This window comes from Gallinula chloropus (genome assembly GCF_964237585.1).
Source record: "Gallinula chloropus genome assembly, chromosome: 13".
Lineage (NCBI taxonomy): Eukaryota > Metazoa > Chordata > Aves > Gruiformes > Rallidae > Gallinula > Gallinula chloropus.
Genome location: NC_140098.1, coordinates 13,627,924 through 13,841,131, shown reverse-complemented (window position 1 = coordinate 13,841,131; position 213,208 = coordinate 13,627,924). Strand labels below are relative to the sequence as shown.

Genomic DNA, 213,208 nt, shown 5'->3' with positions numbered 1-213,208 from the left:
GGGGTGGGGGAGAAGGGGTGCTGCTGAGTCCTCCCTGGCAGGGGGGGCTGGCTGAGCCCCTTGTCACCTCGTGCTGAGCTTCTCACCCACCCTCCCTCACCCCAGCACCCCCAAGCCCATCTCAGGGCTGCTCTTCATCCATTCCTCCCCAGCCTGGCTGATGCTCTTATACCCATGGCAGAGACCCTCAAGCTGAGCCTCACCTCCCCTCTAACCACAGACCAATGTAGCACCCATCCTGCCCTAACCCTGCCTGGGGCAAAGCCACCATCCAATGTCCAGATCCTGAGCAGTGCAGAAGGCCACAGGGGATGGCAGCCATGGTCCTGCTGTAAGCCCACAGCATGTCACCCCCCAGCCCCCCCAGATGTGGGGTCTCCCCGGGCTGTAAGGATCTCCCCACGCCTTCCTGCTGAGCATCTGTCCTTTCTCCCACAGCTTTGCAGGTGCTCCCTTCCTTTCCCTTCTCAGCCACCTGCCCTGCCCCAGGCTCCCATCTTGCACTCTCGTGCCCCTGGGAGTGTCCCCCCAAAGATGGGCCACGGCTGCTGGGGCCAGAACAACCTCCCACCCCATGGAGATGGTCCCAGCAGAAGCCTTTTTGGGACCACCACACTCTGCTGGCTGCAGCCAAGCTGGCAACGCCAAACCCAGGACATGGGCCAGTGCTGCTCTCAGTGTGGTTTTGTCTTGCACAGGAGCAGGACCCCCAAGTGCAGATGGCATGGTCACAGACTGGTTTGGGTGGGCAGGACCCTCAGAGCCCCCACTGCCCCCTGCCATGGGCAGTGACACCTCCCCCAGCCCAGGGTCCCCCAAGCCCCATCCAACCCGGTCTTGAACCCTGACAGGGATCCAGGGGCAGCCCCAGCTTCTCTGGGCACCCTGTGCCAGAGCCTCCCCAGGAAGGATTTCTACCTCCCAGCCCCTCTCCAGCTGCCCTCCTGCAGCTGAAGGCTGTTCCCCTGGGCCTGGGCCTCCCTGCCCTCAGCACCAGCCCCTCTCCAGCTCTCCTGGAGCCCCTCAAGGGACGGGAAGGGACTCAGAGCTCTCCCCAGAAGCAGCCTTCTCTTCTCTGGGCTGAGCCAGCCCAGCTCTCCCAGCCTGGCTCCAGAGCAGAGGGGCTCCAGCCCTCCCATCATCTCTGTGGCTCCTTGGGACTCGCTCCCACAGCTCCATGTCCCCCTTGCCATGGGGACCCCCGAGCTGGAGGCAGCGCTGCAGGGGGGTCTGTGTCCCAGAGCGGAGCAGAGGGGCAGAATCCCCCTTTCCCAGCCCTGCTGGTCCCACTGCTGGGGGTTCAGCCCAGGACAAGGGGGGTTTCTGGGCTGCCAGCGCACGGTGCCGGGTCGTGCTGAGCCTCTCACCCCCCAGCACCCCCAAGCCCATCTCCTCAGGGCTGCTCCCCAGCCAGCCAGCCATCCCCAGCCTGGCTGATGCTCTCACACCCGTGGCAGACACCCTCCAGCTCACCTGCCCTGTAACCACAGACTGAGGTAGCACCCATCCTGCCCTAACCCTGCCTTGGGCAAAGCCACCAGCCAGTGCCTGGGCCCTGAGCAATGCAGAAGCCTTTTGGGGATGGTCCTGCTGCAAAGTCCACCACATGTCTCCCCACAGCCCAGGGCATCCCCCAGCCCCTCCTCGGCTCTGTGGGATGCTTGGGGGCAGGGGAAGCTCACATAGTGCCAGTGGCTGAAGAAGCATGGGGACACCCAGGGGCAGGACTGCTCTGCACAGAGGTGACTTGGCTGGGATGCTTCACTTCCCCTTTCACAGGTTTCTCAGACACCACTATCGCAGCCAGACACGACCCACGACTCCCTGGAGACCCTTTGGCATTTCATCTTCTATTTTTTGGGAAGGGAAAGGCTGATGTGGAGGCGTTAAGTGAAGGGCTCTGGAAAGCCCCACTGCTGGCACGAGTTCCCTTTTCATCTGAATGGGCTCCAGAGAATTCACTTGTTTACACAAAAATAAACAGCATCTTCTTGAGTCTCTGAGAGGAGGAGGAGGAGGAGGAGGAGGAGGAGGAGGAGGAAGGGAGCCTTGCAGGACTCATGCCTTGCAGGAGACATCATGGATTGAAGCTGGCCTTCAGCATGACCTCCTCAGGTGTCGTATTGCCCAGAAAAGATGCCAGTGTGGGGAGGAAGGAGCTGGGCAGAGCAAGCCCTGTGCTTGGACACAGGGTCTGAGTGAATAACTGAGCCCCCCCAGCCTGGCTGGGAAGCACAACCGCTGTGGTGCTGCTCAGGGTGGGGCACAGGCTCCCCCTGCAAAAGCAGCTGAGGCAGGAGAGGTGGCTGGGCACCACTGAGGGCCTGAAACGTGTCCCTGAGGAGGCAGTGGGAGGGGTAGGGAAAAGCTTTTCCCTGTTATCTGCCATTCTCCCTGCTCCCTGCCAGTCTTCCCCACTTCCAACACAAAGTATTCCAGTTTTGCTTCTGCTGAAGCCTCAGCTTTCCCAGGGTAAAGCCCCTCCCCAGGGCTCCCCGGGTCCAACTGGAAGCTCTGGTTGACTCAGGATACAGTGTGAGCCAAAGGTGATGCTCTCACTCCTTCCCGGACTCAGAGCTCCCCATGTCCCACCACACCATGTCCTACAGTCCGGGAAGACACTTCAAAAGAGGAATAGATGTGTCTCTTCCAAAGCCTGCCTCCTACAGCTGGACACTGAGGACCACCATGTCCTAGAAGCTGGTGACCTGAGCCAAATCCTGTGCATAACTCCTGCTCAGCATCACAAGACACGGGGGCTGGAGGAAGGATGTATCCAGGAGCCCTTCCCCAGGGGATGATCTGCACTGAGTCACTGGGAAAGTTTGGCTGTTAGTGTAGGGATGGAGCCAAACTCACTGCAGCCCCGCTGGGAGGGTTGTTTCTCAACTGCCCCAAAGCTGGATCTGGCCTGTCAGGAGATGATGCTGCTGCTCCCAGGGGACACTGTGATGGGGAGGGTCCAGTGTCAGGTGCGGTCAAGGGAAGTGATGCTTGGGGACATCTTTGGCTTCCTTTTTCATTCCAGCCCTGAGAGCTGCTTCAGCCCAGCTTTTAAAGCAAAGCTGGGAAGCCCAGCCAGAGATGGGGGGGATTTCAGTCTAATTTCTAGTGGTTTAAGTCTGAGTGGAATTGGTCCTTTCAGCTCTCAGGAGGCATTAGAACAAGCCCTGGGTTTACTTGTTGGTTAATTTTGGTCAGGAAAGCAATCAGAAAAATAAAGCCAGACAGAAGGATGTGATGAGAAAAACACACAAAGGTCCTTAGATATTCTAATTAAAAAGTATTTGTGCCAACTATGGTCTGAGCTGGGACACTGATGTCACATCCCTTCTTGGAGGGCTCCTCTCACTTCTTGCTGTTGCTATTTCTGTAAGGCTTTGTGGCCTGGGAGCTCACCTCACAGACCCCAAGGGTGACAAAGCCTCCTCCATCACCTGAGATGGCCACTGATGAGATACCACCCTGGAGAGTCCTGAGCACCCCTGTGTTTACCCAAGGGGGACTTCAGCTGCAAGAGCAGCCCTTGCAGCAGCGTGAATGGGGACAATTTCCTCCTGAGGGTGGAGATGATGGAAACACAAAGTGTGGAAGAACCAGGGGCACAAAGCAGAACCACAGCTATACAGCTGAAATGGTCAAGGGGACATCCTCCATTCTGCTCAGTTAACACTGTGGAAGTTGTGGCATGTCAGGCTGACCATTGGCTGCCCCTGGCATGACCATGCTTACACAGCACTTCACAGAAAAACCACCATGCTGAGCTGGGAAGGACATTTCATGGGTCACAACCCAAGTCTCCAGCCAGAGAGGATGGAGACTACAGGGTCTCTGCTCCACAGGAACAGCTGTGCCCCTCACACATCACCCTGGAGAGGAGCCAGGGCTTGGAGAGGCAGTGGCAGAGGTGTCTGGGCCTCTCTGCAGGGAGATGGGACAAACCAGGACCTGAGGGTGCCCCCAGCACAGGCAGTGTCCTCACCAGTGGGGGGAGGTCCCACAGGGTCCATCAGCAGTCCCAGACACACCAAAGTGAGGAACCAGCCCCAAGATCCACTTGGGAGGGTTAGGGGGGGTCCAGTCAGCAGGAGATGGGGATGGGCTACAACACCTAACGGTCCTCAGCTCCTCACCTCGGCCCCCCAGCCCCAGGCTGGATCCCCCAGGACAGGAGTTCTTAAACATAAGGACTTTATTGCTTTTGCTCCTACAAGGAAAAGGTTACAGAACATACATACTCCTTGCTCACACAGTCGCTACCCGAAGGGACCGGCGCTTGTAACCGGCCGCTGCGCTCTGGCAGCACGTGGCACCTTCAGCCCTGGTGACACCCACGGGGCTTCTTCATCAGCCACGTTCCCCTCCTGCCCTCCCACACTGCCCATCACACAGCCTAACGCAAGGAGGAAGAGCACACACCCCTCCCTGGCCCTGGGTTGGAGTTGCCCCCCATGAGGGGTGCCAGCGGCCCGCCTGCCAGCAGCCCTGGGAGCAGGAGAGGGGAACGAGCTGAGCACAGGGATGGCCCTGGGATGGAGGAGCAGCTCCTCCTGCCAGTGTGCCCACAGCAGCTGGAGGGTGGTGGGAGCTGGTTGCTGAAACTGGTGTCCTTACAAATGCCACGCTGGGACTGGGAGTGATGGGCTCTGCCTGGTGTGTGCTCAGCTCCCCAGCATCACTCCCAGCCCAGGGCCAGGCGGGTGTCTGCTCTGCTTGCTGCAGTGCCTGGGGAGCAACACAGCTCCCATGGACACACACAGCCCACCTGAGACCAACAGGAAGACAGCCAAGCCACAGTGTTCTCCAGTGTTCCCAGCAAGGTGCCAACTCCCTGGCACTGCACAGCAAGGACAGGCTATGGCATGTGTTCAGGTGGCTCCATAACTTTGCTACAAAAATAACATTTCCATATAAAATATAGACACAGTATATAAAATAATGCCATGGGGCATTGCCATGGGGTGTTGCCATGGGGCATTGCCAAGGGGCATTGCCAAGGGCTATTGCCATGGGCTATTGCCATGGGCTGTTGCCATGGGGCATTGCCATGGGGTATTTATTGCCCTGTGAGTTGTGGGCAGGACCCCAGTCATGCACGAGCGGGATGGGTGGGGTAAACCCCAGACTGGTGTGGGTGGGCAGGGTCCTCAGAGCCCCCACTGCCCCCTGCCATGGGCAGGGACACCACCACCCCCCCCAGCCCAGGTGCCCCAAGCCCCATCCAGCCTGGCCTTGAACCCTGCCAGGGATCCAGGGGCAGCCCCAGCTTCCCTGGGCATCCTGTGCCAGGGCCTCCCCCTCCCCAGGAAGGATTTCTGCCTCCCAGCCCCTCTCCATCACCCTCCTTGCAGCTTAAATCGACCCCAGCTGGCATTACACAGCTGAGCTGCACGGGAGTGCTGCTGCACCAGGAAGGGCTTCACTCCTAATTACAATGAACTCGACTGCATTCCTTACTTGCAAAGCCCGAAACGGACCCCTGGCTCCTCTCTCTCACGTCAACAGCACCCAGAAATAAGGGACTGAAGGGGCAGAAACCAAGTGCTGCTGCAGTCCCTCCTCTCCACACCCTGGCTGGCTGGCTGAATGCTGAGGGTGAAAAATCAGAGTGCTGCCTCCCTCCAGCTCTGCTCTACAGCTGCCCCGGCACTTTTACTTTGATTCCTTTGCTTATCATGTGGTTTTGGTTTCCTTTTTCTACATACATATCTACACCTGTGGATCTGATCCACTGAAGTTGCTCAGAGGAGGATCTAACCCTCAGCACATATCTCTATCTCCACGGCATGGCAGGGTGCCGACCTTTGCGTGCTCCAGCACAAGTCACGCTGGAGTCAATGTTTAACCAGGGCTCCCAGGAGCTGACCACAGGTAGAAGGTAAGGCTTACATACAGCAGTGTCTGGACCTGTGAAAATCCACAGGGATTGGGACTTAGGGAAAGAGCAAGGCTGTGCTGGGGTGGTGCTGCCCAAAAAAGAAAAGCCAGCGTGGGGCTGGAGTGCAGGAACGTGATGTTTGTGGGCTGCTGGAGAGAGTACAGGACCAGAAGGATGCTGGCAGTGGGGTAGCCCCAGGATGACTAAATTGCATTTATCTCCTCCAGGAGGGTGTTTCCTGGGCTTTGTGCTCACAGGGAACAGCAAAACCTCTCCAAGTTACCACAGGAATAGCAGAACTGTGGGGTGACTTCTTGTTTTCCTCCCATTTGCTCAGGGACATTATCCTGTCCCGGTGCTGGAGGCAGCTGGACATGGAGGCATCAGCTGGCAGAGGGGTTTAGTGCAGTTGCTTTGCCAAGAAGCTGGTCCCAGGTCTCTGCAAGAAGAAATGTCCACAGCTGTTGGAGGGGAAGGAGGAGATGGATCACGGGTTGCTGGCTCTCCTGAACATGGAAGCTGTAGCACGGACCTTCACACCCCTAAATCAGACACATCTTTCAGCATGTCTGGAACAGCAAGACTGCCCCTCCAGCAGGAGGACACGGGCTGTCTGATCAGCCCAAGGACTGCCAGCACCCAGCTGACAGCCAGCATCAGTCTGGGTCTGGCAGAGCAGCGACCTGAAGCACAGAGGAAGCAGCAGCAGAAAGTCTGAGTGCAAAGCCCTGGTGCTGAGATGGCTCAGTCTGAGCTCGAGTCCTGGCGTGTGGCTCCTCAGCTGGGCCACACTGGGATGCAGCAGAACTCCCAGTGTGGCCACCCAGTGCTGCCCAGCAAAGAGCTGCCCGCAGCTCCAGGCCTGTGTCTGCAGCAACACCAGGAGAAGAACCACACATCTCCTTTATCCCAAACCATCACCACTGGTGGATGACATGTTAGATATGGTTTTGAATGTTCAGCTCTGGGGAAAAAAAAACCCCAAAGAACAACTGCCCCCCCACCCCCCACCCCCTACCCTAGTTTCTCTGGTTATTTTTTTCCCCTGCTTTCCTTTCTTCTCATCACCAGTTCAGCACAAATTTAGCTTTCCTGCCACAACACACATATGTTCTAGGCCAAAACCACCCAGGCCATGAAGCAGTCAGACTACTTCCATTGGATAGATGTTGCTGTCGTGGTTCCCCTTCTGGTACAGCAAGCCCTGCACCATTTCTCTTGACATGTCTTCTGCCTTGACTGCAAATTTCAGATATAGCCAGGCAACAGCCACGCTGCAAGCCATCAGACCACCCACCACAGCAACTGGGATGACAAAGGGCATTGGGGGTTGTGACAGGAGGGTGGGAAGAGGCTGGTTGTCTGGTCCTTCTTTAGCCACCTGCGCTCCAGCTTGGCCCAAGAACGTTTGCTCAGTGAAAATGAACCTATCTGAAGGCTCTTGCTTTCCTGCAGGCAATGAATAATCAAATGTTCTAGCACTAAAAGTGTCCTGAAAGGCCCCAAGAGCTTTGTTGGTATGGACAGCAGGACCTTTGTCTACGGTACTGGTGGAGTTTAGGTTAGAAACTGAAGTAGCATCTGGTGGGACTGGTGAGGCTGAGACTGTGGTGATCTCCATGCTGTCCAGGATGGAGGGGAGATCTGAACTAAAACTGCTAGGAGAAGCATTTGGTGCATTGGCTCTTGCACTTGTAGGGTCTGGAGATTCATTTGCTGAAAGCACAGGGTGGTCTGAGCCTTCACTGGTAGCTGTGGGGTCTGAAGTTGAAGCAGGAGGAGTTGTGGCTTGAACATCAGCCAGAGCATGTCTAGTATGTCCTACAGGTTCTTCCATGGGCCCTGTGGTGCTGTCAAGGTCGTGTACAAGAGCTGAGGGATATGGGGTGGGCTGACTGGAGACTCTGCCTGCTCCAGAAGTTGCTGATGATCCCACAGGAAGCTGGGTGCTGACTGGCATGGCTGGTGGGGACTCACTGGACACCTCTGTCCCCGCAGCAGGAACATGCACGCTCTCCAAAACTGTTGTGCTGGTCCCAGGGAAGAAATGAGCTGGAGCAGTGGCTTGTGATGGGGCTGTTACTGCAAGGCCAACCTGTTTCCCAAAAACACCAGACTCTGCTGCCACTGAAGTGGCACCAGATGGAAGTGAGGAGGCAGCAGCCTTTTTCTGGTCCAGTCTCTCTACGATTTTCTTCACCCACTCTGCCTTTGGATCTGCACAAATCTCCTTGGACTTCACAGTAATCAACCTGAAAATGAAAAGGAATCACTTGTTGGATAAAGCAAGGACCAGCATGCTAAGGAAGGTGTGCAGACTCTCTCAAGCCCATAGTAAACACCACTTGGGTTGGATGGGTTATTTATTTCAGCACCTCCTGGGCTGCAAAAACGTGGTCTTTGTGGTCCCCCCATCTTCAAGATAACAATTATCCTGGGTAAAAAGAAAGATGTGTTATCCTGGGCTCCATCAGGAGAGGGGTGGCAGAAGGGACAGGGAGGGGATTGTCCCTCTCTGCTCTGCCCTTGGGAGGCTCCAGCTGGAGTCCTGTGTCCAGAGCTGGGGACCCAGTACAAGGAAGATGTGGGACTGTTGGAGAGGGGGCAGAGGAGCCACAAAGATGATCAGAGGGCTGGAGCAGCTCCCCTACGGAGAGAGGCTGAGGGAGCTGGGCTGGGTCAGCCTGGAGAAGAGAAGAGAAGGCTGTGGGGGGACCTCATTGCAGCCTTCCAGTCCCTGAAGGGAGCAGAGGAACAGGAGGGGAATCAGCTTGTTAAAGGGCAGAGACTGGCAGGACAAGGGGGCTGGAGTGAAGCTGAAGGAGAAGAGGTTTAGATTAGATATTGGGGGGAAGTTCTTTGCAGAGAGAGTGGTGAGGGGCTGGAAGGGGCTGCCCAGAGAGGGGGTGGGTGCCCCATCCCTGGAGGTGTCCAAGGCCAGGTTGGATGGGGCCCTGGGCAGCCTTGTGTAGCTCCAGGCCTGGAGGTTGGTGTCCCTGCCTGTGACAGGGGGTTGGAACTCTGTGATCCTTGGGGTCCCTTCCAACCCAGACCAGGCTGGAATTCTATGATTCTATGTGGCTTTTCTGCTCTCCAGCCAGGCTCACAGGTCTGAATCTGCACCCTGTTTCCACAGGAGCAGGTGAGCTCCCACCCCATGTGCTTCCACTGCCCCGCTCCACCAGCAAGGGTGCCCGGCAGCCCCTTCCCCAGCTCACTCTGTGCCTGTCTCACTCAGAGGCTGCTGGTTTGTAAATGGGGGAGAAAAAAACCCACCCACCCTTCAAATAAATGCCAGTGCTGGGTCTGTTCCCAGGCTGCTCCCTGCTCTGGAGCAAGGGCAGCCCAGTGCTTGGTCAGTGCTGGGGGTGCAGCACTTACATGATGGCCTGTTTGGTGCAGAGAGGCTCAGTCCTGCGGTAGCTCCTTATCCTCTGCGCCGCTATCTCCTGGGATGTAAAGTGGAGACACTTGATGGAACACCTCAGAGGTGCTTTGGGTTGCCCTGAAATTAAAGTTGGGACATATTAAATGCTGTTTCTGTTTGGTCAGGTGCTGTTAAAACTGGCGCTGTTTCCTTGCAGCCCTCCCTGGGCAAAAGGGGCCCAAAGCTTGCTGTGGGAACTGCCAATCCCTGCTACAGTGAGGTGAAGATAAATCCTGTCAGGGCCACAACTCTACCATCTAAACAGGCGACAAGGTACCCAGGAAAGTGCAAAAAACCCCAACCCAGACCCAAAGAAAGCCCCTGTGAGAGTCACAGGGCTGCTGGGACACAGCTGCAGTTGCCTTGCAGGATGTGCAAGCACCAGCTGCAGGGCCTCTGTGTCCCAGGACCTGCAGGTCCTCTCCCCTTCAGGTCACAGGACCACTGCTCTCAGTGCAGTGCCCAGAAGACACGTGTCTCCATCCCCCCAAGCCCTGCTGTGACCTTCCTCAGCGGGCTCTTGGTGTGGGCAGTGCAAATCCGGGGGCGGGATGCTCGCCCTCTCCTCATCCGTTCCCCTTTCTTCCTCCCACGGGCATTCCTCTCCAGGGAGGCCTCTGTTTGCCAAGACGTGGTCTCAGAGCAGCACGTGGACTCAGGGGAAGGGTGCAGAGAGCCAATCTTCTGGTGAATGATACCCTGCTCCTGTAGCTACCTCAGCAGCTCAGCTTCACAGCTCGGCTTCTCACCAAACATCTTTCCCCATCTCCGCCGGAAAGCGCAGTTCTTACTTTGCTAAGAGTAAATACACAACCCCACTTGACCCCTTGGAGGGGGAAGGCTGATCCCAGCACTGGGAGCCCTTCATTCCTGCACCAACCCCTGGCCTCCAACCACAGCCTCCTGCCAAGCAAAGGGGAAAGGTTGCACAATGCAGCCTGACGATTTGTTTCTGACATTCCAGGGCACAAGAGTTAAAAGCCCTGATTTATGGGAAGCCTCTTGTGAAGGAAGGAGCTGGAATCTTGTTTAGATAATGTGGTCTCCACAAATCATCCTCTCAGAGTCCCAGCTAAACCTGATGTGGTTCAGTCAGGGATGATCCGGTGTGAGGATGAGCACGGCACCGGCAGCGCCGTCGGCTCCTTTGATCCATGTGCTGGGGAAACGTGGGACTGAGAGGAAATCCCAAGCAGGGGCCCCTCTCCAGCAGCACATCTCAGTCTCTAGGTCACTGTGACGTTGAACCAAAACTCCTTGTCCACCGGATAACCCTCTTCTGTGGCACTTTTGCGACAGGAATACCCACTCAGGAAGGACTGGGATCATAATTAACAATAATTAGCCACAGGACATACTGCTGGTGTCCTCCACGTTCAGGAGCACCGTTCAGCATGAGAGGCACTGCAGCAAGAGGGGCACATCGGTCCCAGTGGACAGCTGAGGAGGAGGGGGCAGGGACCACTCCCAAAGGCTCTCTGATAGCCCCCAGCCGATTGTCCAGTCACTGGCACCAGGAGGAAACAGTTTGCTATGACCTGAGCTCCTGGTGTGGTTTTTTCCCCAGAGTGGAGGAGCTTGGAAAGCACCTCCCAAGGATGGTCCCAGTGCTCCCCCTCCTCTGGGGCACACGACTCCAGAAGGACCTCAACATCTCTGACACCTTCAGTAAAGGAATTGTTCCTGATATCCAACCTGAACTTTCCCTGACTCAGCTTCAGGCTGTTCCCCTTGTCCTGTCACGAGCTACCAGGGAGAAGAGACCAACCCCACCTCACCACAGCCACCTTTTAGGTAGCTGTAGAGAGGATGAGTCTCCTTTTCTCCAGACTGAACAACCCCAGCTCCCTCAGCTGCTCCTCAGAAGGCTTGTCTTGCAAACCCTTCCCCAGCCCTGCAGCCCTTCCCTGGACATGCTTGAGCATAGAATCATAGAATCATAGAATGGCAGGGGTTGGAAGGGACCCCAAGGATCATAGAGCTCCAAGCCCCCTACCACAGGCAGGTTGGTGGCCTGAAGTTCAGTCAGGGAAAGTTCAGGTTGGATATCAGGAACAATTCCTTTACTGAAAGGTGTCAGAGATGGGAACAGGCTACCCAGGGAGGTGGTTGTGTCACCATCCCTGAAGGGGTTTACAAGAAGAGATGTTGTACTTGGTGACATGGTCTAGTGTTGGACCTTGTAGGGCTGGATAGGTGGTTGGGCTTGATGATCTTGATGGTCCTTTTCAACCAAAACCATTCTGTGATTCTGATTCTGCTTCTCTGAGCTTTGCCAAAGGGACCCCCCTGGGGTTCCAGGAGTTTATCTGCCTGGGACCACCACTCCTCAGCAGCACCATGGTGCTTCCCTTTCTCCTCAAGACCCTGGCTAGGGAGCACCTCCAGCCTTTCCTTCTGCAGAGCCAGCCTGACCTTATCACCAGAGGAGACGAGCAGTGCCAGGGAGCAGCGCCAGGCAGTGCTGAAGCAGGTCACAGGTTCAACGGGCAGGACAGGCATCCCAGCATCCCCGTGTCCCACCTGACTCACACCAGCCCTGGAGAACCTGCCTGGAGCTGGGAGAAGAGGAAGAAACTCCATCCCCAGCTGCCCTTCCCACTGTCCTAATTCAGGCACAAGTGCCAAGGGCTCTTTGCCCTTCTCCCTTCCCACGGTGGGAACAGGACATCCCTTTGCCCCGGGTAAAGTCCAGCTCTGCCTGCCCTGCTGGGGAGCTGGCTGCCAGCTGGGAACCCACCCTGCTTAACTGCTGCCTGGGGAGCAGCCACTGAGCCGTGCCACAGACCTGCCAGAGCAGCTCGCAGCTCCGCACGGTCCCCAGCCCCGCTCAGCACCACCCCAGAGCAGGTAAAGACCCTGGTGCAGTGAGCAGGAGAGCGTTTCCCACCCTGCAGACACACACACACAGAGCTGTGGGTGACAGCACTCTGCTGACACACTCGCAGCAGACTGACATCCCTGACATCCACCCAACCACAGCGGCCTGTGCCCGCAGCATGGCCCTAGGGGACGGGAAACACGGGTCATGGGAGCGTCTCCATCTCTCCAGCGCACTCGCCCCACCTGCCCTCAGGAGTGGGAAAAGCTGTCGTGAGGCTGCCCCGAGTCCCCGCTGCCAGAGGGTCCCCCAGCCACTCCCCAAGCCCAGCCTGAGCCTGTCACACAGCCCACGAAGGTCCCGTGGCCCGACCCAGCGCCGCCTGCCCCCCCCCCCCAACACACTTCCTTAGCCCCTGGCGCCATCCTGGCTGCTCCCTTGGGGACTCCAGGGGTGGGAAGCAGAGCTGTGGCTCACCTCCAGCCCGGGTCACCAGGCTCAGGATCTGCAGCACAAACAGGGCACAAACAGCCTTCATGTTCCCGCGGTCGGCAGTAGGAAGGGTGAGCAGAGAAGGATCAGGGCAGCCTTCCCAGCTCCAGACTGTTTATTGCATCCTCTGGAGCAGCGTGGCTGCCGCAGCTCCTTCCAGGATCACGGAGCCACGAGGTTATTTATCTCCCCCGCACGGATCTCAGGGTGACGACAGGAGGAGGAGGCGGGAAGAGCAGGAGAGGGGAGGGAATGCTGCTTGCTCCCGCGACGGCTCCTGGAAATCCCCAGCTAAGCTGACATCAGGTCTCCTCAGCGCCAGCCTCCTCCACAAGCTTGGCATCCTCCTCTCCCAGGCACCTCCAACCTGCGGCTCCCCTGGCACAGTAACCCCTTTCTTGGCCCCGCATGCACAAGCAGCCTATTCCCTCGCTCTTTTGGCAGCCACCTGATCACAGCAGCAGCCCTCCTTAGGCCAAAAGAGGTGGAATTTGCTAACTGGGGTTACAAATCCATCAGCCAGACAGGTGAGCTCACACCAGGCTGCCTCTCAGGAGCATCACCCAAGCAGGGGGCGAGCAGGGACCCGGTGGTGACCCCAGCAGCTCCCTGTGCCCGAGGCTGCAGCCCTGGCTTGTGATAGATGCTGGGCTCTTGGTTGTTGGGGTCTTGCTGATGCTGAGAGCAGGGGCACAAGCCCCCCCTCCCCAACCTGCAAGTGGCCAACCTGGCTGGGGAGGGGGGGATGGGGGTTTTCCAGCCTGCACATCCTGCATCTTTACTTTCTCTTTCACCTTTGGCACCAGCAAAACACAAAACAACTTTCCACTGCCAACTCCCTCAACTGAAAGATAAAGCTTAGATGATATTAATACCCAGACAGAGTGGCTGCCCTCTAAAGCTTTGTTTCTTTTTCCCCAGAGTCTTTGCAGGGCTGGAGGAAACCTGGCTTCTCTGTGCTGGGAAATCCCAACTGTTCCAGCTAGGATTTTATCCCTAAGGAGTGAAAAACCCCAGATTTCCATATGATGCATTTTAAAGACATTTGGTGAAACTCCCAGCCTTGTACTGTAATAGAAAATAAAACATATTTCAAGGAAGTTCAGTAAACATTAAGTTCTTGAAATCATCCATGTGGTCCATCCAGAACATGCTGCATCTGTTGGGATGTTTCCTGGCCCCTTCCCCAAAGTGCTTCCCCAGGCTGGGCAGAGCCTTACAGGAAACCTTTATTCCAGGAACTGGCATTGCCTGAAGCTGTTGGGCATCTTGGCTGCTGGTAGGGATGGCACAGCCCATGCACGCTCACCTCTCCCCTGAAGAAACAGGTTCTTCTTCTTCTGCACAGGGTTTGCTGGCAGCCATGGATAAGACCCAGAAAAGGCTCCAGCACACAAATAAAGTGGGGGGGAGTGCTTTGTTTGCTCGAGGTGTGACTTGCCACTGGCAGTGGTGTTTTAGGGCACACACAGCTCTTACATGGGGTCATGCAGTCCCTCTTCCTGCACAGACAGGGCTGGCGGGGGTTCTACCTGGTAGGTGACTCCTCCAGAAACTCTGAGAGACCCTCCTTTGCCCCCAGACAGCTCTGCAGCCAGACCTGGAGGTGGCATCTGCAGATGGAAATGCCGTGGTGGGAGAGCAGAGGGCAGCTGGCTCTGCGGGACACCGGCACGGGCTGAGCCACCAGCAAGCCCTGCAGCTCCCACCCAAAGCAGAGTGGCTCTGATGGGAGCAGGCAGCTCCCATTCATAGAATCACAGACTCACAGGATCACAGGGGTTGGAAGGGACCTCCAGAGCTCATGGGGTCCAACCCCCTGCCAAAGCAGCTCCCCAGCTCATATTGCACAGGTTGGCATCCAAGACAGGGCTGGAATCTCTCCAGAGAAGGAGACTCCACACCCCCTGGGCAGCCTGTCCCAGGGCTCCCTCACCCTCACTGGGGAAAAGTTCTTCCACATGTTGGTGGAGAACTTCCTATGCTCCAACTTGCAGCCATTGCCCCTTGTCCTGTCCCCACAGAGCACTGAGAAGGGGCTGGCCATTTCCCCCTGCATCCCATACTTCAGATATTGATAAACATTAATAATGTTCCCCCTTAGTCTTCTTTTCTCCAGGCTGAACAGCCCCAGCTCACCCAGCCCTTCCTCACAGGGGAGATGCTCCAGGCATTGCTAACAGGCCTGGTATGGAGCTGGCAGAAAGCTGGCATCATTGTTCCCAACCCAAATCCTACACCCCACTCCCTGTTCCATGCACACCCACCCCTCCGGGTGACGGCTGCTCGCTGCACGTCCCACAGCACTGAGAACCCGGAGCCAGAGGCCCTGCTGCAGCCCAGGGGGTGCTTCTGCTCTGACCACGGGCACTGTATTGATCTGGCAGGGAAGGGCCTCAGGATAAGAAGTTCAGCCTGGAGAAGGCTGAGAATATCATAATGGGTATCAATATCTGAAGGGTGGGACACAGGGGGACATGGGCAGCCTCTTCTCAGTGTCTGTGGGGACAGGACAAGGGCCTCAAGCTGGAGCATAGGAAGTTCCACACCAACATGGGGAAGAACTTTTCCCCAGTGAGGGTGAGGGAGCCCTGGGACAGGCTGCCCAGGGGGTGTGGAGTCTCCTTCTCTGGAGAGATTCCAGCCCCATCTGGACATCGACCTGTGTGACCTGTCCCAGGGACCCTGCTTTGGCAGGGGGTTGGACCCCATGGGCTCTGGAGGCCCCTTCCAGCCCCTGTGATTCTGTGAGTCTGTGATGCACCTTGGGTTCAACTGATTTTACTACCTTCACAGAATCACAGGGTTGGAAAAGACCTTTAAGATCATCAAGTCCAACCATTCCCATCCTGTGCTGCCCCAGATCCCTGAGCACCTCATCTGCCCTTGTTTTAAACACATCCAGGGAAGGTGCCTCAGCCCCTCCCTGGGCAGCCTGTGCCACAGCCCCACAACTCTGCCAGGGAAGAACTTTCCCCTCCCAGCTGAGCTGACCCTGCCCTGGGGCAGCTTGAGCCCATTGCCCCTTGTCCCATCTCCTGTCCCCTGGCTGAAGAGACCATCGCCCACCTCTCTGCACCCTCCTGGCAGGGCAGGGGAGGTGGGGAGAAGGTCTCCCCTCAGCCTCCTCTTCTCCAGGCTGAACACCCCCAGCTCCCCCAGCTGCTCCTCGGAGGATTTGCCCTCCAGCCCCTTCGGTTACAGTTGAAGCTCTCTAGGCACCTGCTGCTGTCTTCACTTGATTCAGCTTTGCCCTAGTTTCTAGGAGCAGTGAGTAGTTATTCACTGTGGGTCCAGGACTCCAGATTAAATTGTGGGGTGGATTAAGGCAGGTATAGGGTGTCAGCCATCCCAATCCATACACACAAATCACAGCACCCAAGCAACAGAGCCCATGACCCCATGAGTCAGGGAGAACCAGTTTTCAGGTAAACAAAGAGCAGAATGAAGGAGTAACTGGGAACCAGGGGACACAGACTGTGCTAAGGAAACACATGAAAATGAAACCAAGCAGACCAACAGCTTGGAGGAAGGCAGCCCACCATGAACCTTGCATCTTTCCAGAGAAGCCCACAGACTGAGGTGGCTCATCACAGTCCTTCCCCATTCTTCATAGCAGGTCTGGAAGAAGGCTTCTTAAGGCTGCCCTTAGCACCCAAAGGCTCTCTGAAGAAAAACAGAAGATACTTAGGAAGAAGGTTGGGGGTTTCTCCCACCTATAGTATGAATGAGGAAGGTCCTTAGACTAATCTGAATCACAGACAAGGAAAAAAACATGAGCAAGAGTCAGTCTGCAGACCTGCTACCAAGCGTGGGCAGGGGGACCACACACAGGGCGGTCTGCATGGTTGAGTCACCCAACACAGCTCCAGGTCTGCTCCTCAGCACCCATGGAAGGACTCTGGCTCATGCCAGACAGTCTGGTCTGTCTGACTCCAGGTCCTGTTCTGCTGAAAGGGTGTTTTCCCACAAGGATGTTTGTCCTACTTGTTGCTGGTCACGCTTCAGAGAAAAGGAGGGGAGATCAAGGTCTGGTGTGGACTGGACGTGGGTGACAGCACAAGGCATGCCCAGTTGCCTGCTCTGATGCCATACCCCTAAACTCTGGTTGTCCACTTGGCAACCTTTAGCCAGGAGCCTGGCTTATTGCTCCAAACCAGTGGAGAAAGGGCCAGCTCCCATCTCCTGCATGAGAAGGTGAAGGCAGCTCCAGCACTTCCCACCCACTGCAGCTTTGCCAGGGCTGTAAGCAGGTGCTCAAGCTGTCTACAAGTTTATGGGCTGTGTGAGCAGGAGGAATGCGTGACTAATGCTGGGAGAATTGTTCTTAAAGACTAAAAGCAACTTGAGCCCACAAAGGCAGCAGCAAAACAATAAGCAAAGAAAACAAGGGCTGTGTCATAAAAGATAGGAAATGGTCCCAGAACATGGCCAGTCTCCTAGAGGGACTTTCCAGGCTGCAGGTTTATGATCCTGGGCTATTCTTAGTTCCTACTGCAAGAAGGACTATGACCTGGTTGTTATCATAGGTTTGTCTTCCTGGAAATCAGGTGGCAACTGGAGAAAAAGGAAAAATCAGTGAGAGTTGGGAGGCTGATATGAGCTGGAAGGAAGCGATGGTGGAGCTGATCAGATGGGAATGCTGATGACTTCCACTGTGGTCTGCTTGGGAGTCCATGAGAGCTCAGGAGTTGGTTTCAACCCTTGACAACAGGTTGTAACAGAATCTTTTGCTGCCCATGATGTCGCCCATGACCCATGTCCCAAAGGCTTGCTGGAAGGAGGCAGCAGGGACACTTAGCTTTTGGGAAGCCTGACACTGCAGAGGAGACAGACTGTCACAGGACTCCACTCCAGACCCAGGATGAGATTCTCTTTCCCCTGCTAATGCTCCCAGTGCCCAGCCACCTCACAGCATCTCCTCCATCCCCACCTCTCCGCAGCAGGACCAGCAGCTCAGCCACCCTCAGACACAATCCCCCTTGGCTGCAGCCCACGAGCATGAGGCTCAAGGCAGCTCAGGCACCACCACTGCAGCAGAACTGAGCTCCTCCAGCAAGGTCTGCCAGCCAGGACCTGAGAGACATCCTGCAGACAGGGCCAGCACGTGCAGGCTGTGGGACAAGAGACCCAGATTTCAACCTGGAGAAACCCCGATGGCCTTTCCAAGGATGCATCACTGGGTGGTATGGCCCAGAGCAGTCCAGAATCCACCTAACATCCTTCTCCCAGACAAGGCAACCTGTGCCAGAAGGAGGAAATGGCTCCTTAGAGCCAAAAGTCGCCTCTCATTTTGGAGATGCCCTCAGCTTACGCTGACTGTGGGGCTCCCAAGCTGCTGGTGCAATATGGAGAGAATCAAATGAGGGGGATCCAGAAAAAATGATCAGCCCTGTACGCCTTTGGGTGTTCTCACATTGATGGAAGAGGCAGGAAACGAGGAGCAGATGTCTGGGGCTGTCTGCAGCCAGCATCTCTACAGGGGATGGAACAACTCCAATTTAGGAAGTGTGGGCCAGTCGGGGCAGAAACTGCTTTACGTAACAAAAGGCTTTCAAAAATAGCAGAGGACCTCAGAGAGGCTTTCACTTCTCTGAACACAATGGCTTCCTCCTTCCTCGCAAAGGAGAACAGCTCCTGGCACAGCGTGCAAAGTGCTGATGCTCTGTGATGCTCTTTGGTGAGGAAGTCAGTGTGCCAGCCCAGGCTCTTCCCCTGGCAGCGGCACCTCAGGGCTGTGAGCTGGTGGGAGCATCACTGGTGCCTCCCTGCCGCAGCCAGAGGGGCCAGAGCTGAGGACAACTCATTCCCAGGCTGCCCCACGGAGGCTCCCAAGGACTGTGACAGCTGCTGCTATGAATAAGACTTGAGTTGGTTGAAAATATTGCGTGCAATAAAACAAACAGAGAGCTGGTGCCTCTGCAGCACAGCCAGGCCCCTTCCAAACAAAGAGCTGCTTGTGTGTCCCCCCCCCTCCCCTGAGCCATCCTGGCACCGGGTACCAGCCGTGCCCCAGGCCAGGGGCTGGGAAGGCTCCCCTGGGCAGGAGAGCCCGGATGGCGTCAGTGAAATGGGGCAGAGGGGAAAGGGAGGCTGGGATGTCTCCTGAATGGGCTTGTCTGAGCACATTTGGCTGCAGGGTCCTGCCGAGTGCCTATGGAGACATCCCGATGTCGCAATCCCGCTGCAAAACTGCAGGCCCTGGAGGCAACACTTTGATGGAGCTGGCAGTGATGGATGGAGGAGTACCCAGCAATCCCCAAAAGGGCCCTCCCTCCCCGCTGTGCTGTGGGGAAGCGGGGGGAGCAGTGGCTGGTATGGTCAGGGTGGGCACCGCAGGAACCTCTGTGGGCTGCAGCAGACCACAGCTGCTGCAGGAGCTGGCACCAGGCTCTCTGGGTGTGGGAGTGGCTGGGCTGTGCCTCACTCCAGGGTGCTATGGGGGGGGGGAGTCATTCCCCTCCTTTGCATCCTGGCAAAGTGTCCTGCTAGGGCCACTGTAGGGATGGGCAGAAGGTGGGGAGTGGGAAAAGTGCCACAGCTCCACTATTTTACCTCTGCCAGGGCCAGGCTAGTGCCTGCTGCCCTGGCTGAGGAGAGGATGAGGCACGTGCCTCTTCACAGCAGCCCCGGTTACTCCCCCCATCCATCCCCTCTGCAGCAGCAGGAGCAGCAAGCCTGTGCCAGCATCCACCAGTCATGCACAGGCTCCTTCTCCTGGCAGGGATGGCCAGATCCTGTCCTCAGCCCTTCGCTCAGGGACACAGGGACATCTTGCCAGCCACAGACCCTCCAGCACATCCAACTGCACACGCACCCAGCACAATCACCACCTCTCCACATCCCCACTTCTCCACCCAGCATGTTCACACACGAACGCTGCCAGTCTGCCAGGCAGCTTACCAAAGCAGCTCTGTTTATCAGCTTCTGGGAAGGGCTCACCACCCCTTCCCATCTCCTTGGGGCAGGAGAAGGCTGCGTGCTTCCTGACAGTGGCTGTGGGACCCATTTCACAAGAGCTCATCGTTAAGTCGTGATGGTGGGTGAAGGAGAGATGCAGAAAAACCTCCCTCCTGTCCAGCCCACTGCTTGGTGACAGCCGGCAGCACCTTGTGCCAGCCCCCAGGGCAAGAGGAGCTGCCACGTGCAGTACTGTGACCTGTGAGATGTGGCTGCCAGCTCTGTCTGAGCTGAGCCCTCCCACCCCACAGGCTTTCAGACCCCCAGCAGTCTCTTGGAGAAACACCCAGCAGTCTCTTGGAGGGACATCACGGCCTCCCAACCCGGGCTCTCACCCCACTCATTCAGGAGACTCTGCTGAGCCTTGGAAGCAGCCACACACCGAGCTCCCCAGAGCACACGACAGCACACAGCACCCCCCTCCACACCCTCACCCCCAGGAGCCCTCAGGGCTCCCAGCACCCAACAAGCCTTGACAGGAAGGAGCAGGCTAAACACAGAAGCAAACCCAGACCCATTTCCCTCCCAGGCTCTTAACCCCGTCCAAGACTTTGCTGGCTCAGCTGCGAGAGCAGGGAGTCACCAGGCTTGGCACCCCTCATCGGGTGTCTCCTCTGCCCACAGACCCCACGCTCCTGCTGGGTTTTGGTTACAACCCCATTAGAGACCCCATCCCTTATCCAAACCTGCATCCTGGGAGCATCATTCCTGCCCCACCAGCCGATGCAGGAGCTCCATGGGCTCCCAGTCAGGTGTGGTGTCTGGGGGTGTGTTTTTAGGGTCAGTGCAGCTGTCTCACCTCCTAACACAGCAACAGGCTACAGATGCTGTCTGTTAGCACCTTGATGCTGGCTGGGGAGAGTTTAAAAAAGTGGGTGCTGGGAGTAGGGATAAGGGAGATTCCTGTTGTGGGTCATGATTCCTTATACCAACCCGAGGAAGCAGTGGGGGCGAAGTGAACAGGGATGAGGTGTGTCTGGGCTTAAAATGCTTTTTGGAGAGCAAGTCTCCTTCAGACCGGGGCTCGTGACTGACAGTGGTCCCACTTGCACCTGCGTGCCACGACAGCACTGCAAGAGCTGATGCACCCATGTGGATGACTCCCAGAGCTGGACCAGAGATACCACCCCTCCCGAGGCTTTCTCCACATTCAGTCCTGGCCCACACCTCCAGAGCACTGCAGGTCCACCCACCCCAGGCCAGAAGGGAGAAATTTAGGTAGCAAAAACCCCCCAAGGACCCCCAGAGCCGTGACAGAGAGGATGGGGAGCACTGGCAAGTATTAGAGCAAAAGCTCCCTCCGAGGTGGGGGGCAGGCACAGGGCAGTGCTGAGGTCCCTGTGAGCCCCTGGCCACAACCAACACGCATCCGCTGAGAGGAAAGACCCCCAGCAGCACCACTTCCCCCCGGCGCTCACCGGATGGCTGGTAACAAAGGCACCAGAGACCCAAGGTGCCCCCAGCTCCTGCCCGGCAGCCAGGACCCCTCACTGACCCCTCCAGCCCGAAGGGGACAGGGCCATGAGGAGGGGGCACGCATCCCTTCCTGCTCGCTGAAAGGGTCCCGCCAGCCCCAAGAAGCTCACACCCTGCTTGGCCCTGGGGAAGGTTCCTGAGGAGCTTCCTGAGCTGGAAGGGCCTGTGCCTCTTCCTGCAGCACACAATGCCATCCTGCGGCGGCGAGCACTTCCTCGGCTGAAGCAACACTGCTACTTCCACCCCGGAGTTAATTAACAAACTCCCCTGTCCTGCCAAAGTGACTCCCCGTGGAGATCCTCTGGCTGGGTGACAGTAACTCCGAGCTGGTACGGGTGGACTGGGGCTCCAAAGCGCTGACCCCCCCAAAGGGCCCCAGACACCTCCCAGGGTTGGGGATCTCCCACGGGGAAGGAGAGGGACTTGCCAGGCCAGGCCCACAGAGCTCCCAGGATCCCAGGCAGCAGCTGGACCCTCACCTGAGGGGAAGGAGGTGATTTCAGTGCTGCTGTAACACGCAGATGCAGCGTGGGGGTGCAGATAAACACCTCTGCTCAGAGGGACTTTCACTGCAGGACAATGGGATGACTCAAATGTTTAGCCCCAGCTTTCCCTGTTGGTTGGTGATGTCACTCTGTTGTGGCTGGTGATGTCACTCTGGATATGGCTTTTCCAGACCCTCAGTGGCTCCCATTCACCTCTCGGCCTGTCTTGCTTTCACAGCGGCAGCTCACGCAAGGGAGGCCACGAACAACCCCCGTGAGCTGCGCTGCGGGGCAGGCAGGGCGGGAGCTGCAGGGTGGGAGCTGCAGGCAGGCTCAGGACAGAGTCCAGACTGACAGCTCGAGTGTTTCAAGCCAAAGCCGCTTCTGGTAAAGGCTTCCCACCAAACCCTGGGGGATCGTGTGCCTGGCAGCCCGCCCTGAGTCCCCTCCGAAGCCCAGGGGGCTGCGGGTGGGCCCTGCAGCCCTGACTGGGTGCCACCTCCCGCCCCAGACCAGCCTCAGGGCAGCCCCGGGACACCTCACACCGTGTTGTGTGTGAAACCAGCGTTCAGTGCACCCCGGCGCAGCAGGGGCCGGTTCCTGCCCCCTCTGCAGCTCGCTCCCGCCTCAGAGGCCGCCGCCGGCCGCCTCTGCTCCCCGTGTCACGCACACAGAGGCAGGTGCTGCGCGGGGCTTCCCCGCGGCCCCGGGATCCGCTTCCCACCATTGTGCCGTGCGGGGCGCGGCCCGCTCTGGCTGAGCTTCCCTGCGCCCCTGGGCACCCGGCCGCTGCCCGGGGCCGGGCCTGTGTCCAGGGGCTTCCCCGGGTGTTTTCTGGGCGAGGTGGAAGCGGCGGTGGCGGCTGAGCCGGCCCCGGCGGCGGCTGCTCCCCGCCCGTGTTGGGAGGCTCGGCCAGGGCAGCGACCGCAGCTGCGGGAGCCTCTCGGCCGCGGGACCCCCTCCTCCGCGGGACCCCCACCGCCGTGGCCGAGGCGCAGGGAGAGATACAAACGCCCCCGCGGCCCCTCGCCCCGGGCCGGCCACGAGGTTGGGGCAGGCCGCCGGCGGGCACAGAGCCACCGAGGGGCAACTCCGGCGACCCCCCAGCCGGGTGTGTTGGGCACCCGCTGCCCCGACCCGGGGCATCCTCGGGGGCGGGCCCGGCGGCGCAGCGCGGGGCCGGGATCAGGCCCGGCGGAGCGGATGCTGTGGCGCGGGGCGCGCAGCGCCGCACAGCGATGTCAGGATGGCCGAGCGGTCTAAGGCGCTGCGTTCAGGTCGCAGTCTCCCCTGGAGGCGTGGGTTCGAATCCCACTTCTGACAACCCGCAAGTCTTTTGCGGCGGGTCCCGGCTCTCACCTATAATTAAGAGTAGTTAACACGGCGGGGTTCCGGCTTTCACCTTTAATTAAGAGTAATTAGCACGGCGGGGTTCCGCCCCGTGCTGTGTTTTTCAATAGGCTCCCCCTCCTCTCCCCCCAGCCCAGCCAAAAGCGGTCGCCGGGCGGCGCAAAAGAGCAGCTGTCAGAAGTGGGATTCGAACCCACGCCTCCAGGGGAGACTGCGACCTGAACGCAGCGCCTTAGACCGCTCGGCCATCCTGACCCGCCGCCGCAGCCGCCGCCCGCCGCCGCCTTCCCCCGGCCCGGCCGCCGTTCGCCATCATCCCGCGGGGAGCGGGGGCCGGTGTCACCCCCCTGCCCAGGGGCAGCCGGGGAGCTGCGGCTCGGCCGTTCCCGCGCCGCTGGGGAGGTGGGGAGCGCCCGGGACCCTCCCCAGGCGGGTGACGGCCGTGAGGAGCAGCCAGCGGAAGGTCTCCCGGGAAGGAGACCCGCCTCGGCGCTCTGCCAGGATGAAGTTACCGGCTGGCGATGGAGGGAACGTCACCTGCAGCAGCAGATCTTGTCTGCCCGGGCTTCTGCAGGGCTTCCTACACCGTAACATCCTCCTAGACATGCTGCTGGTCTCCAGGCACCGCACCCAGTTGGAGCCCAGGCCTGAGCAGCGCGTCCCAGGGGTCGATACTGGTCCCAGCCCTGCTGCGCATCCTCAGGAGTGATGGGATGCTGGGGCAGGGCACACCCTCAGCAGGGCGGCAGGTGGCAGCGAGGTGGGAGGAGAGGCTGATGCCCCAGAGCCTCCTGCTGCCATCCAGAGGGACCCAGATCCAGCTCTTCCTCGGCCAGGTCATGCTTTGGAGATGTCAGGGCTCCATCTCTCCACAAAAGCTGATCCAAAGCGCAGCAGCTCCAGGGTCCAAGTCTTCTTGCAAGGTTGGGAATGGCCTTGGCGAAGCTGGCGTGGGCTCCTCCTTGAGCCAGCATCATCAGGAGATGTTTCTCCTCCTGCAGCTGGGCTTGAGAACATCATCTGGACATGACTGGAACACTTCTGAGTACTGGGTGGGTTTCTCCCAAGTCCTTTAGCCCTCTAACAGCTAACCAGGGATGGATCAGTCCCAGGTGTAATGTCCTGCTCCAGAGGGGAAGAGGGTGGCTGGAGAGTGCCCATGTGCAGAAGGGCTTGAGGTGGTCAGTGGGTGTCTCTCAGTGGTTGGAAGGGGATCATGGTGCCCCAGTGACCTGTGTGGGACCTGGCGGCTTCACTCATCCGCTGGCAGCCTGGAAACAAAGAGGGAATGGGAAAAGGGAACTGTCAGGGCAGGGGCTGGGCCTGGCTGGCAAGGACCTGCAGAAGGCCTGCTGGTCTGAGCGGTGGGCGAGGAGGAGGGGGCCGAGCACATCAGTGGGGAGAAGGGGAGAAGCCGTCCCCAGATTAACAGTGAGAGATTCAATCCCCCCCATGCAGTGCCTGGCTGCAGGGCTGCCACGGGGGGGAAGGTGTTGGGGGAAGGCCCAAGAGTGGTGACCAGCACCTTCTCCTTCCAGGACATCAGCCTGATTTAATGCTGCCCTGGGGCAGAGGGGCTCAGCCAGCCCCCCCTGCCAGGGAGGGCTCAGCAGCACCCCTTCTCCCCCAGCCCCCCCACGCTGCCCAGCCAGGGACAGGGAGGATTTTGGTGTCAAACTCGTGTTCCTCTCCACAGGATGGGCAGGGAGGCAGTTTGTGGTGGTACCTGACACCTCGCAGCGCCCGAGCTGCAGCGGGCTGGAGGCTGCTGCCTTTTGGCATCGTGCTGCCCAGGGAGGTCAAGAGCCGCCCCAGCATCCCCAGCACGGCCGGGCCGGCTGCGGGGGGCCGGGGCTGTGCCCAAGCGCCGGGCTTTGCCTTGCCTGGGGCTGCAGAGCCGCCCGCCCGGGTTTCACTTCCCCCAGCAGCTTTCCCACAGCCCCGGCCCCGTCGCCGAGCTCTGCTCAGGCTTTCTAGGTATCGCTGGGCCCCGAGCCCGGGGGTCACACGAGCCGTGGAAACCCCCTGGGCTGAGGAACCGCACGAGGCTTTCGCTTGAACTGGGCCGCAGTTCTTTGGAAAGGGCCTGAGGGGAGGGGGGGCAGAGGATAAATGGCGGCAGCGCCGGGCCCGAGCTCGCAGTCGAGCCCCTGCGGAGAGGCAGAGCAGCACCCGCGAGAGGAGCCCCGGCACGGCACCATGCTCAGCCCACGCACGGCCCTGCTGCTCGCCGCCCTGCTCACCCTCTCCCTGCGCTGCAGCACAGGTCAGGCAGCTCGTGGGTCACTGCCATGGGGTGGGGTTTGGGCTCGTCCCCCGCGGGGGTCAGGAGAGGAACCCGGGTGATAATGGGGACGGTCCCGGCGGCGGGAGGGGCAGCCCCCAGTTGGGGCGGCTGCTGGGGATAACCCGGAGCATCCCCTGCCCCGGGGAGCCGGGGGGGGGCGGCTGGGCCGCAGCGTCTGCTGGGCTGGGCCATGCGGTGGGCGCCGGCCGTGTGCTGGGGAAGGGCCCAGAGCCAGGCCCCAGCGTCTCCCGTTGTCTTCTCCAGCCGCTCACACGCCGACCGAGTGCTGCTTCGGTTACGCCAAGTTCCGCCTGCGGCTGGGCAACCTGAAGGGGTTCTACGAGACCCCCAAGGAGTGCTCTTCCCCAGCAGTTGTGTAAGTGCCGCTCACGGCCCCGCGCCCTGCGGGCTCCTGGGCCACTGCCGCGGGTTCGGGCCGTCCCTCCGGCCCGGGGAGAGGCTGGGCCAGCCCTGCATGGCCTCTGTGAGGAGCTGCCTCCAGCACGAGGAGGGGACATGGCTGGCCGTGTCTGCGGGGCAGAGGGAGGGACACGAGCCCGTTGCTGCTCCCAAAGGCTCTGCACAGGCTCTGGGGGCTCCGGGCAGCAGGACGAGCCGCTCGTCAGACCCGAGTGCCCAGGGGGAGCGCGCAGGGCCGAGGGGGAGGAGGGGGGACACGGGGCAGGGAGGGTGGCGTGGGCACGGCAGGGACCCTGGTGCGGGCGCTCACCGGGCTTGGCCTTTGCTCTCGGCAGGTTTGAGACCAGGAACGGGACCAAGGTCTGTGCCAACCCGGAGGGCAGCTGGGTGAAGAAAGCGGTTGTGATGCTGCAGAAAGGGACAAGGCCGAATGCCCCGTGATGCAGTGCGGGTCCCCGGTTCAGGGTGCCAAGCTGCTGGTGGGAAGGAAGGTTCCTCATCATCCTCCTGGCGAGGCTGGCGGAGGTGCCGGTGCGGAGGCTGGCGGCAGCTCCCCGGAGCCCTGCGCCACGTCGGCCGGCCGGGCACCAGCTCCCGGGTGCTGCCGGCCCAGCCAGCGCCCGCCCGGCACAGCCGCCCAATAAACTCTGACTTGCTGTGCCGGGAGAGCCGTGTCCTTCCTTCTCCCGGCCCCGCCGCCGCGCCGGTGCTGCACCTGGCCGGCCCAGGCACAGGGGTGGGTGACAGGACGGGGGGGCCGGGGGCTCTTCCTAATTCTCAAGGGTCTCACTGGGACAGGGTGGGCGGCACAGGGCTCTGGGCGGGTGGGTTGTTGCTTCGAGGGGCCAGAGGAGCCAGAGCCGCTTCCGATGGCTTTTCAGTGCCACCTCAGAGCCTGGGGCGCAGGAGGGGTCTCTGTGCAGAGCTCCCGGGCAGCGGGCACGGGCTGGGGGAGCCGCAGCAGACAAGGCTCTGGGGAGACCAGGCTTTTCGGGCAGGGGGAGCTCCGCTGTGACCCCTGGCAGGGCTCTGGGGTGGGAGGATGATCAGAATGGCCAAAGTGGAGAACACTGGTGGGCAGCAGTGAGGAGAGTTGTGTGGGGAAAGCAAACCCTGCGCAGCAAGCGCAGCGCCCTGAGGGGTTGGGACACAGCGGGTCTGTGCCAGGAGCCAGCGCTGGGGGTGGAGCAGAGGCCCCGCTCAGCCCTGGCTCCTCCAGTGCCGGGATGCTCCTTGCCGGGCAGCTGCATTCAGCCCCTGTGTGGGGCCAGCCGGGCATCCCACCCAGCCCCAGCGCTGGTGGGGCTGCACCCGTGCCTCGGCTGTCAGGAGAGGGCACCAGGACCAAGGGAACGGGGTGTCTCCGTGTCTGGCGCCGCCTCCAGAGCAAAGGCACTGAAAGGCTTCCTGCAAGCTGAAGCATCTCTGGCTGCTCCGCGGAGAGCTCCACCTGGCTCTCGGTGCCCAGGAGACCTCTGGACCGCAGACCAGTTCCAGCCATCCCAGCTCTGACCCCTCCAGGCAGAGTCTGAGGGATGGCAGAATGAATCCCGCAGGACACTAGGGAACCCAGGGCAGCCTTTAGAAGAGCTGGTTTTCTTCTGCTTCCATTTCCCTTCTCACCCCTCACTGGCATTGCCCTCACCTTTATCTCCTGCCCACTGCTTGAACATGCGATCCCAGTGCCACCAGTAACTGGTTTCATGGACACCCTCCTCCTTCTGAGAGCCACCAGATCCCCCCCAAACCTCGTTTGAAGGCCATTTCCAAGCCGTCCCCATCAGCTGGTGCCCAACCCCTCCCATTGAAACGTTGGGGTTTGGGGTATTGTTCATTTTAGGACCCTCCCCTTTTGGTGCCTTTGGGTTCCAGTGCAGCTGCTTCTGGTTCCCCATCTGGGTCCATGCAGACCCAGACACTGGTGTTTAGGGAGCACAAACCCTCCTTCGGCCTCTCACAGCCCGACTGACACTGGCAGGGTCCGTGTGCCCATGTCCACCCCCCTGCCCTTCGCTTTCAGGTCTGTGGCCTGGCAGCTCCCGGGCTGGGTGGTCTGTGCATGGGGAGGGGGCTGGAGCTGCGAGAGGGAAGGTGGCAGAGCCGGGGGCTTTGGGGGGGCTGTGGAAGAGGCTCAGGGGCTGCACACCCAGCGCCAGCTCCCTGCAGAGCCGTTTCCTCGGGGCCACGGCGCTGGGACCCGGCGGTGCCGTGCCCGGCTCTGCGCACGGCCGCCCTGCCAGCCCACCAGGCCTGATGTCCTGCAGCCCGTGTCCCCCCAGCCAGAGCTGTCAGCACGTCTGTTTCCTTCTCCTTTCTCCTCCCAGAGAAGCTGAAGTTGCACAACCATGAGCTCATCTTCAGGGAAGCCTGCTTCCACCTCGCTCCTCCTCTGAGAATCACAGAATCATAGAATTGTAGGGGTTGGAAGGGACCACAAGAGATCATCGGGTCCAACCCCCAAAGAAGAGAAGCCCGGCCCCATCCCCAAGCCCCAGCCAGGTCACCTCTGGCGCTCCCACTCGGTGCCCCCCTCGTGTCTCCCAGCAGGTCCTGCCCACCCCTCACACGCAGCCCCCAGCCGCACCTTCCCAGGAGCGGGTCCCTGCTGCACCTGGGCTGGTGTCCCCGTGGCACCACGGTGCTGCTGTCGGGTGTCACCCACCCCTCCTGCACTCGGGAGCCTCTCCAGGGCCTGGGGCGACTCTCTTGAGGTTCTGGTGGGTTTGGTCCTGTCTCCCTGCAGAAACGAGCTCTCTGTGCACTGGTGGCCCCATGACCACAAGGCCCCAGCCCCGACCTTCTCCTACCAAGCCCATGGCTGGAGCAGGAGGCAGAGGCACCACTTGGCACCAGGCCTGGCTCAGACCCAGACTCCCTCAGACACCCTGCTGTGCTGCTGGTGCCTGTTTCTTGCCCTTCTGTAAAGTCTCCTGAACCCACCAAACTCACCTCTGCTCCTGGGTCCCTCCTGGCTCCATCCAGTGTGTCTTCTACCTCACGGCATGTGTCCCACCCCACATCACCTCATGCCCTGCCATGTTATCCCATCTTATGCCATGTTATCCCATCTCATGCCATGCCATGTTATCCCACCTCATGCCATGTTTTCCCATCTCATGCCATGTTTTCCCATCTCATGCCATGCCATAATATCCCATCTCATCCCATCTCATCCCACCGCATCCCAGGCGCACCAGGAGGTGGTGTGGCCGGGCAAATGGGGGCCCCTCTGGGCATTACTCACTAGTCCCTTGCCTTTGGTGCCTTGGGGAGCCAGGGAAACCCCTCAGTGCCCTGCTCCTGCTCAGGGATGTTTCGTTGCCCCTCCTGTGAAAAACAAGCAGGCCAGTGTCGGGCTCGATGTCTTCACCCACCCGTCCTGCCGTCGGGGTCCCTCCCGGCGCCGCCCCCCGCCCCGGGGCTGGGCAGGGCCCGCGCTCCGCCCGGGGAGGGGCCGGTGCCGGTGCCCACGGCATGGCGGGGCTGCCCGGTGCTGCCCGGAGCCGCGGCGGCTCCCCGGGCTCCTCCGTCGCCCTGGACGGCGCCTTCCTCCTCTCGCCGCTCGGGGTGCTGATGGGGATCCAGGCCGTGAGTACCCGGGGGTCGGGCACCGGGGAAGGGGGGGCTCGGCCGCCCGCGGTCCCCACCGCAATGCCCCGGCTGGGGGGTCCCAGCCTTCAGCGCCCCGGCTGCGCAGCGTGGCTCTGCCTTCGGCTGCCCGTCCCACCCCATCCCCGCTCCCTAAGCCTCCCCCACCTCTACCCGGGGTACCGCAGCCCCTCTCTCTCCTCCATCCCTCTCTAAAGCCGGAGGAACACCTGGCCGTCTGTCCGCACGCCCCTTGCTGTGTGTCCCTGCTCGACACCTGGCAGGACCCAGCGCTGGGCACAGGCTGATCCCCACGGGCATCCATCCATCCCCGTGGGGTGTGAGCCGGCAGGTCCCATCCCGGCACCCCCAGCCCCTGGCAGGGGCTGCGGGGCTGCGTGAAGGTTCGTGGCTGTGACCGAGGTGTGTCGGGGCTGCTCCTGGGGTGTCTGCAGGACCCGCGTTCCCTGGGCGCTTCCTGCCCTCCACGCTGCTCCACCCTCCCGGCAGCCGGGCTCTCAGCCGCTCTCAGAGAAGCCTAAAGGTCTTTGTGCTGCCAGACCCAGCATCACCTCTCCCTTGCTTCAGCATCACGGGCAACCGCGGGATGAACTCCTGCAGCTGCTCTCCCCCGGCACTGGTACCTTGAGTGCCGTGTGGGAGCCCAGCTGAGGATGGGGCCACATCTGCTCTGCCCGGTGTCTGCCCACGGTGTTTCCCCCTGCAGCGGGGAGCCTGGGGCTGGAGCCTTCTCCTCAGGGCAGTGCTGGGGTGGGGGGAGTGGCAGGACGTGCCCTGATGGACCTGGCTGCCGGTGATGGATTCTTCCCTGGTTGTGACATGGGAAGAAATGCCCAGGGAAGGGTAGGGGAGAGATGCTGCTGGGGGGATGCCTTGTCCATCACGGAAGAGAGATGGACCCAAGATGGGCAGAAGGGACCCTTCAACCCTGCATGCAGTTCCACCTCTCCATCCCATTGCTGGGGCTGTCCAATTAAACACCTTCAGCCAGGTCCCATCCACCATCCTGCCCCCCATCCCCTCTCCTCTCCTGCTTTTCTCCTGTCAGCAGGCAGAGCTGGGCAGCTCACACATCCTCCTGCTCCTGGGTTTTTCCTCTCCATGTTTCTACCCAACACATATTTTGCAATCACGAGTGCTAGAAATGGATGTAACAGACAAGGAGACATTGTGAGGCAGCCGAGCACCAGGGCGTTGTACCCGGCTGGGACAAAGGCCTTTGTGTTTCTCCTGCGACAATAAGCGCTGCGGGCTTACGCCAGGGCAGAGCAGCTTTCCCAAGAGCCCTTCCCTCCCAAGAGCCCTTCCCCTCCACAGAGCCCTTCCCTCCCAAGAGCCCTTCCCCTCCCAAGAACCCTTCCCTCCCAAGAGCCCTTCCCCTCTGTGCCCACGGGTGACAACTCCGCAGTGCTGCTGCCAAAGCGGAGGTGAGCACAGGAGATGGACAGTGCTGGCAGCTTCACCTGGCTCTGCCTGGAGGGATCCCAACTCCAGCTGGGAACTGGAGTATGTCATGGCTGCATCTGGGGCATGTCCCCATCCCCACCAGGCAATGAGCATCTCCCTGGGATGGCGGTGGGCACCTCCCTGCCTGGGATGCTTGGTCGTGCTGGGAGATGTGGAGGGGGCAGGGTTGGAGCTGCCTTGCTCCCCAGGATGAGGGTGCAAAGGTTCCTTACACTGCTCTGGTCCAGCTGGGGGTGATGAAGGACGGTGAAGCAGAGCTCACCAGCACCTGCTCCCTGCAGCTGCCTCTGCCCAGTGGGGAAAGCGACCCTGGCTCCTTTCTCCTTGAGCAGACCCAGAGAGGGACTTGGGCAGCTGCTGTCCCCGTGGGTGGCTGCAGGCACAGGATGCTGTGATTGCTGTGCAGCCAGGCCTGCGTGGTGGTGAACAGGGAGCCCGAGCAGCCGTGTGTACACAGACACAGCCCAGCCCAACAGCAGGGAGAAGCTGAGCGGTTCTGTTATTTTGTAATGCTGCTGGACCTGGGGGGATCAAGGCTGAGCTGGTCCCCAGGAACCCCCCAGCCCCAGCTCACATTCAGCCTGTGAGACATCCCTAACACTGGGCTGGCGCTGGGGCTTCTTGGGTGGTGAGGATGCCCAGGTTTCACCTGTCCTGCCTCACAGGACATCCCCTGCAGTGGGGGGAGCAAGCCCATCCCTGAGCAATGAGGGTCCCTTGGAGGGTCCTGGTCCTGAGCTGTCCCCAGGGTCCAGCCTGGCCCTTGCAGGGTGTCCCCACTTTGCTGGAGCCAGTGTGACCTGAGTGCCGAAGGGCTCGTGGGCAATGCTCTGCCTTCCCCAGGCAGGAACCATCGCCTGAAGGTGTTCCCCGTTTCACCCCCAGGTGCTGGGTTTGCTGGTGTGGGCTCTCATCGCCGACACGACATACTACCTCCATGCGGCGTACAGCTGGGTGATGTTTGTGTCCATCTTCCTCTGGATAGTCACACTCCTCTTCTTCGTGACTTACCTCCTGCAGCTTCAGCTGAAGTTCTACATGATCCCCTGGCCACTCGTGGTAGGTAGCTGAGAGGGAGCTGGGGGGGTCTGAAACAAGCAGGAGACATGCTGGGGAGATGCTCTGAGAGGACCAGGGCTTCTGCCTCTTCTGGGCTGGTGTCACAAAGTCCCCTGCACTTTGCACAACGACATTGTTTCGTTCTGCCCCTCAACGGCTTAGAAAATGCTCAGAACAGGGAAACAGTCCAGAGCCACAGCCACCATGTCACTGCAGTGGTGGTGCCAACCAGAAACCAGTCAGCACGACCAGGGGTGCGTTCAGCCACATGTTAACCTGAGCTTGGTTCCCAGCCAGAGCCTCTTCCTCCGCTTCTCTGGGGAGGGGGGAGGACATGAAACAGCCTTTTGCTCACCCCTCATCCCAGAGTGCGCACGTGAGCCTGAGCCCATCACCCCCTCTTTGCCTTCCCCAGCTGATGGTCTTCAACGCTGCGGCGACGGTGCTGTACATCACGGCCTTCGTGACGTGCGCGGCCGCCGTCCGGCCCACGTCGTGGCGGCAGTGGGATTACAACCGCAGAGCCGCCGCGTCCGTAAGTAGCGAACCGTAAGCGCGTCCCCGGCGAGGGCCGCGGGGCCGGGGCGCCCCACGCTCACGCACGGGCTGTGTTCTTCCAGTTCTTCGCCTGCCTCACCATGATCGCCTACGGGCTCAGCACCTTCTTCAGCTTCCGCGCCTGGAAAGGGCTCGGCAGCAACGCGGCCACCAGCCAGGTGAGCGACCACGCCTGAGCCCGGTCACGCCGGGCAGGCTCAGGCCGGGCTCCGAGCCTTGTGTGTGCCGCCGGGTCCCGTTCGTGGCCCAGCCCGTGCTGGTCAGCACCGGGGCGTGTGGACGCTGCTCTGTGGTCTCCCATGATGCTTCCAGCTGATGTAGCCACAGCACAAGCCTGCTGGTGCCGACAGCCTTGCCGGGAGGATGTGGACTCAGCCTTGGGGTTCATGCAGATCCTCACTGGGGCAGCTCCACTGAGGGGGCTCAGCCCATCCATCACGCTCCAGTACTAAAATCCACTAAACCAAGGCCAGGCTCCTGGCCCTGCTCACGTGCAGCTCCAGCCTCAGTAATTGCAATTAACGCGGTAGGTCCCCGGTGGCACAGCTGGAGGGTGTGGGCTGCACAGAGGGAAACACTAAACTGCTCCCTGGTTCCTAAAACCACAAAGCACAAATGTTACGCTTGAAATAAAGCTCTTCCTGAACCCAGCCCCGGGGTCTGTCAGTAAAACCTGCCTTGGGGGGAGCTGTGAGACACAGCACGGAGTGGGGAGCAGAGGTGGCACTGGAGGGGACACCGATCCTTTCCCACAGCCCCAGGGGGTACGTCTGGAGGGGTCACCTCACTTTGCTTCATGCAGTCTTTGCCCCAGGCTGTGAGTGTGCAAAGGAGGTGCCGAGGCTCTGAGGAGCCCCCTCCTCCAGGCTCAGCACCCTGCACCCCCATCAGCAACCAACACCCATCCACTGCCAAGTCCGCGTCACCCCTTTGCACTGGGGGTCTTCAAAAGCTCAAGTGAAGCCTGGAGGGGGTCAGTGCCTCAGGAGAACACAACGCTGCAGGCCAGAAATCCACCTTCTATCGCTCAGGGACCTAAGTTTCTGTCAGACCTAGAAATTCCCCATCAAAGGAAGAACTCAGCCCCAGCCATGGCTCAGGAATGACAGGAGACCTTGCTGAAAACACATCCAGAGCTCCCTTCAGAAGGTAACAGCCCAAAGAACTCATTTACTTTCAGTAATTAAATGAAACAAATGTAATAGGAAGAGAATGAAACCCTTTTTTTCCCCCAGTAAAACAAACAACAGGGGTATTTGCAGTTCTGCACTCTGGTCAAGATGCCAACCAAAATAACCCATGCATGGGCTTCCTATAGTCCTCTTGCTACAGTCCTCTCCATCTGTAGTAGGGCTGGTGTACAAACACTGTATTTCTTAAAAACAATCACTCCAGGGGAGCTGAAACTGTCAATTTCTGTGGTCACTGACCAGCAACAGGACTTCAGGAACAGCTGAGGAGGCCGCTGTGGGTAGAGGCTGGAGGGCGAGTGAGTCTTCGGCTTGTAAAAGCACCTTGATTCTCCAGACCTCTCGTGCTTTAGTGTCCAGATGAAAGCAGCAGCCCTCCTCTGTTCTAGGAGGAGGATACTGATGATTTGTTTAACGAAGTCACCACTAACCCACTGCTTAAATCCAGGCTTCGACCTTCTTTTTCCTAGAAAAAACAGAAGACAGAGAAATCCTTAAACCAGACAACTGACACTCTGTTTGGTACTTCACACTGTTTCACTGTTTGTTACTTCACACTGTTACTTCACTCTGTTTGGTACTTCACATCAGTATAAACTGCCCTACCTGAGCACCGGTGAGCGCACACAGGTTGTTGTGAGCCCTGACAACCCCTAGCAGAACAGGTGTTTTCCTTATTGGTATCTGCAGGCAAACCCACACTTCAAGAGGAGGCTGTGGAGGAGGTCCCAGAGCCAGGTGGCTGTCACTCCGTGGCTGTGTGCCTGGGGACAGCAGAGCCTTGCTCCCAGCTGGCTGGGAAATGCCTCCCGGGCAGCCTCGCCCAGAACTCAAGGATGGAATGAGATCTACCTCCTGTGGCTTGGCTCAGTGACCCCAAAGATGCAAACCCCAACTGAAACTGGTCCTGATGCTGAGATGCAGACTGTCTCTTCCTCCTCAACCTGCCCATTTTCAGAAGGCTTAAAGGGCTGGGGGGAGGCAGCAGAGGATGTAACTCTGATGATAATTTTCACCCTCTTGTCCCTTTCTAAAACATGACCGGACAGATGCTGGAGAGCACTTACATGTGTTCATCCCAAAACCTTAATACTTCTGTCTGTTTGTTTGTTTCTCCAGCCCAGGCAGAGGAGAACCACAACAGGAGTAAGATTAAAACCCTCATTTTAGATTGGCTGGGGGAGAACCCCCCACCCCCTCAAACCAACCCATATCAGAATCACAGAATGCTCAAGGTGGGAAGGTGTCTGTGGCCCAACCCCCCCTCAGGCAGAGCCCATCAGGACCTGCTGAGTGTCTCCAAGGATGGAGACTCCACAACCTCTCTGGACAATCTGTGCCAGGGCTCAATCCCCCCCCCCCCCAAAGCACGTTCCCTTATGTGCAGGTGGAGCTCAACGTTCAGCAGCACAGGGAGCAGGTGTTTCGGCAGAGCCGCTCCCCACACCAGCTTCACTCATGTTCCCAAAGACCATCACATGGGCACTGAGGGTAAATAACCACTGGGTGAAGGTGTTTTCCTCCTGACCCTGTACAGCCTTTGAGGAAGTGCCACTACTTACTGTAGTAACACTGCCTTCAGTACTCACAGGCAGAGCTACACAAAACCAACAGCCCATTACACCAGTGAAAATAAAGAGTGTGACATACTTACAGCTCTGTAATCCAAGAACATTTCTTTGAAAGCCAGAAAGTCAGTAAATGTGAGCAGCATATCGAATATATCCCCTGCCATTTCATCTTTGTGCTGCCTAGAGAGAGAAAAACACAGGGAATTAGGGAACTGTGTGGGGAATAAATTCTTTGCTCTAACATGGTATGAGGTCAAAAAGGATACTGGGCCAAGCAGGACAATGCCAACATCTCAACAAGAATGTCTAACATAAAGCAAAGCTTCAGCCCAACAGCACACTGCAGGATTTCCATCCCAAGCATCACATCAGTCCCTGAAAACCAAAGGAGCTGAGCTGGACATCACAGCAGTAACACACAACCAGCATTTGTCTCTCCGTCTGCCTTGAGTGCTGAAACAACTGGAGAGTCCCTTGGAAGGTGAGAAAGGCTGGGGGAGGCAGGGAACATTCCAGCACATCCCTTAAGAAGGGGGGATTGCACTGGCAATTCTTGGCAGAGGACTTTTGATGAACACATGTGGGAAGAAATGCATATTTCAACAAGACTTTCTTAATACTCAAGGGCTGTGGGGTTGGTGGGGTTTTTTTGGTTTAAAATATTGAATTCTTATCCAAAGGAGCTTCCCCTCAATCAGAGGATCTTCTCAGAGCAGGTGCACATTCATAGTAACTTCCCCATGTCTCCTTTTAAAAACATTTAAAATTGATTCAAAAATGTCAAGATGTTCAGCTCCCAATTGCACTGGATTTCCTTATTCAAGGGGAAAACCAGTGCTCTTTCCCAAGCCAGCTCTTCCTGAAGCTGCTTTAGCTAAAGTGGCCAAATGCAAAACCTTACAGCCAGCCAAACTCTCAAATGCCTGCTACCAGGACTGCAAGGTGGCATTTCACCCCATGCCTCTCAGAAGGCTGACAGCCTGAGTGTCTAACACAGAGTCTGAGAGAGAGCAATGAGAATCAAGCTTTTAAGGGCTGGTTTCAAAGCGTTGTCTGATTTCTCTTCCCATCCCTGAAACCCTGAAGTATTTCAGTGTGACAACTCAGAAACACAGAGTGGCTGAAGGCAAGAAAAGTTGAGTCAGTACCTGCTGCAGGAACACTTGGGTTTTAAAAATAATTAAAGAGGAAGCTCTTTCTAAAGAGAGAGCTGTCAAACCTGAGCTTTGATCGAGATAGAGAGGTCATGGAGAGGCACACCAGCCATCCCCAACCGAGAGCAGAGCAGGGACTTACTGCAGGGACATGGTGAAAGCTGTCATGTTAAACCCCGGGATCCGATCCAGCAGCTTCTCCTCGATGTATTTCTCTACTAAAGCGATCTGAAACAAACCAAACCAACCACCCCTGTAACACCAGGGCACACGTGGGGAGCAGGTGCCAGAGCAGCACATCTTCCTCATGCTGACAGCGTAGTGACACTTTGTGTTACCCCCCAGGCAAACAACTGCAAGCTCCTCAGTTCAGTCGCTCCCGTGGCGCTGAAGGGCTTTGCTGGAAACACTGGTGAGAGCAAACCCTGACTGCTTGTATCTCGTAACTCACTCTTTTAAACTCATCTCAGGGCACTGCCTAGTAGGCTGGGTTAGTTTCAGAGTTATGCTTTGCCTGAAGAATGCAATCAAAGTGTTCAATACACAGCTGGCAAGCACCAAACTCTGTTACACACACCTTAAACATGCTGCTTACTGCGGCAAGAGGTTAAGGTTCTGGTCAAGAGTTACACAACTTCCAAAACAGCTTTATAAATTTTCAGGTGGAAACCAGAAGAAAAGAACCTAGAGCTCCTGAAAACATCTTTCCAGTTCACAGATGAGAACTGTGCTTCAGGAAAAGAGGGCAGGCAGTACAGTGGGCTGTGGGTCAGCAATGCTCCATGTAAAGCCAGTATTTTACAGAGGGGGGATTACAGCACCTGAGCCTGGCTTAATAAACCCAAAAACTTCTATGAAAAGTAGAAGAAACGTGTCTTACATATTCATTAAAAATAGAAGTATAGATGAGCTTGTTTTCTTCTGAGTCATCGAACTCCTGGTAGTGCTTCTCCATGAAAGTCCTCTGTATTAACTGGAAATCATCATCTGGGCCACAACAAAAACCCATCATACAGTTAGGAGTGCAGTCATTCTCCCTGCAGCACAAACCCCCATTCACTCGCCCTCCGCTGCCCGAGGCTGCACACGTGCAGTCACACACACCAGCTGCTGCTGGGTCACCACTCCCAGCCCATCTGCGAGGAGAGGCCGCTTCGGCTAAGGGGGTGGGGTGGGATGGGATGGGATGGGATGGATGGGATGGGGTGGGATGGGGTGGGATGGATGGGATGGGATGGGATGGGATGGATGGGATGGATGGATGGGATGGGATGAATGGGATGCCCGCATCAGCCCGCACTCGGACAGCAGCCCCACATCCAGAACAGGGTGTACACCCACCTAGCCAGGGCTGCAATTACTGACAAGTTTTGATTACACTTTCTAAAAGCACAACACTCCTCTGGCTTTGAGTTGTATTAGTATTTTTTAACAACTTAATTATTAATAAAGGAAGGGCAATGGGATCCTGGGCTCCGTGAGGAGAAGGGTGGCAGCAGGGACAGGGAGGGGATTGTCCCTCTCTGCTCTGCCCTCAGGAGGCCCCAGCTGGAGTCCTGTGTCCAGAGCTGGGGACCCAGTACAAGGAAGATGTGGGACTGTTGGAGAGGGGTCAGGAGCCACGAAGGTCATCAGGGGGCTGAAGCACCTTCCCTAGGAACAGAGGCTGAGGGAGCTGGGCTTGTTCAGCCTCGAGAAGAGAAGGCTGCGGGGGGGACATCATTGCAGCCTTCACATCCCTGAAGGGAGCAGAGGAACAGGAGGGGAATCAACTTTTTAAAAGGGTAGACAATGGCAGGACAAGGGGGAATGGATTAAAACTAAAGCAAGGAAGGTTTAAGTTAGATATTAGAGGGAAGTTCTTTGCAGAGAGAGTGCTGAAGGGCTGGAAGGGGCCGCCCAGAGAGGGGGTGGGTGCCCCATCGCTAGGGGTGTCCAAGGCCAGGCTGGCTGGGGTCCTGGGCAACCTTGTGTAGCTCCAGGCCTGGAGGTTGGTGGCCCTGCCTGTGGCAGCGGGTTGGAGCTCTGTGATCCTTGAGGTCCCTTCCAACCCAGATCAGTCTGGGATTCTATGATTATGAGAATATATTTATAAACATATTTACTCTGAACCCCCTTTTTGTTCAGGGTCTCAAGGCAGCAAACTGCTGTATTAGTTTTATAGAGCGAATTCCTCTTCCTTGCAAAAATTCCATTCCCCCACCTTGTATTAAAAATAGTGAAATTCTCAGATTTCAAGTGCTGAAGAATTTTTTTTCCAGCTGTAGAAGGAGACAAGAATAAAAATGCTCACGGTATCTCACCACTGCATCCAACAGAAATGGCAGAGTTTGCTTATACACAGTGTTTAAACACCCCAGTCTCAGCTTTCCAAGCGCTAACACACTCAAAATGAGTTTTTCTCCAGATTCAGCCACATCTCCAGGCAACTGAGGCTGCAGGAGCTGGGAAGGCTGTAGTCAGAGGGAGTATAAACACTGCTCTTAGGAGGAGCTCACAGCCAGTCAGCACTGGTTCTGGCTGGGCATCTAGTGAACTGCTGCCCTGCACACACTGACTTCTCAGTTAAAATCAGGGTCCTGAGAATTCAGTGCCCTTAATTAATTGCCCCAGCTCACAGGAGGAGATCAGCACCACTCCACACCCCTGCTGCCACCTGACAACTGCACGCACAGAGCTGTTGTGTGGTTGTGTTGCACACCCCAGAATCACTGGGGACGGTCTCAGGAAGGGAAAAGCTGTGAGACAGGCTGACAGCTGGTGCTGCAGGAGCAGGAAACACCCTGTCCTCTGTGCTGAGCAGGGACAGGCCAGGGAGCAAGACGCTTCGCCCGCCGCACGGGCGCTCCGCACTGTGGGGTGCAGGGGGTGCCGCAGTCACCGCTCAGCACTACAGCACACTGCCTGTGCCGAGCACGGCAGCGGCTCAGGGCACCCCGAGGCACGGGCAGGGAGAGGTTGAGGCAGGGCTGTGGGGGAAAGCCACCCTCTCACTGCCTCCTCCAGCCCCTTTACAAAGAGGTATCAAAGTTCCAGACAGCTTTGCTTTCTGAGTGAGAGTCACAAGCACCTTCAGCAGCTGCAGTGGTACAGGGAGTAACTTCTCAGACTCATAAGCACATTGCTCTGCAAGCAGCACACAAGAGACTTTTGTGTGGAGTTTTACTACACTCCAGGGTTCAGGGTTGTAGAGCAAAGGAAGGAAAGCTTCCCCAAAGCAGGCAGGGGCTGTTCTGGCTCTGGATGCTGCTAACAGATGAGCAGTTTGTATGATGTTTAGCACCATCTCATCTCTGCAGAGCTTACCCATTATAATGTCCTCCAGATACCCAACAACAGCATCAAACTCTGCATCAGAAGGGGAGGAGCTGAAAGCAAAGGAAGATGGTGCTGCATAAATACACACTTCAGCCACAGCAGAAATAAAAGTTAAAATTAAGAGGTGTTAACAAAAGCCCAAGCACAAATGAGCCCAGTAATTACAAGGTAAGTGAATAACTTCCTAGTGTCAACCTACAAAATAACCCAGGACACTGCTGGGAAGACAGCTCAGTGGGGATTCACGTGGGGCCTCTGCCACTTTTCCCCTCAGCACGGTGCCCAACTGAGGAAAAATTAAATAAACGTTGTTTTGCTGGCATTACTGTCAAGGTAATTCCAGCCCTGGTGCAGAAGGTGTGAAGGCTGTAATTAGAACAGCAAATTCAGCATTTTCCAACCCACAGATCTCAGCTGCTGCCATGGGGAATCCCTTCCACTCTCTTCCCTGCACAGCTCTACATGCTCAGGCTGGGATCTTGTGGAACACCTGAACTCCATGTACACACAGCATGATGTTGCTGAAGAAGTGTAAGTGTTTTTGTGACACAAGAAACTTCCCCACAGGCTACAAATAAACAGCCCAACCTCCTCTCTCATCTCTATCATACACAAATATCTATCATACACAAATATCACACCCTACTACTGCCCAGGGAAGAAGCTTTTGGTACATCAGGACGCTGGATCCCTCTGCTAAATCTGTCATTGTGCAGCTCATTCAAGCACAATAAATAATCCACAAGATCTCCTTGGCCTTGGCATTCAGAGCTTGTCTTCAGTGGGAGATGAGCTGCTCCTATACTCTCCAGCAGATGGAAGGCAGGCTTTTCTCACACATGAGGGAAACAAGCTCCTCAGGTCATTAGTCTTTAAGTAAACAATCACCTTCAGTCAGCAAAAGCATCATTTAATTAAACATCTATTTCTCTTTCAAATTTCTCTTTACTAAAAGGAGCAGAACACTCTTACAGACTGTTTTAAAAACTCATTAAAGTTACTTTGCTACCAAGTAACAGTCAGTGAAAGTAATCCAGCAACAGTTCAGCTGGCAGTTTAACCATAGTGCTCACTCTGACCAGGAAAAATGAAAAGAAACTTGATGTAAAGAGGCATCTAATCACCAAGTCATGTTCTAGCAACACTTCTGATCTGTTAAGCCTTGGGGGAGTAGGAAAGCCAAGCTGAGGGACTGGAAAAGTGGAGGGTTGAATGCTGCTATGGCATGGCACATGGAAACCCCACAAACCATCCTGCAAGGGCAGGACACTGCCACTCCTTCCCCCGCCCCAAATAAGCACTACTACTAGTTTTATAGCTTATCCTAACAGCAACAGAAAATGTAGATTAATTCACACCCTGGTTGAAGCCTGTATTTACTCCTAAGCAGTGGAATGTGTTCAAAAAAAGGGTTGATGAGGTGCTCAGGGATATGGTTTAGCTTAGGATGGGAATGGTTGGACTTGATGATCTTCAAAAGATCTTTTCCAACCCTGTGATTCTGTGATCTGAACTGTTTCACAGGAGCAGTGATTCCACCTCTGCACGAGCTCACCCATGGGTGGTGTGAGCCTCTGTTGCCTCATCACCCCCAGCCTACCCAGCACAACCTGCAGTGGTGAAGCTGCCTGGGGACCCCACGGGATCACAAACAAACCAGATCCACACGCCAGAGTGACAGAGGCAGCGACACGTTCTGGTAGTGAGGGGCCCAGCCCTGACCCCAGCACTCGCGGGGCGGCCTCACCAGTGCCCAGTACAGGGGACACTCTCTGCCCTGGTCCTGCCACACCACTGCTGACACCGGCCAGGATGCCCTCGGCCTTCTCACCCCCCGGGCACATGTTCAGCTGTCGGCCAACACCCCCAGGCAGCTCTCCAGCCCCTCTGGCTCATGCCTGGGGTGCTGCTGGGGGTTGCTGTCACCCCAGGACAGGACCCAGCACTGAGCTGGGCCTCAGGCTGTGGGCCCAGCCTGTTCAGCCATCCTGCCCTACAGCAGATGGACACTTTGACTCCACCAAAACTCTGAAATGATGTTCTTCCCCCCTGGAGCTTTGTGTTCTGCACCCTTGTTCTCATAAGAAACAGAATCTGCTAATCAGTGCTGTAAATTCGTTCCTGCAACTTTGTTAAGATCTTTTAACTAGGAAATAGCTTATTGAAAGTCAGACTAGCACATAGTGTACTTACACAGCTACACCAAAGTTTTCTTCTTCAGGTATCTCCATCGTTATGGCATCACCAGCCTGGAGGAGAGGCAATCTGCTGCAGCACTGCTGTTAGCAGCTATTCCTGCTAAGGAATAATGTGTGACTTGGCATTAGTACAAATTCAATCCTTAAATTACCACAGGCTTCTCATGTGAAAGGAGAGAACCTTTTAATTTTTAAATGTTTCAAAGTCACGTTCTTCCAAAGGTACTGCAAGTTCTCTTCCATAATACCCCCCACCCCAGGAACTTTCTCTGCGGCCTCACAGAACAGGCTCAGGTGCCTGCAGTGATTTGACAGCACAGGTTGCTGGAGCAAATGCTCACACTGTGACAGACCCTGTTTTAAAAAGAATTGTCTTGATTTGCAGGCTCAGACCCGCAAACACCTGAGAACCTCTGTAAAGGGGCTTCAGGTGACCTTTATGTCTCCTGAAGCACCTGTGAGTATTACAAAGACACATGAAAACAGAGTCAGGTAAGGTGAAGATGCCACCTAGTCTCGGCATCCCAGAGACGTGGCCTTGGAGAGCCAGCCCGGGGCTTTGGGCAGCTGCCGACCGGTCACACGGGACAGGGCAGCGGGTACCCAGCACCCACAGGAGCCGGGCCGATGCCTCTCCTAGGTGCGCGCTGGGGACACCCCGCCCCGGGCCATTCCCAACGCCGGCCGGCCCAGGGTGGCGGCAGCTCTGCGGCCCGGCCCCGCGGCACAGCAGTGGGGATGAGCGCGGCCCTCGCCGCCCCCTCCTCGGTCCTGCTCCCCGCGGAGAGCGAGGGCCCCAGGGCTTGTCCCTCCCCCGGGGGCCCAGGCACCCGGCCCTCCTCACCTCCCCCTCCCCACAGGGACCCAGGCGAACGCGCCGGCAGCTCGCCTCCGCGGAAGGAGCCCGACCCCCACCCATCACCCTGCCCAGGGCCCCGACAGGCCTCACCGCCCCGCACCTACCGGTCCCGGCCTGACAACACCTCCCACGCATTCGCCCCTGCCCGGCCCGGCGGTCTCCTGGGGAACGCTTCCTTCCGCCCCGCCCGTAGCCAATGGGAGAGCGAGGACGGCCGCGGAGGGCCCGCCCACGCCGCGGAAGCCCAATGAGAACGCGCAGGCGGGACGGGGAGGCGGCGCTCGCCACTACGGGGTCCGCTGGCGGCGGGGAGAGCGGGGCGCAGGGCGGTGCGGTACCCGGGCGTCGGGAAGCGGCCCCGGGAGAGAACAGACACACGGGCGATGCTCCTCCTGGGGAGCCTCGCTGCGACCCCCACCGGCATTAGGGCGTTTCCCCCCCGCGGGCCCAGGGCAGCTCAGGTGCCCCCAGCCCAGCGCCTGCCCGCCCGCCCCCGCCTCACGCCCGGGAGCCGGGGCGCGGCCCCTTCTCCCCGCAGAAGCGAAGGAACGCACGGACAGCGAGCAGCCTTCAAGAGATTTTTATTGGTGAACGGACGTCGTGGCTACAGCTGACAGCCCTGGCTGAGGAGCCGCCGCCTCCCCTCCACGGGCACTGCACCGGCCAGGGAGGGTCGAGCTTGGCCCAGCCGCCCCCAGCGCGGGGTGGGGCAGAGAGCCCGTCACATTGCACAGTCTTTCCCCTCGTGAAATGAACAGGACAGTTCTCTGCAGCACAGCTCCCTCCTCCGGCGCCGTCAGCCGCCTCTGCCCAGCACGGAAGACTGTCTGGGGCAAAATTTTCCAAAGCATTCCCATCTTCCCCTCAGAGACCGCAGGCACCTAGTCCCGTGTCCACAAAGGCTCCTGGGTCACCTCCCTTGCACTGGGATACCCGGCCCCTAGAAGCCTTTGCCGACCTGGGCCTGAGGAGCTTAATCTCACACAGCAGTGGGTAGAAATCAGGAGTCCTAGGCACTTCTGAAAATTTTACCTCAGTGAATCCTGGGCCAGGGAAATCAAAGCCCTGAAGGTACTAGAATCTATTAAGGCAGAGTTCAAAATGGTTCTGTCCTACCTCTTCCCTAAAATAGGGTCTGTAGCTTTGCAGCGTTGCATATGGAAGCATTTAAAAGTCCATTTCAAGTGATTCTGAAATTCTGAGATCCTCGTGGCAGTGATGGGGTTCAGGGTTGCTCCTTCAGCACCGAGCAGGGAGGGACTCGGCCCTTACTGGCAACCTGGATCACAGCAAAACAAGGTGGTGGCTGAATCACATCCAGCCAGCGAGGGAAGGAGGTCCTGCTGTGGCACAGATTTGCCACTCTGACCTTAATTAGAACAGGCATCCAAGGTCGAAGACAATTCAAATTTTAGCAGAAAAGACTAACCAGCACTCCAGTTTTGTGTTCAGTCTGTATTTGGAAAGAAGTCTAGAGGAAAATGACAGAACTTTCCTAATTCACACACATGCTACTCCAGAGGTTCACCAGACAGGCTTTTTTTGAATACATTGTTTAATCTCTAGGTGGAATTCAGCACCCTTGAGTTAGCAAAGGCAGAAGGTGAAAGGAGCTTGAGTTTAGAGAGCTTGATGCTGGGACCTGTGTGCAGAGCTCTCGGCTCCCAGTGCGGGCAGCAGGAAGCAAGAGTGCTCAATAGGAAGAAGCAGCCTCAGCTCTGCTGTGTTGAGAGTGCAATAAAGATAACAAACAGTTCTTTAAAATAAGGTACATTGCAGCATGAGAATTCACTACAGCAGCCTCTGCTGCTGAGTCACTGCCAAGAAGTGGGAGAGTTTTGGTGTAACTCGTGTGTGAATTAGTAAAGTTCTGCTATATAGCCAGGTAATTTTTAAAAAAGCAACCTGTAGAAGCCTTGGCAGAGCCCGAGGCCTATGCTCAGTTGGTGCAAAATAAGCATAATCCCACTGCTTTTTGTGCTACCCCCTCGACACCAGCTGTGACCCCTGACTCCTTGCAGAACCCTAGTGAAACAGTCAAGAGCTGCCTGCTGAAATGCATCCTAAAAACACACAAACGTCACAAACGTCTAATTAAACTGGAGCAGAGATTCTCACTGTACGATCCCTACCAGAAGTGTGGAGTGTGGCCCCAAACCTGCTCAGGGCAGGACTGACACGTGGCAAGCAAGGTGCATTGTTTCCAAGAGTTACAGACTAAGACTGAGCTTGCTATCCAGATAACTTTTTAAATAAACTGGCCCCAAATTCTCCTCCAATCTTTTAAGATAGCTCAATATTCCCAAAGTGAACATAACTTTCAAAAAACCAACACATTAAAAAAAGATGCTCGATGAGAATCTTAAAAAATACCCAGAATATCAAATTAATTCCAGTCCAGCGTTATAATTAGTTAAGAATACCTCCTGAAAATTATATCCTCACAAAAAAAGGTGGGTACTGAAGTTAAAAGCATCAGAAACATTATGTACTGGAAAATACCACCCATCTTTTGAACGGTTAAAAACAAAATGAGAACATTCTTTGGAATCACCAAGTTATTAAAACATGGGAGTTTCTCTCCAGTCTCCACACTGTCTTTGCTAATCAGTCTGTGTACGGATTGAAGTCTTTGAGCAGTTCAGTATCCACTGTGGGAAGATACGGAGTCTCTGACCAGCAGGAAGCTACATCAAACAGGGAAACGTGGGCATTCTCCTTCTGTACTGACTCTGCCAACCACTGAGACTCTGGAGCACAAGACAGAGCAGCCCTGCTTTAGGAGATCCTTCTCTGCTTCTCCAGAGCGCATCGGACGCGGGCTTCCAGTGCAAACATCTTCAGCACTTGCGACAGGCGAGAAGGAAAGGGGGAAGGAGAGAGCCACTCTCCTATGCTCTTGCTTGGAGGAACCAATAGCCATAGCACGCTGACCTAGCAGCTCTGCTTTGCTGTGGAAGCCAGTTCCCATGGCTGGCAACTTGAGATAGCTTATTAAAGATTTCATTCTAAAGATGGAACAGATTAGGGTTTCGCATGAAATCTGGCCGTGGCTACGGTTCTGTGTGCGTAAAGATTGGGTAGAGATGCTTTCCCCTTTCAGCATTGGTTGGAGTTCAGTAAAAAACAAGTCTGTGGTATTTCTCCACCTGTGTCATGAAATGTGAGAGATCTGTCTGACTCGGGTTTGGATTTCCTGTCGACACAAAGGGCAGGTCTCCAGTTGCAAGGCACACTCCATGCACAGGTCACTGAAGGAGAGAAGAAATCTGTCACAGCCTGCGTTTACAGCATGAAAAGCTAAACAGGAGGTGGAGGGGATGGAATCCAAGCACTAAGCAGTTTAGTTAGCCTGCTAGAAACACAGCCAAGATAAGTCTTTCAGTGTGGAGATTAGGAATTGCAGGTCAGGTGTTGCAGATCCACAGGCTTTGAGGGGAGCTCAGCATCTTCCAGACCAGTGCAGTTGGTCAGGATTATGCTTCCATGCTTTCCCCAGTCTCAGCACTTCTCTGAGTGGAGAACAGCAGTGCCCACTTCTTAATCGGGGCAGACTGGGCACATCTCTTCCCCTTCTATCTTTGCAGCATCCAGACAGAAGACCCATGGCAAGACTGCCTCTACCAGTGCTCCAATCACTAAGGAATGGGACTCAGCTGGATTCAATTTCTTGTAGGCAGCTTCCATGCAGGAAGTGCTAATAGGTCACTATTCCTACCCCAGTCCCAGTTGGAGCTTTTAGATGAATTGAAACAATCTGTTTGTTGAACATTTAATCAGTGTTTGAGCTGATGATGGATTTCCTGCTTTCCTCACATAATTTGGATTTTGAGGTCCATGGACTCAACAGTAAAACCTTTGAGATCTGAGAATTAAGGTTTCCCTGACCCCAACCACACACTGTTAGGGATTAAATCTGCTCATGTCCAGGGTGAGCAGGACAGCAGGACTACTCTGCTTAACCCCCCTTACAAAGAGGGGTTATTTCCTTCATGCTGAGGGGTCAGTCAAGCTATGCTGGGATTACCTCTGGTCTCACCTAGGCTGTGTCACACACACACACACACACACACACATCTTCCTCTTGCTTTGGGTTTGGGCTGGTTTTGGGTAGTTTAGAAGGTTTTACCTGTGTCCACACGGCCTGAGTTCTGTGTCTGCTACCTCATCACAGCAAAGCGTGCAGCAGTTCTCCCGGATACTCACTTGCTTCAACAGAGCCAGGCGCCTGTGCCTGAAGAGAGACAGACACCCCCATGCATGAGTGTGACTCAGAACGAGCTCTGCAGCTCCTCCCAGAGCAGCATCAAGGCTGACACAGCTCTTGCCTGTGCTGCCCCACTCTACAGATGGAAAACATCAATCCCAACTTTCCACAAGAAAAGGCTTAACACACACCCAGAGATGTTTGGAACAGCCTTCAACTCCCTGTCAGGAGGGACAAAGAGGGTGTTAGATCCCAATTCTTCTAGCACCCACAGCTGAACCCTTCAAAAAGTGTACTTTTGGGGTACTTTTTAAGAGTTTAGGAAAAAACAAAACTAAAAAGAAACAAACCACACAAACCCACCTATCAACAAAATCCAGAAACCCTGTAATGCTGTAACAGAGTGTAAAGGAATAGAAATTGAAAGTAAAAAATCAGCAGTTGGGTATGGCAATTGCCACGAGGGAGAGTAAATGGATAGAAATCCCCCCTTAGATGAAAGGAACCATTTCCAACTGGGAACACCCAACAGCACTGCCCACAGGCAGGCAGGGTGATGTGGCTACGCCCCAGCACCTGACCACAGAATCCCAGACCGGTCTGGGCTGGAACGGACCCCAAGGATCACAGAGCTCCAACCCCCTGCCACAGGCAGGGACACCAACCTCCAGACCTGGAGCTACATGAGGTTGCCCAGGGCTCCATCCCACCTGGCCTTGAACACCCCCAGGGATGGGGCACCCACCCCCGCTCTGGGCAGCCCCTTCCAGCCCCTCACCACTCTCTCTGCAAAGAACTTCCCCCTAATCTCTCCTCTCACCCTTCCCTCCTCCAGCTTCACTCCAGCCCCCTTGTCCTGCCAGTCTCTGCCCTTTAACAAGCTGATTCCCCTCCTGTTCCTCTGCTCCCTTCAGGGACAGGAAGGCTGCAATGAGGTCTCACCACAGCCTTCTCTTCTCCAGGCTGAACAAGCCCAGCTCCCTCAGCCTCTCTTTAGACAGTGGTGCAAATCTGGGGTAGGCTACATCCCCAATGACACCACACACTGTTACTGTTACTGTTCCTGTCCCAGGAAGTTATTTTATTACTAATGACCTAAAGCAGGAGAGCTCTTGGCTTTCCTTCCTGCCAGTTCAGTAAGTTAAGGCAAAATGGCTGTGAACCCGCTTCTATCTGGCTTATTTGTATCCAGGTGGATAATGGAAATGTCCATAAACTTTGGTAGTTCTGTCATTCACAAATGGGGACAATCCTCATCTGGATCAAAACTGAAGGACAACTGCAAGTCTTGCCATCATTCAGTCCCTTCACGCTGCCAGCATCACAAATTAGGTCATCTTTAAGTAAGCCATCATTTTTTAATTAAGACTACACCTCCTCAACCAACCCAGGCATTCTTAAGACAGCAGGAGGCACTTACACTAAAACCAGTTAAATGTGCAGTATTAGTTTTAATTTAGCTTAGTATCACCCCCCAAAATTTAATTTAATGGATTTTGGTCGTACATCTCCTGCCCTACTCGTGGAGCTGCACTGGAGCCTACGGTCTGATCCTCTTCTGAAAGGGACCCCAGAGAAGATACCTTTGCCATCTATAATGTACCACTGTGCAACTCTGAAGGGAAGCATTTTAATTCTCTGTATGTAAACAAACACACCCAAAGGAGACAGGAGGATTACCTGGGCAAAATGATCTTCTCTTCTGCTGTCAGAAAAGCATAGTCGTTAAAGGTACTAAACTTCATCGGTGGGGGGTACTTGAAAGGTTTGGCCCCAAAGTTGAACTCACATTGCTGATAGGACATGAAACTAGCTGCAGCAAAAAAGCCAGATCTGCAACAGGATGAACAACAGACATTTTAGAACAGCTTAAACAACAAATGAGCTTTCCAGACCTGTTCCACTCTTACCAGACAAAAATATACCCTGAAACAAAGAGGCAAGTTCCTGCAATAGAAGTGTTCTACCCCGAATCAGGAGAAACACCTCCAACACTTCCAGCTTCAGCTCTGCGTGGTTTTGTGGTTTAGTTCTCAACTTCTGTGTTCACTGCTGAGTAAAATCTACCACTAAGAGCAGATACGTACATCTGGAGAGCCTACAACCTGATCCTCTTTACTCTGATCAGCTCAGGTACCTCCTTTGGTGCTGGAAAAGGCATTGTTCTTCCAAACAAGCCCTGTTCCATAGTGCTGTGAGGAGCAGTGCTGACAGCAAGGGGCAGCTCTATGTCCATCGCTCCCGCTCGATTAAAGCAACTGATCAGGGTGTGCAGGGACCTCTGAAGATCCCCCAGTTCCATGTTCCCCCCAGAGCAGGGTCCCCTCAAGCAGGCTGCACAGGACAGTGCCCAGGATCATGGGGTTGGAATGTCTCCAGAGATGGAGCCTCCCCAAGCTCTCTGGGCAGCCTGGCCCAGGGCTCTGCCACCCTCCCAGCAAAGAAGTTCCTCCTCAGGGTTAGGGGGAACTTCCTCTGCTCCAGTCTGTGCCCCTGCTCGCTGCGTGGGATGAACCCAGGTCTGAGGTCCTTTAGCATAAGGCCCATCTGTTCCTCCTCCTCGCCCTAGTGGGACTGCCCCTTTGAGGTCCCTTCCAACCCTAACTGCCCTGTGATCCTGTGACAGCTGGCTGGCCTGCACACACACCCCTTGCCACACCACTGCTACCACTGCTGTCACTCTTATTCCACTCTTATTTCCTGGAAGGGCCCAAGTTGAGACTGCCCTGAGTTCTAACCAGCACCAGAATCTCTGGAGTAATCAAACAATGTGCTGTGCACAGAGAACAGTGCCCTGAGCTCAGCACAGACATACCCTGCAGCTCCTTCAACTGAACTACACTTTAACAGCATCTCGAACTTCATTTTGAGGAAAAACACATTAAATTAAATTCTTAGCACAGCAGCATTCATTTACAAAGCACTGTGATGTCTAATTAAGCTGGATGGGAAGATTCTCTCTCAAGTATCACACCAGCGTTACCTTTTCAGAACTACAAGGCTGAGCTTCCCCAAGAAAGTCAGAGCAACTGGAAGCAGAGTGGGCAAAATAAGCCCAAGGCCTTTCTGTACTGCCACCAAGAGATGTCCTCCTGTGAGTATTTCATGTGTCCCTACAGGAGCTGGCCCCAGGGAAGGGCAGAAGTTACTTCACACTCTGCAGCATTTACAGGACAGAGCCTTTATTTTATAAAAGATCAACAGCTCCTCAAGCACCACTAGAGATTTGTTCATCTTTGCTCCAGCCTCCTTCCACTTCAGTGCTGTGCCAGTGTGGCAGCAGCAAACAGCAAGTGGAACCAGAGCATTTATTTTGGACCCTGAAATGCACCTGTAAAATTACATCCTTCTCACTGATTGCAATTGGCAACTTGCAATTGGGAAGCCCACTTAATGATGGTTTCGGGGAAGCAAATATGAATGTGCATCTCAAATGGGAAGCATTTCATGTAATTAAAGCAATTATCTGCAGAGGTCACCCTCGGAATGAGAGCATACTTACACAGCAGAGGAGAATACTTGCTTCTCAGCGGGAAGCTGGTTTCCATTTAAATAGAAGATCATTTGCTTTTCTTGCAAGTCTAGTAGAAATCCTATCGTGTCTCCTTGCAGGCAAAGGAAAGGAAAGGTAAAGATCTCAGTTCTGTTAAATGCCAGCAGCCCAGGAGCCCCTGCTTTATGTATCACATCTTGCTACCAGTTGTCTCACTTAAGAGGAACTGCTTGCAAAAGCATAAAGGAGGAAACATTGATACAGACAGTGACTAAAGGGAAAGAAAATACAGGACAAAATAATAAAAATGAAATAGTTTAGTCTGCCAGAGCATTAACACTACACAGTTGTTCAAGTATTGCAGAGTATTTGCCACAGCCAGAAGAGAGCTGCGTTCTGTCTCTCTGTGGCTATTTTACACCTGATGAAGACACCCTCAGAACACAGATTTGCTACAGCTTAAGATTCTGGTATGCTTCTGCTATTTAGTTTTAAGAGGTGTTTTTAATTTAGCCATCCTTGGGAGGGACTTTTAACAGAAGAGAAGGTGGCACAGTTCACACAAGCATGGCATGCACAGACTCCTACCAAGATTTCAAAGCTGAGATCAAGAACAGAACTTTGCTGTCCAAGCAGTTATCCAAGAATTTAAAGTAAGCAAGACAGTGCAACTCCTCCTTAAAAACAAACAAAAAAAATACAGTCTAATTCAGAGATTGAGGTTTTCCCCCTTCTCTAAAATAGCTCTTTCAACCTCAAAAAGGAAGATTTCAACCCTTTGTTGTAGGACTACAAACACCCAGGAAAAAAAAGCTCTGTGATTAAGTGTCCAGCAGCTGTAGTTGGTGCTCTGATTTGTACATGGCCTGGGAAAAGTAAAAGCATTGAACCAACAAGATGCTTTTGGCACAGATTGTGGACCAAGAGCTCGGTGTCCTGTTTGTACACTTAAACCACTGCAGACACTAGCAGAGGCACAATAGTTACGACACCTTTAGTGTTACTTTAGGGATTAAGCAGCAGCTCCTCTGTTTGCACTGATTAACAAACTGTTTCCTAGACACCTGCAAGAGGGAAAAGCCCTACACAGAAATCCAGCTCGGATAAACAGCAGCAGATGCCCAAATACCTTCTTTCCAGCAGGGGTGGGAATGTGGTTTGCTTCTGGCGTTGTACCAGATGAGCTGCCGGCAGCCATCGTATGCACAGGAGTACTCGTCATCCCCGATGCCATAACCTTCCTTTAGACAGAGAACAGCACTCAGTCTGCAGCCAGTCCCCCCCAGAAGGGCTACACCTCAGTTTTATCCTACTGAACCATCCATCCAGGAGCACAAAGGGTTTCTCCCACCCCCACAAAGGTAGTTTTTTCAAACTAGCCTTAGCTTCATCTTCACATCAAAAGCAATTTGTTGGGGTGAGGAAGGGGAAGAAGGGGATGGTGTTTCCAAAGTGGTTTTCATTCTCTGTGAGCTTGAATCTCTCCTATTGCAATATTTAAAATTCCAAAGGCTATTTTAATAGTACCCAAACAGCTCACTCTTTGCACCTTAAAAAGCCAACACAGAAGTGCAACCTCTCTTTTATCTTGAATTCCCCACACCACTCATAATACCTTCCCTCCCCAGACATCCCAGTGCCACCACATCACACAGTACACAGAGAACAGCCCACGGTCCCTCTACCAAATTTGTCACATCTCTTATCCCTCTGAGTGCCAGCCTCCCTCAGTCTGTGACAGGTTATCAAGTGATAGCTGATGGTGCGTGACAAATGCAAAGCTACAGGTTTCAGGCTGGGAGGAGAACCCAAATGTGAAACCTAAAAGCTTTATGGAAGAGAGCTGTGGCTTCCTGCCAGGGGAGCGAAGGGGCAGTGCCGATCTCTCTCCTCTCTTTGGGGACCAGGGACAGAACCCAAGGGAACAGCATGAAGCTGCACCAGGGGAGGTTTAGGCTGGGTGTCATGAAGAGGTTCTGTGCTGAGAGGGGGGTCGGGCACTGGCACAGGCTCCCCAGGGAAGGGGCCACAGCCCCAAGCTGGGCTGAGGGCAAGAAGCATCTAGACAAAGCCCTCAGTGCTCTGACTGGGCTGGGCCTGTGTGGAGCCAGGAGTGGGACTCGATGGGCCTTGTGGGTCCCTTCCAGCTCAGGAGATGCTGGGATTCTATAAGAGAACCTCATCATGTTCAGCATGGTCTGTCTAGACAGCAAATACTAGACAGCATCTGATTACACCAGCCTCCCACATCCCAAATTAAAGCTAAGCCCAGCTAATGGGTGTTTAATGTCATGTTTAGGACTAGCCCTTTTGTTACACCTGCTGTCACTAAAGAGCATATGGCCGCTCTTTGTGACATGCCCAGAAGATAATATCTTGTATTTCGGGTCATCACCTGATGAACTTATCTAAGAGCAGCACTGAACCTCCAGAAAAACAGCTGGAGTGACTGAAAGTCATTCTGCTCTGAGATTGACATCTCTGACTTCCAGACAGACTAGTCCAGGAAGCACAGACAGAAAAATGCATGCACACCAAGCTCCTTAACAGCAAGTGGGGAAAAGCTTTTAAACCTCTTAACAGTCTGCACTGGATGCAGACACACGGCCTTTTATCTCCAACAGTTCCCATTACACTTGGTGTCCACAGTGCCTGTGCTCAGGACAGGTCTGGAAGGTATTTTTAATCTAAATCACATTTGCATTTTTTAATTCACCCTTGCAATTGCAAGTTAGGAGTGTGGAACTGGAGCCTGGCTGTGAGCAGAGGAACGTGCCTGCTACACACCAGCACACGGCCACGCCACTGGCATAAACAGGTAGAAGATATGGGGCAAGACCACTGTACTCACAGGAAGGCTTAAGTGAAATGGTGAGAACAGCTACTCTCCCAGCCTGGTTGGGCCCTTGCCACTGATACTTGGTTCATCCCCTTGATGTATTTCTCACATACCCCTCCATCAATATTTACTCACATTAATTTAGTGAGGAGCATGGTGGTCTATTCAAGCAAGTAACAAGCAATAGGACAATAAGCCTCAGGATGAGCCAGGGGAGGTTAAATGGGATATACGGAAAAAATTCTTCACCCAAGGGGTTATCAGTCACTGGAACAGGCTGCCCAAGGCAGTGGTGGAGTCACCATCCCTGGGGAATTTAAAAGCCACGTAGATGTGGTGCTTCAGGACACTGATTAGTGGTTGGACTTGGCAGTACCAGCATCACAATTCATGGAATCATCCTAAGGGTCTTTTCCAACCTAAATGATTTTACAATTCTAAAGCTCTACACTTTTGGCCTGTGTTCATAGTGGCTTTGTGTTTGTCTCAAAAATGCAGAGTTTCAACCGCTTATCTCTCCATTAAATACACTCTCCATTTAACTCTCCTAAATTAAATTCTAAGTGGGGACAGCAAGCCATGCAATCCCAGCAATTAACTAGGGCTAAGGGTGTATTTCTTACTCCAGCTCAGCCAGCTGAAGTGTCAGCTCCAAATCCCAGCACTGTACTTGTATCGGGCCACACACGCCTCTTGCAGTAACATTCTAGCTTGCACCTTAATGAGCTTTAACCGGAGTCTGAAGGGCTGGTAACATGGAAAGTCCTCTCCAGGCAAGTTTTCCAGGTAGCAGTCTTTACTCCTGGCTTAGTATTATGGAAATGCTGAAGCAAATATGCCACAGCATGCTGGGTTTACAGCAGCCATACAGGTTTAAGAAGTGCTGGTTACATCTCTACTAACATCTGAGATTATTGTTTGACTACAAGTTTGGACTTCACATGCACATTGCACATTTTGCTTTGGAATGCTAGGAAGTACATAGTTTTCAGAGTAAATTACTAGGAAGAAGAATAATATAGTATGTTATTCTTAATTTTAAGTATCTGGATGAGAGGGAGAACAAAGCAAACCATGAACTAAGCCACTGTACTTATTCTGTACTATTGGAATAAAGGCAAGAAGGTAAAGATGTAATCCTTGTTTTTAATTAAAAGGAAGCTTTCACATAGCCAAACCGTACCATTTCACTGGTACCAGCAGATCTAGTGACACCATACTAACTCAGAGTCAATTTAAATAATGATTTCCCCTTGTGAAAGTTAATTTAACAGGACAGTATGCTAAAGAGGGTAACAAAAAGGCTGTGTGATGATCTGTGTAAAACTGAGTGCATGATAACCTGCTAGATCTCAGCAAGCAATTGTTACTCCACAAAATCAGCAGAGAGTAACTACTGCTGTTACCTAAGGAATAAGGCATTTCCCTGTAGCTTGCAGACAACAGCAAGCAGTTTACAAACTGTAACTGCTGGCTGCTGTGCATGGCTTGTGTGAACAGTGTCAGTCTGCAGCTACAACCACAGCCATGGGTCACCCCACTGACTGAGCACAACCAGCTTCACGAGACGTGCAGAGAAACCGAGGGCAGCAACATGTGAGTGCTCAGTTACTACCACAGAGCAACCACAGCTATTTTCATAGGTGGTGTAAGTAAAACAATGCTGAAGTTACATCATCAGCTCCTACACGTACTCACATGATTGAGAAACTTGCTGTCTTTGGTGGCCCATCCTATCTGCATCACTCCTGAAGTGACGACCGTGACTTCGTAGTACCAGACTCCGGAATCGACACAGAACGTACACCTGACGCTTTCAAAGGAGGAGGCATCACATCGGGCCTGCCAAAACCACACCACACTGAAGTTTCTAACACATGAGCATTCAAACAAGCCCCTTTCTTCCCCAGATCGAGTTTCTTGCACAGAGGAATACAGCAGCCTCATTTGAGAGGCAAATTTGAAAGGCAATTTTAGCCTAAGTGACCTCTCGTTATAGCAACAGTTGTCACGCAAACTAGCAAGTAGGAAGGACTGAGGAGTGTTCAGTGGTAAGACACAGGGGGGAGGGAAGAAAAAAAAGAGAAGTGAAAAAAAACCCCAAAATAGTCAGTTGGCTGAGTCAATGTAAAGATGTAAAGGCTACAGTAACCATGCCAGGCAGGGCTAAGTCCTCGGTCAATAGCTGTCTCCTGGTGTGAAGGCCACAGAGGTAATTCCACATCACGTGAAAACTCATCTCCAAGTAGTCAAAAAGTTTTTAGAAGAAGTAACAGTGGAAACAAAAAACCCAATATATTGCTGAGCCAGAAATCTGCTGCTATGGGTTTTTCCAGACTAGACAAGACAAACAATAGAAATCACGCTTCATGAGCAATTTCAGTCAAAAGGCAGCTGCCTCTTAAGCCTTCTCCTCACTTCTCTGAGTTCTGGGGCACAGACACGGCTGTTACTGCACTGTGAAGATTTCTACAATTGAGATCAGTGTAGCAACATTACAACCCTTTGACAACACACATTTTCCATACAAAACTGGCAGAGAACTTGGATCTATTCTAGGAAATCACAGGAGCAAGTGGCAAACAATGGCTAAAACCTGCCTTTCTCTTCAGGCTCCTTCTTGAGCTGAAACCAGGAAATGGCATCCTACCTCTAATCCATGTGGAGAGATCTTCAGGTATTCGCTGACGTCGTTACTGTTTAGCATGGCCCTGATGTTGGTCAAGTCAACCTTCTCATATGTAAACTGCCTGCCTTCTTTTAAAACTGCAAAAGAAAATTAGTTTTAATGACTGCTGCAGCAAAGTGTTCCTTTAAACCCTTCACACAGTGAGTGACATCACATCTCTCTAGGATCCAGTTAAATCTTAGCATAACTGAATTAAACATTGACATTTCGTCTGCAGGAAAACAGCATCACTCTGACACACTGTGTGTTAAATATCCTTTTATATTTATAAATTCATATATACACAGCCCTGACCTCTGACTACAACTCCTATGGTCTAACTGCTACTTCCAGGAACCCCCAGGTGCTGACACAAGGCATCCCAATTCATATCAAGACACCACTGCTGTCTTTGTATGTTCAGCTGGGTGGGTTTCTGTGGAGAACATGTTGGGGGCGAGGCAGAAAGGGGAAACCAGAGGTTTAAAGTTTTTTTACTGGCTCATTTTCAGGCAGGTGATGAATTTGAACTGAACCAAAGCAGCTCCTTCTCCCCACATCCCCTCTTCACGTGGAAGGATCGGTACCTTTATCTTGCCAGGTGTCAAACTGCTGACACAAGCATGTTACTTTACAGATCAGGGATCTGATCTTGGGGGGCTTCACACATCCTGAACTTGCTGTGACACTTCTACAGTTGTTTATTGGCCCCATGAAGTCCAATGAGACCTTTTACCAGATTAGAAACTACAAGAGTTACTGCACCCCCAGAATCACAACTAAACCATCAAGTTTGGTGACTGTTAGTGATCCAGAAGGACAGATCTAGTCAAGTCCTTTGTCAAACACTTCACGTAGATCCAAGGCCATATCTTTACTTTAAAAGCTCTTGAATGAGACTGTGAAGTGCTGGGGAAGGCTTAGAGTGTCCCCAGGATGGGTCAGTGATCCAGCTGTTCAGAGGCACAGAGCTGCACTGTCTAGCTACTCAGCACATCTGCTGAAGCATGGGTTACAGGAAGAATGGTGCAAAGAACTGTCATTGCAAAGTACAAACCAATTGCTTTCACATTTTCCTTGCCAAAATTTCCTTTCCATACAAGTACACTGAGTTTATTCCCAGCTACCCCCACCCCCTGCCCGTTTTTTTTTGGATGGAGAGTGATTACACATGCAGCCAGGTATATTTACAAGTGCTTATACAAACCAAAACACAATCTAGTCCTCTATCTCTTTGAGGAAGAGATTAATATTAAATGAATCCATCCCTTTGTTATACCTACACAGATTGTCTAAACTCCACTGGGCACAGAACCCAACCTGGCGCTTTAAATAGTCGGGATTATCCGTCCATTTCTCTAGCAGGATCAGCTGGTCGCTGATGCACGACTCAGAAACCGTCAGTTTGTTTTCACCTGCAATTTAAGCACAAAGAAGAATCATTACTATAAGCTAGGGACAGGTTTTGTTAGGAATAGGAACATTCTACAACCTCAGTGCTACAAGTAGCGTGGAATCTTTTCCCTAAGCACATGTGGAATTAATTACTCCAGTACTCAGACAAATCAGCACAGAGCTGCACCAGCAAGAGTGCAGCTTAGCTCATGGTGCTCTCTGTCCATCTCCCTAGTACAGATGTATTTCTTTTCCAGTAACAAAGGTCTTGTGTCACAAGCCAATTTCTAAGCTGAGAAGGATGGAGTTTGAGCAAATCTCTTCAGGGTTTGTGGGTAGGAGTGTCAGTACAGCAATCAGTATTTTCCTAACACCCAACCACAGCGCTGCTCCAGCTCTAATACAGATTTATTTCAGTGACAAAGGTCTCAAGTCATAAATCCTTCTAGAGCAGTTTCTAACTAGGAAGGGCTGCACTGAGTGTCAGCAAATACCTCGAGGGTATTGAGGGGTGTCACCAAAGCAATACATTTCTTCTTGTCTGTAAACAGAGAAGCTTTTCTCTTCTACATGTGTGTTCCCCCCAGTCGGGTCCCTTGTGCTCACGAGGGCTGTCAGAGATACTCACTTGTCTGTGCAAACTTCTCCAGTGCTATTAGTGCAAAGAGCATCACGGTTGGGTGGGACTGGAAGTTCTACAGATGGGCAGGAAAAAAAATGATTTACTAAATACCCAGTGCAGGTGGAGAAGAAAAGCTCTCAGACTGTTAAAGAGTTAGAGGTTGAAAGAGACCACCAGAGGTCATCTGGTCACCCTCCTGCTGAAAGCTGGTTCGAGCACATCAGCTCACTCAAGTGTGCCTTGTCCTACTGACTGCTAATTATCTCCAAGGGCAGAATCAGACAATCTCTAAGGTTGGAAAAGACCTCTGAGATCATCATCTATCCAACACCACCACATCAACTAACCCATGTCCTGAGTGCCATGTCTAAACGTGTTTTGAACCCCTCCAGGATGGTGACTCCACCACGGCTCTGGGCACCCTGCTCCAGTGCCTGACTGCTCTTTCAGGGAAGATTTTTTTCCCAATATCCAATCCAAACCTCCCCTGATGCAACTTGAGACCATTTCCTCTTGTCCTATTGCCAGTTCCTTGGGAGAAGAGACAGACCCCCACCTCACTACACCCTCCTTCCAGGGAGCTGCAGAGAGCGCTCAGGTCTCCCCTCAGCCTCCTCCAGGCTGAACCCCCACAGCTCCCTCAGCCGCTCCCATCAGACTTGTGCTCCAGACCCTTCCCCACCCTGCTGCCCTTCTCTGGACCCACTCCAGCCCCTCAGTGTCATTCTGGTAGTGAGGGGCCCAGCCCTGACCCCAGCACTCACGGGGCGCCCTCACCAGTGCCCAGTACAGGGGACACTCCCTGCCCTGGTCCTGCCACACCACTGCTGACACCGGCCAGGATGCCCTCGGCCTTCTCATCCCCGGGCACATGTTCAGCTGTTGGCCAACACCCCCAGGGCCTTTTCCTCTGGGCAGCTCTCCAGCCCCTCTGCCCCACGCCTGGGGCGCTGCTGGGGGTTGCTGTCACCCCAGGACAGGACCCAGCACTGAGCTGGACCTCACGGAGCTGCCTCTGGCCGTGGGCCCGGCCTGTCCAGGTCCCCCCGCAGAGCCATCCTGCCCTACAGCAGATGGATGCTCCCATCCAGCCTGGTGTCACCTGCAATCTTACCAAGAGTGCACAATCCCCTCCTCTAGATGACTGAGAAATGAGATCCCACAGCCTCTCCTACCCAACACAACTCCAACTTTTCCCAATAATGATTAAAAACTAAATGACTTTACAATTGCTAGGTATGGATCCATACAGAGAGCAAAGACACTTACCAAGCTGTGCAGTAAATACTCCAATATGCCTGGGCTGAGCAAGCCTATGCTCGCAGGACCTGCAAGAACATTAGAAATTGAACTCACCCATGGGAACTACCTCATGCTCTTCATCTCACAGACCTCAAACACAAGGTTAAAGAACATCTAAGAACTTTGCAGCAAAGCAGAACTATAATATGGAACAAGTATCATTGTGCCCAGTCACATCCTGCTACACTTACAGTAATTTCAGTTATTGCCACGGTACAAACACATTCAGTTCACCCCCTGTAAATGGGTCCAGGGTTCTCGCCACACACCTGAGTGTATGAAGAATGACTAAGCCTCTGCTTAGCATTTTCCTGCTTGTTACTTCCAAAGAGGCTGGCTCCCCCTTACTTCCAGAGTCAAAGTACACAGACCAGCTCCAAAATAAGCAAAACTGGGCATTGAATGTACCCTACTTGATCATGACCCACATTGCAGCAGCAGCACCATGGCAAGCAGCCAATTTAATAACAAAAAAAAGAAAAAAAGCCTCTTGAAATACTGTCTGCTGAATGGAGAGATGCAAAGGAACCATCTCCTCACAGCTGCAAACACTAACAAACTGCAACAGGTCCAACACAGCATCAGCTGATTTGCTGCCTGAGCTGATGCTGTGGGAACTGTTCTGTGACACCAGGATGACAGAAGATACTGGGTCTCCTTTGGACCTGATATGGTGTAGGTATAAAAGGGCTTGCTGCCCTTGTTCTTTACTTTAGACAGAAATACTTTAATGATTTTCAACTCATCATCAGGTGACACCAGACAGTCACTTTCCCTTCGTTTTCCTGTCCCCTTGAGGAAAAGCAGCAAAAAACTCGCCACAAAATGACCATCAGGAGGAAGGAAACTGAATCATCAGTTCCCAGCAAGGTACAAGAGGTGACAGGGAGTAAGTTCCACACAAAAAGTCACCTTAAAATAGAATCCCAGCAATTTTCTTTTAAGTAAAACAGAAAAGAGACTCTTCTCAGCTAACTACAACAGAACAATACATGTTTAGCAGGAAGAGCACCTCTTTTGTTTCTATACAGCTCTGAGAGCACAAATTTGATACTCCCACCCTCCAGCTAAAGGACTCCGTGTTGTCAGTAACTCACACACAGCCAGAGTGGGTCTAGAGAGAAGATGTATTACCAGTGCTAAGGCAATACACCATAAACAAACACCAATCCACCACGGCTAACCTTGCATCAGAAGGATCTGATCTTTTTAAGTACCCCAGGACTGGAAAGGGCTCATTCAGCCCCAAGCTAGCGAGCGGGCAACGCTTCAGCCAAGCAGCACATTCTGGCACATATGGTCTTGCTCAATGCAGACCATTACTCTGTCCTAAGAGAACACTTCTGAACTGGCCTGCATCATGGGTGCTAAACTAGAAGGTGCTTTGGTGAGGCAATGCAAGTGCTCTGAAGAATTCCATGGCTTTACCTGCTAATTTCTCTGCTAAGCAGCCCAGCACTGCAGTTGTATTCCGGTGTTTGGCAGGGTGACAGGCATCCTGGCAAGCAGCAGCTCCGCTTAAGTTTAATATTTCAGTTAACTTTTGCAATGCATCCTGAAACAGAAACATCAGAAGGGTCTTCAACAGCACTGACAGATGTAGTTTCTTCCCCCCCTGCCCCCCCAACTCAATATAGGTCAAGAAACTGTTTTTACTCTGTATTGCTGGAGTCAGCAGCGTTTTGCAGACAGCATGGCAATCTTTTAAGATAAGAAAATAAAGAACAGATGGGAGGAGGAGTTCAACTCACCCAAGATTTGTAACTTTAGCATTACTACCAGATCCCTCTGAGCAACAACTTGAACAGTTCTGCACATACACAAGTGAGCTACCTATAGGAATAAGAACCTGAACAGCAGAGAAAGGCAATACCAATCACTGCATTGGCACTGCTGCCATTTAATCTGCTTCCAGAGTCCTAAACTTCACACCCTTTCTGAAAGACTTCTTTAGACTGAAGTTCAGGACTAAACAGACATGTCCCCCCCCAAAAAAAGAGCCTGTGTCCCCATCATAAATTCAGAACGCTTCACAGGATGTCCTAAGGGGTGTTCCTGAGGGCAGCCATGGCTTCTGCAGTCACACTCATTTAGAAACTAACTGGTGAGGGTAATAAATCTGAAAAGCTTTGACTTGCTTCACACAAGCAGTTTGGTATGGATGAAACTCAACCTAGATCTAAGGCATGCCCTCCATTTTCGGTGAGGTTAGGTGTTAATCTAGAGCCAGAAGAAGTTATCCCACAGGGAAAATCCTGCCCTGCAGAATTCCACACATCCCACTCAACTTTCCACACTCTGTGAAAGTTTCAGCCGATTCAGATTGAAACTGCATTGCAGCATCACAGGATGCTCTGGGCTGGAAGGGACCTTAAAGATCACCAAGTCCCAGTCCCTGCCATGGACAGGGACACCTCTCACCAGCCCAGGCTGCTCAAGGCCCCATCCAACCTGGCCCTGAACACCTCCAGGGAAGGGGCAGCCACCACCTCCATGGGCACCCTGTTCCAGGGCCTCACCACCCTAGTAGCAAAGAATTTCTTCCTAATATCCAATCTAAATCTCCCCCTTCCAATTCAAAATCACTCCCCCTCAACCTATCACTCCCAGCCCTTCTACAAAGTCCCTCCCCAGCTTCCTTGCAGGCCCATTCAGGTACTGGAAGGTGCTGTAAGATCTCCCCAGAGCCTTCTCTTCCCCAGTCTGAACAACCCCAACTCTCTCAGCCTGTCTTTGTAGGAGAGGTTTCAGGCTAGATCTAATTAAATAAGGAGACCTCCTCTTATTGAAGTCCTCAGCAGGCTGTTTGGAGCAACAGAAGGTACTGCTCATGGTGAGTATTTCCTGGGTCTGAACTGTGTTCTGAGCCACACTCAGTTTCCTGTGCTGGAGACACCGCTGAAGAGTCACACGTTCCAAAGGGAAAGCCACAGACCCAGCACTGAGTCAGGACTGAGTAGGGACAGAAGCACAGACAACCGAGCCACAGACTGGGGATGGAAAAGTCTCCCTAAAATTAGCCTCTCAGCATACTCTGCTCCTGCTTTTAGCCATTATTAGAACCCTCAGAGATCAACTATTCTGAGTTAAATAAAGACTGTGCAGGACAAACAGTGCACTGCACTACCATGTTTACTTTACAGGCGTCACAGCCTACAGCAGCAGAGACTGAAACACAGCTTGCTGCTGTTCTGCAGCTCTCACAGACACAGGGCACCGACTTAGAACCCTTGAGATCAAACACTTAAACTTACCCTGAACAGAAAGGAAACTAAGAGCAGCAAACATGTTCCAAGGCTGCATGTTAGTAGCAGAACCCACAAACTCACGCATCAAAGACATCACATGGGAACCCCCCCTCTGGGCACTCCAGCAACAGGCATCTTATTCTTTTAGCCTTAAGGTCAATTAATTCGTAGCTAACTCCTTAGAGTACCTAAAGAAAAGTGATGTGGCTTTCTGAAGAACCAGTGTCACCTGATTGCTGAGCACATTATATAGCTGAATAAAGAAATACAGAGCAGCTCTTCCCATGGAGCACTCAGAGTGATCTCTGTTTCCTGAGTTCTTTTTCAAAGCAGGAAAAGTTTCTAGTCATGACTTTGTTTTCAAAATCATTTTGCAGTCTATGTAATATTTAACTTGTTTGGAAGTCTCAGACGACTTTAATCAATAGTCTAGAGGTAGTTTGGGAACTTGATTACCTCTCTAGCCATCCATGCATGTACAGAAGACAAGAAGCTACCAGCTTTCCACGTGCATCCCTAACAATGCAAATTGAAAGTGAGAATTGGCAGCATAAGTAGGTCAATGAAAGCTGATGATGACGTCATCATCAATTTCGGACCAAATGAGATCACGACAAGCGTTGGAAGACAGGCAAGTCCCCTGTACAATCATTACCTTTACAGGGATTCAACAACAGTTAGCATCTGGAGGCTCTCACTGAAACACCTGTACCACCACTGTATGAACACCTCAAGCCAACCTTCCATCCAACAAACAATTAGTGATGAGTAAAGAAGAACAGGTCAGGTTGTAACTGTGAAGTATCTGGGTAGGGTTTGGGCAGAAGTGCTGTGTAACTAACCCACCTGCTCATGCTCCGTTCCTCATGCACAGGGCAGGAACAAACTCAGCAGCAACTCAGAGACATGAGGCTTTCACAACTCCAGAGCTTGCCCCGCTTTTGTAGCACCCCCAGGCCCTCACTGCACAGCCTGCACACACCCCAGGACAGGAAGGGCAGCAAGAAAAGCAAAGGCTTGATCCTCCCCCTGGGCAAGGTTTATCTCCCCCCTCTCTGTGCTTCTGGCATTGAGTAGCAGTGAGATACCAAGCCACCAGAAATTACTCAGAAATACAAGTCACACCCACTGTCCCACAGCTAACAGAGTCTTGCATCAGTGGGGAAACCCACCCAGAGACTCTCTGGGGTGTGGCAGCCACCACCAACTGCCATTCAGCCACAAACACATAACACTTTTTGACTCACTTTCGTTGGCAGTGGGCACTCATCCAGCAGCAGCGTTATAACAGCTGGTCCCAGGGGGTCTTCTAATGGTATAACTCTAATTAACGATTGGACAACCTCCAACCAGCCTTCATCTGCCAAGCATAAAACAGAAGTAACACTGAGAATTAATGCTGCAGTTCTGAGGTGGTCAAAATACATCCATAAAGTGAAAAATCCTCAGTATTACCCAGTGAAGTTACAGACAAAGAAAAAACCCAACAGAAACCCTTGACTTTTTTGGCTGAGTGAGCTGGGGCTGTTCAGCCTGGAGAAAAGACGACTAAGGGGGAACCTTATTAATGTTTATCAATATCTGAAGTATGGGATGCAGGGGGAAATGGCCAGCCCCTTCTCAGTGTCTGTGGAGACAGGACAAGGGGCAATGGCTGCAAGTTGGAGCACAGGAAGTTCCACACCAAAATGTGGAAGAACTTTTAGCCAGTGAGGGTGAGGGAGCCCTGGGACAGGCTGCCCAGGGGGTGTGGAGTCTCCTTCTCTGGAGAGATTCCAGCCCTGTCTGGACACTGACCTGTGCAGTATGAGCTGGGGAGCTGCTTTGGCAGGGGGTTGGACCCCATGAGCTCTGGAGGTCCCTTCCAACCCCTGTGATTCTGTAATCCCAGACTGTGTTAGGTAGGAAGGGACCTTCAAAGGCCATCTAGTCCCACGCCCTGCAATGAGCAGGGACACCCTGAACTAGATCAGGGTGCTCAGAGCTTCATCCACCCTGACCTTGAATGTCTCCAGGGATGGGGCCTCCACCACCTCTCTGGACAACCTGGGCCAGGGTCTCACCACCTCAGAGGGAAGAACTGCTTCCTCAGGTCTCACCTAACCCTGCCCTGCTCTAGTTTAAACCATCACCCCTCGTCCCATCACTCCCTGCCCTACAAACAGCCCTGCGCAGCTCTCCTGTAGGTCCTTCAGGGACTGGAAGGTGCTCAGAGGAGACCTCTGAGCTGTCTTCTCCAGTTTTTTTGCATCAATCTCTTAGCTTGCAGTATTTTAGAAGTTTAAATTCAAGGAGAAAAGTTTCCAGCAGCATGAGGAACAGCAAACACCTCCACTACTTGGAGAAAAGTCTTGCCCAGGCCAGGGCAAGTTTCCAGTAGCATTAGGTAGGGACGCTCATGACCAGTATGGACAAGCACTTTGTTCCAGTGTGATACTCAAGAGGTCAGTGTCCAGTGTCAACTCTTAAGCGTTAAACGCTGCATCCACTATGACACTAAACCAGAATGTCTTTTTGCCAGAATCAGAGGAGTTCCACGGAGCAAAACAGACCTCAGAGGACCTGCATGAGCTTGTCCTTTGATTGGTGGTCTGAAGAACATTCGCTTTCATGAGGAACAGCTCCCACTATTTAATGAGTACACAAGGGCTTCTCCTTGCAAGTAGACAACAATCTACACGAGATGTTAAACTACTACTAAAGCAAACAGGTCTGGATTTACAAGAAACTAATTCCCCTCAAAGTGAAAATGAAGACTGAGCTGGTATCTGCATATGGGTGAGGGAGGCTGCAGACACTTGGCACTTCTACAGTGACAAGCAAATTCAAGCAACACATTGAGGACTAAGCTGTGTTAGCATGTTCCTCCAAAAAGCCCCATTTGACTGAGTTGCTGTAATAGCTAATCATGTTGGTTAATTTATTCTGATTGGAATACATTTCCTGAGACTCTCCCAAGGAGGGACAAAACTTCACCTAAACTAGAAATTTCATGGAGAAATTTCTTCTCCTGTAACAAAGAGAAACCAGCCCTTGCACAAACTCAGCTCATCTTGCAGGAGTACTTGGGGATGAGGCTGAAACAACTACACAACTAAAGCAGAGGGCTAAGGAGACCAAAACCCAAGAGAAAAAGTATATGTGGTTTGCTGACACTGGAGCACATGGGTTTAAGCCACGTCTACACGCACTTCTGGGTAGTTTCTGCCTCTCTGCAGAGGGACATTCTCCATGGTTTACAGTTCAATGCATTACAACATGTTTGTGGACATCCTTTGGCTGCTTCCAGAGTTCACACAGGAAGTTTGAGGGAGTTCAGAAGACTCAGGCAAATGAGCTCAGCGAATCTTCTGAAGGGCTTGGATCCCCCATGCCTAGTGGCACGGCAGGTCACAGTCATACTGCTAACATGTGTTTTTCTTGGCAAAAATAAGAGGTTTTGGGTTTTTTTTTTTCACTTTGGAGTCACAACTGAAACACCCAACACAGTCCCTTGGTACCTGTTTCTGCCATTTCATGCAACGTGATCATTGAATAAGGAGGCTCCTGGTCACTGAAAGAGATATTACACAGGTCAAAACACATGCACAGCCATCAACATCAAACACCAAGTAAAACAGTAATACACTGAAAGCCAATCCCCTAAGGATTTAACAAAGGGAGTTACACAGGCTGCAGAGTGCTAATGCTGTTGTCAGATCTGAGACACAGATGGGATCTGAGCCTTTTGCTGGCTCCAAGTCAACATCTGCACATCTACCATAGCTGATAAGTGAAATGGTGATCCATATCTGCATGCCTACAAGCTGAACATAATGCTTAGGCTTAGGGCTATTCATTAGCAGGGTTCCTCAGAGTGTGTCACAAGGTGCATGTCAGAGGTCAGGATGTGAATCAGGAGCAGCACACAAGGGACAGAGCTTAAACCTTCTGTTTCCCCCAGAAATTCTCTGCTGAGCGTATAAACACATTGAAAAGCCCCAGGAAACCAAAGGCACAAGGCACCTGACACATGGCAGGCTTCACACTCCTCAGTAAGAGCTGTAAGAAATGGTTAAGATAGTTGAACAGAAGATATTTAAACCAATTCCAACAGGAAAACCATTAAAAAGTTTGATTAGATCAATTCCTCAGTCTGGTTTGTTGGAGCCACAGCAAGAACCTATGGCCAGCAACTATCTGTCCATCTGAGCGGGCGCTGCCCTGGAGAGCTCCTAAAATAAGATCTCAAAATCCTCCTCAGTAGCCACCTCCAGGTCCCAAAAAAGCTCATGCAGCAGCATGTCCTGAATGCTTTATTCAGCACTACTGCAGCACTGGGAACTAACCCCAGGCTGAGAGTGATGCGCTCTGCTTCTATCCCACGGCCCTGAAATCAGCCCAGGAATGCTAAATACAGACGAGTTTTTAAAATTTCACCACAGATTAATCATGCAGACAATAAAGCTACCCAATTTGGAGGGATTAATTATAAAAGAAGAGGGAAAAATGCTCCATTTTGACCAAATGTATGATTAAAATACATGCTTTTCTTACCAAACCCCCCCCAAACATCCCAACGCTCTCTTAAGCACTTACACAAGAAAAGGCTGGAGTTTAAACACATTTTTATATTGCTGTAATGCTGGAAACAAAGGTTTCCTCCCCCAGCACTCTGCCTTTCTGGAAACTAATGTCCCCAGCAGCACAAAGCGGGGCGGTGATGCAAGCGATGATGCAAGCAGAGTTACTGCAAGACACGGGGTGTAAAGACTCAAAGGTTCAAGAAGACAACAAAAACACCATGAAATGCAAGTAAGGGGTGAGATAAAACAGGAGGAGGTTTTTTTGCAGGCAGGTTTCTGATTCTGCCTGGCATCAGCAGCACCACACCAAGCAAAGGGCAGTCCTGTCCCACCGATTTCCCATTGCATCGCTTCACTTCCAAGTGCTCTCACCTCCCACATTTGGGAACAAACCAGTCATTTAGCTAATTTCTTAATTCCTAAAGCAGCACCTCATACAAACTCCAAAAATTAATATTTGTTCTTCTGATAGAAAAAGAAACTTAACTTCTGTCCTTCTACAAGGGACTTGTCTCTAGCTCTGGGAGCCAAAAAGCAGTTGTCAGATAGGTTTTAGGTCTGAACTTTAAAATTTGATAAAAGCCAAACAAGCAGAAAACCAGAAGAAAACCCAAACAAGACAGTGATCAGGGAAAGCAACTGTTCATCACAAATCATTGTGTGGCAATTTAATGTCCATTTATTGACTTTTTGTACAGAATTCAGGGGAAAAAGAGGTTGGACATAAGGGTTTAGCTTTCCCTTCTCCAGCCTGGGGGTTCTGCTCTCCCAGGCTGTACTATCACACTAAAGCCTGTATTTCCAACCTCCTTCTTATGGGTTTTCATCTCAGATTGACTCAATTCTTGCACATGGTTTGATGTCATGAGGTTTGTCAGCCTCCTTACCATTTTCTTCAGTTGTGGTGTTTCCAAAACTGAAAAATCAGGCTCTAGGAGGAAGAGGGAATAGTAGAAGCTGCTTATTTCTCCAGCCTCTCCCTTACACTGAAACCTGTGGTTTCCAGATGTGAAGTTCACCCCCGCACACTCGTCTCTCCTCCTTCAAGTGTAGGAGAAGGACTTCTTACTTTTTTTTTCAGGGAAATTTGGATAGTTTTCCTGGTGAACAGACCCCTCCTCTGCTCACAGCCATAGTGCTGTGTCCTACCTGCAACATCCTGTAACACGTGGCTGTGTTATAAAACCAGCTGTGTCTTACCAATTGCCTTGTCTGATAAACAAGGGAAACCAGTATACCAGTACATCCCACTTCTGGTCTCTCCAGGAGCAGAGAGACATTGGTTTATGGGAGTCCATCTAGCAGAGGGCTCCTGAGATGGCCAAGGGCTGGAGAACATGACATACAAAAACAGAAGCAAGAGGAACAAGTTTGTTGCTCCTTAAGCAGAAGGAATCAGATCATAACTCTGTAGTGGTGAGGAGCAGAGAAGACAGAGACAGGCTCTTCTTGGAGGTGCACAGCAGCAGGGATGTGTTGGAACATAGGAAATTCCAACTTTAAAAAACATTTACTTATTTAGACCATAGGGGTGGTCAAACACTGGACTGGAGACCCAAAAAGGTGGAGAACCTCTATATTCTGAAGGTGTTCAGCACTTGACTGGTAAGGCCCTGAGCCACCTGCTCCCACCAGACTTGGGTTTTAAGCAGAAGGTTAGAGTGGATGAACATCAAGAGGTCCTCTTACAATATGAGCTGGGGAGCTGCTTTGGCAGAGGGGTTGGACCTGATGATCTCTCGAGGTCCCTTCCAACCCCTATGATTCTATGACTCCAACCTGTGGGATTATAGGAGTCTATGGAAGCATCTCACCAGAGTCTGTATTAAAAAATACAGCTGCTTTCAGGAGCTTGTCAGAAACAGGAATCTGGGATCAGCAAGGTAACTGCAGTTAGTCCCTCAGCAGCCCCTCAGCAGCATAGGAAAGCACTTACAACATTAAAAAAACTGACTGCAAGAGCCACAGGAACAGGATCAACCATGCACACAAGCATTGTGAAACAGCTCAAGGAGCTGAACTGAGAGGAAGAGGAAGGAAAGTGCAATTAGGGAGAGCCTCTCAAAAAAAGGTTTGCCACTATCTTAATGATTTAGAGACAGAGCACAAAATTAAACCTGTTTATAAAGAACCCAACAAAACCAACAACCAAAAACGACCACAAAAAAATCAAAAGCAAAACCTGAACATTTAAATGTTCCAGAAACTTAAATAGATTTGCTCAGGTATTTCCACTTAAAGCATTTTACAGCAGGGAGGCAGACAACTCCTCTGCAGGCACATTCCAGAGCAGTGATGCAGGTACAGGAATCGAGGCTCACTTATCCTGAGCCTCATCCACCTTAACCTCAAACCCAAGCTCTGATGCTACAACAGTGGTTTTTCCTTCTGGTTTGGCCTTTCCAATTTGTAGATTGCACCTAAGCCAAGAGGGGATGAGCTAACACATCATTCTGAAGGGCTTTTTACAGCTTTGTTGAAAGCAATGTGAAACCAAAAAAAAAAAGGTAATTAAAAAAAGGCTGAATCCATAAATCTCTCCCCTACCCTTGAGGGATGCTTTGAGCACGCAAGGAATGCGATACTGGGATCATGAGCTGAACAGTCACAACATGCAGCCTTTAAAAAGTAGTCAAACTTATAACTGGAAAGAGAAGCTCTGCCTGTTTACACAAGCTAACAAAGGTTTCTATTCTGCTTAACCATTTCCAGTAAACACAGCCTGGAAAGAGCAGCTTACACAACCAGTTTTTAGGATGTATGTTCCCGACCTCTGGAGCATTCATTGCTTCCTAAACTGAGTATCTGTGCCAAACACTGAGCACACTCCTCATCCCACCTGGGTGTAGGCCCATAGAGAGACCATGAGAAAGGTCCTCAGCTCCTGGACGAGGCTGCACCTGGGCAATCAGGAGAGCTACTTCTGTTACCTAGGAAAGGTGCTCCTCTCCTAAGCCTCCAGATGGAAACTCACGGCTCAGGTGCAGGTCGGTGAGAGGATGGAGTCACAGTTTGAGAGAAGACAAGAACATTTTCATTCACGTTGAATTACTCCTTGAGGAGGTACTTACTTATCTACTAACGTCCGAATGACAGCCAGTGTGTCAAGCACCAGCCCATCCACATTCTGCTTTTTCCTCCTTGGCTCGTGAGGCCCCCGACCCCTCCTGGGTGGACGGACAGGGTCCCTTTGGTGGCTTCTGGCTTCAGGTACGTGTGCTCTACTGTTCTCTGTCTGCCGACTCCGAGAGTCCACGTTGTCTTCTGCTCCGCTGTCGTCGCGGCAAACACACGAGTTTCCCATACTGCTGGCCCCCAAAGCGCCCAGTAAGCGGGGAATGTGGTGCTCTAAAGTCAACAGTAAACCTTGGAAAAGGCTTCTGCTGGCATAGAACACCACCAAAGCAACTACAATCATCTAGGAAGTTTTAAGAGTAATGTTTGTGTGATCCTGAATTGGGGTTTTTCTGCATTACAAGCGTCGCTACCAGCTGGAATGAACGGAGATTTAGTTCCTGATACAATGGGGTTTAATTGGTCATCCAGAGGGAGGTCTGAAAAAGCAAACCCAAAACAAGAGTCAGTGTCACCACTTCTAAGGAATAACAGAACCCCTAGTTTACAAAACAGAATCAGTCTTGGTGATAAAGCACCTGGGGAATGTATGGTTTGGACCTGAAGCCTATTGCAGGGTGGGGAAAGGAAGAGGAGGAATTCACTCCACACTGTTCCTTTCTACACTGCTTATTATTTTCCAGCTCTTCCATGGGTTTTGGATGCAGAGGAGCAACATGGTCCTTAGATGCAGCCCACTGCTACCCTTTAAGTGGTAAGCATTAAGAGTTTCCTCTGTCCTTTACCCCTCCTAGAGACATGCTGCTCAAAGCTGCGTGCTTCAGGTTCTCCTTTCACACCCAGACCATTCACCATCATTACCAGTCTCTACGACATGAGATTTAACAGTGACCTGTTTAGTCTGTCTGTGCATCATCATGTCTTTTTGGAACATGCCTTCATCAACTGGATTCTCACCCAAAAAAAGCACCCAATCCCAGAATAAAGAGTAGTTTACAGACACCATTTTAACAGCCACAGACCTAACTGGGCTTTTGAAAGGGGAGGTTTCTGTGCCAGCTGTATGCTTCTTTGGACCTAATGTCAACCTACTCTTCCCTTTTTGAGTACCAAGACTGTGTCATTCTTTTGTTCTTGGTTCAAGTGCTTTGGATCAAATACCAGCCCATTAGTAACTGGGATTGTAGGGCAGAATCACTGAAGTGAGAATGTTAGCAAGGACAAAAGGATCAAAATCCTCCCTGCCAGTTATTTCCCCAGCCACAGGGTGTATTGCCACAGAACATTATATAAAGCCCCAGCTCAAACAAAGCCATACAAAGGGCATCATTTCACTCCTTATGCACTTCGAGCATCCAAGAATAAATAAGTAACTTTTCAGACTAAGCTCACGTTATTCTCTTAAGAATCAAGTTCAGCATTTAAGCAAGAATCATAGAATCACAGAACCCCCCAAGTTGGGAGGGACCATCGTGTCCAATTCCTGGCTCCACACAGGGCCAGCCAATTATGAATTATTAGAAATTACAGTGAATATCTTGTAACAGGTAATTACTATTCTACAACTCTTAAATAATCTATTTAACAGCTGACATGTAGCACCATAAAATTAAAAGAAAGCCAAAGACAGTTACCACCTTTCATGTATGAAAAGCTCTCTACTGTCAAAGCCAAACGGTGGGAACAAGATTGTAACAATATTATTTGGGAAGCCAGACCTGGCCAGAGGAGCAAGTCACTGAAAAAGCACTGCAAACAAGCTCTCACAGGCTCTTCTGCAGTCTGGAGTATGTTACCCTCTCAGCACAGTGAAGAGTTCAGTGTTAACTGACAGCTAACTAGGAAAAAAAAACCCTTCAAGGGATATTAATTTTAAAAAAAATTTAAAATAATACAAGGTCTTGACTTCTTATTCAAGAAACTCTTAAACCACTGATCATTAAAAGGGTTCCAGTGTCACAACATGCTTGCCTTTCTCTAGAAGCAGTTTAGCCAGAACATGAGGTGGGACAGCAGTAGTCCTTCCATCTAAGCCACTGCAGTAGGGAAGAGGTAGATGCCAGTCCAGACTGCAGAGACCTTCAGCAGAATGGGGTAAGATCACAGCTGGTTTGAACAGTGTTAAAAGTTGATGAATGATTTTTTTTTAAAGAGCTAGTTATATTAAATGTAGAACATGTTTTCCTAAGGAAAAAGAGACTCATATGTTTATGAATCTGTATCACAGAAATGCATTCTGTACCGTAATACTCAGTACTAAAACTGTTACAGATTTTGCACCTGAATTAAGCTGTTCTGTAGCTCAGGAAAACATTAACACAGAGAATCTACCACGTCATCACGACAAGGATGGAAAAGCTCTATCTTAGGGATTAGCAATGAGTAAGAACCTACGTAACAAAATGAAAACAGACAGAAGTCAAGATTAAAACTGGTTCTTGAAGCCTAGGTTTTCCTGGTTGACACCTAAAGTATGGTTAAAGCCAAGTGATTATGATTGACTCACCCTTCAGCGTGTTCAGTTCAGAAAGGTTTGGGCTTCTGAAAGCGCTGGGGCAGAAGCAGACCCTGCTTCTTCAGGGCACAGGGCAGAGGTATAGGACTCTATAAGCCTTTATTGTGGGGAGTCATGATGGACAGCTGCCTTCACCCTTGGGAACGGCGCCCAGGAGTCCCTGGAGACAGATGGGAAAGAACAACTCATTGGGAAACGGCCTCCAAGGTACACACGTGCCACCTCCTCCCTACGCCCGCTGTGCCACCAAGCCACTCTTGGTATCTTCAGCCACGTTCAGCCTTTACAGGAGAAGTTCTCTCAAGGCTTCAAAATCATTTTGTCACCAACTAGCTTCAGGACTTGACACAGCTGCAGCAAACCGAATCTGGCTTTATGGCCTTGGTATTCCAGACACCATAGCACCAAGTATGGAGCAGGGACCAGCTCCTCCCCTCAAATTACTGCCTGCAGTAAGGAGGAAGGGAAGCAGTATCAACTGCTCCAGATCACCCTCAAGGAGGGACTGCTGAAAATAAAAGCAAGTACACTATAAAAGTTGATTAGACAAAGGGAAGAGAGAAATGACACGATAAACCCCCCTTCTTCAGTAAAGAGCTGGATTTGACAGCACTCCTTTGGCTGTCGCTTACTGTCGTGTACAAAGAGTTCACTGGCAAGCCTCAAACAGAGCGGCTCCATAATTAGGAACATAAGGTAGAAGAGACTGCTACAGATCTGCCACGCAAGGCAGCTTGCCTGGACAGGGTAGGAATGCATGAACAGAGTCTGGAGTGCAAAGGAAAAGCTTTTTTAAAGGATTTTTCTTAAGCAGCAATGCACAAGACTGCTTTTGAGCTGCTGTATATAAGGTCAGCTCTACAACGTGACTGTGAAGCACGACCTCAAACTGCAGGTCAGGTCAGTCACAGGATGGGGCAGGGAGGGGAGATGCAGCTGATGAGGGACCAATTCTTCTGTCCAAACTCAGAGACACAGCCAACAGGAAACCAACAGCATTTTGCACACCATGAAAGATGACACAGGTTGGTTTTGCAGTAAGAGGTAACAATGTAGAGAGATGGAAACAAACTTCAAAATTTAACTTCAAGCCTCATTTTTGCAAATCCCTGGTCTCAGTGAAACCTGGATGCAAGAACAGGAGGTTTAATCCCCAAAATACTTAATCTACTTGCAAATATTGCAGCAATAAAAGAGAAAGGTTTTGTTGGGGGTTTTAAGGCTTTGTCTACAAGAAAACAATTCAAGGAGCACGAGGGCTGTGTAAGCCAGCCCCAGGGAAGCCTCCCGTCCTACCTGGCAGCAGATGCTCACAGCCAGGCAGCCCAGCAAGCCCACGGCCACGGACAAAGAGGCTCTATCCCAGCGCGCTCCCCTGAGAGCCGGCAGCTCCGTCTCCGAGACAAAGGCCGCACGCTTGTTCTGCTGTTCAAAGGCAGCTAAGGAATAGAACTCATCTTGTGTAATCCCTCTGAATTCTGTGGGGTAGGCACACAGCTCAGGGGCTCTGCAACTGCCTGCACCATTTAGAAGCCTAGGCCATGACTACTTGTTAACTGAAACAAAGTGGTTCTCTTAATCACAAAATCACAGACTGGGCTGGGTTGGAAGGGACCCCAGGGATCACAGAGCTCCAACCCCCTGCCACAGGCAGGGACACCAACCTCCAGGCCTGGAGCTACACAAGGTTGCCCAGGGCACCCACCCCATCTCTGGGCAGCCCATCCCAGCCCCTCACCACTCTCTCTCTCCTCCAGTATCTCATCTAACCCTTTCCTCCTTTAGCTTTAATCCATTCCTCCTTGTCCTGCCATTATCTACCCTTTAACAAGCTGATTCCCCTCCTGTTCCTCTGCTCCCTTCAGGTACTGGAAGGCTGCAGTGAGGTCCCCCCACAGCCTTCTCTTCTCCAGGCTGAACCAGCCCAGCTCCTTCAGCCTCTCTCCGTAGGGGAGCTGCTCCAGCAACGATGTCACTGGAGATTTTAGTGTGGTTGGTGACTTTCACCTTCTGAGTTTTAATACCACAATGTGCTTTAACCCAAATGTGTTATGAGCAACATCAAAGAGTCACCCAAGTACCAGCACAAGCGTAAGGCCAGGTTTCCCAGGAAGGTGAGGGGAACAGGCCCGCGGCCTCCCGGCTGCACTACGACAAGGCCTGTGCAACCTTTTCTTAAATGAGGGCAAGTCAAAGCCAACTGGACATGCTTCAGGTGAAGCATGAACACACCAGCAGAAGCTAAGATACAGGGTGGAAAAAAAGCAGGTTCTCCATGCTACCAGATTTTGTGTCATTCCAATACACTCCAGTGTGTATCGGAGGACCCCATCCCATCAGTTCTGCACTTGCCCCAGCAATATTCTTTGGCAAATTTAGGAAGCAAGAACAAGGCAAGGAAAGCTGCCACCAGACCATCCCTACCACAGCAAGGCAGCTCGCCTGGCTGGCTGGGGCATGCACACAGATACATGGCAGAGTTACACACTGTGCAGAGCGCCAACCTGCCACAGCTGGAAGGCCAAGTGGGAGAGATGAAGTCATCAGCCATGGAAATGAATGCTGTTTGAGTGGATCTGCACCTGCCCAACAGCACAGAGACCCAGCCTACCCAAGAGAGGCCTCCTCTCCATCATCCGACAGAGCATGCCAATGGAGAAGGCAGCTCCAAGTGGCATCAGGCTCATTTTCTCTGCAATACGCAGCCCAAGAGTTGGTGATTCATCCCCTCAAATACTTGGTTGCAGCCAACCATAATACTGTCTCATGATGGAAAATGCCCCTCCTTTCTATGAGATGGGAGCACATTGCCAAGCAAACAAAAAAAACCTCATGCACACAAATGAGTAGAGAGGGTTTCAGCTGCTACAACCACTTTTCCGGCTTCTGCCACTTGTACAAGAGTCAGACAGGCGATTTCTCCTCTCAAGAGCAGAGTAACGTGGGAGCTCAGTCAGCAAACCACATTCTGAAGTTGACAGCTTTTCAAATGCGAAACTCAAGAGAGAGTTTTGGGCAGCAGCTTCCTATTAAGGAGATAAAACAATTACAAATATTTCCTCAGCGCTTCTTTCCCAAAGAAAAGATGCTCCTAAAAAGGAAGGGATGGAAATTCCTGTGATGGCAGTCAGATGAAAAGTTCAAGCTACCACAAGAAAGAAACAGCTATGACTTGCAGCAACATAACTGACTGTGATACAGGAGTAAGAGCCTGTTTGCAGCTACAAGCTTTTACAAGATGGGGAGGCTGTTGGCTCTGAGCTGATCAGGGTAGGTGATGGAAACCAAGAGATTCCAGTATTAAGCACAGTTACAATGTGAAATTGAGACTTTCTCAGAAGATCACATTGAGACCTGAGGTCAACCTCTCAACTCTTGTGCAACTCAAGAGAAAGAGCTGCTTGGCATCCAGCGTGGCCACCACACAGCACACGCAAGACCTGGACCGCAGGCTTCAGAAGGAGCCAGTAAATGCTGTGCTGGTTCTTTTGCATGTGGTAACCAAACATTATATTGTGTCATCTGAAGCAAACCCCTAATTCAGGTTAAGACTAGTGTCAGAACTCCATGGGAAACAGCATTTACTGGCATGCAGCGTGTCACCAATCACGGGACAAAGCCATCGCCACGGCCATCTGTGTTCTCACTGCAGAAGAAGTAGTAGACTGACCTTGGGTGTGCCTGTTCCATGGAAAGGGAAAGAGACTGATCAAATCTCCAAACTTCCCAGCTTCTACCCAAGTGCCTGTCAGCAAAAAAACCCCTGGGTTGTCTCAGGCTTACACAGAAAGTCAGGCTGTAAGCCCATGGTCTTCTCTAGGTGGTTCTAGCTTGGTCAGAAACATGGAGTAGGCAGAGGATCTGATCCCTTCTTCACCTTGATGCAGCAACAGACAAAGGAGAAAGCAGCAGCAGGTACCAACTACTGCCACAGTCGTTTCTCTAGAGGATGGAAATAAAATTTTATGGTCACCTCTGCATTGGACTACTCTGCATTTTTACTTCCCTTAAGTCTGTTTTTAAGCTCTTGGAGGAAGGTTAAAATCACAACCTGGATTTAAAACGTTACTTTCTTTCTCAAACTTGTTTCTCCAGAGTAGGTCTGGTCAAGATATTCCTGCCCTGCCCAGGTTTTCCTTTGCTCAGGACACAGAGACACCAGCGCCCAGGGCTGCTCAAGCACCAGAGGCTGCTCTGCTGCTGCTCTTTCAGAAAGAGAAACGGAAGCATTTACCACCTCCTACCTTCCCCACCTCTGAGATCACCACTTCTCATCCCACAAGCATTTTGGTGGAACTGTCCTTTGTACCCCAGCTTTCAGAAAAGCTCAGCTTTGTTTTAACACTTTGAAGGTCTAAACCACCCGTGTGCTGCTGGTATCAGTCAGCAGACCAGGACTTCCCAGCTCCCTTCTCCCCACACTACAGACAGGTCATTACATCTCTTTGCAGAGGCAAAGCTGTGCTTTCAGACAGATGAATCTGCAGCTGAGATAATGATCTTTTTTTTGTAAAGATAGCGGTATCTGACAGCTCTGGGGAAGCTGAACAAGACTTGCCTCCAGCACGGTGACGTGGCAGAGCTGTACAAGCTCAGCAGTGGCCCAAGGAGCAGTGTCATGCCCTGCTTCAGGAAGATAAGCGTAACCCCCTGCAGATGGCAGGGATGGCTAATCCTACAGACCAGGATACAAGCACACAAATAAAAATTGATTAGCTATAGCATAGTGAGTTTTGGAACATTCATTCAGAGGCTTAGAAATAAATCTGTAAGTTAATTCAAGTTAATCTACACAGAATCACAAGGTTGGAAAAGACCAAGTCCAGCCATTCCCATCCTAAGCTAAACCATATCCCTGAGCACCTCATCTACCCTTTCTTTAAACGCATCCAGAGATGGTGACTTAACCCCCTCCCTGGGCAGCCTGTTCCACAGCCCCACAACTCTTTCAGGGAAGAGCTTTTCCCTCCCATCTGCTCTGACCCTGCCCTGGGGCAGCTTGAGGCCATTTCCCCTTGTCCCATCTCCTGTCCCCTGGCTGAAGAGACCATCGCCCACCTCTCTACAACCTCCCTCCAATCTTCCCTGCTGCCCTGGAAGTTACAGATGTTATCAGCAATAAACTTGCTAAATTTGGACAAAAACATTCAGGATACCAGGATTCAAAATTGGAAAAGAAAACTAAAACAAAAAACCCCCCATGAATTCTAGAGCAGACAGTGCTGGGAGGAAAGTGGGGACTCCAGTCCCCAGCAGAGGTGCTGGGAAATAACACAAACCCCCTTTTTTAAAAGCTTTTCCTAGTAAATGTAATAATAGCCCCTTTCAGAAAGGGTAAGGTTTTACCTGTATTCCTACCCTGAAGCCAGTGAAAGAGTTCAGTTAAATTACAGAGACCAGGTCGTTGTAGTGAACTCTAGTAACACATTCGTAGCTTAAAGCACTTCATCAACAAAAATTAAACTGTGTTTCAAGGGACAATTGAAGAGACTGAGATGCTCAGTCACACAGCGTAGCCCTGCCATGGGAACCAGACCCTGGGCTCACAGAGGCACTCCAGTAACGGTACCAGGGGCTATGGAAAGATGCTACAAACAGGGGCAGATCCCTGTTCAACTCTGTGTAAAGCAGCGAAATCCCAGTTGTGTTGATTCTCACCTGCTGAGGAATCTCAGCCCTTTTGCTTCTCCAGGTTACCAGAGCTGGGCTGGTTTCAAAGGAAGGTCAGGTACAGAACCACTGTGTAGAAGACAGAGCTGTCTCTGGCTGCAGACTGTGGAGAGGAGCCCAAGCTAGCTGGCATGACTAAGCTATTATGAATGCATAAAATACACTGAAAACAGTTTGGGATGTGTGAATGGTTTTGATAACATTGCTGAAAAATGCAGCGATGCCTCAGTTGGAAGCTCGCGCTGTCGGCTGTCTGACAACTGCCTGGGAGAGCAACTCAGGGAGCAGACCATGTCTAGACCCTCCTCTGCTCAGCCTCACCAAACCTGTCATCTCATGACACCGGTTATCACCTCAGAAATGAGAAAGCCAACAGCACGGCAGGAAACAGGCTGAACAAAGCTCCACTAAGAAGTCCATTCAAGCTGTACTGGAGGATGGTGCCTGTAGCCAGAGCCAGTTTCATGACCTTCCTTGCCACCCCTGGAAGGCCAGCAGGTCTTTCTTTGCCAGCCCAAGATCAGGACTGCAGGAGATCTCCTTTCTGACTCCCTTTGGTAAGTGGATACAGTGACAGCTGCTCAAAGACTGCCATCCCAGTCAAACACAGCATGTAGGTCACTGGGTTAGCAAACCTGCCTCAGAGGCACTCACAAGAACTGGGATCCCTGATCTGGAGCTTCCAGAGCTGACGTCTACAGAACCTGATGCACAACACACAAACACCCAGACAAGCACTCAGCTTTGTTTCTTGCCCTCCCTCTCATCTGACTCTGCTTTGAGGACCTTTCCTCCTGTGACAAGTCCCCCAGGAAGCCACGCTGAGGAGAGGAGGTGACCATGTGTAACTCAAGCGCTTCTGTCAGCAGCAGAGCTGGAGACTCCAGGTCTCACACATAGCTCCTACCACTGAGCCACATTGTTTTATATTTTTGTAGTGTTTTATGGCCCTTGCCTGTATGAAGAAACTCAGAAGAAGTTGGTCAGTGGGTTTGGGAGCTCCTGTGGCCAAGGAGAAGGGGACTGAGACACAACTCAGATGAGCACAAGTGGGTAAGGACGTGGGATGAGGAGGAGCATGTCTAAAAATTCTTTAAATGAGAGCACATACCCATTCTAGCTTGTTCTGGCAGCACAGCAAAAGGGGCAGAAAGCTTAAGAACAATTTAAGAAGCTTTCCAGGACCTGTAACGATACCGGGAACACAAAGTCACAGTTGCCTGGGGCTTCTCTGAATAACTTTGTGAGGACCCTCAGGAGAATTAAGACTACAGCCTCTTACATTTAGAGACTGCTTTGATGGCTCTTCTAGAGGGGTGAAAGCTCTGAAGACAGCACTCACCCATGTTCAATCCTTATTTATTTATTTATTTTTAAGTATTTTACCCCAGACTAAAGCACTGACTGGAATCTGAGTGCTGGCACACACATCATGCTTCAGTCACCATTAGGCAAAGGGTTTTAAAAGCAGTAAGGAATTTAAGCTTTCTCCACACCTCAAGACAGCCTGGCTTTTAGGAATTAAAGGAGAACACCCGTGTATCTGTGAGATTTTCTTCTTTTTTTTTGTTTTTAGATCACTTCCTAGCACATCCCACTGCTTCCAGGAAGGCAGTAACAACACAGAGGAGCGGGACAGCCTTGTAGCATGCAGCTCACTGACTGTCATCTGGGCATTGAAGCCATATCCCCATCAGGTGTTGCAGGTGCACGGAAGCAAGCAGTCCCAAAAGCTACACCAACCATCACATCAAGATGTCCTGAACTCTGGTCCTTTTCCTCATGTCCAGCGAAACACTCAGGTATTCAGAAACTTCAAGCAAAAGCGAAGTGCTTCCTATAGCAAAAATTAAAAGGCCTGAAGAAAGGGAGAAAAATAACTAATTGTGGGTGCTCTGCACACTTAGAAACCACTTCTCTGAGGAGAAATGCCTCAGGGCAAGGGTGGGTTTCTTGACCATGACGACTTGCTGAACCCCTGTCACCCCTGTCGATTAGTACACATTCCTACATGAGGGGCAGTACTTCACAGCCAGGCTTTGAGCCAGCACACATCCCTGCTGAAGGGGAAAGGCCTACAAAACACACAACGTTCCCATGCAGAGCTGGGTGAGGTCTGGAGCACAAGCTTGGGCACAGCAGTGATGGATCAGGCTACCCAAGCACCACAAGCAGGGCTGAGGAGAGGCCGTGATGCGCTGGTAAGGCACACGGCCTGATGTGTCACGCATGAGTGTTTGACTTATATCAGACCTCAGAAGTAGAGACAATGCAAGCAAAGGCACTGCCATGCCTCACCAACCTGACAGCCACTGCACACCAAGCAGGAAGAGAAACCAAACATTTCCTGTCAGGACACAAGGAAACACAAAGCACAAGATGACACCGCACAGCCCCGCTGCCCGCTGCAGCCAAGAAAGGAACAGCTTCAAAGTCCACGGAGCATCCGTAAGCTCAGGGGAATTACAAGGAAAAAATCCACCCCAAAACCAAACAAAGGGTTTAAGATGCTGAACATAACGTGTTGACAAGGGAGCAGAATGGGATGAGCCCCATCACGGGAGTGTGACTTCCATTTACAGCAAGGTGAAGGTGTTTTAACTGCCTGGAGGATCCCACCGCCTACCCCAATGACCCAGAGACCAACAGAGGATGTTTCAAAAGACAATAAATGCCTTATCAGCTAGGGGAGATGCTGATGCGAAAGGAAATTTGAACAAAGAAGCCTAGAGAGTTACAGGCCAGTTAGCTTCCCATGACAAATTGCTGCTTTTATCACTAACTTACTGTTTTGGCTACTAAATGACTCCCTTTTATGCCTTGATTTTAACAAACAATCGAAAAGCTTGAGGGGGAACAGCCTGACAGGCAGTATGAGGCTATGAGAGATGTCCTACTTCATAGGAGGGAACCAAAATACTAGAAGTCACCTAGTTCAGCCCATCCAGGAGGCTCACGGCAAATGAAACATGCTGAGAGCGCCAAGAACTCCAAGATGAAAACACACTGAGGAAGAGCGCTGAGAAGCTGTGCAGAAAACCACCACAGCCCTTCCAAGGCAAAAAAGGAGCACCAGGGAAAGCACAGAACAAAGCACCAGTAAGATTAAGGGAGCCACAGAGGGGTCACTGAATTAAGAGGCCAGAGAGTGGGTACCTGAGGGGCTAATGCAAAGCGCTGTGGTCAGATTCCACGTGTACAAGGCGGAAGGTAAATGAAAAGTAAAGACTTCAAGGATACCAATAGCCCCACCTACCTGGGAGCACACACTGATGCCCTGGCTAAGATAAGAGAGGTGTGGGGACTAGCTGAATCAGATGTATCAGCAATCTAAGAGTAGGTAAACAACCGAGAGTAAGCTAACAAACAGCAAGAGCACCGACAAGAGCTGCACACAACGCATAACACAGCGTTACACAGCCTGGAGAAGCTCCCTACACAAGCAGCCAACAGTTAGCAGGTACCTCTGGAGAGCATCTAGATGGAAAGGGGGGAGACAAGAAGAGAACATGTAACTACCCCGTGCCTCACAGACCTGAAGGAGAACACACCAGGAGAAAGGCACAACCTCTTCAAATGGACTTAGATAGATGGGAACAACCAGCAGGGATTGGGCACAAAGCACTCAAGTCCAAAAAGAAGGGACACAGGAAGGGTGCCAGCAGGAGGAAGGACCTCTTTTGCTGAGTGGGCTTCGGCAGAGGAGAACAAAGAGAGATGCAAAAGCACTTGCAGAACAGGACGGATTTAGATCAAAGACCAGATCAATTCTTTGCATCTGGATAAATGCAAAAGGAAATGTATATATATATATATTACAGCATCCTAGAGTCCAGAAATAATCTGACAAGTTTGGAGCACAAATGGGAAATCCAGAGTCAAATCCAAGAGCCCAAGAGGAGACAGGACAAGTGGGAGCTCATCAGATGGCTTGGGGTGATGAGAACGCTCAGAGACTTGTCACGTTGAGCCAGGAAACAGTGAAGGGTTAAAGGCTGAGAAGCAAGCAGGGGAAGAGTCAGACCTGAAATGTGCCCGGGTCTCTAGTGACAGTAACCTCACAGCACTGCTGGATGGACAGAAGATCCTGAGTGAAGCAGAACTAAAGGGAGGACCAGCATGAGGGGAAAAACCCAAGGGGATAAAACTCCAATAGATTCATTGCAAAACAAAGCCCAGAAAAACTGAAAACCTGAGGCAAAACTAGTGCTAAGTGGGGAATAAAAATACCTCTTTCTTAGGCTGAAAAAAACCCAAACACTGACACAGACATGAAAGGGGAAAAAAAACCCAACCCCAAAACACATCAGCATTCAGAAAACAATGCAGCATCTGGAAGGCTGAATACATTTAGCGGGGAAGCAGCAGCTCTGGTGTCCATGGAGCAAAGTTCCACCCCGTGAGAAACGCTGATAAAGGCAGGCTGAGCACTGAGCTGAACCCTGGGCTCGGGGTCGCCACCAAAGAGATTCACAGGAAGGTTTTGCAATAACAAAACAGAAAACGAAAACCAGGACGGCTACAGTCATTCACCGGACACGTCGCTCTGCTCAGAGGGGACGTTCTCCCTGCTGCTGGGCAACAGAAGAGCGGAAAAATAATTCAAAATAAAGAGAAAAACCGGAGATCTAGAGGACGGAGCCCCAGGGCTAAGGGGACAGCCGCCCGCTTGCCGTGGGCGTGAGAGGAGCGGTGAGAAGAGCCGCTGTCGAGGTCCCGAGCTCAGAGCGCCGAGCGGCACCAGCCGCCCGGGAAGGTGCCGCTGCCTCACCTGCCGCCCAGGCTGGCGCAAGAGAAGGGCTGGATGGACACCTGCGTGCGGTCCCCGCCCGCGGGCTCCCTGCGTAAGAGCGAGGGGCCGCGCTCCGCAGGAATCGCTTCACGGACTCTGACACTCGGCGGCACCGCGAACAGGCTCCGGGAGACGGATGCTCTGGGGTCTCCGAGCGCCCGAGCAGCGTGGCCGGGTGCCCCGCACGCAGCCCGCGCCCGCCACCGCGGCAGAGCCCGTGTCATGCCGGTCCCAGAGCAGCGGGGAGCTCTGCCGGCACCGACCCGCCCTGCCAACTTGTCACAGCCCCGACGGCGGCAGACTTGGGGTGCCCGACCCCGCACACTCCCCGGTTCGCTTCGAGTTCTGCCGTCCCCTTTCGCAAGCTGCATCCCCCCGCTAGCGCCGGGGCTTCCTTCCTTCCGTCCGCCCAACCGGCAGCCCGGCCGGGCGCAGGGCAGGCTCGGTCCGCGGGCCCCCGCCCCACTTCGCGGGCTGTCCCCGGCCCGGCCCGGGTGGCCGCGCTCCCCCCGGAGCCAGGGCAGCATCCGCGGGCCGCCGCCTCAGGCCAGCCCGACCCCCGGCCCCGCGCCCGGGCCCTCACCCCGAGCGGGACCCCGCGGCGGTGGCACACGTGGCCGCCGGGGAAGCGGAGGCCGGCACCGCGCCCCCCACCCTTCGCCACCCGAGGCTGGGCCCGCCGCAGCCCTGCCCGCCGCTGCCCCTTCCCCTCAGCCCGGTGCCCGTCCCGCTCCGCCTCAGCCCAGCGGCGCCCGCCCCACCGGGCGGCACCCAGCCCCGCCCACGCCTTACCTCCGGCCCGCCGCCCCGGCCCGCCGCGGGGCCTCGCACGCCCCCCGCCCCGGCGGCACCGCGCCTTTGTGCCGCGGCGGCGCACGGCGGAAAGATGGAGGCCCCGCACCGCCCGGCCGGCCCGCCCCGCCCCGCCCGGCCGCGCCCCCCGCCGTCTCCCGGGCGACCCGCCCCGCCCCCCGGCCTCGGTCCCGGCCCGAGAGTTTCGCCCAATCGCGGCGCGGGCCCGCCCTGACGTTACGCGCCGGCCAACCTTGTCGTGCGCGCTGTCGTTCTGGGGGGCTTCGCCGTCTTCTGTAAGAGTAGCGTGGATTGGCTGTTAGGGGGGAGGAGGGAGTCGCCTAAGGAAGAGTCCGCTCGGTTGGCTCTGGCGAGCGGAAGGGGCGGGGCTGCTGGCGCGCCGGATGGCGCGGGGCGGGCCTGTGAGGGAGGCTCAATGGCGGCGCTCTGAGCCGGGCCGCGCCTCTCGCTGCGACGGGCCGGCGGCCGCGGTACGTGGTGGCGGCGGGCCGCCTGAGCCCCGGGGGGCGGCGGCAGGGCTCGGGAGCTCTGGGAGTGCGGCGCGGGGCCCTTTGAAGGGTGCAGGGCGGGAGGACCGGGCCCTGGGAGCGCAGCGGGCCGCAGGCCGTTCCGCGGGGACAGGCCGTTCCCGGGGTGAGTGCCGGGGGGGAGCCGAGAGGGGAAGGCCGCGGTGAGGGCTCGGCGGGGCGGTCCGGGAGCGGGCCCGGGCTGGTGTCCGAGGAGCTCTCTCTGTCCAGCGCACTCGGGCCCCGTTAGCAGCGGGTCCCGGCTCCCGGCGGCGGATTTCACCTTGGTCGCGCCGTGGTGGGGACCGACTCTTCGCCCTTCGGCGGCGGGGTGGCTCCAGACGGGGTGTGCGGCGCTTGCTTTGCCCTGCCGGAGCCCGCTGTGGTGAGGGGTAGAGGCGCCCGGTGTTTCCAGGAGGCAGCGCACCGGTACCAGAGGCACCGTCGCTGCCCATGACCTGCCCCGGCCTAGGGAAGAGCTGGGAAGTTTGGAGGATGTTTTGATGCTGGGAATCTCACCAGGTGGTGGTATCCAGAGGTGCAGCTTACAGCTGTGGCATAGTGCTGCCACTGCAAGTGTCCCTCACTAGTGTGTAGTCATCAGGCAGAGAAATAGTGAATGGGTGAAGTGCAAATGTACTATAGTGTGATACTGCTTCATTTCTATTCCACCCCCTCTCTCCCCTCTTTCTAGCCCAGTGTGTGGTTGTCAGTGAACTTGTTATTTGCTGAAATAACAAATTAGTGCCTGCGTTTCATCAGACCGTGATTTCTGGGGTTGTAGGGAAGAACTGAGCAACATCTGTATGTAAATTATTAAACCTTAATCAACTTCAGGTATCTTAAAAGCTATTGTCTCAGGGAATGAGGTGAACCAGAAGGCTGGTAGTTTGCTGCTGGAGGCTTTGGTCATCCTGTGCCCTTGCTGAATCCTGTTCAGTTTGCTTTTATGGCTTTTTGTCACTCTTGGAGAGGAAACAAAAAGTTCCACTACAGATGGATGGGTTGAGGTGACACAAGGGGAGTTTTCTTGTTCACATAGCCCTTGGGTAGGAAAGCTGGCCCTGTGATTAGACCTGTGTTCAGGAGGGAGATTGGGTTTTCTTTACCTCTCTATTTCCAGCTTGAACCGCCTTCAGAAGCGGCACTCCGAAGGCCAGGTGTTCTGTGCTTTCTGGAGGGTGGTGGTGCCTTAGGGGTGGGGTTTTGTGAGATAGTGAAAAAGAAACAAACAAAGAAAGAAAAGATAAACCCACCAGCCCTCCCTCTGTCCTTCTCTTCCCCCCTTCTTCAGAGAATCCTGTTGAGAACACCCAGCTTAAGAATGCATCCTGCTCTAACGAATGTGTGCCCAGTGCTCTGACCTGGATTTCTCCTGCCACTTCGATTTGTCACTTGTGTTACAAACAAGCCTTGGTTTTTTTAAGAGTTTTGGGACTTGGCTTCCTGCAGGAGTGGTTCCTGGTGGTGTGAAGGAAGGATGATAAACTGCTTCCTTCTGTTACTTGGGTTACTGCATCCCTCCCTCTCTGCAAGAAGAAAGGCACAGCATTCTTTTCCAGTGCTGAAATGGAAGCAGGGGCCGATCCTAGATGAATACAGCTTGGCAGTGCAGTGGGCAGTTGTCTAGTTATACCCAGGGAATAAGAAGAAACTAGAAAAAAGCATGAGATTAGCAGAGCTTTAAATGGATAGTGGTCAGTGCAGGGGTTTACATTGTACTTGTGAATGGTTGGTATAAGAATAGACTTTGGCAGAACAGACTTTGAAAGGAGCCACTTAGGACTAGCACAAGTGGTTTGTTCCACCCTGGGCTTACAGGTGTTGAGACCGTGAGCTGCTTCTTATGATGACTCCTGGGAGCATCTCCCCCCGCCACCTCCCCCCGACCCTGTGCCTTGTATTGATGTGACAGAGAGCAGCCCTGCAGAAAAGGACTTGGGGGTGCTGGTGGATGAGAAGCTCGACAGGAGCTGACAATGCCACTCAGCCCAGAAGGCCAACCCTGTCCTGGGCTGCATCAGGAGGAGCGGGGCCGGCAGGTCAGGGGAGGTGATTCTGCCCCTCTGCTCCGCTCTCCTGAGACCCCACCTGGAGTCCTGTGCCCAATTCGGGAGTCCCCAACATAAGAAGGACATGGGACTGTTGGAACAGGTCCAGAGGAGGCCATGAAGATGGTGAGGGGGCTGGAGCACCTCTCCTATGAAGACAGGCTGAGAGAGTTGGGGTTGTTCAGCCTGGAGAAGAGAAGGCTCTGGGGAGATTTTACAGCACCTTCCAGTACCTGAAGGGGCCTGCAAGGAAGCTGGGGAGGGACTTTGTAGAAGGGCTGGGAGTGATAGGTCAAGGGGGAGTGATTTTGAATTGGAAGGGGGAGATTTAGATTGGATATTAGGAAGAAACTCTTCACTATGAGGGTGGTGAGGCCCTGGCACAGGGTGCCCATGAAGTGGTGGCCGCCCCCTCCCTGGAGGTGTTCAAGGCCAGGTTGGATGGGCCCTTGAGCAGCCTGGACTAGTGAGAGGTGTCCCTGTCCATGGCAGGGGCTGGGACTTGGTGATCTTTTAGGTCCCTTTGAACTCAAAGCATTCTATGAAATCGATGCGTGGGGAGTACTCGGGTATTCGGGTCCCTTGAAGCAGAGAGTGGGTGTGCTGTCTGAGGAGGGTCTGTGCTGCTGTTTTCTAATCCCAGCTCCAGGTTTAGCCCAAGGGAATTCCCTCTTTCACTGACAGAACTGACAGCCCTCCAGCACAGTATGTCCACAGAGCTTTTGAAGGCTAGAGAGATTTGTTGCTAATTTCTGCAACTCACTGTTGATTTAAGCCAGGTAAATGCAGTGGGGTGGGGAAATGCCATTAAAATATGACTTTTAGAATCACAGAATCACAGGGGTAGGAAGGGACCTCCAGAGCTCATCAGCTCCAACCCCCTGCCCAAGCAGGGTCCCTGGGACAGGTCACACAGGTCGGTGTCCAGACAGGGCTGGAATCTCTCCAGAGAAGGAGACTCCACACCCCCTGGGCAGCCTGTCCCAGGGCTCCCTCACCCTCACTGGGTAAAAGTTCTTCCCCATGTTGGTGGAGAACTTCCTATGCTCCAACTTGCAGCCATTGCCCCTTGTCCTGTCTCCACAGAGCACTGAAAAGGGGCTGGGCGATTCCCCCTGCACCCCATACTTAAGATGTTGATAAACATTAATAAGATTTCCTCCTTAGTCTTCTTTTCTCCAGGCTGAACAGCCCCAGCTCACTCAACCTTTCCTCATAGGGGAGATGCTCCAGGCCCTTCATCATCTTTGTATCCTCCTCTGGACTCTCTCCAGGAGATCCCTGTCTGTTTGATCCCAGGGAGCCCAGAACTGGACACAACACTCCAGGTGGGGCCTGACCAAGGCAGAGCAGAGGGGGAGGATCCCCTCCTGTGACCTGCTGGCCACACTCCTCTTGATGCCCCCCAGGATCCCATTGTCTCTCTCAGCCCCCAGTGCACATTGCTGGCTCATGGCCAACCAAAACATTAGAAAACCATGAGACGAGTAATAAGGAAGACATAATTGTGAAAAAGAGTAACAGAGGAGTAATAGATGCTGCTGTTAGTCTTACCAGATACACAGTGAGTAGGTATCTCAGTACTTACTATGCAGTGGTCTTCAGAGAACCGAAGTTGCTACAAGTTGCAGAGCTGCTTTTTGGGATGTGGAGTAATGTCTCCTTCACCAAGTGAACTCAGGCCCCTCATGTAATTTATGCTGTGTTTTTTAGGACAGGCTGTTCCACGATGGATGGGGGAGATGGTACTGCTGACCTTGTGATTAACAAGAGGTTTGTGTCCGAATCGGAGTTAGAGGAGCGGCGAAAGAGAAGGCAAGAGGAATGGGAAAAGGTCCGGAAACCTGAGGATCCAGAAGGTATGGGGTAGATTTAAATAATTACAGGAAAGAGATCAGAGATTTCTAATTATTAGACAGAGATAGAGATCTGTTGGGGATTTAGTACTTCTAACATATGGTTTCCTTCCCTGATTTGTTCCTGCCTTTCAGAATGCCCGGAGGAGGCGTATGACCCACGTTCGTTGTATGAAAGACTTCAGGAACAGAGAGAAAAGAAGCAGCAGGAGTTTGAGGAGCAATTTAAATTCAGTAAGCACCACGGTTACTATTTTGAACCAAAACCCAGCAAACTCTGTGTATTGTGTGCAACAGCTGTATGCAATATCTGACTGAGGGATGTAGCTGTGTGTCTTGTCTGCCTCTCCAGGAGATAAACAGACTTCAGCAAAGTACTAATTGAAATCTTGTATTTTTTTCAAGGATGGTAGATGTTCCTGCAGATAACATATTGTTGTGGGCACTGAGACAGCACTGTGCACATGAGAAACTCAGCAGTTGCTTGCAGTTATGAAGCTGTGTTCCGGCAGAGTGTGGCAAACTGGGCTTATTTTCCATGTTATATCAGAAAAAACCCCAAACCTCTGATACCAAGCCATGGAAAAGAGGAAACATCACATGATTTTGTGGCCCTTCAACTCATACTTTCACACAGGAACATCCTATTTGATTCAGTGAAAAGAAATCCCCTTCCAGTAGCTGTTGCATTTCAACTAACTTACAATTAATTGATGCAGAAGTGATTTGAGGCTCAAAATTACTCTTTGGGAGAAGTAAACAGGAGTTGGATTCAAAAAGGAGTTGATGCAGGAGTTGATTCAAAAAGTAGATTGAAATGAAAAGGAAACCTAATTTCTACAGGTGTTTGAATTTCTGGTTTTATAGAAAATTCCTTTGCATTGCATCACCTGTATATGTGCTACTGAGTGCAGAGGTGATAACAAGGGCTAGAAAATTAACTAGTCAGCTGTTTGGGGTTAAAAGGGAGCTATGGGCTCTAACTAGAGAAGTGAGGACAATACTGTGGGGCTCTGTTTCCAGGTGGGTTCTGCTCAGTTTTGGGTCCATAGCTGGAAGCCTTACCCCTCCCAACTGTCCCGTTCTTTAAACTCCAGTTCACATATCTCAGTTCTGTCTAGAAAATTTTACCTTTGGCTATGGCACAATCTTTGAGTTCTGTTAGATAACACTTCCTGCCCTGCAGATGCTGCTGCATGCATTGCTCATTGCCTTTCCTGTTCTGTAGTATGTGCTCGTAGAGTCGTTCCTGTAGCCCAGTTTCTTTGGGAGAAGGTAAGTGGGAGGAACTGACTAACTAGAGGTCAGTGTTTTGTGGGCTCTGGACAACTAGTTTGCCTCATTAAGGTTCAGCTAAATTTGGCTGCTTGTGACAAGGTTAGTCCCCTAATGTACTTAAATTTGCCTTAAAACCTTCATAAGGTGGGTTTTTTTATCGTTGGGGATTGTGGAGGAGTAGAAACAAGGTTAATGCACTGTGGTGTCCACCAGTCAGAATTGGTGGTGGGACTTTTTGTTCACATGAAGTGTGCAAACACAACTATGCTGCAGCTTTTGTGTGGATAGAAACCAGTATGCAGACTGGAAGTGCTCTTTCCTGCTGGGTTCTTCAGCATTGCAAGAATGCCTTCCTTTGCAAAGTTAAGTCATTTTAGTAGAATGTTACAGTGTTTTAAACTAGATATAATACTAGTATTCTCTAAAACACAACTTGAAGAGTTTCCTTTTCCAATGGTTATGGTAACAAGCTCAGGATAAGTGGAAGCTGTTTCCTGTCTCTTCTGTTTCGCTTGTATTTTTAGTGGTGAAAAGTGGAAAGTACAGATAGCAACATTAATGCATTGAAGTCTCCATCTGTACCATGGGATTCTTTCCAGCTGGAGAGTTCCCAGTTTACTTCAGTAAACTTTTGATCCAAGTCATCCTTTGGGGTGTGACTGAGGGAATTCTTGTCCGAGCAGCCACCAGACAAGCGACAGGCTGCCAACCTGGATGGGAAAGGCTTCTGCTAACTATCTACTGTAACTGTTTCCCTTCCCAAGTTATATTCAGCCTGCAGTGTCTTCCTTTTGGTTCAGGAAACCAAGTACCGGAGTGAGAAGCATTCCTGAGAGGGAGTAACTGAGAAGTAAACCAAGTCCTGCTTTTGGAACGACCCCTGCGGAATTGGAGACCCACTAACAAACCTACTGCAGATGATTTTGTAGGGAATCTCAGTGGTGTCAGCTGTGAGCATCTATCTCTACAGCTGCTTCTCTTAGTTTGCAGATCAGACAGGCAGAGAGTGAAATCAATTCATGTCATTTGCTTCAGAAAGTGTCCAGAGTTTCACCGCTCTCTGTTTGAAGGGGCCTGTAAAGATGTAGGAATGAGCTCTGCTTTCTTGTGGTTGCAACGAGCAGGGCTCAGCCTTTTAAAAAATCATCTCAAATAATCAATCTCTAGAGCTTTTTCAGGCAAAAACAGAATCTTGCCAATTAGCAGTGTGAATGGATCTCTCAGCTTGCCATTAAAGTGAGTGGGACCTGAGTATGTGGGTGAAGATTTAAAAAACAAATACAGTGATCTCACATAAAAGCCTAAAAATCCTCTTAGGGCATTAAACTCTCATGGCAACTAAAGGTGCTGTTTGGGTTAGAATTTCTGAGGATGACTACAAATGGCAAGACTTATCTTTAAAAAAAAAAAAAAAGCTACCTTTCTAAATAAAGGATTTGATTTAGAATCATTGAACACAGAAAATAAGACATCCCTACTGCACTAGCATGTCCTTTCTGTAAAGTAGGATGGTGTGTTGAGAAATAGTGTCATTCTATTTGGAAGTTAAGGGTTGTCTTGCTTCTGCTGGGGTTTTTTTGTTGGGTTTTGTTTTTTTTTATGTTCCTCTCAGTTAAGTTACTAACTGGCTGTTCCTTTTTTTTGAGGTGAGATTTGTGAGTAGAGGTTATTGTGGTTTTTTTTCTCAGTTTGGTTGGCTGAAGAACAGGTTTTGAAGAGACAGGCTTAAGCTTGGTGCCTGAAACCCAACCAACAAATGCGTTGGGGATACATGTCACAAATACATGTGGCTGTTGTTGTGTGCCTGTCCTGATGGCCTTTCAGAACAGCAGAAATGCCACTTGTCTGAACTGTAATCATACCAGCAAGGTCGTGGCGTTTCAGGGCTTGCCCTGAGCTGTGCCCTGCTCTTCTCTTGTAGAGCTGTGTTCAATCCATGTTAGTTTGTCATGATCTGTGTGTGTGAGAGCTTCCACCTGTTAGCATTCAGTATCATTAACTGTGCAGTGTTTTCACTCCTTAATTAGAGAATCCAGCAGAAGGAATTTGCTTTGTACCCTTCACTTGGCACAGCAGCACGACTGTCAGAGTCGTGACTCGGTGCAAGGTGTGCTACCTGGGCAGTGTTAGAAATGGCACATGAGAGATGTGGGTGTTTGTCAGAAAATCTTCAAAGAGAAGGGCCAAGTGATGAAAAAGAAAAGGCTGCTTCCCCAAGTGGTTCTAGCTTATCAATGTGCATTCTTTTCTCCACTCAGAAAACATGGTAAGAGGCTTAGACGAAGACGAGACGCATTTCCTTGATGAGGTTTCTCGGCAGCAAGAGCTACTAGAGAAGCAACGGAGAGAAGAAGAGCTGAAAGAACTAAATGAATACAGAATATCCTTTGCATTAAAATGGCTGGTGGTTACACAGAGGAGCTGAAGAGACTGGATTGTGTGGCTGTCACTGACAGTCTTTGTGTAAAACTGCTTCACAGAACGCGTGTGGTGATAGCCTTTCATGTTTTTGTTGGGTGGAAGGTCTGATTTCCTCCCCTCACCCCACATGTCTTCAGGGCTTTTCTTTCCTTCTTGCCCTCCCTGTCGTTTGGGTTATTTGGAATTTGTTTAGTTTTTTCCTGTTCTTGAGGGCATGCAATGCCACAACTAAAAAGAGAGCGTAGAAGTTCTCTTCTCCATTGGAAAGTAAATGTTCCTGTTTAGGTTTTTTAGCTGCAGGTTGGTTGGGTTTAATGGAACAGTTTGAAATAACTTTTGAATTGTTCTCTCTGTTGTTTTTGAAGTATCAGCTGCTTTCTTCTGCTGAATAGAACTGTGGGATAAGAATGAAATACCTGTGACCCAGCTGTGCAGGTGTGCAGGCTTTCTCCTGGGAAGGCAGCACCTGTGGGAACTCAGGCTCTCTTTGGGAGCTGCAGACCTTGAGGCAGAACCGAGAGCAGGAGGGTTTGGCTTTGCTGATAAATGCCAACTCTTCATGAAGATGTGCTGGGAAACAATGTAGGATGCTTTTTCTCTCTGATCAGTGGCAAGGCAAGGGAGGCTGGAACGATTCGAGGCTTCTGGCACAAAACATTGGGGATTTCTGAGTTTCACTGAATCTGTGCAAAACATGATGGTGGCTTTGCTTCCTGATGAGAACCCTTGCTATGAACAAAGCACAAGTTCTCAAGGGTGGCTTAGTATAGAGGGAAGAGTTCGTGGGCACAAGGAGGTGACCCAAACTAGGCATCAAGTAAAGCTGAATAATGCCAGTGCCACAGAGATCTGCCTTACCTGGTATTAGTTAATGATCTACAACTCAGAGCATGTCTTCTGTGAAGAGCATCTATGTTACCTCAGTAACACACTTATGGGAAAGCTGTATTTCTGTGTTTATTTTGACTCAGAAACAGGCTGTAGTTGGTTGATGGATTTGGAATATTGTCTTGATTTGTTGGATCTAATATTGGGATGTTGGTGGGATATATTTAGTTCTGGTGATGGTTGCTTGCGGGCCTGGCTGATGCAGGGATCGTGCTGTGGAAGCAGCTGACAGCTCTAGTTAGGTCACAGACGTCAGGGAGGAACCATACCTGCCCAGAGGGAACCTTACGCTGTCTTGAGTTAAGCACACAGCTGAGCAGGGCCTCTCTGGGACACAGGCATGTCTGATCGCCCTCCTTCCAGCCCTAGGAATAGCATCTTGCTCTGGAGCTGAAGTCTTGCAGTAACTTATAGAGCTTATTGCTAATCACAGAATCCCAGCCTGGGCTGGGTTGGAAGGGACCCCAAGTGTCACAGAGCTCCAACCCCCTGCCACAGGCAGGGACACCAACCTCCAGGCCTGGAGCTACACAAGGTTGCCCAGGGCCCCAGCCAACCTGGCCTTGAACACCCCCAGGGATGGGGCACCCACCCCCTCTCTGGGCAGCCCCTTCCAGCCCCTCACCACTCTCTCTGCAAAGAACTTCCCCCTAATATCCAATTTAAACCTTCCCTCCTTTAGTTTTAATCCATCCCCCTTGTCCTGCCATTGGCTACCCTTTTAACAAGCTGATTCCCTCCGGTTCCTCTGCTCCCTTCAGGGACTGGAAGGCTGCAGTGAGGTCCCCCCACAGCCTTCCCTTCCCTTCCCTTCCCTTCCCTTCCCTTCCCTTCCCTTCCCTTCCCTTCCCTTCCCTTCCCTTCCCTTCCCTTCCCTTCCCTTCCCTTCCCTTCCCTTCCCTTCCCTTCCCTTCCCTTCCCTTCCCTTCCCTTCCCTTCCCTTCCCTTCCCTTCCCTTCCCTTCCCTTCCCTTCCCTTCCCTTCCCTTCCCTTCCCTTCCCTTCCCTTCCCTTCCCTTCCCTTCCCTTCCCTTCCCTTCCCTTCCCTTCCCTTCCCTTCCCTTCCCTTCCCTTCCCTTCCCTTCCCTTCCCTTCCCTTCCCTTCCCTTCCCTTCCCTTCCCTTCCCTTCCCTTCCCTTCCCTTCCCTTCCCTTCCCTTCCCTTCCCTTCCCTTCCCTTCCCTTCCCTTCCCTTCCCTTCCCTTCCCTTCCCTTCCCTTCCCTTCCCTTCCCTTCCCTTCCCTTCCCTTCCCTTCCCTTCCCTTCCCTTCCCTTCCCTTCCCTTCCCTTCCCTTCCCTTCCCTTCCCTTCCCTTCCCTTCCCTTCCCTTCCCTTCCCTTCCCTTCCCTTCCCTTCCCTTCCCTTCCCTTCCCTTCCCTTCCCTTCCCTTCCCTTCCCTTCCCTTCCCTTCCCTTCCCTTCCCTTCCCTTCCCTTCCCTTCCCTTCCCTTCCCTTCCCTTCCCTTCCCTTCCCTTCCCTTCCCTTCCCTTCCCTTCCCTTCCCTTCCCTTCCCTTCCCTTCCCTTCCCTTCCCTTCCCTTCCCTTCCCTTCCCTTCCCTTCCCTTCCCTTCCCTTCCCTTCCCTTCCCTTCCCTTCCCTTCCCTTCCCTTCCCTTCCCTTCCCCCCTCAGCCTCTCCCCATAGGGGAGCTGCTCCAGCCCTCTGAGCATCTTCATGGCTCCTCTGATGAGGCAGAGGGAGACTGTTTTGTAGTCACCTCATCTCCTGGGAAGCAGAGAAGTTCTCTGTCCATTTAAATTCCTTTTTTGTTTTTTTTTTTAATTTAATATTTCAAGCAACCTTGGAGCAACATGCAGAACGACTCCTCTGTGTGTGAGGTTTTTGGTGGCATTCTTTTTAAGTTCAAAAGGTGCTTTTCTGCCTGCACGTTGTTACTAGTGGCTTCCTGCTACAGTGACAAAACACAGTGGGTAACCTACTGGATCTACAGGTGCTGTTCAGGTGTTTTTTCAAACTTCTAAGGGGGATGTCAATCCATTAAGATTGATTATGTGATCTTTTTCCTGGTGTCACATCCAATTTAATCTACCCAAAGGTGTTAATTCCATGGTGGAACATGTCAGTGCTCAAGTACCGAGCTTTTTTCTTTCTTTTTAAAAATGTTTTGGGGCTGAACAATCATGCAATCCTATATCTTAAGGATAAACATGCCTTGGAGTATTTTAATATTCTCTCAAGCATAAGAAATTGCTATGAATTTTACTTCCTTGTACATAAACAACTAGTTTCTTTCGCTCCTTACCTCACCCAGGCCCCACTGCTCTGGCAGTGTTTAAAGATTTACAGATACATTTTTAAAGCCAGTTCCAAGGAGAGTTCAAAACCACCTTCTTCTCTTAAATCCTGTGTAGGAAAAGTCCCCCTCCAAGAAGCAGGCTTTGCTGTAGGACAGCTTTTTAATGCTCTTGGTATTTAAGCCTGAGAGGTTTATTTCTAACCCAGCCTTCCCGAGTGGGGGCACTGCTTGGCTAGGTAGAGTGGGTTTTGCTAATGACAGCAGTACCCATAAAATCTCTGTTAAAAATGTGCTGTGTTGCTGGCAGCTGAGTGTTGGGAGGCTGGTGTCCTGGGTGGGAGCAAAAAGCCTGTCATTTGGCTGGGTTTGTTTGGGTTTATTTTAAAGAGAAGTGTTTGTGTTCCTCAGCCAGGCTCTGGTCGTGTGGTGCTGGGGTGTGACCAGGTAACGAACCCCAGTGGGGTGGCATCGTGGGTCAGAGCATGTTCCAGACACGCAGAGCTGTCTGATTGCTTCTGACAGCCACAGGATGGCACTCCTGTGCCATCCCAAAAACCAGACAGACCAACAGCCTGGTTTTGGCTGAGAGGACTCAGAGGTAGGGAGCAGCCTGGGTAACTGCTGTATCCTTTGCAGACTGGTGTAAGGAAACACTCCTAATTGTGGAGTGATGAGAGAGACTTGGAGTGTGTCACAGAATCACAGGGGTTGGAAGGGACCTCCAGAGCTCATGGGGTCCAACCCCCTGCCAGAGCAGCTCCACAGCTCATACTGCACAGGTCGGTGTCCAGATGGGGCTGGAATCTCTCCAGAGAAGGAGACTCCACACCCCCTGGGCAGCCTGTCCCAGGGCTCCCTCACCCTCACTGGGGAAAAGTTCTTCCCCATGTTGGTGCAGAACTTCCTATGCTCCAACTTGCAGCCATTGCCCCTTGTCCTTTGAAGAAAGGTGTGAATGGGTTTCCCTTGGCAGGTTTCATTGGGGAAACCCCCCCTACCACTCCAAGCCCGAAGCACCTGGGTGTGACATTCACTGTTTGCTGGGTACCTGCAAGAACAGGGGCTCCTGTGAGGCTCCAGCTTGTTGTTATATCTCTTGATCAGTGGAATTTAAAGGGAAAAAAATGACCAAAACCTAGATTTAGTGTTATAAACAACCTTTTAAATTGGGTTGATTTGCCTTTGCTATGTGAAGCTTAATGGCTTTGCAGCAACTTCTGTGACTCCACTGGCACCTCATTAATGAACAGGATCTCAGATGGACCTCTCTTCACCAGAGACAGCCAGACACTAACTGTTGCCAGGGACAGATCTAGATCCTGCCTCAGAAGGAGATGCTTAAGTGTGTGAGCAGAGTGAGTGTGTCTTAATAACAGCCCAAGCTCCTTCTTATCCCGTCTGAGAACCTGCTTAAGCTTCTCCATCTCATGACAGGTTTCAGCTGCATCCCACCTTGCTGAGAGTGTTTTAAGCTCCTTAGTTTTCCTTGTGCAGTTGCAGCCTTTTGGGGGGAATGTCTCCTCTTGGGGTTGGTGGTCAAACCAGCAGCAGTGGCCCTGACAGAGAGGTGAGATGAGAAGTTGGAGTGTGAAATACCAAGGAGAAAATGGAACTATTTGGCTCTGGAGTCTGCTGAGCTCAGCAAAAGGAGGGTTTCAGGAGTGGAAGCTGCATGTTTGCTGGAAAGGATTAGGGGTTGAAGCAGTAAATGTGAATTACCAATGTGCTGATCCCCACAGGAGGGGGAAGTGTGGCATTGCCTTTTGTCTGGTTTGTTTGGGTCTCATCTGCCCTTTTTGCTTTTCAAAGACCTTCAGGAAAAGGTGTGACAACAGGGATGTTGATGGATGTTGGATGTGTCCTGTGTTGTGCTTTTCTGACCTCAGAAAAGCAGCTCCTCCTCTGCTGCCTGGACATCTTCTGGGGAGAGTGGTACTGACCCCCCAGAGCTCCAAACCCCAAGGGTGAAGTCTCTTCTGTCTTGGTGGAAGGTGCCAGCTCTGTGTCATTAGAGATAAGCTTATTTTGATAGAATAGGTGAATGAACTTTGGTCGCTGCTGTCAGCAGTGCTGGCTAAATATATCTAGAGGAAGTGTCTGTTCTCTCTATTCCCTCCCAGTCGATCCTTAACCCTTAATTCACAGCACTCTCACCAAAGTGGGAGTCAGTATGGACCCAAAGAAGGAAACTGAGAAGAAATTGCCCATGAAGTCAGTGGAAAACAAGAACAAATTCTCTCAGGCAAAGCTGTTGGCAGGAGCTGTGAAACACAGAAGGTTAGTTTCACACCTCTATAAATTCACAAGGAATGGAACCCGGGTAGCAGTGTGGAGGGAGGCAGGCCAAAACTGCCTCCAGAGAGTGAGGAGTGAACCTTAGCCCTAAAGAAAAAAGGGGGGAGGTATAAGAAAAGACCAGCCTTGTTTCTGTAGGCTCTCACAAACTGTGGGAAAACCATGAAGTGATTCAAATAGAGAAGTGTGTGTAAACCGAGCGGGTAGGCTCTTCACTCTGGGCTGCCAGGCTCGGGCAATCCTGCTCAGGGATCCAGGGGGAATCTATTTCACATCTCTCTTTGTAGACACCAGTGTCACCTCCCTCGTGTGATTTCATTCAGGTTTGTGTCATTGACTGGCTGATGTCTAATAGGAGTTGGTTTAATTGCTACTGGGGGCAGTGTGGGGAAGATGCAGGTTATGAGAGGAGAGCTCAGCCTGCTGATTTAATCCTGAGGGCATTAGGCAACCTTCTCTTGTTCCTTGCTGGTTTGCAGTGATATGTCAGCACTCAGGGTTGTGATCCATTTGCTGGTTTGATCCCAGCCTGAGATGCAGCTGCTGGTGTGCTGCAGGTTGTGGAGACACCAGGCATGTGGCACCAGGCTTATTTCCCACAGCTGAGTCGTCTAATACTTAAGATGATCACTGACATCTAGCAATTCAGTCAGTGGTTCTGAATCTGTCCCAGGGAATGAGAGATTATTTTAGGAGCTTTTCTTGCAGGGTGATGTTTAGCTCCTCATACAGCAGTAATTGTGTGTCTGGAAACTGAAGGAAGCGCTTCCACCACTTCATGTGAGGGGGTTGGGTAGTTGTGTGGCATTTGTAAGGAGAAGAGAAACCCTGAACAAGCCACCAACAATGTGAGGGATTTTTTTCTTGTAACTACTAACACTTAACCCTGTAGTAGGACCCAGAGAAGGAGCTGGCTTTTGCTTAATGGCAAATCTGAAGCCTGCAGATATAATCTGAACTGACATGTCAGTGCCATCACGAACTGGCTTTGTGGTCTTCTACTTTTGCCATCTTTTATTCCAAACTGGCCAGAACCAAGTGTAGTGTGAGTTCAGCATCTGCTCTCAGAGCTTTGCAGTGTCCTGCTAAGGGATGTGTGACTGCTGAAACCTCCCAGCACAGAACAACCTCTCACTGTACCCTGTGTTCTGACAGGGACAGAAAAGAGTTCCTGCATGAAGCACTCCATCCCTTTAGGTCATCACAGCTCAAGTTGGGAGTTGATGTGGATGGTTCAGGAGTGGGAGCACGCAGGAGGGGGACAAAGGAACTGAGCAGAGACCGGGAGGGGCTGTGGAAGCTGTGGGGAGTCACAAGACCCAGCACTGCTCCTTTGACCCTGTGCCACCAAAGAGGACCTCTTTCTTTCTCAGTTCAGACTGAACAGCTGTGAAAGCTGCTGAGCTTCTTGCTGGGTGTGAGATGTTTTAGAACAGGCTCTCCAGTTGTGTGAAGGAGGAGAAGGAAGCCCTGGAAGGGGAAAGACGCCAACGTTGTGCCATCAAGTGTGGTCATTGTCCACACGTGCAAGCCCGGTGTCATGGGCTGGCTGAAGCTCAGGCAGCCACTCCTGGCCCCCTGAGTGGTACTTCCTGCTGAGGAGGTAGTGTCAGAGCTCTGAGGGGTAGTCCCAGAGACACGTTTCTGTTTCCCAGGTTAGCAGGAAAGGTGTAGGTCTTGACTCTTTGTAGGATCCTGTGTGTTTCCCCAACTCCCCCCAGGTAACAGCAGTTGGTCAGTGCTGGGGACCATCAGGGGACCCTGCTGGCATTCACCTCAGCGTTTGTAACTTCATGGTAATTAAGCAGTTGCTCCTGAGCATCAAGACACTTCCTTATGTTTCCCACAGTTCAGATGGCAGTAACAGCGTGAAGAGGTTGAAACTAGACACTGATCATGAAGAGAAGAACCAAGGTACGTCCTGATTTCTGCGTGTGGGAAGCGAGCTGTCTCTCACCTGAACAGCAACTGACTTGGTGTTAAATCTGATAGAGGGTTTCCTTTTCTGCTCCTTCATTATGCCAGACAGCTCAGAGTGCAGTCAGCGTGCTCTCCCTTAGAGCAGCAGAAACGCTGACTATAGGCGCTGACAGCCGCCCCGGAAAGCAGGGCTGGAGGGAACCTCTGCAGGTCATCAGTGTGTCCCCTGCCTAAACTACTCCTGACAGATGTTTGTCTAAGCTGCACTTAAATCTCCACTGCACCCTCCTTAGGCCATTATTGTAATGCTTAATTGACTTTACCCCTAAAGAGTTCTATCTGAGGACTAATAGGAGTCTCCATAGCTGCGTTCCGTGCTTGTCCTGTCAAGAGGAGACATGGAGAACAGGTCATCCCTTTCCTCTCCGCAGCAGCACATGATATATTTGTCTAGCTCCACTCCTAGCTTTTCATGCTATGAAGTGATCTTGTCCATCCTGAAACCAATTTGTTTCAGAAAATCACGGTGAGGGGGAAGAAAAATGAAGTTGCATTTCAGTCTCAGCTGTCAGGGCTGCAACTGACTTGCTGTCAAGATCCTCTGACACAAACAGGGTGAGCTGCAATTGTGTAATGACAACCCAAGGCGCTTCCTGAAGCTCCTTCTGTTCAGTTAACTTTCAGAACACTGGAATTAATTAATTAGCAGTGGAAGATGGGAGATGTTGACTAGCAGAGCGATTGGAATAAAACTTTTCCCCAACTACCCTGTTGTATCACAAAAAACAAATTCAATTCTACGAAGCAGAGCTATTTATTCCTATTTAGTGGGTTTGGTATTTGACAAGCATCAAACTGACAACTTCAGAATGAAAACTCTGTAATGCCAGCGCAGAGCTGGGCTTAAACGAGCGCTGAGGGGGGGGAAGAAGGAAAAATCCCCTGAGGTAGCAAGTCCTTCCTGTCAGAAGAGCTTTATTGCAGCATAAAGCTGCCTTATGCTTTAATTAAATCCTGCAATCAGCCGCCGGTGACGTGGCAATCGCAGGCAAAGGGTGTGCAGCAGCTCCTGGGCTGATGAGAAGCCCTTTGTGACGCTCTCACTTCTGACCCAGGTGTCCCCCCTCTTTCAGAAAAGCCATCCTGTGTTCCCCTGGGGAGCAGCTCGGTGGGAGGCTCCGCAGTGCACTGTCCCTCCGCAGCCGTGTGCATCGGGATCCTGCCTGGCCTGGGCGCCTACTCGGGGAGCAGCGACTCAGAGTCCAGCTCGGACAGCGAAGGCACCATCAACTCCACTGGGAAGATCGTCTCTTCTGTCTTTCGTAGCAACAGTTTCTTTGATGGTCCATAACAACATCCCTCCGTGTGTAACGTAGTGCAGAGCATCTCCCAAAGCCCCCACGGGTGCTTGATGCATCCTTCTGCCCCAAATATAATCTTTCTAGCTAACCTTTCAACTTTAATATGCTCAGATACTCCTAAAATAACTCATTTCACCCTCACCATGACCACCTTGCCATTTCTGGGGTGCTTACTGACCCTGGAAGAAAGGCTGCCGTCCTAAGCCAGAAGGCACACCTCATAATGTGATGAAGGTCTGAGGGTAGGAAGGAGAGCACTTTTATCTTGCAAAATTCCTACAGAAAGAAAGAATTCTGATGATTTAAGAAGTTTATACAAGACTAACAGGCAAAAAATACTCCCTTGAAGCAGTGAAGTCTTGTAGAACAGCCATGTGTTCTGTTTTAAAATGTCATTTTTTTGCTGTATTTGAGAAATGAGGGCAGAACGAGAATCAAGCAGATGGTGAAGTGTAGATTGCCATGACACTGTAAAGAAGTTTTAGTGTTACATGATTAAAGACATTCTGAATGCATTTTTTTTCACCTCAGCTTGTGCCATTCATAATTGTTCCTGTTCCATTAAGCAATTCCCTGCTCTACCCAGCCAGCCCCTTTCTCAGATCGCCGCACAAGTACCAGCCAGCCTCCCACAGATGCAGAGGTGCTGATGGAAGGCTCTGGCTCCGAGTGAGCTCTGAGGAGCTGCTGCTGCTCTAAGGCCCCTCTGCTCCTGCCCCATCGCTTGGCAGCTCGTTTGGCTCGATGCTCCAGCATCCTGAAGAGCGTGAACCCGTGTGGGGGCGGGTGGGTTACCCTGGGTCAGCCAAACCTCTTTGTGTGGAAGCTGGAGGACCCCACCATCCTTTGGAGTGGTTTCTGAAGTTGCTTTGGATTTAAGAAGCCTTACGTGGGCGTGTGGAGGGGTGGCGTGGAGCCAGGCACGAGCCAGAAGTAGGCTGGGAAAGCTGGGGCCTGTTCTCTTCCTCTGCGTGTGCACAGCACGGGGGTTGGAGCAGCTCAGGCCCTGGGCAGCGGAAGGGCTGTAGCTGAGTATGAGGCCAGGCTGACTGGTAAGAGAGAAAAGCAGTGAAGCCTGTGGGCTTCCACAGGATCCTGGACTGGTGGGGTTGGCAGGGACCTCTTGAGATCAGCCAGTCCCACCTGACAGAGCAGGGTCCTTTCAAGCAGGCTGCACAGCACAGTGTCTCCAGAGAAGGAGACTCCCCAGCCTCTCTGGGCAGCCTGGCCCAGGGCTCCAGCACCCTCACAGGGAAACAGTTTTCCCTTATGTTCCCATGGAACCCCCTGTGCTCCAGCTGCACCCACTGCCCCTTGTCCTGTCGCTGCCATCACTGAGAAGAGCCTGGCTCTGTCCTCCTGACCCTCAGCCTTTACATATTTACAGATATTGATGGGGTCACCCCTCAGTCTCCTCCAGGCTAAAGAGGCCCAGCTTCCTCAGCCTCTCCTCATAAGGAAGGGGTTCCACTCCCTTCATTGTCCTAGTGGCCCTGCGCTGGGCTCTTCCAAGTAGTTCTTGTCCCCCTTGAAGTAGGTGGAACTTTGGGTTGGGTCCCTGCCTGAGCTGGAGCATGGAGCTGTCCCAGAGGAAGCAGGAGAGGTATGGTGGTGCTGGCGCTGAAGCTGCCCGTGGCCAATGCCCTTTGCACGGCCCTGTGGCGCAGCTGGGTCCCTGCAGCTGCACTGTGGTTCCTCCCCTGCCTGGGGCTGCCTGACACCTCCCAGCTGCTCCTGCCTCTTCTCTAGTTACTGCAACTACAGCGCTTTCAGGTGGAAAATGGTGTGATCTCTGCCTCCCTCCTGCTCCCCTTGTGATGCCTTACGCAGCATGCTGAGCCATGGAGTGAGCTGGAAGCAGGGCACTTGCTTGTAAGCACCTTGAGGAGCTGGAGGGAGAGATGCAGGTGTCCTTCCCTGGCATCACCCCACGTCACCAGCCCGTGGTGTTGCAGCAGCCTGGCCTGGCTGTGCCACGCTGGGGCTGGGGTCCTGACCGATGCCCCTGCCCAGCTGCCTGGGACAGGGAGTCACAGTGGGGTTTGGCAGCCGGTTGGGAGCAGCTGTGGCTGTGGCCACACTGCCCCTCGCTCCCTTCTTGCAGGCTGACGATGCCACCAAGCTGAGTGGTGTGGGTGACACAAGAGAAGGAAAGGAAGCCATCCAGAGGGATCCTGACAGGCCCCAGGTGAACCTAATGAGCTTCAACACTGCGAAGGGTCAGGTACTTGGGCCGGAAGAAGCCCAGTCACAGATACAGACTGGGAGAGGAGCTCCTGGGGACCAGCCCTGCTGAGAAGGACCTGGGGGTTCTGGTGGATGAGAAACTCAACATGAGCAGCAGTGGCTCTTGCAGCTTGCAAGGCCAACGGTATCCTGGGCTCCATTAGCAGAGGGGTGGCAGCAGGGACAGGGAGGGGATTGTCCCTCTCTGCTCTGCCCTCATCAGGCCCCAGCTGGAGTCCTGTGTCCAGAGCTGGGGACCCAGTACAAGGAAGATGTGGGACTGTTGGAGAGGGGTCAGAGAAGCCATGAAGATGATCAGAGGGCTGGAGCAGCTCCCCTACAGAGAGAGGCTGAGGGAGCTGGGCTGGGTCAGCCTGGAGAAGAGAAGAGAAGGCTGCAGGGGGACCTCATTGCAGCCTTCCAGTCCCTGAAGGGAGCAGAGAAACAGGAGGGGAATCAGCTGTTCCAAAGGGCAGCCACTGGCAGGACAAGGGGACTGGAGTGAAGCTGGAGGAAGGAAGGGTGAGATGAGATATTGGGGGAAGTTCTTTCCAGAGAGAGTGGTGAGGGGCTGGAAGAGGCTGCCCAGAGAGGATGAGGTGGATGCCCCATCCCTGGGGGTGTTCAAGGCCAGGTTGGCTGGGGCCCTGGGCAACCTTGTGTAGCTCCAGGCCTGGAGGTTGGTGTCCCTGCCTGTGGCAGGGGGCTGGAGCTCTGTGACCCTTGGGGTCCCTTCCAACCCAGACCAGTCTGTGGTTCAGTGATGTTAAAACACTGCAGTGCACTGGGAGACGTGCTGGGACTGAAGGGACACGGGACAGAGGACAAACCGGACCTGGAGACAGCAGCGGTGGCTGTCACCTCACCTGGGGCCACCAAGGGACGGCTGGCTGTGGCACTTCAGTGGTGGGCTTAGATTTTTGTTTGGGTTTTGGGGGTTTTTTGAAGACTGTTCTCTCTTTGCCGTGCCTGTGTAGCATATGCTTCATCCCCTCCCCAGAGACAGCTTCAGAAACTGCTTGTTGTCTGTACTGGTTGTTAAAGCTTCAGCGAGGTGCTAAAAAAACCCGACAAGCCCCCACAAACACTCTACTAGCAGGAGAGCTTACTAGTGAGTGCAGCTGCATGTGAGCTTCTCTGGTGGAAAGAAAAAGCCCTGGGGTTTGTTTTCCCAGAGCCACGGGCTGTGAGCTGGAAGCTGGGCTCCATGCAGCATTACTCTGAAATGAGCCACCCACCACAAGCAGCTCCTGCCTGTGAAGAAGGGGGCTGGTGGCTGAGTCTGGGGTTGGGTTTTTCCCTTTCCAGGGGGCTTGGAAAGGTGCATGTTTCCTGGAGCTGTCCCACCTCTCCCAGGGGCTGGGGACTCACCCATCGCCATGCTCAGAGCTGCCCCTGGGCCTCTCCATCTGCGTAGGCTCCGTGCTTTGGCCCCACCATGGCAGCCCCTGTGCTGGTGAGTCGGTGGCGGCAGGACATAGAATCATCAAATCCCAGGCTGCTCTGGGTTGGCAGGGCCCTTCAGAGGCCATATAGTCCCACCTCCTGCAGTGAGCAGGGACACTGTCAACTAGATCACACTGCTCAGAGCTTCATCCACCCTGACCTTGAAGGTCTCCAGGGATGGGGCCTCCACCACCTCTCTGGACAACCTGGGCCAGGGTCTCACCACCTCAGAGGGAAGAACTGCTTCCTCAGGTCTCACCTAACCCTGCCCTGCTCTAGTTTAAACCATCACCCCTCATCCCATCACTCCCTGCCCTACAAACAGCCCTGCCCAGCTCTCCTGTAGGTCCTTCACGGATGGGAAGGGGCTTGGAGCTCTCCCCAGAAGCAGCCTTCTCTTCTCCAGGCTGAACCAGCCCAACTCTCCCAGCCTGTCTCACAGCAGAGCTGCTCCAGCCCTCGGATCATCCTCGTGGTCTCCTCTTGCCCCACAACAAGAGGTCCATGTCCTCCTTGTGCCAAGGGCTCCAGAGCTGGACACAGCACTGCTGGGGGTCTCCCCAGAGCAGAGCAGAGGGGCAGAAACCCCTCTCTGGTCTGCTGGCCACACTTCTGGTGATGCAGCCCAGGTGCTGTCGGCATTCTGGGCTGTGAGTGCACATTGTTGGCTCATGTCCAGCTCTGTGTCCATCAGGACCCCAAATCCTTTCCTGGAGGGCTGCTCTCCATCCCATCATCCCCAGCCTGTGCTGGTAGCAAGGATTGTCCTGACCTGGGTGCAGGACCCAGCCCTTGGCCTTGTTCAACTCCATGCAGTTGGCATAGTCCCACCTCTCCAGCTGGTTCAGGTCCTTCTGGATGCCATCCTGTCCCTCTGGTGTGTCAACCACCACAACCATGCATTCTCTAGGAGTGTCCAGAGGCAACCAGCAGAGCTGACAGCGTGTGTGTGAACCAGCTGCAGGCTCTGGAGCCCCCAGCCTCCCAACACAAGCACTTGTGCTGGCAGGGGGGGACGGGAGGTCGGGGTTGCCCACGTTTGGAGTGAGGCTGGTGCTCCCTGCAGTACATTCAACCCTCCTGGGCCTTCAGCTAGCCAACAGCCAGCTGAAGTTGGCCAGTTGGTGATGAGCAGCTGAGAGGAGCTGCTGGAGAGCCAGATTCTGGTACCCAGCCCCTCTCCTTCCAGCTGCCGGGAGCTTTTCATACCCAGAGCTGGAAAAATGAGGGTGAGTGGCCAGGGGACTGGGCCAGCTGGTGTTGGGGTGACTCACACTCACCATGCTCCCTGACCTTCCCAGCTAGGAGAGCCTTGCTTTAAATGTCCAAGTTTCTTTATTAACCTGAGTATAACAAATATAACATGTACACAGTATAAAAATGAACGTCGAGCGCGACAGAGGCACGGGTACAACACAGGTACAGGGACTATACAGTGACCACTCATCGGATGGTCATCATATAATAATATATTCAGCTTTTCATTGCTTGGAAAAAGCAAACTGGGGGGGTTGTAAAAACTGTCCCCATCCCACTGCCCTGCCCCAGAGTACATTCATACTGCCAGGCGACGCGAGGCGCAGGGCCTGGCTGCGTAGTGTCACCTCGGGCCGGGACTGGGCAGAACGGAGCCAGAAGCTTCTCTGGGATGAGTTTTCTGAATTTAGCAATTAAATTAAGTAACAAAGTGTTTCAGGGAGGGTATTCTTCTCTTAAAAGCATGTGGAACATGCACGTTCAGGAGGGCCGGCGGGCTTCGGCGACATGCAGAGGGAGCAGGCCGGGCGCAGCCCTACGCCGGCTCCGAGTTGATGGGCGGCAGGTTTTGGTGCTTGAAGTACTGCACGACTTGCTGGGGCAGCTCTGCCAGCACGGCCTTGGCCAGCGTCTCCTTGGGGGCCTGCAGGCAGGAAGGAACCAAGCCCAGTGTGAGAGCGGCTGCAGCGAGGGATGGGGCAGCCCCGGCTGGGCTCTCCCCGACTCCTGACCACAGCGTTCTGGTTAACGCTCCCAGACTCTGCTGGCAGCAGGTACATCCCACACCTGGCTCACAGGCTGTACGACACCTGCCCCCCCCCCCCCCCCCCCGCCCCCCCAGGAGATGTTCAAACCTCCTTGGAAGGGCAGGGAAAACACGTATTGGGTCACAGCGGTGAGATGGGACCACGCTGAGGGTGGCAGGGAGGGAAAATCAGCACGGGCTGATGTTCAGCATCCTTGGGCAATCCTGGGCCAGCCACAGCACCCTCCTGCCCGAGCGAGGTGGGGGCAGAACTGCACCTCATTTTATTTCATTCCCTTCATCAAGTCCCCCTGCAGCAGGCAGTGGGAAGCCATCCCACAGAGGGGATGCGGGCAGGGCAGGCACCAGCACTGCCCCTTTCCATAGGCACCCTGAGGGGACTGGGGTTGTTCGGGGCTTCCCCCAGAGCTGGGGCAATTCAGCAGTAACCCCTCAGCCCACAGCATAGGTGATGGATGATACGAGCCCAGTATCACCCCAGCTCGCTGACAGGACCGTGCTATAATAACTGGCTTGTTGACTAGGGGTGATGCAGCCAGGGGGATGCTCAGATGGAGCCTGTGCCCAACCCTGCCATCCCTGCCTGCCCCTGCCCCCCCATCTGCCCCTGCCCTCCCCTGCCCTGCTGATTTTACACAGTCCCAGGGATGTAGCTTTTGGGGTCAGGGTAAGGCAGGAGGGTACCAGCCCTCCACCTTCCACCTCTGGCTGGGCTGCTCCACATCTGAGGTCATTCCCAGGCTTGGCACCCCATTCCTGCCTGGGATCCCTGCTCCCTGCCCACACTCACGTTGCGGAAGTCCCGGAAGGGCACGAACTGGACGATGTCCCTCACGGCCTCCTCGCCGGTGTAGGAGCGCAGCACCCGGCTGTCCCCATCCAGGAACTCCATGGCGGCGAAGTCGGCGTTGCCCACCCCCACGATGATGATGGACATGGGCAGCTTGGAGGCCTGCACCACGGCGTGTCTCGTCTCGTCCATGTCGCTGATCACCCCATCCGTGATGATGAGGAGGATGAAGTATTGCTGCGGAGGGGAGGGCGGAGGCTCAGCCCCAGTGTGGTGCTGGGGCACCCTCACCCCGTGGGCACAGCCTGTGGGGTGAGAGTGGCCAGGAGGCTCCACACGTCAGGGGGAGGGCAGCTCCCCTGGGATTAGGGAGTAGAACGTTCATTGCAGCATCACCCCCTCCCCCCCCCGTTAGCAGCACCCAGAAATCTCAGTGCTCCTTGTCCTCACCCTGTTTTTTGGAGGACAATAACCAAGCAACAAACCAACTCCCACCCCAGAGTATTTTGCCCTGAGGGGGGGGAATGCAGAGGGTACCACCAAGCTGGGGGGATGCAGGAGCGGTGGCATTGGGACCCCTGCTCCCCTTCCTGTGGGGGAAGGAGGGCAACAGGGCTGGCCCTGTGGAGCTGGGGGAGGACAGATGGACAGACAGATAGACAGATGGCTGGTCCTGCTGGACTCAGCAAATCTGGGGCATGTGGACCCCCCAAAAAGCCCATCTCCTCCGCCTCCAGGGAAAGCAGTGGCTCGGTTTTGGCACATCCCACAGGCTGCGTGTGCTGGGGCGATGACGAAAACAAGCACTTAAGCACATTAAAGCCCTTTGTTCCTCTCCTCATTCTTTCCATTTCCTCTGGAAACCGCTAGCGCAGCCGTCCTGGAAAAGCCAGGGAGGGAACGCAGCCCCAAGCCCATTGCTTGGTTCCCCTCCAGCCCACATCTCCCAACCCCTCCCTAAGCGTGTCCTCCCCTCCACGCTCTCTGGTGCTGAACTCCAAGTCCAAACCGGGCTGGGTCGAGCTGAAACACAACCCCAGGCTGCGGCTGGGGAGGTTTTGCCAAGCAGGGGCTGGCAGCCAGCCCCTCCCCAACCCCTTCAGCCCTGCCTGCCTCCTTCCCTTTCCCCCTAAACCCAAACTTTTCAGAGCAAAACACAGGGGGACGCAGGTCTGAAGAGCAGGACCCCACTGCACCAGCCTGGAGGGAAAGGTTAAACTCCAGGAGAAGCCAGTGCCCGGGGCCTGATCCTGGCTGGTCACCAGTATGAGAGGAAGGATAAAGCCTTGAGGAGAGCAACCTATAATGGGAATTACTTCAATCCGCCCCCCCCCACCCTGGTCACGAGGCAGCAGCCCAGAAGAACCAGTTCCCTTTGTCCCCTTTTTCTTATTTGGGTGGAATCTGTTTTTTGTGAAATGGGAGAAAAATGCTGGGAAGGAGGTGGGAACAGAGCTCAGCCCTGCTCATCACACGGACACCACAGGGTGCAGAGCCCGAGTGGAAGAAGATGATGCGGGGGGGCAGCCTCAAGCCTGGGGGGCTGCAGTGGGGTGAGCTCAGGGGTCAGCCTCAAGCCTGGGGGGCTGCAGTGGGGCGCGTTTGGGGGGCTGCAGTGGGGCGAGCTCGGGGGTCAGCCTCAAGCCTGGGGGGCTGCAGTGGGGCGAGTTTGGGGGGCTGCAGTGGGGCGAGCTCGGGGGTCAGCCTCAAGCCTGGGGGGCTGCAGTGGGGTGAGCTCAGGGGGCTGCAGTGGGACGAGCTTGGGGGTCAGCCTCAAAGCCTGGGGGGCTGCAGTGGGGCGAGTTTGGGGGGCTGCAGTGGGGCGAGCTCGGGGGTCAGCCTCGAAGCCTGGGGGGGCTGCAGTGGGGTGAGCTTGGGGGGCTGCAGTGGAGTGAGCTCAGGGGTCAGCCTCAAACCTGGGGGGCTGCAGTGGGGTGAGCTCGGGGGGCTGCAGTGGGGCGAGCTTGGGGGTCAGCCTCAAACCTGGGGGGCTGCAGTGGGGTGAGCTCGGGGGCCTGCAAGGAAGCAGCAGGCACCACACAGGAGCTTCCCTGGGGAGCGGTGGCAGGTGAAGGACTCGGTAAGCGGCAGAGGGTGCTGGTGGCACCTCCTGGCTCCATCCACAGGACCCAGACTGGGTGTCACCCCTGCCCAGCCGCGACAGGAGCTGCAGGGGCAGGGACCAGGCTGGTCCCTTGGGCTGGGGGTCTCTGTTGGCACATCGACCCCCCAATGCCTTCCCCCTTTCTCCTCTTGTTGTTGCTAAAATCTCTGTGCCCAGGGAGGGCTTTGGGGTGACTCCTGATGGCTGCTGAACACTATCAGCAATGAGGCTCCTGTGTGTGAGCTGCACTTGAAGGGATGAGGCAGCGTGGGGAGAGAAAAGGGGGGTTTGGGTGGAGGGACACTGCTGGAAAGGTGTGTTTTAATTCCCCAAAGCTTATTAATTCTTCCCCAGAGTCAAACCATGTGTAATCCCTCTGTTCCCCACCCCCCCAAACACGTTTTAGTCCTCCCATCCCTGAAGAGCTGACGGCTCCAGGGTTTGTGATCTGTGTTGCCATGGAAAAACTACGAGGGGTTTTTTTTGGGGGGGGGGGGTTTATTGGAAATGCTGGGAACAAGCAGGAGCAGGAGGAAGAGGAGGGCAGGGCCAGGCAGCCACCAGAGCTGCCCACATTGAAGATGGGATGGAAGAGGAGAAGACCCCAGGGGAGTGAGAGCCCTCATCAATAACACTTTGTGCTTCCAAAAAAAGACCCAACCCCCAGCCACCCCAGGCTGGCCTCTGACGGCTCCATTAGTGCCCATTATTTAAAATCTCCCTTGATTAAACTATTAGTGCCAATGGAGGGGTGCAATTTGCATATGATTAGCGTCTCTGCTCAGTGCAGAGCCTGTGGGCTTCTCCCTCCCCCACCCACACCCAGAGACAAAACAGGGAAGAAAAAAACCCAGCGACCTGGATTCCAGCTGAATTCGACTCAGATCGGTTATTTCCTTGTGCCTGGAGCTGGGAAGAGCAACAGCACTGGAGACAAGGCTGGGAAAGGTCCCCCCCCTTCCCCGGGAAGGAAGTGCTCCAGGCAGGAATCAGGGAAGCTTTTACCCTGAGGCATCTCCTGCCACACTCCTGCTGATGCTCAAGTGGAGAGGGTTTTGGCCAGCAAAAAGCCTGGGGGTGAACCTGCCATCCTCTGTGGGCAGCCTGCTGCCACAGGGACCCAAACGAGCTCCATCAGAGGCTCTTCACACCCCTAAGAGGTCCCCCTGGTCACCACCAGCAAGGCTGGACCCACGGATGCAGCTCCCTGCAGCCCCTCACCCTCCAAAACCAGCACCAACTCCCTCGTGCTGCGGCACAACCCAGTGCAGAGGAAGGTCTCTGCTCTAATGAGCATCCTTGTGACATATGGACTTGAGCAGTCTGATGGGCTAATTAACGGGGCCTTCCAGGGCTGCCAGGCAGCTGAGCAGCTGCACGGGAACCCCAAGCCTGGCTCTGAGTCTGCTGCTTGTCCACGTGGGAAAAGCAACGGTCCAACTGAGCCATCCCTGCAGCTCCCCCCCAAACACACAAGGTATCGGCAGGGGAACAGCAGCACGGTCCTCTCCTGGCAAAAGGGTCAGGTTTGGCCATCAGATCACATCACAAGCTACATGTTTGCATCATGGCACAGGCTGCTTCTGGATGTGCACCCCCAGATCTGCATCCAGGCTGTTTGTGCACCACCACATCTGCACCCAGGCTGGATGTGCACCCCCTCATCTGCATCCAGGCTGGATGTGCACCACCACATCTACATCCAGGCTGGATGTGCACCCCTACATCTACAAGCTGGATGTGCACCCCCAGATCTGCATCCAGGCTGGATGTACACCCCCACATCTACAAGCTGGATGTGCACCCCCAGATCTCCCCAGGGATCTTCACAGAGGAGAGGGAGATGCTTCCTTCAGTGGTTTGCTGTGTGTCAAAGGGGAACAATCCAAAGGTTTGGTCACGCTCAACCTCCTTCCCTGTTGCTTGTGTTTCCCACCCATGCCAAGGCACCTGATGTCCCCCAGGGAGCCCAGGAGCACCCATCCTGTCCTGCCCAGGACAGTCCTGCAGCACATGGGGGCAGGAGGCTGTTTTGAAAGCCAGGACCATGCTCCTCAGGGTTACCGTTCCCCACTTATCCGTAAGGACAGGAGTTGCCTGCTCAGAGCAAATCCCCTTGGAGCTCAGCAGAGGAAGTTTTAGGAAAAACAACCAGGAAAGAGCCAAGTTACCACCTCCCATCTCCGGCCACAGTGGCTGGCACATGCCAGGCACTGCTGAGCCCAGGCTGGCCCCAGGGCAGTGGAGAAAGGCCTGTGACAGCTGGGTGTCCACAATCACCCAGCTTCCCTCTGGACCTTCACCCTCCTCAGCACCAGGCACCACCTCAGCTTCCTGACTCCACCTCACAGTGCTGGATACAAGTGAATCCTGCCATTCCCAGGGGCCTGGCAGGCCTCCCCCATCTGAACTGGGGAGAAATCAAGCGCTGCTTCACCAGGCACCACTTTATGCGTCTCTGATGCTCCCAGCTGAGCCCCCAGGCCAGAAGGTACCAGCCTTATCGCTCCTTGGAGCTGCTCCATGCCCCTGACTGTCTTAGCCAACTCTCTTGCTACCATTCCCAGGGCTGTTTGATCCTCCTTGAGGTACCAGACCAACACTTAGGCTGGGCCCAAGACATCTGGGCCAATAAATCCAAGGCACGGCCACCTCATGGCATCTCCCACCCTTGTCTCAATCCCCTCCCCAATCATTTCCCACCTTCCACCTTTGTTGACCATTGTCAAGTTGTTATTTTTTCCTTCCCAAGAAGCACCTGCAGTGACTCTACATTCTCTGCCTGAGGCGATGACAGCCAACTGAGCCCCACCATGGCTGCAGGGTCCCCAGGGGCGGTCCTGGTGGGAGGACCCTGCCTCCTTGCCCTCAGCGAGGGGAAAGACGCAAACCCAAGGCGTGGCCCTGCCTTCCCCTGCCCACAGCCACCCGGATCTCATCACGGGATCTCAGGGACTTACGGATGCAGCTTCCTGCTGGGTGGCCTGCGCCGCGAAACGGGCCACGTGGTTGACGATGGGGGAGAAGTTGGTGGGCCCATAGAAGCGGATGTGGGGCAGGCAGGCTGAGTAGGCTTGGACAATGCCCTCGACACCTCCAAGGGAAGCAGAGAAGCCAGGGGTTACAGGCTGCCACAGCACAGACCCACCACAACTCCAGTGAAGCATCATTACCTAACGCTGCCACGGGAACTGAAGTCAGGACTATCTCCCTCCCCCCGCCCCAAAACTCATCCATCCCCACAACTTCCATCCACCTGCAGGTTTCTGGGGACCCACAGGTCATGGGAGACCCTTTTCCTTCTGCTGCACAGAGCAGGGTAAGGCTGCTCTCCCAAAAGGACACACAGGCGAAACGCAACGAGCTCCATGATTCCTCTGCTGGTGGTTGCCCCTTGGGAAGGACCCAGGAGAGCTGTGGGATGGTGGCTTCTGCCACCCACGACACTCGCAATAAATCAGGTCCAAGGAATGCCCTGCAGCTACTGGAGAGGGGCCAGGTGACACCAGGGCAGCAGGAAAGCCAGTGCTGGCAGCCAGACTTGATGAGCCAGCGAGGGACGTCTGGGGCTGCCCCAGCCCTGGCTTTGCTGGGGGAGAGCAGAGGCCAAACTGGACAACTTCTGAGATCCAGAGCAGCACTTAGCACTTGGGGTTTGAGCAGCTCTTCAGCCATGCCTGTGACCAGCTCTGGGCTGCTAAATGAAGCAGGAAGCCTGAGCTCCCCATCTGTGCTTCTTGCAAAGAGCAGACAGCTGGTAGGACATGGCAGACAGCAGAGTGAAGGTGGGTTTTACGCTGAATCCAGTTGCATTTTACCCTGGGCCTTCCTACACACCTCTCTGCTTTCCTCTGAGCACACCCTTGGCCTATGCCCTACTGCACTGTTAACGTCTGGGTCTGAACAGACCTTGGAAAACCCCTGAGATGCTATTGGAGAGATGCAGAGGGAAGGACAGAAGCCACTGAAGGCATCTAAGGACGCTTAAAGGCCTGCTAGATGCTTACCTGAACAGAAGGGGTTTGTGGGGTTGAAGTTAATGGCAAACTCATGGGATACCTGTGGAAAAGCAAAGACCCAAATGAACACAGAGCCAGTGCAGAGAAGGCAGCTCACAGTCAGTTTAGCTGGTGCTGCAAGGCTGGTTTGGCTCTGATGCTCCCCTGGGGCAGGACCCAGTGGTCACAGACATTATGGTCCATCCTGCTGCCTCAGTAACACTTGCCAGCCCTCAGCTCCTCCCAAACAGCAAGGAGCATGGTCAGGGTCGAGCAGTGTTTGTGGATGGTCTGGTTCCTCAATCCCCCCATCATGGAGCCACTTGAAATTACAGCACACCTTCTACAGCTCACAAAGCAGGTTGGCTCATGTGGTTCCCCACTGGCTGCCCTGAGGGAAAGCACGTGAGAAGGGATGCTTGTGGCTGGCTGGGCCATCCCACCCATCAGTAGGAGAAATTACTTCATGCTGACACAGGCTGTAAAGGGGAAAAGCTCAGGCAGCACCACCTCGGTTCTCCATCCCTCTGCAAGTGACATGGAGCAGTAGGAGGAAGGAAAACAGGGTGACAAGAGTTGAAGACCTGATCTGGTATGCAAAAGCTACCATGAGGAAGCCAGCAGATGATTGGCTTCATCATCTGGATCATCATGAGGGTGAGAGGCAGCACAAGAGAGGTGACATAGAATCATCAAATCCCAGACTGTGCTGGGTTGGCAGGGACCTTCAGAGGCCACCTAGTCTCCAATGCAGTGAGCAGGGACAGCTGGGTTGGCAGGGACCTTCAGAGGCCACCTAGTCTCCAATGCAGTGAGCAGGGACAGCTGGAACTGGATCAGACTGCTCAGAGCTTCATCCACCCTGACCTTGAATGTCTCCATCACCCCCCTGGGCAACCTGTGCCAGGATCTCACCACCTCAGAGGGAAGAACTGCTTCCTCAGGTCTCACCTAAACCTGCCCTGCTCTAGTTTAAACCATCACCCCTCGTCCCATCACTCCTCTGCCCTACAAACAGCCCTGCCCAGTTTTCCTGTAGGTCCCTTCAGAGATGGGAAGGGGCTTGGAGCTCTCCCCAGAAGCAGCCTTCTCTTCTCCAGGCTGAACTAGCCCAGCTCCCCCAGCCTGTCTCTGTAGGAGAGGTGCTCCAGCCTTTGGATCACCCTTGTGGCCACCTCTGGAATGATTGTTGTGATGGACAGCAAGTCCCAGCAGAACCTGAGCTGGTTTCCATTGGCCATGAAACCAACTCTCCTCCAAGGCGGGTACGAGATCCTTCAGGTTTCCCACCACCTCCTGTCCAGCTGAGGGAGATGCTCTCAGGTGAGGAGGTCCTGTGGGACACTGGTAACAGCCCAGAGCTCTGCACACCCTGATCCCTGGCCTCTTGCCCTATGCAGAGAAACCAAACAGCAGCACTGACCATGAACCACAAAACCTTCCTCATCCTCTTCCATGGCAAGAGCCTGCAGACAGAAGCCACAATCAGCTGGGCTACAGTTGCTCTGGACCAGTCTCTGCCAGCACAGGTCAGGCAGCTCAGTGGCCTGGGTGCCAGAGGGGAGCCCTGGATTTCAGTATGAACCTGGGTGTCGGCCAACAGCTTGCTGGGAGAACAACCATCAGAGGTTGGAGCTCAGGAGTTCCTCACTCAGGTATCTGCAATTTAGGCAACTTCAGAAGCAACCAGACTCTCAGCAGCATCAAGGACACGAGTGCCCCTTCCAGCACCTCTGAAGGCTGAAGGGGGTGAGCTGGGCTTTCAGGCTCCCAGCTCCAGGGCTCTAAAGCAACATGCTCCAGCTCTGTTTGTGCCAGAGTTACAAAACAAGGATATGTTCCCATTTCCAAAGGGTGGGGGGGGGGTTTCTGCTGAGCTGCTCAGCCAGGGGATGGCTTCGGGATGTGTGTGTCCCTACCGCCGGAGCCCTCCCGAGGCTGTGCCAGCAACACCCCTCTGATTCAGCCTTTCCAGTGACACTGGGCATTGTGTTGAGCACAGCAGACACTATTTTTGCAAGAGGCTGTGGGGGTAGGAAATAGCAACCAAACAAAAGTAGGTCAACCAAATGTCCTCCCCACGCTGCAAAGCCGAGGGGCTGTCAGAGCAGCAAATGTCAACAGCCTGCTTGGGTGTCCTCAGCTCATGAGCACAGCCAGTGATGCTCCCAGGCACCACAACCCCAGGGCCTGAAACACCTCACGTGGCTTGGGTATGCCCTTTCCCCTCAGAAGCCACAATTCCAGGCAGTGCATCCCAAGCCTTGATTTTCAGTTGCAAAGGGCTTCTTCCCCCTCCCTCCCCTCCCCTTTATTTTTAGAAGATGTTCCAAATTCTGCCATAGGAGTATTTATAGCTGAGGCAAGTGAAAATATCCCCATGCTTTGCACTGGGAGGTTTCTCTTTCTTTCAAGAGGCAACAGAATGGTTTGGAGCAGTGTTCTTCACCATCTCCAGGGCAGATCCCCTTGTGTGGCAGAAGGGTTGCAAAAACTCCTCTGGAGTTTCTACAGCTTCTATATCTAGAGCTGTATCTATATCTAGAGCTGTATCTATATACATCTGCTAGAAAATGCAACAGGAGGTCTTCAAAATCTGGATCTTATTCCCTATTCAGCTTGTACATCAAAAAAAAAAAAACAGTTTCTGTGGAGCCCAAGTAAATGTCTGTGGAGCACCCACAGATATCTCCTGCACCAGTAACCTACTGGGAGAAACTCTTCCAAACCACCCCAGAGGGTAAGATGTTCATCTGCAGCCAGCCCATGTCCTCTTCTGGATGGGCATGACCCAGGCTTCATCTTTTCCCATTGGGAATTCCAGATGCACAGACAGAGCCTGTGCTGGGGAACCAACCCTGCAGATGGACCTCTGCCACCTTTCCCCAGCGATCCCACCCCTGCTGTGACTCAGTTTCCCTATATATGAAAAAAAATAAAGAGCCAGTTGGATGGGACACCTTGGGAGGTGGCACGGTGATGAAGCCAACAGCTTTGGCTGGAGATGCCGAGCTCGGTGGGCACAAAGACCTTTCCCTTTGCTGACCCATTCAGACTAGAGATAAGGAAGAAATGTTTCACACTAAGGGTGGGGAAACACTGGCACAGGTCACCCAGCGAGGTGGCAGATGGCCCATCCCTGGAGACATTCAGGGCCAGGTTGGACGGGGCTCTGAGCGACCTGGTCTGGTGGAAGGTGTCCCTGCTCACTGCAGGGGGTGGGACTGGGTGGCCTTGAAGGGTCCCTTCCCACAGCCTGTGACCCATCTCCCCAACCCAGGGTGACGAGGGGAGCTCTGCTGTTCAGCATCGCTCTCTCCACCGCCACCTTGCCTTTGCTCATCCCCCAGGAACCAGAGCCCATCTGGTCCCCTCCCCTGCTCGCCCGGGGAGCCGCCCGGGGCTCTGTGTGGAGCTGTTACACAGCAAGATGTTCTCTGACATTTCCAACCAGACTTTTGTGTGCAAAACATCTCGCTCCAGCGGGCGCCTGGGAAGCGTTGGGGGAGCCATGGCAACGGCCGCGATTCATTCCACTCTCTACCTCTTCACCATCTTCCCCATTTGCACTCCAGTCTGTGGTCTGCAACAGCCGCCCTTTGTCACGTCCCCCGGGGAGTACCATGGGCCAGCGCTGCTCCCCACGGCACGCAGGGCACAGGGGTTCATGAAGAATCACAGGGGTGGGAAGGGACCTCCAGAGCTCATGGGGTCCAACCCCCTGCCAGAGCAGCTCCCCAGCTCATCCTGCACAGGTCGGTGTCCAGATGGGGCTGGAATCTCTCCAGAGAAGGAGACTCCACACCCCCTGGGCAGCCTGTCCCAGGGCTCCCTCACCCTCATGTGTAAAAGTTCTTCCCCATGTTGGTGTGGAACTTCCTATGCTCCAACTTGCAGCCATTGTCCCTTGTCCTGTCCCCACAGACACTGAAAAGGGGCTGGCCATTTCCCCCTGCATCCCATACTTCAGATATTGATAAACATTAATAAGGTCCCCCCTTAGTCTTCTTTCCTCCAGGCTGAACAGCCCCAGCTCACTCACCCTTTCCTCACAGGGGAGATGCTCCAGGCCCTTCATCATCTCTGTAGCCTCCTTTGGACTCTCTCCAGGAGATCCCTGTCTTTTTTATCCCAGGGAGCCCAGCACTGGACACAACACTCCAGGTGGGGCCTGACCAGGGCAGAGCAGAGGGGGAGGATCACCTCCTGTGACCTGCTGGCCACACTCCTCTTGTTTCTCCCCAGGATCCCATTGTCTCTCTCAGCCCCCAGGGCACACTGCTGGCTCATGGCCAACCTGTCATCAACCAGGACCCCCAGGTCCTTCTCCACAGAGCTCTTCTCCAGCAGCTCACCCCCAGCCTGTACTGATCCAAGCCATTACTCCTCCCCAGGTGCCAGACTCTACACTTACTTTTGTTGACCCTCATCTGGTTTCTCCCTGTCCAGCTCTCCAGCCTGTCCAGGTCTCGCTGGATGGCAGCGCAGTGTCCTGCGTGTCAGTCATTCCTCCCAGCTCTGTATCATCGGGTACTTGCGGAGGGTGGATGCTGTTCCCTCATCAAGGTCATCAATGAAGATATTAAACAGGACTGGACCCAACACTGAGCCCTGGGGAACACCGCTAGTCACAGGTCTCCAGTCAGACTCTGCTCCACTGAACCACTGCTTTGGCTTCAGCACTACCCAACAAGCCTTGACTGCTAAACAAACCTTACTGGAGTGAGAAGAAGAGTAGCCCCAGTATCCCTCTGCCCCACAGTCCCAGCCAGCACCTTTGACTAGTACCTACCTTCATCCTCATGCCTTTCCCATGGGCACTGACCCAGGCACAGGGGCAGCAGAGCAGGATGCTCCATGACCTACCCATTCCCCAAGCCCCAGACCTCCATCTCCTTTCCATCCCCACTGCATCTTCCCTTCCTTTTCCTCTCCCCAGGTGATACATCCCTGATGGCAGTTGGCTGCCATCCCTTGGAAGCTGCCTACCAAGATTCTCCCACCAGAACTGGTGAAGTGACAGACCGGAGACATTTGCTGGCCAAGGAGGATGAATCAGCTCCAAAGTGCACACAGAGGGATCTCCTCTGGTGCCTGGCACACAGTGAGAGCTCCCAATTGACTCACATGGATTTTGGCTGCTGGGAGAGCAGAGAAAAGCACAAAGCTGGAGTGGGCAGGATATCCCCAGCCTCCAGGGCTGGCCAGGATGAGCTTCCCATCCCAATTCATGTCCAGTCGTGACTTGTGTGCTCTGCTGTGTCCAGCCCTGAGCAAAGTTCTCCTCCCAGAAAGAAACAGAAGGTTTGCTGAGGTCCAGCCCCAGCCTGAGGCTGGGCACTTCTCCAAACCAGCCAGCAGAAAGGAAATGCATGTGAAGGGTGTGAGCAAAGAGCAGCCAAAACACCGGTAAAGAAGGATGGTGGTGGTGGCTCAGCACATCTTCTCAGCTGTGAGAAGCATCTCCCCAGCAGCCAGCACAGGCTGCAGGAGCAGGCCCTGCCCACAGCATCCCTCCTGATAAGCAGGATGCTCCAGCTCACGCTCATGCAGGACCCCAGTACCTCTTGGACCACAGGACCTCTTGGAGCGGGTCCAGAGGAGGCCACAAGGATGATCTGAGGGCTGGAGCAGCTCTGCTGTGAGACAGGCTGGGAGAGATGGGCTGGTTCAGCCTGGAGAAGAGAAGGCTCTGAGGGGACCTCTGAGCCCTTTCCAGCCCCTGAAGAACCTACAGGAGAGCTGGGCAGGGCTGTTTGTAGGGCAGGGAGTGATGGGACGAGGGGTGATGGTTTAAACTAGAGCAGGGCAGGGTTAGGTGAGACCTGAGGAAGCAGTTCTTCCCTCTGAGGTGGTGAGACCCTGGCACAGGCTGTCCAGAGAGGTGGTGGAAGCCCCATCCCTGGAGACATTCAAGGTCAGGGTGGATGAAGCTCTGAGCAGTGTGATCTAGTTGAAGGTGTCCCTGCTCACTGCATTAGGGGCCTAGATGACCTCTGAAGGTCCCTGCCAGCCCAGTGCAGTGTGGGATTCGATGATTCCTTTAACCTCTTTGGTGCTCAATCCCAACCTAAGGTCAGGGTGGCTTTTGGGAAAGCCCCTCTGCTCCAGGCCTCACAGACTCTGCCCATGCAACATCAGGACAAGGTTACCCAGCTCCCAGCCCCTTTCCAGACCCTGAGGCTGTCTGACACACTCATCCCAGGGCCTTTTCCCTTCCCCAGAATTGTTCCTGGCTCTTGCCAGGATAATGAATCAAGGCCTGGCTCTGCCCAGCAGTGCCAGGGAGCTGCTGCTTTCCTGCCAGCTCAGAAGGGAGGAACGGGCTGCCTGTGCCCCATCCCTGCCTCACCACCCACCCACACTGCCACAGCTTGCCTTCCACCACCTCAAATCCACCCATCTCCTTGCTTCCTGACAGCTTTTCCCACCCAGGAAGTCCCAGCAGCTCCGCTCCTGCCCAGGCAACCCCAGGACAAGCCCACCCCAACCACACAGACGGTTACAAGGCTTCACCTTCCAGTCCGGGGGCAGCTGGGCACCGAATCCCAGAGCAGGAAACATCTTGTCTCTAGAAGAGAAGAAGAAGAACCCTCTGGGTGTGTTTACACACACATAGGGACTGGCTGGCAGGGCTCTATCAGTCACCTCCCCAGGCTATCAGCTGCCCAGCCGCCAGCCTTCCCTCCTCCCACAACAACCCCAGCCCTCTGAATGCTGAACCCAGGCAGGGGGGTGTGTTCTCCTCTGGCTTTTGAGCTTGAGACAGAAAGGAGCCCAGCTTTGCCTCATTGTCCACAGAGATGGGGAGCATCCTTGCACCCAAGCACCTCAATCACTTGCAGACATGTAACCTCAGAGATTTAAAGATAAATAAATACAAAATAACTATACAACATGCTGAGACCACCAGGTTTCTGTTTTGTTGTCCCTGTGGACATCTAAGATGACATTCTTCCCTGTGGCACACCTCAGGGCGGCCAGGGAACAAGGCAGCTTGGTGGTGCAGCTGCCAACAGCACATACCAGCAAGCTGAGGGCACCTACCATGCTCCAGCCTCCTCTGGTACAGGATGCTCTACTAATACACCCTTCCCCTGAACAGTGGGGATGGGAGCAGAGGAGAAACCCTGTCCCTACCCTCTCCTCCTCCCACATCCCAAGGTATATGGCAGTTTCCTCCCAAGGAGCTTTTCAAAAGCAAGGTGTGGCTTAGCCCTGGCTTTACAGAGGGGAAATCAAGGCACATGCATCCCAGTAGCCCCTTGGGAAGGCAGGGTGGGGGCAGAAGGTCACGGTGCTTACGAGTCATAGTCCTGGATGATCTGGCCCACTGCCCAGATAGCTGACAAGTACTCGTTTGTCCCCATGGGGTTGATATAGTGCAAAGAAGAGGGGTCTCGTGGGTTCCCATTGGAGGCTGTGAAGTCAATCCCAACCTGAGGGGAGAGAGAGAAGCAGAGAGCTGACCTCTGTTAGCAGGGACCACCACAGATTGGCCACCCAGCCTTTGAGGTCCCCTCAAGACCCAAACCTCAAACATTTTTCAAAAGTTTAGCCAAACTTCCCTACAAAAAGCTCTTCAACCAGTAGATGAGGCAAATCCATCCACAATTACACCTGCATTTTGCACCAGCAGCATCACACAAGGTGTCCCAAAGCAGCCTCTGTACTGCAGCAGGCCACCACCATCTCCAGCACAGCAGGACTCTCCCTGCCCATCTCCCAGGCATTAAGCTCAGGCACCCAGCAGCCCCATGGACACCAAAGCAGCCAGGGCCACGGGGCAGCCAGATCCCAAGGATTCTGACCAAAGCCTCACAACCCTGAGCAGAGCTTTCTCTGCAGCCACCTTCCACTTGGCTTCCCCAAGGCCCAACACGTGCTGAGATCTCAGGGGGATGTCAGCAAGGTGTTTGTTTTTCTCCCTCCCCAGTTAGGCTTTCTATTTAAAGACATCTGGAGAAATGCCTGTCTCAGCCCCTGTTCCATCTGGTCAGAAGAGGTGAGATGCTGAGCCTCCAGACTGGAAATGACTGGGAAGGAAGAGCTGGGAAGAGGTGAGCAGGCGGCGTGGCAACCCCCAGAATAACCCTGCCAGCTAAACTGAGCTCAGGGGATTCACCAGAGCTTTGGCTCTGTATCCATACCAGGAGAGAAGGAACTTAACCTGGCTGGGGTGAGAAGTCATCACAGCCCAGGTCGTGCCACCACCCTGTGCAAGGGTGGCTGGTGAGACGGGTTTGGCAGGACGAGGGGATGTGGTTTTAGGCTGGAAGAAGGTAGGTTTAGATGGGAGATAAGGGAGAAGGGTGGTGGGGCACTGGGACAGGGTGCTGGGAGAAGCTGGGGCTACCCCTGGATCCCTGGCAGGGTTCAAGGCCAGGTTGGATGGGGCTTGGGGCACCTGGGCTGGGGGGTTGTCCTTGCCCATGGCAGGGGGGGGCACTGATGATCAGCAGAGGGCCCTTCCCACCCAAGCCATCCAATAGTGCTGTGAAAACCCAACTCCTTTAACCAGGCAGCCTTCCAGCCTTCCCAGCCTGCAGTTCCCTGCTGCAACACCTGGCTCCTGCTGAGCCACCGCAGGCATGGTCAGAGAGCAAGAGGGAAACTGAGGCACAGGGCAGGGGCTTGGTGGAATCAGACAGGTGCAAGCAGGGCCACCAAGAGCAGCACTTGGGCAACAGATTGCAGAGGGACAGAGCTGGTCTGCTCCAGCACAAGGCAAGTGGCCAGGCACAAGCCCCCTCTTCTCTGTGGCTTTGCCCCAGGTGAGGAGGACACCAGCAACATCCTCCTCCCAGCTCAGAGGTTTCTGAGTGTTGCACCCATCCCAAACCCAGCTGGGGACAGGGAGCAGCACAAACCCAGCTGGGGACAGGGAGCAGCCCTCCAGCAAGCAGCAGACCTGTCCAAGGGGATGATGATTTCCACATTCAGGCTCCATTTGCACAAGAGCTATGTGCTACCAAGGAACTTAATGACTCCCTCTCTTACTCACTCTCCAGCACCCAGACCTCAGCACACAGTGGCAGAACACACACAAAAAGCTCTCTTGATCGCTCCTGTTCCTATGGCAACTCTTCCTCCTCCTAGTACTCCCTCCCCATCATGTTTTTAGATGAAACAACAAAATACAAACTGAACCACGGTGCAGTGCCCAGAGCTTCCCAGATACTGCATGGGAAAAGTCTGCAGAAATCACAGACCCTGTTCTGGGTGGTGGTGGTTTCACTCGGTGCTGCAATGTCCTCCCTTAGATACTCCTGGCAAGCCACTGTCCAGCTTCAGAGAGGGTGGAAATTCCATTAACAATGCAGAAACCCACCTCCTTAACAGCCCAAAGCCTCTTGTCTGCCTTCAAGATAAGGAGGTATCCTAAAAAAACAGGAGCTTTGCGATGGGGAGAGAAGGTGGTAACATCTTGTGAGGGGTCAGAAGGTCTTTGTGGGAATCTGATCTACCACCAAAGTCCCTCCATGCCAGTGGGCACACCTGAGCATCACAGCAACAACCTCAAAGCCACCAAAACCATGTGGTTTAAGAGCCACCTGAGCTGGAGTCAAACCTCACACAGAACCTCCCTCTCACTTTGGACCATTGCATAAGCTTTACTGGTCAAAGAGAAGCAAAAGTCCTTACAGTGAACATCAGCTGGCAGCCTCCCAGGATGTAGTCCAGGAAGGAGAAGTCTCTGGTTATCTGAAAGAAAAAACCAGTAGGAAAAGTGTCAGCAATCTTCACCATTGCAGAACAAAAGAAACACACAGAAAGCACCTGAGCCTGGGGTCACAGTGGGTCTGGGTCTTTGAGGACCTTGAGCCACACAAAGCAGATGGGAAGAACCACTTGGGGCTCCCACAGCAGAATTTTGACTCTTCAAGAGACATGTGGGGCCAAGAAAGGCCACAAGTTGGTCAAGAACTGGGGTGGGAGGCCTGGACAGGAATCCTTGAGTCAAGGTCTATCATGGTTAACTGAATGGAATGTCCTCTCCCATGGCTGAAACGATCTCACACCACCTGCAGAGCTGGTGCAGGAAGAGCCGTGCTGGTGTTCAGCTTACAGCACTGTGCTGCTGCTGTGTGAGGGCAGGACTTCACCAACACTGCAGCTCAGAAGGACCTGTCCCACCTGCACCCAACCCTTGCCCCCAAGAAGGCATCAAGCAGTGGGTGGGTGCCTGCAGCTTGGTGCTGCCCATGTTGCCCAGCATCTCCTGGGTCTGCAGCCACCTGGGTACCGTGACTCAGGTGCTGTGAGTGGAGAGACACCAAAGCAGAGTGGAGAGCTCACTTGTACTTGGGCTCCACAGGTCCTGCTGCTGGAGGCAGAAGGGATGGGGAGGAACTCGGCAAGGCTGGAGCTTGGCCAGAAGCCTCAAGAAACATCCTGCCACTGTACTCACCTTGCAGGACTTGACAATGATGATCCCAGAGTTCTTGTAGTTCTTTTTCTTCTTTTGCTTTTTGGGGTTGATGCACTCTAGCTCGAGCTGTAACACAGACAGACAGACAGACACTGGTGTGAGCACTGCTTTGTGCCACGTGGCCACATTCTGTGGGCACCGTCTCTCCATGTGTTTCCAAGTGCTGGGAGACACAAACAAATCCCAGCACTCCACTGCTGTTTAATGGTGGAAATGGAGGCACAGGCCCTGCTTGGGAAGGGGTTGCTCTTCTCTTCCAGGAGCTTTCACCCTGCTAGGATGAGTTTGTGGCATGGGATAGGGCAAAAGGGATGGGACAGGTCAAACACATGAATAATTAGGGCAGGCCATCAGCTTTCTTCAAAAGCTCTGGGAAGGCAAAATGCCTTTGGAATATTCAGAAAGAGGCTCCAATATTTCAATTTTTTTTACAAAAAGTATCTAAAAGGGAATAAAAAGTCTTGTCCAAGAAGAACATGTAGGTGCAGGTTGGTCTGTGAGAGAGGGCAGGAGTTCAGAGGGGAGCATGGAAAGTCCTGGCCATTCATCCAGCTGCAGCAGCAGAACGGGAACATTTAAACACTGAAGTCCTCAAGTCTTCTCAATAAGAACATTGTGTTCCACAGGCTGAACAAAAGCAAAGCACAGATCTGTTGACAAAGTCCCCAGACTCTGGATAAACCCAGGCAGATGGTCCAGCCCAGACCTGCCAGCAGGCAGATCCCACATGGGCTCCACATGGGATGGTGGTGGCCAGTGTGTGCCCCCTCCCCGGCATCCCGCTCGGACTGCCAAGTGATGGCCCTAGATCTGCTCAGACCGTTCGGTGGTGGATGTGGACCTGCTTGGACCAGCTGGTGGTGGCTCTGGTGCTGCTCAGAGCAGCTGGTGATGCTGTGGCTGGACAGTGCTGCTCCTGCCTGCCAGCACGGTGGCACACAGCGCCTGCGCTGCAGCGAGAGCGTCTCTGCCCGGCCCCAGCGTGGCCATGCAGAAGGCTGAGACAGGTCAAGAGGAGCTCCCCAGGATGCTGAAGGGTGATACCCTGCAGTGGCCACTTGCTTTTGGAGCCACCTTCCTGTGCCTGAAGCCCACGGCAGCTCTGCTCAGTGACTGGCATCAGCCAGGGAGCAGGGAGGCACCCAGTGTTCCGCGACCAGCCCATCCCCAGCTGCACCCACGGTACGTGTGGGGACACAGCAGCCAGCTGAGTGTCAGTCTTCTGACCAGCACCCATCAGGGTGTGAGGGAGAGAGGATTTTATGACTAGGCTGGCAGGTTGCAAACCCAGTGGAAGAACAGGCTCAGCACCGGTCTCTGGTGTCATCAGCGTGCGCATTGCTTGACAGGACACGTCGTGCCTTCGTGCCTCAGTTTCCCCAGGCTTTTCTCACTGCTCCTCCCCCATGCCTTGGCCAAGATCTCCTCCTGGTTTGGTAACTCTAGCAACGATGGCGGTGTGAAGCCCTGCTTATCCAGGAGCCTGGACATGAGGCCTTAAATGAGGCAGCATTTTGAGAAGATGGGGAAACCTTTGGCCACAGTCACAGAGGAGTTGGCTCTCCTGGTGACCAGGCTGTCCCCGCAGCAGATGCAGCCCTGGTAGCATGTCACACCTCCCCTTCTCACCCCCCCACCACAGAGCATCCCCCAAATCACAGGTGCTGCTTCAGCCTGCTCTGCTCTCAGCAGAGCCCAACTTCTAGCCCTCTCTCTAGCTCAGATGCTTCAGGTACAACAGTGGCCCAGGTCACACATGGCATGAGTGGGAGGAGAAAGAAGATTGGAGGTTGGACTTGGCTCCTTCTTGGCATGGGTTGAGGGTCTCAGTACCAAAACCCACCGTCAGCACCTTCCTCTTCCTTCCCTGAAGGTTTGTCAGTACTCACTGGCAAGGCATCTTGGGCTTCACACATCCTGGCCACCGAGGTCTGAAACTCCCCGATGAAGTCATGTCCCCCATCGCTGTCGTAGTCGTAACACATCACCTGGGGCAGAAGGAGCACAAACCAGCCTCAGACCTGGTAACTGTCTCCTGCCAGGAGACCCTCTGAAGTTCCCAACCTCTCCTGTTAGAGACCCCACGCAAGGTTTTTGGGGGCTTGGTGCTGATTTTGTTTGTTAATGAGTCAGCCATGGGGTTTTAGGTGTTTAACAATCAATCCCAGAGGCCACCCACTGCAATACAAGCCAAAGGGCTCCCCGTTACCTTTATCAGCTTCTCCACATCTCCATCACACAGCGACACCAAAGGCACAGTGAACGCCTTCCAGACAGGGTCCAGCGTGTACTTGATGACCTGTGGGGTGGGAAGATCATAGAATCCCAGAATCTCCTGAGCTGGAAGGGACCCACAAGGCCCATTGAGTCCCACTCCTGGCTCCACACAGGCCCAGCCCAGTAAGAGCTGGCATTGAGGGCATCGTCCAGATGCTTCTTGCCCTCAGCCCAGCTTGGGGCTGTGACCCAAGGAGCTCCCTGGGGAGCCTGTGCCAGTGCCTGACCCCCCTCTCAGCACAGAACCTCTTCCTGACACTCAGCCTAAACCTCCCCTGGCCCAGCTTCACACAGTCCCCTCGGGTTCTGTTCCTGGTCCTCAAAGAGAGGAGAGAGATCGGCGCTGCCCCTTCGCTCCCCTGGCAGGAAGCCACAGACCCCATCAGGTCTCCCCTCAGCCTCCTCTTCTCCAGGCTGGACAAACCCAGGGACTCCAGCCTCTCCTTCCCCTCCAGACCCTGCCCCATGCTCGCTGCCTCCTCTGGACACTCTCCAATAGATTTATGTCCCTCTTGTCCTGTGGCGCCCAAACCTGCCCCCAGGACTGGAGGTGAGGCCGCCCCAGCGCAGCGCTGAGCGGGACAATCCCCCCCTGTCCCGGCTGGCTGTGCCAGGCTGGATGCACCCCAGGATGGGGTTGGCCTCCTGCCTGCCTGGGCACTCTTCTGGCTCATGGCTAAGATGCTGTTACCACAGGAGAGCTCGGCTCAAACCAGGGAACATCTCCAAGAGAGACCCTAGAGCAGGTTATTGGTGGGGCAGGAAGCCCCATCTCAGCTTTCTTCCTCCTTGGCAGGGACACAGCAGCCCCCCCCTGCTCAGGCTGTGTAGTGTGTGAGTCACAACAGATTCATTTGCATCAGGAAGGGTAATTTAACCACCTCTGGGGGCAATTGAACAAACCTGCACCCTACTCCTTGCTTACTACCACCCAGCATGCCAGCACAGCAGCGTGTACCCATTCGGGCTCTGAGCACTGAGAAGATGGAGCAGTGGGATGCTGCAACCAGCTGGGAAAGCCAAACAGCCCCGGGCACGTCCAGCTCGCTCTCGCCTCATCTGCGTAACATCTGCTGCCCAGGCTGGAGGAACATTAATTGATGCTTTCTGACATTTCCTGAGAGGATGCAGTTGCTTGGTGGAAACCTAAGCAAATGCTCTCAGGCCCCAGGCACACGCTGGGAACTTCGGAGGTGCCCGTGGGGCAGGTGAAGACCCTCTTGCACAAAGGCATTTTGCTCAGCAAGAGAGATTCCCCCTCATGTTAGGAAAGCTGGACATGGGCAGCTGATTACCCCTTCTCTGGGCAGGGTAAAGGTGGGGATACCTGGCATGGAGGACCTTGGAGCTCTGCAGCCAGAGCTGCCCAGTGAGGATGAGGTCCATGGCTGCTGCTGCATGGACTGGCGATGGGTGTCGTGTTTTACAGAGCCTGGGGGAAGCCCTGACACTGTGAGCACAGTTTAGTGGAGAATTTATAAACACAGGGGGAGCCCACGCACCCTGAGATGCTGCCTGCACGCTGCCAGGTCCCTAGGGAGGGGTGTGTGGTGGGGAAGGATCCGGTGTCCCCATTGCAGGGCACCCAGCTGGGTGCTCACACTTGTGCTTAAATAGCAGGTGGTGATGAGCACGCTCATCGTCCCCTGCCAGACACCTCCGTGGTGGCATGAGACACACCAGCGTCAGACTGGGAGCTGGATACACTCCCACACCAAAAGGAACCTTATTCCTCTGTATCCAGCCTCAGAACACAAAGATGCTCACTTGGCATAGGACTCCTCCCAGGGCAGCGGGACACATTCGGGGCTGGTAAGGAGAAAGATGCTTGAAAGGAAACCTTGTCTAGATAGGAGGATGGAGGAACTGGGTAGCAGCCCAGAGGGAAAATCAGTACATATCCCCTCTCCATAACCCTGACCTGCCACTCTCCATAGCCCTGACCTGCCTATAGACATCCTGGAGACGTCTGGTCCACAGCCATGTCCCCAATTCCCTTCCCCTTCCTTCTTCTCCTTGAAATCCCCATCCCTGAGAAACACATCTCAGTGAGTCAAAGACCAGCTTCCCACACAAAACCGGGAGGAAACAACCAAAGGAGGTCCCAGCCTGCTCCCACGGAGATAGGAGAGGAACAGTAAGGTTGGCATGAACTAAATATGCTCAGAAACACGTGTGGGAGAGCGCTGGGTTAAAGGGACAGCCCGTGCTGACACCAGAGGGGACACCCCGGCACACACGTCTCGGCGATGGTGTGCACGTGGGCGTGCGAGCGAAGGGAATCCTCGCTGGCTCTGCACAGGAGTGGGGAGAAAAAAGCAACGTATGGAGGGACTGTGTAAATAAATCCCACCCTCTCCTTCTGCCTGAGCTCACACCGGGTCTGTTACAGTGATTTGCTGTGGTGGGGCTCCTTAACCGAGCCTTGAGGGGACAAGACAAAGAGGGGGGTGAGATGGGGACAGGAAAGAAAGAAGTGGGGGAGATGAGGTGTGATGGACCCTCTTGCTCTGACACAGGGTCCCTCCTGCAGCTATCTCCCCCCTCTCTTTCTGCCAGCTGCCAGGAGCTATGTGCTTAAAAAAAAACCCCAAACACCAATAAAAGGGCCTTGAAACAAGCTTTGAGGAGGGGGGAAAGAAGCTGTTTTGTGAAGTGCTTATTAGCCTGTTTTTAAAGCAGGAACCAGCCTTCTGCTTCTCCCAGCGATCGTCTCTGTGGGCATGCTTCTCCCTGCCCCTGCCATGCCTCTTACTCCTAATGTCACTGGCTTTAGCAGCTTGACATTGTCACCAGAAGGGAATTCACATCAAAATACCACTGCGGGTACAGGAGAGGGTCAGCTGCCCCTGACTATACCCACCAGGACCCCCATACAGGGCTCTTCCTTCTCACCTGGGGCTCTGGCTGCGATAGACACCAGCCCGAATGCTCCTGCGATGAAGTTGGAGGTGCTGAGCACTGTCCCAGGTTAGCTGAGGACCTGGCAAATGCTCATTGTGAGCAGTTAAGGAGGTTAACATGGGTTAAAAGACCACCTGCCCCTCCACCTGGTAGACACAGCAGTACAGAAAGAACCTTCAGACCTTACTGGACTCAGTAAAACTTCATCTTCGGAGTCCAGCAGCCTCAGCTGGACACCAGGAAGGCAGCCATGGGGCTCTGAACCCCCCTGATCCCACCTTGCTTTATGGGTCACTGACAAGATAATGCCATGAAGAGCGAAAGGAGCAGATGTAGGGCCGATGGTATCCCAGCAGCTCAGGCTGGAGTTGTGCTCACCTCTGTTCTGTGGACCAGCATCCACTTCCCATCATCGCCTGGTTTATGAAACTCCAAGAAGGGGTCTGACTTTCCAAACAGGTCCTGGGGGAGAAGAACAGAACAGGCTACATGGCGTTTTGCCAGCTGGTCTGAGAGATCTGTCCTTCCCTGGTAGTGCTGACCCTACAGACACCCTCGTGTCCTCTCCACACAGGCAGCACCCTGGTCCCCTCCATGTCTCGGTTCTGCAAATCTCGTCGTGTTTCAGCACCGATGTGGCAGGTGACTTGGTACCACCGGGGATTTGCTGGCGAGTGCCCGTCATCCAGAGAGCTCTCTGGATGTAGGTGCCGTGGAAAACAACCCCAGCTGGGAGCAGCTGCGTTTGGGCTTAGAAAAAGACCCAGAGCTTCAAAGGAAACCCAGAATTCTGAAGTGCAAGAGTGGCTTGGGGCAGGGGGAAGGAACAAGAGCTCCACTCCCACACTCACCAGTAAAGCACAAGTCCAGGGACTCTCTAAGGAGCCGGCTGCCTGGGTGCTGACAGAGATCATGTAACACCCTCCAAGGCAGCAGCCCTTGGTCAGTGTGTGCTGCCCTCCCTGCCAGCATCACCTCCACACCCCTCTGATAAAGGTTGATGACAAACTTGTACCCACATGCATCCCTACTGGGCATCGGACAGAGAGGAGGGCACCGGCACAGGAGAGCTCTAGCCTAACCAGAACGTCATTCCCATACAGAAAGACAGGGAACCAAGCCCAGAACAGTCCCAATGATTTATGAGAACTCCAGCCATCTCAGCTGGGTTTTCCTCTTAGAAGGAGGGGGCTGCCTGAGTCCTACAAAGAGCAGGAGGGACTTCTTATGGGTTTGGATGGGAGCTTTTTGGGCTTCCACGTGGTGCAGTGGAGATGCAGGGGGCTGCTTGTGGAGGAGGAGGAGGAGGAGGAGGGACGGATGCTCAGGAAGCCCTGTCCACAGCCAGCCCAGGAGGTGGTGGCTGAATGGTCACAGGCTCTAGTGATGCCCCAGCAGAGAAGCCCATTAACGTTTCTATCCAACTCCTGTTCCCAAAGTCAGCCGGAAAAGTAAATCACCACAGAGTGTTTTGGCTTGGAGAAACCATAGCCTGCTTCAGGCCAAATGCTTCTGCCTGAAGAGGAGACCATAGAAGCTTGCAGGGACACTGGTGGGGTGAAGCTGTTTTCCTCATACCCTTTTTCACACGTCTGTGGGAGAGAAAAAACAAGCCACTCCTTGTGCAGGGCTGCGGCTGTGGCACAGCTCTGTGCCAGATCCTGCAGGACTCGGCACTTCCAAGCTTCACCAATGGGTTACAGAGCCAGTGGTGGGCACCTGGCCCTGCCTACACTGGCTTAACCCACAGCCCAGCATGGTTTCACCAGTGCCAACCTGGAGACACCGGCTCGGGGGACAGCAGGGAGCTTTGGAGGATGTCTGCTTCCATCCCACGTGGAGCAGCTCGGCTTGCAAACCCAGTCAGCCTTGCTCCATCCACAGCAGGGTGTGAGATGCCTCCCAGCCACAGGATCATGGGCTCCTATTGTGAAATGTCAAGACCACAAACATCTCACCCCAGCAGGCCTGGCAGGAGGTGGAGACTGAGCAACCAAAGGAGCTCAGCGGACCAGATCGATCTGCAAACTGGTCTAAGCAGTGAAATGATCCAAACTGGTCCTCACATACCACAGACAGGAAGAGTGGGGGTGGCACTTCCACCAGACACAGCTCCCCAAACCATAGCTCCCAGTGCAGTGCTGGCCCACAGCTCCTGCCCTGCCACAGCCGTGCCCAAGCATCACGTCTGGTGGGTGAGCTGCTGCCGCCCCTGCAGCTGCGGTGGCACACAGGGCTCTGGGGCTGGCACGGCTGGAAGCACCTCCTCGGTGTCATGTGAAGCAACTCTGCCAAGACCTGATCTGACAGGAGGTTGGTTCTGCTGCTGACGTGCTCCTGCTGCACAGCTTCAGCATTTAAAGCCAGGGAGTGAGCTGCAGCTGGAGAAACCATGGATGTGTGATGGGGAGGAGGACATGTCCATGGCCTGAGAGAGGTCCTGGCCTTGAGATGGTCAGAGCAGGAGGAGCTGTCTGGGACCAAGCACAGCTCCAGGCTGGGTTGGTGGCACAGTTCCTGGTAAGGGATGCTCGTGGCTTTGGCTCAGTGTGTGCAGCAAGATAATCCCGTGGCCCCACCACAAACCCCCTTGAGATCCAAACTTTCATATGGTGTCCTGGCCTCTGGTCACACTCCTCAGCTGCAGCCTTACTCCTGTAGTGTTTTTGCTCAGCTGCTCCTTCTCCCTGCCCTGTTTTTCCTAAGCTTAAACAAGTTTTATCCAGCTCCCACAGTTGCATTCCATCCACAACCAACAATGACCCCAAAATATTGAGTTTTGTCCAATTCCCTTGTTCAGAGACTATTTCAACTTGTGTTCTGCTCTAAAGTGACATCAACATCCTTTGCCCATGGGCAGGGCTGCGAGCACTGTGACGCTGCTCCGTGCTCTGGGAATCAGCAGAGAAACCTCATTAGATCTCAGGAATGGCAGGTGCCTGCTGATGGGAACCAGAGGAAGGAGCTTCCTGATGGCATCTCATTGATAAACTGGGGGAAGACCCAAGAAGAACAGGGGTATTCACAGTCCTTACCCCAGCACAAGCTGAACTTCTGTACCTTGACCACGCGCCTATAGGGCAGCAGACCCACAGGGATCATGTCCTGCTTGAAGAATATCAAAAGATGTCACCGCTGCATCACCCAGGAGAGGAATTTGGTTGTTAACTGGGTTAGAAAAGCAACTCCTGCCCATGGAGAAAGTGATGCCACCACTGAAGGTGCCGATAAAACAAGTGGACATATGCCTGAGGTACCAGTGCTGTGGAGAGGACTGAAGTCCTTGGCCCTGGTCTTCACAATGGCTGTGGCTGCAAAGGGATCCTGAAGCACAAAGGAAGGAAGGACAGCAGCCTCACCATGAAATTCCAAGGGAGCAGAGGCTTTTTCTTGGGATGCTTGAAGAAAACTCTTTCATTAGAGATGTCTTCTTTGACATGCATGGGTGATGCCTCAGAGGAAGCCACAACCTTGGGGACATCTTCCAGCTCAGAGTTATTTGGGGTACTCCTTATCAGGGGTGTTTGGCTCCTTGCAGTGGGCAAGATAAGCAGGAGAGTGAGAAAACAACGATTCCCAAACAGGTGGGGGAACACTGGGAAAAACTGGGTGTCCATCCAGTTTGGATAACGGGGCCAGCCAAACCATGTCTTCTGCTCCACCAAAGAATCTGCCTGGATGCTTGCTGTGCCCTGCTTTGCAAACCAAGGGCCACGCTGCCAATAACTCGGGGAGACAAGGAGTATCCCCATCGATCGCTTAGCAACAGCCCTGGCTGGGGAGGAGTCGCTCTGCTCACCGGGTGTGCAGGGTCAGAGGGCTTTGTTCTGACAGGCTGACAGTGTCCCACGTGTCATACCCAAGGAAAGCTCATGCATCACCTGTCACCATGAGGTCAACACTTCTTCCTCAGAAAAAAGAGGCCCTATTGTTTGATACACAAGCTCATGATGACTCCATCTCCAGAGGGGCTGAAGGCCACAAGCCTGGAGCGCTCAGCACTTCTGAGACACGTGTTCAAGGGGCATCGATACCCCCAGCTTCATCAGGAGACATTTCCAAGGGACAGGGTCCATCTGGTGTCTGTTACACAGCTCCTGTGCCACACAGAGCCCTTCCATCTCAACACACACGATGAAGAAAGCAATTCTGTGACAACAGGGAAACTGAGGCACAGGCATACCCAGCAGCCAGGGCTTGACCCCTCCAGTCTCACCCCAATGTCTTCTCCAGCAGAACTTATTTCTGCCACCCCAAAGCAGGGGTTTCCTTAGGCCCCCCAGCCTACCAAGGACAGATACTTACCACCACATCCCCCAGACACAACCCACTCACCTTTTTATCCAGTTTCCTGCCAGCCATGCTCAGAGTTATCACCCTGTTATCCGAGAGCTCTTGGGCAGCTATCTGAAAGACAAGGAAAGCTGCACTCACTTTCAGCATGAAAAGTCAGTGAGCACCAAGCCCAAAGCCAGAAGAAGACACGGGCCCTGATGATGGCACCCTGGAGATACCTGCACAGCTCCCACAAAACTCATTCCCCAGCTAAGAGGCTGGGTGACCGGATGCCTGTGGTATTTTGCTATGTATCTGAGCTCATTTTTCCTTTTGCAGATCAATTTGGGACCAGCACTGGCCCCTGGCAGGAAGAGGGGAGGGTGGAGGAAAAGTCCCTGCATGGGCCTTGCTGTTTACCCTGGGCTGCAGCAGCGACGTGCTGCCTTTGAGACACAACGGGATGTGTTTTCTTAGCAGCCAACCAGCCAGGACACTGGTGCTGCAGCCAGAGCCCCCAGGACACCCATCAACCTCCACAGCCTCATCACTGGGGCTGGATCCACGTGAAACACATTCATGTGCAGGGCTGGGAGCCAACAGGTACAATTAAACCTCCAGAGCAGACATTCTGAAGGGAGAGGGAACTGCCAGGACACCTCAAGCAGTCTCCTTCCTATCGGGTCTGAAATGATGCCTCAAACTCATCCCTTTTCTTGGGTCTCACATGGCTTTTCTTTGTGAGGTGGGTGAGACCCTGACACAGGTTACCCAGAGAGGTGGTGGAGGCCCCATTGCTGAAGACATTCAAGGTCAGGGTGGATGAAGCTCTGAGCAGCCTGGTCTAGTTCAAGGTGTCCCCACTCACTTCACTGGAGACTAAATGGCCTCTGAAGGGCCCTTCCCACCCAACACATTCAATGATTCAATAGTTTTCTGCATTGGGGCTTTCTCAGGACCTGGAGAAGCCTCCAATGACCAAGCCAAGAGGAAGCAGGAGCCATGAGAAACCTTGCCAGCACTGTGTGCCACCTTGTCCTCTATGCCCCAAGCTGGGCACAGCAAAAAGCAGCTACCCCATCCCTTGGGGGAGGCGGTGGTGGCACCAAGGACTCACAGTCTGTCTCTGCACCATCCCCTGGTGAGACAGCCCTGAGGATGGAACCTCCAGCGTTGCTCCCAAGGAGCTGCAGCAGGCAAGAGCGCAGCCCAGATCCCTTGGGCTGCAGAGACTTTACTCACACGTGCTCCAGAAGGGCTTTGCCTGCCAACCACCAGTGGGCCGGTTGTGTCTGGAGTGTGGTCTAATGAGGCTCTTGGTATTTTAAGAAAGGGAATGTTTATAACAAAGAAACACATTTCTTCACTTCTGTTAGCAGCCCTTTCCTGAATCACTTGCATTTTTTCTCCTCAAGGCTGTGTCCTGCCCAAGCATCTGCTCCCCACCTCTCCCTCCTCTGCTTCCCAGGGAGGGATGAGCCGTTCCCTGGCATCCCCCGGCTGCAGCATCCTCCCAGCCTGGCTGGGAGCTGGGCACAGACACCTTCCCCATTCGCTGGCTCTGCTGAGGGGCCTGGAGATGCACAGTGTGACCACAGCAAAGCTTTTAGGGAACCTACAGGAATCAAGAGACTAATTACCCTGCAGAAGGAGTAATCTGAGGCCTCCAGCATACAGGAAAGCTGGGAGTCTGTGGAGATGAGGAGGCAGAGATGCGCCTTTTGAATCCACTTGGACGAGCTCCCCAGCAACTTCCCAGCCTTCCCAGGGAGGATGCTGCTCTTCAGGCCACAGAGGATGTATTGACTGCATGCAAATCCCATATTCCCTCTGCCTTGTGTAGCCACCAAATCAGGGGCTCCCAGCTGCAAAGCCACAGCATCAGTGTTCTCACCCACCTTGTCCTTGGTGGGCGTGCATGGACACCAAAACCAGAATGAGGAAGAGGAGCTGTAGGGAAGGGGATGGAGTTTGCCCTTTGCAGATCCCCACAAAAGCACACCCAGTTGGTGTCCAGCATCTCAGAGCTCACTGGAGGCTGTGTAAAAGCCAGGTGGTGCAGACAAGCCAGGCACATCCTTGTGCCATGCTGCCACAGGCTGCTGGTGGCATCTGCTCTTGGCCAACATGGACAATAACATCCCCAACACTCTGCCTGACAGGGGCGTGTGGCAAGGTCCTGGCACTGACTTCTACAAACACAGCAGCTCATTTTGGGATTTTCCCAATCTCTTGATAACTCAGGACCCACCTATCATGATCCCACCCATCCATCCGTGCCGCAATCACCCCTGTGGCAACTCACTTAACTATCACTGAATCCCAGACTGGGATAGGTGGGAAGGGCCCTTCAGAGGCCATATAGTCCCACCTCCTGCAGTGAGCAGGGAGACCTTGAACTAGATCAGGGTGCTCAGAGCTTCATCCACCCAGACCTTGAAGGTCTCCAGGGATGGGGCCTCCACCACCCCCCTGTGCAACCTGTGCCAGGGTCTCACCACCTCAGAGGGAAGAACTGCTTCCTCAGGTCTCACCTAACCCTGCCCTGCTCTAGTTTAAACCATCACCCCTCGTCCCATCACTCCCTGCCCTACAAACAGCCCTGCCCAGCTCTCCTGGAGGTCCTTCAGGGGCTGGAAGGGGCTTGGAGCTCTCCCCAGAAGCAGCCTTCTCTTCTCCAGGCTGAACCAGCCCAAGTCTCCCAGCCTGTCTCACAGCAGAGCTGCTCCAGCCCTTGGATCATCCTCGTGGACTCCTCTGGCCCCACTCCAACATGTCCATGTCCTCCTTGTGCCAAGGGCTCCAGAGCTGGGTGCAGCACTGCAGGTGAGGTCTCACCAGAGCAGAGCAGGGGGCCAGAATCCCCTCTCCGATCGGCTGGCCACCCTTCTAGTGATGCAGTCCATGCTGTGATGGGCCTTCTGGGCTGTGAGTGCACATTGTTGGCTCAGATCCAGCTTTCCATCCAAGAATAAAAGATACTTAAGCAAAACTGAATGGGGTGGGGGTTTGGTCCCAAATTCCATGTTTTATATGAGTGAGTCCAAAGCTTCAGAAGCCTGCTCCCCCTTTGGTGCCCATGGCCTGTGCTCCAGCACCATGCCTGGCAGTGAGGACATCCATCCATCCATCCATCCATCCATCCATCCATCCATCCATCCATCCATCCATCCATCCAACCACCATGGTAACCAACACCCCACAAGAGATCAGAAAACATCATCAATGGTACAATGTGAAGCAGAGCTCTCAGATCCTTAGATTGCTAATGACACCTCAGTGACAGATGGGGATCTTCCCTTTTAAAACCATGTCACCTTTGGACTTGGCTGGAAAGCTTTCATCTGTCCAGCTCTGCCCACTCAAGCTGTTTTGCTGTGAGCCCAGGGCTCCTTGGGGATGGCCAGCAGCATCAAGCATCGCTGTGGCTTTCCCTCTGGCTTTTAAAGACTAACTGTGGCAATTAAGAGGAAAAAAAAAGCTGGCAGCATCTCCCCAGCTTCCAGAGTGAGCCAGCAGTGGAGATGCCAGGGCAGCAGCCAGGTCCTGGGCTTTTAAACCCTTTTAAACCTGATGGAGGTTTAACTCCTTGCTGGCCTTTTCTTCCACACCTCAGCTGTGTGTCTCACATGGCACAGAAGAGGGACAAGAAGGATGGGAGATGCAGCAGGAGGGAAGCACACAGAAATTTAGCCTTTTTAGAACAAAATCAAAGTAAAAAAAAAATAAAATAATAACCCCCATCACTAAAGAGATCCACAGCAGGAAGGCCACTGCCCAGAGGGGTCTGCAGCAGGAGCAGCAGCTGTTGCTATGAGAGTCGTTGCTACGGCACAGCTCCCATCCTCTTCCCACAAACAGCCCACCCCTCACTGGCAGAGGAACCAGCCCTCTCGCCTCCCGCCGCTCCGCGCAGCGCTGGGCAGGCGTGTTGGGCCAGGCAACAACCAGCAGCAGCACTGGTTGACTCTGTGCTTCTCCAGATTGAGGGGGGGGTTGTTCTTATTTCAGAGACCAAAGCAGAGGCTGAAGACTCACAGCACCTGGCACTGGGCAGACACAGGTCATGAGAGTCACTGCCCCAAATATTTCATCCTCCAAAAGCCCAAAGTGGGCAGGAAAATGGGAGGTGAAAGGGAAAAAATATTCATGAGAGAAGCCCGGGTCTCCTGGACCCCAGGTGAGTGTCCAGCACGGCCCCAGGTTTATTATCCACCTTGACACACTGTGTAAGTTATGTAAAGGAGTAACTGTACCGTTATCATCCCCTTCCCAGCCGGCTTGCCGTTCCCCAGCAGCAGAGTCCTTGTTATTTTCTTGCTGGAGACGATCTGGGAAGCCAAAGAAAATAAAATCATGATTGTACCAGTGATCACAAGCAGAGTCATAAGCAACTGATCATTGCTCATGGTAGTTAATTCAGCTCCAGCCTTCACAACAGTCGAAGGAAGACATCACACTGGGGGTGACCGTGACACTGTGAGTGTCACCACCCTCACCCAAGTCCGTGGGGTGCAGTGCAGCAGCTCAGCAGGGACAGTGCAAGGGGCTGAGGTGTCACCTCTTCATGTGGGGCAGGTCAGTGGGACCTCACACAGCTGAGATGCTGTGAGTTATTCCCAGAAGAATCACAACTCCACCTTTCAAACCCCATTTTAAACACTCCTAACATGACCCCCGCAAGCACCTTGGCTTTCTGGTCCTGTTTCCACACACAAAATCCTGCTTACAAGCTGGATGCTCTCCCCCAGAGTCATTCCAGACTCCCTGCATGCTGCTGCTGAGCAAGGCACAGGGCTCAGCACCCCCAGGGGCGTGTTCTCTCCTTCACTTCTGACTTGTAAGAAGCCAGACAGAGCTACCTGGGAACTGAGTGGAGCCTGAGACTTTTCCCTGTCTCACTGAGCTTCGGTTCCTGCAGACCTGCAGATCCCATAAGTTTTTCCCAGACCCACGTGTTGGGGCCCAGAAATCTGCTGGAAGTATCTCTGTTCTTCTCCCATACCTAGCAGGGACCCCCTTGAGATGTAGGGCTGTGGTTTAAAATGTGCAGCCCCATCCACCCTCCTGCCTCCACCTGTGGTCCTAACATCACACAGTTAGGAATAGGAATAGCAATGAAAAGAAACCCATCAAAAAGTAGCTTAACTTGCTGCTTCTACCACCCAGTGACCCAGCCATGCTTGTATCCCTCTCTGTGCCCCCCAAAAATGCTCTCCTCCTTCCAGGGAGACCTTACTGCCGCCTTTCAATCCTCAAAGGGGGCTTGTAAGAAAGATGGGGAGAGAAATTCAGTAGTGCCTGAGGGAATAGGACAAGGGTAAAGGTTTTAAACTAAAGGAGAGATTCAGACTAGGGATAAGGAAGAAACTCTATGATGAGGGTGGTAAGACACTGGCACAGGTCACCCAAAGAGGTGGCAGATGCCCCATCTCTGGATACATTCAGGGCCAGGTTGGACGGGGCTCTGAGTGACCTGATCTAGTGGAAGATGTCCCTGCTCCTGGCAGGGGGTTGGGAATGGGTGGCCTTGAAGGGTCCTTTCCCACCCAAACCAGTCTGTGATCCTGTGGTCTTTGCAGTTTCAAGGCAAAACCCCTTTCCCAGTGTCAGCCACATCCTGCTGCCTTCAGCCAATAAATGCACAGAATCACTGCCCAGCTGTCGTAGTCACCAGATGTCACCAGATGTCTGTCTCACACTCTGCATGGGGCAAAATCCCCTCACACCCCTGGCTAGCAGAATCCCCAGGCACCCTCCCACTTGCAGTTTGGCCCCTGCCACATTTCATCTGGCCATGGAGGTCGCTCAGGGCCCAGGAGCCACCCAGCTGTCCTTTTTACATTTTACCAGCCACCTAATTAACTGCAACAAAACGATCTGGCTAATCAGACAGAGCTCCACAGACTCAGAGCTGGGAAGTCAGATGCTCACCGTGAGGCTGTCGCTGCCCACGGCCGCTCTCCTTCCCTCCTAAGAGCTGCTCGTGCCTCCAAACTTGGCAGGCTTAAGGAAACATCCCACCAGGCAAAGCCCAGCTGTCAGACAGCACACAGCAGGGTGGCTGAACCCACCAGCCCCCACCTGCTCTGCTTCACACCTCTCCTCACCCCTGCTACCTCTCTGCTTGAGCTCTGGCACACTGCAAGCCCGTGCTGGGCACAGGGGCAGGATGTTGACTGAATTTTAGGGGGAAAAAAAGGAAATGAGGAGATCCCCCCCTGTTTCCAGGCTGGTGTCATGTTGGGGACTAGAAGCCACCAAAAATCTCAGGTGGAAAGGGCTGCAAAAATTCATGGAAAAACAGGCATGCACATAGGCCCAGCTCTCTTCTGTGGAGCATAAATACTGTCACAGGTCACAGAAGCTGAGAGCTCTCTTCCTCCTGATGGACTAAGCCCACCTAAAGACACAGTAGACAGTTACACCACGTCCATGAGGCACCATGGCCAAACTTCAACTGTTCTGAGTGAGCTCCAGGGCTGTGAGACCTGCCAAGAGCTGCCCAGTCCCCAGCTGTCCACTCTCCCACCCCAGCTATCCACCTTTCAAAGCACCAGGAAGCTTTGGGCTCTTCTAGGAGACCCAACAAGCCGGAGGGTCCGTCCTTCTCCCCATCACAGAGGGATAACATTCCTCTCCAATGGGAACCTGCAGCACCCCAGACCTCTGCAGAGACACATTTAGGAACAGCAAGGTTGCAAGCTGTTTCCTCAGGTCCATAAGTTCTGAGCTGGCAGCTTCCTCCAGGACTGAGACCTTCACAAGGAGCTCTGCTGAGCTGCCCCACGCCGGAGGTGGCTGCGTTTCACCAACACCACTAAGGGAAGAGGATGGGGATGGTCTAAATCGCTGAACATCGGCCTGGGATGCTCCCTGCACCGTCCCTCAACTTCTGCAGGAGCGGAACTGGGTCAGCACAGAGCCCTCCCAAAAGCCCAGGGGCTAAATATCCAACTCTGCAAGCGTCAGCACTTGTCAAGCCCTCGAGCTGGCAGTGGTGAGGTGCCTCATCCCCTCACCCCCCGCCCTGTGCGGTGCCATACAAGGTCTGTCATACCGCAAGCGCATCGGTGCAAGTGCACCCCTGAGCACAGAATCACAGACTCATAGAATCACAGGGGTTGGAAAGGACCTCCAGAGCTCATCAGGTCATATTGACAGGTCGGCGTCCAGATGGGGCTGGAATCTCTCCAGAGAAGGAGACTCCACACCCCCTGGGCAGCCTGTCCCAGGGCTCCCTCACCCTCTCTGGGGAAAAGTTCTGCCACATGTTGGTGTGGAACTTCCTATGCTCCAACTTGCAGCCATTGCCCCTTGTCCTGTCTCCACAGACACTGAAAAGGGGCTGGCCATTTCCCCCTGCATCCCATACTTAAGATGTTGATAAACATTAATAAAGTTCCCCCTTAGTCTTCTTTTCTCCAGGCTGAACAGCCCCAGCTCACTCACCCTTTCCTCACATGACCCTTCATCATCTCAGATTGCATCTCTGTATCCTCCTTTGGACTCTCTCCAGGAGATCCCTGACTTTTTTATCCCATGGAGGCCAGAACTGGACACAACACTCCAGGTGGGGCCTGACCAGGGCAGAGCAGAGGGGGAGGATCCCCTCCTTTGACCTGCTGGCCACACTCCTCTTGATGCCCCCCGGGATCCGATCGGCTCTCTCAGCCCTCAGGGCACACTGCTGGCTCATGGCCAACCTGTCATCTACCAGGACCCCCAGGTCCTTCTCCTCAGAGCTCCTCTCCAGCAGGTCACCCCCAGCCTGTACTGATACATGAGTCTTGGGCTGGCTGACACTGCCAACCCACCCAGTCAGTGTTCGCATCCCCCCAGGTCCCAGTACCAAGCTGGGGCAGTTTCACTCAGCCCCCACGCTCATGCCAGGTACCACAGCAGCCCCGAGCAGCCAGATGCTTCCAAAGAACAGAAACAATCCCCTTTGTTGCCTGTGGCTGAGTCAGTGCAAGCTCAGGGAACAAAGACATTTGGAGAATGGAGCTGCCAGCTTCTAACAGGGTCTGGGCTCATGAACACAAAGACCTTCCAAAGGCTTTATAAATCACATTGTGTCCTGCAAGCTTCTCCACAGGAAGAGCAGAAGACACATTCCTGTACCAACGTGCTCAAGCAGAAGAGATGTTTTGCTACATAACAGCAATGGCCAAAGCTTTGGGGAAAGGAGAAAAGAAAAGGAAAAGAAAGCTGAGATGGAAAGGTAGGAAAGGTAGTCTGCAATGGATCCTAACAGCAAACACCTGGAAGGAGCCCCAGACCAAATCCAGAGCTCTTACTGTAACCCACAGTGAGATACAGACACCTCCAAAAGCTTCCACTTGATGGCTCTCTGCAGAAACCCCACGTCAGCACCACCTGAGGCTTCAGCAAGGAGCCAACAGCCCTAACGTGGCACGGTACAAGCAGCACATTGAATTAGTTTCACTGGGAAGGACCTAGCAAACAAGTAGCAGTTCTAATCCCCCCATGTCCCTGTGGCCAACATCACTTGGGCTCCCTTGGCTGGAGGAGAGCGAGCTGCAGGGACCTCAGAGACTCACCATGCCCAGCGTGCAGGAGAATTCACCCAGGAAGTCGTGCTCATACAGCTGCATGCTCGACTTGTCCTGGTCAAACAGGGCAAACTTGAGCTTCTGCACTTCCTCAAAGTGGTAGTCGACGATGAACTTCTTGGCAAAAGCTGGGTTGAGGTTGTTCACAGCTGTCTCTGTCCTGTCGAGCTGCACAGGAAGGAAAAAATAATAAATGGAGGTGTTTAGGCACATGCATCTTGTATCTCTGTCACTGACAGGTCCTGACCCCAGCCAGAGCCACCCTGCAGTGGCCACCAGTGAGGACATGTGGGCCGTGGCACCCAGTGTGCCAAGCTGGGATCCATCCAAGCAAGTGATGGCACTTCATGCAGAGACCCGCAGCCCTGAGGACAAGGGGTGCACGGGGCTGTGCCCAGCCAAAGCTTGGGGTGGGCCCAAGGCTCACTGAAGCCAGAGTCTTTGCCAGCTTCTAACCCCTGTTCTCCCAGGAGCTGATGCTCTCACACACAGAACCACAGAATCACAGGGTTGCAAAGACCTTTAAGATCATCAAGTCCAACCATTCCCATCCTAAGCTAAACCAGATCCCTGAGCACCTCATCTCCCCTTGTTTTAAACACACCCAGGGAAAGTGACTTAGCCCCTCCCTGGGCAGCCTGTGCCACAGCCTCACAACTCTTCCAGGGAAGAACTTTTCCCTCACATCTGCTCTGACCCTGCCCTGGGGCAGCTTGAGCCCATTGCCCCTTGTCCCATCTCCTGTCCCCTGGCTGAAGAGACCATCGCCCACCTCTCTGCACCCTCCTGGCAGGGCAGTGGAGGTGGTGATAAGGTCTCCCCTCAGCCTCCTCTTCTCCAGGCTGAACACCTCCAGCTCCCTCAGCTGCTCCTCAGAGGATTTGCCCTCTAGCCCCTTCCCCAGCCTGGTTGCCCTTCTCTGTACTCACTCCAGGACCTCACTGTCCTTCTGATGGTGAGGAGCCCAGAACTGGACCCAGCACTCGAGCTGCAGCCTCACCAGTGCCCAGTACAGGGGCACCAAGTACACCTCAGGTCCTCAACAAGACCCTCCTCAGCTTTAATGCTGAACCTGCTTCTCTCAGGCTGTGCAGCTAACAGCGAGCACAAGCAGAAAGAAAAAGTGTCACAAGCCAGACCAGCATCCCTCTAGCATCTCTCTCTAGACCTCAAACCCAAACATTCATGTGGGTTCTCCTTTCTTGGCCTTCCACAGGGGGAAAAAAATCACTGCAGGCCATTTTTCACAGATTTCATCAAGCATTAGGAGAAACAAGAGGCTGGAAGGACCCAGAAGACAACTTCAATAGACTTTGTCACCCTGAGTGACTGTAAGCAGGCTGGAAGAAATGCCAGCTTGGAAGGGCAAGCGCAGAGGATGATGAAAACTGGAAGGCACGTGGGGAACCAGCCGTCAGAGGGGAAGCACCACAGCGGTCTGCGGCATCCCGCAGCCAAGAGCGGCGATAAGAGCAGAGGAAACTTGGCAGGGAGCTGGTGGAAGTGTGGGTTTACAACACAGCGTGGCACAGGAGGACAGAAAGCCTTGTGTGAGCCAAAAAATAATAATCCCAGGGACAGCCAGGCTGGAGATGCTGGGATGCTGCCCACCGGTAACAGAGCTTCGGTCGCAGACCCCGTAATTCAGACTGCAGGAGGGTCGGGAGGACAGAGGGACCAGCCAGGCTTCTGGAGACACCAGCCCCCCAGTTTTAGCTGAAGAGGCATAAACTGGGAAAACTGGGGCAGCCAGGCTGAGAAAAGCTGGTATACTTACGGCTGGAAATCAATGGCCAAAGGAGGGTCTGAACTCTGATGTCAGGACCCACCATCCACACCACCCATCCCAAGGGGCACCGGGAAAGGGCGAGTTTGGAGCCCAGCTCACCCATTGGAAGCGATGGGCAGTACAGGCTGGAGGCACAGCCTGGGTGCTGAACTGGAAACAGACACCCACAGCCTGGGGGAAACTCAGGCACGTGAGCTGAGAAGGAGCACTGCCACCAGAGCAGCTATTGGTATCTGTCCTATCTGAGGAGGTGACAGCTGGTTTAGTGAGTGATGTCCTGCCCAGGGAACCCCACGGGACACTCAGACAATGTCAGAGCTGCAACAGCCACATTTAGACCAGAGCTGGCAGAAGGGCTCCTCCCACATCATCCGTTACCCCAGGACATGGTCAGAAGAGAAAAGCACACACTCACCGGTGTGATTTTGTCAAGAGACGCTACCCTGGGCACCTGGAAAGCCCATCCACCCACTGTGGGACAGCACAGAGCCTCCTGCCACACCGCAGCCCCAGCCAGCATCCCACCTCCTCTTGCAGTCAGGACATCCAGCCCTAGAACAGCACTGAGCATCCCAGGTACCAGGGATGCAGAAAGCTCCCTCGGGCAGCGGGACGGCGGAACGTCAGCCAGAGCTGCAGAGCCAGAAATAGGTACAGCAAAAAAGCTCCCAAAAAAGAAACAAAAAAGAAAAGAGAACCCAAAAAGGCGAGTGCCTACCTTAGTTCCAAAGGAACTCCTTCAGCACAGGAGGCAGGTTTTGGAGGGATGGAGTGGAAATGTGGTGAGTTTGCTATATATACACCAACTATGGCAGCGTGTTTTGAAGTTGGTCGCTCAGTCTGCCTTAACTGCCAAGAAACGACTGAAGTAAAGCTGTGTTCCCAGAATAGCTTCCTGCTGCGTCTGGGGAATCAGATACATCACCACCAGTGGGGTCTGAACTGGCCAGGGCAGTGTGGCCTCACACAGACCCTTCTCTGCTGCCATTCCCACACAGAAGGTCCCAGCTGTCTGCTCGGAGATGTGGTGGATGAGGAGCAGTGGGCACCCATGAGCTCTACCTTGTTTCAGCAGCACAGCACGTAAATCCCCTTTCTAGCTCAGGAGACAAGGCTGTGCAGGGCACAGAGGTGGATTTTAGCTCCTTTCATGTTCTCTGAGCCATTGGGAAGCTGGAGACCACAGGACACCGGTCCTTTTGCTGCCAGCCACCAGAAAGAGGTACCTCAAGGTCCCATCTCCAGCTTTGCCCAGGAAGGGGAAGAAAAGCCCAGCCAATGTGTGTTGAGCTAACCCTCCAGAGTGATGACTCTTCCTTCCACAACCAGATTAAACAGAGCATTTGATCTCCTGCCTATTTGTCAATGTGACACACAACAACAGCAGCAGCCCCAGCTGCTTGCTGCCCATGGTTTGGTCTTCGATGTGACAGCACCGGTCACCTTGCCAACGACCATCATGGAAAAGGTTTCTTCACGTCACCTCTGCCAGCATCTTCCTCTTCACCCCTAAGGCTTATCCTGGGAAGAGCAGAGGTGGCTTTGCTCAATCAAGGATAGAGAAGCACAAGGGCTTTTTAAGAGGCAAGCAGCCTAATTAAAGGTTTCTGCCTGCACAAGAGTCTTGATCCTACGAATCAATCCTGAAGCTGGGAAACCATCTCCAATGGGAGCCCTCGTGCTCAGTGAACACAGGCAGAGATTCCTCCAGCATCCAGAGGGAGGTTGGCTCAAGACCCTCAGTACCCCAGTACACAGAGAGACCCTAAGTACCCCCAGCACACGGAGAAACCCTAAGTACCCCCAGCACATGGAGAGACCCTAAGTATCCCCAGCACATGGAGAGACCCTAAGTACCCCCAGCACACGGAGGTGCTAGATGCTCCAGCACTGGGAGATGCTCTCCCAAGCACCAAGGAAAGCTCATGAAGAAGGCACTGGGCTGGCAGGATGAGTCAGAGTGGCACAAAAGCAGAGGCATGGTTGAGTCATGTGTCCCTGCTCCTGGCATCGCAGGCCAGGTCTTTCATGGCTCCTGCCAGATGACATCATCGGGCAGAACATTTAAACATCACCCATCTTCATGTCACTTCTTGGACTGTGGTTTATTGTCCCTCCCTCCCCCACCCCCTCCAAGGCTGATTCACAAAGGGGTTTTTAATTCCTATGAAGCTCAGCAAGACAAAATAATTGCGTTTGGGAACAAACGTGACAGCTTGAGAGAACAGCGAGCAGAAGCCTTGCTGTCGGCATCAGCTGGCGCCTCAGCCCCACCGCCCGGCTCAGATGCTGCCACCACCATGGCTGGGGCTGCTCCCAGAGGAGGAGACCCACATCCTAAACCAGCTCTGATGGCCGGGACACCTCTTTGGCCCAATGCAGAGGACACAGGGCAGCGTGGTGGGATGCTGCTGTACCTGTCCCTACCCAACATCAGCTCTGCTGTCACAGCTGCTGCTTTCAGACTGGAAAGAGGTGCTTCTTAGGGCAAGGGGCACATTTGTGTGGCCAAAATCCATGCAGGACAGTGCAGATAACCCTGGGGAAGCTCTAACCTGTGTTGGCATGAGCTGCTGAGGGCCCATCACATGCTCTGTACAGCAAGGCTCTCCCAGAGCAGCCCACTGCCTCTCCTAGTGCTCCTAGTGCCAAACCCAGGCACCACGTGTGGGTGTGGGGGGCATCTTGGTCCTGGCTGTGTCCCCAGCATGCCAGTGGACCGTGGTCAGCTCTGTGGCACACAGGCACACCACAGGGCACGCTGGCCTCTGCTGAAACCACAGCAGCAGAGCGCCGAGCAATCTGCCGCTTAGGACTGACACCCAGTGCCTGTCTGACATCCTGCCAATTAGAAAGAAGCTAAAAATAGCAGAGGAAAAGGAAAAGAGAAAAAGAGGAAACCCCAAAAGCCCACAGACCCCACATTTGGATTGCAAAAGGAGCTTAGGAATCAGAACTGATGGGCTGAGACATTACTGACAGGAAGAGAGATTCCTGAAACGCACAATCAGGTCAAAGAGATGACACCTATCAAGGCTAAAAAAGCTCGTTAGCCTCATCCAGGCTGCTGAGTGAAGCAAAGTTAATTGCAGACCCCAGTCTGGCGAGGTTTGCCCCTCCACCCTCCTCACTGGCAGTGAGATCAGCTGCAGGACACCTTAGGTGATGCCCATTGACTCACCAGCTCCTTGGCCAAGTGCTCCAGGCTGTGCAACCAGTCCAAGTATCCAAAAAATTAGACCACCTCATTTCCCAGGAAGTGGGAAGATTTTTGTTTGACTTAATGCCCTTTGGCTGCTCCTTCCCTGCTGCATCCAACAACCGTGTGCCTGTATCACTCCATCCATCACACCCCCATGCTCTGCTCACCTGCTCCCTTCCAGAACAGCTCAAAAGACATCTCATGCTGTCTCTAACCACAGTTACAAAATGAAATCCCAGGTTCTTCTCCAGGCCCTGCAGCCCAGAGCCTTTCCCCCTGTAGCCAAAAGGTTTTTCCCAGGCCCAGAGTGCGCTGGCCCTGAGCAGACTCTGGAGTTTGGTTTCACAGCATCAGTTTTATCACAGACTCCAACTGCTGCAGGAGGAGATGCCAACTCTACCTTCTCCATGTGAGATGCTGGTCAGTCAATAAAGCACCATGAAAACAGTTCCTGGGGGTTCCTGGTCTCCTCTGTGCACACCTTGGCTGCAAAACCAACCCAGGACGTGCTGCTGCCCAGGAGATCCACCCAGGTGAGACCTCTTGCCGCTGCAGCAGCACTGCTGGTGATGACCAAGGTTATGCTGCTCAAAGCCAGTCCCCCAGCACCCCAAGTCCCCAAGGCAGCTTGCATCCAGGAGACATACCCCAGCAGCCCTTACCCACAGAAGGGGGATTTCCAAAGGAACACACATCACCCCCAGCTTAGGGCAGACTGGGAAGGGGCTAGGGCTGCTTTGAAGGCAGCAAGACCCTTTCACACCTGCCACATGCCTTGCCAGAGATGAACATTGTGAGACCTGCAGCTAACTCTAACCCCCACCACAAAGCACCCGTGGGCACAGGACCAGTTGCAGAAGAGAAAGTAATGAACACAGCCTCAGGAGGACCAGAAGAGCCTCCACCTCTGCTCAGGGAAGAACAAGGAGCGGCCTTGTAGCAGCACAGAGGGAAGAGACACGGCAAACCAACAGGGCTTCAGGACTTACCTCCACCCACTTCCCACTGACTTCCATGAAGAGGACGCAGAAGGGGTCGGATTTGGAAGTGACATCCCTGTCCAGAAGGTTCTGGCCACAGACTGACAGCTCCACCTTGCAGACACAGTACTGGGAGCCAACGGGCCCCGCCGGCGTGGGGGTCACGGTGTACGCCATGGACTCCAGGCAGTCTGTGGGACACAGGAATGGAGACAGATCTCAGTGCAAGCAGAAGGGCAGAAAACACTCTGTCCACACCAGTGGGTCAGGGCCAGAGATCCAGATCTAAGTTATGCTCAGTAAGTTATGAAGCTTTCCTGGTTCCAAAGCATCTGCTCTGCCTGGGCACCATCCCTGCACAGCCACCACACCAGGCAGATGTCCTAAACCTTTGAGCTGGGGTGGCTGCTCCAGAGAACTCCTTTCGCTGCAGCGAGCTGCTCTTGGCTCATCAGCTTTATCTGAACCCTCCAAACATCCCCTGCCCCACCCTGATCAGCAGCTGTTTGGCACTGAGACCCCAGCTGCTGTTTGTTTGGTTTGCCCAGGCACCCATTTCTACAAGCGTGCTGGGAGCTGTGCTGGGGCTGCTCAAGCTGGGATGGGGATGGGGGACAGGGGTGGGTGTTCCCAGCCCCTACGTGGCTATGGGAGAGGGAGTCCCAGCTGCCCACTGTCCACTCTGGCCACCCAGCCCCGGGTCCTGAGGCTCTGAGCCTCCCAGTGTCAGAATCCCTGCTTGGCACTAAGGCTGCTGAACCAAGCCCGATTTTAACCCTGGGAATAAAGGGCAGCTCTTCACCACAAGCCCCTGCTCAGGGCATCAGCAGAGTGATCATTTCAGCTCCACAGGAACCCAGAAACAACTCCAAAAGAAGAAAATCCCCATCCTTGGCTGCATGCACACATGTACACCACTGAAATGGAACACACATCCCTTCCCTGACTGGGGCTTCTCCTCTCCTAGACCAAAGTGCCACCATCCTGTGCCGCCACTCCCCGTGACACCAGCTCAGCAGCACGTGTGGCCAGTGCTCCACCTGCCACAACGGGGAGGAGAAGCACATGTGAAACCCCTGGGGCTGCTGGGGTGGTGGCCCCGAAACGCCCGTCCCTGCTGGAGCTGCCTCTGTTCCTGAAGCCTGAGGTGCCAGTTGCAGCTAAAACAAAGATTTTATTTATTTTTTTCTTTCTTTAACACACAGCTCATGCAACCAAGGGCCTAAAATAGCCAGGCCTGTTCTATTTATGCTGCTGTCTGTCTGCTGCTCCCCCCCCCCCCGAAAAGCAAACACGGGGCAGCTGCACTGGCACAGACCTGGTCCTGTCCTGAGCCTGGAGATCTGGGCTGGGTTTTTCCATCCCCCCCTTTCCCCCAGATCTCAGCTCCGTCTCACAAAAAGCAGAGGCAGCAAATGACTCAGTGGAAAAAGCTTTTTCCCAGGGCTGGCAGGCACCAAAACATCCTCCCGGCACGCTGCGTGCCGCCCGCGCTGCAGCCAGCCCCTGCGCTCAGCCCGCCGTGCTCCCCGCCGAGCGTGCCGGCACAGCGGGCGTGGGGAAGGGGAGAGGGGGCCAGGGACAGCTGAGGGCAGAGAGCTGGTGGGATTCGTGTCCCCTACACAGACACACTCCCCAACCGGGCACCCAAGGCCAGGGGCTGGGCTGGTGGCCTCTTCCCCAGGGCCAACGTGGAGAGCTTGATGGCATCTCGTGGGTGCCAAGCACAAAGTCCTGCAGTCTCCCCCTCCCCGAGAAAGCAGCGAGAAGATGCCACCACCCCTTTCACCACCACCCCAGTGAAGATGTTTTTTCCACCCAGAGCTGCTGGTCCAGCCAGCCCACTGGGGCCAATGACGCCAAAGAGATGGGCAGCTCCCCCAAATCACAGCTAGGGCTGCTCCATCCCCCCAGCTCCAGCCCTGGACGAAGCCCTGTGGAGCACACCTGCCCTTACTCAGCCAAAACGTAATTAATTTAAACTAAAGAAGTCATTTTCCCAGCCAGGTTGGCTCCCAAACAGCCCCCCAAAGGGCAACACTCTGGGAGGGGGCAGGGGCAGAAGGTGGTGATACCACAGCGGCACAGCCAGGTCCATTGGTGCCTCTGTGTCCCCTGCACCCACACTGATCCAGCCCCGGGGCTGGGCAGGGCTTGGGCCCAGGCCAGAGATCCCCCTGCCTCAGCAGTCTCCTGTCTGCTGCATCAACCAGGCTCCAGCGAGCTGCTGGCATTTCAACCCCCCCAGAAAAACACTTGAAATTTGGGGAGGGGGATTGGAGCCAGCTGGGGAAGAGCCGGCCCCCCATCATCTGCATTCCAGTCTCTCCTCCTTTTGTCCTCCTCTCCCTGCATCCACAGCCCCCAAGTCCTGCAACTCGCTCAGCATCTGCAGCCAAATATTCTCCCGACGCAGGAGCCCAGCTGCCAGCTCCATGCCCATCTCCCGTGGTCTGCTGAAACACGGCCTGGCTCCCCATGAGAGGGCTCAGGGACCAGCACAAAGGGTCGATCTTCCCATGGCCAATGCCTGAAGAGGGGTTACAAGAGCAGGAGCAGGCTGGAGGAGGGACACGGTCCCCAAATCCCCTCTGGGATCCAGCATCTCGAACCTCCTGGGCTGGCCACATCTTTGTGTAACCTTCAAGTGACTTGTCCCTCCATGACTCGGTCACCTCCAAACCTCTTCACATCCACAACATCCCACGGTGAGGGGTTTGCAGCCTGGGGACATGCATGAGTCCTGGTGCAACCCAGAACATCTGAGATAAACATCTGGGAGCCCCAGAGCAACACATACAGATAGTCCCCCTCCTCTTCTTCTTCCTCCTTCTCCTCCTCCTCACCCCATGTCTCTACAGCACAGCCCCAAAGCACAGCAGAGAAGCCTAGGGATCTTTTTATCCTCTTTTTTCTGAAAGAGGAGGGAGGGAAGGTGTTCTCCACTTTGGACACTAGCTTCTGCCCTGGGAGCGTCCCCTTCCCTCAGCGGGAGAGACTTCAGTCATCTCCTTACAGAAATCAGATTTACTTTCACAGGGAATACCAGGCATATTTGAAACAGCCCCAGAAGCACCAATATCCACAGGTGACAGGTGCAAAGTCCCTCCTGGGGATGTCCCTTCCCCTCTGTAGGACAATCCACAATTCCTGTAACACCCCACAGAAGTCACCTGTGACTCAGTTTCCCCACTCGAGCTGCCCTGCTCCAGCCTACTGCAATTGTAGAAGCAAATTCCCTTTCTGGAAGGGGAAAATGGGTGGGAGGACCATCAAGCAGGTAAATTTGGGTGCCTATAAAACACTCCCTAGTCAATTATCCGAAAGCATCTGAGCTTGCAGGCAGCAGAGATGCGGCAGGAGAGCAGCGGTACCTGAGGGAGGCTGGAGAGCGGGTGAGTGCGGGTTGTCAGAGGATGGGAGCAAAGAAGAGGAGCTGGAGGACACGGACACCAGTTGCCCAGAGCAGCAGCAAAGCTGAAACACAGCACACACAGAGGTGCCAGGGAAAGCCAGATGCTGATGGACGCCCAAGGCTGCTCCACATGCTGGTAAAACCCATGCTGGCCGCTCTCCTCCCTTCTGTCAACAGCTATAGCCATCTCCTGAGCTACTCCCCAGAGCAAACCCGTGTGCCTCCCACCTTGCCCAGGCAACACGGAGGCACCACCAGCCTGCCCCTGGTCTCAGTCACAGCCTCATCACCCTCTGACACACGTGCACCATGTCAGGGACACGGCGTCGTCCTGCCGGAGCCGCCACCAAATCCCTCTGGGTTGGGCTGCCCTTGGAGCTCCCTGCAGGACAGACGTACCCCAGGTACCCACAGTGTCTCTCCAGCGAGGCAGGGACAGGCTGGAAGCTGCCTCTGAGCATCCCAGGGCTGAGCTCAGATCCTCACAGGTTCTCAGAGGATCGGGGTAGATGTGGCAGAGGGGGGATGCCCAGGCTGGTGACTCCCACTGCCCTGCCTGGTGCAAGGAGCCAAGGGGATTGTGTTGAGATATTTTAGGGCGTTGACACCGTGGGGATAAAGGGTTTCAGGGCAGCGCCATTCAGGAGGTTCCCCAGTGAGCCCTTCCTGATGGAACCCGTGCCTAACAATGCTTCAGTGAGCATCACCGACGCTCCCGCTGGCACCTGGGTTTCTCACACTGCTGCTGCAAACTCCTGTCCCCAGTGAGGTGTGACAATACCTTCATGTTGGCTGTGGTCACCTCCAATGTCTGTCTCTCTCAGGCCTCTGCTGTCCCCAGAAATCCCCCATCCCCCAGGTCTCGGCACAGTTTGGCACTGGCCCTCCTCCCCAAAGCCCCAAATACCTGTGCCGACCGGCACATGGGCAGCACCCAGGTCAAGTTCTCTGGTGGGTGATGATGGGCAGAGCCATGAAAAGTTGCTCAGGGTGTCCTGGACATCACAAATTACAGGAAAACCCTGAAGCAAACCCCATGGCACCAGAGTTGCCCCCCCACCAATAAGTGAGGAAGGTTGAATCCCCACATCCCACACAAAGAGAACTGCCATACCCAGCCACATTGGATATCACGACCTCCCAGCCAGCATGCCAGGATGGGCAACAGAGCAATCCTGAGTCCTACAGGGAACAACATAAAAGCCTGAGGGAGAAACTGAGGCAGAAAGAGATGAGCCAGGGTCCCGGGGCGAAGAACTGAGCACAAGGGCATCCCAGCAGCACTCACTGTGTTCAAGCACTTCCAAGGGAAGGAAGTCTTTGGTGGAAAGAGGTCTTTGGTGGGTTTAGCACAGGGCAATGCTGTTTGGTGGTGGCTACATGAATTTGTCACAGGGAAGGGGGCAAACAGTGGCTTTAATGCTCAGGGAAAGGGTTCAAACACCTTTGTGTGGCTGGAGAACTCTAAAGCAATTGGAATTTGAATGGTCGCTTGGGTGGGTTCAGGGTACGCAGGGGGCTGGGGCAGGCTGGTGGGAGCAGCCCAGCATCCCCTAAACCCTTCCTAAAGGCACATGGTGAAAGCAAGAGGCCCAGGGTGGGTGCCATCCAGCTCCCCACCCCTCCAGACAGCAGGTCCCCCAACTCCTCGAGGTCCCCATAAGGATGAATGGAGCTGCTAAGCCAGACCAGGGCTGGCCACGAAAGCGGGATGATCCTGCTCCCTCGCCGGGCGCAGGCAGCCCCATCCCCCCACATACCCACCCTCAGGACATCACCCAGCAAAGGGCAGCCCTATCCATCTGTGCTTGAAGCCCATAACCGATAACCCCACCAAAGGGCATGTCCCACCCCAGGAAGATGTTCCCAAACCACAGCTGGTCTCAGGGACAGTCCCTCCACCGCCAGCACTGCAGAGCAGCTGCCACCAGCCAAGGAACAGCCCTGGCCCTCCCCAGTGCAAACACATCCCCCTGGAACACGCCGGTACCGGGGACAAGGGACACGGCAGAGCCCGAGGGCAGGGCAGGTGGGTGCCAGCAGTGCTGGATGCAGGGCTGCTTGCCCACCCCTGAGCCACGGCAGCAGGACAGGCACCCAGTGCTGTGTGACCAAGCATGTGGGCGAGAGCTGGGATCTGCAGCAGGACCGGGCAGGGAGGTGCAGAGCTCAGCTGGAAAATGAGGCAGGAAAAGCCCCAGGTCCCTCAGCAGTCCCCAGAGATGGACTGGGGGGTCACCTGTACCCCATGTGGGATCTCAAACAGGCTGCAGCATCCCAGGGAACCCATGGCAATTAGCCACGTGGCAATGAGGTGTCTGGAGTTGGGTTGGGCTGACGGCAGCAGCCCAGGCACAGTGTGGGGTGGGGGGGTGCCAGCACCCCATCGTCACCACACAGGAGGACTTTCGCTGGGCGGGACATCTGTCTCCAGAGAGCAACTGGAGGTGTAACAGGGACACAACCCACAAAGCCACATCTAACCACATCTAACCATAAACCTGGTAACTCGGAAGAAAGAAGCACTTCCCATGCAGAAGGACCTGCCCATGGGGACGCTTGTCACTCCCGCTGCAGCCTTGGGTCACACACCTCTGACCCGCAGATTCAGGAGCCCCATCCAACTTCTTCAGCTGGATGGAGGGGGAAGATCACTGCTTCCTGGCCTGGGATGGGAGACAGGGAACCCACAGCAACCATAAAACCTGCTGGGACCCCCAGGGGAAGCTGCCTTTGCTCCCTGCTCAGGGGCAGAGGGGATGTGGCAGCCGGCTGGCTCACAGGGAGCCAGTTGGCTCACAGGGAGCTATGGGGTGCAAGGAGAGGAGCTGAGACACAGCCTGTCCCACCCATGGGTGCTGCTGCTGGGTGTCCTAGACAGACCATCAGCTTCCCAGTGCTCCACAGAGGCAGGACACTGACCAGCACTGTAAAGCCCTGATATGTCACTCCATAATACCAGTGTGATCCCAGGAACAGGTCCAGCACATAAGGCCCTCAAGGGAAAGGGGATTAGAAGACATCAGTATGGTTCCTCAGCCTGGCAGAGCTCCTCTGCTGCTCGTGCACCACCAACAAGGGCTCCTGATGCTTGCGAAGACCTCACAGGCTCCAGGTGCTCCACAGGCAGCAAGGCCCCAGCCTCGGCCGTGGCACACAGCTGTCCCACAGCTGGAAGCGACACAGTCACCCTGTTTTCTGCTCTGTACAGACCTCTGCCTTGGGCAGAGCCCCTCGCTGCTCTGTGCCAGTGCCCCTCTCCCCACCTGAGGGTCCAACCCAAGGCCGTACATCGCCTCATGGGATTTAAGACTGTGAAGAGGGCTGCCAGCAGCCAGAGCTTGGGAAGATGCTCTGAAGAAGCTGGGTGGATGGGCAAACATCCCTTCACCCAGACACATGAGCCTGTAAAGCCCAGCGCTCTTCAGCACCATCCACTGCTCACCACTGTCACCCAAAAAGCCACTTCAAAGCCCTTCCCCTGCCCAACCCAGAGCTGGGGCAGGTGCTGTAGGGACCAAGCACATATCCACCACCTCCAGCTTCCTCTGCCACCCCACATGTGGCAAAGCAGCTGCTGGACTCCGGGAGAGAGCAAAGAAACCAGCTCATGGTGAAGGACCTGCAGGGTGGGAGCAAGGCTCCTCCACACAGCCCCATCCTGCCCTGCATCCCTCCCTTCTCCTACAGCCCCAGTCGTGTCTCCAAGGGTCCCCCCAATACCCCCTGGGGTACCACCCAGACCTGACAACCTGGCTGCTCCCCCCATCTGAGCAGAAACTGGAGGTCCCTGGGGCTGCCCTGCCCTAAGCAGCCGCCCTGCAGCCGAATGGAGCTGCCAGCCCACGGGATGAGGCCATCGGGAAAGGCCAGAGCCCCCACAGTGGTGCCATGCCTGTGCCAGCATCCCTCTGAGGCAGATGCCGGTCCCCCCCACAACTGCAGGGACACGGCTGCTGCTCCATCCCTGCTCTGGGACCACACGGGACCCACATCCTCACAGAGGGGCTCACACACACAGACACGCCAAAATCAATGCATGAGTAAACCCAAACACCTTTCACACCCCTCTGACCAGCTGGGACAACCTGACACCCTCGGGCACAGCCTGTCCTGGCACCAGGGAAGCAAAAGCCAACAGGATTTGTCCTTCAACCCCCTCTAGGTGAAGTCTGCAAATGCCATCACACTGTCCCCAGAGCATCCACAACCACTTACCGGGGAGAAACCGCCGGCCCCCCAGAGCAGGGGAGCTGAGTGCTCCAGGGAGGGCAGAGCCCCAGGGCTCCCTGCTGCAGAAGTGTTTCTGAAATTGTCCCCTGGCAAAACCCACGGGCCACAGCCCCACAAACGAAAGCAAAAGTCGCTCCTCCACGCCCAGCGATGACGTGCAGAGGGAGGCAGCACCATGGCTGGCTGGGGTCCGGAGGAGCTGCAGGGACCGAGGCGTCCTGGGAGAGCGCTTGGGAAATGGGAAAGTGGCAAAAAAACACACACAGAGAAGTCTTTTCTCTGAGCTGGGGAGGAGACAGAAGGGCTCTGCCCACTGCTACTGGCCAGCCACACCGCTGGTGCCTCTGCAGGAGCAGAGCCCAGCCTCACTGCACACCCTGCGCCTGCTGCACACCCTGCACTCGCTGCACACCCTGCGCCTGCGGTACACCCTGTGCCCGCTGCACACCCTGCACCCACTGCACACCCTGTGCTTGCTGCACAGACCCTGCTTGCTGCAAAATCTGTGCCCACTGCACACCCTATGCTTGCTGCATGGACCCTGCTTGCTGCATGGACCCTGCTTGCTGCACAATCCATGCCCACTGCACACCCTGTGCCCGCTGCACACCCTGTGCTCACTTGCACACCCTGCACCCACTGCATGCCCTGCATCTACTGCATGCCATGTGCTCGCTGCCCACCCTGCACCCACGGTGTGCCCTGCTCACAAGCCTCCCTGCAGTTTCTGGAGCAGCAGCAGCCCTGGGCCTGCTGCTCCAAAATGGGGAAGGGGCAGGCGAGAGACAGGGCAAGGCAAGAGCAGAGCAGCGCCCTTTGGTAAGGACGTGCAGCAATGGCCGAGCCACACAGCCCGACCCCATTCCAGCCTCCGCTGGCAAACACGTGCCTGGCTCAGATATGCCAAGAAGATTGCGCACTCTCGCTTGACTACAGCTCCCTTGGAGGCTCGACTCAGGGAAATCAGTGATTTAGGGCAGAAAGCATCGCGACATCGCTGCAAATCAAAGCCTGTGCACAGCTGCCCTTACAAAGCAGACCAAGGAAAAGGTTTCCACGCCAGCTCTGCACCTGCTGCGCCCTTCGCCACGCCAGCTCTGTGTCCTTCGCCACGCCGGAGCAGAAGACGACGCTGCCCGTAGCAAGCAGGTCTCACCAGCAGCATGGCGCGGGTGGCACAGCACGGGCAGCTCCCAGGGAGGCTGGGGCCTAGAGAAGCAAATGCCAAGCCCCCATCTCCTACCTCCCCATGGGAGCGATGCTCATGTCAGATGTGTGCGCCGGGTGGGACAAAGTAGGAGATGCAGGGAGGGAGGACGGGGCACGCTCAGGCTTTTGGGCAGATTTTAACATCCAGCTACGACAGTAAAACATCCACGACCCAATGCTCCAGCAGCCGAGGAGCTGCTCTTGTGATGGTGGGGGATGTGCCTGCTTCAACCACCAGCAAAGGCAGATTTGGAGGAAAAGGATGACTTGGTTAAAGCCAGAAGCAGAAAGAAATGGGGCAGTCCCGGAGGAAGGCGCTGGGCTGCACAGGGCGGGCAGCCAGCAGGACTCCCTCCCAGGCGCTGGGGCGACCTCCTGCCCTCCCTCGCAGCACGTTTAAGGTATGCTGGCCCTTTAACTTGCTAGAGGCTTTTCCAAGTTGCTGAAAATATAAACGCTGGCTTTCTGAATTTTAATTGAATTCCTATTTCCAGCCAACACCGCGGATCGCGAGGGGAGGGGGGGGTAGAACCATCGCTTGGGTAATGAGAAATCTCTTTAACTGATTCCCAACGTAATAGCATGCCCAAAGGTGCAAGGAGCTAGAAAGGCCCCACCAGCAGCCCCAAGGGAGAACAATGTGCAGGTCTTTCCATCCCATGCCCCACTGCATCCTCCCCAGAGCCAGAGCTCCAGAGCCCTTCCCTGGTAACATAAATAATCGTTAATTAGCATGTATGTGCAACGCCTGTTTGCACAGAGGACCACTGACACCCCCATGGGCAGGACCCCACCTTCACCCATGGCCACATCCCGGGAAGAGCTGCGCTCCATCGGCTGGGAGAGGCTGTGTGAAGCTTTGCCCCAGGATGGGTTTGTGCATGGACAGCACAGGAGAAAAAACACAACCCAAAAACCAGGCACAAAGACAAATTCTCAGCCCTTCCCAGTGGCTTCACACGCTGCTCCAGGGAATACAAAACTGGGTTTAAGCGGCTGTGGAGCGCTGGGCTGGCTGTTTCACAGCAAAGCCTTCCCAGCTTGCCTCGCTTTTCAAGTCAGCCCCACCATGGGTAGTGTTCCTTCTGAAATCTGCGGCTTCTGGAGTCATGATGGAAGATCCAGGGCTGGGGGGAAGGCAACTGTTTTAGCCACGAGCTTTTTCCTGCCGGCTACAGGCATAAAACCTGTCACTTCCCAAACCCAAAGCCTCAAGAAAAGCATCAGGCACATAAAAAGTGGGGCCCTTGTTGCCGAATCCTCCATCTGTTTGTTTTTCTGGTGTTTCAGCAACGTTGTTGTGATCTCCAAACTCACCTGAGTTCCTGGGAATTACTTTCCCCCCCGCCCCCCCCCCAGCTCCTGTGATCCAAACAAGTGACCTGGCAAAGCCAGCTGCCAGGGACCTGAGCCAGAGCAGCAAAAAGCGATGACTCAGGTCCCTCAACAGATAATTTACAGAGGGCTGAAAGACAAGCTACGATTTCGGGGCGGGGAAAGCGTTCAGCTCTTCCCCCCTTCTCGGTGTCGTGCGCCCTGCCAGGAGCATCGCGTCCAACACCCGGCTACTCCACCACAGCAGAGAATTTACCTCTCCTCCTCCTTTCCCCCCACCCTGCTGCTGAACACAAGCCAAGGCTCTCGCATAAAGAGCTCTTTATGAGAGCTGGCAGCCCCGAACCGGGACAGGAGACTGTGAGCGTTGCTTTCTCATCAATTACCCGCGTATTACGTTCCCAGCACGCCGATGGCTCCCGGAGAACAAGCCCTGATTTACGGTGGCGCGAGCAACTCCGGCCAGCTTTCCACTGAGGTCACTGGGAAACTCTTTCCACCGGGTGTAACGGGAGCAGGAGGAGAACTTCTTCCCCCCCAGACTCTTCACATGCTGCGCTGAGGCTGCTAAAGGGCAAAAGAGCTGGTGCAACACCAGTGTAAAACTGGGCAGGCTGGTAAATCGCGGGGTAACCAGCAGCACGGCGTGGCCAGGCCCTTTTGGGGTAAGTGAGCCAAGGGGTGTGGGGCAGAGACACCCCCCCCAGGGCAAAAAGCATCTTCACCTGACAGTGAACCCTAACAGGGTGTTTCCAGGCTGGACATCCCAGCGCATGGAGCCTGCAGCCCTTGTCTCCAGCAGGGACTGGCCAGGCGTTATTCCTGGGTGGTTCCCTGAGCAACATGCAAAGAACCGGCACAGGGTCCCTGGCTGTCTGGCACAGACCCCGGGAGCAGGGACATCCCCAGGGCAGGATGCATGGACCCAGCTCCAGCTGATCTCATTTCTCTTTAGGTCGAGCTCAGAATGGCAGTGGGGAGGGAAACGTGTCACAGCTGGCATCTCAAACATGAGTAGTCGTACAGCCCTGCCCACCCTCACACTGCTACAGCCCTGTACACCCTCACACTGCTATGGCCCTGCCCACCCTCACACTGCTACAGCCCTGTACACCCTCACACTGCTACGGCCCTGCACACCCTCACACTGCTACAGCCCTGCACACCCTCACACTGCTACGGCCCTACACACCCTCACACTGCTACAGCCCTACACACCCTCACACGGCTACAGCCCTGCACACCCTCACACTGCTACGGCCCTACACACCCTCACACTGCTACAGCCCTGCACACCCTCACATTGCGATGCCTGAGATCTGCCCAAGAGACCAAACTGTGACCCCGAGCAGCCGGCACACCACGTCCCAGGGGATGAGGGATGCCAGGCTCCCAGAGAGCAGCTCCAGGACTATGTGTGGACCCCAGGCAAGTGCCAGGGGCTGCCTGCACTGGAGGTCAGTGTGCTTTTGGGGACACCTGGCAGCCTCGCTGGGTGCCTTCCCTCCCCGTTATCCCAGCCAGGACGCTCCAGAAGCAACAGCAGAGAAGGAAAGGTGCCAGTCACCAGAAGACATGTGGCCCAGGCCACCACATCACCATAACCAAAGCAAATGCAGCATTTCCCTAAGGCTACTCCAGGAAAACATCCTCCACCAACTCAGTTCTTCAACCCAGATCCTTTCCTCATCTCATGCCCCAGGCTTTTCCTCCCAGCCTTACCCCCCACCCCCTTGCTCTGCTCCCTGCTGCCCACTCCCCCCCCCACCCCAATGCCATTTCTGGCCCACAATAAAACATCTTCTGACCCCCAGCAAAGCCGAGCGGTGTCACACACGGGCATGAAGGCCCCCAGTACCTGGAGGAGGCTGATGCCAGAGACAGGGGGAGTGACATCAGAACCCAGCGTCCCTGGGCTGTGCTGGTACCGGCCCGACCCTGACTCCAGCTTCTCCAGCAAGGTTCAAGTGCATCTCCAGGACTGTTCCGCCCTGGGGCTCGAGGTTCACAGGGATCCTCCCGGTTCCTTTCCACAAAGCAGCTCAGGCTCTCAGGGAGTCGGCAGCAAGGACCCAGCCCTTCAGAGACATTTCTGCCACTGAAGCTCTGCTCCCGACTCACCTCTCCTGCTCCTGTTCCACCCTCCTTGCAGTGACCGACTCCCAAGGGTGTGTTCCCTCACCAAGTCCTCCAGCCTCATCGCCCGAATTAGGGTTACTCACCCGGAGACTTATTGCATCAGGTCCTCAGGCTGGCGGAGCTGATGGAAGGTGCCTCCCTGCCCGCATCCCCTGAGCACCCTCACGCTGCCGAGCCCAACGCTCCGCTCGCCGCTCTCTCGGAGGACGAGGCGTCTCACCACGCACACAGAAGGAGCGAGGGGCGATCCATCCGTGAGCAAAAAAACCCCCTCGGGCGGCACCAAACCGGGCTGCACGAAGGTATCGCATCCCCTCCAGAGGGAGCAGCGTCGGGCTGGGCACAGCTGCCGGAGAAGCGCTTCTGTTCGTCCCCAGCCTTCGGCTCCCCAGATCTCCCCGCGACTCGGTGCCGAAGGAGACGGGGAGGCACTTGCGGCAGCTGCCAGGAAAAACCCAACCGAGCGTCCCCAGCCTTGGGGAGCAAAGCCACCAGGCCCGGGATTTGCTTCGGGTGGGGGTCACACGTCCGGTTGGCATCTTTAGGAGCAGAGGCGGATACACGGGGAGCGGGGACGGGCGGGACAACTTTTACACCGTGCGAGAACCGAGGGGACCAGGCTGGGGAAGGGGAGAGTGAAGAGGGGGGAGGGGTGAGGGGGAGCAAGGGGGTGTCAGTCCCAGGGGATGAAGGGTCTGCTCCAGGCGGTAGCGGTAGAAGGTCTGTCCCGAGGGATGAAGGATGTGCCCGGGACGGGGGGGTGGGGGGGCAGAAGGGATGCCACCCACCCGATCCACCATAAATGATCCCGTGGTGGGATTCACTCAACCAACCGGTATGAAACCGGCTGGTCCTTCTCCTCCCCCCGCCCTCCGCCCCCCCCCCCTTCCCGCTATCCCTAACAGCATCCTCAGGGGGATGCCCCGGTACTCACCGCTGCGGGCCGGGCCGAGCAGCTCCCGCGGGGCTCCAACGCTTCCCCACGGCCGCGCCCGCCCCCCGCCATCACCCGGGGGGGCGTGGGGGGGGTGGGCGGTGATGGCGGGGGGCGGGCGGCGGGCGCGGCCAAGCCTGACCAGCCCCCTACCCCCCCCACCCCCTCCCAACCCCGAGCGGCATCATGCATTTCGGACTTAAAATAAAGAGATCCACCCCAAAACTTGCCAGCCGGCCCCACTGGCTTCGCCCTTCCCGCGGAGCTGTAACTAGAATTAAACAGCAAACAAACACAGAGAACCCCGGGTGGGGAAGGGGGGAATGGGGGATTATTTGCCGCGGTATCCACCCGGCTAGAATGAAAATACACCTCTGCTGGATCGGCGCCCCTCGCTTTTAACTGAAACCATGGATTTTGGGGGTGCTGGTGGGGTTCACCCTGCCCGGGTGGTGTGGATGCTCTCCCGGTGCCAAAACCAGCTCGGGGCACAGGCCAGGACCCTTCCCACCACCACTTCCCCTGGGAAAAGCTGGCTGAAGAAGGAACAGCAGTGAAGCCATGACCGGTGAGAGGGGGGGACCAGCTGGCATCACACCTCCCCGTCCTCCCACTCGGCCCAGGAGTCAGCGCCCGTTCCCTGCCAGCCGCACGGGCCTGCACCCCAGGCAGCACTGAGAACCTGGCCTCCCCCCTGGCCAACACGTCACCGGGGTGTTGAGACAGGTATTTTTGATAGGGAGATAAGACCGGAAGCCTCCCTCTGAGGCTTCCATTCAATCACCCCTCCCTGTTTGTGCAGGGCCCTTCCCCTCTGGCTCTGCTCGTGCTTTTAAGGATGCCTGACAAAATAAGCAAGGCCTGTATCCACCCCCCTTCAGATGTTTCCAGGCATGGGTGAGGTGTGTCCCCCAGCACCCCCAGAGCAGGACAGGCTCACGGGTCACACACAAACAAGGCTCCTGCTCAGCACAAGCAGCACAACAGGAACATCCAAGTGAAAGCTGAGCCGGGGTTTCAGGTGCGGACCCCTTCTTTCTGCATGAACCCAGCTAGAAACCATCCCAGGAAGGGCTGAGGTTGGGCCTGGGAGAGGAATTCAGGGGAAGAAACGGGCTTGGTGTCAGACTTGCCCCCTGCCCCTATGCCACTGGCTTAGAACATTGTTTTGGGGGCGAAAAGGAGAGGCAGCCAGTATCTGATGAGTGCCAGTGCACCCATTCTGCTCCAAAATCAGTTTCACTCAATTTTGTCCCCTGCCTGGCCGGACACCTCCAAGTCACAGCAGGTTCAGCACTACCTGGAACTGGTTTTAGTGGAGGGGAAGGGTCTGCGTTTCCAGCTCCTCACGTGCAAAGCCTGGCCCAGCCCAGGCCTGGCTGGGCCCTAGCACAAAATCTGGGCTCCTCACGCCCTCCAGCAGCGTGTTTATTTACAGCAATGTGCTTCTTTCTAAAGATCTGGTCTCAGGGAGGGGGGCAGAATCCCTTCTGTGTAGGAAACCAGTCCTGACTAGCTCAGACATTGTCTGCTGGAGCCTGGAGGCAGCCTGGAACAATAGGGGTGTGAGGAGCGGCCTGATACACTTCCAATTTTGGACCACAATAAATCTGAAACCCAATAGTAACAGCTCTAAAAATGGCCCATGTTAATTATCTATTTGGGAATGGGTTTGGGATTCAGCCATCACACACGCATGCCAACGGCCTCAGGCCTTCCTGCACGCCAGAAGATTCATTTAACCCCTAAAAATTGATCAAAACCTCCAGGTTTCCCCTCGGAAACTTTCAGACACGACTGCGAGCTGGAGCAGGGACACACGCGGCACGATGACGATGGGGAACACCCAGGGGAAGGGCAGAGGGGTAGGAACCAAACCGGGGGCCGGTTGCGTTCCTGTGGTTCATGCACATCCCAATCCACAGCTCGGGCTTCCTGAAATGCCTCCCAAGCGCTCTGACCCCAGCCCAGAGCCCGGTTTTAGCCCAAATCGCCAGAGTGGAGACAAGCGGCTCCCATTGTTGGGGATTTGCTGACACCTGGTGTTCTGGAGAAGATGCTGTCACGTCCTGCATGGCCCTGTCCCGCCTGGCCTCGGGACGGCCGCTCGCTCGGGTCAGAAACGGGGTTTGGGAGCTAACCCCCAATTTGGGGAAGAGCCTGAGGAACGCAGCTGTGCATCAGCCTTTGCCCTCTCTGTATCAGCACCGCACCTTGTGCTCCCCTGCTTCCTAAATCCAGGGGTGGGGGAGCTGCAGGGGTGATCCTCAGCTCTCCTTTATTTTTACACACCACATTTCATTGGGAGGGAAAAAGCCATCCAACGGTGTGATGCAAACCCAGGAGAGCTCCTGAGCATGGGGGCTCTGCCCATGGCAGCCTGGCACAGAGAGCACCCAAGGCCCCAAAAACAAAACTGACTTTGTTGGCAACAGTCACAAAAGCAGCATTCTTATTTACTCAGTTATTTTACTCTTATTTCATTTACTCAGGTAGAGCACATTTTTCCCCTCCAAAACCAGGAGTAAAACAATAAGCAAGAAGGCTTTTTTCACACTAGAGAAGGAAGGAAACCAATTCTTACAACAGCTGAACAAATTCCAATGTAGGAGCCGGGGGTGGGCCAGGAGGTGGGGCAGCTTCAGGGGGTGAGCAGTTGTGCTGGGCAGCACTTGTGTTGGATATTCTTACTCTTATTGATGTTACTACTGTTATTCTCCTCCTTTTCTGGCCTATTAACCTGTCCTTATCCTCACCCATAAAGTTTTACAGGTTTTTTTTCCCTTTCAATTCTCTCCCTATCCTGCTGAGGGGGGTGTGTGTGACCTGTTTTAGCTGGCTGCTGGGTTAAACCAGAACACAAGTGTATTTTCTAGTTTATCCCCCAGTTTGTGGGCCAGTGGTAACAGCAAAGGCTCTGGGTGCTACCAAAGATGACAAAGTGGCCATCACCAAGTGCAATAAAAATCTAATCCCAGTACTTTCCTTTCTCATGCAGAATAAAACTCAGTCCCTGTTATTTATTTGGTCCTGCTAAAGTGGGGTTTCAAACACAGGGGGGAAATGAATTTTCAGCTGACAGCCTGGCCTGAGACACACTGTTACTGCCAATGCTGTCTGACCTCTCCTAGGAGTCCTGGGAGACAAGGGCCAGAGAAGAGCCCGGCTCTCAAACACACTCACCCTGAAAGCTGCCAAGAGCTACCAGCACTGAGACCTTTCAGCAGGTGGCCATGCTGCCTTCCATGCCACACTCTTCCTCTGATGGGCATGAGGAAGATCTGCACCTGCAAGCTGGGTCTGAAAATACAGAATGAAGCTAAAAGCCACTTCTGGTGAAGCTTTTCCTAAGCTGCAGCACCTGAGGTACTGGATTAGTTCAGTGAGTTACAGCCCAACAAGGGATTTTACCACCTTTCTTTCTTTCTTTGTGCATTTAAAGCCTTTCCACAGTCCAGGCTCTGCAGAGTGTGTCCTGCCTCTACACAGTAGTGTCAGCATTTCACAGAACCTAATCCTGATTGTTAACTACAGACAGTGTCTCTCCCAGCAATAACAGGCACTGGCTGTCCCCATCCTCTGCCCACAGGTGGGCTGGACCAGTGTTTCCATCTTCTGCCAAACACCTGCCCTGCCCAGATCAGGTCAGTAACATCTCCCCAGCACACAAACAGAATTCCATGAATAAACCATGATTCCACATTCACAGCACAAACACAGCAGGAGAACACCACCAGGTAAGTGAATAAATGATGAGAATGACATGGTCATGCTCCTACAACTCAAGGTGTCTTTCCACACGTGCAAAGAACAGCTGCAACCTGTTTCCTCTGTTGGTGTTTGGGACCTTCTCCTTCCAGTGCCCACAGCCCGACAGCCGCTGCCCGGCCCCTCGAAGGCTTTGGGAGTCAAGAGATTAAGTAGAGGCTCAAAGGATGGTTCAAGCCAACCGACCCCTCACTTCACCTCCAAAAGATTAGTGCAATCAAGTCTTCTTCCAAAAACCCCACAAGGGTCAAAACCACTTCACACATGAATATAGTCAGTAGTGCCCATCTTCTCACACAGAACTGCCAGAGTTTGCTTACAAACTGCTTTACAACCTCAGTACTTTAAGGTTTCTCAGTGGAATTTATGGTGATCATCAGCCTTTCCATGTTATCACAGTATAAATATTGATTGGTTTTGGGCAATGGTTTGAAACTTCAGAAGTCCTCAAGTTTCTGCTGGGAAGCTGAAGCAACTCTGTGTGAGAAGCAGCTTGACATGAGGCAAACACACACACACACACACATATTACCTCTTTGGGTCTGTTGCTTTTCTGCACAATAAAAGCTCATGCCACAGACCACCACTAAGTGTCCACATTTGGTTCAGTGCAACAAAGGAAGATCTAACAGTGACAGGCTTTGAAGGAACTTTGATTTCCTCAGTTCTTCAGTGCAACTTTTGAGGACAGTGGGAGATGAAGAGCAATTCCCAGCCAGGCAAGGGCTTTTCTTCACTAGCAGAAGGAGAAACACAGTCTTGGGTCTCGGCCTGTCAAAGTCTCAGCGAGGCCCTTGGGCACCGGGTTGTCCCACAGCCTGAAAGGACAGCAGACCTGTGAGTGAGGGGGTGGCACACTGAAGGCCGTGCAAGAGGCAGCTCTGGGTTCTCATCAAAGCAGGACCGACAGTGAGAGGGGAGTGAGGTGTGACCACATCTCAGTGACACAGCAGCAACCCAGCAGCTGCCTACCTGCTGAGATGGACTCACTCACTTGGCCTGAGAGATGGAGTCTCTGAAAAGTCCTCAGGCCACCAGGATCTCAGAAAGTGGAGGAAGAACCATGTTACAAGCAAACTGATTCTCATCTACCTTGGCTGGTAGAGTCTACCCCAAAGCTGCCCATACAGTGGAAAGCAGAGTGCCTGGAGGAGTCAGAGGGACATTGTGCTGCACTGCACCCACCAATCTGAACAAGCACACTGGGCCCCCAGCTCCAGCTGGGACCAGAAACATTCCTCAGTGGTTGCTCACAGGCTGCTCTCACTACTGGGGAAGGCAGAGCCTGTTCTGGGCCACAAAGCAAGCTCAGGGAGTGGCAGATGCTTGGCTGTGGGACCTGTGTTACCAGAAAGTTATGAGAGATGTGCTTAGAAGAGCAAGTGAAGGATGTGTAGGCCTCTCCTACAAGAAGTGTCTGGTGCAGTTGGATACACAGGGTTTGGAGAAGCAGTGATGAGTGGGAACATCAGGCCTCCAAGTATCTGCATGATACGGATACCAGGACAGAGTGGGACAGGGCAGGAACAGATCTCAGAAGTGAAGCTGGATATAAGGGAGGAAGAAAAATTATGGGAACAGATGCAGAAAACTTCTGATGGGGACATGACACAACTGTGTCTTCCTTTTTATGTCATTTAATGTCAATAAGCTCTTCAGTCCCCTTTTCTCAGGACTTTCTGAGGAGGAGGAAGCCCTCAGCTTGCTTGGCTTTTATCTGCATCCCCTGCAACATCCTGGCCCATGGCTGCTCACAAAGGGCAGCAGGCTGGCATGGGTCACACCTGTCCCAAGCCTGGTCACCCACTGTCCTCCCGCTGAGCCGGTACCCGGCCCCAGAGCCCCGTGACACCCGCTCACCTCACGACCTGGATCCCTGGGCACTTGGCCAGCTGCTCCCTGAGCTTCCTGGCCCCACAGGCACCAATGCGATTTCTCTCCAGACTGTTGGAAAAACAAAGAGAGAGTTTTAGAATCCAAAACCAACTCAGGAGTGTGAAACAGCTGAACAATCACTGGCTCCTGCTCCTGCCCCCAGAGAGCTACACAAGCACAAGCAGGGCAATGCCACACAGCATACACCAGCGTTACACCTTCATGACCGTGGCCCTGGTGATGCAAGGAGCATGTGTGCACTGCTCCCTGTGACCTCCTGCCAGCAACAGGACTCCTAAGCTGATCTCTGGCCCTCGGAACACTCTAACAGATCCAGTTGTGAGCTTGGTGCCAAGAAATGCAAGTAACAACTCCTCCTGTCTCAGAAACAACCTCCCTGTTGTATCTGTACAACAGCCAGGCTCTACTGTGCAGCCTGCAAGCCCAAGGCAAACACCACTCAGCTCCTGACCTTACAACCCACAGACTCACAGCTTCACCCTGCTGAGACAGGGACGCATCTTCCACAGGGCCATGGGGAGGAAAGCTCCATAGAATCACAGACAGGGCTGGGCTGGAAGGGACCCCAAGGATCATAGACTTCCAACCTCCCTGCCACAGGCAGGGACACCAATCTCCAGGCCTGGAGCTACACAAGGTTGCCCAGGGCCCCATCCAACCTGACCTTGAACATCCCCAGGGATGGGACACCCAACCCCTCTCTGGGCAGCCCCTTCCAGCCCCTCACCACTCTCTCTGCAAAGAACTTCCCCCTAGTATCTAATTTAAACCTTCCCTCCTTCAGCTTCACTCCATCCTCCCTGTCCTTCCATTGTCTACCCTTTCAACAAGCTGATTCCCCTTCTGCTTCTCTGCTCCCTTCAGGTACTGGAAGGCTGCAATGAGGTGCCCCCCCAGCCTTCTCTTCTTCAGGTTGAACAAGCCCAGCTCCCTCCATCTGCAGTGCTGGAGCAGGTGACAGCCTCTCCCATGGAACAGGCTGGGCTGTGATGCCAGCGGGGCAGCGCATGAGCTGATGACACCAACCCCAGTGCTGGTCGTGCTGCAGTTCCAGCAGCTGCAGCCCAGCGCCCCGTGAGCCCCTGTGGCACAACACCCATGATTTGGCCACCCCATCCTGGGGATGGATTCATAGAATCACAGTATCATAGAGGTTGGAAGGGACCTTGAGAGCTCATTGGGTCCAACCCCCTACTAAAGCAGCTCCCCAGCTCATATTGCACAGGTCGGTGTCCAGACGGGGCTGGAATCTCTCCAGAGAAGGAGACTCCACACCCCCTGGGCAGCCTGTCCCAGGGCTCCCTCACCCTCACTGGGGAAAAGTTCTTCCCCATGTTGCTGTGGAACTTCCTATGCTCCAACTTGCAGCCACTGCCCCTCGTCCTGTCTCCACAGAGCACTGAAAAGGGGCTGGCCATTTCCCCCTGCATCCCATACTTCAGATATTGATAAACATTAATAAGGTCCCCCCTTAGTCTTCTTTCCTTGCTTGCCAAGCTGCAGATTTTCCCATAGGAAGGCGCTCTGAGCCTCACCCATCCAGACCATCCCAGGCACTGAAGAGAAACAAAAGCTCGCAGGAAGCAGCTCACCTGAGGTTATGAGGTGATACAGGTCCTGTCCTAAAAAAAGACAGTTTGTCTTCCCTGACTCAAACAAAAGACCTTCAAAGACTGGCTTCTGCTCAGATCCCTACGCTGCAAACACCTGAGCCAAACCCTGCCTCGCTGCACTGCGCACCCCCTGAGCAAGGCTGGCGCTGGGTGCAGGCAGCAAGAACGTGGAGCGAGAGTTTGAACTGCAGGAGCCTGTCTGTTGTTCTCAACGTCTGTCCCCTCCTCGTCAGCACTGTGGCTGAAGGCTCAGGGACAGAAAAACGGGCCTCTCCTGGGGTTGCTCTCAGGCCTGTACTCACTCTAAGATCTTCAGTTCTTCCATCCCTGGGAGAGCACTGGCCAGCTCCCGGGCTCCTCCATCTCCAAGGGCATTCCAAGATAGTCTGAGACAGACAAGAAAACCCAACCATGAGTGAGCTGGTCAACACAAAGGGAAGTCAACAGTGTTGTGATACATCCCCATCATAGACTAGCCTGTTTACAAGAGCTAATCACCCTCTTTTGACAGCAGATGAACACTTCCGTGCTTTACAAACTGAAATTTGCAGAAATTCCCCAGCTTCACCACATACTTCCATGTACAGTAAGACACGAGTGAGGGTCACCTCTCCCTGGTTACCCAGGGAGTCCTGCAGGACCAGAGAATGAGATGGGAAAGATGGAAAAGACTGCTGAGCACACAGCTTTACCACCCCAGTGCTAGCCCTCCTTGTGTTGATGGTATTACACTCCTGCTGTGGCAGCTACGGTGCCTCTCAGAGCTGCTTCTAACTCCTGACTCTGAGCTCTTTCAAAGGATAGCTCTCAAAGGCTGGGTTTTTCCTTTTCTGATCACAGTGACAAAATCCTGCAGATCCTCTCTTTGCCACTGGCCACACCACCCAGCCACTTCCACCTGGCCTGGTAAATGGTGACCCAGCACAGCACCATCAGTACAACACCCAGCTGAACGCTCGTGGGGCCACCCCACCGACCACTCCTCTGCCCACGTTGGGGCAGGATTTCTGAATGGTGTGTGGGAGCCAAAGGAAGAAAGGCAGGACAGGATCCCACTGGAGAACTGGGCCTTTCTGTGTAACAAGGTCACGGTCTGTTCTGGGATTTCCTGGCTATCAGCATACTGGTACCACACTGTCACCGTGTCACTCAGATTTCCCCACTGACAGAACTCATGTGTGTTTTCGCTGACAAGACCAGACCTCTCTGGACACTACTGTTAAAGGACAGTCTGCAAGCCTGTTAATAATGCAGGAGTAGAAGCTAACTAGGAGGTCAGCCAGTCTCAGTGCAGTGCTGCCAGCGACACTCCTGTGTGCTGGGTATGGCTTTACTCACCCCACTGCACCGTGCAGTGGCAGCATCAGCAGTCACCTCTCCTGCCTCTGGCTTTGCCCTCATGCCCTGAGCCCCAAGCTACCAGTGATCTGTACACAAACACCCTCTGAGGAGGTAAGGAAAGGCTAGAGGGTCTATGACCCACGTGTCATTTCACTCCAACCATCCAGGAGCACATTGCAGAGCTGAGGGATCACTGATATCCTGACAGAGGAGGGATCTTGGCTGTCCCCTGACAGCACCTCACGCAGTTGTAGTCTTCATTAAAGCTACAGGTAGCTCAGGATTGATGAGTTGGCTGCTGACTCCATGGCATCTTGTATCCTACAGCTGAAGCTCAGGTCCCTTCACAGAGCAATGGGGCAAACTGCTTTTAAAAAGACCTCAGCTGGAGCAGGTTCCCAGCAGACTTCTCACTGAGGTTCTCTTGGGCAGGTGATGACATATCATAACATAGTTAGCCCATCTGTGCTGTTTACTGGGAACATGTTAAACCTCCACACATCAGAGCAAGGCCTTCCATTCCACCATGGAGAGCGGGACTGCAGCTGGTTGAACACCCTGTTCATCTTCACCCTGTTCACCCTGAATTCACTCTGCTCCCAATTCAGCCTCTGCAGTAGCTCCTGCTCTGCCCTGAGAGCCAACCGTGGGTGTCTCGTAAAAACCAGAAGCAAGACATGGACCACAGAGAATCTGCCCTGCAAAGGCAACGCTGAAAGATCAAGTGCAGCAGGATGAGTGTTTTCCTTCATATCCTGTTCAGCTTTTTGCATTCAGCTTTCAGTCAGTTGCCAATTATGTCAGGAACATTTCTGCAGTGAATTTTGTCAATTAGGAAATTACTGGCAGACTTATCACTACGAAGTGACACTCAGTCTGTAAGGATTTAGCAGGATCAGAAGTGTACTGCAGCTGAAGATAGGAGCAGGCATTAGGAGAGCAGCCTGTGTGTTGAAGGGTCTCCCCACCCACTCCCACACTCACATTATCTCCTCCATCCAAGGGCACTGTCGGAAGCCGTGGGACAGGGATTTCAAAGCATCGTCAGTGATTCCACAGAGTTTCAAGCTGAAGCAGAGGAGAGAGAAACAACAGAGGTGGTGGTGCTGGTGTCAGAACCAGTGGGGAATACAGCACCACCACCATGTGCTGCACACTGGCCCTGCAATGCTGCAGGCAAAGCCCAGCACGCTCTGCCCCAGCAGCCTTCAGCACCCCAGCACTCACTCGATCTTCCGGAGGCGCTGGAAGCACGGCAGCCCCTCGGACAGGGCATGGAGACTTCCTTCCCCAAGGCTGTTTTCTGATAAACTGTAAAGGTAATGGGAAAGCTTTGAGTGGCCAAGGGAAAGCAGGTACAGGCAGAGAAACGCCCCACCAAACCATAGCTGTGTGAGTTAGCAAGTCAATCACCAGTATTCAGACCAGGGACAAGCCAGATCGACACAAGGCACCCAGGGGTCAGGTCTCTGCTTGGTGAAATGGGAACAGCAGCCCTGCTCTACCTCACAACACACATCCACTGAGCTGAGAACTGCTTGCTGACAGCCAACACGGGGTTATACCAGTGACTCAGACAGACAGACGTGTGCAGCACATCGTGAATGCACTCATTCCCAGCATGTGAAACTGGGAATAAGAAGTTCTGCTGGAGTTAGTGACTGGTGTGACTTGCATTGAAGGTAAGGGAGAGCAGGAAGAAGTGGGTCTCGGACTCAGGGGGCAGCAGGAACTTCCTTCCAGCCCTTACCTTCTGCTGGGTTCATGTCCACCAGCAAGCACAGGCCACTGCAATACCTCCCCTGCTCTAACACATCTCACATGTAAATCACCAACCCCCTAATTCATCTCGTTGTTTAACAATAGGATAGAATCATTTCAGCTGGAAGGACCTACAATCATCATCCAGTCCAACTGCCTGGTCAATCCAGGGCTGACCAAAAGCTAAAGCACACTGTTACAGGCACTGACCAGATAATAAGTGAACAAACAGGTAACAGTAATAAAGCACATAACCCCCATGTAACAGCAAACACGTAACAAAGAGCAGTGGCAGAAAGCATGCAGCAGGAGGAGCTGACTCTCATCACTTCCACTCTTTTAGTTCCACAGTTAGAAACTCCCCTGCACAAAGCAGGCCAACAGCAGACAAGGTGTAACACTGGAGGTGATCTCAGCTGCCCTGCAGCAACCTTCAGAGAGTGCCTGGCTCCTCTCATCCTACAAAAAGCATCCAGGCTGGGCAGAGGGATTGCCCTGAGCAGGGACACAGCCTGCATGGCAGCCTCAGGCCTGGGAGCTGAAATGATTCCCACCCACAGAGTGCTACCAGCCCATACATCTGGCACTGCCCAAGCAGGCCCACCATGACCTACCTTATCTCTTCCAGCAGCCCACATGCCACCAAGGCTCTGGCCAGCACCATCCCTCCTGCTGGCCCAATGTTATTGTTCTGCAAGCTGCCAAAAGAACACAAGTGCTGGAGGATCATTTTAGACCAAAGATGTGGCAAATATTCATATTTAACTTGCCATGAAGATCGTTTCTACATCTTTAAAATCAGCGCCCAGTGCTGGCAGTAACCTGGGATCTTTGTGGATTACTCTTAATGAAGGGGCTTGGGAAGCAGGGAGGTGACAGCAGGTGCTGGCAGTGTGGCTAGCACATCACACAGCTCCTGCTGCCCTCCTAAGGACACACAAATTCAGTGGGTTTGCCAAATCCAAAGGCAAAGGCTGCACAGTACTGCCAGGAGTCTGCCAGGAGTCTGTCTCCAGCCCTGCGCTGGGGATCAGTTTGAGAAGCGTGAGGAACCGCCTTAAGAACAACGGGCAGGTGGGAGATTTCAGGTCTGCAGATTTCCCAACACCTTTCCAGTGAAGACATGAGCCTACCCACCTGTCTGAAGCCTCCCACCACTGGGATTCCTCTTCTAAGGCATCTCCTGACAGCACCTTATGTGCAGACTGGAAGACACACCACTACACTAACCCAGCCCAGTGAGCTCTTCTTGCTCATCCATTTCTTGCTTTGCTACTGTAAAATGCTGAAGCTCTGGAGACACCTCCCTAAAAGGTTAAAAAATATAATACCTCTGAATTTAGCAGGGAAAATGACTCCGTGGTGCCTGCACAAAACAGTGAGGGACCACAAAAGGTGCTGACATTTGTGTTTACATCACACCAGAAGGAGAGGACAGCCAGAGGCATTAGAAGCCAACACACTCAAACCCAATTTTAAGGGCTATTTTTCTGTAGATACAATTCCTGGTTCGTCTCTGAAGTTAACTCTGCAAGAAATTATCCAAGAGCAGTGGATGTCATTTCCTACAGCAGAGTAACTGTGGAGGGTTTCTCAATCCTGAGATGCTTAGAATAACATCTGAACAAGAGACCAGCACACCACCACAGCTCAGGCCTTTTCCATGCCCTCTTTCAACCATCCCACACATTCCCAGGGTACTCAGGTTCCCTGGAGCAGAGGCTGACACTTACTGCAGGATCCTGAGGTTGGCTGTGTGAGGCAGACAGAGGGCAAGCTTCGTGGCTGTCCTGTCTCCAAAGTCATTCCTTGACAGCCTGGAAGGAGCAGCGACAAAACGTTACTGGCAGAGAACTACAGAGCCTCATTCCTCCCCTGTGTGCCACCCACACCTGTCTGTGACCCCCCACTCCTCACCCACACATGCTGACAGGAGCTGATGTCCACCACTGAAGGACACTGGGAGCGGGAGGAAAGAACAAGGAGGTTTTATAATCCTGCAGCAGGAGTTAAGCGGGGAAGCAAACACACTTCTCAGGGTACACTGATCCAGTGGAGCTGTCCTGCTGGAGTTAAACCAGGACTGCACTTCTTCATGTGCCCCCAGCCCAGTATTCTGCCATCTGAGGGCTACAGGACAGCTCCAGCAGTTTAACTACCTTGTTCTCACTTAGCTTTTCTTATTGATTTATTTCTCTAACAGGGCAGGGGCACATATGTTCTAGAAACTGCTCTGGAATGGAAAGACTGATACTAAGGTATTTTCAGAGGCTGAGTACAGGCTCTGTCTGTCCTCTTCCCTCCATTTTTGCAGCCATACAGATTCAAGGCTGGTCTCTTACACCCCACAGGCACTGCACAGCCTGTGTGCCTGGGGTACCAGCTACCAAACCACAGACCTGGCCCTTCCTCACTGATGCCACATGGCCCTTGGGAATCCCAGGGACTGCAGTGAAGAAGCAACCCCCATGCCCCCACACCACTCTCACCCCATGCAGCTGTGAGTTTTGACCCTGCTCTCCTAAGAATCAGCTGTAAAAATTATTTTGGCTTTATTGGAGCCAGATTAGATCTGGTTTCTATGTCTCCATTTCTGACCAGCTTCCTGAAGGAATGAAGGAATCAACACACTTACAGGAGCTCCTCGACATGCTTGCAAGAGGCAAGAGCTTCCATCAGCTTTTCCCCTCCAGCAGGACTAGGACTGTTCCCTGAAAAGCTAGAATAAACACCAAAGACTCTCACTGCCTGAAGAAGAGCCCAAATGCACCAGCTCAAGGTATTTTACTGTGTGCCCAGTGTGATGGGAGACTCACTGCAGCAAGGGGCTATGGGGGCTGCAGTGGTCTGTCCAGACACAGGCCTCTGGAAAATGTAGTGAGTTTTTGCAAAGCACTGAGTTGCTTCTGCCCCTGTGGGTACTGGGGGGATGGAGCAGTTTTCCCTCTTCCAGACAGAGCTGGGAATCTCCTTTTATAATTTCACAAAAAGAAGAATGATAACGCATTGGTGAGGCTGCACCTCGAGTGCTGGGTCCAGTTCTGGGCTCCTCACCATCAGAAGGACAGTGAGGTCCTGGAGTGAGTGCAGAGAAGGGCAACCAGGCTGGGGAAGCGACTGGAGAGCAAATCCTATGAGAAGCAGCTGAGGGAGCTGGGGGTGTTCAGCCTGGAGAAGAGGAGGCTGAGGGGAGACCTTCTCCCCACGTACAACTACCTGCCAGGAGGGTGCAGAGAGGTGGGTGATGGCCTCTTCAGCCAGGGGACAGGAGCTGGGACAAGGGGCAATGGGGTCAAGCTGCCCCAGGGCAGGGTCAGAGCAGATGTGAGGGAAAAGTTCTTCCCTGGCAGAGTTGTGGGGCTGTGGCACAGGCTGCCCAGGGTCGGGCTAAGTCACCTTCCCTGGATGTGTTTTAAAAAAGGGGAGATGAGGTGCTCAGGGATGTGGTTTAGCTTAGGATGGGAATGGCTGGACTGGATGATCTTAAAGGTCTTTTCCAACTACTGTGACTTTCAGTCTCAGAGAGTCTCTGTGCTGGCCAAAAAAGTTGCTGCCAGGCCCAGCTGGAAGGTGGGACCTTGTATGAATGAAGGTAGCACAGAGCCTCCTGCACAGGTTTCCCCACTGCAAACAAAGCAAAGCGACTCACTCGATTCTCCTCAGGTTTGGCATTCCCAGCAGGACAGCAGCCAGATTTATCAGGCCTGGATCTCCAATCTCGTTGTGGCTTAAACTTTAAAGAAGAGAAGGAAGGCTGACTGGAAAGCATCAGGCAAAGCATGAGATCTTATTTAATGTCTCCCATCTGTAGGAGGACACCTCTGACCTTGGCAGCAGAATCAAAGAGCTGCTGGTCTCAACTATCTCATGAAAGACTAATGGCTGTTAATGAGGCATTAAAACAAATTACAAAGAGCAAAATCACTGGATCTTGTTAATGGGTGGGAAATTGCTTCAGCCAAAATACCAAGACAGGCAACAGCAGGTTATTATTTTTCACATGGAGAATGGACAGAATCTGGCTAGAGAGAGAGGAAGAAAAGCAGAGCAAGCCTGGGTTGGCTCTAGATTCAGATCTTTTCAGAGCAGGAACGTGCTAGTTCCAAGGGTCTCCTGGGAAAGAAGAGGCCCTCTGGCCCTGGTCTGGATCCCAGGGGCTCCAGACAAGATCTGAATCCAGAGGCTGTTGAATCCATTTCCTATGTGACTGCAGCAGAGTGTGGTTCGACCAAACTCTCCTCTTTTAAACACCAAGCTCTGATTTCCTCTCGCTCAAGGTCTCTCACACAGGAGCATCTGGCAGTCTCCCTGCTTTTGTCACAACGTGTACAAGCACACGAGGGGCTCTCCAAACACTGGCACTAGCAGTTACCTCTCTGCTGAGAGGAGCCTACAAGGAGGAGGGCACTCACTTGATTTCCTCCACGTAGAGCATGTTCCTCAAGGCCTCTGCGAGTTGGGAGCAGCCGTCGTTACCAATGTTGTTGTGGTTCAAGCTGGAAACAACATCCCAGGGAGATGGACATTAAGCTATTCAGTATCAGAGGCCAGGCCAGAGGTGAGCTGCAGTCCCATACTTACATGAGCCTTTTCAGAGATGGCATTCCACTCAGGCCCAGCGCGAGCTTCGGAACGGCAGCACTGCTGAGTTTCATGGAGCCCAGGCTGAAAGAGGAAGCAACACAGCAACAACTAACTACCCAGAGCAGTTGTGTGAGCACCCAGAGCAGAGGAGAGGAGAGCAGAACAAGGGTGGAAGAGAACTGGGGGTGTATTCCCCCTGTGAATAGTTTCCTTTATCCTGGGGAGCAAGGTGCCACTGGGAACACCTCTAGGGACAGCAACACGCACAGTTCAGTGGCACTTCATAACAGCAGCCTATGTGTAGGTGTCTGGAAGAGCCATCTCTGTGCAGGCCACCAGCTCACCCTCCAGGAGGGGAATGCTGGCTCTGGGATTGCTGTATAGGAAATGCTGCCTCCCAGCTGGGATGAGACCCATGCAGCAAACCCCACCAAAACACGGGCTTTCCCCCTGGACATTCCCTGTCACAGATGAATGATCACTCTCACTCATTGCAAATAAATTAATTGTTTCTTCTTGCCTGTCTGAAGTTCTCCAGCCATCAGGAAACCTACATCTGTCCATGGTACAGGCAGAAGAGAGGCTGCAGAGTTTCTAGAGCTTCTAGAAAGACTTGGAAAGCTCTGGACAACCTGCTAACAGCACACTTACTTGAGCTCTTCAATGGCCTGGCAATTCTGCAAGCCCATGATCAAGTCATCAATTCTAGCTGGTGTCATACTGCTAGAGGTCAGCCTGCAAAACACCAAGGATCAAATAAGAAGGTCAGGCCTCAACACGCTGAGGAAGAGGAGTCTACTTCATTGACAGGCAAGTTGCCCCATCCCAAACCCCAGCCAACACAGACATCAGGGACCAGTAAGTTTGGAAAGATTTCCAAGGCTTCCATGCACAGGACTATGAGGACTTGGGCAGTGCAGAGATGTTTACACAGTAACACGTACCAAAGAGTACAGTCTCTGCCTGGGCCAACCAACCCACAGCACTCCACTGGCCAGAGATGCCCTCTGCACACCTGCCTCACATGCTGTTGAAGAGGGCTGTGAGAAGGACTGAACACTGTTCATACCAAAACTGACTCCTTAACATACCACAGTAGTATAAAATTACCTCCAATGTAAACAAGAGCCAAGGTCTCAATCTCAAATTGCTTTCACTTCACAAAAGGGAAAGAGGAAGAAGCTTCAAAGCATGCACAGGGTGCCCCTGTAACCACATTCAGCACAAACTGCAGGGGCTGCTGAGTTCACAGCTGAGACACAGCTCAGCAGAGACCACAGACCTCATGGGTATATTCCAAAGAGTGTTCCAGGGAGGGTCAGGGTGCAGCAGAGGGTTGAGCAAACAATAAAGATGTGGAAAAGATCACATCTGGGGACTTACTCAAACTTCTTCAGCTCTGGAAGAGAGAGCAAAATCTTGGGTAGCATTTCTGCTTCATCATTACAGAGCTCAACATGAGACCATCTGCAAGGAGAGAACAGATCTGGGCTACGTCCACTGACAATGAAAGGTCTGTACCCTGTACCAAGCCCACAAGTGAAACACGCCAGTGCTGGGACACTGAAGCATGACACAGACACCTGACAAGGTCCCATGGGTGTTCCCAGCCATGATAACAGGCTGTCTGGGCACGGGGAGATTTAGATGCCTGCAAAGGATATCCCAGGAAGCCACAAGGCCTACAGGTCTTTTCTGTTTTCCATCCAATTGCTCTAAGTAGGGCACCCAGAGGGCAGGGACTGGGACCTTGCTCTCTGGCCTCTCCCTGCAGTGTGCTCTCTCACACACATGAGGAAAACTAATCCCTTCCCCCCAGAAATAACCTTCTACTACCAACCTGGTTACTCACCTCAGTTCCTGAAGCTGAGCACATTTTTCCCTAAGCCTCTGGTAAATGCAAGCACATTTGATTTCTGGCTTGTACAGATTCAGTCTGCAGGACAGAGACACACAGCACAGTCATCAGTGATGATCAGTAGATGCCACTGCAGTGTCTCACGTCCCTTCAGGCCAGGCTCAGCAAGTGCCTCCTCTGGCCATTCCTGTTATACCCCGTGTGCCCTGTGCAGAGAAACAGGGCCCTGGCCTCAGCACAGGAGAGGAGAGCTGCAGCCTTCCTCAGCAAAGCAAAGGGAAAACAACACTAACGCTGTTCCCTCTCTACAGGCTGAGGCAGAAGCCAGCATGGCTTAAGAGTCTTCAACATGCTCCTGTCTCCTGAATGCTCCTGGCCCCGTGGGGAAGGTCAGTAGGTTTTGTTACCTCATGCAGGTCCAGCATGGGCCTGAGGGACAGTAGCCCAAAAGACACACACATGAATCATGTTCCTTTTGGATGTGTGGCATAGAGACACTCTGAGGCTGAACCCACAAACACCAGAGCCTCAGACACTCTGAAGATGGTTTTGATCCCATGGCAAGTTTCAGAACTAGCAGAAAATAATGGCCAATAGTCGCTTTCTCACCTGCTAACAACTGACTCGACCTTCTCTGGGCAGTGCGGGAACCTTACGCCTAACTGGAAGAGGTTTTTATCTTTCCATATCCTGGAAAGGGAGGGATGAAAGAACATCATAACCATGTGAACTCTAGAGGGAGAGCAAACTCTGGTTTACAGAAGGAAAAGCCAGGAGGACTGGATGGCCCAGGTCTGTGCTGACCATTCATCTCTGGAGAGGACTGTAGTGTTTAAACTAGTTCCCAAGCAAGCCTGGACCAGGCACCCTTTCTCCCAAGCGAGACCAGGAACGTGGTCTCATTTCTACTAGGTGTGTGACCACAAACCTCCTAAGCTCTTCCAGAACAGAAAGAACAGAAGAGTTAAAGAGTGTTAGCTTCAATCCTGTTCCCTTAAAAGCATCAGGCTGAAAGGAAATACCTGAATGACACCAGAACTCCAGTCATGACTTACATGATCTCAGTGATGTTTCCACAGGCCTGAACAGCCAACTCAAGGAGGTTTGTGACACTTTCTTTATATACCCATGGCTCTTCTATGCTGCAAAGCAGAACACAGGCAGTGCTGCTTTAGTCACATGCACAGGTCCATCTCTGACACTGTCAGCTCCCTAATATACCCCAGAGTGGCCCTTGTGCTCTAACATGTGTTTTGGGAGAAGGGAAGGATTCAGGTGAACTGCAGGATGCTCTGGCAAGGACACAGTGGGAACGTGTTCACCAGGATTAGCAACCTTCTCTGAGAGGCAGGTAGAGGTCTGTGGTGACAGGGGTGTATGGCCACAGCTTTGCATGATGCTTAGTGGGAATCAAGGGGATAAAGCTGAAATACCAGTAACTTCAAGTCACCTGTGGGAACATCTCAGGCCAACACTACTTGTCTTTGGAGGAAGCACAGGTCACTTTTGGTTTTGATGAAAGGAGATCATGGACGATGAGTCCAGCCCCAGAGCAAGGTCAGACCCAGCACAGAAACACAGTACCTGATTTTCAGAGGACCTAGGTTATTCCTCAGTGAATGCAAAAGTCTCTCTGCACCTTGGACTGTCACGTTGTTATTTGAGGATCTAGAACCAAAGACCATTGTAATGAGCGACTTACAACCGAGATCAGCCCAATGGGCCCATGCAGGCAGCAACTCACCTGTACTCTGTCAGGCCACTGCACTTTTCCAGGAGCAAACACAACTTTTCCAAGTGGTCTGGCTGGAAGTTGCACTCTGCAAGTCTGACAGGACACAAAAGAGAACAGTTTTAGTTCCTTACCAACAATTCAGGCTTTCTGAGCCTGAAATCTCAGGCACCAAAAACCTTTCCTCACAGAGAAACAAGGGTGGCACAAAACCCTTAAATACCTTGCAGGACTTCAAAAAAATGATTGCAGCAACACTGCAAAAGCATCTGTTGAGATGTTCTGACACAGCACACATGTGTGCCAATGGTGCAGCTCTTTGCAGCACCCTGCGTGTGACAGGGACATCTACAAGTCCCCAGGTGAGGAACGGTCAGCAGGGAAGCACGAAAAGGGATGTGGGATTCTCAGTGACATGTGAGAGCTCTTCTCAGAAGGGGAATCAAAGGAAATGTATCATCTGTTGCTGTAAAGTATCACCCTGCCAGGTGCTAGGGAGTACAAAATGTTTTGCTTGCCTTGTCCCTAGAATAAGGGCAACAACTTTTGTCAGAGAAATGATAGAAAATACCTGTACCATTACCTCAAAATCTTTCCTGGGTCATCTCTGCTTGTCAGCTTGATGATCAAAGTTGCTTTGGAGCACAAACTGCACAGAGAAGGCAAGGGACTGTAAGGTTTGGAACAGAAATGACTGTTTTTCCCCAGTGGTCAGAGTTTAACAACAATACAGCTGCAGGAAGAAACACAGAGGCAGCAGTGACAGAGCTCCCTGGCTCAGCTCACCTCTGCCTGCACTACACCAGCCTAGGGAAATGCTTCAGTAGGGTTTTGCTAACGCTAAGCTGGCATAAGGCAGCACTCAGGGTTGGAGAAGCAATACTGATGTGTTCTGATTTCATCTCTCTCCACCCATTCCTGCAGTCTCTGCCCCTCTGCAAAGCCATGGGGAGAGCTGAAACAGAAGCCTGATGTGCTCTAAACTAGCTCAGCCAAAAGATTCAGCACCCACGTTTAACTGAGGGAATGAATGGAAGTGGCCCTGGCTACATTTGGTTTGTGACAGACCAGCTGCTCCACATGAACATAAACATGGATAAGGGCAGGGCTGCAGCATGCCCAGCGTGACCTGAATCCATGACAAAAAGCAGCTCAACAAGCCCAGAACCTATTTTTTCCAGAGATAAAAGGAGATAAAGACACAAGTCCAAGCAAAAGGACACTGGAAATGGTTTTCAACAGACTCACTGTGAAATCTCAATGCAGTGAAGTGAATTAGGGACCACATTTTCAGAGGGGGAACGCTGACTCCTGCCCTGAAGAGGCTCATTTACAGAAACACACGTGACAACAATTGGTACAGCTGAATACCTGTGTCTTTACACACAAAAATGACTTGGCCCTGGGCAACAACTGTTCAGCTCACTTCCTCTGCAGCAGCTGTGCTTGGCCAGTAGAAACAGACACAGACAAAAGCTTTGCATGCACGTATACATGAAAATAGTTGAAAATGTGGCCGTTGTCCTTCCTGCCTGAAGATCACAAATTCAGGACAATTAAAAGGAAAACATGAAGGGAAGAGTCAGGATTTAGCAAGGAGAAACACATACCTGACTTGAACTTCAGTGATATTTCCAGATGTGACAAAGACGTTTACGAGGTGCAGAACTCCATCCTGGGAAATCCCATTATGGCTGAGACTGCGCAGGAGACAAAGGGGTGTCAGGAGTCAGGGGTTTCCCCAGGCTCTGCAGCCACAGAGGCAAAATTCAAGTGGCCACCAAAGGCAGAATGGGTTGTGGGGTGCTGGGCCCCGTCAGCTGTGCCAATGGCACCAAACCCCTCCCAGACACGGCACACCTGACCGGGGTGACACAGCCAACTGCAGCTCACCTCTTGTGCTACAGAGGGAGCCGACCACTGGAGCAGCTTCTCCCTCACCAGAAAGGGAAGGGCAGAGGCTGGCAGAGGGCAGAGCTGAGTTCACAGCATCCCTGTGCTTTCAGCTATTGCAACAGGACGATGTATGTAGAAGAGCAATGAACTCACAGCTCAGGGGACTGGGTCAGCCCACATCTCAGGAGCCCACTGAGGGCCTCGCTATCTCCTGCTGACGCTAACAGAAGTACTTTCACTTCAGCAGGTTTGGGGACAGACCCTGAGTCACTCTGTCTTGAGCTCATGGCTCACTCAGCCCTTAGCTCCTTGGACAGGAGCAGAGAAGCAGCACGACCACCAAGGGGTGGTGGGAACACCTTTCTGTGGGGCACCTCAGATTCACAGCACGACTCCGTACTTGAGGGAACAGGTACCGGGCACTCGATGCAAACAGTCCAAGAGGCACCGCAGGCCTTCATCTCCCACCTGATTCCTGGAGAGGCTGAAAGGCAGGACAACAAGGTGGCAAATCATCACTCAGCATTTTAAGCAGCAGTGCTGAGGAGTTTGGAAGGAAAAAGCCAAACTTCCTGGACTTAAAGCCCAGATCAGCCACTGAAGTCCTGCCGAGAACAGGCTGCTGCCCTCCCAGGCCACCTCATGCACAAGCTCCTGAGCAAACTCAGAGGAAGCACAAGCTCAGAGGAAGCCACAAATGCCTCAAAACAGCCAGAGAGTGAAAGTGGAAGTTGTCCCACCAGCTCAAGCCCTCTTAAAATACCTATCAAGGGCCTGTGTGATTACTCACCAATTTTGGTTTTGAATAGTTTGAATGAGCAGACCTATAGAGGCTGGAAGCTCCAGGCAATGCTGAATCACACCAACCCAGCTCTCCCTCAGTGACTCCCAAGCGAAGTCACAGCAACAACCCAAGGGCTACTTACTCTACTTCTGCCAGCCAGCCATGCTGATCCAGGACTCTGCAGAGCTCATCTATCTGTCCCTGACCGATGGCACAGTCTGTCAGCCTGGGGAAGAGACAGGTGCAGGATTAAAGCAGGGCCAGAAACAGGCACAGCCTGAGCAGTGAGAGCTGCCTGTCAGCACTTGTGTTTTTACACAAAACCCTCACAGAAATGAATGCCTCTGGCTGCACCTGTGTTTGTTACTTCTCCTAATGCCTCCCCAAGGTTCATAATGACAAACCCCATATCAGAGGTGGGAAACAGAAGTTTTTGCCATCTTTGGTGCCTATCTGGGGATGTTTCAGTCTTCTTGACCCAGCAACCATCCCTCCCTGAGAGGCTGCACACACATATCACACACACTGACCTCACATGGAGATTATCACCCAGAACTTGAGGCACATGTTTGGACCATGCACTGGACAGGGCTCAGTACAGTTGCTTGTGCAGCAGAATTTGGTGCCACTCAAGATAATCATGAGCCCAGTGGCCATGCAAGAAAGGCACGGGCCTGTGCCATCCTAACGCATCTCAAACCGTACCAAGCTGCACTTAGGCAGCTGAACTGAGCCTCAAAGCTTCAGCTACCAGCCCAAACTCCTTGACTTGGACTAGCAGCTGATCCCCACGAGTCCTTCATAAAAGAGGAGATTTGGCTCCCTGCACTGGTGTTCCAGTTAGATGCTGTATGCCAGTACCTGCAGGATCTCGTCTGGCTTCGCGTTCTTGCTCCTAAATGCAAATAAGCATTCTCACTCGACCTGAAGCAGACAGAAAAGACAGTCCTTCAGCTGTCAAGTTCTGCAGTCCCTTTCCAGCTGAGCTGCTGGGCTCCAAACATGCCAAGTGACTTACCGGACTTGTACCGTTTGGATCCGCTCGCAGAGGTTGATGGAGTTGACGAGTAAGATGGTGCAACGTGGGGAAAACGTGTTATTCCTAATACTGAAAAGGAGGGCAGAGAAAGCACAGTGACATCAGCTCCAGAAGGAAGGTTCCCATTTCCCACTGTTTACTTTGAGAAGCAAAAGGCTGGATCCACCCCATTTAACTCAAGATCAGTGAGCAAGGAGCAGAAGTTGTGAGTGTTGGCACCCAGCATTCCTTTAACTAAAGGAGAGACTCCTGCAGTCTCCTCTGTCTCAAACGGGAGTACAGACCATGGGTTTACACTGCACAACTCCTCTTTGGGTGGTGAAGGCTGGGCAACTAGACTAGAGAAACCGCAGACTGGAAGCAACCTCCTGAGCAAGCAAATTCAGTGTCTCCAGACACTGCAAGCTCCCCCACGTCACAACCCCTTCAGGAAAGCAGCCACATTCCTTCTAGGCTTTTTGTCCACCTGCTGGGATTGCCCAAGCCCCTGATAGCACCTCTCCAGCCTAAATTCCCAGCCTATGTGGCTGACATGCTGCCAGGAGATGCTTCAGCTGTTGAGTGTGGAGGGGCAGCACTGTGGGATGCTGACCACGCACACAGGCAGTGTGCTGTTGCCCTGTGTCAACCAACAAGTCCTGCATCACTTGCAGATGCTGGAAGTCATGTTCCATGGGACCTGCAAAGTGAGGATTATCTGGAATGCTGTGCCTGTGGTGGATATCTTTCCCCCTGTCCTTTTTTTTTTCTTCCTCTATGTATCATTGAAGAGGAAAGAAAAGCTTTGGTGCTGCTCTGGTTCTAGAAACAAGAGAGGAATGGGTGTGAAAGAGGTTCTGCCATTCTCTTGGCCTAGCTTGTTAATATGCAAGTACTGATGAAAGCTCCTAAGGCATGTTGTGGTAATAATACTTTGAAAACCAATGTTTCATGGCAGCAATCAAAGCAGGGGTCCCAAAGGGTACCTCAGGAGTGTCAGATGACCGAAGCGTGGCAGGAAGCGCAGTAGTCTCTCAATGCTCTGCTCACTCAGCGAATTTCCAGACAGACTGGAAAAAACATGGAAGAAAATAATTCCAAGAGAAACTGGGAACACATGTGTGCATGGGGGTGGTACAGGCAAAGAGGACATGTCCAGAAATGCCCTCAAAGTTGGGTGAGATTTAGTCCTCATAGGCTGTGCTTCTCTACATCCTATAGCAAACCAACATCCCAGCTTTAAGAGTCACACTTTGCTGTTACTCTAAGTTTACACAGTGGTGCTACTGGCCTATTTCCTGCCTGCAATACAGGTACTATGTTATTTCTATTTATTATTACTCCACTTCTGTTCTGAGATCTGTTCTATTCCTCTGATTTCCTTAGTCCCCAGCTCCTGTCTGGAGGGAGTTTGGTTTTACAGCCATACTCCAAGCCAGGGGCTTGAGGGGTAGGTGACAACACTTGTGTCTTGCCACAGAACTGAGGAAGACCAGGAGAACACATACGTGTTCTGCGGGGTTTAGACACCACTTGGGAGAGGTCAAACACTGAAGCAGAGAGGGCAGGAGAAGGTGTGGGTTTATCTAAGCATTTGGGGGAAGCTTTTGGGGAGGGTTCCTGGAGGCTGTAGTGAAAGGAGAGACAATTGACACTAGCTGCTGACCTGAACACCAACTCTGTGGGTGGGGGAGAGAGAGAGACAGACAGACAGACAGACAGGGTAACACTTACTCAATTTCTGTCAGCTGGGGGCACTGAGCCAGGACCTGGCACAGCCTGGTCATGTCCTCTGGACCCACTCCGCAGTCCCTGAGACTGAAGGAAACAGAGCACTTGGGAGATAAACATTTCTCACAACCACAGTATGGCCACACTCTGCATATCCCACAGCCCCACATCTTCAGACAAGGCCTGTAACTATCCTCTCACTTCCACTATATAAATCATCCTACCCATGATCTAGGACTGAGAAGTCAAAATCTGTGACACCCAGGTGATTTCACCAGCTCTGAGTTGATTCGAGAGAGCCAGGCCACCAAAATGCCATGTTATTTTCTGTGCTGCCTCCCAAAAGCCATTCTCATTGGTACTTAAACTGTGTCTGGAGACTGGAGAGCATCTTTCCCTGCTCAGAGCTATTGCAGCTCTCCACAGCAAGGGCTGGGAATGGTGCCTCCTTCCTACCTCCTCCAAGAAGGAAATTACAGAAACCTTCCTGGGAGGTCTCCATGGGCCAAATGTAACAGGTCTGTACTTGTGGGGAAAGACAAACCCTACAAGTTTGGCCAAGCAGAAGAGGCACCATTTTTTTTCACATACCCATCTGTAGTAGTGGACATCCAATGTCTATCCCAAGAGGGTGTATTGTTCATCCAGCCACTTCTGGGATATGACTGTGTCCCTCCAGTGACCACAAAGCACAAATACCTGCTGGCCTGGGCTGATGGCAGCTGGCCCAACCTCTCTGAGGTTTTGCCAAGTTACACCAGCCAAGACCTTCTCCCTTGTAACCAAGTGCTATGTTGAGGTCTGGCCTCACTTCACCTGTTTCACCAGGGGAGAGGATGGTAGAGAGAGAGATGAGAGATGGACCTTTTTCAGAGGTGTCTCATGATGGGACACAAGCAGAGGACAGAAATGGCAGCTTTTGTGTTCAGTAGATTAAAGATTCTCCTCCCCCTCTACTCTGCCCTGGTGAGACCACACCTAGAATGTCATGTCCAGTTCTGGGCCCCTCAGGTCAAGAAGGACAGGGAGCTACTTGGAAGAGCCCAGTGCAGGGCCACAGAGATGATGGAGTGGAACCCCTTCCTCATGAGGACAGGCTGAGGAAGCTGGGCCTCTTTAGCCTGGAGAAGAGGAGACTGAGGGGTGACCCCATCAATGTCTGTAAATATGTAAAGGCTGAGGGCCAGGAGGACAGAGCCAGGCTCTTCTCAGGGATGGCAGTGACAGGACAAGGGGCAGTGGGTCCAGCTGGAGCAGAGCGGGTTCCATGGGAACATAAGGGAAAACTGTTTCCCTGTGAGGGTGCTGGAGCCCTGGGCCAGGCTGCCCAGAGAGGCTGGGGAGTCTCCTTCTCTGGAGATATTCAAACCCACCTGGACATGTTCCTGTGTGACCTAATCTAGGGGATCCCGCTCGGGCAGGGGGGTGGACTAGATGATCTTTTGAGGTCGTTCCCAACCCCCAACATTCTGTGGTTCCAAAGAGCCGAGTCTGCCTCCAAAGGCAGCCAGGGCACAGGACAGCCCTCTGAGGGGACACAGATGGAGGGACAGGTCTGGTCCCCACAGCCACAGACCCCCTCCATGGTCTCTCCCTGCTCCTGGGTGACAGAAGGGAGCTGGGCTGCCATACCGAAAGCACCGTCCTTTCTCTGCGTGCTTGGGATGCGCCAGGAAGCCACTTCTCCACCTGCTGGTACTTCTGACGCTGGGGAGAGAAGGGTTTAGCTGTGAGCTGTGCTCATGTCACTGCCCCGTGGAGCTGATTCCCCCTCCCCTGCAGCTGGGGAAGAGGTGAGGTGGTGACAGCAGCCTCGTGTTCCACTCTGCCTTTTCTCACCACCCCCCAGAATAAGGTTCACATCATGCCCAGGAGAAAAAGGCCCTTACTACCCCCATTCCAGCCCCCAGAGAGCTCTGCATTCCCTCAGCTTTGGGCATTTGCTCCCACCTGGCCTGGGAGGAGATGACTGCAGCCCCAGCCAGCAGTGGGGTCCTGCCCTCTGCTCCACACCCTCAAGCCACTGTCCATCAGGCAGGAAACAGCTCACCCTGTTTCGACCATCCCAACTGGAGTTTGGACTTAAATGGCTCTTTAACTGGCACACCTCAGGGCTTCCCCATCTATTAAAGGTTTAATTAGGAGGAGTTTGAAAGGCATACACAGGTGAATGGGTACAATTTTACCTGATTCTTTCACAAAAGGTCAGGTGAACCAACTGTCTGTGTCCGAAGCTGAAAGCAGGAAAGAACATCATTAGGAGGGAGTTTGAAGAAATATGCTCTCATATCACTCCTCAAAAAACACAGCTGAAGGTTTTAAATAGCAAAAAAAAACTGAGAAAAGCACTCTTGGTCATACCTGAGGTTCATGGTTTTAATGTGTTCCAGTGCAGATAAGGACTGAGCTAAGAAAAACACAGCATTCAGGGAGATCCGGTTGTCATTAAGCCTACAAGAAGAGATTCTATCAGCTGCTGTAAGGAAACTACTCACAATTCACACTGTGTCACCCTTGTCCAGCACTCCCAGAGCCTCATTCTTTGCCAGCTTCTGCACCATGTTTCCAACTACAGTTCTGCAAACACAACTCACTCCAGGATTTGTTTTAATTCATCCCTCACTTTGAGAGTTCAGAGAATCTCAGAATAATCCAGGCTGCAATGGACATCTGGAGATGACCTAGTCTGACTCTTCTGCACAGAGGAGGTCAGGACATTGTCCAGCTGGGTTTTTAAGTATTTCCAAAGGAATGTCACCAGGCAACCCTTCTAGAGATGGAGCATCCTCACCACACAAGCTTGTTTCTTATGGTTAAATAGAATTATTTCTATTTCAAGACATCACTGCAGGGCAAAACCAGCTCTTTGGCAGGAAGTGCACTTGTGCACATAAACCCCATGCTAATTAAAAGCATGTTCAGTTTAGGTCTACCACAGTATCTACTGTGACCATGGGCAGTGTGTTTGACCTGGGGGAAAAGAAAAACCAGATAAGTAACAGCTGTGTGTTTCATTGTTGGGAAAAGAAGGGGCAGACTGTCAGTGACTGGGACAGTCTTGGCTTGGGAACAGTTTGATTAAACAGGAACAACAGATCTATCTTTCAGTAAAGCAGAATGGTGCAATAGGCCTTAAGCCACAGTCCTGTGGGTGCAAGGGCAGCGCCAGGTAAAACACAGAGATCAACATAAGCCCCTATGCAGCTGGACTCCACCTGCACTGCTGACGCCGTCACTCCCCAGCATTTGCCTCCCTAAAGTGCCCACCTCAGAAAAGGAAGGGCTGCTCTCCCTCCCAGGGAGGAACTGGGAGAGTTCAGTGTCCTGCTGAGGACCTCTGTCTGCACACAAGACTGCTTCCCTCCCTTCATGGGGAGCAGACACTCCTCTCAAGCACTGACCAGCTTTGAGTAGAGTCAGTCTGTTCTGGACTAGAGGTGGCAACAGGCCAGGCAGCACAGTGGACATGCCCTCAACAGACACAGCACGTGTCTCCACTTGATCCTGAAGAGCCTTCCCTAAATGTGGACTGTGCCTCCACAAGCAATGCTCCCACAGTAACCCATCCAGGAGTGAGGAGGAACAGGAACTACTCACTTGAGAGAACTTAATGTCTTCAAACGTGGCAGGAACTGAAACAGCTTCAGAAGCCCCTCGTCTCCTAGATAGTTTCTTGACAGGCTAGGATTTAAAGAGAGGCATTTAACTTTCATAGAAAAAAAACAACAAACAGGAAAAACAATTAGCTCTTAGTAACTAGAGCTCTGAAAGCAGGACACAGGCACCCTAATCTAAACAACACAAGCACTGTCCCTCCCCACTGAGAGCTCAAGCCTTCGGGAAAACCAGAGACTGGAGCTAACCCAACTAGGACAGCCAGAAGCCCAGCTCAGGGCTCACCCTTTTCTCATGCCCACCCAGTGACCCCTTTAAATTCACAGTCCTTTTTAATGCAACTGCCAGCGACCAGACAGCTCTGAGATGTGATCAGCCTGGAGAGGCCCAACAGAGGAGCCATGGCTTAATCCTGGAGAAGGATATTAAGCTCTGATATTGGAGCCCAAGGATCACAGCAGCCTGTGGACCAGTGAGATCAAGGGACATGATTACTTAAGAAGAGCAAAGAGCAAAATCCTCTTCCTCAGGCTGCCAGGCCAAAGGCAACAGCCAGCCCTTGGGTGGTGGTAGCCAGACTACATGCTGGTGCTGGTCCTTGCTGGGCCCTTGAAACAGAGACATGAGGGTGTGTGCCTGCTAGCCTTTCCATCAGGGCTGGGTCTGCTCACCTCTCGGTGCTGGCAGACAGGATGACTCCCCATACACAGCACTGAGGGAAGGAAGAGTGCCTTGGTGCTGCAGGCCCTCACACACCATGCTGGGGTCAGCAGCATCAGCACAAGCTGGTACCCTCATTTTTAGGTGGGATTCTTCATGCTCTGCAGCTTTGCCCCCAAAGGGCCCACAGGCAGAAATGCCAGGGTGAGGTTTTACAGCTTTTGTGACATCTGAAGCCACGCTAGGTGTTCAAATTTCCAGATTTATACACTGAAACCTTTGTCCTAAGACAGCACTAGAACTGCATGTCTCTTAGCAAAGGGTATCAGCCCATGTGAAGCTATGCCCATTGTAAGGCTATGCCTTGTCTCTGCCACGTTCTCCAAAGAACACTGCAGAGCAAAAAGGTGGCATCTTCTCAACATCCCAAAGAGCTGCAGCCAGAGGCCACAGGAGTTAAGGACTCACTCCAGCTTGGAGATGCCGCTACACTCCTTCAGCAACGCACACAGCTTCTCCAGGTCACTGGCTTGGAAACAACTGTCTGTAAGTCTGGGGGGAAAGAAAAATCAATAATCCAGGTCTGTAGGACTGCAAACAAGACTCTGAACTTCACTCCTTCAGGCAACCAGAGAACCTATGAGGAGATAATAATGAAATAAAAAAACCCCTTGAAATAGATGGCTTTTTTTTGATCCTGTCTGCAACAACTCCTAATCTATACTTTCAGCTCTTGTCTGCAAACAGAATAAAGAGACAAAAAAACTTGTGGCACAACAAAGCACCAGGTCCCCAAGGTCCTGGTTAGAAGGGACCTCACTGCACCCTACAAAGCAAAGCAGACAGGCACGCTCTACGTTGCAGGCAGAGCACACTCTGACACACATCTGAACACTGGTCCAGTTTAGGATGCATTTCTCCAAACAGCAGCAGAGAACCCCCCTAACACCACAGCTCTTCCAGGTCCCAAGTGAGAGCTGATGCAATAACCACACAGTCACCAATTCTGTTTTGACTCCTGCAGAAGACCACAGGCACCACCCACAGAGCTTCTAGCACTGCAGGCTGGGACTGTGAATGCAGTGACACCAGCTCTCCTGGAGAGGCAGGTTACATCAGCCATAGGATCCAGAGACAGGGCATGCAGGGAACACAATGAAAACTTCCCGTGGTACCTTATTTTCTTGGAGGCAGTAGGTGTCCAGCTTTCTGTCCCATACTGCTGGTCATCAGTAGGGCACACAGGTTCTTCCCTAGTGAGCAAGCACAAAAGCAGATGAGGGTAAAACACTCTGCTCTAGCAATTTGGCAGATCCCTTGGACTCCCCTGGCTCTAGCCCACACCAGTATCTCACCAATAGCCAGCTCATCTTTCTTTCAGTGATTAAGCAAACACTCCAGAATGCAGGCAACTGGGGAGACGGGGAAAAGACACATTTCCCACCTAAGCTACAGTCTGATGGAGAGTTCAGCTTTTGCCTAAACACACTTTGTGCAGGGTCCACATCTATCCAAAACACTACTGAAAAAATATATAGAACATCCAAATCCTGAAATATCTGAGTTTAAAATGTCAGCTGGTGCCTTAAAGGAGTCACAGATCACATGTCTCAGGCTGTCACCCCGAAGCACAGCCACAATAACAGGGCTGCATCCAGTCACAGCCCTCAGCTCCAGCTGCAGGTGTGCTGTGGGAAATGCTAGTTTACAGTGGGCTCAGTCCATGGAGAACAAGGGCATAACCAAACGAGCCTACAGCTCCAGGAGCAACAGGAGAACGTTTCTCAAACAGCACATGTGGACCCATGTGTTTGGACCTATCATTTTCTGAGAGGGAAACCCAAAACTCCAAATCCATTTTGATTTAGGAGTACCATGACCTAGAATGCACAGTGTAGTGAACTGAAAAGTTTTAAACACACAGGGATCTGTGAATCCTTTGAGAATTTGGTCAGGAGGTTTTTTTACTGGTCACTATTATCAGCCAGCCCAGCTGTTACTGCCCAGCCTTCTTTGCTGTGGGTGGAAATGTCCCCTTTAGGGATGTGAGACATAATCAAACCCTCCAGAAGGCAGTGGGCAGCTCCCAAAGCAGCAAAGAAGGTGATCTAGATTGAGGAAGGAGGGCCAAGGGCTGCTGCAAGATGAAGTGTTACCTTTGGTACCTAAACAAGCTGTAAGAACTACATAAGATCCTGAGAAAAGCCCATTTGTGCACACACACTGTACCTGGGATGAGGGGAGACAAACCCTCTGTCTTCAGCAAACCTCAGCACTGCAGTCTGATGACGAAGGCTGCGAAGAAGAGGAGGAATCAATCCATGTCACATGCTTGATTTTGCTGCTCAAAATTCTTTGGTGACACAATCACTTGAAACACTCCCAAAGCAAGTAAAAAGTAATGTGCCTTGGTTTTAAATCCTGGCTGGATAAAGCTGTGCAGTCCCAGATGGCTCAGTTTCTCTGAGCCATTAGAGAAAGTGCAGACACAAGTGTTACACTTGAACTCCAGGGCTAAAGCAATAGAAGATGACCTCTCAGCTTGTCGTGGTTTTACCCTGGCTGAGAGCCGAGATCCACACAGCTGCCTGCTCTTTACAGGAAAAGAGGGGGGGCAGAAGAGGGGTGGGGGGTGAGACAAGGGAAGGGAAAAGGAAGGGGCAAATAACAACCCCAAAACCAAGAAACCAAAAGCCCATGGGTTGGGATAAGGATAGTTTACTAAGATTACAGAAAGATACAATGTAACAATGCTGACAGGACTTTAGAGCAAAAATCTATGACACTGTTGATACCCAATGCAGTTTCTCACGGAACCCACAGCTCAGGCCGTGCCACCCAGAGCCGCCCCGGAACCCGACCGTCCCCCAAAAATCACACGTCCTGGAGCCGCCCCCCTCCTCCCATCAGCCCCCCTTTATACTGAGCAGGATGGAATTGGCATGGAATACTCTCTTTGGCCAGTTTGGGTCACCTGTCCTGGCTTCTTCCCCTCCTTTCTCACTAACAGAGAAATATGAAGAACTGAGAAAGTCCTTGACTGCCTGAGCACAACTAAAAGCACCAGGCTGTTACCAGCACTGCTTCCATTTTAACACCCAAACACAGCATCCCATCCACTGCTACAGAAGAAGTTAACTCCATCCTGACCAAAACCAGGACACAGCTCCACTCCAGGAGACAGCCCCAGTTCCATCCCCCAGAGAGACCCTCTCTACAAAACTTCCTGGAGCAGAGAAGAGGAAAGAGTCTGAAACTGCACCCACACATGGAAGGACACACAGCTCTGTACCTTCCAAATTCTAGCTGATGGCTCAGACAAAATCAGCTTACAGCAATACATCAGCAAGTGTCCATGTTAGGAACCAGCTTTGGACATGTTCTTCACCTGCCCTGCTTCTGAGGCAACAACAGAACGCAGAACCTCTCAGACTGGGATCAACCTCAGGAAGGACTCAGGTCCTACATACCTGACTTGTACCTCCATCACCTTCTGGCAGGTGTTCACTGCCTTCAGCAGACTGAAGATGCCATTAGCAGTGAAGTGGTTCTGACTGAGGCTGGGGAAGAGAAGAAAGGCAATGAGCTGGTGCCCATGGAGGCGAGTGGTCGGGGTGCTGCTCTCTTCGACCCGTCTCATTTCTGAAGTGGCACAGTGGGACACAGAGAGGACCACCACTCCTGAGGAGGGGGGTTTAATGCCAGAGCACTGCAGCACATGAGATGCTTCTAGACCAGTTTCTCTGTGTGATGCTCTGAGCAAGTGACCTTCAGCCTGAACAGTCTTATGGGCAGAGTCTCATCCTTCCCTAGGACTTCCCAGAGCTGCTTCTGCAGCACTGGCCCTGACCTCCTGCATCCCTGCTCAGCATCTCTGCATGGTCCCTGCCTGGCTCAAGCCAAGCTCAGAAATTCAATTTCATAAAATCATAGAATCATTTTGCTTTAAGATCATCGAGTCCAACCACTAACCTGGCCTTGCAAGACCAGCACTAAACCACAACAGATTGGTTTTGCACAAGGCAACACTTACTTCAGCTGCTTTGAAATTGATATCCAAGGGAGGCTTTCCAGCAGGAAACTGCAGCCTTCATCTCCAAGCTTGTTACCTGATAAACTGAGGCATTTCCAGTTAGTCAGGACTGTTTTGAACAGTACAAATAACAAAGCCCTCAAAATCTCCTTGCTTTCCCTTTCCCATAATTGCTTTTTTGCCTGGACTGTTCTTCTGTCCCAGATCAATCTTGAGACAAAGAGTTTTACCCCTTGGGCAACACAACTCATGCTTCAGCCCCAAGCAAATAAAATAGTGAGTGTTTGCTGTGCTCCAAGGAGGGAAGGGGAGAAGGGAGGGATTAGGAGGGGAGGAAACATTGGATGACAAAGATCTCCAGGTCCCAATTCAAATCAGTGAGCTAGAAAACAAGGGTTTAAGGTGTAGCTACATTCAAGATACTGGACTGAACTGTCTTGCAGCAGATATTCCTGCATGTTCCAGGCTAGGAGAGCTTTACAGCAAATCCAGGTGGCCTCACATACAGTCAAATGAGGAAAGGTAGAGCTGATACTCATAGCAAAGTGCAGGTTGTGAAATGGATCCTCCACTTACATCTCCCAACAGAGCTGGATGGCTTCAGAAGACAAAAGAGACAATGCAGAAGGAATCTGTGGCTCTTTATGGGTGCAGAGGATTCACTGGAGGAGCCTGCCTCTGGGACAGCTCCATACTGCCTCCAGCACGAGCACTGCTTGGTTAGCACCCTCTGCTCTGCAGCTGGCATTGCTGGTGTAACCAGAGGCTGGAGAACATCGCAGGAGCTGATGGTTGGTCAGCACCCATCTGCTGAACATCACCAAAAATCCCTAACCAGTCCCCTACCAGACCCAACCAAGAGTGCTGGGACCCCTCCTCGGGGTCTCATAGCCCCCCTGCTGCCCGCCACACGCTGCAGCCACTGCAGAAGGACATGAGGCACTTACTCCACTTCGGAGAGGCAGGGGCAGCTCCAGAGAATGGCCACGATCTCCTGCGCATGCTGGGGCGACAGGCTGCAGTACCGCAGGCTGTGAAGAGGAGGGGTTAGTGAGCAGCAAGGGGACAGCCAGCCCAGGCGTCCCTGGTATCTCTTGCAAACCAGGGCGCGCAGAAGCGGTACCAGGAGGGGGAAGTTTGACTCGGCTCTGCCACGCAACCCTGGGCACGTTACTCCGCAGCCAGCAGCGCAGAGGGACGTGTCTGCAGTGTGCTGTGTGAGTGCAACACCCTGTGAGAGCTGCCTGGCACCACCGGCCACAAGAAGGGGTTGGATTTGCTTGTTCCTGTGGCACAGAGTGGTGGGGGAGAGAGGAGGAGCTCAGGCCATGTCCCAGCCTCAGCACGGTCAGGGAAGAGATCTGTGCTGAGGGGGCTGCTGCTCCCTTCGGGAAACCAGGTGAGAAACAACCCCACAGGGCTCGTGCCTTTGGTAGTGAGCACATGGCAAGGTGGGCATCAGCAATTGAGCTCACCTCTCCAGGGCCACAGAGCCCAAGACACAAGAACTAAAGCCACCAGCTGGGCCAGAGAGGGATTTCTATTGTTACAGACCAATTCAGGCCTATTTCAAACTTCTCCCTATGTGGAAATGTGCCCTGTCCTTAAGGACCAACAGAGCTGTTGTCCTTGTCCCTCTGCAGTACCTGTGATCTGCAAACCACACGCAGCAGCAGGAATTTCAGTGTCTTCTCTTACCATAACTTCATGTGTCTCGTTGGAGGGACGTGTTCCTTATCTTCTTCCCACCTCAAATCCAAAGATCTGCAAACAAGCAAAATATGTGGCCCTTAATGTACCTCCACAAAGCACCTGACGACCTGGGAGATGGTTAGCATCTTCTGGAGGTTTAACAGAAGAAACCACAAGGCCCCACCAATCCATTCAATCGTAAGTGGTTTTCAGGAGCCAGAAGACCTTCGTGGGGAGATGGGAGCACACCCTCACGTTCAACTGGTTTTCAACAGAAACACAGCACCTCAAGCTTACACAGGCACTAAAATGCTGCCTTTGTGGAACTGGCTGGTAGGGCTGGGGAAAGAGAAACTCCTTTGGTTCCCTTTCTCCTTGCTTAGGAGGATCCAGCTCTGCCAGATGCAAAGGCAGAGGTAACCAGTTCTGTCGCTGGTTTATAGTGACTCCAAGGGGATGGTTTGAATCAGCACATCTCTGAACATAGTGTAATCCCAAGCGCAGCTCCTCAGAATCACAGGGTTGGAAAAGACCTTTAAGATCATCGAGTCCAACCATTCCTGTCCTGTGCTAAACCACATCCCTGAGCACCTCATCTCCCCTCTGTTAAACACACCCAGGGGTGGGACTCAGCCCCCTCCCTGTCCCACAGCCCCACAACTCTTTCAGGGAAGAACTTTTCCCTCCCATCTGCTCTGACCCTGCCCTGGGGCAGCTTGAGCCCATTACCCCTTGTCCCATCTCCTGTTCCCTGGCTGAAGAGACCACCACCCACCTCTCTGCACCCTCCTGTCAGGTAGTTGTAGGCAGTAATAAGGTCTCCCCTCAGCCTCCTCTTCTCCAGGCTCAACACCCCCAGCTCCCTCAGCTGCTCCTCAGAGGATTTGCCCTCCAGCCCCTTCCCCAGCCTGGTTGCCCTTCTCTGGACTCGCTCCAGGACCTCACTGTCCTTCTGATGGTGAGGAGCCCAGAACTGGACCCAGCACTCAAGGTGCAGCCTCACTAGTGCTGAGTAAATTTCCTCACCTTGGACATTTTCCAGATGGACCAGAGAAACTCATAACCACAGTGTCCTTCCTGAAAAAGAAAGCCAAGGCAATGTCAGGGCTCAGGCAGAAGGATGCCCTTTCTTTAGCTCTCTGGAAGGACCAGAGCTGCTGTCTGAATGCTAAAGAGGGTCTTGCTACCTGCCACATGGCCATGGGTGAGCCATGGTCGAGCAGCCAGGTGGCAGCAGGACACCCTGCATGTTGAACCCTGCTGCTGTGCAGGCAGGAGGCTAACACAGTGAAGGAAATTGGGCTGGGATCTGTTTTCTTTGCAAGATCCTCTGTTTGTTGTAAAGGGCTTCAGCAGCAACTCCATCCAGCATGAAAAATTAAGACATTTTACTTCCATTGCATCGCACCAAGGATTCATTTGGCCTGTTAACTTACAGTGCAAGAAAACCCTGAGAGCTATGATTTAAAAGTCCTACTCTTTCTCTGTCACTCCAGACCAGTAATTTAAAGGAACACAGAGCTACAGCTACTGAAATCCACATCTAAACAGTAAACTTAGCTGATCTATGGCAAATTTCTGCCAGCTAGTCAAGATTTTTCTGGTTGATATACTGCAGAGCTTAAAAGCAAGTTTAACTTTTGTTATGTAAAAAGAAATATTACACATCCCTCCCCCCAAATCAATTTCTGTCTTAAATCTGAATAGGTAAAAATCAATTTGGCCTATTGAAAAACACAGAGTCTGTAATAGGATTAAATCTAAATTTGTTTCAAATGGGATAAAAAGATGAAAATTACTTTTTTTACTTTGATTAGCCAACAATTAATGGGTGAAAGAGTGTCCATTTTAGAAGATACCATCTAAAGAGACAATGGATTTGCATTTGGAACAGCTCTCAAGCACTGATACCTGACATGCAGTTCAGAAGCATTTTGACAGGCGATGACTTCCTTTGCCAAAAGGAGAAGAGCATTCGTGGAAAGATTGTTGTGGCTCAGGCTGTGAACACAGGGGAGAAGACAACCTCAGCTGCTGGACCCAACAGCATGAACGGCCTCTGCTCTGCACCCACTAAGGGGATTTCTCCAAAACTGAGTAACTTTGCACTTTGGACCCAACAAAAGCACCATCAGGTCAGAGCTCTTCTCTGCAAGTGGCAGCTGCCATCAGTTTAGAATCTGAGACATTTCCTCTGTGAGGAACAGAGGGGCACAACTGCCCCCAGTGCAGCCAACCTCTTGCTACAACAAATGCAGTTTAAGTATATAATGACTGAACCCCAGACTGGTGTGGGTGGGCAGGCCCCTCAGAGCCCCCAGTGCCCCCTGCCATGGGCAGGGACACCCTTCCCCAGCCCAGGTGCCCCAAGCCCCATCCAACCCGGCCTTGAACCCTGCCAGGGATCCAGGGGCAGCCCCAGCTTCTCTGGGCACCCTGTGCCAGGGCCTCCCCCCTCCCCAGGAAGGATTTTTGCCTCCCAGCCCCTCTCCAGCTGCCCTCCTGCAGACAAAGGCCGTTCCCCTGGGCCTGGCCCTCCGTGCCCTGGGCACCAGCCCCCCTCCAGCTCTCCTGGAGCCCCTCGAGGGACGGGAAGGGGCTCAGAGCTCTCCCCAGAAGCAGCCTTCTCTTCTCTGGGCTGAGCCAGCCCAGCTCTCCCAGCCTGGCTCCAGAGCAGAGGGGCTCAAGCCCTCCCATCATCTCTGTGGCTCCTTGGGACTTGCTCCCACAGCTCCATGTCCCCCTTGCCCTGGGGACCCCCGAGCTGGAGGCAGCGCTGCAGGGGGGTCTGTGTCCCAGAGCAGAGCAGAGGGGCAGAATCCCCCTTTCCCAGCCCTGCTGGTCCCACTGCTGGGGGTGTGCATCTCTCCCTTCTCTCCAGTGTGTCAACCCACCACACAGCTCTGTGTCACCCACAACTTGCTGATCCCACAGTTCATGTTGCCAAAGATGTGAAACAGCTCCAGTCCCAATACCAACCCCTGAGGATCACCACTTGCCACTGGTCTCCACTTTGACTGCAACTGAGTGCAACCACCCAGCCACTTCCTTACCTACTGAGTCCTGTCTCTCCAGTTTAGAGACAAGGATGTCATGCAGGACAGTATCAAATGTTTTCCACAAGTCCAGGTAAATGATGTCTGTCCCTCTTCCCCCTTCTCCACCAACACTGTAACTCCACTGTAGAAGCCCAGCACATTTGTCAGGCATGATTTGCCCTTAGTGAAGCCATGCTGGCTGTCACCCATCACCTCCTTACTTCCCATGTGCCTGAGCAGAATCTCCAGGAAGATCTGCTCTGTGATCTTGCCAGGCCCAGAGGTGAGACTGACTAGCTTGTAGTTCCCTGGGTCTTCCTTTTTTCTCCTTTTTAAAATATTAAGGTTGTATTTCCCCTTTTCCAGTCAGGGTGAACTTTGCTGGACTGCCATGACTTCTCAAATAGGACGGAGAGTGGCTTAGCCATTCCATCCACCAGTTCCCCACGGATGCATCTCATCAGGTCCCACGGACTTGTGCACCTTCAAGTTTCTTACACGGTCTCAAACCCGATCTTCTCCTACAGTCCCTGCCTTTGCCTTCTACTTGGGCATTGTGACCAGAGCACTTACTGTTGAAGACTGAGACAAAAAACTGGTTGAGTACCTCATCCTCCTCCATATGCTGGATAACTGGGTATCCCATTTCTTTCCAGAGAGGGGCCATATTTTTCCTCATCTTCCTTTTATCACTGAAATACCTACAGAAGCTTTTTTTGTTGCCCCTGGTGTCCCTTGCTAGACTGAATTCAATCAGGGCTTTAGCTTTCCTAACCAGAGCCCTGGCTGCTTGGACAGTTTCTCTGCATTCCTTCCAGACTACCTGGTCTGGCTTCCACCCTCTGTAGGCTTCCTTCTGGAGTTTGAGTTTCCCCAGCAGCTCTGTCTTCATCCATGCAGTCAGTCCCTCTCATTCAGCACCATGCTGTACAGAGTGTTAGGAGGAGCACAGGAGAAGAGGGCTAACAAAAAGGCTGGGGAGCCAAGGATGGAGCCATCCTCCCTTAGGCAGAGGTGAGGCTCCTCTGAGCCTGACCAAGGGGAAGAGCAGGAAGGAGGCAGAGGAGGGAGAAGTCATGCCAGGCACCAAGTTGAACATGTGCATCATAATTCTTGGAGAGGTCTCAGTGTTGCCAGGACTCCCTTGAGATTAAGAGGCCTGAGTCTATGTCAAAGCCAGGCTGCCAGCACAGCTCTGCTTGCACTGCTGTGCCTCAGCTTAGTGCCTCCCATGTCCTCCCCTGACACCTCTAAGAGCGAGTGTCACCCCTTACAGAAACATCCAGCAACTCTGCTCTAACGAGGATTTAAACTCTCTCTGATGCTATCTCTTGCTTCATAGTGGCTGCTATTTTTAACAAATCTAAGCCATTTTTACTCACTCTATTTTCTTCAGATTCTCCATTCTGGAAAACAGGTCCACTACCCTCTTCACTGCCGGATCCCGTATCCGATTGTCCTGCAAGCTGCACACAGATTCATTCTCCTTAGTACCCCAGGATCCAAGGAATGAGGGGCTGAGTTGAGCACTGTTGTTGTGCCACAAGACACTCACTTTATTTCCTCAAGCTGGAGGCACTGTGATGCAGCCTGGACCAAGTTAGTCATCCCCACAGCCGTGATGCTGCCACCTGTCAGCCTGGAAGAAGAATGAATCACTGAACCCAAGCAGAGGGAGGCCCAGCACCCTGTGCAGCACACAGTGAGCCTGTCTCAGGTGTCTGCCAGCACCACAGTCCCAGCACACCAGTGCAGACAGGAGATGGCCTGACTGCCAGCTGCAACCAATGCAATATTCTTCTTGGCACCAGGATAAAACAGGAGCCACACATCTCCATGCTGCTCTGCACAGCACTGTGTTACTCTCTATACAGAGCTGCATGGAGCAGATCAGCCTTGAGAGAGCTGAGGTCATTAAACTGCAAGATTCGGATTTCATCACCTACAACTACCTGACAGGAGGGTGCAGAGAGGTGGGCGATGGTCTCTTCAGCCAGGGGACAGGAGATGGGACAAGGGGGAATGGCCTCAAGCTGCCCCAGGGCAGGGTCAGATTAGATATCAGGAAAACATTTGTTACTGAAAGAGCTGTCAGGACCTGGAACAGGCTGCCCAGCGAGGGGCTGAGTCACCTTTCCTGGGTGTGTTTAAAACAAGGGTAGATGAGGTACTTAGGGATATGGTTTAGCTTAGGATGGGAATGGTTGGACTTGATGTTGTTAAAAGTCTTTTCCAACCTTGTGATTCTGTGATATAAACAGGACAGACAGACAGAGAGAAGGCCCTGCCCTTACAGACAAACACTTACTCTAGTTTCTTCAGGCTCCCCATTCCTCGTAAGCTCCTCGCAAGAGCCGCAGCAAAGTCGTCGCCACACCTCCTACTGCGGAAGCTAAAACAGGAGGGGAAAACACATAAAGATGACCCAGGCTGAAGGAAACTGGAGCACAGAGTGGGTTACAGCATGGCTTTTAAAAAGTGTTGAATTTCTTTCTTGACAGCCATTGCACCATGCTCTTTTCTGCACCATCTCTACCAGAACCCAACAAACTGCAAACACCCCGAGACGTGGTTTCTGCCTCTTGGTACAGCCACGTCAGGTGTAAGGGCTGCCAGAGAGCAAGAGTCAGCCCTGCTGCATGTCCCACCAGAGTGAGGACCCTGGAGACAAGGGAGGTCAGACAGGGGCAAACCAAACTCAGGCAAACAGTCTAACAGCTCCCAGGTGATGAGCTGCTGAATTATGAGAGGGTTGATTTCAGGCCAGATACTTTAAATTTGGGGGGCAAAGCCTGAGTTGTCCCAAATGTAAGACACAAGGTTTAGACACCACAAGGTTTACAAGGTTTTTAGGGAAAGTACCTCTTCTGCTGAAGGAACTGGTGGCATTGGAATAAACCCCCAAATAAACAGGTAAGCTTTCAGACACCCTATCTCTCATTTGAAAGCACAGGACTCTGCTCTGCCCTGTGCCTGCAATAGCAATTCAAGTTAGGATGTACCATCATAAAGCTTTTCTAACAGTAGATTAAATGGGATTCCTGTTCTTCCTGCTGGAGGCAGAGAACAGACAATTACATCCTTCTTAAAATCACACCAATTCCAGGAGTAGCTGTTTTTATGTCTCTGTTTCTTCACAGCAGACATCTTTCCCTTCACATCAAGGTAGTTCTCACCCTTGCTGCTCCCCATCTTCTCCACGTTAGCAAACTCCACCTGTGTTCCTCTAAGTCACTCACAGAAATACAGAACAAGACCCAGTTCACTACAGAATCCCCAGAGATCCTCCCTGAAAAGTCCTTCCAGCGTGACAGCAAAGCACTGACAACACCTGAGAGGGCAGCTGTCACTCCTGCTCACCTGGCTTACGGTGGTTTCACTGAGATCACAACTTTCTCATTTGCCTGCAGGATTTGCCCTGTCTTGGTATTGTCAAGAAATGCCCATCAATTTCTCTCTTATCTACTTCAGTGACAATCTTCTTGTTTGATTGTTTTAATCAAAACAGGGAAATACACCAAAAAAAAAAAACCCAGCCAGGATGGATTTATCACCCAATATCCATCCGTCCCTCCTAAGTTCATTATTCCATAAATTCCTTTAGTATCACATTTAAACTGTTCAGATCAGAATTGCTCACATCTTCCCCTCTCCATTGTAACACAGACACTGGGTTTGCCCTCCCAAGCCCCTTCTCTCCACCCACCAGCTCAGAGCACTCTGTGTGTTTACCTCAAGTGCTCTATATTCTTACAGCCAGCGAGAACTTCCAAACACTCGACGTCCATGAGGCATCCTGCAAAATCCAAGTGAGTCAAATCCTGGCTGGAGTTCACGACAAAAACCAAAGCTGACATGTCCAGAGTCGTCATCCTGAAGTTCTTGAACTCATACTTGAAGTTCAGCAGGCTCCCAATGTGCTGGGCTACCTCGAGGTCCTGCGTTTCGAAGGTGCAGTGGCAGAGCTCGATGACCTTCGGCCCTGTCAGCTGAGTGGCTGCCAGTTTCTTGAGGGACTGCAGGATGGCATCCTGCTTCTCCTGTACCCAAGCTTCATCTTGCTCAGCCAGCAGCATGAGAAATGTCCTACACTCTTTTGATGACAGGCCTGAGAGAAAGATGTGAAAACTCTCCACAACCTCAGTCTTTGCCTCATTCTTTGAAGTCCACTTTGACTTCAACGAGAATTTCTTCTTCAGGTAATTCTTGTCCACCCTCCCGCTTACCATGAGATACAGTGCTGCAAAAAACTCCTGCAAGCTCAAGTGCACAAAGGCATAGCCAGCCTCTGAGTGAGTGCCACATGTCTTCACCTCAAAGACAGTCAGGAGTCCGTGTAAGGAAGCAAATTCCTTCACATGCTCTGGAATATCACCAACATAAAATACAAACTTCTTCTCTTCCAGGCCTTTCAGTGCAAGATCACCCAGATCCAAAATGGCCTTCCTGTTGCAGTTCAGCTGAGCCTCCTCACCACCTGCATGCTCCACTTGCTGTTTGTTTATGAAGATGAGAAACACTTTGATATAGAATTGTGTCATAGTCTGAGGAAGCTCCACACTCACCTGGTGTTTAAGGAGCAAATATTCCAAGCAGGTGCACACGATGTAACACAGAGCAGGGATCTGGCACATGCTGAGGAGCTTGGTGTTGTTCTTCAGGTGAGCAATGGCTTGTTCTCTGAAGGAATGCTGATGGAAGTAGTGGCTGGCATATTCCTCAATCTTCTCATTGTCAAACCCACAGATTTCTGCCAGCAGGTCTATGGTGTTCAGTAGGAAGTCAGGTAGCCTCTTAGATCGGCTGGTGACCAACACTGAGCAACCACGTAGGAGCTTCCCGAGACAGAGGTCAGCAAAGAGCTCAGATATGGACATAAGGGAGGCAAGAGTTCGGCCTCCCTTAGGAGAGGATGACACGTCCATGTCAGCTGCAAACTCATCCAGTCCATCAAAGATGATCAGTGTGTAAGAGGCCTTTTCCAGGAGGTACAGGAACACTGCCTCAGGGCTGTCTTCTGGCTGAAGGAACAGGTCAAACAAAAGCTCCTTCAGAGTCAATTTTCTTTTCAACAAGTTCAGCTGCCGGAACTCAAACAGGAAGGTGAAGTGAAACTGAGGCAGGACACCGTCTGCCCACTTCTGACAAACCCTGTGCATTAACATGGTCTTGCCTGTACCAGGTTTACCAAACAGAAAGATCACCTTTGTGGTGCCTGACGGGGCCACGCGACGTAACAAGTGTGACACCTTCACCACTGCATCCTCCCCTTCTTCTGGCTCAGCAGCACCTGCCCCATCCTTCCGGCGTTTATCTGTTCTCTCTTTTGAGGGGAAGGTTTTTCTCTGCCGAATGACAAGGTTGACAAAGGTTTGGGTGAAAGCTGGGGGCTGTGTTTGTTCCTGTGCTGCTGCTCCTGCTGCTGTCTTGCTCCCGTATCTCTGGCGGATAAAATCGCTGAGCAAACGCTGGTATTTTGCATTTGAATCTGAGAGGAAGAGGAACAGGGGATGAGGATGAAAATGTTAGTTCTGAGCTATGACAGATCCAAAATATCTCCCAGAGATGGCCCGGAGCAGAGGCTGCTCCACAGAGCTAGGGAGAGATGACGAATTTTCAACAGTGAAAATATCCCCCTATTTCTCCTATTTTTGCACAGGGGACAAAGAAAATTCAGGGAAAGGGTGAAACAGCCTTATAGAAAAACTAAATCCCAGTGCTCTATGGAGACAGGACAAGGGGCAATGGCTGCAAGTTGGAGCACAGGAAGTTCCACACAAACATGGGGAAGAACTTTTCCCCAGTGAGGGTGAGAGAGCCCTGGGACAGGCTGCCCAGGGGCTGTGGAGTCTCCTTCTCTGGAGAGATTCCAGCCCCGTCTGGACACCGACCTGTGCAATATGAGCTGGGGAGCTGCTTTGGCAGGGGGTTGGACCCCATGATCTCTCGAGGTCCCTTCCAACCCCTATGATTCTGTGATCTCTTTGGGAAGAGAATTGGGTATTATGTGTGTATTTCCCTGTTCACTGGTTGCCTGTTCACCCACGCTGGCTTTGTGCCACACTCACTCAGCTACCTGCACCTCTCAAGAGACGCCGCCTTCTGCTCAGAGAACTGGACACCCCTGACAGTATCAGCATCTCTTTGCTGAAAAAAGAACAGAAGTGGTAGTTAAGGGAACTCAGCACCTTACAAAAAACCCTCCCCTCACTGCTATTAAGTTATCCAAGTTTTGTCAAAGAAGATCTGGCCTCCTGGGAGCACCTCCTCAAGGACTGTCTGTCCAAAACTAGCTCCAGTCCAGCTGCAGTCACCAGCTTGCTGCTCCCTGTGTTCCCACACCAGACACTGGGCAGCACTGGACCACGGGGAAAGCAAGGCTAAAAACAAGAGGCAGAAAAGAGTGAAGAATAACAGGTGATGAAGGAAAGGGCATGGACACTGGTGCTATACAGCCCACAGGATTGCGTAGCCTACCTTGTCTTTCCTGGAATTTCTCTGCCTTGACTGTGCCATCACTCATCTATCTAGACACTTCTCTGCTTTAGGGTGAGTGCAAATCACAAGAGTTTGTAACGTCCTAGAGAACCCGTGGAGCCTTTAGTGGGTTTAAATTGTTGGTGTAACTCCTGATTTGGTTAAAAAAACCAAACAAACAAATATGGGGATGACCTACAGCTGGATGCTTTGCTGGCACATCAAGCACTGTAAGGGAGCCCATAGCCTCTGCCATCTGCATTCCTTCTCCTCAGATTTAATATACCTCTGGAATGGAAACAGAATCCCAGACTGGCAGGGACCTCTGGAGATCATCCAGTCCCACTCCCCTAGAGCAGGGTCCCCTCGAGCAGGCTGCACAGCGGTGTCCAGGATCACAGGATTGGAATGTCTCCAGAGATGGAGACTCCCCAACCTCTCTGGGCAGCCTGGCCCAGGGCTCTGCCACACTTCCAGGGAAGAAGTTCCTCCTCATGTTCAGGTGGAACTTCCTCTAGTCCAGTTGGTGTCCATGGACTCTTGTCCTGTCCCTGGGCACCACTGAACACAGACTGACCCAGCCTCCTGAGCCCACCCCTCAAGGACTTATCAGCACTGAGAAGATTCCCCCTCAGTCTTCTCTTCTCCAGGCTAAATAGTCCCAAGCCCCTCAGCCTCTCTGCATCAGAGGGATGTTCCAGTCCCCTCAGCATCTCCGTAGTTCTTTTCTGTCCCCTCTCCAGGAGCTCCCTGTCCTCCTTGACCTGGGGAGCCCAGCACCACACACACTGTTCCCAATGAGGACTCACCAGGGCAGAGCAGAGTGGCAGAAGAACCTCCCTGACCTGCTGCCCACACTTTTCTTAACACACCCCAGGATGCTGTTGGCTTTCTTGGCCATGAGAGCACATTGCTGGCCCATGGTCAACCTGTTGTCCACCAAGACTCCCAGGTCTTTTTTTCCACAGAGCAACTGAGGTCTTTTTCCAAGAAACACCTTTCTTGCCATGTCCTGGGTCCCACTGTCTGTACGTTCTAGAACCTGTTGCATTAGGAGTTTGTGCCACTACTGAACAAGTTTCCCCTCAGTGTGGGAGGCTGATTTCTTGGGTGTTTCTGCTGTGTTAAATAGGTTCCTCCTCAGAGGGAAGCACACTGCTGCTCTGCCTCTGGAACAGGTACATACCAATTCGTTGCTGTTTGATGTCCCTATCACTCACAGGCTTGCTGTGACGGCGACGCTGAGCCAGCCCTGAAAATGGAGAGGTCAGACACATGTCAGAAGTGCATTCTGAATGGCAGCTTGTTAGAGCTGGGCAAGACTCTCCAGCAAAGCATTTGGGGAGCTGAAGAGGCAAAATTGGAGAGATGTAACTATTTGCAAACTGCAGCTGAGTTTACAGAACCGCTTTTGCAAAGAGCAGAGGTACATCCAGCTATGGAGAGACAGCTTGAGCTGGTCCACATGAGGCTAATCCAACCCCTTGTTCCACTCAGGAGAGGCTACAGCTCCCAGGAGTGACCAAAGGGTCTGGGTCAATTTAAAGACCATCAGTACTGGAGGTCCCTGACCACCTCTGGGCAATTCATGCCGACACTTCAGTTTGTTTACGTAGATTTTCCTAGAGGCTGACATCAATCTTCCCTGCCACAGTGTGATCCACTACTTCCCTACCCTATCCACTTGACCATTTTTTGCAGAGAAGTCAAGCAGGTCCTTCCTGCTCCCTGGGACACAGGATCAGCTACAAGGGTTCAACATTTATTTAATATTGGAATGTGATTCTGCATTTCACAGACCTATTAATAACCAAATCCCTCTGTTCTGAGCCAACAGCGGCTGGGACATCAGAAATGAGGAGGTACAACCTGCTGCTGGAAGCCCAGCCTGGAAAACCTTTGCAGGAAACAATGTGAATTTCCAAAGGTCTGGTTTTACAAAAAATGTGTTAGGTTACCAAAGGATCAGATCTTTTTGCTCAATCCCCCAACTTCCTTAAAAGCACAGTGCTAAGCAGTGCCAGAACCTTGGCAAAAACCCAATGTAGCAGCCCACCAGAAAGAATCCCAGGAAATGATCCTACTGGCAGCACAGCTGCTGGAAGGCAGAAGAGGAGAGATATTCTGGGCTCGGAGGAGCCTAAGTAGGGAGAGCATTAAGTGCCACAGCCAGCCTAATCAAACACTTACAATACTGTGGGCACTGGTCGTGGAGGAAGTGGTTCTGAGCATATGAAAGAAGGCTGGCAGATGTGAGACAGAGATAAGCCAAGGACCAGTACCACATATCCCAGTTACAGGCTGTGGCAACGCCCACAGCCCCATTTCTTTCCGTTGTGCTACACCCCTCCCCAGGATTTAAGTCCAGTCAAAGCAGGATAAGCCTGTGTGGTGGACCTGAAAGCAAGCAGAAGCAGGAAATATTGATGACTTGGCATATCTCAGCTCCATAGAAAGTTTCCTTCTGAGGGAAGCCAGCTGCCAGATCAGCCTCTGGGAGCACAGCTGGCCAGGGAGCACTGTGTCAAGGAGCTATGTACACACAGCTGTGAAACCCTGCCCTGCATTTCCTAAGCCTGGTTACAACCACTTCACTGGGGAGTCTTTTTAGTAAGCTGAGCAATGCATCTGCCTTGCACTGCATACAGGAAACTGCTCTGTCTTGCTGGGGAAGAGGGCAGGAAACAGCTATTTCTGGAGAATGCACAGCCCCAAGGGCTGTTCAGAGACTCACAGAACTGTAGGGGTTGGAAGGGACCTCCAGAGCTCATCAGGTCCAACCCCCTGCCCAAGCAGGGTCCCTGGGACAGGTCACACAGGTTGGTGTCCAGACAGGGCTGGAATCTCTCTAGAGAAGGAGACTCCACACCCCCTGGGCAGCCTGTCCCAGGGCTCCCTCACCCTCACTGGGGAAAAGTTCTTCCACATATTGGTGGGGAACTCCCTGTGCTCCAACTTGAGGCCACGTGACACTGAGAAAAGGCTGCCCATTTCCCCCTGTGTCCCACCCTTCAGATATTGATACTCATTGATCAGATCACCTCTCAGGCTTCTTTTCTCCAGGCTGAACAGTCCCAACTCACTCAGCCTTTCCTTGCAGGGGAGATGCTCCAGGCCTATCATCTCCATAGCCCTGTGCTGGACTCTCTCCAGGAGATCCCTGTCTCTTTTATACCAGGGAGCCCAGAACTGGACACAACACTCCAGGTGGGGCCTGACCAGGGCAGAGCAGAGGGGGAGGATCCCCTCCTTTGACCTGCTGGCCACATTCCTCTTGATGCCCCCCAGGATCCCATCGGCTCTCTTAGCCATGAGGCCAAAGTTCCTGGTGCTTAATTTCCTGTTTGGTTATGATGTACTCTCAGATGGAGAGAATGAGTAAAGCCAAGAGGCAAGAGTCTTTCCTCTCCTAACTGGTCCCAGTAACTTCCAGCACTGTTTTCAAATTTCTATTCCTCCAGGAAGCAGCAGTATCGACCACCTCCTCCCACAGGCAGCACAGCAGCCAGGAGCAGCTGCGGGTCTGCAGAACAGGAAGATCACTTTTCTTTTCAAGATCTGAAAGCTGCACATAACAGGATACAGAATTTGCATCTCTGTGACTCAGCAGTGGTGTCCAAGTGAAGAGCAGAGGCAAAAGTGACTCTGTGACAACAGAACAGCTGGACCTGGAAAGGACAGGCTGGGAGCTGCTGTGCCTGTGAGCCTTAGTCAGGCCCCACTCACATGCAGGAAAGAAATGAAGAGCACCGTCTATTTTCCTCCACCAGACAATCCAGCACTGACATTAGAAACTCTGCTCTTCCTTTGAAGGCCAAACCAACTTGCTCCTCCTACCAATGAGCACAAAAAGCGGGGATTTTGCAGAGCAGGTGGGAGACTCCCTTTGCTAGAGAAATTTAAACCAAGTGTCTTAGCAAAGTCAGGGCCAGCAAGAATTTTCTGCAAATTCAGAGAGAGAAAATGAAAATACATTCATCTGGAAAGCACCTAGAACAAAAAAATTAAACCAGAAGTTGTAAGGGCTTCCCCACATGGCCAACACATGGGACATTTGTATCTCTGCCCAGCCCATGGGCAGAGAAGATAAACTCCAAGAGTACAGCACCTCAGTCTGTGCCAGCCTTACCTCTTGGCTTGGATGACCAGACACTCCCATCTCTGTGTGCTTCTTGTCTCTGGCTACCTAAAGGAGTTGGATTGGGAATGAAGCACAGTTACTGTGAGCGTCCTGGTGTTGGAACGTGGGGTGCTGCTGGCCAAAGTCGAGGGGCAAAGCAGCACCCAAGGCACAAGTGGTACAAACTGAGACCCACTGTCAGGGCTGATGCAACACAGCCAGGTTTCAGGATCCCCACCTTATCTTCTCCTTTCAGATTGCTTTAAAGTACAGCTAACCTCTGCTTTCAAGGGAGGAGTGAAACATCTCTACGACACTGTCCTGGTTTTGGCAGGGATAGAGTTAATTTTCTTCCTGGTATGGTGCTGTGGTTTGGAGTTAGGCAGACAGCAGTGCTGATAACACACTAATGGTTTAGTTGTTGCCAAGCAGCCAAGGACTTTTCAGCTTCTCACATGGCCCTGACAAGGAGAAGGCAGGGGGCAACCAAGAAGCCAGGAGGGGACACAGCCAGGACAGGTGACCCAGCCTGCCTGAAGGCAGAGCCCATACCATACCATGTCATGCTCTGTATAGAGCTGGGGGTGGGCTGGGGAGAATGTTCAGCTCAAGAAGCAGCTGAGTATGGCCTGAAGTGGTGAGCAATTGTTCTGTGCATCACTTGTTTTGTATGTTATTTTATTATTACTGTGTTTGTTGTTATTTGTTAATATTGTTGTTATTACTATTCTCTTCCTTTTCTGTCCTATGAAACTGCTTTTGTCTCAACCCAGGAGCTTCACCTTTTCCCTCCCACCGGTGGGGCGAGGGAGAGAACAGTCATGTGGGTATTTCAGTTCCTGACCAAGTTAAACAACAGACATGGAAACACCCAGGGAGAGCAGCTCTGACTAATCTAAAAAAAACCCCCCACTGCAGCCAAAAAGCGAACTGCTACCTCTCTCCACCCTCACAAAGAAACTTCTGTGATGACACCATTGCAGTGTCAGCTGGCAGCCCCATCAAGAGCCTCTTCTGACTCAAGCTGCCACCAAACCCCACTCCACACAGCCAATGTTCACATAGTGTCAGAGGGAGCTCCTGCCCAGCCCAAACAGGGGTTCACATGCCACCAGACTCTTCTGTTCAGATAAATTCACACCTGAAAGCATTACTCTCCAAAATGAGATGGGAAGCCTTCAGAAATTCGTTCCCCTCACTGCAATTTGCAGCATTCCCCAACTAGTGTTTCCAGCTCCAGCATCAGCATGAAATGACAGAACAGGCTCCACATGGACACATGTGCTGTGTCACTACCTCACACAAAAACTGTTCAACAGTTCAAATGCCCTCGGCCTGTTCTGGTACTGGAAGACTCAATCCCACTATTTCTCCAACTGCTCACCCCAGTCTCGCTCCTGCAAGGTGTAGCAGTGTTAAAAAAGCACATCTGAAAATGTGAACTATTGCTGTTTGCTGGCAACAACTTGTGTTGGAGGCACTGATCTTATCCCACAGATTATGGTGGAAGCCAGGGTGAACCAAGAGGGAGATCTGGTAATTTTTTAACTCCCTCGTAGCTGCCTGGACATCATGGAGCCCACTGTCACCTCTCACTGACTGCACAAGTGAGGGCATTAGTGGTCTCACTGCCTAGACTGGTCTGGTGGCCATAGGGGCTCAAGGTGCTGTCCATGTTTGTCCCAACCTCCATTACCTTCTCCCACGAAACTTATGAGCAGTGTCTCCAGATCCAGGGGGAGGTCCTGCTCCATGCACAGATACTGTGCAAACTGCTTCCAGGTGGCAGAGCCAGCCTTCTCCAGCAGGTCAAGCAGCTCTGAGGCCTTTTCTCTGTGGTCAGTGATGCCATCCAGGAGACTCAGGTCCACTCCTGGGAGGAAGCGCTGAGAGGTGGAGAGGACCCAGTCGGGATGGTGACTGAGGAACTCCACCAGCTGAGGGCGGGCACTGACGACAGCTGCTTCCAGGTCTTCATCGTTTTGAAATGTGGGCTAGAGGGACAAAACCAGAAGGTCACAATGGGCATAGGAGCAAGAGATGTTCACCCACACCACCCCTGGTGACTTGATCTGCTTTTCTACCCCATGGTCCAACCCAGCATTTCGTATCTGCTTTACATGCACCATGTCATGTGGCAAGTCCCAGCCCTGCCACTGAGCTGTGCAAGGACAACAGCGCTTGTCTGCACAGTGCCTAAAGGCAGCGGCACTGCAAGGGGGGAGAGGAGCAAACAGGAGTCAGTCTCTCTGGCAGCAGCCACGGAGAAGCTCAGGTGACATCTGTGTCACTGCAGTGACCCTCTGCCAAATACATCTCAGGTATCTTTCACATGCAGCAGGACCTCTGGGGAGGCTTGCAGCCTTCCAGTACCTGAAGGGAGCTTATAAGCACGAGGGGATTCAACTTTTTAAAAGAGCAGATAATGGCAGGACAAGGGGGAATGGACTAAAGCTAAAGGAGAGAAGGTTTAGATTAGATATTAGGGGGAAGTTTTTTACAGAAAGAGTGGTGAGGTGCTGGAACAGGCTGCCCAGAGAGGTAGTGGATTCCCCGTCCCTGGAGGTGTTCAAGGCCAGGTTGGCTGGGGCCCTGGGCAGCCTTGTGTAGCTCCAGGCCTGGAGGTTGGTGTCCCTGTCTGTGGCAGGGGGTTGGAGCCCTGTGACCCCTGGGGTCCCTTCCAACCCAGACCATTCTATGATTCTATGATTCTATGATCAGAGGTGTGAGACTCTAAGAACAATGTATTTCCCTGAACCACTGGCTCAGGCAGTTGTTCTTGCTGCTCTTTTTATGGTGATCAACAACTCATTTCTGCTTTGGTGACTGTCAGCTCCACCTTCACCTCCTTCCTCAGCAAAGCCATGCACATACAGTCTCCTACCTGCATGGTTGTGCGATGAGCCTCCTCTCAGTTGTCAAAGACAAAGGTGGCTTCTGCTCCATATCCTGACGAAGAACTGATCTGGTAGTGGCAGTGCTTCAGCACACAGTGACACCTCAACGCATCACACATGCCTATACACAGCTGCCTCTCAGTGCAGATGCCTAGTGAGAGCAACAAGAGCAGAATGTAATAACAGGCACAGGAAACAACACAAGTCCCTGAACTAGAAGCTTTGCCTTTAATCCTGAGGTCAGCCATGGAGCTTCTCATCTCGAGGGAGCAACCTCAGCTCACACCAGCAGTGAGCACAAAGTTTGGACATTTGAAGATCTGCTGGTGTGAGGAAAATGCAGGAGAGAGCCTTGTGCCCTAAAACGCAAGTGAAGCCAAGCTCTACAGGAACACCTGGAGGGAATCACAGCTTTCCTGGTCTCACTGCCTGATTTGAGCTGGTTTTCTACACCAACCTGCCGCCCTTAGCCCCCCCATGGAAGCTGGTGCAGAAGCAGCAGCAGCTTGCTCGAGTCAGGAAGTCACAGCAGAAAAGCTGTGAAAAGCTGATGCTCTGAGGTCACACAGCTCTCGGGAAAAAGTTTAAGGTGCAGAGGGACAAGACCACCTCCAGCGCCAGCAGAGACAGCAAAGGTCACTTTTCTCCCCACACTGCAGCTGGTGCAGCCCAGCCACTGCTACCACAAGGATGAGGAAAGCCGTTACCATCCTGCACACCTCCAAACATCCTGCAGCAGGACCCCACCCTGGGCTACAGCAGCATGGGAGCTGCCTGCACTGATGATGAAAGCCACGGCCAGGTTTGCAGAAAAGCTGGCACAGAAATGACAGAGAGCAGCCCCCACACTCCACCCTCCCACCACCCACCTGCCTTGCACCTAGACTGGACGGTGAGTGAAAGATTCCCACAGCTGCTGTAACACCTGAGCTTACATGGTTACACAAAGCAGTGGGGACAGGGCAGCAACCAGCCTATATGAGCACAAAGCCAGCGGCACTGTTACAGCCGTGCTCGGGGTACAACCATTTCATCCCCTCACCAGCTTGATGCCTGTGTGGCCATTCCTCAGTAACTGCTGTTTCAGAGCAAATGCCTTCCTAAGGCGCTTTCTAAGCCCCTTTTCAGTGTCTGTGGGGACAGGACCAGGGGCAATGGCTGCAAGTTGGAGCACAGGAAGTTCCACACCAACATGCGGAAGAACTTGCACCCGGTGAGGGTGAGGGAGCCCTGGGACAGGCTGCCCAGGGGCTGTGGAGTCTCCTTCTCTGGAGAGATTCCAGCCCTATCTGGACACCGACCTGTGCAATATGAGCTGGGGAGCTGCTTTGGCAGGGTGTTGGATCCCATGATCTCTTGAGGTCCCTTCCAACCCCTGTGATTCTGTGATTCCTGGCTGAGCAGCAGCAGCCCACCCCACTGCTACCAGGGTGGAGGGATGGGGCAGGGGTGCTGCCCCTTCTTTAGCATGCAGCCCCTCACTCCACACACATGCTCTCCTCCACTCTAATCATTTAATATCCGCAGTAAAAGCAACCCACCAGCCTTCAGGGTATCTGCTGTTGCCACCTTCTTGTCCTGGACGAAGAGGAAAGTGGGATATTTCTGTGGAGCCAAGGGAAGAGCTCAGGAGACAGCAGGAGCCACGTCCTCCCCATCTGAGCACAGACAGCTTGTAACTCACATGTGCTAGGTTGAAGCACCGTCCCACTCATGTTTCAGAGGACATCCCTTCTCCCAGAACCCAGCACCACCCTCTGCTCTCTCTGTACTGCCTCTTCCAACAGCCTCGGG

At 53.2% G+C, this 213,208-nt stretch overlaps 6 protein-coding genes across 8 annotated transcripts; 2 read left to right on the top strand and 4 right to left on the bottom strand.

The window, feature by feature from the left end:
• Positions 1-29,070: 29,070 nt before the first annotated feature.
• PLLP (plasmolipin) lies at positions 29,071-32,465 on the top strand (the record flags this gene model as incomplete). Its single annotated transcript, XM_084270259.1, has 4 exons — positions 29,071-29,184; positions 31,558-31,731; positions 32,147-32,266; positions 32,352-32,465. The coding sequence occupies 4 exons, from the start codon at positions 29,071-29,073 to the stop codon at positions 32,463-32,465; spliced, it is 522 nt and encodes a 173-aa protein (XP_084126385.1).
• A 1,084-nt stretch (positions 32,466-33,549) lies between these two features.
• ARL2BP (ARF like GTPase 2 binding protein) lies at positions 33,550-42,714 on the bottom strand. Its single transcript, XM_084270114.1, has 7 exons — positions 42,684-42,714; positions 41,716-41,820; positions 39,511-39,572; positions 37,085-37,191; positions 36,347-36,432; positions 35,134-35,230; positions 33,550-33,945 (listed from the first exon to the last, which is right to left on the bottom strand). Exons 2-7 carry the CDS (start codon positions 41,751-41,753, stop codon positions 33,865-33,867), a joined length of 471 nt encoding a protein of 156 aa, XP_084126240.1. The 5' UTR covers positions 41,754-41,820; positions 42,684-42,714; the 3' UTR covers positions 33,550-33,864.
• Positions 42,715-45,434: 2,720 nt separating this feature from the next.
• RSPRY1 (ring finger and SPRY domain containing 1) lies at positions 45,435-70,336 on the bottom strand (the record flags this gene model as incomplete). Its single annotated transcript, XM_084269956.1, has 14 exons — positions 45,435-45,830; positions 46,709-46,813; positions 48,467-48,619; positions 50,289-50,391; positions 51,409-51,520; positions 54,817-54,960; positions 55,769-55,884; positions 57,070-57,201; positions 57,810-57,876; positions 59,073-59,131; positions 60,534-60,660; positions 63,601-63,713; positions 65,854-65,906; positions 69,990-70,336. 14 exons carry the CDS (start codon positions 70,334-70,336, stop codon positions 45,734-45,736), a joined length of 1,728 nt encoding a protein of 575 aa, XP_084126082.1. The 3' UTR covers positions 45,435-45,733.
• A 13,808-nt stretch (positions 70,337-84,144) lies between these two features.
• Positions 84,145-101,128, top strand: PSME3IP1 (proteasome activator subunit 3 interacting protein 1). 3 transcript variants are annotated; one of them, XM_084270204.1, is made up of 7 exons: positions 84,145-84,253; positions 88,054-88,199; positions 88,332-88,430; positions 91,733-91,855; positions 97,182-97,314; positions 99,182-99,246; positions 100,386-101,128. In XM_084270204.1, exons 2-7 carry the CDS (start codon positions 88,070-88,072, stop codon positions 100,601-100,603), a joined length of 768 nt encoding a protein of 255 aa, XP_084126330.1. In that variant the 5' UTR covers positions 84,145-84,253; positions 88,054-88,069; the 3' UTR covers positions 100,604-101,128. The 3 variants fall into 3 exon arrangements, with proteins under 3 accessions (XP_084126330.1, XP_084126329.1, XP_084126328.1); XM_084270203.1 differs by having other exon boundaries at positions 84,189-84,253; positions 88,059-88,199; XM_084270202.1 differs by lacking the exon at positions 84,145-84,253 and adding an exon at positions 84,322-84,416.
• A 4,479-nt stretch (positions 101,129-105,607) lies between these two features.
• On the bottom strand, positions 105,608-160,027 carry CPNE2 (copine 2; the record flags this gene model as incomplete). The annotated part of the gene is made up of 16 exons (XM_084270066.1): positions 105,608-106,185; positions 107,099-107,335; positions 112,163-112,296; positions 113,210-113,261; positions 119,717-119,771; positions 120,506-120,639; positions 122,846-122,905; positions 123,612-123,698; positions 125,522-125,620; positions 125,842-125,931; positions 129,192-129,275; positions 133,149-133,220; positions 137,345-137,419; positions 141,653-141,832; positions 147,645-147,826; positions 159,949-160,027. 16 exons carry the CDS (start codon positions 160,025-160,027, stop codon positions 106,078-106,080), a joined length of 1,728 nt encoding a protein of 575 aa, XP_084126192.1. The 3' UTR covers positions 105,608-106,077.
• A 5,377-nt stretch (positions 160,028-165,404) lies between these two features.
• NLRC5 (NLR family CARD domain containing 5) lies at positions 165,405-211,407 on the bottom strand (the record flags this gene model as incomplete). The annotated part of the gene is given in 46 exon segments (XM_084270065.1): positions 165,405-165,486; positions 166,529-166,612; positions 168,480-168,563; positions 170,503-170,586; positions 170,746-170,829; positions 171,894-171,977; positions 173,013-173,096; positions 173,915-173,998; positions 174,929-175,012; positions 175,692-175,775; positions 175,861-175,944; positions 176,515-176,598; positions 177,247-177,330; positions 177,716-177,799; positions 178,331-178,411; positions 178,777-178,863; positions 179,306-179,389; positions 179,466-179,549; positions 180,037-180,102; positions 181,064-181,153; positions 181,750-181,833; positions 184,138-184,221; positions 184,886-184,969; positions 186,515-186,589; positions 187,069-187,116; positions 187,244-187,333; positions 188,480-188,563; positions 189,626-189,709; positions 190,333-190,410; positions 191,387-191,452; positions 192,628-192,717; positions 193,191-193,274; positions 194,138-194,221; positions 194,889-194,954; positions 195,909-195,959; positions 196,794-196,883; positions 199,303-199,386; positions 199,476-199,559; positions 200,229-200,312; positions 201,653-203,408; positions 205,584-205,649; positions 206,588-206,640; positions 208,432-208,509; positions 208,511-208,583; positions 210,205-210,511; positions 211,402-211,407. Coding segments are annotated over 46 exon segments (5,499 nt in total).
• Positions 211,408-213,208: the final 1,801 nt, after the last annotated feature.

What these genes read in the sequence shown, in the direction of transcription:
- ARL2BP (XM_084270114.1), bottom strand. Translation starts at nt 41,753, where the DNA reads ATGGAGATACCTGAAGAAGAAAACTTTGGTGTAGCTGT. An exon ending in CTTCTATTTTTAATGAATAT is followed by an intron (nt 36,433 to 37,084) that starts GTAAGACACGTT and finishes GGTTTGTTTCAG; the next exon opens with ATCGCTTTAGTAGAGAAATA. An exon ending in GCTTTCACCATGTCCCTGCA is followed by an intron (nt 35,231 to 36,346) that starts GTAAGTCCCTGC and finishes TTCTCTCTCTAG; the next exon opens with GCAGCACAAAGATGAAATGG.
- PSME3IP1 (XM_084270204.1), top strand. Translation starts at nt 88,070, where the DNA reads ATGGATGGGGGAGATGGTACTGCTGACCTTGTGATTAACAAGAGGTTT. An exon ending in GGAGCTGTGAAACACAGAAG is followed by an intron (nt 97,315 to 99,181) that starts GTTAGTTTCACA and finishes TGTTTCCCACAG; the next exon opens with TTCAGATGGCAGTAACAGCG. An exon ending in TCATGAAGAGAAGAACCAAG is followed by an intron (nt 99,247 to 100,385) that starts GTACGTCCTGAT and finishes CCCCTCTTTCAG; the next exon opens with AAAAGCCATCCTGTGTTCCC.